Genomic DNA, 288,358 nt, shown 5'->3' with positions numbered 1-288,358 from the left:
TATTTTTGACAAAAATAGTAATTTATATATAGCTTTATATAATTTATATAAATTTATATAAATTGCTAAACAAAAGCTTATTTGACGTGGCAGTATACTCTACAGTAAAAACTGTACCCAAATCTATTCAACAAGATGTTGTCTTTCATATTTCGCCTGACTGTGTAACGTTGTTTTCATGAAATATTAGGGCATATTGTTAATTTGCAGTTTAATACGTTGCTTATACAAATAGCCTACATTTTATTTCAACATATTTCAGTCGATTTTTACTCATCTCAGTATAGCAATACAGTTTGCTAAAACATCATTCATTCACACAGTTCAAGCACCTTATGTTGTGATTGCTAGCCTATATTTACTTTAAATCCAGGAAATTTGTTAATGAAAAAATTATTAAAATTAAGATACAATTGATACAAAACGAAATTCGTTTTAAAGAAAGGATTTGTACTTTCTGTTTTGAGGTCTCTGTGAAAGTTTGAAAGTCTTGTAGTGCTTTTTTTTAGAGCGCTCGCGTCCATAATGGAGAACTGTCACGTAATATTGTTTTTTGCCAGCTGTGGTAAACAGCGCGCATCTATGCCGTTCATTCATTCATAAACAGAAACCCGAGAAGGAAAAACTTACTAGTATTCCTCAGCTCGTATTCCTCATTATTCCTCACAGCGCTGCGAGACGTTGTAAACAAGTAATGTTCTGAATAAACTTGTGTTTTGGTTTTCTCGAGCTGATATGGGGGCGTTCACAGGATTGCGCGGATTACCTCAGCCATTTGCGTTTGAATAGCGTGCGCTCTCTGTGGGCGGAGTCACATTACATTTGAATTAGCTCTAATGAGGTCGACTGGAATCGCTCTCTTTTAATACAGATTTCACAAGATGAGAATATTTGTTTTTTATATAAATTCTTCATTTAAAAGAAGATAATTCAAGCTTCATGCCTGTGTGTCTGTATGCCTGTTTGACTGAGTATTCACTGAGTTATTGCTCATTTTCGGACGTGTTTCAGAATGGACTTTACTGGCAGAGAGAAGGCAGAACTCGCTTCGTGTTTATTTTTCTTTATTTGGCAAAAAGCACAACACTTTGTTTTTATTGTGAGTATACACAAAAATAATACACATTTAACAGAATCGATTGATGTATGAAACTTGTTTTGTAAAATCAAAGTCAAAAGAGTATTTGGGGTCTCAATTCAACTCATAAGGAAAAAAGCGAGCAGATCACGCCGGCGTGATCTCCGACCTCTGAGGGTTAAGACTCCGCCCATTACAGTAGTGGCCATTTTGAAAAGTACAGTATTAAGTTTTTTCGCTACTCCTCTTTCAAAATTTGACCAAATTTGACAAAAATTTACTCAAATGATCTTTGGACTGAGACGCACAGAAATGACTGAACAGATTTTTTTTATTCAAGTTTGTTCAAAAGTTATGGTGTCACAAAGTTAACGAGGTCGACCCAAAATTGGTTCAGAGGCTGTATCTCAGCCAAAAATTTATCAATCGAAATGAAAATTGATACGCTTCATCGCAAGTATGCCCTGAGGTTCCATGCCAAAGTTGGGAACAGCGCCACCTACGGGTCATGAGATATGGAAAATTGCTATTTTGGCCAATAACTTTTGAACAGTTTGTCAGAATCATAAATTTGGTATCTATGGATTCCTTGGGTCATGCCGAATCCATAGATACTGATTTTGCCAGGATTCCATGAACCACTTGTCCACCATTTTGATTTTTGTCATAAATTGCAATATCTTATTAAGTATTTGACAAATCGGCACCAAAATTGGTAAGGATCATCATTAGCATGGCCTGAAGGTACCTGAGAACGTTGAACACAGCGCCACCTAGTGTTTCAGAGGTATAAGGTGTTTTGCAAATATGCTTATAACTTTTGAAAACATAGGTTCAAATTGGATTTCTTTATGTCATTACGTTCCTTGGATTGTGCAGATTCCGACAATATCTCATTTGTCATTTTCCAACAATGTGACTGTTCGCCATATTGAAGCAAATGGTACACAGTTTTTTCGCTACTCCTCCTTCAAATCTTGCTCAATTTTGCCCAAAGTTTGCTCAGATGATCTTTGGACCAAGCCGCACAGAAATGACTGAACAGATTTTTGATATTCGCTACCGTTCCCGAGATATTCGTCTCCAAAGTTGACCTAGCCTGTGTTTGTTGCCTTATGCTAGTTAGCTTAGCATAATAATTGGTTAGCATGCTAACCAGATGCCATTCTTTCTAATGTGGCTCTTCAGCTATCAGGATAACCATAAGCTACATTAGCATTAAGCTAGCTTAGCATGCTAATCTCGTTAACATGATTTTGTGTGCTCATTCATACACTGGAGCCTCTCCTCAGCAGCTGTGTAATTCACGTCCTCTGAGTGGCGCAAGTTGCTAAACCACATGTCACGAGTCCTGAACCATTCCGGTCGTGGGTTCGAATCCTGTGTGGGACAACTTTAAAATTGTGTATAAAGTTGTCATTTAAATTCCTTCTGGCTCTGCACTGCTGTTGGTGCTTAAATGCTATTGTGCTTGATGTACATTTACATGTATATTCAATTTGTGCTGTTTTTGTTCTTGCGGCTCCGCACTGCTATAGTAAGAATACTTTGGTTATTACAGTTTCTTATAAAGTTTTGAAAGCAAAGTATTTTTAGCTACTTTTTGAACCCAGGGAACCATTGGAGGGCTTGGCCCCTTTGAGGCTGCTTGCAGCTTTAATGAGATTGTGTTTGTTTTAAATTATATTGTATTTTTATTGTGAGTGTGTTAGTCAGCTTGATTAACATTATTTAAATGTATTCCTGTTTAACACAGATGTTCTTTGCTAATTACAGAAACTATAAGCAAAATTCATAAGTATAAATATATATTTATAATATGTATATTTATAATATATGCGTGTTTGCGCAACTTGCATCATTAAGCCAGTAGGTGGCGACAAGCGACTGTCTTTATGAGTGAACAATTGAACTTTAATTGAACTGATTAGTGCCAAAAACATTGATTAACTCAAGAAAGAAACAAGTTGCTGAAACCAATCTTTAATGCTAATATATAAATTGCTCATTTGCCTCTGGACACAAAAAGATTGCACTGGTATTTGATTTAAATGTAACATCTATGCAAAATAATCCTTGAAAGATTTCTCATTTAAGGCTATTCCTATTTGGAATATGTGATTGTGTATTGTCAACAATAAGCAGAAACATTCTGCATTTCCATTTTGTAGTGTGGATCATTCATTTCAACATTTATCCTCATTCATGTTTAAGAATCTGTTATCTGCTTGACAAATAATTTATGCTACTGCCCACTGCCCCTTAAAATGCACATATAGGTCAGAGAAATCCAAATTTTCTCGGTTTCCCCCGACCCCCCTAACAACCTCACATTTGAATGCGCGTGTCTGTGTGGTAATGTGGGCTGGTTTGGCTTCAGTGCCAGGGCTGAATTTTTTAACCCACCTAATATAAAGTGTGAACAAAATGTTAATGTCTCATTAGCACAACAGCAGAATAGTTATATGTCTGACCTGGTGGATAGCAGGGCCAGATTGGTTGTATTCCCACAGCTGATTTCTGTAACCCAAAGCATCTCCTGCACCGCTGAGCAGCATGCCAGCTGTGTAATGATCTGCAGTACTGAAAGAACATTCATTCATTCATTTTAACATTAATAGATACATTCTAGATATTACATATCATCCATGGTATTATGCTAGGACGATGTGTTTAAAAAATGTTTACCAATGATAATAATATTGTTTAAATAAGGTACAATGGTACTACTACTGTGGTGTCTAGTCCTGCTCCTGATGGGGGCAGGGTTAAAGGATCAAAAATATATCTATAAAAGAGTAAAAAAAACAAACAAAAAAACCTGAACAAACATATTATGTTGTGAATTATTTGTAAATATCTTACGTTTCTGTAGCTGCAAATGCGTAATGTTTACATTTTAGATGCTATTAATGTCAATATTGTATGTCTCTCAGCATCTATCCAAACGTACAAAAACATTTTTTGTCTTTGTAAATGTTACATACTAATACATATGTATAAACAATGAGACACAGGTTGCATATTTTGTAATAGTTGCGTTGTTTTATTTTTGTATTGTGGAATATTTCTCATCCTTTTTTTTAAGGAGGCACTGCCTGTCACGACACGCACACGAAAGGGTGAATTCCAAGTGCAGCTTTATTTTGGGTAATCCGTAATCATATCCACAAACAGGTAAAGGGTCATAATCCATGTAAACCAGTCCAAAACAAGAAACAAACAAATAAACGAACCAAGACAGACTATGAGATGCGGGTTACACAATACAAGGATTCCAGAACAAGTGATTAAACAGACAGGGTATAAATAGACAGACACTAACAAGGTGAGTGGGAACAGCTGAATGTGATAATGAATAATGAGTCCGACAAGGGTGATGGGGATTGTAGTCCAATAGTGACTGCCACCTGTGGGGGAAGAGGACCTCTAGTGGCTACCCAGGGGACATCACCCAGTCATTGTGACACTGCCTTCCTTGTCTCATCGAAGGAAACTCTCTTGATTGTGACTAAGTTAATGGACATTAACTTGACCATTTCAGTGTATTTTTACTACTCATACAGGTATGTTATATGCCAGTTTCCTTTTCAGACATAAAATTTATGGGAGTTTGAGTGAATCACGCAATGTGATTTACTAAGATTTGAAAAAAATCTGGCCCATAGGGTCAAAATCAAACAGCAACAAAGACAAAGAGAAAATACAGCTGCAAGCATCAATTAAAGGGGTTCAAGCGTTTTATGTCCTTTATGCCATTTATGTGGCATAGGGTTTTTGTTGGGGTTTTTGTCTGTTAGGGTTTTTATCAACCTGAAATGTAGGGCTGACACCATAAAATATGCACGAAAAAGAATATGCTAAAACAGTGTTCCCTTTTGAGGGACGTGATGCTCTGACGCTATGCTGACGGCGGTCCCCCCCGCGAGTGACAACATCTTGCTCCTCCACAGAGCCCTCAGGAAATCGATGTATGCTTCCCGCCGTCTCGCGCACTTCAGGACGCATCGGTTTCCAGCGAACGCAAATCACAGTGTCTGCCCAAAAACGTTGCGGCCCTGTCGAGTTCGCTTCATCTCACAAGGCCTGTAGAAAGTTTTATTCCGTTGTCACCTGCCAATCAGTTTCTTCAGGGCACCAGAATCATGCTACACTCAACACCCGAGGTCAGTCTCAAGAGACTGATCCCCCCAGTAGAATATCTAGACACTTGGAAAGGTTTTCAAAATATATCTCAGTGGGTCCTACACACTGTGGAAAAGGGGTACAAAATTCAGTACGAGTATCGTCCACCGAAATTCAGCGGGGTAGTTCATACTATTGTCAACCCCGAGCAGGGTCGGGTCATGGAACAAGAAGTTCAGTCCCTCTAAGTAAAGGAGGCCATAGAGCATGTTCCTCTTCACGAGAGGGAGGCCAGATTCTACAGCCGGTACTTCATAGCTCCCAAAAGGATGGGGGGTTACGTCCCATTATACTGTAGAGATTCAGGTTCAAGATGCTAACTATATCATTGTGAGTCAGATCAGGTCCAAGGACTGTTTTTTCACGACTCACTTCCACATATCCATCCTTCCCCAACACAGGAGATTCCTGAGGTTCGCCTTCAGGGGAAAGGCGTACCAATATCGGGTTCTTCCATTCAGCCTAGCATTGTCTCCTCGCTCCTTCACGAAATGCATTGATGCTGCTCTAGCTCCACAAAGTCTTCAGATTATTCGTATACTCAATTACATCGACGACTGGCTCATTCTAGCACAGTCAGAGGAGATGGCAGTTCGGCATCTAGATGTCGTTCTGCGCCATTTAAGGTGCTTGGGGCTAAGACTCAATGTCAAAAAGAGTTCACTAATCCCTCAGGCAGAGAACTACATTTCTGGGGGTAGTATGGGACTCAGTTACGATGTGGGCACAGTTGTCTTCTGCTCATATAAACACCATCTTGACTACAGTCACCAGCATCAAGCTAGGCCAGGCCATCACTGTCAAGCACTTTCAAAGAGTTCTGGGGCTCCTAGCAGCAGCGTCCAACCGTAGGGCCTTTTGGCCCGCTGTACTTGAGACCCCTACATTGGTGGCTCAGGACCAGAGGGTTTTCCCCGAAGGGGAACCCATTTCGCACAATCACAGTAACGCGCAGATGCCTTCGTTCTTTGGTAATGTGGAAGAAACCGTGGCTCCTGTCCCAAGGCCCTGTGTTGGGAGCACCATGTCAGAGAAAAATAGTGACTACGGATGCGTCCCTCACAGGCTGGGGAGCGGTCATGGAAGGTCGCCACACCAGGGTTTTTTGGAAGGACCATCATCTTTCATGGCACATCAATTGCCTGGAGATGTTTGCAGTGTCTCTGGCTCTGAGACACTTCCTTCCATACCTCAGAGGCCATCATGTTCTAGTTCAGACAGACAATACATCGGTGGTCTCGTGTATAAATCGTCAGGGGGTCTGAGGTCGAGCCCTCTATGCAGATTCTTCTGTGGTCCTAGGGCAAACTACTCTCACTCAGAGCAATGTTAAGGGCAATGTGGTGGCAGACATCCTGTCGAGGCAGGGGCTGAGGCCCAGGGAATGGAGACTCCACCCCGAGAGGGTGGAGTTGATTTGGAGGAAGTTCAGCCAGGCAGAAGTGGATCTGTTCGCCTTTCACAAGAACACACACTGTCCGCTCTGGTTTTTCCTCACGCAACCAGCTCCCCTGACGTGGCCGAGGCAACGTCTGTACGCATTTCCCCCAATCGCTCTGCTCCCAGGAGTTCTAGAGAGGGTCCGGCAGCACGGGGTCAGTCTGCTTCTAGTAGCCCTGTACTGGCCGGCCATGCCACATGAATAAAATATTTTCTATAGGTTAGTAGTTAGTAGGGTTAGAAATAGAAAATTGATTCCAATTCTTGATATTATTCTTGAAGGGCAAGACCCGCCTAAGAGAACACTTCTGCATGAGCGCTGTTTTCTGAGCTGCGCACACATCCAAAGCGCACAAAGAGATGTGACGCTGTTCAGAACTGACAGCTGTAACTGCAACGTGTGTCTGTATGTGGCTTTGGAGATGCGTTCCTTGTCAAACATTTACTTTCCTAATTTTGTCAAATATTTTTTCTTGATTACACATTTTTATTTGATGTTTTTTATTCCTAAATTAACGTTGCTATTTATTTTTATGTTCTAGAACTGCTTTGATACAATCTGTATTGTAAAAAGCGCTATATAAATAAAGGTGACTATTTTTATGTCATTTATTTTGTTCTGCAGATGAAAAAAATGAAACTGTATCCTATAAATTCGGAATAGCGTTGATATCTCCCATTTTAAAAATAATAAAATATCAAGTAGGCCTGTTTTATTTTGATCTTGTAATTAAAATTATTTTATATATACAATTTAGTTATATTGCAAACGTATGAAGAAATTACGGTGCTCTGAATATCTCATGCGCGCTTTCAGAGTTTACAATGTTGGCAGTAGTAATACAATTATCATCATGAAATATGTCTACTCAGGCGATAAAGCTAAAAAAGAGAGAAAGAGAGACATTGTAGGCTACCTTATGAGCAAGATGCATTCAATATGACATCAACATGCATTTATCATTCTTACAATCACCAAAATGGGTTCTGTTCTGTTCAACTGCAACAGAATTCTGTTCAATTTCTCACAAAATGAAATTCATTTCAAACACAAATTCGGTAAGAACAGTGTGGAAATTATTAGCAACGCTATAACAGCAAAGCTAATGTTTTATGTTAGTTTAAGCTCAAACTAAAAGTAAAACCTTTAATGTTTCAATTGTTAAATTAACCTACAGGGTAGCATTATATAAAGTGCAGCCAAACTCAACATGATGTGCGTTTACGCTGTATGTCAGCAGTGTTGTCTGCAACGAGGTGTGGTGTGGGCGTGGCTCGTGTAGACGATATAATCGGATATTGCAATAAAGGCGATTATCGATAAAATGTTTTTAACATATCGCCCAGCCCCAGTTTACAGACTTCGTAATATTCCACACAAATTACATTTTGGGAAATGATTGCAGTGCATTTTGTATGCAAATCAGGAACAGAGATTGGTCGAAATAAAACAAAAAACATCTCAGGTTATGACTGTAACGTCTCAGTTACGTATGGTAACCCACGTTCCCTGAAAGAGGGAACAGAGATGTTCGTAGGAGGGATCTAACAGAAGGAGAACGCTGCGGAAGCCACGACCTGCCTGGAGGGAGGTAACCTGTGGAGAATACACATATGGACTAGCCAAGGAGGGTAGTACGACATATGGAAGTCTCCGGGGTGGTTCCAGCCTAATCCTAGGGGGGAAGCACACCAGCAGAGACGGCAGAGCGGACACTGGCTAGCCGACAGGGACCGCTACATATGGACACCCAGCCTAGCACAGATTCCTCAATGCATACGAGTGTTAGGCCTGGCGTCAGACGCTTCGCAACGTCTGACTGCCATAGGGGTGACGGAGGAACTCAACAGGGTAAGCCGTCTCCGGGGAACACACTGGAGCAAATAGGTGCATGTATCTGGCCGATCAGGCGAGAATGGCGTAGCAAGCCAACACTTGAGTGGGTTCCCCACGCTACTGGCCACTTGGGGCGAGTATACGGGAGGATACCGGCTCTACACGAAGGCTACAGAATCTAGCGAACGTGTTGGATGTCGCCCAGCCCGCAGCTCTACATATATCTGTCAGCGAGGCGCCTTGAGCCAACGCCCAGGAGGAAGCAAAACTTCTAGTTGAGTATGCTCGCAACCCGAACGGGCAAGGCACGTCTTGGGATTGATATGCCAAGACAATAGCATCCACTATCCAGTTGACTAACCTCTGCTTGGAGACAGCCTTTCCCTTCTGCTGGCCTCCGTAAGAGACGAAGAGCTGGTCTGAGGTCCTAAAGCTTTGCGTTCTGTCCACGTATAACTGTAAGAAGCGGACAGGACAGAGAAAAGCCAAGGCTGGGTCTGCCTCTTCCGAGGGCAGCGCTTGCACGTTCACTACCTGGTCTCTAAAGGGCGTCGAATTCTACCCGAATTCTAGGCATGATTCGTCGACCGAAAACGCTTGCAGGTCCCCTACCCTCTTGACAGATGCCAGCGCCGTCAGAAGCACTGTCTTTAGTGACAAGATCTTTAGCTCAGCTGACTGCATCGGTTCAAAGGGAGGTTTTCCCAATGACTAACCTTCAACTGCATCGTGATGCAAGGCAATAGCGGCGACATACACTTTGAGGGTGGAGGGAGATAGCCTTCACTCCAACACATCTTGCAGGAAGGAGAGCAGTTGGCAGGTTGCCATCACTGTGGTGAACCGGATGCCCCTGAACTTGGGAGGGCGCCGGGCAAACTGAATCGCATAGCTCAGTCTGATGGTGCTGATGAGCCAGCGGGATGGTCTGGGGAGCGCTAGCCAGGCTCCGAGAGACCGTCCCAGTGGGACCAACGAAACCACCGACGTACCGCGGAGGGGCAGCGAGGTGGAGGACAGGGACCTGACCCGAGAGGCACTGGGGCGGCTCGGAGTGGGGTCTGGGTGTGCGGTTTGACTGCGTTCTCGAACCACATGCTGCTGTCCGCTGGAGATTGCAGAAGTGGATGAGAGTGGTGAGGTTTCATAACCGCGCACACTGTCGACCTCACCCTCTTGCAAAGAGAGGAACGAGAGCTGCAAGGCATTGCGTCACAAGTTGCCATTCTGGTCCTCTTGGGGAGAGGGGAACGAGAGCAGTGAGGCATGCCCTTTCTCAGAGGTTATTTTTCAGTGACCGCTCGGCGGCTGAGACGAACGGCGTCGTTTCCCTGTGAGGCTCAACGTCACAGTAGACCTGGCTGTGGCGGAGTCCCTTTTTTTTGCAGGGGAACGATGCCCTTGGCGACGAGCAGACTGAGGGGCAGCCCACGAGTACTCTTGAAACACAAAAGGGCAAGCTCTTGATTGCCTCAGCCTGCTTCTGAACTGCGGAGAACTGCTGGGCCCAGTCCTCGACAGTGGCAACCTTATGAGATGAGAGCATTGAGAAGGCACACTTGGCGATATCTCGCACCTCTGCAAGGTTTAGCCAGGGGGTGCTTCTGGACCACCAGGGTGGACATCGTCAAGCTTCCATACGCACAGACAGTAGCTCACATATAACGTGCAGATTGCGCGCACACAGAAACCTTCAGGAGCACAGAAACTTATTGTCAACACTGACCTGTGATTTCTCAATAAGAAAACAGCGTAGAAACTGAAAAGTTATAGCATATATTTCTTTCTGCTTTTGAAGTAACTAAAACTTACAGCTTCACTAATAGCAAAGAGACGCTGCACTTACAGGTATGATTAATTCACACTAGAAATTGTTCTATCGCCAATGCATTCAAATGCAGTGCTACTTTATCTGTATCTGATTTAAAACAAGCAGAAATCTGTAAGAAATGTAATGATCCATAGACAATATCACTGCTGTTATGTCAGCGCAATAGCCTTGTGGGCAGCGCTGTGACATGTTGGAGCTGTGCTCAAGGTGACCTGAGTTCGAGTCTTGGTTCGAGGTTCAGGGTTCTCAAGCCAACATCAAAGTTTGTTCACATAATTTAGCCTCTAGTTGTGTTATTAACATGTATATAATGGATTAAGTATATGTTTTAAATTACAGAAACAAAATAGATACTCATAAGGTGTCATATTTATACTTTCAATAAATTAGTCTTTACATAATTTCTGATTACTAATTAGGCTAATTCTAATCATTTATGTGGATGCCATTTATAAACCTGTTAGATTTTGATGTTTTATTTTTGAGATTAATAAAATTGTATGTTTTAACAATGTCACAGCTAAGCATTTTTTTTTTTATGTTTAAGGGGACATTTTGGGAACAAAAATAAAACTTTCCGCTAAAAACTTTATAAGAATGTTAGGGGATAATGTTCTAACAATGTTATAACTAAACATTTATAGAAGGTCATCTCAAAATATTTTTAGAGTATTTTTAGGAAATGTTATCCTAACTTTTAGAAGAACATTCTAAGAATAAAAATAAAACTTCCCGGTAAAAACTTTATAAGAATGTTAAGGGATAATGTTCTAAAATTTTTATGATTAAACCTTTATAGAAGGTCATCACAAAATATTTTTAGAGTGTTCTTAGAGAATGTTATCCGATCTTTTAAGAGAACATTCTGGGAACAAAAAGAAAACTACCCGCTGAAATTGTTATAAGAACATTAGGGAATAATGTTCTAACAATGTTAGCATTAAACATTTTTAGAGTGTTTTTTAGAGAATGTTATCTGATCTTTTAAGAGAACATTCTGGGAACAAAAAGAAAATTACCCGCTGAAAATGTTATAAGAACAATAGGGAATAATGTTCTAACAATGTTAGCATTAAACATTTTTAGAATGTTTTTAGAGAATGTTATCCTAACTTTTAGGAGAACATTCTGGGAACCAAAATAAAACTACCTGCTGAAAACATTATTAGAACACTGCATGGTAATGTTCTCAGAACATTTTTAGAACAAAACATTTCTAGCTGGATTATGACTGGATAAGATCACTGTTCACTGTAACGAGGGCAAATCATCTGACATCCGACCTGGAGGACGCATTGGTTGAACTGTCAAGCGACCGAACCTTAAAAATAGCGTTTAATTCCAAGACGCTGGCTGAGTTTTGGATTTCTGTCGAGAGGGAATACCCACAGCTATCCAAGGCCGCTATGGATGTACTGACTCCGTTTTGCACTACCTACTTGTGTGAAAAGACTTTCTCGGCACTCACGTACATTAAAAATAAATACAGATCGTGACTGAATGTAGAGGATGAACTCTGAGTGGCAGTCTCCAAAATTAAACCAAGAATGGACTTGTTGTGCTCCAAGCATTGTGCCCACCCATCTCATTAGGTGATGGTAATATTTAAATGAAGTAATGAGTAAATTACTATAAAACAATATTATAGTTGTTTGACAGTTGTGTTCTTTTGTGTTGTAAACATGCTCATGTTTAGATAGGCCTATTAGTGCGTGTGCGCTGTTGCACATAGCGGCATTGTGCCCACTGATCTCATTAGGTGATGTTAATATTTAAATGAAAGTAATGAGTAAATTACTATAAAATAATATAATGGCTGTTTTGACTGTTGTGTTCTTTTGTGTTGTAATTATGCTCATGTTTGGATAGGCCTATTAGTGTGTGTGCACAGTTTCACACAACGATTGTATAACCACCTCGGAGGATAGTAGGGGTCGCGAGTCAATCGCACCTTTATTTTGGGGGTCGTGGGCTGAAAAGTTTGGGAACCCCTGCCTTAGACCATCAGGAGATTTTATTCCTGTAAATCTAGTTTTTCCTAGTACTGGTCTCCTCTTACTACAAGAGTCGTCTAGCCAAGGCCCGTCTTTTGCATTAGGTGTAAAAAGATAGCAGCATAGGTAGCGTTTTCAGGTCTTTCTCTCTAGAGAGTAAGAAGAAGTATGCTCAGGGCTCCATCCTTTACAGCATCGAGTATAGTAGCTGGTATATCCAGCAAGGCCTAAAGTTGAAGTCCTCTGAGCCCCTTGAATAAAATAATTCAAGTCATAACGTCAAATACTGTTGGCCACTTACTGAGGCCTTCATTCCCTTGGGTTTAGTAGAGAATATAAAATCTGTCTTGTAAAAAATACAGTATAATAGGCAGCGACCCTGATACATCCTTCAGGGTCATGCTGATAGTGCTCCCCTTGTTAGGGCCATTAATTAGAGTACTTTGCTACCCATAACTCGTATGTTATCACCCTTCACCACCCAGGCTCAGGTAGAGACAGATAAGCTACTCCCTCCCATTTCGGATGGTTGAGTATCCTCCCTTTGAGCCAAAGCACTGTAATCTTTACAGATTTCTGATGCCCGTGACATTCGAAGCTGCAGGCCTTATAGTAGGCCTCCTCGATAGTCTGGTAGCGTAAGATTGTACTCCCATTGCTTTAAAGGGTTGATAGCACTTCTGCTGAGTACACTGCCTGTTGGCAATGTTAAATAAGTATGACCAGGCCCATAGAAATGTTTGTGAGAGCACCTGGCATCTGAGGCTAGCTTTGCTAACAGTCTCTCTACCAAGTAGTTAGGCCTTCACAGACCTCCTTGAAGGCGGCACCCCAAAGAGTTGTATGCTTAGTTAGCATTGCAAAGGCGTTAAGTTGCAGGCCCCATGGAGCCTCCCTGACTCTAGCCCAGATCCTGGTCAATACTTATCTGGTTGAGCATAGTGTTCCAGAATCTATCTGAGGATCACTCTGTTAGAATACTTAACCCCCTGGGGTCGGCGGTATCGCCGGCGATACCAGCTCGCTTTTTTCCTTATCAGTGCAAAAGAGACTCAAAATTTTGATCTTACATACTTGTGTTATACATCAATCAATCCTGTTAAGTGTGTATTTTTTTTGTGTATACTCACAATAAAAACAAACTGTTGTGCTTTTTGCCAAATAAAGAAAAATAAACATGATGCGAGTTCTGCCTTCTCTCTGTCAGTGAATTCCATTCTGAAACACGTCCGAAAATGAACCGTAACTCAGCAAATACTCAGTCAAACAGGCAGACAGACACACAGGCATGAAGCTTGAATTCTCTTCTTTTAAATGAAGTAATTTGTATAAAAAAACAAATATTCTAAGTTTATGTTATATGTATGAAAAGAGAGAGATGTCAGTCGTTCTCTTTCAGCTCATTATGTTTTAATGTGACCCCGCCCACGGAGAGCGTGCGCTATTCAAACGCAAATGATCTGAGGCAAACCTGTGAAACGCCCACATCAGCTGGATAACACACACAGCGAGTTTAGCCTGACTACGTCAGACTTCGTACTTCCGCTCAATTTCATTTCGCTTCTGTACTCAGTCTGAGACCGCGTAATAGCTTTCCGTTTTCCTCCGGCCTGAAAACAGCCGGCCAATCAACGAACAGAGGGCGGGCTGAGAGCCGTGACGTAGACGCTGATTGTACCGTGGATGCGTAGATTTACTTCACATAATCTGCAAAAGTCGTTCACAGCCATGTTCACTCCGGTATTTCGCTCGATGGTTTTGTTTTCACATCATACATGTGTTTACAGTGGAAGTTAGATGCGGCTGAGCATGCACATAACACACGCCATAACCAAACGTTATGTGATTGGCTTACGGGTAACCAATGATTTTAAACTTCAGACAAGCGCCCCCCCGCGAGAAAGAAAACGCTTTCAATTATGCCATGCCAGACTCTGTCTACGAAGCAAAGCGAAGTAGCAGAGTTTGGTATTACCAGGCTACAGCGAGTTATCAGAGTCATGTACTTTACGACGCTGTGAGGAATAATACTATCTTAATAATAATCCTGGAAAATTTACCTCAGAAGTGCTGGAAGTTTCATTTCGAGGAGCAACAGATCCAGCTGAGGAATAGGTCAGTTCAATATTTGCTTTGTTCTAATCGCAATAGTGTCTGTAGGCTACACGCAAAAAGACTGTTTAAATATGAATCTCGTTTCTGTGTGTGAATGAATGAACAGCTTTTACCAAACTCTATTGCTATACTGAGATGAGTAAAAATCGACTACACAAATCGTATAGATTATAAAGTTTTTACTGTAAAATACTGCCACATCTATATATATATTTTATGTTTTGTCAAAAATAAAGTCATCAACTAAGATGTTATTATAGTGTTTGTTCCAATGTAGGCTATATTCAAACTAATGAATCCTTAACTTTGAAATACGTATGATAAAATGTATACTTTAGTTTTTACAAAGAAAGATTACACTGGAAATATTGTTAAAATGTAAATGGTTAAAATAGCAAAAAAATATATATACAAGGATAGAACAAAATCTTAAAAGGTCAATATAAGCCTTCTCTTTAAATAATTTTTATTGTGCTTTATTAGTGACACATTTGGGTAGAGAATATATTCCAAAACTTACTGAAAATACAGTATGAGAACAATTAACTGCACAATTACGAGAAATGTTTACCTTAGATATTATACAATTTGCAAGCACAATTTGTGAAAAAAAACAACAACTGTGTTTCCAACTGTGAACCAATTTTATATATATATATATATATATATGTATATATATTGTCCTTGCATTCTTTCTTGTGGCTCAGTGACACACCTGAATGAAAGGCTAATTATGTGGGCCATTGTATTCTCAGGTGTGAACTACTCAATATTCATGATGGTGTTGGATCGTTTACGCCCACTCGCATATTGCCTTTCCAAACAAAAAGTGTCTTACAAAATTTAAATCAATGTATTGTTTTATTTGAATGATTAGGCAGGATGATTTTCACATCATTTTGAAGAAAAAACTCTAGGCTACAAAATGCATTATTCAGAAGTCTTGTGGACACATATTTAGTATGTGTTTTGTGGCCTTATTTCAGAGACTTTAATTTTTAGTTTTTTCAATAACCATGCATAAACATTATTCTCTCAAAAATACAAACATGTACATACATGTTGCTCACATATTATGGTAGCCCTGTTTGTGCTAAATAGAGTGTAATTACACCTTTGTCATTAATATGTTTATAAGCAACTGAAAAAAGCACAAATGTCAGGGCATGTCAAAACATCTCAAAGACCCCAAAAACACCTTAGACCCCAGAGGGTTAACTCCCTAAGTCTGGCCAGGAGGTCGAAGGACTCTCACAAGGCCTCCCTGTTAGATCAGCTCTAAGGCTGGAGGCGCTCCCCTTATTAGGGTCCCTTTTTAGAGTGCCCACCCTCCACGGGGCTTTGAAGCACTGTGTAGATCCAGGATTGAGTACAGTTACTCCCTTCGTTTGCAAGGGTTAGAAAGCGCTATGCTGAGTTCTACTCTCCAGGATGCCCGTCTCTATGATCCAGTCTGTGAGCAATTACTGACACTATCTGCAGTCCTTCCTACCGGATGCCTCCACAAGTGAGGCAAAATAATGTTAGAGACTCTGTTTAGCAAACAGACAGGCTGTTGGCAAGACTAGGTCAGTAAAATAGACCACGTCCGAGGCGGTGGCATGTGGGGTTGACTTTATGTCCCCCTCAGAAAGTGACTGGATGGGACTCCTTTCGGACCCCCTAGCCATATTCCCTTAAAGGTACCCCATCCAAGGTAGCTGATGATTCCAAGCCTTTGAGTGGCCTTGGTAGGCCTTCATTGTATCGGAGGCCTCTTTGAGGCTTATAGCTTGGTCAGTGACCCGAAGGGGGAGTGTTTGGCATTTCAGTGAAACTGCCATTTCTGACGTTTTTGTCTATTTACTATTATTCCTTGTTGTTTATATTGCTAAATATAACTTACTCATCACCATATATCAGATCTTGTGTAATATTGCCTATCACATTAATCTGACATCGCTAGCTTTTAACTAAATTGTTATCGCTAGCACGGCGCGCTATTATTTGCGCTAGCATTTCGCTAGCCTGTTAACCTGATTAATAGATTAAGTAATATATGAATTGTTAATAATTAAATGTGTCATAATGTATTAATTCCTTAATAACATATTTTAATAACTAATAGTGTAAATTAATGTGTTAATTACCACAATGGGTTGAAGTCATGTACTTCAACTTCGAATTGTCTGCTTTAATTAATCATTAGCTAATGATTTGCCAATGTATCATTATGTTATGACTTTACTTGTTGAGGCACATGACTATTAACTAATTGTTAAGTAATATGCCATTTTGGTTTTGACATCCACACTAAGCCATGGATTTAAATTTCCAACCATCTACAACCAATATTTCACTGAGTCCGATGAACCTTGTTGTTCATGGCACAGGCATATGTCAGGTTAAGCTTGAGGTTGTGGTACATTGAGAATATGTGGCCGAGCACTGCTATTTCATAACACTGTGTCTAGACTGGACAAAGACAATAGAACGTCCATTATAGTCAGTGATACTACACTGGATGCGGCGCGACGCTACACGACAAAACCCCAACAGTAAACTGATGTCACATTCTATTTCTGATGTACTCCGAGCTCTTGTGCTAGTTTTGTTACGAAGGTGTAAGGACTGATTTTCCTGCTAAAATAAAACTCACCCTGCAATAAAGCCATAAAATGCACCCTGGACAACAGATAGCAAAGACCGAGCACAGGACCTTGCCCTGCCCAAACTTATTTCCTTGTCTCCTTGATTGACTTCATCTCATCCCCCCTCTCCTTCCTCAAGTCACTGAAAGTTCATTAAGAATGTCTATATATCACATATGGTGTATCTTGTGAATCTATTGTTTTTCCTTTTCATGTTTGGTATCATTTTAAGTGTCTCAGTGCGATTGGTAAAATGGTCTTAATTTCATTGCAGTCATTGGTTTAATGAGAAAGATTGAGAACTTAGGAAAATCCTGTTCTCTTCTCTGGATGATGTCTCTTAAAGATATCTCCCGAAACCAGGTGCTACCCACTGGGGTACATGGATTGACCCAAACAACTCTAAACAATATTTGTATAACCCTTTGGTTCTGGTCTGGGTATTTAAGGCGAGGTGACAGAGCAGTCTTTGGGACCCTTTACCAGGCATCCCCCATACAGTGCTGTTTCAGTGTTTTCCTGTTGGAAAGCACTGACACATCACTGTGTGTCTCTTTCAGAAAAGCATTACTTACTTTTAGAGTCATCTTTGAGTAAATTATGTCATGTATTTTTCTGAATTGGCTTTTAATCATTTACTTGTGTAATTGGCATGATACATTTTTGCCTGGCAAATAAATGTTACATCTTGATTTATTCTGAAGTTTTCTGAAATCATTATTTTAGTAGATTATGAGGAGGCTGGTGCTACCGCAGCTCTGTGTCCAGGATAGGTCAAACTAAAGGCGCATATGAACGGAGCAGTAGGCACGTCATCTGAAGACCTTTTGATTTCTGTCTATCACTGACTTGGCAAGTTGTACGGAAGTGGCTAAATAAACTACACTTTTTTGTATGAGTGAGCAGTAGGCAACCGACTTAAGAGGTATTAGCAGACCCTGCACCCTCTGACCAAGATCAGACTGGCAAGGCTGTGTCCGTGAGATCCACGTAAACCCGGGGCGTGTGACTCTGTGCGGCATCGGGTCCCTTAGTGAATTAATAATTGAAAGTATGGGATACTCAGAATAATCAAAGATCTAAATTAATTCATAATCAATATTTATGACTATTTTCTAATCAGAAACGCAATCTAAATTTGATTATCATTTGAAATTCGAGTCAGATTAAGCACAGAGCTAAAGTAATATTGAAACTAAATTCCAATAAATTAAGTGAACTTCACTGGAGTGCTGAAAAGACATACAGGCATTATTCCTTCGCCCAGGCCATTGGATTCCGTCGTTGGGCCAATGGGTGGTCCTTACAAAGGACAAATGGACTTGCAATGGTCTGTCATGTCCAGTGTAGACAGCTAGTCTCGTCCAGTTTAAACACAGTGTAACAGCGGTCAGGAGTTCAGATTCTGGTGTGCTGATATTTGTGTGCAGCCCAACTTACCCATCCTTCAAACACATTCTTTGAAATTACATTCACTGCATGTGCAACCTGTCAAAACCCATAAATGGCATATTACTTATGTAGCGAATCAGCTTAAATGAGGGGAATATATAATTAATAATTAATCATACTGGTTATGATCAATTATTATCTACACATTTTAAATTGCCCAAAAATGGAATACATAGCCTGTATATTGGTATCTCTATATATAGATAATTAACCACAACGAATTACAATCAATTATGAATATACAGATAGGCTATAGATCAAATTTCAGAATACCTAAAGAATTAATTTCACATCAAATAATTTGTTCGTCCACCGAACCGACCATACGATTTTTGTATCAACTCTCAAGGAGGATTATTCTTCTTATAAACTCTCAAGAAAGGCCATTCTTCTGGTCATGAAGAATAACTTTCCTGTTATATAAGATTACTAACTTGTAGGCTAATCAACAATATAAAGCTTGTAGCTTAAGATCACACATTTAAGAGGTTTTGTTCGGTGAGCAGCAGACAGAGACAATCAAGCGTATAATGGGTTTTTAATAAATGAAACTATAAAACATACAACTACATTTAACAAAGAATATATATATATATATATATATATATATATATATATATATATATATATATATATATATATATATATACATATATAAACAGAATAATGAAAGTAAATAAAGAGAGAAAGAGCAGATCACAGAATGGCAAAATATCACAAACAGTTAAACTTTGAGAGCCAGCAAAGAATCAAATCACCTTAAAGGAGAACTCCGGTCAATTTTAACATTGAGCTCATTTTTTTGTACATTTGGAGTGCTGTCAATACAGAGAACAACGACAAAAATCGGTGTTGCCTACACCGTTTTATCCTCTTTTTAAAATTTGCACCCTGTTGACTTCAAAAGGGCAAGTTTTAAACCTGCTTTTAGCCTCTTAACATCCTTGATGTGTCATTACAAGTGCACAGCCAATATGAGTGATTCCTTCGGAGTGAACGCGGGTGAATCTGACTGCAGTAGATGTGAAAGATATGAATAAAAATTATGTTTATTCAGCCAGCGCTCATACCTGTATTTACATCCTGTTTTCGGTCAAAGTCCATAGTAATCGATTGTCGAGTTCACGCGCATAGGTTTAGTACCTATGATCACGCGCGTGAACTCGACAATCGATTACTTTGTCGATGTAAATACAGGTATGAGCGCTGGCTGAAATATTATCATTTTTATTCATATCTTTCACATCTACTGCAGTCAGATTCACCCGTGTTCACTCTGAAGGAATCACTCACAATGGCTGGGCACTTGTAATGACACATCAAGGATGTTAAGAGGCTAAAAGCAGGTTTAAAACTTGCCCTATTGAGGTCAACAGGGTGCAAATTTTAAAAAGAGGATAACATGGTGTAGGCAACACCGATTTTTGTCGTTGTTCTCTGTATTGACAGCACTCCAAATGTACAAAAAAATGAGCTCAATGTTAAAATTGACCGGAGTTCTCCTTTAACCCTCTGGGGTCTAAGGTGTTTTTGGGGCCCTTGGGATGTTTTGACATGCCCTGACATTTGTGCTTTTTTAAGTTATTTATAAACATGATAATGGCAAAGGTGTAAATTCACTCTATATAGCACAAACAGGGCTACCAGAATATGTAAGCATCATGTATGTAGATGTTTGTATTTTTAAGAGAATAATGTTTATGCGTGGTTATTGAAAAAAATAAAAATGAAAGTTGCTGAAATAAGACCACAAAACTCATACTAAATATGTGTCCACAAGACTTTTGACTAATGGATGTTGTCGCTTCGAGTTCTGGCTTCAAAATTATGTGAAAATAGTCTTGCTTTATCGTTCACATAAAACAATACATTGATTTAAATTGGGTAAGACAGGTTTTGCTTGGAAAGCCAATATGCGAGGGGGGCGTGAACGAGGAGTGGTTTACACCTGAGAATACAATGTCCCACCCATTATGCGTAATGACTCTGCATAATGAGCCATTCATTCAGGTGTGACACTGACTGAGCCACAATGCAAGGACAAAAGATATATTTAGAAGAAGACTTATATTGACCATTTAAGATTTTGCTTACATCTATCTTGTAAATATCTTTTGCTATTTTATTAAAAAGGTTACAATTACAACAATAATTACAATTTCAACAATATTTCAAGTGTACTCTTTCTTTGTAAAAAAATGATTATAGTCCTACATTTTATTATGTATTCATTAGTTTGACATTGGAACAGCTAACATCTTAGTTGATGACTTTATTTTTACAAAAATAAACATATATATGTACATATGTATATATATAAAACATATGAGCAGAAATTGCTAAACAAAAGCTTATTTGATGTGGCAGTATATTCTACAGTAAAAACTGTACCCAAATCTAGTCAACAAAATGTTGTCTTTCATATTTCGCCTGACTGTAACGTTGTTTTTATGAAATATTAGGGCATATAAATGTTAATTTGCAGTTTAATACGTTGCTTATACAAATAGCCTACATTTTATTTCAACATATTTCAGTCGATTTTTACTCATCTCAGTATAGCAATACAGTTTGCTAAAACATCATCATTCATTCACACACAGAAACGCGAGTGTGCGAGCTGTGGTAAACAGCGCATCTCTGCCGTTCATTCATTCACACAGTACCGCGATTCACTTGAGAAGGAAAAAAAACTTACTACAGTATTCCTCAGCTCAGTCGGATCCTTGCTCCTCGAAATACCCGCACTTCTGAGGTACATTTTCCATTATTATTATTATTCCTCACAGCGCTGCGAGACGGTGTAAACAAGTAGGCTACAATGATCTGATTAAACTTGTGTTTTCTCGAGCTGATATGGGGGCGTTCACAGGTTTGCGTGGATTGCCTCAGTCATTTGCGTTTGAATAGCGCGCACTCTCCGTGGGCGGAGTCACATTAAAAATAATTAGATGAGATGAGAACAACTGACATCTCGCTCTTTTCTTACAGATTACATGAACTGAGAATATTTGTTTTTTATATAAATTACTTCATTTAAAAGAAGAGAATTCAAGCTTCATGCCTGTGTGTCTGTATGCCTGATTAACTGAGTATTCGCTGAGTTATTGTTCATTTTCGGACGCGTTTCAGAATGGACTACACTGACAGAGAGAAGGCAGAACTCGCTTCGTGTTTATTTTTCTTTATTTGGCAAAAAGCACAACACTTTGTTTTTATTGTGAGTATACACAAAAATAATACACATTTAACAGAATCGATTGATGTATGAAACTTGTTTGTAAAATCAAAGTCAAAAGAGTATTTCGGGTCTCAATTCAACTGATAAGGAAAAAAGCGAGCAGATCACGCCGGCGTGATTGCCGACCTCAGAGGGTTAAAGCAGGGGCAGATAATCTTAAACGCATTTAAATCTCGATAAAATAATACTTGCATGGATCTTTGTTGTTGAGCAAGAATGCATGTGTGTGAGTGTCCGTCCTCGGTGTGTCCATTAGTTGGAAGCGTTCTTTCGGTTCTTCCGAGCGTGTGTCGTTTGTGGGAAGTTCAAACAGTTTACTTGTAAGCAGAGTTGCCGGAAATTCAGGCTAAGTCCATTTCACTCGTAGATAGAAATGAATGAGCCCGAGACTGAGACAAGGCGAGAAGCCAGAGATACTACTAATACAAAAAGCTAAGAAAACAAAAGTAAAACACCAAACAAATTTGGAGAGGACAAACTTGAAGAAAAAGAAAAACATGCAGAGACGATGAGCACCGTCATCGTCCTTTAAGGGAATCGTAGTCCACACCTTTACTGGGTAATCCGACCAATAGAATTCAGAAACTTTGAGCGGGAGAGAGTTTCTTTGTCTCCTCTTGACAGCCTAATTTGCATGGTTTATGGCGGTGTTAGAATTCGTCATTTCTACTCCAAAAGATGGTAGACATAGTATAATACATTTTATGGTAACCTCATATATATAGTTAGCTTCGGCAAACCGAGAGGTTTAATTTGGTACCAAGATGGTTGACGGTGAGGAGCTGTAGTTGCGGGACTAAACACCACTCTTGCGTTCCGATTACAACTTCAAATAGATTCTCCCCACTCAGTGAAACACCCACTGTGAATCCTGTTGAATGTGCCCTAGTTATTGGCGATTCTATTACACGGAATGTGAAAATAGATACACCAGCCACCATAGTCACATGTTTGCCGGGAGCCAGAGCGCCATCAAAGCAAATTTAAAAGTGCTGGCTAATGCTAATCATAAATTCTCTAAGATTATTATTCACATCGGCACAAATGATGTTCGACTCCGCCAGTCGGAGATCACCAAAATTAATGTTAAAGAGGTGTGTGAACTCGCAAGTACAATGTCAGGCACTGTAATTTGCTCTGGCCCCCTTCCTGTTCGCAGGAGTGATGAGATACTTAGTAGATTGTCCTCACTCAATGGCTGGTTGTCTAAGTGGTGTCCGCCAAATAATATAGAATTCATAGACAATTGGAAAAGTTTTTGGGGCAGACCTGACCTGTTGAAAAGAGATGGTATTCATCTCTCCTGGGATGGTGCTGCTCTTCTCTCTAGTAATATGGCACATAGTCTTAGAGCTCAAACATGACAATCTGGGTCTCAGGTCAGGAAGCAGACAGACTGGCTAAATCGACCATTTGCTAGCTGTCTCACGTCACCAAGGTCAGATAAATCCCATCACATAGAGCCTCTTTCACCTAGATATCATCATATAGAGACTGTGTCTGTTCCCCGAATTAGGTCATGCAAAAAACTTCCAAACCCATCTAAGGGTAAAATTTTTATTGATGTTCAACAAATAAAAAACAGATAAAACAGCAAATGATAAAACATGGGTTGCTGAATATTAGATCCCTTACTTCAAAAGCACTTATTGTTAATGATATGATTACAGACTAGATGTGCTGTGTTTGACAGAAACCTGGCTAAAACCAAACGATTACATTACTTTAAATGAGACCACCCCGCAAGATTACTGTTATAAACATGAACCTCGTCTGAAAGGCAAAGGGGGAGGTGTTGCTGTAATTTATAGTAATATTTTTGGAACTACTAAGAAGTCTAGTTTCAAATATAATTATTTTGAAGTGTTGGTGCTTAATATAGCAATATATAGTGTAAATGATAAATCACGTTTGAGATTTGTGCTGGCTACTGTATACAGGCTATCAAGTCACCATACAGACTTTATCAACGAATTTGCTGACTTTTTATCAGAGTTAGTACTGGCTGCAGATAAAGTCATAATTGTTGGTGATTTTAATATACATGTAAATAACGAAAAAGATGCATTGGGACTGGCATTTAACCCTCTGGGGTCTGAGCTGTTTTCTGGCCCTGGAGGTGTTCTGACATGCTCTGACATTTGTGCTTATTTCTGTTACTTGTGACATTTTCATGGCTAAAGTCTGATTACACTGTATTCAGCACAAACTCTGCTACAATAATATATCAGCAGCATGTATGTAAAAGTTTGTAGTTTTGAGATAATGACATTTATGCGTGGTTTGTGAAAATACAAAAAAAAATTCTCACTGAAATAAGGCCATGAAACCCATACTGATTATTTCTTCACAAGACTTTTGAAAATTGTATCACGTAGCCTAGAATATTTGCTCCAAAACTATGTGAAATTCGCCCTGACTGCTCATTCAGATAAGAAAATAAAAAAATTTAAAATATGTAAGCTTTTCACACCTGAGAAAGACAAAGACCCTCCCCTAACGGCCCTATTAGGAGCTATCAGGCCCTATCATTCTGAGCAACCTTGCACAAAGAATGAGGAGATTTAAAAAAGAATGGCTTTTTGATTGTTTGGATTTATTTACAACACAACATAATCCAAAGATACACAACAAATGACAAAAAAGCACTTATTGAAAACAATGATCCAAAGACAGAGACCTTTGTGCCATTCCTAAAAACATTGTACATACCTTTCATTTCCAAGGTGTTTGATTTTCACTTTACCATGTTCATGTACAGAGACTCATGTGAATGTTGAAGTCAGCAGGACTCAGTGGCATCTGGGCCCTGAAAAAAAAAAAAAAGTGAACATACTGATATCAAGAGAAAGGCCTGCACGATTTTGGGAATAAATTTTAGATTTTTCTGGTTAAAATTGCTTTTTAAAATTCACAGAATACACACACACACACACACACATAGGCATAGGCTATGCGCAGTGCTGCATAAAATAATAATAACAATAACCTATAGCAGCCTATAAATCTTCCAAAAGATTTCAGTAACAACTACGCTAGAGAAAAATATATTGATTATCATATGTTACTTCAAATGTTTCCATTCGTTATGATGATATGAAATGAGATAATAGTAAAAACATGAAGCCGTTTGGTGCGTTTTGCTTTTCAAACGCGATCGCGATCCAAAATATGAAACATTCAAACGCGATCGCGATCCAAAATATGAAACATTCCAACGCGATCGCGCTCCAAAATATGAAACATTATGGTTACCATATACATATCTACGTTTGAGCAGATATCCACAAACACAGTAACAGTAAACACGGGTCTAAATATTATAATATTCACCATATATCTAGCAACAGTTCAACTGCAATGTGAAATTTATGCAACAATAACAAACTAATATGTAAGAATTTCTTACCTTACATCTTTCTTGTCTTCAAATCGCGTTCTTCTTCTTCTGAGGTAAATCCAATGTAAGCTCACGGCGTGTCTTCCAAACTCGACGAAAAGCAGAGACTTGTGAAGTTTTTTGGTGCTTTGTTTTTGAGGTAACGAGCGCGTTCGCGTTCCATGTGGAGATTAGCATGTGAATCTCTTTTGCGCTTGTGGGCGTGGTCAAATTAAAAATAATTAGGAAGCGTTTGAGAAGCTGGACATCTTGTTGGTTTTAAAAGTACACACTTAAATGTTTATAAAGGTATATGGCTCATAAATGTGTGACAAGTATTCGCTGAGTTTGGTTTCAGTTTATAGACGTGCTCAAGAAAAAAAAGTTCACCGCGACGGGGAGGCAGAAAGCACACCCTGTTTATTTTCTTTATTTTACAAAAGCACAATGTTTTGATTTGATTGTAAGTGGACACATACAAAAGTAGAAATATCACAGATTCTTTTTTTATATTTCTTTTTTCTGTATGACCATAAATGATGGAGTAATTGAAGTTTATTGTGCTACAATGTGAAGAAAATCCAGCAAAACGCGCGGGCGCGTTTGTCGACCCCAGAGGGTTAAAGACATTCTTAACTCTATTGGAGTTAGACAACATGTGTCAGGACCTACTCATTGTCGTAATCATACCCTAGATCTAATATTATCACACGGAATCAATGTTGATGCGTTTAAATTCTGCAGCAGAGCGATGACATCTCAGATCATTATCTAGTCTCGTGTAAACTTCATTTAGCCAAGGCTGCAAAGCCGACTCCGTGTTACAAATATGTTAGACCTATCACTTCTGTCAATAAAGATTGCTTTATTAATAATCTTCCTGATCAGTTTCATCATCACAGCATCCCAGATAGCTTAGAAGAACTCAATATTGCGACAGAAACTTTTAACTCTCTCTTTTCCAGCACTTTAGACACAGTTGCTCCGTTGCGCTAAAAGAAGATTAAAGAAAATAGTCCAATGCCGTGGTACAACGAGCACACTCGGGCCCTTAGGAGAGCAGCCAGAAAAATGGGTCTGTGTGTTTGTGTTTACATAAAACATTAATTTCAGAATAATTTTCCTCATTCAGATAAATCTCCAGAACCACTGAACTGTGTGTGTGTGTGTGTGTGTGTGTGTGCTTACATAAAACATTAATTTCAGAATAATTTTCCTTTGTTCTAAGGAGTATTCAACAGTTTTACAAATTACAATTTTTTACATGCTGCTTTGAACAGGTTGATCTAGACATGCGATTGTGTGTGTGCGTGTGAGTGAGTGAGTGTGAGAGAGAGAGAGAGAGAGAGAGAGAGAGAGAGAGAGTTTAACTTTTTCAACAGTTTAACTTTTCACACACTGCTTCGAATACTGCTGGGTTGATCTGGACATGCCTACTCGTGACTTCTTCCGGGGGACAGATAATTCACTGATACTCTTCAACTTTCCTTCTTCCCTTCATTTCTTATTTCTTTCTCTTTCTTTCCTTAAGTATTCCTCGTACTTCACTGAGTCTTCCCTCAACCTTTGTTTGTATTCTCTCTGTCTCTCTGTTGTAGTTTTTCTCATTTTTTAGGCATGTTGGTGTTTTATGTCATTCTCCCTGTCAAGTTAATCATAGAAATTAACATTACTGACAAAAACCTTACACCTAAGCTAGTATCATGGACTGCAACCTTAAGTAATTGTAACCTCATCACATTACAGAATTTTAACAGAACCTTGCATACTAAAACACTAAAACACTACTAAAACATACTACAGTAGTAATTATTTGCATAACTGTACTAAAATGTAGTTTATTCCTCCAAATAAAGGATTATGTGTTCCCTTTTGTCACTACCAAAACAATAATGTCACAACCGAAACTTCAAGACATGTTTCGGTTGTGACTGTTTTGGTAGTGACAATTTTAGATACTTTTGCGCCTAGCTCAAAGATGCTAATCAGCACATGGTTAGCAATCACTGGTCAGAACAGTTGAACACATATAACAACTAAATTTTATGGAATAACATCCAAAAAAGTTTTCTCAATAGCAGAAAAAATGAGTTTGGTAGTGACATTCCTTAAAGTTACACACAGATTTTTAGACTTTAGAACACATTTACCTCAAAATGATGGGATCAATCTACTCACCATATAGCACATGAGAGAGAGGGACACAGGAATATTTCCTGATCAAAAATGTAGGGGTGTGGTTAAAATCAGTCTCAGCCAATGGACTACAACATTCACTGTTTTGGTAGTGACATGAAAATGCAGGACACGTTTTTTTTAGATAAAGTTTCATGATTTAAAAATAAAATATAAAATACATTTTTTTTTTAACTTAATTAAAAAAATAAAAAAAATAAAAAAATAATAATATATATATAATTTTTTTTTTTTTTTTTTTTTTTTTTTTTTTTTTTTAAACAAGAATGGAAAAATTTGCAAAAAATATTTCAATATCATTTTCACAAGTTGAAATTTAGGGGTTAGGGTTTGGGACAGCCACCTCCTAATTGAAAGTAGCCCATAAATGATGATTTATATATATATAAAGCTTACTGATATCTTAAATATTATTGTGGGTTTCAATAGATAATTGAAGGATCTTAGTAAACATCTAAGATTTTAATAATTAAATGCTTTTCAAATGTGTTTTTTGGATGAGGGACAGCAGTTTGCACCAATTCTGTAGAATGGCCCATCTATGTTCCCGGCATGACCCAAGGAATCTATTGAGACCAGTTTCATTACAATAGACAAATTTATTCAAAAGCTTTTAGCACTTTTTGAAATGTCATTATAACTTTAAACCACAAAGTGGCGCTGCCCCGAAACTCTAGTGTTGGGTCCGAGTCCACCTTTGTCGAGTCCGAGTCGAGTCCAAGTCCTTACCAATCAAGTCCAAGTCCAAGTCCGATTCCAAAGGGGGCCGAGTCAGACTTGAGTCCGAGTCCTTAACATCCGAGTCCGAAAAGCCATTCCGCTCTCACTCCGGTCCACACATCATGTTCTCACATAGTGAAAGATATATTGCGGAGCAAAGAGGACACTGACTATGCGCTAACAGACACGACAAAGCAGGTTACTTTTGGTATGAAATAAAGACTTTAAAATTTTGTAATTTTTGTGAAATTCAAACAAATACTGTTTTGTGGCACTTTAATGTGTAGCGCCTCAGTTCGAGCAGCACGTAAACTGATCATCTCTTCTAGTTATAGCACGAATTAAACATGAATGAACATCAGAACTGCAAAAAGACATCAATACACACCATTTTTCAGTTTAAGTCAACTGAATATAATCTACTAACTGGTTTGGTTTGTTTGACGGACAAAAATGGCAGATATGATTGTATGATTATGATTGGTCAGATCGCCTTTCAATCAAACTCTGGTGAAAGGTCTCAACACTGAGCTCTTAAATTAATATTTTAACCTTTACAAAAGGATTGCATTGTATAGTTGCAGTCATACGGTTGCAGTTTACCTATTGTAAATCTTTCACGATGCATCAAGAGCCAGGGGTAAACCTTTGAGTAAGATGATGGTGATATGTAAATTTTTTTTTTTATTCTTTTTTTTTTTTTTTACATGTTAATATCTTATTTAGCCTTCTGAATGCCAGTTCTAAATTAATTAATGAATTATTAAACAAAATAAGAACAATTTACACCAACCATCCCGTTCAAAAGTTTACACCCCCTGGCTCTTAATAGATGTTTCCTTCTTGAGCATCACTGAATATTTGCAGCATTTGTAATAGTTGTGTATGAGTCCCTCAGTTGTCACCAGTGATGGATCTCAAAATCGTACAATCACTGCTAGTAAGGAGTCAAATATGCAGAAGATGCTGGAAAAGCAAATAATGTTTAGGAGCTGGAGGATTTTTCTGAAGACCATTGGGCAGTTTAACTGTTCGGAAAAAACAAGGGACTCATGAACAACCATTACAAAAACAAAACAAACAAAACAAACGAACAAACAAACAAACAGTTCAGTGAATCATTCAGGCAATGACACACAATATTAAAAATCAAGTGCATGTAATTTGTCTTGTATTTTGTCTTGTGGACTAGGCTATACTTAAAACATCTGTTATGTGAAAAAGCTTTTTCAGGGCTGTGCTAAATAAAAACAATGTTTTTATGATTCTTTTTCTTATTTTTTTTATAAAAAAAACTGCAAGGTGTATGTAAACTTATGACTAAAGTGCAAATGTAACAAAAATCATAACATTATTAGACGTCAAAATGTTGCTATCACGTTTTCATGTTGCTATGGTTACTGTGCCAATCATCGCAATTTCATGACTCACAGGACTATAATTTAGCGGATTCACTCCCACATTTAAATGCAGTTACCACTCTTTATACTTTACAGTGTGAACGTAACCACTGGTCCTCTAGAGATCATCAATAGCGCTCCCTTTAAAGGAACACTTCGACTTTTTGGGACTTTAGCTTATTCACCTTATCCCCCAGAGTTAGATAAGTCCATACATACCTTTTTCATCTCTGTGCGTGCTGTAACTCTGTCTGACGCACCCACCGCTAGCCTAGCTTAGCACAAAGACTGGAGGTAAAAGGCTACAGCTAGCATACTGCTCCCAATAAGTGACAAAATAATGCCAACGTTGTCCTATTTACATGTTGTGATTTGTATAGTCACAGCGTGTACGAATAACAAGGTCACATGAGACACAACCATCTTTTAACCGTATACATACTGGGAACTATATTCTCAGAAGACGAAGCACTGTTACTTCTGCAGAGTGATTTACTCCAATTCTGAGCGAACTCTGCTCCTCACCACGGGGCTTCTCAGGCGCTGTGAGCAAATCACTCCGCCCAAGTTAGCAGTGCTTTGCCTTCTGAGAATATGTGACCATGTTATTTGTACACACTTTGACTATACAAATCACAACATGTAAATAGGAAAATGTTGGCGTTATTTTGTCACTTATTGGGAGCAGTGGGGTCAAATTTTTTTTTTTTTTTTTTTTTTTACAGATTGGGCTTTTGTCGGACTCGGGCTCATTTAGCTTTTCTCCTTTCATCGTGCCCATAATATACGTGCAGAGCGCAGACTACTGTATGGAATATTGTTATATTGATAGGCTAATACTATAAATATGCAACGCAATATGCGAACACGCAAGTAACGTGACGCGCGTGCAATGCATTAGGTGACAGTTGACCAGAGCATCAGGGAGAAGTTGGAGCGTAAGGAGTCACTAAAAGTTCTCAATACTTCAGGAAAAGCTGCATTTTGAAAGAGTTTTGATTTGATTACCGAGCCTGAAGCCTTCAACAGTGGATGCTATTCTTTTTCTTCACAACGATCACAAATAAACAGTGAATGAACCTACTCAGTTCAACAGATTTTTTTTTTCTTTATTATATTTTTTATTATTATTTAACGTTAGCCAGTTGGCGAAGAGTTCTTTGAAACATTGTTCTTCAGTAAAGTTACTTGACAATAAAAAAGGTAGGCCATAAATCTTTATTTAGCCTACTGCTGGATCACATTTGGCTATATAATATTCTCTACTGCATGCTTATGCTTCTCTGTAATGGACAGTCTGTATTAATATTTGTGGGCATAATTGTCGGTGGTGGTAGTTATGTTTGAGGCCTATAACAAAATTTTACCTAGTAGCGTGTGTGTGTATGTGTGTGCGTCTTGTGTGTGCGTCTAGCAGAGACAGCGCGCATCAGAGAGTGCGCGTCAGAGAGAGCTCAAAGTGATATTGATGTTGGTCTCGGGTTGGGTTCGGGCTGAAAAATTGCAGACGTTTTCGGGCTGGGGCCGGATTAGGGCTTGAACACCACGGGCCAGGTCTCGGTTAGGGCTGGATGTTTTGCCCCGTGCAGGGCTCTAGGCAGTATGCTAGCTGTAGCCGTTTACCTCCAGTCTTTGTGCTAAGCTAGGCTAGCGGTGGGTGCGTCAGACAGAGTTACGGCACGCACAGAGATGAAAAAGGTATGTATGGACTTATCTAACTATGGGGGATATGGTGAATAAGCCAAAGTCCCAAAAAGTCGAAGTGTTCCTTTAAGCCATAGGCTACCGCGTTATGCACTCTTACTAAAACTCTCGTCATAAACGTTGAAGTTGTCCGCATCTGCACAATGAATCTCTTATTTACATCGCGTCTAGACTTTGTTGTTTATGAGGGGATTTGCAAAAGTATAAAGCTTGTGTTGATTCTGAACATACAATTAGAGCGAATTCTCCACATGGTGACTCTAAAACGGCTCTGATTGATTAGCCACTGCGTTCATGCACTTAATATAAATGTCTGTGATTGGCTTCAATGTAACGAATGGACTTAATCCGAAATGCTCTAGGCTTCATAAAACCTTCCCCCTTTCCCCTGTTGTCATCAGCCCTCAAACCAGGGGCTCGTTCTTCGTACGTTGCTTATTACATCCGAGATCAAATGACACATCCAAGATGATATCATCATGCTAATCATGATCCGGCTAATTGGGTTCTTCGAACACACCTGTTGCTTATGATTAGTATCGCTGGATTGAGTTATCTGAGATAACTGCGCGTTCATGCGCTGGCTTAAAAGGGGATATGTATCGATAGTAGAAACATTGATCAGCAACGCTGCTATTGGCTGTTCAGCGTGGCCAAAGAGCGCGCTCAGTTTTTCTCCTCAGCAGAGCAAGAACTAATAGTCGAAGTTTATTCGGAATTTTAATGTTTAATCAAAACGCCAGGGAACACCTCAAAGTCTGCAAAAGCCAGGAGAGAGGGCTGGCAAAAAGTAGCAGACAATTTAAATCCGTTAGAAGTGGCCATGTTAAATGTTTTTATCACTTATTAGCCTATATTTTTGTATTTTAATAATTGCATAATTACTTTGTTCATTGTAATGTCAGAGTCACCACACTAGAACATGGGAACAAATAAAAGTGAAGTACAAAAATATTCTACATAATGGTAATTTTTAGTTATATTATAGTCTCTTCTATAAAAGGCACTGTTAAATAAATGGTTGTCTGTTTACAAAAGCAACCAAGAAAAAGGCTGAAAAAAAAGAAAAGATCTTAGTAGCCTACACTGTAAAATAATTTTTGCTGCATTAAATTAAGGACATAGTCATTTCAACTGTTAAATCTTGAGTAATGATGAATTGCTTTGACTTGTGAAAGTGAAAACTGATAAACTTATGTTAATGTTAATGTAAAAATATTTTGCCATGAGTTATTGATCACATTTTTCTCCGAGTGTAGTTCATTGTAATGGCATTGTGTTTTCCTCTTTTGTGCACTTTTACATAATACACCAACACTTGTATCTGTTCCCAAGAAAGTGGTGGCTGAAATATGTGCAGTAAGTGGACATTTTCTAACTTTCCAAAGGAAAGAAAGTATAAGACTTTGTAATGTCTATTTGTTTCCATTGCACTGGACAGTGAATAAACCCTCTCAGATAACTGTCATATGGAGGAACTAGCCTACCTGCAAGTGCATAAATAACTTTACTTAATTTATACTTGCTTTATGGCTGCAATATAAGTTGCAGGATTCCACATCTACAGAAAGGCCTACAGAAGAGTCTGCACAGACAGAGGAGACATAGGCCTACAGGTGGGCAGTGTATAGCCAACTTTTCCTTTTTATTTGTTGCATGAGGCATGTGTCTAATATCTCTTGTTGCAGGCACTTGACCACTGGCTTTTCTTTACAAAGAACAATTGAAATAAAACTCAAGGAACTAAGCATATTTGTCTTTTATTAAACATTTAATGAAAAGTGTTTTTTTTTTTTTTTTTTTTTTTTGGCAGTGTTGTGTAATATGGCACATGCAACACTGAAATCTTCCCTTTAGTTAGCCAAAGTTAATTTCATTGTGTGCCCTTGTCCTGGCCAGAGCTGCATTGTAACTGGTTTGGGTCAGGGAATGGGGTCATAAAACACCTGTCTGCAGGCAGGAGCCTATAGTCTATGGTACCAATCACGTTAGTGAAGCCTGAGTGACACATACTGTAATCGGCATGGTCATGATTGCATGATCTTCATAAAAAATTATGATAGCCAAAAAAAAAAAAAAAAAAAACTGCTTTAAAAAAAACTGCTTTACAACATTGGGTCTTCAGTGGCTTGGAAATGCCACAAAAAACCTAAAACCTGTTTTTTAAACCTAAAAGCGCCAGGTAAACTCCGAATGACACGACAGACAGCACTTTCCATCAAGTTCTCCACATCTCCAATAGTGTAAAGGAAAGAGCCACTCGCAAATAATCTTAGGGCAATGCAAACAGTTTGTGCTGTAGTTAAAGCCAGACTCTGACAAGTCGAAAATAAATGTGCGTTTCCAACTATTTAATAATGTAAACGACAATCTCACGAGTCACAAGAAAAAATATATATCTCAGAAAGTGTGCACTATCGCGCTGCGCTGGACTTCCCGTATCAGCTCCGCTTATAAAGCCGCGATCTAATCCTGTTTACATGAAATAAGCCTGCTCCCGAGCAGGTTTAAGCTTGCGCACCTGTTGCTATGACAGCAAGTCCAGGATGAGCTTCGAAGAACCAAACAATCCAAGATCATGCCAAATCGCCAACAATCAAATCCAGCTAACTGAGTTAGCGACGTACGAAGAACGGGCCCCAGTTCTCTTCAAAGGCCATTATCACCTCTGCTCTCCTGAACGATCTGAGCAAGAGACTGTGTCTGCCACCCTCAAAGACAGCACGAGCCATTTGGTTAAAGACTATAGAGATAAACTCCAATACACAAAAGACATTTACTCCATTCTTACCCACAAACTTTCCCAAATGTTTATAGTATTTCTCCTGTGTTTTATGCATGTCTCCCTATGTTTTATTAGTTATGATTCTTTAGTTATGTTAGAGTGACTTCAAATGTTGATGTCCAAAGATGATGTATCACTGCTTTAACCCTCTGGGGACCAAGGTGTTTTTGGGGCCCTTGGGATGTTTTGAAATGCCCTGACATTTGTGCTTTTTTCAGTTATTTATAAACATGTTAACGGGGCTACCATAATATGTGAGCAACATGTATGTACATGTTTGTATTTTTAAGAGAATAATGTTTATGCGTGGTTATTGAAAAAAATAAAAATGAAAGTTGCTGAAATAAGACCACAAAACACATACTAAATATGTGTCCACAAGACTTTTGACTAATGGATGTTAATGAGATTCAGACCAGGGGTGTGACATAGACACTCCCCCAATGGCTAATGGCCCATCAAGTGAGGCAGCCTGAACAAAGAATGAGAGGAGATTCAAAGGTTTTGTTTTTCAATCTGTTTTATTGTAATTCCTCTATGTGGAGGAACTAAATGTTCTAAATTTGCTCTAAGCAAATCAAATGTGAGCAAAATAAAAAAATAATCAGTCGGCTATAAACAAAGCAATTGTGAGCGATAAATAAACAAAAGTAAAGGCAGGTATCTCACAGTAAATGCTTATGCCCCGTTGATGCGGGCTCTAAGCAAATCAAATGTGAGCAAAATAAATAATCAGTCGGCTATAAACAAAGCAATTGTGAGCGATAAATAAACAAAAGTAAAGGCAGGTATCGCACAGTAAATGCTTATGCCCCGTTGATGCGGGCTCTAAGCAAATCAAATGTGAGCAAAATAAACAAAAGTAAAGGCAGATTGCTATCCTCGCAGACCACGCCTGCTATGCTAGCGGGCTAAGGCTAGTAGCGGAAGTTCGGAAAGTTGGATATAAGTAGTGAAATCAAAGCAATCCGATTGTTTTGAGAATACAGTTACATGTCTTGGTGCCATTTTTGAAAACAGTTCCAGTTCAACTGAAGACACAAGTGAACATTACATGCCTGGCATTTCCAAGGTGTGTCCTGCCTTTTACCAAGCTGTCCTTTGCAAAGCACACAGATCTTTCGACCAACTGTGCAAATGTTCTTTGCATCTAAGCTCAGCTCAGCTCCTGGAACCGGCACATGGTCACTACTGGTTTGTTTTGGTGCTACTTTCTGTGACACACCACAGAGCTCTGCAATAAGCTGTTCCATGAACTGTTTATGGGTCATGTTGCCACATAGCTCTTTGTGGATAAGGAAAACATTGGTGGCAGCAATGTCCAAGAAGTGTAGAAAGATCTTTCTGTACCTCTTCATTGTTTTGTGTTGTGCAGTATAGTACTGTAAGAGTTGATCGGACAGGTCAACACCACCCATGTGTTTGTTGTAGGCAGTCACAGGTGCAGGACATGGAAATGTCATTGTCCTCCATGTATCTTGTGTTTTCACCCTCCTCTGCACAGTCTCACCAGTATAAGCAGATTGAATGGTGGAACAGACAGATACCTCACGTGTGTCCATCCACTTCACAAATACAAGAGGTCCATCCCGAATCCACCTGATGGATCCCCTTGGCAGATTTTTTTGAGAGTGAATTAGTTGTATCACGTGGGCAGTCCTTCCTGTTGTCCCTGTAAGTACCACATGCACCAAACTTCATTGCAAACAAGTCTTTTAGGAGCTGTGGGCTTGTGTAAAAATTGTCCATGTACACATGGTACCCAGAGCCTAAAACTTTACAGTCTAAAAGAGATGTTACAGCATCATATGACAGTCCATGGCCTGTGGGAAAGTTGTTCTTTCCTGTGTACACAGAAAAGTCCAGAGTGTATCCATTTGAGGAGTCTGCAAGAACAAACAACTTGAAACCCCATCTGGTTGGCTTAGCTTTCATGTACTGTGTCATGCCTGTGTGTGCTTTGCATGCCACCATTCTTTCATACACAGCTAAGTTTCTTCTAGGATGATAGATGGATTTACAAGCATGACGGATAGTGTCCATGAGAGGTTTGACTCTGAAAAGACGGTCATGTTCAGGTGTGCCCCTCTTTCTGTCATTCTCCTTCTGCATCTGGGTTACTCATGTGCACATTCCATGAAATGGTGCAGTTGACACTGCATTCTCAGAAAAAAAAACATTTTGAAGTGAGTCTGTGGAGTGTGTGTGTCAGCAGAACTCAGCTGTGGTCCAAGTTCCCGGGCAGGCAGGAATCTCAGAGTCTGTGGAACCATATCAATGTCAGTCTCTGTTTTCCATTACAGAGTGGACTCCTTGTTGCTCGTCTGAATGTTTGTCTTGGCCCTCTTTGCCACATTCCTATAAAAATAATAATATTAATAAAGGTTAATAAAGGTTGATCAAAGTACTATCAGCATGTCAGGGCTATCAGGGCAATCAGCATGTTGATAAAAAAAAAAAAAATAAGCTCTTTTATATTAACATTACCAATCAATAATTGTAATATTGTGCATGCATAACACATTTTTTGCAAAGCCACAGTAGTAGGTAAAAAATAGTAGATAAATATGTACTTACTCTTTTTGATTTCCGTTGCTGCGTGTCCTGCGAGTTGCAGTGGAAGGCGAGAGTGAACAAGCTACATTCCTTTTAAAAAAAGTTGAAAACTATTATTATTATATATTTTACAGAGTACTATTCCAGCACATGCATAACTGATGGACATTTAGCAATGCTGATAAAGCAACACAATATAAGCTCTTTTATATTAACATTACCAATCAATAATTGTTATATTGTGCATGCATAACAACACATTTTTTGCAAAGCCACACAGGCACATATACATTTGTATCATCACTAAGTATATAAACAAAATGTAACTAACATCTGTAAAATAGTAGGTAAATATGTACTTACTCTTTTTGATTTTTGTTGCTGCGTGTCCTCGTTGCAGTGGAAGGCGAGTGAACAAGCTACATTCCTTTTAAAAAAAGTTAAAAACTATTATTATCATATATTTTACAGAGTACTATTCCAGCACATGCATAACTGATGGACATTTAGCAATGCTGATAACACAAAACATATGTAACATCATCAACCAATCTCCAAAAATAAATAATAAAGTCATAGGCTCATATTGTATTAACACTAAGTATAAACAAAATTGAACTAACATCTGTAAAATAGTGGGTAAATATGTACTTACTCTTTCTGATTTCTGACTGTGTTGCTAAGCGCACTCCGAGTTGTAGGCGGAGGTAGTGATGAAGCTACATTCCTTTTAAAAAAGTTGAAGAATATTATTACATAAATATATAACTATAGTAGCATTAGTCTATAATGAATAACTGATGTAAATAATTTTAGACGCGTGCAATAAGCCTATATGCGTGTCAATGGGCCATTACCGGAGAGGCACACCGCAAACATTAGCCTAACACATTTGTGCACTTCATTAACTGGGTATATTTACACATTTCAGCACATTTACACACATTTACAACTGATATTTGCGAGCATGCATCGTTAATGATAACGAGGCAGCATTTAAACTAGTCAAAATATAATCTAAACACCTACTAGGCCTATTTTCTAAAATAATTTCTAAATTCTAGCTTTCATACATAATGATCTAAACATATCATTTACACATACAAATACAAATTTCCTAACCAAGGGGTTTACAGTGCGTAGCATATGCACTAAAAAACAAACAAAAAAAACAAACATTTTTGACGTTGAAATGGTACGAGATATTAAATTCATGGTATAGATACGCACTTTCATTAGATCGTGTTGAATATAGGTAGATATCGAATGTCAATACTCTGGATGGCAAGTGGAAAATAGTCCACCCAGTATAATATGTAAGCTACATGTTTATATTGAATAGCTTGTCAACTAATGCAAGTAAGACTAAATACTTACTCATCCGAAATTCTATCCACGGCTGGATCAAGTCGCTCTTCAAAATACAAACGGTCGTCATCAGAGTAGTCGCGCTCTTCTTCTGATGAAAATGTGGACTCTTCACGCTCCGTGAGTAGGCGTGAACGAATTAAAGTTAATGAGCTCGTAATGAGCTCGACTGGAATCACTCTCTTTTCATACAGATTACAGAAGATGAGAATATTTGTTTTTTTATATAAATTACTTCATTTAAAAGATGTGATCTCAAGCTTTATGCCCGTGGGTATGTTTGCCTGTTTGACTGAATTTTCGTGGAGTTACAGATCATTTTCGAACGCGTTTCAAATTGGAGTTCACTGACAGAGAGAGTGCAGAACTCGCATCATGTTAATTTTTCTTTATTTGGCAAAAAGCAAAACACTTTATTTTTATTGTGAGTATACAGAAAAAAAATAGAAACTGAACAGGATCGATTGATGTATAACACGAAAATTAAAGATCAAAATGAACAGAGCATTTTGAGTTTATTTTGCATTGCTAAAAAAAAAAAAACTAGCAAAATGCGGGGCGCGTTTTTGGTCCCCAGAGGGTTAACATCTTCAAATCCCCCCTTTATTGGTATCAAAAGAATCCTCTTTTGATTTTATAATCAGTGGTGTACAATATGTTAGGATAAAGTGCATCATGATATTTGTACCATACTTTTATATAAAGACTGCACCAATTCTCCATGCCAGCATGAACATGCAAATGAGGATAAGATGAACAAAGACTTTCTCCCTGGCATCTTGGATTAGTCACCTCACCAAATGGGTGTGAACTGATAGGACTTTTAAGAGTATCTGATTAGGTCAGATCTTTGCTCAGTGTCTTTGAGACAACATTCTCCTGTCTTCTTCCGGCAACTTTATCTTCAAGTGAACTTCTTTGGATTCAACGTGGGACCAAGTTAATTTCTTTGGATTCATCGTGAACCAAACCAAGAACCCAAACGAACGCTTCAGCGCACTCCAGGCAAAATCATCAAGAATCTCCTGCATCTGGACTTGTTCAGCAACCTAAGTCAATGCAAGTACCTGTTCGCAGCCTTTAGATGCGTTTCTAAGTTATTGTGCCCCTTTAAGGTGACCCTGATTCTCTCATGTTTCTCATAGGTTGTGGTTAATTGATTGTAATCTTGCCATTCTCTTTTCTTCTCTCTCTTTCTTCACTTTTCTTTACTTTCTTGATTCTGTATACAATCTTTGCTTAGTTTAGTTGTGTGTAGCCTACCCTAGTTTCATTTATTAAACCATTATATCAACGCTTTATTGTCTCTGTGTTTGCCACATATCGAAGTCACTTAAACATCTTGATCTAGCAATACCTATGCTATTACCCTGCTAGAACTTTATTTACTTTAGTTGGAAAAGGTTATTCTTTTTTGGCCAGGAAGATAATATATTTCCTAGAATTAACAATTGATTATGCTTTCTGTTCATTGGATGAACTGATTAAATAATTGTACTATTAATTCTGCTACAGTCAAATCTAAAAATAATTAAAATATTTATAATTATAATCCGTTAAAATTAATTATATATATATATATTATTATTATTATTATTATTATTATATTTTTTTTTAGCTAATTTGCTACATCAATGATCAACGCTGAAACAACACAATGTAAGTAGTTTCGTTTAGTTTTTTAATAATAATATATTGTGAAAATGTCAGAGTCCGTGTCAAGTCTGAGTACAAATTCACCCGAGTGCGTGACAAGTCCGAGTTCATTCAAAATTGGACTCGAGTCCGGACTCTTCAAGTACCCCGACTCTATCTTTTAGTACCGTCAGGGCATGGTGCCGAATACACTTATGGCTCGTTTCCACCGAGCAGTACAGTACAGTACAGTACGATTCAGGACGGTAAACCCTGATCTGGCTTGTGTTGCAACCGCCAACAGTACCCTTACTTGATAGGCATGGTGTATGCCGGAAAGTTGTGGTCGATGTCATTCTCGCGCGAAGAAAAAAAGTTACACAGTAAACAGCAATGGAGGACATATAGCAGATCTTGTTCTTGCTTCTCGGCATGTGGCTGTTTGTTACAAGAAGAAAACAAGCTTTGTTTGAGCAAAGGCTTCAGGTTGCAAGGAAAAACAGCCGAAAAATGGCGCCTCGTGTTGTCATTCCCTTGTAGCACACGCAAGTGATGATTCTCTGTCAACCAATCAACGTTCTGCAGTGAGTCTAGCTCACCCTTTAGGTACCAGACTAATGTGGTACAATACTTTTGGTACAATTCACAACTTCTGAAAATCGAAACGGAAATAATTGTGTACCGTACTGTACTGCACTGTACTGCTCAGTGTAAATGAGCCAATATAGAGTTTTGTAACAATACGTCAATGCATTTGTAAAATATAGTATTTTACTACAAAACTCTAAATGGCTGTGATGGGAAAAATAGGCATCATCTGACTCTGCATGCTGCACCAAATCTAAAGAGACCACGACTTTGCACGACTTTGATTGCTTTTTTTTGCCACTTACTGTCAAAATTTTGGCATTTGGGCTTTAACATATAGCCAACGACCTATGTTTCCGAATTTCCTCCGGTGGTTTCGTCTCAATCGGACTAACGATTTCGAAGATATTGCATGCAGAGATACAACCTCAGAGTCGTTTTGTCTATCAACACGAAATCCATAACTTTTTTGCCAGCATGGTCTGAAGATGACATGATTAAATTTTGGTGAAAATTTGACAAACAGGGGTTTGAAAAAGTAGGTTTTGAAAGAAAATCAAAATGGCAGACAGGAAGTTCAGCCAAATATGGCAAAGTTTGTATCTATGTTCTCAGTATGAACCAAATAATCTATTAAGACCAGTTTCATTACAATAAGCTAATTTATTCAAAAGCTATTAGCATTTTTTTAAATTCCATTATAACTTTTGACCACAAGGTGGCGCTGTCTTGAAACGTTTTGAGTACATTCAGGGCATGGGGCTGATGGCACATACCGAGTTTCGTAATTATACACAAATGCATTTGTAAAATATAACAATTTATATCAGAATACTTTATTGAAGTTAGTGACAATTTCATGGCGCAGTTTCACCGCTTTTTTTGTGTGTCCTTAGAGTGCCCTTGTACATTAGCATGTGAAATTTGGTCAAAATATCTCATTTCATTTAGGAGTTATAGACATTTATATGAATGAACACATAAAAAATGACCCACACCTGACTTTGTTTGCTACTTACAGTCTAAATTTTGACATTTGGCCATTAGCGTATAATCATCGACCTATGTTTCCAATTTATCTATAGTGGTTTCATCTCGATCAGACCATAGACTGTAAAAAAAGATGGAAGACGTACCTTCACTCTCTTCCATTGTAGAAAATTTAAGCTGCCAAAGTCCCAATATGGTGCTGACATCTTGCGCAGATTTGGGATCTGATTCTGCGCAGTAATGTGCGTGGGACCAGAGTATAAGCAGTAGTGAGCGTGAAGTGGAGCGGCGTTATCAAGGCCCCGCCCCACACTCCCTTAGAAACGGTTTGTACAGTTTACTGCAGAACAACTCATTATGTCGGTGTGAAATAAACAGTCATGGAAATATAGAAATTAAAGCTGAAGCTCCAATCTCGTCCCTAAAATCCCAGATAACGTCTGTTGGTGCCTCAGTTGACTACTGTGCTCAGAGAAGCTGTTGATCACAGCTGTAAATCATGATGTCACACTCCCATTTTTATAGCATCAAATAACTAAGACCAAGCTTATAAAAAAAAAACGAACACTTAAACTTACATCAGCATGATAAAAACTACCTAAAATGACAGAAAACATATTTGGAAAAAATGTATTTGAAGTGTAATTTAGTTTGCCTCACGTCCTTTACATTACATGGAGAGGGCGGGGTATACGACATTTACTGGGACCACCAACCTAGGGACGATCGAGGTGCTTTGGCTTCACTTTTCAGGACTTGTGCGGCACGCTTGGATCAGACTGGTTTCGAAGATATTTGCGAAAGTTGTTTAAGCGTTAAATCAAAACGTTGCACACACCATAAGGTGAAACCGAACATGTTTGGTATCATTGGACTTTGCAAGGATTCAGGAATCGCTAATGCGTTCATAAAACACAGCATTTTACTACAAATTTCAAAATGGGCAATATGGAAAATTTTGAAATCATTCGACTCAGCATGTCACCCCAAATCTATCGAGATCACTTTTATGATTTGTGGACAAACTATTCAGAAGTTATGAGCAAAAATAGCCATTATTTGTATCTCCGGACCAGTAGATGGCACTTCGCCGAAACGCAGCATGTAACCTCAGGGCATGCTTGAGATTTTGGTCTGAGTATGATAAAGCGTTGAGGAGAAACAGCCTTACGTCTGTTTTCACATGCGCTACGTAAAATATATTTGCACGTTTTTCGAAAACTGTTTAATGAATCAACTTGAATTTCATAACTTTTTGCCACCATGGTCTGAAGATGATGTGGTTCAATTTTGGTGAAAATTGGACAAACCATCTAAGATGAGTTCAAAATTAAAAATTCTAATTCATTCATTTTTATGATGGAAAATGAGCTAAGGAATCAGAGGAAGAAAGAATTTAATCTCTAGCCCTTACAATTCAAAAGTTATTAACACAAACGTAATTCAAAATTTAAAGCTATTGATTTTGATTGAGCTAGAGACTCCAAATTTGCTATGGTGAATTTTTGGACTGACTTCTATCTGTGTGCCAAATTTCACATTTTTACCTTACGATTCTATGGGCAGCCATAGACTCAATAGTGGAAGAAGAAGAAATGTAAACAGAATAATAATAATAATAAATATAGCTGCAAGCAGCGATACGGGGCCAAGCCCCTGAAGCAGCTGCAACAGCAGTGTAGAGCAGGAAGAGCAAAAACAGCAGAAATTTAACATGCATGAAAAAACAGCTAGTTCAGAAGTACAGGTGAAAATGACCTCAAAATGAACAGAAGTGAAACACAGAATGAACAAAACATACTTATTTCTAATCCAAAAGAAAGAAAGATTAGTACAACTCTTGAATAATAAAGGAATCGAAATGACACAATATTCCACACAATTTTTCTAAAGTCATTTCATGCGGGACTCGAACCCACTATCTCTGGATCAGATGCCTGTTGCCAGATGTCAATTTCCTTTTTCTGTTTCTATGCAACCTGTTCTGATTTTATTGTTTTATTCTTTTATTGTATGATATGTTGTATTTTTAATCTTTGATGTGGAGCACTTTGGATACCTGATGGTTGTTGTAAAGCACTATACAAATAAATGTTGATTGATTGAAAATTAATTTTGTCATACGAAACCTGACACCACCCACTAGGCGAGGAGCTCACTAAAAGAATTTAAAGTACCATTTTTATGGTAACGCAAGGTCCGATTTCAAAACGGTTTTCACAGGCTGAATCTTGAGTTCGTAAGCTTTCGAATGAAATGATAATGTAATTAGATCAGGTGAAGTATAGGATATAATTGTTTTAAACATGCAGTGGCAAGTGGGCCAGTAACAGTTAACAGATTAATGACTTGGTCCTTTTTTATATACCGTAATCAGGCAACGTGTACTGGGAGTTACAACTCATAAAATCCAAAATATATCAAATATTTCAAAAATTCTTTTGGATAAGTCCAGATGATATAAAATGAAATTATTATTACATGAAATTATATTTTGCTTATCATTTTCCACTCTTGGCTGTTTAAGGGTTAACTAAAAATATGATTTAATGGATTATCACTTTCGACCATTAGGTGCCGCAGTTACAAAATTTATGTGTTGTGGTCAGAGTGAGGTGACAATGACACATACAAAGTTTGGTGTCAATATGTCAAGGCATTGCAGAGATAAAGCCTGAATAGTCCTTTTGGCATCATGCCTCAACTTTGATGCTGCGGTATTTGAAAACGATTGTGTCTATCAAGACGAAATCCATAACTTTTAGTCGCCACAGTCTGGAGATGATACGATTCGATTTTGGTGAAAATCGGACAAACGGTCTTGGAGAAGTTTGAAAAAGCAGGTATTGAAAGAAACTCAAGATGGCAGACAGGAAGTTCAGCCAAATACGGCAAACTTGGTATCTATGTTCTCGGGGTGACCCAAGGAATCTATTAAGACCAGTGTTATTACAATAAGCAAATTTATTCAAAAGCTATTAGCATTTTTGGAAATTGTGTTATAACTTTTGACCAAAAGGTGGTGCTGTCTTGAAATATTTTAAGTACCTTCAGGGGATGGTGCTGATGGTACATTTTGAGTTTCGTAATGTTACACCAATGCATTCGTTGAGTATATCATTTTATATCACAATACTGTATTGAAGTCAATGGCAATTTCATGTTTTGTTCTATTATAGCGCCACCAAGAGGCAAAATCCCACAGGTTGTTTGTGTCCTCAGAGTGAGCCCATACATATGTGTCAAATTTGGTGAAAATATCTCATTTCATTTTGAAGTTATAGACATTTATATGTATAAACACATAAAAAATGACCCACACCTGACTTTGTTTGCATTTTCTTGCCACTTATTATTAATATTTTAACATTTGGGCATTGGAATGTAGCCAACGACCTATGATTCCAAACTTCTCACAGTGGTTTCGTCTCGATCGGTCTAATGGTTTCGAAGATATTGGCAAATGTTTTTTGAAATGTGTTTTAAGTCCTTCACGTCTATTGTGATCTCAAAATTCCGGCCAGTTAATAATACCTAGAATATCAAAATCGACTGCTGGCGGTAGATCATTCTCCTATTTAGCACCAAAACTTTGTAACAGTCTTCCTAACATTGTCCGGGAAGCAGACACACTCTGTCAGTTCAAAGCTAGATTAAAGACACATCTCTTTGACCTAGCATTCACATAATACATTATAGACTTCTATAATTCAATGTTAGGCTGCATAGATTAGGTCAGCTGGAACCGGGAAAACTTCCCATAAATCCTGATGTACTCGTTACATCATAAGAAGAATGGCATCTACGCTAATTTTAGTGTCTTTGTTTATCCCAAGGTTTTCCCGCAGCCTGCCGGATCCAGGCCGTATACAGATATGACGAAGGACCTTCGCCTGGACCTGATGACAACGCAGTGCTGAAGTGCCAATTAGTATCTCCCTATGGAGGATCCCTTTACCACTCTACAGATAAAGCGTTGTCGGAAAAATTCATTTTGCGTACCTACCCCGAAGTGACAAAATAAAATAAAATTCTGTATCAAAATTTATAAGGAAAGACCAGTACTTTGTTTAGGCTTGGTTTGTAGGGAATTACAAACCTGCACACATATATTCAAACGCACATAACTATAGAACCAATTCTTAATGCGCATGTGAACGCCATCAGCGTTTATGACAGGTTCGCGTTTAAAGTCTGTGTAGAGAGAATGGTGTCGTCTTAGCGGCCCCTAATTTAATAACAAATGATCGTTGCGACGGAGGCGAATCAATCAAAAATAACTTTAGCTGGAAAATAACTTTATTAAAGAACCGCTATAAAGCCAAAACAATCTCTGTTACCTTAAATTATACGTTTATCTCTGTAAAGCTGCTTTGAAAGAATCTACATTGTTAAAAGCTCTATATAAATGAAGATGACTTGACTTGACTTGAAGTGTTGTAATGGAAATATTTTATTCCCTTTCGAAAGGGAACTCGCATTGCGTCGAATGACGCTTTGGGGAACGACTCAGGCGTGACAGGTGTCTGAAATCACTATCAAATAACGGCAATCACATTGACCGGCGACAGCTTAACGTGAATGATTAACGTGCAACCTGCAAGTATAAAAGGGCGCCTTGCAAACATGACAATCATCTTATCGTCTTCAGGGACTGTCTGTTTGAAACGCTTATTCAAAGAATACTGTGAGAAAAAGCAAAAATTATGAAACGTACAGCGAAGGCCGATTGCTTTCGGAAGTGTGCCGACCCGTGCCCAAGGTTTTTGACGCTGGGTGACACATGAACTGTGCGTTTTTTGCCTGGGTGAAGAGCACGCATGGGAGGTTCTCGAGGGAGCCCTCTGTGCAAACTGTGAGCGTTTTTCTTTAAAAACACTCCGCTCTCGTCTGACTCTCTTCTTGAGTGAAGAGGGTTCTGCATCTGGTCCTCGTGGTTCAGGTCCCGCTCGTGCCGAGGCAGAGCGGCGACTTGCATTATGGGGCTCCCAGATGGAGCTCGTCGATCACCTTGAGAGGGCTGTAAACCTCTCAGATGATCCGATGACTGACGAGGGTGAGCTGCAGGTCGATGAGGAAGACTTTTCGCCTACTATTCCTGCAGCTAGTGCTCTTCTGGATGAACAGGAGATGGCTGAGGAGGTTGATAATCAGGTAGATCCTGAATCCCCTCAGCCACCCTGTCCCGTGTACGCAGAGCTGGTGGATGTAATGGAGCGCGCCGCCGGCAGGCTGCAGCTGCCATGGCAACGCGCTAGGGGAGAAACCGCTCGCGGCAGGCTTGACGATCACTTTCTCCCCGGCCATAGACCACCAGCTCAGGTGAGCCTTCCATTTCTTCCCGACCTCCACACTGAGGTTGAGAGAGCGTGGAAGAACCCATACTCGGGATCGGAGAACATGGGTACGTGTCGATGCCGCCTACTGACGAGACGTTTGTGAACTATCTCGTGTCTGGCCAGGCATCGACACTGAGAGCTCCAACCCTGCCATCCAAACCGCTGAAAACAACGGCTCGTTTGAATGGCAGAGCGTACACGGCAGCAGGTCAGACCGGTGCTGCCCTGCACACCATGGCGGTGCTGCAGGCGTACCAGGCCGACCTGCTGGGGGATCTCGACCAGGGGGCAGGAATGTCCCCTGAGGCAGTGGCTGAGCTGCGCCGGACCACAGATCTTGCTCTCTGGGCCACCAAACAAACCACTGCTTCGATCGGTAGGTCGATGGCAGCGATGGTGGACACGGAGAGACATCTGTGGCTAAATCTAGCCGACATCGGGGACAAAGAAAAGGCCTTTCTCCTCGATTCGCCGGTTTCGCCTTCTGAACTCTTCGGCACCTCCGTCCCACCTCCAAGAGGGATTTGAGGGAGGTTATCCAGAACAAACGACAGCGTCGGTGAGGGATAACCTCCTCAGAGGGTCATGAAATCTGCCCTCTCCTCTGTTTTCCGACTCCCCAGGCGTTCATTACATCAGGCCTGGGGCGGGGCCTATGATGAGAACGATGTTCTGATGGCCCTCCTAGGCTTGGTTAGTGAGAGCGCCTCTTTCAGGCATGTAAAGTGATGGACCCCAGGTTCATAAGGAACTATCTGGCGAGCCACCTCAGGGTAGAGTAGTTGGTCTCTCTCTCATAGGATTTTTTACTTGAGTTTTGACTGACACTAGAGCTTCAGATAGATCTTATGTCCAGTCCACAGGTCCGTTGGACTTCTTTCCTGAGTACATCGCCCCCTTGAGCTCTGTTTGGGTTTTCAGTGGGTTGAGCGATTCTGCAGCCCCTTTGTATGAAATATAATAACTATTTTTCTAGTAGGGCTATGGCTCCTCCGAGCCCTCAGGTAGATCTATGCTTGCAGGCGGGCCCTCACCAGGGCTGCCTCTATAGCTGGCCTAGGCTGTGCTAGGGATAGTGGAGGCGTTCTACTTAAGTATTCTGCCTCTGACCCTTCACTATGTGAATGTAGGTTTCTAGTATCCCTGTATGACAGCTTCCTCCCATGGGAGTCATTAGGCCAAGGCCCGCCCCCTTCTCTGCATTCTGGGGCGACAAGAGTAATGCAGTGTGGTGCAGAGGCATGTTTATAAAGATCCTGGGTTAGGCCTCAATTAGGCCTCAATGTGTCTTTATTGACAGGGTTAGGCCGTCTTTCACCTCACAAAGAGACTAGGTCTGTCTGCGGATCTGGGCCACCAGTAAAGGCTCACTTACCTCGCTGAGCTACTGCTTGAGCTTTGGGTTGTAGGTGGTTTGGCTCACAAACAAGCCCCACTCCCCTAGGTTGGGCACAGATCAATTTTCTGTCACCCCTAGAGCCGCTGGCAGGCCCGCACCCTGGTAAACCTCAGGGTATGGTGGGAGTATTCCCCTGTGATACAGGGTAGGTCTGAGTACTTCACTTTCAGTTCTGTATTATCCTACCTCGCACCACTATGGCTCGGGTCGAGCGGAAAGTTCTAGCCTTCACTTCTTTTATGAAGTACGCTCCCCTGAAGTCAGAGCATTGCCATGAGCTGACGCCCATGCGTACAGACGGTAGGCCCCTGACACTGGGGCCTCCGTTGAGGCAGAGTGGCGTATGTTGTACTCCCCTTGTTTTAAGGGTACTAGCTCTCTTGCTGAAGTACACTGCCATGGGCAATGTGATTAGGCACCAGGATGCTGTAGGCGCTGTTTAAACAGCTTATCTGCCAACGAAGGCTGTGCCGTTAGGTAGTAGGCCTCAGCAGGCCTCCTTGAATGGGCAGCCCCCAAGAGGGCACTGTAGGCCAGCTTACTTCACGTGTTTGGCCTTGGCACACATAATGTGGCACACATTAAGGAGGAGCCTAATGGCACACTTAGGAGCCTAATGGCACACATTAAGGCTAATAGCAATAACAGCCTTTTGTTTTGTGGAACGTGGAACGAAGCGCTAGGAAAGAAGACCTTGAAGATAAAACAGTATAAAAGCTGCCCTGCTCCTCATGTCTTGGTCTCACTCACTCCACAGTGTAACTTCTGTGTGGGCGACTGGGCCTATTCTTGCAAGAATAAATACTTTTTAAAAGACTATTTGATTCAGAGTGTCTATTACGCAGTGATGATTGTTTAATGAGAATTTTTGCCACAACAGTGTTAAATCACAACGCTACACAAACCGTAAGGCAAAAAAAAAAATCTGTCAACCACACCCAGAGTTATAAGCATTTGAACATTTAATTTTACCACTAGGTGGCGCTGGTTCTAAACTTCTCAGGCTCTGAGAAGTGCAAATTTACACTAAGTGCAAATAGCAATAGCTTCTATTTACACTATGTAAAAATAGCAGTATTTTCTTTGCAACAAGTGTAAATAGTAATTAGATACTATTTGCACATCAGTAATTTAGTACATTATAAAACAGTCTGCACTAATAACATATTGAGTGTAAATGATTATATTTATTAAATAAATTCCGCCTTATTAGGACAGGAATAAAGCCCTCCCTACACCTACCCCTACCCCTACCCGATAAACACTTATTTATTAATAAATAACCGGTAGGCACTTTGATTCCACTTTTCACATATTTTCTTCATATTTATTGAAAATAAATGCCTTTCCAATCTGATATGCAATGGGAAAAGGGAGCAGAACGAGTTCGGCAAAAGCGGATTTGAACTCGCATCAGAAGTATCTTCTACTTTTCTACGAAGGGAATTCCCTATTCCCTACGCCGTGTGGTAGAAAAATTACAGGTGTTTTTTGCACTTTTGTCTAGCCCAACCAGACGTGTTTAGTAGTTTAGTGTTAGCACTTGTACTTTAGTACTTGTTAGCTTCTACTAACAAGGTGGGCTATTTGCACCAATGGTAGACCAGCTAGAGCGAACTTTTCTGCAAAGTTTGCTTCGGCAAGCCGTTTCAAACTCCCAAAACATCAGTTTGTTCTTCGATTTCGATTTGAATGCACTAATGGGCGGCGCCAATGTTGCAATGATGAAGTATGCATTGATCTTCTTCTGCAGAGGCGGTCTTTCACTTAGATAAGCACATTCCACAACGAGTCATTCTCTAGGCTTCAGGATATTCTTATTGTATGGAAAAGTTAACTCCTCATTTCATGACCACTTCAAACAAATTGCACCCTCCTTACACTGACATAGGGGTGAACGGGGCACAAACGCGGGGCTAGTTGTAACACACTTGTTTTAAATACTTCCACACATGCAAGCATGACGAAACTTAGTGTATTACTAGTTGTCATATCAACACTATATAGAGAAAAAAATGTGCCAAAATTAAAACATATTTGGAAGATATCACTGAACATTTAACCATAGCAAATGTAAATTTCTTACTGAAGTTAATTTTTCATCTCTGTTTTTTGTGTTTAATTAAAATTAGACAAATCTGATATTACTTTAATCTTATAACTGTATCTATACAGATAGCTCTTTAATACTGTTCTAACCAGCAGAAGACACTAGCCGGGTTTAAATCCCAGTTTTGTGCAGATGGGGAACGTTATAACACTGCGTTACAATGTTAGAACTATGCTATTCTATACTTTTAAGAATTCTATTGAGAATCCATGAGTAAAAGGTAAATAAAGACTTGTTGAGAAATTATTCATTATTATTATGTTTTGAACTATGCTGTATAGCTGTGTTTTGCTGTGTGTTTATTGTCAAACTCAAATTTGTTTATTTTTAATTATTAAAAATGGCATTATTTTATATGAAAAAGTTAATAATTGCATTCTATTGACAAAATATTTTAGTTTGTCTTGTAGATATATATTTTTGAATTAGATCAGATAACATTTAAAGCTGTCATATGGTCATGTTACAATGTACCCCTCACGTTACATTTCACTTCCATTCCTTCAGGGTGTACCAAGAAAAAAAGTATACACTGCATTAATGAAACAGAATCACATAATTGTACTTATTGTACTACATTTCACTTCCATTCCTTCAGGGTTTATCAAGAAAAAAGTATACACTGCATTAATGAAACAAAACCACATAATTGTACTAAACAAAACAATTCTCTGAATCCCAAGTGCATTTACACAAACTGAGAAAGTCAAAGTGTGTCAAAAAGCCCCACTCTCCCCTACTAGTTGTTTTGTTTGTTTGAATGGGTTTTTTACTTCTTGCTGCTTGTTAAATCCAGAACAATTGTTAAATTCAGAACAACCCCTTCCAAAAGTGTATCTGTTTTAACATGTTTAAATCTAACTTTAGGTTCTTGCAAAAAAGGTTCAGTATATCCGCTGCAATTGCACAACCTTTGGTCTAGTCTAAAGAATTAAAAGTAATTAAATTTTTCTGTACACTTGACAATAAAGCTTTGTCTTGACAATTCTTTTCTAAGAATGGCTATTGGTCTATATACTGTACAGTACTTAAATGTATTACGTTATTGTAGTTTCTCATATCAAAGTTTCATGAGAATGCAGCGCATGCTACTCACCAGTCCATGTTAGAATCTCACAGCAGATTCAGTGACTCCTTATTGGGGACGTGGCTGGAAAACTCTTCAAGCTCTTTTCACGCTGTACTCCACACTATTATATATCTACCAATTAATATTTTTTCGATTAACTTGACTAATTTTTTTCTGCAGTAAAGAGTTTAGGGTTGTTTATTTGCTCTCTCTCTCCTAATATGGTGATAACAGCTGTAGAAATACGAGACGAGATATGAGCTGCATTCCGATTGACAGGGTATATGGCAAGCAAAATTTATGGCAAGCCGGTTTAGCATTTAATGCCCTGTTCTGTATTAGTAATTTAGTTTTGACTAGTCAAAATTCCAATTCTAGATATCTATTCTGCAATTTTGACTTGTTGTAATTGGAATTATCTACAATGTGATGAATAGTCATAATATGCATTGAAGATATCTACAATGTTATTTTGACTAATTGTAATAACATTCAAGATATCTACAATATCTGCTATTTTGACTAATAATTTTCTTCCATTGGGAAATATTTACTGATATCTACAAATAAGTTTTGACAAGTAGAAATTATAATTAAATGTCTATATAAATTATTTTGTACTAGGCATAATTCTAATTAGAGATATCTCAAATTACAGTTTTACTACTGATAATTAAATTAGAGATATCTCTAACTGAATTACCACTAGGAAAAATTCTAATTCAAGATATCTCTAACCACTAGTCATAATTCAAATTTAAGATATCTTTATATGGCAAGCCACTTTAGCATATACAACTATGGTTTGACTATCCATAAATATATTTTGGATAGTTACAATTGTATTTTGATGAGTCAGAATGATAATTAGAGATATCTATAATTGTAATTGCATTAGTAAGAAATCTGATTCGAGATATCTCAAAATATAGTTTGACTAGTCAACACTCCATTTAAAGAAACACGCCGACTTTTTGGGACTTTAGCTTATTCACCTTATCCCCCAGAGTTAGATAAGTCCATACATACCTTTTTCATCTCCGAAGAGCTGTAACTCTGTCTGACGCACCCACCGCTAGCCTAGCTTAGCACAAAGACTGGAGGTAGACGGCTACAGCTAGCATACTGCTCCCAATAAGTGACAAAATAACGCCAACATTTTCCTATTTACATGTTGTGATTTGTATAGTCACAGTGTGTACGAATAACAAGGTCACATGAGACACAACCATCTTCTAACCGTATACATACTGGGAACTATATTCTCAGAAGACGAAGCACTGCTACTTCTAAATCGACAACATGTATGTTAGACCCTATTCCGACTAAGCTACTGAAAGAGATGCTCCCAGAGGTCATAGATCCTCTTCTTAATATCATTAATTTGTCTTTGTCATTAGGATACGTACCAAAAACCTTTAAGTTGGCTATGAATAAACCGCTTGTTAAAAAAATGCAACTTGATCCTACAGAATTAGTCAATTACAGGCCAATCTCGAATCTACCTTTTCTGTCAAAGATATTAGAAAAAACAGCATCCTCACAACTGTGTTCCTTTCTTGAAAGAAATGATATCTGTGAGGATTTTCAGTCCGGGTTTAGACCGTATCATAGTACCGAGACAGCTCTCGTTAGAGTCACAAATGATTTGCTCTTGTCATCCGATCGTGGTTGTATCTCTCTATTAGTGTCACTTGATCTTAGTGCTGCATTTGACACCAATGACCACAACATTCTTTTAAATAGACTAGAAAACTATGTTGGCATTAGTGGAATTGCACTAGCATGGTTTAAATCATACTTATCTGACCGTTATCAGTTTGTAGCAGTAAATGAAGAGATGACTTATCGATCACAAGTTCAGTATGGCGTACCACAAGGCTCAGTACTAGGACCGTTGCTGTTCACTCTGTACATGCTACCCTTAGGAGATATCATTAGGAAACATGGAATTAGCTTTCACTGTTATGCCGACGATACTCAGCTGTATATTTCTTCAAAACCTAACGAAACTTACCAATTCACAAAATTAACGGAATGCATAGCTGATATAAAAAATTGGATGACTAGTAATTTCCTTCTACTAAATTCTGAAAAAACAGAGATTCTAATTATTGGACAAAAAACTTCCTCACGTAATAACCTAGAATACTGTCTAACACTTGATGGCTGCTGTAATGATTTATGTCTGTTCCTCTGTCCTGTCCCATGTTTTGGAGTTCCCCGTTATGTTGATTAGTCTTCCCAGGTGTTTTCTATTAACCACGCCCCCTTGTTATCTTGTTTAGCTTGTCTGTCTATGTATTTAAGCCCTGTGTTTAGTTCAGTCTTGGTCAGTTCTTGTTTATTGTTGCACCATTGCGGTTGTTCTGTTCCCCGAGTCTTAGTCCTGAGTTTGTGCTTGTATATGTTAAATTTTGAGGTTATTTAATAAAAGACTACTGCACGTGGATCCTGCTTCCTCCTCTGCTTCAACCAAAGATGTAACAGAAGAACTGACCTAATTATGGATCCAGCAATACGCCTCATTCGACTCCGTCAAGGTAACCGACCACTCGAGGACCACACCCGAGATTTCCTCGACCTTGCATACTTCACTGACTTTCCAGATTACGCACTCATTGATTTTTATTGTTATGGGCTCAATAAATATTACCAGTCAAAACTGGTTAGTGATGGTCCTCGAGGCTCGCTAGCAGGATTTATTAACTTTGCCCTTCTTTGGAGTGGTTCATCAGTTACTGTGGGCTTTACAAATGAGGAGCCACACAAGCTCACAGTATTACCAAACACTGAGCCAATTCACATCATGCCCACTTTAATATTGGCAACTCCAGTGCTCACATCGCTCGCCAGTGCATCCACGCCAGATCCTGTCATGGCCGCTGCCGAGCCTGCGACTGAGAGCGTCATGCCCGCCGAGCCTGCGACTGAGAGCGTCATGCCCGCCGAGCCTCAGCCTCTTCACGTCAGCCCTGCAGTGCCTGAGCCAGAGCTTCACGTCACTTCTGCCGATCCAGAGATGGTTCACGTCATTTCTGCTGATCCAGAGATGGTTCACGTCACTTCTGCCGATCCAGAGACGGTTCACGTCATTTCTGCTGATCCAGAGACGGTTCACGCCAGTCCAGCCAAGCCTGCACTTCACGCCAGTTCAGCCGAGCCTGCACTTCACGCCAGTCCTGCCGAGCCAGAGCCAGAGCTTCACGTCAGTCCTGCCGAGCCAGAGCTTCACGTCAGTCCTGCCGAGCCAGAGCCAGAGCTTCACGTCAGTCCTGCCGAGCCAGAGCCAGAGCTTCACGTCAGTCCTGCCGAGCCAGAGCCAGAGCTTCCTTCGCCGCTGGTTCCGTCCAGCCCAGAGTTTCCTTCGTCGCTGATCCCGTCCATCCCAGAGTTTCCTTCGTCGCTGATTCCGTCCATCCCAGAGTTTCCTTCGCCGCTGGTCCTGTCCCGCTCAGAGCCCTCTTTGCCGCTGGTCCTGCCCAGCTCAGAGCCCTCTTCGCCGCTGGTCCTGTCCAGCTCAGAGCCCTCTTCGCCGCTGGTCCTGTCCAGCTCAGAGCCCTCTTCATCGCTGGTCCTGTCCAGTCCTGACCTGCCCTCGTCGCAGACCTCGTCCAGCCCTGACCTGCCTTCACCGCCTGTCTCATCCAGCCCGGACACACCTTCGCCACTGGACTCCGCCTACCCGGAGCCCAAGTCCGTTAACCTCCCCAAGAAAATTTGGGGGGGGGGCAATAAGCCTTCACCGCCATGGCCACCCGAGGGGTCCTCACCGCCATGGCCACCCGAAGGGTCCTCACCGCCATGGCCACCCGAAGGGTCCTCACCGCCATGGTCACCCGAAGGGTCTTCTCCGCCGTGGCCGCCCGAGGGGTCTTCTCCGCCCTGGCCGCCCGAGGGGTCGTCTCCGCCCTGGCCGCCCGAAGGGTCTTCTCCGCCGTGGCCGCCCGAGGGGTCTTCTCCGCCGTGGCCGCCCGAGGGGTCTTCTCCGCCCTGGCCGCCCGAGGGGTCTTCTCCGCCCTGGCCGCCCGAGGGGTCTTCTCCGCCCTGGCCACCCGAAGGGTCGTCTCCGCCCTGGCCGCCCGAAGGGTCTTCTCCACCGTGGCCGCCCGAGGGGTCTTCTCCGCCCTGGCCGCCCGAGGGGTCGTCTCCGCCCTGGCCGCCCGAAAGGTCTTCTCCGCCGTGGCCGCCCGAGGGGTCGTCTCCGCCCTGGCCGCCCGAAGGGTCGTCTCCGCCCTGGCCGCCCGAAGGGTCGTCTCCGCCCTGGCCGCCCGAAGGGTCTTCTCCGCCGTGGCCGCCCGAGGGGTCTTCTCCGCCGTGGCCGCCCGAGGGGTCTTCTCCGCCGTGGCCGCCCGAGGGGTCTTCTCCGCCGTGGCCGCCCGAGGGGTCTTCTCCGCCCTGGCCGCCCGAAGGGTCTTCTCCGCCCTGGCCGCCCGAAGGGTCGTCTCCGCCCTGGCCACCCGAAGGGTCTTCTCCACCGTGGCCGCCCGAGGGGTCTTCTCCGCCCTGGCCGCCCGAGGGGTCGTCTCCGCCCTGGCCGCCCGAAAGGTCTTCTCCGCCGTGGCCGCCCGAGGGGTCGTCTCCGCCCTGGCCGCCCGAAGGGTCGTCTCCGCCCTGGCCGCCCGAAGGGTCGTCTCCGCCCTGGCCGCCCGAAGGGTCGTCTCCACCCTGGTCTGCACTGCCTGATCCGCCCTGGTCGCCTGCACTGCCTGATCCGCCCTGGTCGCCTGCACTGCCTGATCCGCCCTGGTCGCCTGCACTGCCTGATCCGCCCTGGTCGCCTGCACTGCCTGATCCGCCCTGGCCTCCCGTCCTGCCGCAGTCTCCAGGCCCTCTGCCGTTCCACGGGCCTGGCCCTCCATCCCGCCCCCCAGTCCGCCTCCATTCCACCACCCTCCTGAACTATGGGTTTTGTTATGGGCGTCGGGAGCCGCCCATAAGAGGGGGGGGGTTATGTAATGATTTATGTCTGTTCCTCTGTCCTGTCCCATGTTTTGGAGTTCCCCGTTATGTTGATTAGTCTTCCCAGGTGTTTTCTATTAACCACGCCCCCTTGTTATCTTGTTTAGCTTGTCTGTCTGTGTATTTAAGCCCTGTGTTTAGTTCAGTCTTGGTCAGTTCTTGTTTATTGTTGCACCATTGCGGTTGTTCTGTTCCCCGAGTCTTAGTCCTGAGTTTGTGCTTGTATATGTTAAATTTTGAGGTTATTTAATAAAAGACTACTGCACGTGGATCCTGCTTCCTCCTCTGCTTCAACCAAAGATGTAACAGCTGCTCTGTTAAGTCTTCGTCGTCGGTTAGGAACCTGGGTGTGCTCTTTGATACCAATCTTTCATTTGAAAGTCACGTGTCTAGTATCTGTAAAACCGCATTTTTCCATCTTAAAAATATATCTAAATTATGCCATATGCTCTCATTGACAAATGCGGAACAATTAGTTAATGCGTTCATGACCTCAAGGCTAGATTATTGTAATGCTCTACTGGGTGGTTGCCCTGCACGCTTAATAAACAAACTACAGCTGGTCCAAAACGCAGCAGCTCGAGTTCTTACCAGAACCAGGAAGTATGACCATTTTAGCCCGGTTCTGTCAACACTGCATTGGCTCCCTATTAAACATTGTATACATTTTTAAATATTGCTGATTACTTACAAAGCACTAAATGGTTTAGCTCCGCAGTACTTGAGCAAGCTCTTAACGCATTATAGTCCTTCACGTCTATTGCGATCTCAAAATTCCGGCCAGTTGATAATACCTAGAATATACCTGCTGGCGGTAGATCCTTTTCCTATTTAGCACCAAAACTTTGGAACAGTCTTCTTACCATTGTCCGGGAAGTAGACACACTCTGTCAGTTCAAAGCAAGATTAAAGACACATCTCTTTGACCTAGCATTCACATAATACATTATAGACTTCTATAATTCAATGTTAGGCTGCATAGATTAGGTCAGCCGGAACCGGGAACACTTCCCATAAATCCTGATGTACTCGTTACATCATAAGAAGAATGGCATCTACGCTAATTTTAGTGTCTTTGTTTATCCCGAGGTTTTCCCGCAGCCTGCCGGATCCAGGCCGTATCCAGATCTGACGAAGGACCTTCGCCTGGACCTGATGACAACGCAGTGCTGAAGTGCCAACTAGTCTCTCCCTATGGAGGATCCCTTTATCACTCCAGATAAAGCGTTTTCGGGAAATTCGTTTCGCGTACCTACCCTGAAGTGATAAAATAAAATAAAATTCTGTATCAAAATTTATAAGGAAAACCCAGTACTTTGTTTAGGCTTGGTTTGTAGGGAATTACAAACCTGTGCACATATATTCAAACGCACATAACTATAGAACCAATTCTTAATGCGCATGTGAATGCCATCAGCGTTTATCACAGGTTCGCGTTTAAAGTCTGTGTAGAGAGAATGGTGTCATCTTAGCGGCCCCTAATTTAATAACAAATGATCGTTGCGACGGAAGCGAATCAATCAAAACTAGCTGGAAAATAACTTTATTAAAGAACCGCTACAAAGCCAAAACAATCTCTGTTACCATAAATTATACGTTTATCTCTGTAAAGCTGCTTTGAAACAATCTACATTGTTAAAAGCGCTATATAAATGAAGATAACTTGACTTGACTTGACTTGACTTGACTTCTGCGGAGTGATTTACTCCAATTCTGAGCGAACTCTGCTCCTCACCACGGGGCTTCTCAGGCGCTGCGAGCAAATCACTCCGCCCAAGTAGCAGTGCTTCGCCTTCTGAGAATATGTGACCATGTTATTTGTACACGCTGTGACTATACAAATCACAACATGTAAATAGGAAAATGTTGCCGTTATTTTGTCACTTATTGGGAGCAGTCGGGTAAAAAAAAATTTTTTTACTTTTTTTTTTTTTATAGATTGGAATTTGGTCGGACTCGGGCTCATTGAGCTTTTCTCCTTTCATCGTGCCCATAATATACGTGCAGAGCGCAGGCTACTGTATGAAATATTGTTATATTGATAATATTATAAATATGCAACGCAATATGCGATCATGCGAGTAACACGACGCGCGTGCAATGCATTAGGTGACAGTTGACCATGCAGAGCATCAGGGAGAAGTTGGAGCATAAGGAGTTACTAAAAGTTCCCAATATTTCAGGAAAAGCTGCATTTTGAAAGAGTTTTGATTTGATTACCGAGCCTGAAGCCTTCAACAGTGGATGCTATTATTTTTCTTCATAACGATCGCGAGTAAACAGTGAATGAGCCTACTCAGTTCAACGGATTTTTTTTTTCTTTATTATATTTGTATTATTATTTAACATTAGCCAGTTGGCGAAGAGTTCTTTGAAACGTTGTTCTTCAGCAAAGTTACTTGACATTAAAAGAAAGGTAGGCCGTAAATCTTTATTTACTGCTGGATCACATTTGGCTATATAATATTCTCTACTGCATGCTTATGCTTCTCTGTAATGGACAGTCTGTATTAATATTTGTGGGCATAATTGTCAGTGGTGGTAGTCATGTTTGAGGCCTATAATAAAATTTTACCTAGTAGCATGTGTGTGTATGTGTGTGCGTCTAGCAGAGACAGCGCGCATCAGAGAGCGCGCCTCAGAGAGAGCTCAAAGTGATATTGATGTTGGTCTCGGGTCGGGTTCGGGCTGAAAAATTGCAGACGTTTTCGGGCTGGGGCCGGAATAGGGCTTGAACACCACGGGCCAGGTCTCGGTTAGGGCTGGATGTTTTGCCCCGTGCAGGGCTCTAGGCAGTATGCTAGCTGTAGCCGTTTACCTCCAGTCTTTGTGCTAAGCTAGGCTAGCGGTGGGTGCGTCAGACAGAGTTACAGCACGCACGGAGATGAAAATGGTATGTATGGACTTATCTAACTCTGGGGGATACGGTGAATAAGCCAAAGTCCCAAAAAGTCGGCGTGTTCCTTTAAAATATCTGTAATGACGTCATAGATTATTTTCAACTGACACATCCCTTGTGAAAAAAGTGCACTTTAGTGTACCTTTATAAAGTGTACTTATTACACAAATAATATACTTTAAAGGAATTCACTTAAGTGTGAATTAAATGTAATGTTTACGGCGCACTTAATGCATATTACATATAATTGATTTCAAATGTATCACAAATTAAGTTCAAATTAAATGCAATTAGTTGAACTTAAGAGTGATTTTTTGGAACAACTTAAGTGAGACTTTAGTACATTTTTATATGAACTTTGAAATATGGTAAAAGAGTGCTTCCGAATGTACTGACAAGCAATTAATGTAAACTAAAATATACTTTAATATAATATACATGTACACTATTATATAATTAAATACATTTGTACAATTTCTTTTTTAATAATAAAGTTGAAATTTAGTATATTTAAAATTTTAATTCAAACATTTCTTAATAACCTAGTTCTACCAGAAAGACTCGGGAGAATAAATACTGTAACAATTATACATTTATTAACAGCCCAGCAAGCATTAAAGTTCTTTGGCATAGCTCCGTAGCTCGCAATCCGAGGGTCCAGACTCTGCATATCCTGCCTGAAGACGAAGGCAGGGGCGCAGCCGACCCCCAAAATTAGGTGGAAGAATAATTCCACCGGGACGGAGCCCACCCCCAAAAAACGGTAAATAAAGTATACGGTGGGGTCATGTATCCTGAAGTTCCTAAAACATAAAAGAAAAAGAGTTAACATAATAAGCATGAACATGGAATGCCTCATAGCCCGATAGCTAATTAGTAAGAGGCCACTTCATCATAATTAGAAACAGAGAACCTGAAAGGTATTATGTGTAGATGTGTGTAGTACACGTGTGTAGTGCATGTGCATTTAATATCTGCTGCTGAATATACGTAAACTTCTGTCCATTGCTGACGCTTCCATCCAAGCAACTTTTATTACATTTCAAGACACACTTACGTCTTATTACTAGTTTCCCTGTAGAAGGAACCCATGACTTTAAGTTTATAAAATCCAATGCTCAACTGATTGAGCTAGAGGAAATGAGTTAATGGAAGCAAGTGCTGTGGAATAGTGAACATGAAATGAGAATGAGCTAACTTCGTACATAGAGATAGCCATTGGGAACATGAGTCGTTATAGACAACGCAGAGCAGGGCCACTATAGAACACACAGAGTAAGGCCACTAGGACCACACAGACCTGGCCATGACATACCACATAGAGACAAGGCCGCTATGGACCACACGGAACAAGGCCACCTTGGGCCACACAGAACAAGGCCATAACAGTCCATACAGAGACAAGGTCGCCATGGACCACACAGAACAAGGCCACCTTGGACCACACAGAACCGGCCATAACAGTCCACACAGAGACAAGGTCGCCATGGGCCACACAGAGACAAGGCCACCTTGGGCCACACAGAGACAAGGCCACCTTGGGCCACACAGAGACAAGGCCACCATGGGCCACACAGAACAAGGCCATAACAGTCCATACAGAGACAAGGTCGCCATGGACCACACAGAACAAGGCCACCTTGGACCACACAGAACCGGCCATAACAGTCCACACAGAGACAAGGTCGCCATGGGCCACACAGAGACAAGGCCACCTTGGGCCACACAGAGACAAGGCCACCTTGGGCCACACAGAGACAAGGCCACCTTGGGCCACACAGAGACAAGGCCACCATGGGCCACACAGAACAAGGCCACTTTGGGACACACAGAACAAGGTCACCTTGGGCCACATGGAGCCAGGCCACCCTGGGCCACACAGAACCGGCCATAGGGACCACAGAGCAGTGCCACACTGGCCACATGGCCTTGCTAGACCACAGAGACAAGGCCGCAGCAGCCACATGGCCTTAGTAGACCACCGAGACAATCAGCCACAACGGCTTCTAATGCCACAAGGAAGACGAAGTAAGACTGGACAAGGCTGCAAAGCCACACAAAACCAAGCCCGCAAGGCCCACGAGACCATGGCCATTTTTTTTTTTTTACGCAAGGCAACTATACCTTGAGGCTGCATAGCCAAACAGACAACAGCCACTAGGCTACATAGAACCAATGCCACTAAGGGCCACGAGACCACTGGACATTTTTTACATACAGGCCAAGGCAACGATATGCCACAAGGCCTCGAAGACCGACACAAAGAGGAGGCCCAGCTGAGCCACAAGGCTATTAATGCCACACAGAAACAAAAAACACTCATAGACAAGGCCACTAGGCCACACGAAACCTAAGCCCCGAAGGACCATACTGCCAGGGATAGGCACAAAGGACTATGCAACGATATGCCACAAGGCCATGGAGACCACACAAAACCTAGGCCCCGAAGGGCCATACTGCCGCACGGCACAAAGGACAAGGCAACAATATGCCACAAGGCCACTAAAGCCACACTGAGACGAGTTTGTACAGATACAACGACCACTAGGCCACACTGAACAAGCCACGAGACCACTGGCCATTTTTTACACACAGGACAAGGCAATGATATGCCATGAGGCCTCGAAGACCCACACAGAGACAAGGCCCAGCTGTGCCACAAGGCCGCTAATGCCACACATAAATGAAAACACTCATAGACAAGGCCACTAGGCCACACAAAACCTAAGCCCCAAAGGACCATACTGCCAGCAATAGGCACAAAGGACAAGGCAACGATATGCCACGAGGCCATAGAGAATACATAAAACCTAAGCCCCGAAGGGCCACACTGCCGCACGGCACAAAGGACAAGGCAACAATATGCCACAAGGCCATTAGAAGCCACACAGAGATGAGATTACGCAGAGACGATGGCAACTAAGCCACATAGAGACAATGTCACGTTGGCCACACAGACAAGTAATCAAACCAAGACTATCGACAGAGTACCACTGTAAATATCCATGGCATGACTTGGAGTAAAGATCTGGTAGACACTCTACACAAGAGTGGTGTCTGCATCAGCTATGCAGACACGCTGCTCCTTTATGACCACTGGGCTTTGATGGATGTAGAGGCATCAGCAACCTGCCCACAGGAGATTGCAGATGGCAAGCCAGCTATTGTTATTATCGACAATGATGACTTCAAGATTGACACCCTGACAGGCAACTCAACAGGAGCCCATCGAACAAATGTTATTTATGTGCAGCCAGAGAGCTATAACAAGAAACCAGATGAAGTTCCTGCTTCAAGGCTCTCCAAGAAGGAAATCTCTGCATAGTTGATGCAGAAGTGTGCAGAGCTGACAAAGGTCCATCAGTACAGATGTCCAGCTGGTAGCAAGACTGAGTCACCAGCTCGTCCCATGATAGATCTACCAGAGAATGGCACAGCTCCACAGTGGCTCGCTCTGTCATACATGCACTGTCTCGTATAAACACTGATGGTTCAAGACCACCACCTCAAGAGCAGCAGGTTCCGGCATACAGTGGTGCTCAGTCCTGCCATCATCTTCCACACAAAAAGAGCAAGCCTTACTACCACACAACCTACAATGAACCTCCAAGCAAGTCAGTGGTGCATGACATTATGGTTAAACTAGTGAATGCCATGCACAAGAAGAATATTCCATTCTCCTTTCTTGTTGGTGACCTGCCCACCTACAAGACGATTGTTCAGCTCAAGGCAGAGAATGCACAAATGTTCAAGGACATTATCCCAATCCTCAGGGCTTTCCACCAACAGATGTCCTACATCTATGCCAACTACAAGAGATTCAAGGGGTCTGGAATGGCAGACACTCTGGTTACAGCAGGGGTAGTAGTGGAGGGGTCTGTAGACCAAACACTACGAGGGAAGCACTACAGGTGGGGTGTGCGCTGCATCATGCTCTGGAAAGAGGCTCTAATTCATAAACGACTAGCAAAGATTCTTGAGCATGAAGAGCTATCAGAGGACATCAAGACACATCTCAAGACCCTGCGCAATGCACTCACTGAAACTCAGGAGGCTCTACAAAAATTTTACAAGGATCTTGAGGATGGTGATGTAAAGGAGCTGATAAACAGAGTGTATGAGAAACCTGGCACAGACATGGGGGACTTTTGGGTCTCGTTCCTGGAGATGACCGACCCACTTGTACAATGTATTGATGCATGTCATGCAAGAAATGGTACAGAGTACTTACTTTCAACATACAACATGCTGCCTGGACTGATGGCATATGACAACCATGATTATGGAAGGTGGTTGCCAGATTATTGGGCAATGCTCTCTTCGCTGTCAGATGAGAAAAGGGTATTCTTCAACATTCACTTCACCCAGTCAATGACCGGGCTACCTTACTCCTGTCAGCCACTTGACCTTTGGATAGAAACAACTATGAATCTGAACTCGAAGCTAAAGCAAGGATGGATTCAGCTTCTACATAATGAGAAACAACTGTTCTCAACAACAAGAAATGCAAACAATGTTGCCAGGGTGAACTCTACTGTAAAGAAGAGCCTCAAGTGCCAGCGCTGCCATAGGCAGCATGTTGAATGCCAGCCAACAAGGATGAAGAAGGATGAGCAGGCAGTTCAGGACCTGCTGGCATGCATGAAGGATTTTGAAGCTGAGCCCTTTGACATTTCTTCACCTACACTGAGGTCGCTACAGTCTGGCCTGGTCGCCTCACCAGAGTTAGTGCATGACCTAAAGACTGCACTTCCAGATGGCCAATCTCAGGTTGAAACCTTCCTGTAAGATCGAGTGTTCACAAAGATCAAGCCTCTCACTGCAACCATCCACAGGAATAAGAGGCGAAATTTCGCTGGAGAAATGATCTGTACACCATCTGGTGCTCATATGAAGGTTGCCGATATGGAGAGATTGGGGCTGGCAGCCCTTGTGGACCTTGCAGAGGGATCAGGAATGATCTAGCTTGAATCAGCCCTTGAGAGGAGAGTGACTCAGGAGTGCCTTTCACTCTACAATGTAGATGGGTCAATGCGCAAGACTGTGAAGAGCAAGTTGTTAGAGCTCTTCAAGGTAGACCCAGTAAGTGAAAAACCAAGAGACCATGTTAGCCTTGTGGACATGGGGCTGATCTGGCGGCTTGCCACCCCTACACCTGAAGACCGTGAGTCTCGGAAGCGGGACGGTTCAGAGTACCACTGGGGTGACTACTTGGATAAAATCTGTGCTATGATCTTCTCACGCCACGCCAACGCATACTTGTCAATGACATATATGACCTTCCTTTCAGCATCAAGGATGATGAGCACGATCGTCGGGCAGCAAAATATCCAAAAGGACCAAATATTTTCCCTAATTTTCCCTAATAATTCCCTAATTCCCTAGTGAACGGAAAGTGTCGACCAGTGCGTCACACCCTGCCCCCCTTGCCCCAGCAGCTCACACCTCATGACTGCTCAGATGAGAATAGCAGTGATGATGAGAGGAGTCAGTGTGGAGATTCAACAGATTCAGATGAAGAGTCTTTTTGTTAAAATGTTAATAAAAAACAACTCCAAGCTAAATAATCTCCTTTGTCTTTTATAGGTGAATATACATACACCAAACTTTACAGTTGTATTCACAACTATATTGTGGTTTGTCCAGAGGGATTTGTTGATACATCATTCTTGGCCTAATTTATATGACATTTTATGGCTAAAAATAGGGCCGAAATGAATTTAAGGCTATTGGCAGTATTTTCTGATTTACAGGGTTCAAAAGGAGATATTCTTGTAATGTCTTTTCATTGAATATATCAACAAAATGTACAAATAATTCTGAACCTTGTTTTTTTCAATGGTCAGATTCGTCACTTCAAAATATATGCAAATTAGCGCATATTTAATTAGATATAGCCTGATTAGCATATTTAAACAAAAAATTACAGAAAACTTGCAATAAATGTTTTCCTCCTATTCATGCGAGTAATCAACTGGCAAAGTTTCATGGTGATATCTTCAAGTTAAAAAATGTACCCTATTCACCTGTAGTGTCTCGCCTTAAAGAGCCAAAAATTGGCAGCCATCTTGAATTTGAAGGTCAAAAATAGGTCAAATCAATAAATCTACATAATTTATGAATTGCATGACCCAAATAGCCTAAGAAACCATGTATTATGCAGAACTGTGGCCAAAACCATTAAAAAGTTAATTTCCAGCTTGGCTGACGGCAGCCATTTTGGATATAGGGCTCTCAAAGATTTTCCCCACATTTTTGTGAGGGGCACCCTGACTAATTTTTTTCTTTAACCTTTATAGATGACAAATCCAGTGAGAAACGAACCTTCCCTCTCCACGGTCACGGAATTGCTATATATGACCCAACTAATATGTGAACACAATGAAAACATTTTTTTTTAACCTGGCTTTACACACGCACACTAGTAGTAGTAGCCTTTATTGTCACTAGTCACAAGTACCAGCGAAATTAGCCATCAACCTGTCCATACAAACATACATACAATTTGACAAGGGGGTAGACAGAACAGGAAGACAGAGCATTGAGGAAAATAATACAGCATAACATGAGGAGAGGTGAGGAGAAAAAAAAGGCAACCCCCAGACTATGCTCCTGTAAGGAGTACAGTTTGGGAACAGTAAAAAAACACCTCAGCAACATTTGCACATAATCAGTACACAGCATGAACACACAAGACTTGCAACAGGGGAGGGGAGTGGGGGATGGAGGTAACCCAGCACAGGCAAGCAGCCATCCGGTCCTGCAGCCATTTTCGGCGCTGGTCACAGACCCGCCTGTCAGACTGGTGGTACAAAGCGTCGAAGGCGTGGGATGGGGGGTGGGGTGGATGATTGCATATCTGTAAATATGTAAGAGTTCGTGTATGTGTAGGCCTCGAGAGTCGCTACGCCTGACATCCTAATCTAGGTGCCTCAGTCCGCAGGATGTCATAGCGATACACAGCAGTTGCCATGGAGTCAACCTTGATCAGGTCCCAGACAGAGTCAACAATCAGCAGGTGTCAGTGGAGAATGGGGGAAGGAACGCAAGAGCGTCTCGCTGCAGTGCTCTCTTCTGGAGGAGTTGTAGTTCCAGCAGCAGTCTCGCCAAGGCCAGTGCTGGTTGAGTGGGGCCGAAAGCAGATAAGATAGGGGTTGTTTGGTCTTGGGACGAGTAGCCGCATTCCAATTTACACAGCTCCTGGTCCATCTTGGTCTCTGAAACGATCCATTTGCCTTTGCAAAGCTGTGAGCTTCTCCATGATGTTATCCATATAGTGGTTCATTGTCACAGTCTGAGTGCTGACAGCTCTGCCCACTGCTTCAATCATGACGGGCAGCCTTGTGGGGTTTTGGACAGCTGTCACCGTCTTCTTAATTCCTCGATAAACCAGGGCAATGCCTAATCCAAACAGCAGAAAACCTGTTATCATGGTTCCGAATAGGTAGATATCTTCAATGTCCTCCACGGAAAGAGCCGCCAGACACACGACCCGCCACTTCTCCCACGCGTCCATCGTGTAGCCAGCTGCGAACGTTCCGGCAGGGCAGTCAGGTTCCCCCGAACCCAAGCTTCTCGTCGAGAAGATGGTGTCAATTGCGTTGAGAGACCAGTTGATCAAATCCATAATTTCTTAGTTTGGAGAGCAGTGCGGAGAGAGTCTCTCAAAGTACATACAAGACAGTAGACGAGACGAGAGCAGCAAGCAGGGGAGATAAGGGACAGGAGGGGAAGAAAATGCGACCGCCTTCGTTGAGAGCCAAAGAGAACCACTAGCGCACACACGCAAGGTCTCTCGCTCCCTCTCTCTGCCGTGCGCGCGCTACGCTTGCGCGCTCTTGCTTCCGGGAGATTTTAACTGATTTGCGGGCATCAGGGAGCCGCTATCAATATGCCGGAGACTCCTGGAACTTCCGGGAGACTTGGGATGTCTGACATGTTGACGCTTCTTGAGTCTCTCCATCTTTGTCTGACTCGGGTTTGAATATAAAGCTAAAAGTTTTGAAATTGTCTGTGAGAGGTAATCAAAGCTGCAAAATGAGCTGTTGAAACTCCACCCCCTGTGCCGGGAGCAGCAGCCCGACTGCATCCAAAGGGACAGACAAAAACCATGCGCTTTACTCACCCTCAATGACAATTCCAGCATAGTATATGAAAATATATTTGGGGCATTCCAAGCCAAACCCCTCACACACACCCTGGGGACACTGGAGACATAATTCAATTCAATTCATGATAATTCAATATACCTACTTTATTTTTGACAAAACATCACATACTATATATTTAACATATGAGCAGAAATTGGTGACCAAAAGCTTATTTGATGTGACAGTAGTCTTTTTTTACAGTAAAAACTTTATAATCCATCCAAAACTAATCAATGAAATCTTGTCTAAACATTCATATTTCGTCTGTAACATATAACATTATATGTCTGTAACATATAACTGTAACAACTATAACATTATGATATATTAGCATATAAATGTTAATTTGCAGTTTAATACGTTGCTTATACGGCACAGATGCAAGCTGTGTCGTTCATTCATTCACACACAGACACGCGATTCATATTTAAACAGTCTTTTTGCAGTTTACAAACACTATTGCATATCGCGATTGGAACAAAGCACTTAAGAATCGCACAAAAATCGCACTTAAGCACAAAGCGTTTCAGAATGGACTTCACTGACAGAGAGAAGGCAGAACTCACATCATGTTTATTTTTCTTTATTTGGCAAAAAGCACAACACTTTGTTTTTATTGTGAGTATACACAAAAAACATAGACACTTAACAGGTGTGTTCGAATGATGTATAACAAAATCTAAATCAAAATCAACAGAGTATTTTGAGTCTCTTTTGCACTGATAAGAAAAAAAGCGAACTGATCACGCTGACCAGCATGATCCCCGACCCCAGGGGGTTTAGCGTGCAGTGCAACCACCCATAATAGCATTACAATAATCTAGCCTTGATGTCATGAACGCATGGACTAATTGTTCTGCATTTTTAATTGAAAGCCTATGACGTAATTTAGGTATATTTTTAAGATGAAACAAATGTGGTTTAACAGATACTAGACACGTGACTTTAAAATGAAAGATTGGTATCAAAGAGCATACCCAGGTTCCTAACCGACGACGAAGACTTGACAGAGCAGCCATCAAGTGTTAGACAGTATTCTAGGTTATTACGTGAGGAAGTTTTTTGTCCAATAATTAGAATCTCATGTTTTTTTTTCAGAATTAAGTTGTAGGAATTTGCTAGTCATCCAGTTGTTTATTTCAGCTATGCATTCAGTTAATTTTGTGAATTGATAAGTTTCGTCAGGGTGTGAAGAAATATAGAGCTGCGTATCATCAGCATAACAGTGAAAACTAATGCCATGCTGCCTAATGATATCTCCCAAAGGCAGCATGTACAGAGTGAACAGCAACAGGCCTAGTACTGAGCCTTGTGGTACACCATACTGAACTTGTGATCGATGAGACATCTCTTCATTTACTGCTACAAACTGATAACGGTCAGATACGTATGATTTAAACCATGCTAATGCAATTCCATTAATGCCAACATAATTTTCGAGTCTATCTAAAATGCAGCACTAAGATCGGGTAACACTAATAGAGAGATATAACCACGATCGGATGATAAGATAAAATCATTTGTGACTCTAATGAGAGCTGTCTCAGTACTATGGTACGGTCTAAATCCTGACTGAAAATCCTTGCAGATATCATTTATTTCTAAAAAGGAACATAGTTGTGAAGATACTGCCTTTTCTAGTATCTTTGACAGAAAAGGTAGATTTGAGATCGGCCTGTTATTGACTAATTCTGTAGGATCAAGTTGTGTTTTTTTAACAAGCGGTTTAATCATAGCCAGCTTAAAAGTTTTTGGTATGTATCCTAATGACAAAGATGAATTAATGATGTTAGGAAAAGGATCTATGACCTCTGGAAGCATCTCTTTCAGTTGCTTAGTTGGTATAGGGTCTAACATACATGTTGTCGATTTAGATGATTTAACGAGTTTAGAAAATTCTTCTTCTCCTATAGTAATGAATGAATCGAAATTTTCCTTTGGTAGAAGGAAACTCCCTGATGCAATACTGTAGTAGACAGTTGCATAGTTATAATTTTCTCCCTGATATTAATCAATCTTATAAGTGAAGAAGTTCATAAAGTCATTACTGCTGTGCTGCTTGGAAACTTCTGGGCTTGAAGCTTTATTTTTCGTTAGTTTAGCCACTGTTTCAAATAAATATCTAGGGTTTTGTTTAGTTGCTTCTAATAGGGTTGAAAAATAAGCAGATCTAGCAGCTTTTAAGGCCTCTCTGTATGCAATTGAGCTCTCATTCCATGAAATGCGAAATACCTCTAGTTTTGTTTTCTTCCAGTTGCGCTCCATTTTTCTGGCTGCTCTCTTAAGGGCCTGAGTGTGCTCGTTGTACCACGGAGTTGGACTATTTTCTTTAACCCTCTGGGGTCTGAGCTGTTTTCTGGCCCTGGAGGTGTTCTGACATGCTCTGACATTTGTGCTTATTTCTGTTACTTGTGACATTTTCATGGCTAAAGTCTGATTACACTGTATTCAGCACAAACTCTGCTACAATAATATATCAGCAGCATGTATGTAAAAGTTTGTAGTTTTGAGATAATGACATTTATGCGTGGTTTATGAAAATAAAAAAAATAAAAAAATTCTCACTGAAATAAGGTCATGAAACCCATACTGATTATTTCTTCACAAGACTTTTGAAAATTGTATCACGTAGCCTAGAATATTTGCTCAAAAACTATGTGAAAATCACCCTGACTGCTCATTCAGATAAGACAATATATTGATTTAAAATTTGTAAGACGTGTTTTGTGTAAGAAAGCTTTATGCGAGGAGGCGTGATCACATCATTAATATGTATTGTTTTCATACCTGAGAAAGACAAAGACCCTCCCTAATGGCCCTATTAGGAGCTATCAGGCCCTGTCATTCTGAGCAACCTTGCACAAAGAATGAGGAGATTTAAAAAAGAATGGCTGTTTGATTGTTTGGATTTATTTACAACACAACATAATCCACAGATACACAACAAATGACAAAAAAGCACATTTTTGAAAAAATTACCCAAAGACAGAGACCTTTGTGCCATTCCTAAACACATTGTACATACCTTTCATTTCCAAGGTGTTTGATTTTCACTTTACCATGTTCATATACAGAGACTCATGTGAATGTTGAAGTCAGCAGGAAGAAAAAAAAAAAGTGAACATACTGATATCAAGAGAAACTAGGCCTGCACGATTTTGGGAATAAATTTTAGATTTTTCTGGTTAAAATTGCTTTTTAAATTTCACAGAATACACACACACACACAAATGTTTCCAACAATATATAATATAATGAACACCAAGTTTGTTGTGCCTTGTAGGTATAGGCTACACGCAGTGCTGCATAAAATAATAATAACAATAACAATAACCTATAGCAGCCTATAAATCTTCCAAAAGATTTCAGTAACAACTATGCTAGAGAAAAATATATTGATTATCATATGTTACTTCAAATGTTTCATTCGTTATGATGATATGAAATGAGATAATAGTAAAAACATGAAGCCTAATGTTTGGTGCGTTTTGCTTTTCAAACGCGATCGCGCTCCAAAATATGAAACATTCAAACGCACAGCATGCTCCAAAATATGATACATTCAAACGCACAGCACGCTCCAAAATATGAAACATTATGGTTACCATATTATACATATCTACGTTTGAGCAGATATCCACAAACACAGTAACAGTAAACACGGGTCTAAATATTATAATATTCACCATATATCTAGCAACAGTTCAACTGCAATGTGAAGTTTATGCAACAATAACATAAACTAATAAGTAAGAATTTCTTACCTTACATCTTTCTTGTCTTCAAATCGCGTTCTTCTTCTTCTGAGGTAAATCCAATGTAATGCCGCGTTCCAGGCAACCTGTAACCTGTGTTTTTCCAACTCGTAACTGGGAGTACATCGATCTAGTACGAGTTCACGGGTGGGAAGTCACGGGTTTGACTGCCGTTCCAGTGCACTTTCACGGGTAAATGGTTGGAAAAACACGGGTTACAGGTTGCCTGGAACGATGTACTCCCAGTTACGAGTTGGAAAAACACGGGTTACAGGTTGCCTGGAACGCGGTATAAGCTCACAGCGCGTCTTTCAAACTTGACGAAAAGCAGAGACTTGTGTAGTGTTTTGGTGCTTTGTGTTTGAAGGTAATGAGCGCGATCGCGTTCCATGTGGAGATTTGCATGTCAATCTCTTTTGCGCGCGTGGGCGTGGTCAAATTAAAAATAATGAGCAAGCGTTTGAGATACTGGACATCTTGTTGGTTTTATACAAATTACTTAAAACGCCACTAGTGCTGCCACCTTCCAGTGCCTAGACAAAAGCCTTCTGATCCCCAGCTCAAATACAAGAGCTGTTGTTTACTACATGCACTAGTAAACATGCTATTTTTACATGAACACATCTACTAGTTTAGCTTTTCCCAAACTATATTGCTATACTGAGATGAGTAAAATTCGACTGAAATATGTTGAAATAAAATGTCTTTGAATAAGCAACGTATTAAACTGCAAATTAACATTTAAATGCCATATATTAATAAAACCATTAATCATAAAACCAATATATTACAGACAAATATGAATGTTTAGACACAATTTCCTTGACCAGTTTTTGATAGATCATAAAGTTTTTACTGTAAAATAGACTACTACTACATCAACTTTTTGTTCTCCAATTCCTGCTCAAATGTTAAATGGTATGGGATGTTTTCTCAAAAATAAAGTAGGTATATTGAATTATCAACTAAGATGTTATTATAGTGTTTGTTCCAATGTATATTCAAACTAATAAATCCTTAACCTGGAAATACGTATTTAATTTAATTTAATTTAATTTCATTATTTATTTATAAAGCACATTTAAAAACAACCCATGGTTGACCAAAGTGATGAACAGAACAATATAATCTATAACATTACAGACACAAAGTTATATAATACATTAAATACATTACGATTCAAAATTGTATTATAAATTAAAGATCCACATTACGAAAATGTGTTTTAAGCTTTGATTTAAAACTGGCAAGTGATGACACCAATCGGATCGATACTGGTAGGCTATTCCAGAGTTTGGGGCCTGCTATCGCAAAAGCTCGGTCTCCTCGATGTTTTAACCTAGATCTACGAACAGAAAGCAATCCAAGGTTGCTAGACCTAAGTGACCTGGAAGGGTTGTGAGAATGTATTAAATCAGATAAATACCCTGGTGCTAGGCCGTGTAGCGATTTAAAAACAAAAACTAAAATTTTTAACTCAATTCTCAGTTTGACCAGTATCCAGAGTAGAGAAGTTTAAATAGGAGTCATGTGATCGAATTTTCGACTACCAGTCAATAGCCTGGCAGCAGCGTTTTGAACCATTTGAAGATGCCCCGTAGATGATTGGTTACATCCATAATAAAGTGAATTGCAATAATCAAGGCGTGAGGTGATGAACGCATGGATAACTATTTCAAAGTTCTTTAGAGAAAGAAAATATTTAACTTTTGCAAGAAAAGAAACATGATTTTACGACGGAATTAATTTGTTTGTCAAACTTGAGGCCTGAATCAAACAGAACACCTAGATTTTTCGCAAATGGGGTAACATGAGAATTTAAGTCGCCAAGGTCCGGATTACCAGAGTCATAAAAATCACTTGGTCCAAACAGTACTACTTCAGTTTTATTCTCATTTAAAGCCAAAAAATTGTGTGTAAGCCATAGTTTCACTTCCTGAAAACATGATAAACCACCATAAACATGCAAATAGGGTGAATAGAGAACAAAGACTTCCCCCGGTCATCTTTGATTGGTCACCTCACAAAATGGGTGTGAATTGATTTGACTTTAAGAGACTTCTGATCAAGCACAATGTAGCATCTGGACCAATCAGACACACACAAATTATTGATTATATTTAGTGAATAATCCAGCAAACTCACTTTCCCAACAAAGGTCTATGAAACTTACCCCAAAACTAACAACCCAAATGAAGCTAACACACTGGCAGAACCCGGTGTCCTGTTACAGGATCATTAAGATTAATAAGACCTTTTACGACCCCAAAAAGGAATTTGCAGAGGGCTGTGACGCTCACTTAATTCTTACTGAGGAAGAGAAATGAACCCTGTTAATCCTATATATTTTATATATAACCACTTGAGAAATGTGTAAACGTATCTAATTTTCCCTTCTCATGATTTTCCTTTTATGATTTTCCTTTTTTGTAAACTCTATTGGGTTAATATTTCAGACTTTGCATACTATGTTTAACCAAAATCATATGTGTGGCATGTTTGGTCTCTATAAACTCCAATCTTCGTCCCCCATTTGTTAATTTACATTACATTTTGCTAACTTTGTGACACATTAGTATTATAAGAATCTTGAAGATTCTTTTCTTAAACACCCAATGAAATTACATATTCAAATGCCCTGCTAGAACACAATAGGTCGTAAAATTTCCCTCCAAAGGGAAATCTTCTCATTGGCTCACACACCTCCAGAGGATGTGACATCTTCCCGCTTTAAAAATCACTGATCACAAGATCAGCTCTCTTAGTCCCTTTCTGAAATGCTGATGTGAAGATGATGCTGAACTAGAAGTTTCTAAGGACCCCCAAGCTTGTGCCAGGCTGCGGCCTTGTCTTTCCATTCACCATCTTGGAACAGGGGTCTTGTCATAGGATAGCCACTTCCTATGACAAGACCCCTGTTCCAAGATGGCGGCGGTTTTGACGCATGCTTAGAACCCTAAGGCGTCATCTAGTGTATATATCTATGGATGTGGATCAGCTGAGAGTCAGCTGATGCGAGCTTGATTAACGTGACCTGCCATAATTAAACGCTGCTAATGCTGCTATCTCCACCTGTACTTCGAATTCATGGATGATGCCGGACTTTTGTGCTGCGCATGGATGTTCACACGAATGAAATCTAAAAACCAGACAGCAAGGGATTACATTTCACAAGTGAGAATGTGTTTTATGATATTGAATGATACAAAATTATATTTTTGGTTACGTTGGTTTGTTTCAGTCCTTGGTTAACGACATGGACGGCGCTAGGGAGGGGCTAGCAGATGCTTCAGCACCCCCAAGAAAGACCAAAGCACCCCGATAGCACCCCCAAAAATAATTTCTGGAAGCAATTATATTCAGGCTGTATTCTATGGAAGCCCTGAACCGCATTTAAAAAAAAAGAAAAAGAAAACTTATCTTGTTATTTCGAGATATTAAATTATTTCGACATAATAAGTCGTTATTTCGACATATTATATGTTATTTCGACATAATATCTCGTTATTTCGACATAATAAGGGGATTATGAATTGTTGAGATTCATGTGCTGATTGTTGATATCTGTGTGTGTCAGCATAATCTTATTTTTTGATCTCATGTTTGTTAAAAGATTTAAACTGACTGTTATAATATTGTTAGAGCTCATGCTGCAGTAACACAGGGTTTGTGATGTGAAAATATTAATGGAACAACACAACTGTTAGATTCCAAAGACAAGGTTATTTCATGATGATTATAAAACCATCAACAGGTAACCATCATCACCTGATCTCGTTTCACTTTAGCTTTCTTTGCTGCTGCAAATGTGTTTGACAAACACACTGTCACAGCGGCCAAAAAAAGACAAAATATATAATAAGAGTTAAGGGCCCAACTAATGGAAACACTAATCACTGTTATGGTGACTTCAAATTAAACATTAGAGTTAAACTCCTGTTAATTCTCAATAAAACCTTTTGTAGAAGTCTGACAGAAATAAAGTCAGTCTGGCTAGTAATAAGTGAAGCTGGTAATGCTGTTTGTGGAGTTGTTTAATCCTCCTCTGCTGAGATCTTCAGAGATTTAATGTCTTCTTTTCTCTTCAGTTGATTTCATCTAAGGCTGTGGCTGAAGTCAGTTGTAGTTCTTGTGTTTCTGCTCGTCTCTTTTTCTGTTCTCTTCTTTCCTTCAGTGGTTCTGCTTGTTAACAGGCTTATTAAGGCTGAAATGACTCCATATTTAATATACACAGACTTTGTGGCTCAGATAAGGTCCAGTTCTGGTTTATTTCTTTGCTCTTGGCTGACATGTGGCATTGCTATGGCCTGCTTGTGGCCCAGATCTGGCAAACAGGAGCGGTCCGCCCAAGTGCCATCATTCCACGCTGCATGTGGGCCAGATCCGCATTCCACAAGTGCCAGATGTGGGCCAGATCTGGGCCGAAACAATGTTGCTATCTGGGTGAAGTCATATCTGAGACACAAATAACATCCAAGAAAACACAAGACGAAGAGTCCTTCCATGAGTGCACAGAGAGTAAGTATTTACAACATTTAAGCTAGACAAAGACTGATTGTCACTGCAGTATTTTTTAAAGTACACCAAATGCTTTACTAACAAGCATCAGGAGTGGCTCTTTAATGCTCTGGGAAGCGCAAGCAAGCAAACAAGGTAGATGGCAGAGCAAAGTCCTGAGTTCACATGTGACAGGCAATGTCGATGAAAGAATAAATGTTAATCTATAACTTTTCCACCTAGAACAGACCACAGTGGTCTGTCTGGTTTTGTCTGTGCTTGCCTTCCTGTCTTGGTTGCAGTTGACAGCCGATGGCCATCTTTCAACCAAGAGAGCACAAACGATTTTGGACAGAAGAAAGGCTTTTGGCCCTCAGGCAATTTCTCCTCTTGTTAGTGGTATCACTCATGGCTGAAAATCCACGTTCATATTCAGCTGAGGTGGCCAGGTAGGTTTTGCTAGCTGTAATCAGCCTCTTGATCGTCTTCCCAGGACTGTCACCTTCAAGTTTCCACAACCTATACTCTTCAACAGCAGCTCTGGTGGTTTCTCCTAGATGCTTAGCAAGGTCATGAATTTCCTTTTCACCATACAGGACAAGGGAATTACGGTCCTTGGGCCAACAGGATGGTTCGAGTGAAGTCAGAAGCTCAGTAAGCACTGAGTCAGGGAGACGTACAGAGAGATTATCAATGACAGCCTGTAGGAACTGCCCCTTGTTGACATTCTCTTTGTAGGCTTCTAGTGTTATGCATTTGAACATGCATGCTGTTATCCTCCCTTCTGCGTGACTTTCCTGGTGTTGTTTTCATGGCCTCCAGGACCTCCATAGTCAAAAGAGTCCACCGACTGGCATCAGTGAGAGATGTGTTTCGATTCTGCAGTTTCAGAGAGAGGCTTTGTAACTCACGCAGCACATCTTTCATCAGTACAAGGTCTTTAACAAAACCTATGCTGCTGAGTTTCCTCAATAGTCCACTGCATTTTCATCGATCCAAATCAGTGCAGGAAACATCCACAGAAGCTTTCTGCATTTGTGTGGCAAGTGCTGGAAAGTCCCGCCAAACAGCTCTGACAGTGCTGAAACTGCTGGCAACCCAGCGAATGGAGAAAATCTGCCCAATCCTCAGCAGTGAGATGTTAACATGAGTGGCAGCATCATAGAGCAGTCTGGCATTTTTTGGAGATTGGTGGTAAAAAGTATACAACTTTGAAATAAAGATTTCAAAGTGGTTACATCCAGTTACAGACTTGCATGCATCACGCACTGCCAACTCTAGCTTGTGTGCAAGACAATGAATGCTCTTCAATGAAGGGAAGTCTTTTCTCAACTTTGCAATCAGTCCACTCTCTCTTCCTGTCATGACTGATGCTCCATCTGTGGCAATGCTGATCAGGTGTGATTTTAAATATTCATCATCCAAACCTGCTGTCAAAAGGGTCTTCTTAAGAGCTTGATACAATGCTTCTGCTGTTGTTCCCTTATCTAGCTCTACGAGATTAAGGAAAATGTTTTCAATGTCATCTCTGCCTGTCACATCTGCTCTCAAGTAAATTATTAAATAGCTTTTGCCAAAGTTAGTGCTTTCATCAACTGTCAAACTCACAAAAGAAACATTGGACTTCAATGCGGATATCATTGACTTTGTCATTTTAGTGGCAATGTGTTCAATCATAGCGATGCACGTATCCGATCGGTGTGAAGGGCCCATTTTTCCTCCACTGACCTCTTGTAGCATTATCAGTCTACTCATTTTACTGAATGCTAAGCTCTCTTTTGCCACAAAGTAGGTTGTTCTTATACTGTTGGCTGTTTCTCTGACAAGCTTATTGTTAACCTTCTCTGTTAGTGTGGGGAGGATCTCTTTTTCTTTCTGGGCTTCAATTTCTAGAGCCCTCTGATGAGCCTGACTGTCCCGGTGTTTGTATATTTTTTTTCCTCATGGCACGTACATTCATTGCTTGGACCCTCCCTAAAGCCCACTCTTCTGCCACTTGAACACCTTTTTTGTTTGTACACATTCGTTTTAACATCTCTACATGCAATACATCCAATTTTGTTTTCATTGATGTACAGCCATGGGGTGTATTGTTTCCTCCATATTTCTAACTGATTTCTCCAGGTATCAGCTTCCTTGGAGAAGCTGCTGACTTGCTCTGAGTTTTTGTTAGTGCTGAGCCGTTCAGAGCTGTTGGTGGAAGTTAGCTGTTCTGAGCTGTTGCTGACCTCCTCTTCGCTTTCGTTGATCTGTGCTGAGCTGCTGTTGGTGGTACAGACCCATATAAAGCTGTTATCACTGCATTTGCCCTCTTCTGAGATCTTGTCGCTGCTAACCTGTGCTGAGCTCCTGCCACTGCCCTCTGCTAAACTGGAATGGACTGTGCTTGCCTTAGTGGAGGTCCTCTTTACCTGCACACTAGACAATGCCATGTTTTGGTTTCAATATTTTTTTTAAATAAATACACATAATGAAATGAAATATACACTACCGTTCAGAAGTTGAGATCGATAAGATTTTTAAAATGTTTTTAAAAGAAGTCTCTTCTGCTCAAAGCTGCATTGATTTGATAAAAAAAACAAAAAAACAGTAATATTGTGAAATACTGTGACTGTTTTCTATGGGAATATATAGTAAAATGCAATATATTCCTGTGATCAAAGCTGTTTTTTCAGCATCATTACTCCAGTTTTCAGTGTCACATGATCCTTCAGAAATCATTCTAATATGATGATTTGATGATCAACAAACATTTATGATTATCATTGTTGGAAACATTGATTTTATTTTTCAGGATTTTTTGATGAATAGAAAGTTCAAAAGAACAGCATTTATTTGAAACAGAATCTTTTGTTACATTATAAATGTCTTTACTGTCACTTTTGATCAATTTAATGCAACCGTACTGAATAAAAGTATTAATTTAATAACCATAATAATCCAAGGTTTTTATTTAACTCCGTGGCTCGACTAACAAATAAACAGACGTCACCTGAACAAAATATTCCGTTACAGTTTAGTAGTAATGATTTCATGAATTTCTTCACTGAGAAAATAGAAAGCATCAGAACCACAATTGTTAATGTACAATCCTTAATGGTGTCTTATGATTCAGCCTCAATTATCGCTCCTCAAGAAAAACTACAGCACTTTACAACTATAGGACAGGAAGAGCTAAATAAACTTATCATTGCATCTAAACCAACAACATGTTTATTAGATCCTATACCAACTAAACTACTGAAGGAAGTGTTACCTGTAGTGGAAGAGCCTCTTCTCAATATTATTAACTCGTCTTTATCTTTAGGTCATGTTCCAAGAATATTCAAGCTGGCAGTTATAAAACCTCTTATTAAGAAACCACAATTAGATCATAATAATCTAGCAAATTACAGACCCATTTCAAATCTACCTTTTATGTCTAAAATACTAGAAAAAGTTGTGTCCACTCAATTGTGCTCTTTCTTGCAAGAAAATTACATCTATGAAAAGTTTCAGTCAGGATTCAGGCCGCATCATAGCACTGAAACTGCGCTCGTTAAAATTACAAATGATTTGCTCTTAGCTTCTGACCAAGGCTGCATCTCAATACTAGTTTTACTTGATCTTAGTGCTGCGTTCGATACTATAGATCACACAATACTATTAGATCGACTACAAAACTACAACTGGTGTTCATGGACAAGCATTAAGCTGGTTTAGATCGTACTTATCAGACCGTTACTATTTTGTCTGTTTAAATGGGGAAAAATCGAAGATAACTCCAGTAAACTATGGAGTGCCGCAAGGATCTGTGTTAGGCCCTCTGCTATTCTCAATATATATGTTGCCGCTTGGAAATATTATAAGAAAACATGGAATTAATTTCCACTGTTATGCTGATGACACTCAATTATATATTTCATCACGACCAGATGAAAACAATAAATTATCTAAATTGACAGAGTGTGTTAATGATATAAAATCCTGGATGACGTGTAATTTTCTGCTATTAAATTCAGATAAAACGGAGGTATTACTTATTGGTCAAAAAAACTGCCCACAAAACCTCTTACAATACAACTTTACTTTAGAAGGATGTCCTGTTACTTTATCCACTACAGTAAAAGACCTGGGTGTTATATTAGACCGCAACTTGTCTTTCGAAAATCATATTTCATATGTTACAAGAACAGCCTTTTTCCACCTTAGAAACATTGCTAAGCTACGTAACATGCTATCTGTTTCTGATGCAGAAAAGTTAGTTCATGCATTCATGACCTCGAGACTAGATTACTGTAATGCTTTATTAGCTGGTTGTCCTGCATCCTCAATAAACAAGCTACAGTTAGTCCAAAATGCAGCTGCTAGAGTTCTTACTAGATCGAGGAAATATGATCATATAACACCTATTCTATCATCTCTACATTGGCTACCTATAAAGTTCCGTATCAATTACAAAGTATTACTAATGACCTATAAAGCCCTAAATGGCTTAGCTCCTGGGTATTTAACGGAACTTCTATCACCCTATAATCCATCGCGCTCTTTAAGATCACAAAATTCGAGGCTACTGGTCATTCCTAGGATATCTAAGTCCACTAAAGGAGGGAGAGCATTTTCACATTTAGCTCCTAAACTGTGGAATGGCCTTCCTGAAATTGTTCGAGGCTCAGACTCGCTGTCCCAGTTTAAAACTAGATTGAAGACGCATTTCTTTAACCAAGCATTCACATAATATTTACCTTTTATACTACAGGTGAATCAGAATGAATGCATTATTGTTATGAACAGCAGCTACGCTAATTATTTTCCTTCTGCTTTTCTTTTGTTATCTCGGGACGCTAGTCCCGAGGTAAATACAGATTGTCAGCTCCAGTTTGTATCCAGCCTCCCATGGAAACTACAGATGCCCCAACACCCGTGCAGAGACGACTCGAAGCCTGTGAAGAGACGACTCGACGCTGGCGATATGTTTATGCCATAAATTATTGCATGTTTAACTAACTGTATTTTTCTATGTACATTTCTATGTCTTTTTCAATTCAATACAATTATGCCCTAAATTAATGCATGTTTAACTAACTATTTTTTTTATATGTACATTTCTGAAATGCACTTTCTGTAAAGCTGCTTTGAAACAATATGTATTGTGAAAAGCGCTATACAAATAAATTTGAATTGAATTGAATTGAATTTCTTTCCCAGCATTTTTTTTATATAAATTCTTACTAACCGCAAGCTTTTGAATGGTAGGCTAGTGTATAATGCTATAAAAGTTTCTATTTCAGATAAACTTTCTATTCATCAAAATAAAAATAAATAAAAAAACACTGTACACAACTGTTTTCAACACTGATATTAATCATAAATGTTTGTTGAGCATCAAATTCTGAAGGATCATGTGATGAAGACTGGAGTAACGATGGTGAAAATTTAGCCTTGATCACAGAAATAAATTATATTGTATTGTATTATTATTTTAAATTGTAATAATATTTCATAATATTACTGTTTTTACTGTATTTTGGATCAAATCAATGCAGGCTTGGTGAGCAGAAGATACTCTTGAACTTTTGAACAGATGTGACACTGTGATAATAATGTTTGCTCCAAAAGACTTGATTAAATGCATGAAACTTGTTTATTAGATATTAAACATATAAATTGTGACAAAACAGGCTCTCAGCCTGTGTGTTGGTGGGGATTTTTCAACTATTTCAGCACATACGATTTTTACATAGTTACGTCCAGTAGGTGGCGGCAAAGCACTGTTATGAGTGAGTGAGTCAGCAGACTATTCAACCATTTCAGTGAAAAAGGCTGCTTTATTCAGAAACAAACAATGCTATGGCAATCAATGTCAATCATTGCTATTTCAAGAGTGAATCCCGCATAAATGCGTATGTAATTCCCAAAACTTTGCAGTGTTTACGTGGCCATTGGTCCTAGCAGCATGAAAAACAAGTTTTATACAAATTCTGAATGGATATTAGAATAGGGTGACCATATTTTAGTTTTCAGAAAAGAGGATGGGGGCGTGGTTTGGGGAGGTGTGGTTAAGGGGTGGGGCGTGGTTGGGGGTGAATGCATCAAAAAATACTTGACAAATGCATTCACAACTACGGTGACCGGGAGGGGACATGTTCGGTTCACTTAGTTTTGTCGTGGCCACAACATATAAACTCGTGGGAATGTGATAAAATGTTGTTGCCACGAGATATTAATTTGTGGGAACATCATATTAAGTCGTGGGAACGTGATAATAAATCGTGGCCTTGAGATCATTTTGTTGAGATAACGACATCATTATGTCGTGGCCACGCGATGTAAAGTCGTGGCCTTGAGATCATATGTTGAGGGAACGATATATTTTTCTCGTGGCCACGACTTCATATTTTAAGAGAACGACATCTATTTCTCGTATAGCCACGTGTTATGTTGAGGGTACCACACCGGTCAATACTGTATACAGCAGTCGGAGATGGAGATGACTGATGAAATAACATTTTACTTTGAATTAGGAATGTCATATAAAGATATAGTGCGGTCTCTGGCATTAAGACATGGGTAGGTATAAGTGAAAGACACCTGAAGCGCATTCTTAAGTTGAATGGGCTTTTTCGTCGGAAATTTGCTGGCTTGAATGAAATACTCGGGTCACGAATAAAGTCCTGTTTAAGGCAATACACACAAAAAATTTATAAGAAACTTAAATTAACAAATAACAAAATAAATTATGACCGGGGTAAAAGGAGGAGCCTGTGTTGCGTGTGAAGATTCGGTTCCCACATGTTATACAACTGGTAGCCACGAGAAACGGATGACATTCCCTCAACATATTAAGTCGTGGCCACGAGAAACAGATGTCGTTCGCTCAACATACGATCTCGTGCCCACGACTTAATATCACGTTCCCACAAGTTTATATGTTGTGACCACGACAAAACTAACTGAACTGAACATGTCCCCTCCCGGTCACCGTACACAACCTTGCAACTATGTTATTGTACTTTAATACATAAAGTAATACATCCTTTCCATTCAATATTTGGCCCGCAACAATAGAATACTATAAAAAAATAAAATAAAAAAAAGTTTAGCTTTTAACACCTTTTACATGACACTATTTCTTTTCATGGCCATAGGTTAAAAATCTACTACTAAAATAAAAAAATCTACTACACTATTTCAGTAAAAAAACAATTTCAATCCTCCTGATGTTCTCTTGTAGCCAATACTTTCTTTATGTGGGCTTCTAGGTCGCTAGCACCTTTATTTGACACTGACACGTACAGCTTTGTACGTGTTTGCAGTTCATGCAGTCTGCTTTACACGGATCCGGACCGAAACAAAAACACAGTAAATCATCTGTGAATTTACATTTGGGCTTTTTTTTTAACGCTGTTAGCTACTTGCATCTTATCTCGCACTTGACCGTAAACTGAAGCGTCGAGTCACACTGCTAAAATTCTGTGAACGTAAAGTCCGCCTACTTTGATTTGATTGGTCATTTCAAATATTCTGACATTGACGAGCAGTGACAGACCAATTAGGTTGAGATGAACACACACACACACACACACACACACACAGACCTCTGTATTCTGACGTGCTCTCTGCTTGGTGCCGCTGTGGATTGAGGAACGCGCTGATTATAACAAGACAGGGCGAAGCCTTATGTTTTGTGTGCAAAGGCAAGCGTGTATTTAAAGTACACGCTTGATGGCCCAATGAAAAATAATGAAAACCAGGACATTTTCATCACTTTATAAAAAACAGCCAGGACGGCCAGGACAGGACGTGAAAACAGGACTGTGGCGAGCAGGACGAGGCCGAGGGCCGCGAGAGAGCGGCATGAGGCCGGTGGCGTGATTACTCTGATGAGCGACACCTGCGAGACGCACCGGTCTCGAATCTCTCACGGAGGAGCGGAAGCATAAAGGAGGAGCGACGACAGTGAAGAGCGAGAGAGGACAGGCCTGATTTTATGTTGTGTTTTGTTTCTGTTTTGTGTGGCCAGCAGTCGTCCGTGAGGGGCTGCTGGCTTTTACTTTCATTTTGTATTTGGTTTATTTTTGTCATTAAAATATATTGAATGTTCGCCGGTTCCTGCCTCCTTCTTCCCGTAACAACATACTTCGTTACAAGGACATGTCTCCATTTTTTAAAAGCTAAAATTAGCTTCACCGGAGCGGCGCCAATCAAACAGTCCTGTAAGTCAACGATGTCATGCGCACAGTGCTCTTTAGATGTGGGACGGGGCGTTTACATTTTAAAGAGACATGGCAACTAGCGTATAAACAAACTTAAAATAAATTATTGTAAATAATCCATTCACAAAATTTATTTTTACTAAATTTACACTATTAAAATGAATTACTAATTAAAATTAATTAAATTAATTAATTAAAATTAAACTACTAACATTATTAAAATTACTAAACCCTAATTCTATTTTTTACTTCTTATGGGGGGTCCCTAATACCTTATAGGGGGTCCCGGATCCCTCCAGCCCCCCCTCAATTCGAGCACTGCTTTTAGTACTATGTCTATCTCGTCCCTCTATCTCGTTTATTTTTTGATTTGATAGTTACCCAGCAGCTGTCTGGCTCATTTTTTAAATTTGGCTGTATGAATAATTAACAAAAAGATTACTGATTGTTTCCAACGCCAATTGTTGCACATGAAAGTATAAAAATAGATTTAATTTCGCTAGCTGATCACAAACGTTGGCCGGAGTGAGATCCAATCAAAGCTTGTGTTGTTACCTTGTTGAATTGATTTGGCCAATCACGTTATTTCTTCTTCTTCTGTTTTTTTTTACTGGCGGTTGGCAAACAACTTTTAAGTGTGCATTACCGCCACCTTCTGATATGGAGTGTGGATCACAATAGCCTTTACTCACTGCTCACTCACTCACTCACTCACTCACTCAATAAATAAATAAAACCAATAAATAACTACATAAATATCTAATAACATTATTAATATTAATACATTATCATTCACATCTTTATTAAATACAACTTTCTAAGACAACTAAACTCATATCCTTCTAATAAGCCCTGTTTTATTCAAAAACACAAATATTGCTCTATACCCTACATGCCCTGAATTAATTTGTAATATTTCCTTCATTTCAAATCTAATTTTTTCTTTACTTAACCAGTCTTTCAGCCTCATCCTTTCCTCCTTATACCTATGACAATTAATAATTACATGTTCTACTTTCATTAACATTACAGACCTCACACATCCCAGTTTCATGTTTCCCTATTATGCGTACTATTTAATCCAGTATGCCCAAATCTCATTCTCGAAATAATGTCCTCTTCCTTTTTATTCCTATTATTTTCTCTCATACCTCCTACCCTCTTCTGGATACTGCAGTACATTCTCGCTTTTGTTTCCATATTCCACTCCTCTTGCCACTTCTTTCTCATTTCTGCTTTAATTATGCTTTTAACTTCCGCCTTACTATAACTTACTACCATATCTATCTCTGTTTTGTTTTTTTTGTTGTTGCATTTTTTGCATATTTGTCTGCCAATTCATTTCCGTCTACTCCTATATGGGCTGGAATCCAGATGAATTTTACTACTACTCCTACTCTATTAATTCTGAAAACAGTTAGGGCTATTTCCAACATAATATCCTGTCTTCTGATTGCATGTTCTTAATACTGGTTAACGCACTGCTTGAATCTGACCCTATTAACACTTCCATTGGCTTACTATTTTCTACCCACTCAAGGGCTAAGAGAATGGCCAACATTTCTCCTATAAACACTGACAATTTATCATTTACTCTCTTATTTAACATAACATTCATTTCTGGTATAATGAACGCAGCTCGTACTCTATTATCATCTGTTTTTGATGCATCTGTATATATCTTAGTAAACATAGAATAATTCTCCTCTAGGTATCTACTAACCTGACTCCTGTCAATACTATTCTCTTTTTTTCCACTCTAAAAGGTGCATATCTACCTCTAATTCCCCTAATAACCAAGGTGGAACATTGGATAATGGCACAGTGGGGCTTACCGTCATATTTCCTATCCCTATCTCATCGACTGCATCTCTTATTATCCAACCAAAGCTCTTAATCTGGCATCTTTCCTTTTCTTGACAAGGATGTAACACCTTCTGAGTCGGGTGTCTTTCCTTATGCCCTTTTAAATTTGCCCAGTACGTTAATGCTATCTGATTTCTTCTAATATCCAATGGTATCTCATTCATTTCTACTTGTATTGCTGCTACTGGGGTTGTTTTAAAAGCACCACAACAGAGTCTCAACGCCTGACTTTGAATAAAATCCAACTTTTTTAATAATGTTCTTAAAGCAGACTGGTAAACTGTACATCCATAATCAATAACTGCCCTAATTAATCCCATATATACTGCTTTCAATGAGGTCCTACTTGCTCCCCACTCTCTACCTCTCAAACATCTTACTACATTTAGTATTCTTTTAAATTGTTCAACAACATTCTCAATATGTATTTTCCAGTTAAGTTTTTTGTCAAACCATATCCCGAGATATTTAAAACATTCCACTCTCTCTAGTTTTTTGTCATAAAGTTTAAGTTGAATCTGTTCTTGATTTTTCCTTTGTGAAAAACAGACTACTTTGGTCTTTGCCACTGAAAACCTAAAACGCCATTCCATTCCCCAAAACTCTACTTTCCCAATTGCCTCTTCCATCTTCCTCAGTATATATTCTATATTTCTTCCCTTTTTCCACATAACAGCGTCATCTGCAAATAAAGCAACACTTTAAATCATAGATCTATCAACTCTACTAAACACTTAATTTATTATAATTGAAAACAAAACTGGACTAACTATACTCCCTTGAGGAGTTCCATTTTCCACTAAATATTTTGTACTCAATTCTTTCCCTATTCTTATTGCGATCCACCTATTCGTTAAAAAGTTTTTGATCCAACTATACATTCTCCCTCTTATTCCCATCTGAAAAATCTTAATCATTAGTCCTTGTTTCCACAACATATCGTATGCCTTCTCAACATCAAAAAATACAGATACTATACTTTCTTTATTAATTTGAGCTTTTCTAATTTCACTCTCTAAACATATAGCCAGATCTATTGTGCTTCGTCCCTTTCTAAACCCGCTCTGGTAATCCTTTATTAGTTCCTTTGTCTCCAAATAATACTTCAATCTTTCATTTATCATTTTTTCCATAATTTTCCCTACATGTGAAGTTAAACCAATAAGTCTATAACTTTCTGCCAAACTCGGATCCTTACTGGGTTTACATATAGGGACAATAATTGATTCTTTCCACTGTTTTGGCAAACATCCCACTTCCCATACCTTATTATATAACTTTAATAACATTTCTTTACTCTCATCATTTAAATTTTTTATCATACAATAACTTATTTGATCATTCCCTGGCGTTGTTTTTCCCGATTTTCTTAAGACATTATTCAATTCACCCATTGTAAACATCACATTTATGGTACTTTCATTGTCCCCATCATCCTGTATTACTTCGACACTATCTCTTATTGTTTTCTCCCTCTGTATCTTTTCCTCATTACTCAAATTACCATTACTATGTATTTTAACAAATGTCTTTGCCAGCAACCCTGCTTTACCTTTGCTCTCTATTATTACTTTCTCTCCTTCTTTCATTATAGGATAACCATACTCACGTTATTCATTGAACCGGTGTTACAATATATTCAGTTCCTGAAATATTTGGTTCCAATGGGTGGAGCTACCATGAATATTCACGAGACCTTAATGACCGGCCGTCACCCCAGACTTGCACACCACCGTGAGGAGCTACACCGCAGGACACAGCAGACAGGACAACCAAAGGTAAGTGCAAAAACAATTACTGTAGTAGCTTTGACGTTCGCCTCAACAGGATTCGAATGGAGGAAGAGGTGGGTATGCTTCGCAGCTTTAGCGTGTTCTTCACTAGACTCAGACAGCGAGAAGGGTATGTATACTTCGCAGCTTTAGCAGGCTCTTCACTGGGCTCAGACGGAGAGGCGGGTACGTATACTTCACGGCCTTAACAGGCTCTTCACTGGACTCAGAGAACGGAGGGTACGTATACTTCACAGCTTTTGCAGACTCTTCACAGGACTCAGACAGAGAGAAGGGTACGTATACTTCACAGCTTTAGCGGGCTCTTCACTGGACTCAGACAGAGAGAATGGAGGTGAGTATACTTCACAGCTTTAGCGTACTCCTCACTGGACTCAGACGGAGAGGAGGATACGTATACTTCACAGCTTTAGCAGGCTCTGCACTGGACTCAGACGGAGAGGAAAGTACGTATAACTCACGGCTTTTGCAGACTCTTCACCGGACTCAGACGGAGAGGAGGGTATGTATACTTCACAGCTTTAGCGGGCTCTTCACTGGACTCAGACGGAGAAAAGAGAGGTGAGTATACTTCACAGCTTTAGCGTGCTCTACAACTGGATTCACACACAGAGAGAGATGAGTATTTTCAACCACATCAACGGGCTTTCACAGCTTTTAGCGTCTTCTGCAACTGGATTCAAACAGAGAGAGAGATGAATATTTTCAACCACATCAACGGGCTTTCACAGCTTTTAGCGTCTTCTGCAACTGGATTCAAACAGAGAGAGAGAGATGAATATTTTCCACCACATCAACAGGCTTTCACAGCTTTTAGCGTCTTCTGCAACTGGATTCAAACACAGAGAGAGATGAGTATTTTCCACCACATCAACGGGCTTTCACAGCTTTTAGCGTCTTCTGCAACTGGATTCAAACAGAGAGAGAGATGAATATTTTCAACCACATCAACGGGCTTTCATATATATATAAAGCACTGCAAATCTCACAACTCACAGAGAAGGCGCAGGCATGAGGTCTCGTCCACCACTCGCTGATGTTAAGCTAGATGGAAAGCAGCTGTGAAGCGCAAATCACTCAATGCAGTTACTGGTTCTCCAAGAGAAGTTTCAATCATCATACGATTCCATACAATTCACAGGGACGTCAATTGTTCCATAATCCAGCTAGAGTTCAACACTTATCTCACTTAATGTGCTGACTTCACTTTAGCTTCTCCCTTTCTCCTTCAGCCCATCCTTCTCCTTGCCCGGATCCAAATCTCTCTCCTCTTCTTCCACACGAATACTCGAACCATCCCCATGAACTCAATCACAATGCCCTTTTATACTCCCCTACTACCGCACGTGCCCCAATCACCGCTCTGTTCTTCTTGCTCCCGCACCTGATTGCAATTCCAGTCGTCAATCCCATCATTCGCCCATACACCCGGAACCGGCAGCCTCATCGGTCCCCCGCCGGAAGCGCTCCCCGCGGGAAACTCGGGCTCCATTTCAAGTTCCTCCCTGTTCGGCATTCGTCACCCGTGACACATGCAGCATGCAACTCCAAGTTCTTATGTTGTCTTGAGCTATCAGCCTATAATTTAAAAGCTATTTTAATAATATACAGACAACTTTGGGAGACAGAATAAATACACGAATATATTTGTAAATATTTATTTAAACATGCAATAATACACATTTAAAAAGCTTAATCTCAGTCATTCATCATGAGAATCGAACAGTTAGGAGTAGTTTAGGACAAAACACAATCTGAGGCGCTCACGCTAATAATTTCTGTTCCACTCGCCTGTAGTATTGGTCGCCCCCGCCAGGGCCAGCCCTGGCCAATTTGCTGCCCTAGGCAAGATTTCACCTGGTGCCCCTGGAATCACAGACAATTGTGTTCTGATCATTTTGTTCATAAACTTACACAGAAACAAACTGCACAGCTTTGTCTTGTTTTTTTTTATTTTGAAAATATTTTGGAAACACACACAAACACACACACACACACACACACACTGTATTATAGATACAATATAAATATGTTTATATTCTTGCAGAAAAAAACTATATTACAGAAACCTTACCTTTCTTACCGTCCCTTGCCTTTCTTACAGCATATGTAACATTCCAAAAATTATAAATAAGAGCATTGCACAAAAAATAAATAACTATACTCAAACTTGAATGCACTATGCAAAATGTATAGCAAATGTTCTACAGCCTTACTCGCCTTGCCTTTATAGCAGCAAAGTCATCTATGATATCATCATAAGACAGCTGTTGTGAGACCACATGATTTATGCTAATGACTGAAAGTCCACTGAGACGTTCTTGAGCCATTGTAGATCTCAGGTAGTTTTTAATCAGTTTGAGCTTAGAGAAGCTCCTTTCAGCAGCAGCGACAGTCACAGGTAGAGTGGCAGAGATTCTCAGAGCGACCCACATATTGGGGTAAATTTCCATCAGCTTCTTCTCATGCAGGAAAGTCAGGAGCTCAATGTTTGTCATATTTTTTGATGGCAGATGTGGAAAGTTTTGCATTTCTAATACAAGTTCTCTGCCATCAATGTCTGGCTGTCCATCATGGCTTAAAGCTGTGCTCAGGGTTTGACAGTGCTCTAACAACTCTTCTTTGGACATGTTGGGAAAGTTGAGGAGAACTCAAATTCAAATTTGTCAAATTTGTCATTCATCTCCCCCAGGGTCTGAAATCTCTCATCTAGTGAAGAGAGGGCTGTATCCACGACTACATTAAAAAAATTTGTTTCCAATTTTTGTTTTTTAGCCTCGTAACCAAAGTGCCTTTTTGTGGTTCTCAACTGCTTTTGTTTGATTGCAGCTTCCACGTTCATCTCCTCACACATTTCCTTTGCTGTTGCCTGTGCACTAGAAAATCCAGTATTTCTGTAGCCGTCAAGAGAATCTCTGTTTTTTTTTCAGCAAGTCAACTGCCACATCTAGCTGAGAATCTTGTTGAGACTATCATAACAAATGACTGTGCAAATAGAGAAGCGGTAGGATCCAATCTCCTCAGCCAAAGACTGGGCTTCAACTTTCACAACAGGGTCTTGAGTAGTTTCCCTCACCTACAGAAGAGCCTCTCTGACTTGCTCTGTCATAATACACAAAGCGGAAGCAAGGATGCAAGTAAACTCTTTATTTAGTTGGTCAGAAGACACAAACACAGTTCAGAATCACGGGTGGGCTGGTGGCGCAGGGACAAGATGATCAGCGTGCTGGTGAAGAGTAGTGACAGTGAATCCAGTGCAGGTGAACATCCAGACGAGACGAAATCCACGAAGACACAGAACAGGAACTCAAACCAGAAACAGGACTGCAGACAGGAGGACACCAAACACACACACACTGAGGACACCAAACAACGATCTGACAAAGAGAGGAGAGTGCGATGAGTCTTTATAGGTGAGTGAATTGGCAGCAGCTGGTGCGGGGAATGAAACCAGCTGGCACGCTGATCAGCTGGAACGAGCGGTAACACCCATTCACACACACCCACACACACAGAACAACAAATACACGAGACACGAAGAAAACAGTGAATTCATGAACCGTGACAGTACCCCCCTCCTAGGAACGCCTCCTGGCGTCCCCAGACTCCCTTACCTGTCGATTGTAATCATCAATAAGGGAGTGATCCAGGATGTCTCTAGCAGGTACCCAACTTCTCTCCTCCGGACCGTAACCTTCCCAGTCCACCAAGTACTGGACTCCCCTTGAGTCCAGTCCAGACCCCTCTGCCTTGAGTCCAGAATACGATCAACCGAATAAGTGGGTTCCCCTTCTACGAGTCGCGGCAGTGGGGGAACCGGGGCTGTACACTAGAGGAAGATTGAGGCGGACTGCCACCGGACTAATGATCTTGGTGACAGTGAACGGGAAGCTTATTAGAAACGGAGCGGAGAGGAATGTTCTTGGTAGAAAGCCACACTTTGGAACCGACGACGTATACGGGAGGTCTAGACCGGTGGCGATCGGCCTTGGCCTTGGTGCGCGCCTCCACTTGGAGTAGAGTCTCGCGGGCTCTAGTCCAAGTGCGATGACACCTCTGGACGAAAGCGTGACCGGAGGGGACTGCTACTTCGGATTCCAGACTAGGAAAAATTGGTGGCTGGTAACCTAGACTACACTCAAATGGAGATAGGCCTGTAGATGACAGTGGTAACGAATTGTGGGCGTACTCCACCATTGACAGTTGTTGGCTCCATGAGGAAGGATTCTTGGAGACCAGACATCGCAACGTTCTCTCCAAATCCTGGTTGGCTCTCTCAGTTTGACCATTGCTCTGGGGATGAAACCCTGAGGACAGACTTACAGTCACACCCAGTAATCTACAAAACTCTTGCCAAAATTTGGACACGAATTGGGGTCCTCTGTCGGAAACCACGTCCGTCGGGAGGCCATGTAACCGAAAGACGTGGTTAACGACTGTTAACGCTGTCTCCTTGGCTGAGGGTAATTTGGGCAAGGGAATGAAGTGGGCCGCCTTCGAGAACTTCAAAACTACCGTGTTACCCTGAGAGGGTGGGAGGGCGGTGACAAAATCTAGTGCGATATGGGACCAGGGTCTCGAAGGGACCGGCAGCGGTTGAAGGAGCCCATCTGGGGGTCGATTGGAAGTCTTACCAGTGGCACAAACTGAGCAAGCCAAAACAAAACTGTGAACGTCGCGAGCCATACGTGGCCACCAAAATCGTTGCTTAACTAAAGATGTAGTGCGACTGACTCCTGGATGACAAGCCACATTGGAACAATGCCCCCACTGAATAACATCGGACCGTAATCCCTCTGGCACAAATAAACGGTTCGGTGGACAACCGACCGGAGGCGTTACCCCTTGTAAGGCCGTCTTGACCTTCGATTCGACCTCCCATGTGAGTGTGGAGATAATTAGGGTCTCCGGAAAAATGCACTCGGGAGTAGACGGGCGATCGGAACGGTCAAAAATGCGCGATAAAGAATCGGGTTTGATGTTTTTGGAACCTGGGCGGTACGAGAAAGTAAAGTCAAAACGTCCAAAAAAAAGTGCCCACCGAGCCTGCCTGGAGTTCAATCTTTTAGCGGTTCTAATGTATTCCAGATTCTTATGATCGGTCCAAACGATAAAAGGTACCCCCGACCCTTCTAACCAGTGACGCCATTCTTCCAATGCTAACTTGACTGCCAACAACTCTCTGTTACCAATGTCATAATTACGTTCGGCAGGGGACAAACGGTGAGACAAAAACGCGCACGGATGCATTCTGTCGTCTGTAGGAGAACGTTGGGATAGCACTGCACCTACCCCCACCTCTGATGCATCGACCTCCACCACGAACTGACGTGATGGATCAGGGGTAACTAAGATGGGGGCTGAAACAAAGCAGCCTTTCAGTTTGGCAAACGCAGCCTCAGCTGCGTCTGACCACCTGAACGTAGTTCTGGGGGAGGTCAAGGCGGTCAGAGGTGAGGCTAGTTGGCTGAAATTGCGAATGAACCGCCGGTAGAAATTGGCGAACCCCAGAAACCTCTGTAGGGTCTTACGGGAATCTGGACTTGGCCAATCCACCACAGCCTTAACCTTCTCAGGATCCATACGCATTCCTTCAGACGACACAATGTACCCTAAGAAAGGAACAGACTGTGCATGAAAAGTGCATTTCTCCGCCTTGACAAAAAGCCCATTCTCTAGCAGCCTCTGAAGCACTCGTCGAACGTGCTGCACGTGCTCCTGGAGAGAAGAAGAAAAAATCAATATGTCATCCAGGTAGACATATATGAACTGATCGACCATATCTCGCAGCACGTCGTTGACGAGTGCCTGGAAGACTGCTGGGGAGTTGGACAAGCCGAAGGGCATGACCAAGTATTCAAAGTGTCCCCTGGGGGTGTTAAAAGCAGTCTTCCATTCATCCCCCTTCCTGATGCGGACCAAATGATAAGCATTACATAAGTCCAATTTAGTGAAGATCGACGCTCCCTGCAACCTCTCGAAGGCTGAAGACATCGGTAACCCTTCCTTTTACAGTCCCCTAATTACTAGGAATTTACCTGGTAAATATATGGTAAGTTATAGTTGGTTATTGGTAATTACCACAGGTAACAAGTATGTAAATGCAGAGAAACTACAAACTAATTACTAAGTATTTACTGGGTAAATATATGGTAAGTTATAGTTGGTTATTGGTAATTACCACAGGTAACAAGTATGTAAATGCAGAGAAACTACAAACTAATTACTAAGTATTTACCTGGTAAGCATATGGTAAATTATAGTATTTTAGTGTGTAATTACTTAAGGTGATTAGTATGCAATTACAGAGAAACTACCAGGGAAAAAAACACCACTGTTAAATATCAACTCAACAAAGTACTGTGTACTTGTTACCTGTTTAGGTTGGTAATAACTCAGATTTAATTGTGTACTTCCTCAGAATGTAGGCAGCCAATTTTTAGAAACACCTCCAGTATTACCCATCAATTCAAGTTAGGTGTGTACTAGTTATCCTAGGGTTATGTTGGTAACAGTCCATGTTTATTTATTACTACCTTGAAATTAAGATGGTAGTTTCCAATAAATTACTTTGTCTTACATAGTTGTTGTTCATTGTTACACCCATTTATAGAGGGTTTATCAAATAATTTACCTTACACTTACCTGGTAACTACCCCGTAGGAACAGTTTTCCATAATGTCATGGTACATCTTAAATACTGGGTATGTTCTTGCAGATGTTTTTACAATTTACTCTGTAAGTAAAGTGCAACTGTACTGTAAAATGAAGCCTTGTTTATTTCCATGGAATTACTGGGATCTTGCCCTATAACCTGATCATTCCCTTTTCCATAGTCACATTTTTTTTACCTCGTATGTCCTGCAACGTTACCAAGGAAAACATGACAATTTACTCGGTAAGTAAAGTGTAACTGTACTGTAAAATTAAGCCTTGTTTATTTCCATGGAATTACTGGGATCTTACCCTATAACCTGATCATTCCCTTTTCCATAGTCACATTTTTTTACCTCGTATGTCCTGCAACGTTACCAAGGAAAACATGACAATTTACTCAGTAAGTAAAGTGCAACTGTACTGTAAAAGGAAGCCTTGTTTATTTCTTATTGTATTACCAGACTCTTACCACATCCTTTGCTGCTTAAACATTTTTGAAATCACAAACTTTTACCATGTGTGTTCTGCAACTAAACTAAAACATTCCAGCCTGGTCTCATTAATAAGTAGTATTAATACGTAATTTTCGAAGATATAAAACTACATAGGCTACAATTATGAAGAAAAACAACATATGTGTAATCACAATAATTTATTTATTGCGAAAATGTCAAAACCGGTACCAAAAGTCGTTCACATGACGATGTGTTGCAGTCACAGTCCTCTCTCTCAGTATATAATAGTTTTGAATGAGGTACAGAGCAGAATTTAAGTTATTAATCCATGAAAATGTTAATCCGGCTTCCCTCTGTGTGAATGCGCGCGCTTCTCCATTTCAAATGTAGTTTACCGACTGAAATACGGCATGTTGCAATCTGTGACGAACATGGACGAACAGGTGAGAGCCAATGAGCGTTTGATATCACTGCCGTAAAACATGTCGTAACGCTTCTTGAGGGCGCAATTTTTGAACTTTGAATTCATCACGAGCGCGGGATTTGACAGTTACGGACTGCGCTGCTTGTGATAGCCTGTGAAATGGAGATGAAGATCACTCACTGGATAAAGGGCTGAATTTGGATCTCTTTCTTGCAAACGTATGGATTCTAAAGATTTGGATTATATCAAGTATAATAAAATTGATGTATTTTGTGAATTTATGTTGGTGTATTATTGTTCTATTGGAGAAAACGCATTTTGTGTCTCACTGTAAATAAACTAAATATTAAAATGGTTAAACGATTAAATAAGGTATTTTTAAGGTTTTAAAGTGTATTCTTGTTTAAATGCATGTAGGCTAATCGTTTTTGTGCTGTTAATTCGTAAACATTTTACATTTTAGTGCTGTAAATACGTCAGTATTATACGTTTCTGTGTGTATAAAACGTAAGTAAATGTACGGTAGAATTACACTTTACGTAAAAATATACACGTATTCTCATGAGATCACGTTGAACATTCTCAGTAAGTAAAGTGCAACTTTACTATAAAAGGAAGCCTTTTTATTTCCATGGAATTACTGGGATTTTACCCAATAATCTGTAATAGCTACAGTTACGTAGCTATTAGATTATAGGGTAAGATCCCAGTAATTCCATGGAAATAAAAAGGCTTCCTTTTACAGTACAGTTGCACTTTACTTACTGAGTAAATTGTCATGTTTTCCTTGGTAACGTTGCAGGACATCCATGGAATTACTGGGATTTTACCCAATAATCTGTAATAGCTACAGTTACGTAGCTATTAGATTATAGGGTAAGATCCCAGTAATTCCATGGAAATAAAAAGGCTTCCTTTTACAGTACAGTTGCACTTTACTTACTGAGTAAATTGTCATGTTTTCCTTGGTAACGTTGCAGGACATACAAGGTAAAAAATTGTGACTATATGGAAAAGGGAATGATCAGGTTATATGGTACAATTCTGGTAATACCATGGAAATAAACAAGGCTTCATTTTACAGTACAGTTGCACTTTACTTACTGAGTAAATTGTCATGTTTTCCTTGGTAACGTTGCAGGACATACAAGGTATAAAATTGTGACTATATGGAAAAGGGAATGATTATGTTATATGGTACAATTCCGGTAATACCATGGAAATAAACAAGGCTTCATTTTACAGTACAGTTGCACTTTACTTACCGAGTAAATTGTCATGTTTTCCTTGGTAACGTTGCAGGACATACGAGGTAAAAAAAAATGTGACTATGGAAAAGGGAATGATTAGGTTATATGGTACAATTCCGGTAATACCATGGAAATAAACAAGGCTTCATTTTACAGTACAGTTGCACTTTACTTACTGAGTAAATTGTAAAAACATCTGCAAGAACATACCCAGTATTTAAGATGTGCCATGACATTAGGGAAAACTGTTCCTGCGGGGTAGTTACCAGGTAAGTGTAAGGTAAATTATTTGATAAACCCTCTATAAATGGGTGTAGCAATGAACAACAACTATGTAAGACAAAGTAATTTATTGGAAACTACCATCTTAATTTCAAGGTAGTAATAAATAAACATGGACTGTTACCAACATAACCTTAGGATAACTACACACCTAACTTGAATTGATGGGTAATACTGGAGGTGTTTCTAAAAATTGGCTGCCTACATTCTGAGGAAGTACACAATTAAATCTGACTTATTACCAACCTAAACAGGTAACAAGTACACAGTACTTTGTTGAGTTGATATTTAACAGTGGTGTTTTTTTCCCTGGTAGTTTCTCTGTAATTGCATACTAATCACCTTAAGTAATTACACACTAAAATACTATAATTTACTATATGCTTACCAGGTAAATACTTAGTAATTAGTTTGTAGTTTCTCTGCATTTACATACTTGTTACCTGTGGTAATTACCAATAACCAACTATAACTTACCATATATTTACCCGGTAAATACCTAGTAATTAGTTTGTAGTTTCTCTGCATTTACATTCTTGTTACCTGTGGTAATTACCAATAACCAACTATAACTTACCATATATTTACCAGGTAAATACCTAGTAATTAGGGGACTGTAAAAGGAAGGGTTACCAAGACATCAGCGGCAAAGGATAAGTATTCTTTACCGTGATGCTGTTCAGCCCCCGGTAGTCAATACAAGGTCGCAGGGAACCGTCCTTCTTCCCCACAAAAAAGAATGATGTTGATGTTGATGAGGTCTTCTCAGCGGAGATCCCACCCGACAGTAGCCTCAGATTTACTGCCGGGCTTGCCCTTTTACCGGGCAGTTATAAGCAAAATGCTCCAGAAACACGAGCGGGTAACATCCGACGTTCGACTCGGGAGAGTCGGGAATCCACACGAAGCGCCAGTTCGATCAACTCATTGAGGGTAGTGGGTAAGTCCAGTAAGTCTCTCTCTGGACGCGGTCAGCCAGCCCATGCAGGAACATATCCCACTGTGCCTCCTCGTTCCACTGACACTCTGCCGCCAAAGTCCGGAACTCGATAGAGTAATCAGATACAGATCTTTCGCCTTGCTTGAGGTCCGTGAGAATCTGTGCCGCTTCTCTTCCCGCAACCACACGGTCAAAAACTCTCTTCATTTCGGCGGAGAGTGTCTGGAACGAGGCACAGCATGGATCTTGGTTCTCCCACACCGCTGTCCCCCATAGCGCTGCCCTCCCAGTCAGTAGCGTGAGCACAAACGCAACCTTGCTCTGTTCACTAGCAAAGGTCCTGGGCTGCAGAGAAAAGTGCATAGAACAGCGTGTTAGGAATGCTCTGCAATAGTTTGGCTCACCGTTGTATGACTCGGGAACAGGTAGGCGGGGCTCTGACTGGGAGACGCTCTCTGGTGGTACGGGGGGGAGCGGGCGGTGTGGGTGGCGCAGTGGGAGCTCGCAGATGTTGGAATTGCTGGGTGAGCTCGGACACCTGCGCCACAAGAGCTTGAATAGCCCAACCCGACTCGTTCATGTTCCTCTCCTGGGTATCCATCCGTGCAATACTGGTTTTGATGAATTCTTCCAGAGGAGAAGAGGATGCTGCTTCCATCGCTTGGTCAGATCGTTCTGTCATAATACACAAAGCAGAAGCAAGGATGCAAGTAAACTCTTTATTTAGTTGGTCAGAAGACACAAACACAGTTCAGAATCACGGGTGGGCTGGTGGCGCAGGGACAAGATGATCAGCGTGCTGGTGAAGAGTGGTGACAGTGAATCCAGTGCAGGTGAACATCCAGACGAGACGAAATCCACGAAGACACCGAACAGGAACTCGAACCAGAAACAGGACTGCAGACAGGCACACGATGAACACACACTGAGGACACCAAATAACGATCTGACAAAGAGAGGAGAGTGCGATGAGTCTTTATAGGTGAGTGAATTGGCAGCAGCTGGTGCGGGGAATGAAATCAGCTGGCACGCTGATCAGCTGGAACGAGCGGTAACGCCCACTCACACACACACACACCCACACACACAGAGCAACAAATACACGAGACACGAAGAAAACAGTGAATTCATGAACCGTGACATGCCCAGCCTGGTACCTTACTGCCTGGATGCTGTCTATCCTGCTTTCCCACCTGGTCTCTGACCATGATTTCAGGGTGGTTTTGACGTGCTTCAGGAGGATATCCCATCTATGGGTGGAGGCTGAGAAGAGTTTGAACAATTTTGCTACGTATCCAAAGTAGCCAATGGCATCTGGTCAGCTCTTAGCAGCATCAGCTACCACCAAATTTAAGGAGTGGGCACAACATGGGACAAAAAAGGCCCTTGAGTTCAGTTGAAGCAGCCTAGCCTGAACACCTTTATTCTTTCCCTTCATGTTGGCACCATTATCGTAGGATTGTCCTCTGCAGTCCTCAAAGGGGATGTTCAGCTCCTCTAGTCTTTTGAGGATGAGAGCAGACAAACTTTCCCCGGTTGACTCCTCTGCCACAAGAAAGCCCATGAAATGTTCTTTAATTTGTGGCAATTCTTCGTCCAGTGAAACAATCCTGACAATCACAGAGAGCTGTTCTTTATGACTCAGATCAGGGGTGCAATCTAAAATGATGGAGAAATGTGACCCTGCCTGTGAAAACCCAGCTAAAGTCATTTTTTTGTGATTCAGTGATTTTTACATAAAATCATCCTACACAATGTAAAGAACATTCTGTGAAAATATAACCTTGATATCTTTATAGCCATGTCAAAGATTTGCTCAAATTCGGCCTCAGAAAATCATATTTTTGAGAAATTCCAATTTAAAGATAAGTTATTTTTTAAAACTGCAACACATTTGATCCATAGTTATCCTGCATATGTGACTTATAACACATGTAACGCAAAGAAGATGGCCAGATTACCAGCTCTCTCTCTATATATATATTTAAATTACTGAAATTACCAACAAACGAACTCTGTCCTTCTTGAACTGTCTACAAACAACAGATGGCATCTATCAGCTCAAGTAACTCATTGATGGCTGTCTATAGACACCTCTTTTATGAGTTTACACGGGAAGCCACGAGCGCAAGGCGCCACAATGTCTGAGATTACGCAGATCCCCTAGGGATATTCTTAGACACTGATTTACACTTAAACACTGATTTATACGTCAGAAAACAACAAGACTTTGTCTGGCCAGATGCGCTGGCTAATGATCTCATCAAACCAAACACACACACACACATAGGCAAGAGAGCAAAAGTTCAGCGGCAGCGTGAACTCTCAGTCCTGGTCACACACACACACACACACACACACACACACAGAAACACACATGGATCCTACCACGTGTGATCAAAATCATTTGGTACAATGTTTAAAATGTATTTTCTTGATGGGTGCATGATCCCTTGTCCCAAACATTATGCCTATATAACTTTATTGGTTTGTAATCAATGTGATGTGACTATAATCGTGTATCTGTGTGTCATTATGTCATAGCAGTGCCATTCATGGTATCGTCTTGTTCCAGAGATCCCAACGGTCTCGAATGTTTAACGCAACATATCAGAGGATGCATTGTTTTATTAATACCAGTGATATTAATGTTACGAACGAATCTATCGTTCCAATTTCTAAGAGGAAGGGGGGTATAGATCTCGAAACGTCAGGAGGTGTGCCCGATCCGTTGTTAAAGACGGTTGGCCCACGTCCATGAGAGGGCGTGAGTTTTGGCCCCTTCAAAATATCATGCTTCCCTTCGCTCTTCTCTGATTCCTGCTCTTCCTTCTTCGACCCCGCTGATTCCACTTCCTCTCTTCTCCGGTCGCTCTCATCCCGGACCTCATCCACGTGTAGCGCAGCTCCATGGCAACCAGCTGAACAGGCCTCGCCGTGGCCTCTGGGACACAAACCCCCGTGCCATGTAAAAGCCTGCTGCCTTAGAAACCAAGATTTCTGGCCTCTTCCGCACGGAAGACGAACTTTCTCGGTAAAGTTACATCCAGTGAGCCTTTAAACTTCGCGGCACCTGAAGACGCAACAGAAACAGGACACCATCCGCGCTGTCCTGCCAGTTTCAGCATCACCCGAACAAAAGACAAAATCGCAAGTATATTGAGTTGATAAAACTGCTTTCCAGGTTGTCTCGCGAACTTAGGTTTCTGTATGTAATAATTACTAGCTTTTCTCTTCTCTTTATTCTCTTTTATTTCTTTCTTTCATTTAATTTCATTCTGATCACTTATGTTATTGTTTGGTTATATGTTTGTTTGTTTATTGTTTGCATTTTTACGTACGTTTATATTCGTAGCTCATATAATCTCTAGTTATGCATTTATTAAAATTCATAAATACTTTTCACTGTCTCTGTATTTGAAAGCCCACCATTCTAAAGTCAATGAAACAAAAGATCTTAAGCTACAAGCTCGATATTAGACTACATTCAGTAGTTTTAATTAATAAACTCAATAAAGTTTAATGTTCGTGGCCAGAACCTAAACTTTAGTGGAGTTTGTGAATACCCCTTCTTAACTGTACTGACCTTGCATCTACTCGCTGGCCGAGTTAAAGGTTGGTCAAACCAGTTACAGGACAAGGTATTCTCGATAATTGATAAAATAAATGTACATGCGACTTATGAATTATGACCATGAGTCATAAATATTAATATTCCCAAGATTCCCCATATTCTTGAGCTAATTCATATTTACCCAGAGTCGTATTCGTTACATGTTTGGTGGAGAATCCAAAGGCAGTTTCAAACTTTATTTGATGGGCAAATTCAGTTTCAGTTGAATGTGTATTATTGGTTTAATAATTGTAAGCTATACGCGCGTTTTGAATTGTGAGGTAAGTCGCTAAGGCGAACTCACCCAGCTGATGGTATAGGCACAAAGCCAGCTCAGCTCTGTAAAAATCTGCAGTTCATGATATTACAATTGTCTCTGTACATGTAATATGATTTAAACCGACTAAATGAAGACGAAGGATCTCTTTTAGGACGAAGACGTAAATCTGATCTGAGCAGTGCGTCAGTTTCAGTCGTAGTAGGCCTTATGATACGTTAACGATAAACTCCTGGTCAGAAATTGGCGTCGCGATCCAATTTTGTACACCTAATGCATTATCATAAAGTGCTATTTTGATTAATGTTTATGGGAGATGAGCAGAGGCATAATTCCTGCTCATAGCTGTTTTGATGCCTGTCGTGCTCACAGCTTAAGTAAATAGATGTTTTAATGCCTGTTTGCTCACAGTTTCTAATAATTGAACAGAAGAAAATAATACCTGTTCACAGCTGTAGTAATCACAGATGTTTTAATCCCTGTGTACTCACAGTTTAAGTAAATAGATGTTCGAATCCCTGTTTGCTCACAGTTTCTATTAATTAAAACAGAAGTCCTAATTCCTGTTTTTATTGTAAACCGTTTCATATATAATGTGTAATTGGAGACCAGTTTTATGAATTAAAACAGATGATAATCCCTGTTTCATTCTAAACCGTCTCATGTATAATGTGTAATTTAATAAGATGTGTAATCCCTGTTAGTCACATGTTATGAAACTCGTGTAATTTTTCCGCATGCAACTGAGCGCAAAATGAGCCCAAAAGTATAGTGATTTCTAAGAAAAAATTCCAGTCTCAGTTGCTGAAACACTGACCAACGGCCTTTAGGTGTGTGTGGCAGTTCTCAAATTGCGCGCCCCACCGACGTCATCCTGCGTGAGCGTCGCCTCCCACTGACGTCAGCCTGCGCGAGCAAAATTGCGCCATCTGCTGGCGGTAAAAGATAATACCTGCTTTCAATTTCTTTTTCTCTCTCTGCATTTTCTCTTCTTTTCCCCCGATCATAGAATGAACGGTCGAACTCTCAAATACTTACCTGCATTTAAAGCTTATCTTATGCTGATATTATTTGGAGTTAGACAATTCTCTTTTCTGTTTTTGATTGTCACACTTTAAGAAAAAAAAACTTTTCCGAATTAAAGCTTAGACTTGATTCACTCAGTTCATTGATAGTCCCAGCCTGCATTGAAGGGTCTCATTGCTACCCTTTTCGTTTGATTATTTTTATAATTAATACTAATAACTTCAGTGTTATTGTAAGGATTATAGGAAGTCATTCTGAATTTCAGTTTTAATTAGTATTGATACATCACTGTCATCATCCTAATTTTCTTTCCTTCCTTATTTTTATTATTTTGGACCTCTCCTTGCACGCTTAGTTGAATTTCAATTCAAACTAGTTTGAATTTTGATTTAAAATTGTGTCTAATCCACCAGGTAGACCACTGAGAGGACATACGCCCCTCACCCTGGTGGCACAAATCCACTGCCGGGGCCTATTCCTCTGCCTGCGTCTCAAGCCTGTGTTGTTATTCACATTTTATTTCATTGATAATTTTCTTTTTCCTCTTCCCTCTCTTCTCCAGTCTCTCCAAAGGGGGGGGGGGGGTAGGTTATTCTGATAAATCACCATCAGTTATCATAATTTCCTTTTTGTTGTATCACTATTTTAGTAAAGCCTTTGCCTCTGACTCCTGCATACATATTTACCCAATTTGATGAAACCAGAAAGCCTTAATTCACATTAAGTCCAACCTCTTAATCCCTTATTGTGTATCTATGGGCAGGACTCAGTCAGTGCACTGTGGTGATTGAGACGTCATCACTGGTTTCCACCTGGATGACCTCTATTCACCCCAGGTAACTAAAATTTGATAGAACCCATCCACTTGGTATGAACCACCGAATACTAGATATTCCTCCTGGTGTATTTTAAGTGTTGGCCCACCTTTTTCTCTCTAAGACACACCTTCTTTCGAGGTCCTGTCCCGATAACTCAGTCAGTGTTTATAGGCTAAGACCTCTTTATTTTTATTTTATAACACTCCCCGTGTTATTGTTTGTGACATTTCATTGCAGACCAATTCACTTCCTTGTGTTGTGTTTCCCTTTTCTTCCCTACCTCTAACTTTGCCTTTCTCCATTCTGTTGTGATTTGTTTCTCTCATTTCACGTAGAGACAGAACCTAAGAGAGACCCCAGGAAAGCGAATAGAGTAACGATCAGAGCCGGCGTCATTAGACGACCCCCAGGCTACCGCCTGTCAAAATCTCTATTGTGGGTTTATCCATGCCCACGAAATTGGCTCCGCTAACTGTCGGCATCAGTTAGCCCCGAAATTCTCATAAACGGCCTAGCCCGTATGAGTATAGCTCATTTGACCCTAAAACAAACTTGCATTTTGTCTCTTTTTGTGTGTGCTGTGCTTCTCTCGCCAACAGTAAGCCGAGATGTCGAGCTCACCCTGTCCTGCAGTCCGCTGGGACGACCTTGAGGCATGGCTGAGAGACATAACAAAGACCGTGCTGCCCCAGGACCCACATCGCTCGAGCCAAGAGCAACGGGACACAGACCTGAGCCAGTTCGAGTCCCATGATCCAGCCCAGACATACAGCCACGAGCAGCTGTCCAAAATCTGCGGAAACCTCGCACTCAAACTCGTCGCCAGGGCCCGGGACAGCGAAAGGAGCAACGCCGACCTGCAGCAAAAGACAGCCGCACTACAGCTCCAGGCCACAGAGGCCCTGGAGGACCGAGCACACACACAGAGCCGTCTAGACCAGCTACTCTTCCTGACCGAGGAAGAGGACGCCACAGATCCAAAGCTCCAGAAAGAAGTAGAAAGACTTCGAAATGCCCTGCAAGATCTGCACCTCGACACAGACCAAAGAGAACAGTTGGAGAGAAAAACCAGAAAAGAACTCAACGAAAGGCTCCAACGGGCTGAAGCCCTCCTTGAGAGAGCAGAGACTAGAATTCATCAGCTCGCTCAGCAGAGACACGAGCTCCAAGATGAACTTGACACTGTTCAGGCAGAACTAAAACATGCTTACAGATTGCAGAGTGTCTGGAACGGAGAAACACACATCACAGAGTTTCTCCCAGCCAGCCACCCCAACCCTGTCAGCCAAACATCAAAAGCTGAAGGGGGCGGAGCTGAAAAGGGTCAGAATCCTCTCCAGACGGATTGGGACCCCAGCAACAGCTCTCCTCCCAAAAGCCTTGACAAGCTGGCCAGAAACATTCCTACGTTTGCCGGAGACCACAGTGTTTATGCGTACCTTCAAGACATTGATTTTCACCTGCAAACTGTCGCTAACGTGACAGCTTGGGACAAGTTCTACTTGTTACGAATCACCGCAAATAGAGATGTGCGTAAGTTTCTGGATCGCCAACCAGACCCCGTCAAAGCAGATTACAAGCAACTGCGACAAGCTTTGATCCGTGAATTCTCTGACCCAGAATCAGACCAAGGGTTTATCACGGCCTTTGACGTGAAGCAGGGTCGACTTGAACACCCACACTCCTATTATGACCGACTCCGACAAACGTTCTTCGGAGCAACCAACTCCCCACATATGGAAGAAGATATATCTTTTAGAACTCTGTTTCTGCGGAATCTGCATAGCACTGTGAGTAAACATCTCGATGTGCTCGTCTGCCCACGAACCATGTCTACTCGACAACTCAGAGACTTAGCCCACAAGGCTTACACCAAGCAAAGGGCTCTAGATGAAAAGACTGTAGAAACGCACACAATTTACTCCGTCTCCGAGCACTGCTCAGAGCCAGACAGCAGATTGCAGCACGACTGTGACGGTGCTCATCCAGAGCGTCGGACCGAACGCTCAGAAAGATTCTGGAACCAGCATCACTCGCCGTCCAGAACTCCAAGCCCAGACCGTCGAAACTGCAACCTCTCTCCCCAGAACACTGGTGAGCCAGAGTCTTCTTACACAACAGATGAAGACAGTGCAGCCACGTCTGACACCGACACAGAAAACGAACACTGACACCTGCTGCTTCAAGGTCATCTCTGACCTGCAGCTGTGCAACCAGACCAATGTCTGCGCCACATACCTACCACCATCACGATTGCAGTGACTACACAGCACAATCAAACTTTACCAACTACACTGCACGCCTCAGAGCCACTTACGCCACCTCCGCTGTGTACAAAGAAAGGTCATGCGGGCCTCTGATGAACAGACCTTTCCTATGCCAACAATGATGCCCCAACGCCACTCATGAGACATCGAAGCATGTGGCATACCAACCTCAGCGAAGCAACAAGACTGTCCTAGCCAACCAAGGACATCCGTCGCTGAAATTTTTCCTCCCTTTCTCTCTCTCTCTCTCTCTCCTCTGACAGAATGCTGTGGTGGTTCGCGAGAAAGCAGCCACAATCGGACATCACCAGGTCCGGCATCCGGCATCGCATTAAGAGAGAACACCCCCGACTCCTGATTACCAAGGCAGGACTCACACTCAGGAAGTCTAACACTGTGAGGGGCATCTCCACGGTCACCAACCACGCCCCGACACTCGTCTTGGCTTTCATCCTGTACCAGACTCAACAAGACGTGAGCAACCACAGCCAAGCTCACAAAGCCGTGTCTGGCGAGTTCCTACGAACCGTGAAAAAGGGGGGTCCCACGACATCGACCCCCTCAACCTCACTTGAGCTGAGTCATCAGCCTAGCAACCACCTGCTATTTGATCGTCAGGATCCACCTGCCATCTGACCATCGCTACCGTGATGAGTCGACTAAGCACATACACGCCCGTCAACTCCTCAAGGGGGGAATGTAACGCAAAGAAGATGGCCAGATTACCAGCTCTCTCTCTATATATATATTTAAATTACTGAAATTACCAACAAACGAACTCTGTCCTTCTTGAACTGTCTACAAACAACAGATGGCATCTATCAGCTCAAGTAACTCATTGATGGCTGTCTATAGACACCTCTTTTATGAGTTTACACGGGAAGCCACGAGCGCAAGGCGCCACAATGTCTGAGATTACGCAGATCCCCTAGGGATATTCTTAGACACTGATTTACACTTAAACACTGATTTATACGTCAGAAAACAACAAGACTTTGTCTGGCCAGATGCGCTGGCTAATGATCTCATCAAACCAAACACACACACACACATAGGCAAGAGAGCAAAAGTTCAGCGGCAGCGTGAACTCTCAGTCCTGGTCACACACACACACACACACACACACAGAAACACACATGGATCCTACCACGTGTGATCAAAATCATTTGGTACAATGTTTAAAATGTATTTTCTTGATGGGTGCATGATCCCTTGTCCCAAACATTATGCCTATATAACTTTATTGGTTTGTAATCAATGTGATGTGACTATAATCGTGTATCTGTGTGTCATTATATCATAGCAGTGCCATTCATGGTATCGTCTTGTTCCAGAGATCCCAACGGTCTCGAATGTTTAACGCAACATATCAGAGGATGCATTGTTTTATTAATACCAGTGATATTAATGTTACGAACGAATCTATCGTTCCAATTTCTAAGAGGAAGGGGGGTATAGATCTCGAAACGTCAGGAGGTGTGCCCGATCCGTTGTTAAAGACGGTTGGCCCACGTCCATGAGAGGGCGTGAGTTTTGGCCCCTTCAAAATATCATGCTTCCCTTCGCTCTTCTCTGATTCCTGCTCTTCCTTCTTCGACCCCGCTGATTCCACTTCCTCTCTTCTCCGGTCGCTCTCATCCCGGACCTCATCCACGTGTAGCGCAGCTCCATGGCAACCAGCTGAACAGGCCTCGCCGTGGCCTCTGGGACACAAACCCCCGTGCCATGTAAAAGCCTGCTGCCTTAGAAACCAAGATTTCTGGCCTCTTCCGCACGGAAGACGAACTTTCTCGGTAAAGTTACATCCAGTGAGCCTTTAAACTTCGCGGCACCTGAAGACGCAACAGAAACAGGACACCATCCGCGCTGTCCTGCCAGTTTCAGCATCACCCGAACAAAAGACAAAATCGCAAGTATATTGAGTTGATAAAACTGCTTTCCAGGTTGTCTCGCGAACTTAGGTTTCTGTATGTAATAATTACTAGCTTTTCTCTTCTCTTTATTCTCTTTTATTTCTTTCTTTCATTTAATTTCATTCTGATCACTTATGTTATTGTTTGGTTATATGTTTGTTTGTTTATTGTTTGCATTTTTACGTACGTTTATATTCGTAGCTCATATAATCTCTAGTTATGCATTTATTAAAATTCATAAATACTTTTCACTGTCTCTGTATTTGAAAGCCCACCATTCTAAAGTCAATGAAACAAAAGATCTTAAGCTACAAGCTCGATATTAGACTACATTCAGTAGTTTTAATTAATAAACTCAATAAAGTTTAATGTTCGTGGCCAGAACCTAAACTTTAGTGGAGTTTGTGAATACCCCTTCTTAACTGTACTGACCTTGCATCTACTCGCTGGCCGAGTTAAAGGTTGGTCAAACCAGTTACAGGACAAGGTATTCTCGATAATTGATAAAATAAATGTACATGCGACTTATGAATTATGACCATGAGTCATAAATATTAATATTCCCAAGATTCCCCATATTCTTGAGCTAATTCATATTTACCCAGAGTCGTATTCGTTACACACATTAAAGCTGAGATTCTCCCCTTTTTAGTGATATATGACACATCAGTGGAAAAATTCTTAAAGTTTTGTAAAACAGATCTATTTATTATGATGTACATGTCCAAAAAGCTAAAAGCATAAAAACATTGAAAACGAATGGGGGTACCACAAGAGCTTGATCGTAGCAACAATTACCATGTCAATTCAGTGGAATGATTTGTATAACTTTATTAGTAAAATGAAATATCAGTCAAATGTCAATAATATATCAATTAAATAACATACCATTTCTCATTCTCTGAAATTATCATTCTCTTACTGGCCCACGGTGTAACATTGAGTAAATCTGGAGTAAAAAATAAATAAATAAATAAAATTTCAAGGGATAGTTTACCCAAAAACTACAATTCTGTCATCATTTACTCACCCTGATGTTGTTCCAAACCTGTATGAGTTTCTTTCTTCTGCTGAACAAAAAATAAGGTATTTTAAAGAATGTTTGTAACCAGACAGTTGACAGCACCCATTGACTTCCATAGGTGCGCCAACTGTCTGGTTACCAACATTCTTTAAAATATCTTATTTTTTGTTAAACAGAAGCAAGAAACTTATACAGGATTGGAATAACATGAGGGTGAGTATGAGTATGAGTAAATCATTTTTGGGTGAACTATCCCTTTAACAGGTCAGTCTCAAACTTTGTACACATTCTAAAATTGTCTAGATGCAAAATAAAATCCTGAGTGACAGCAACTCTCCCTCCTTGAAAAATAAAGAACACTTTTCCCCATTGAAATACTTGCAGTTGCAAGAGAAACTGATTTTCAGTTTCACATCTGGACTTCCAGCATTCGAAGCAAATTCTTCTTGCTGGTGTTCCCTCTTCATGTTCGCCAGACAAATAGCTTGGGGTTCAATCACCAAAACTGGCTTGTCCTCCTCATCATGTTGGTCACTGCCTGAAAAAGCAAAGATAATTTTTTTTCAATTCAAAGCAAGATACCTAAAAACATGATTGTGTAACATGCAAGAATGGGAAGTGGGTTTAATTCCACATTTAAAATTGATAACAAAACATTTTATATGAAAATATCAGAAAATATTTTTTCAGTTTAGTCAGACTGGATCTGATTAATTGAGGGGAGGGCATAGGAACAAGAAACAGCCAATAGGTGGTAAGCACGCAGACTTCAATTCAGAGTGTAATGAAACAAATAAACATCATGCCATAAATGTAATTAATTTAAACTGACTAAATCCCAATCAACAAATGTAATAAACATTTAAATCCACTATTTTTGCATCACAGATATGTGTTAGCATTACATTGGCTGGACACTGACAGTATACATTTACATATTTAGCATAAAAAAAATAATAACAAAAACTTACCGTCAAATTCCTCGTCAGTTTCGTCAAAGAAGTGTCCTGTTCATCATCACAATCATCCTCCAGAAAATAATCCGCAATAAAACCGGTTAAATCATAATTTTGGGCAATTCCACCGAGATTAATATCAAGCTAAGTTAGCTGTTTAAGCAAGCAGCTATTTTCCGTTCCTGCTCATACTTCGGTGTCGCCGGCGAAGCCATGGCCATGTCAGATGTCAAAACAACGCATTAACGTTACCATCATCCAGCAAATAACACGTAGCAGGCCAAAAATGTCCTTAAAATAAGTTTAATATTATTGGCAGGGTGGTGATGGCGCAGTGGATAAGACACATGCCTTTGGTGTGAGAGACCCGGGTTCGAATCCACTGTGAGACACCAATGTGTCCCTGAGCAAGACACTTAACCCCTAGTTGCTCCAGAGGTGTGCGACCTCTGACATGTATAGCAATTGTAAGTCGCTTTGGATAAAAGCGTCAGCTAAATGAATAAATGTAAATGTAAATGTAAATGGCAGAATACTAAGCTACAAAACAAATAAGCAGTTCTTAAAATATTGGCAATGACAAGAAAAAATCACCACAGACATCTAAACGCGGCTGACATCTCTCTCTTTTTTTGCATTGTGTTGACCTGATTACCGGCGCTCGCGGATTGATATTAAAGTCTGTTTTTACTCTTTCTAATAGAAAATACACAGAAAAGAAGTTCCTGAACCGATTGATATACAAATCAGCAGTGTTGTTGCGCGAAATAAACCCAGAGACGACTGAAATCAATGTTTAGGAAGCCCACGTCCGTTTTTTTTTTTGCGCAAAAGTATAACGTAGTGTCAATAAAATCATTAATTTCAGTATTTATCATGTTATAAATGAAAATGTAAGTATTGCATCTCAAAACCATTGGTATAATCTATCATTTACAGCAATAAACACACATGGACTATTTTTGTCATTTTTATGGCTATGATTACTTTGACGCTCGTTAACTCATAATTCGATTCTGCGACTTTAGCCGGGGTTTCACAGGCGGGGTCACAAATACTTTGAGGTCTTGATCTCTTCCAATATTTTTTCCAGTATTTTTGTGCTTATTGAGTCTATGAGTTCATTTTGGATTATTTTGCCCAGGTAATGTGTCCCTACCAACATGCTGCTTCATTATTGGGTCAAATTTGGCCATAAGCTCCACCTCTTTAAGAAAATTGCCATTGTCTGGTTTGTTTAATGTGTCTGTGGATCCCCTTAAAGCAATGTTTCTTTCAGCTAAGGACTGAATTATTGCCACCAGTCTGGTAAGCACCTCTCGCCACCTGTTTCTCTCTGCCTCATCGAGTGCCATCTCTTGCTTATCTATGGTCAACCCTTTTGCAAGACGAACCTCTAATTCCTTCCATGTTGCCATGTTTGTATTGTGCTCATGGCTATCCTCATGGACCTTGAGCAAGTGGCTTGCATTATTCCAGTCCTTCTTTGATCAATTTGAAATCTTTCTGAGAAAAGATTTTGCAGCAGAAGCAGTACAAACTGTCCTTCTTGTTTGAGTACATTAGCCAGCTTCTTTTGATTTTTTCTCCATTGACTAAGACTTTATTAAAATAGTCATGCTGACATCTTCTCCCGTCTTTTTGTTTCGGAAATGTGAAATTGTTTTTTATATGATATGGTCCTCTGAGAACAAACTCTGTTCTTACCTTCTCAATTAAAACAGATGGCCAGTCAGCAGGGTCTAATGGTGCAGCCTTTTTGTAAACTGATGCTGAATCGCTGGGTGGTGCTGAAGTGGAGGGAAGAGATGTGCTTGATGCTGAACCGCTGGGTGGTGCTGAAGTGGAGGGAAGAGATGTGCTTGATGCTGAACCGCTGGGTGGTGCTGAAGTGGAGGGAAGAGATGTGCTTGATGCTGAATAGCTGGGCGGTGCTGAGATGGAGATGTCTGCAACAGGTGGCCCAGGATTTGCAGGGACGGGGTTCAGATATTTCAAAAGTGCATCTGAAGAGAGAAGATTAGGATTATATGTGACCATTGGGTGTTACATTTTATTATTAAAAAGCTGATGATAGTGAAACTATAAAAATATGGCAGCACCTAAACCACATTATAGCTTAAACACACAAACAGCAAGAATAATTACATCTGGTATTCATGCACAAAACTCTATTCATTGAGCACTTCTCTAGTATACAGTAGTTACATTTTCAAAATTAATTTTGAAAGTGTTTGTTTTCCAGTATATGGCATGGCAGCAATGTCCTACTAACTACACTTTATGACATGTTATAACCATGAAACAGAGGAGAAACGTAAATATTTATTTAAATTGAATTTTAATGTTGCTATATATATATATATATATATATATATATATATATATATATACACACTCACCTAAAGGATTATTAGGAACACCATACTAATACTGTGTTTGACCCCCTTCCGCCTTCAGAACTGCCTTAATTCTACGTGGCATTGATTCAACAAGGTGTGAAAGCATTCTTTAGAAATGTTGGCCCATATTGATAGGATAGCATCTTGCAGTTGATGGAGATTTGTGGGATGCACATCCAGGGCACGAAGCTCCCGTTCCACCACATCCCAAAGATGCTCTATTGGGTTGAGATCTGGTGACTGTGGGGGCCATTTTAGTACAGTGAACTCAATGTCATGTTCAAGAAACCAATTTGAAATGATTCGAGCTTTGTGACATGGTGCATTATCCTGCTGGAAGTAGCCATCAGAGGATGGGTACATGGTGGTCATAAAGGGATGGACATGCTCAGGTAGGCCGTGGCATTTAAACAATGCCCAATTGGCACTAAGGGGCCTAAAGTGTGCCAAGAAAACATCCCCCACACCATTACACCACCACCACCAGCCTGCACAGTGGTAACAAGGCATGATGGATCCATGTTCTCATTCTGTTTACGCCAAATTCTGACTCTACCATCTGAATGTCTCAACAGAAATCGAGACTCATCAGACCAGGCAACATTTTTCCAGTCTTCAACTGTCCAATTTTGGTGAGCTCGTGCAAATTGTAGCCTCTTTTTCCTATTTGTAGTGGAGATGAGTGGTACCCGGTGGGGTCTTCTGCTGTTGTAGCCCATCCGCCTCAAGGTTGTGCGTGTTGTGGCTTCACAAATGCTTTGCTGCATACCTCGGTTGTAACGAGTGGTTATTTCAGTCAAAGTTGCTCTTCTATCAGCTTGAATCAGTCGGCCCATTCCTCTAGCATCCTCTGACCTCTAGCATCAACAAGGCATTTTCGCCCACAGGACTGCCGCATACTGGATGTTTTTCCCTTTTCACACCATTCTTTGTAAACCCTAGAAATGGTTGTGCGTGAAAATCCCAGTAACTGAGCAGATTGTGAAATACTCAGACCGGCCCGTCTGGCACCAACAACCATGCCACGCTCAAAATTACTTAAATCACCTTTCTTTCCCATTCTGACATTCAGTTTGGAGTTCAGGAGATTGTCTTGACCAGGACCACACCCCTAAATGCATTGAAGCAACTGCCATGTGATTGGTTGATTAGATAATTGCATTAATGAGAAATTGAACAGGTGCTCCTAATAATCCTTTAGGTGAGTGTATATATATATATATATAACAACATTTTATGTAGAACTCATTTTAAATAAAGATTTATGTTTATATAGCAACATTTTATGTAGAACTCATTTTAAATAAAGACTTATATATAACATTACTAATTTAGCCAATTAAAATAAAAATACCATAAAATACTGCACAAGTTCAACTAACTATGTCATAAGCTAATTCAAATTAGCGAATGTTACTAGCATCGTCGAACTATTAATGCAACACATAGATAAACTGATCATACATCATGATGTTGTCATTACCTACCTCTGTCTTTTTCGCGTTTTTCTTCCTCTTCTCTTCTTTTTTTTCTTCCCTGGGCACCAGATGGCTTCAGTCTTTTTGACATAATGATAACTTATCAGTGTCAGTGAATTCGGCCATCCGTCACACTCACTCACAGGTAACGGATGTCTTTTTCAGCAGGGCGGGGGCGGGGGAGATTGATGCGTCACTCAGTCGGACCGGGGTGGATCGGGATTCGGGAAAGCAATGTTGTAGTTTTGTCTTTGTGGGACGATCGCTTTTTTTAATCCATAATATTTAAGTTGTATTGGTAATTAAATATATATATATATATATATATATATTAATAAAAATAATAATTTGGGTGCTCGGGCACCCCAAGCGGTGGGCGGCGCCCTTAGCATTTGCCTATTCCGCCTATGCCCAGGGCCGGCCCTGGCCACCGCCCACGATATGGTCTCGTGAATATTCATGGTAGCTCCACCCATTGGAACCAAATATTTCAGGAACCGAATATATTGTAACATGTTTCATTCTGAAGCCTAGCCTAGAAATCTAGACGCACCCTAGCGGCAGCAAAATGTATTTTGCAGCCAGGGTAGTCTAGCAACTCTCCATTGAGTCGAGCGGCAAAAACCTAAATTGGGTCAGGCCAATCACGTCGTGTATAGAGTAGGCGGGGCGGGCTTAACATAATGACGACAGAGTTGCGACGGTTCCCTGCTACTTGAAAACAAAGAAGAGCTGCTGCTGGAGAACAGTCTTTCGAATCGGCTTTGGCCGCGACTCTGGAGGACTTGGAGTTAAGTTTTTCTTTGAGAAAAGAGCAAAGAACGGTACTTAAGTCACTCTTAAAAAAAAGGAAGATGTGTTCGTAGTTTTGCCGGCCAGATATGGCAAAAGTTGAATCTATCAACTAGCTCCGCTGTTTGGAAAACGCTCTGGTTGGTTGAAGCGCTGTCCTATTGCGTGCAGAGTGAATTTGAAAGACAGCTGTTTATACCGCCCCTCGGATTGAGCCGTGTCTATGGAGAGTTGTCAGACCTAACATCTTGATGTAGGTCTGGCTTGCCAGGCTATCTGAAGCCATGAGTCTACAACCCGGTGTATCTCGGCAAGACAACGTCAAGGTAAGATTTGTTTTACAATATTTTACAATGATCATTCATCCCTATATCTTAATGCTTTTCATATAAGTTGTATTTAAGACCGCAAGCTATACTAAGCCGTGAATATATGCGTTGTCGTTGATGAGAACAGTAGCCATGAAAGAATGTTGGTAGTGGAGCAGTAAAGCTAGGTCTAACATCTTGATGTAGGTTGCGTGTTTGCGTTTTCCAAACATTGTTGCTTAGGATAATCCAAAATAATTATTCGGTGCATGCTCAATGAACTAAGCATTAAAATACGGGATAATTACGGGAAAATATTTAAACGGGAAGACAGCGGGAAATAAGTCTAAATAAATGAGAAACATGGGGGAAACGGGATGGTTGAAAGGTATGTGCAGGTTGGTTACAGAAAGCTACCTAGGCTACAAGTAAGCTATACTAATTATCAGCTAAAAAGAGTTTATTTTTTTTTTTACCAATTATGGTAGATTGTTACAGTTTATACAATGGCACAATTCTATGCATGTTAGCTGATGCTTTTTGCAAGTGCAGTTCCCTCCCACACATTTAAGGGTTTTGCATTGGCAGTGCACCAGCTCTAAGACACTCTGTGGTGCTGGGGGCAGTGTCATCCAGTGCACTACTAGGTATTCTCCCTCCATCCTCCATCCATGCTGTACCTGTTACGTCTTTGGTTGAAGCAGAGGAGGAAGCAGGATCCACGTGCAGTAGTCTTTTATTAAATAACCTCAAAATTTAACATATACAAGCACAAACTCAGGACTAAGACTCGGGGCACAGAACAACCGCAATGGTGCAACAATAAACAAGAACTGACAAAGACTGAACTAAACACAGGGCTTAAATACACAGACAGACAAGCTAAACAAGATAACAAGGGGGCGTGGTAAATAGAAAACACCTGGGAAGACTAATCAACATAACGGGGAACTCCAAAACAGGACAGAGGAACAGACATAAATCATTACAGTACCGGTGGGGGTATGTCAGGTTGTTTTTGCAGACTTCTCCTGTAGAATGATTTCTGATTTAGTTTATTATCTTTAGAGTGACATATTAGCTGTTAACCATTTTCTTTTTTCTGTTTCTGTTTCTTGGTCATGTAGCTGTGTATTGCAGCCTGGTAGTTGGCATGCTGAATGTGCTGCTGAAGGGAATTTTGATTAGGTGGAAGGCTTTTTTCGAGACATTTCCCAGACTTAAAGGGGTCACATAATGCCATTTTTGTACAAGCTAATATGATTCTTTAGAGTCTAAATTAAAAGTTTGTAATATACTTTAATTAAAAATTCTCATTAGTATTGTAAGAAAACACTCATTTTACCTGGTCAAAAACAGCTCTGTTTTCAGCACGCCGTTTAACCCTCTGGGGTCTGAGCTGTTTTCTGGGCCCTGGAGGTGTTCTGACATGCTCTGACATTTGTGGTTATTTCTGTTACTTGTGACATTTTCATGGCTAAAGTCTAATTACACTGTATTCAGCACAAACTCTGCTACAATAATATATCAGCAGCATGTATGTAAAAGTTTGTAGTTTTGAGATAATGACATTTATGCGTGGTTTGTGAAAATACAAAAAAAAATTCTCACTGAAATAAGGCCATGAAACCCATACTGATTATTTCTTCACAAGACTTTTGAAAATTGTATGACGTAGCCTAGAATATTTGCTCTAAAACTATGTGAAAATCACCCTCACCACGCTCATTCAGATAAGACAATATATTGATTCAAAATTTTTACGACGTGTTTTGTGTGAGAAAGCTTTATGCGGGAGCTCATTAATTTGTAAGCTTTTCACACCTGAGAAAGACAAAGACCCTCCCCTAACGGCCCTATTAGGAGCTATCAGGCCCTGTCATTCTGAGCAACCTTGCACAAAGAATGAGGAGATTTAAAAAAGAATGGCTTTTATATTGTTTGGATTTATTTACAACACAACATAATCCAAAGATACACAACAAATGACAAAAAAGCACTTATTGAAAACAATGATCCAAAGACAGAGACCTTTGTGCCATTCCTAAAAACATTTTACATACCTTTCATTTCCAAGGTGTTTGATTTTCACTTTACCATGTTCATGTACAGAGACTCATGTGAATGTTGAAGTCAGCAGGACTCAGTGGCATCTGGGCACTGAAAGAATAAAAAAAAAGTGAACATAATGATATCTAGAGAAAGGCCTGCACGATTTTGGGAATAAATTTTAGATTTTTCTGGTTAAAATTGCTTTTTAAAATTCACAGAATACACACACACACACAAATGTTTCCAACAATATATAATATAATGAACACCAGGTTTGTTGTGCCTTGTAGGCATAGGCTATGCGCAGTGCTGGATAAAATAATAACAATAACCTATAGCAGCCTATAAATCTTCCAAAAGATTTCAGTAACAACTAAGCTAGAGAAAAATATATTGATTATCATGTTACTTCAAATGTTTCCATTCGTTATGATGATATGAAATGTGATAATAGTAAAAACATGAAGCCGTTTGGTGCTTTTCAAACGCGATCGCGATCCAAAATATGATACATTCAAACGCGATCGCGCTCAAATATAAAACATTATGGTTACCATATACATATCTACGTTTGAGCAGATATCCACAAACACAGTAACAGTAAACACGGGTCTAAATATTATAATATTCACCATATATCTAGCAACAGTTCAACTGCAATGTGAAATTTATGCAACAATATCAAACTAATATGTAAGAATTTCTTACCTTACATCTTTCTTGTCTTCAAATCGCGTTCTTCTTCTTCTGAGGTAAATCCAATGTAAGCTCAGGCGCGCCTTTCAAACTCGACGAAAAGCAGAGACTTGTGAAGTTTTTTGGTGCTTTGTTTTTGAGGTAACGAGCGCGTTTGCGTTCCATGTGGAGATTTGCATGTGAATCTCTTTTGCGCTCGTGGGCGTGGTCAAATTAAAAATAATTAGGAAGCGTTTGAGAAGCTGGACATCTTGTTGGTTTTATACAAATTACTTAAACAGAGAATATTTGTTTTCAGTTTGAATCCGATCATTTAAAAGTACACACTTAAATGTTTATAAAGGTATATGGCTCATAAATGTGTGACAAGTATTCGCTGAGTTTTGTTTCAGTTTATAGACATGCTCAAGAAAAAAAAGTTCACCGCGACGGAGAGGCAGAAAGTGTTGTAGCAAATTCTAAGTCCTCAAATCGAGTCTCGAAGAAATCTCTCAAGAGTCGAAGTTCCAGGTCTCAGAAGTAACTTTATTGACAAGCAACAAAGTGAGATGCCAGCTGGCCATCTGATCTGCAATGGTCAGAACCTCAGGTCTTACACCTTTTCTTATCACTAGGTAGCCAATCAGCTATCAAGATCTCGCTACCGTTAGCATCATCTTTCCCGGAGACATTATTCTATTGGTGGAAAAATCTTTGGTCATACCCATTTTTAAAGAATATCTTTGGTCACATGATTCAATGCACCTGCAGTGTTGTCATACCATCCATCATTTTGAATTAACCTTTTTAATACCATCTTATCAGCTACCTATACACATCTTCTCTCTGAGCTTGTTAGGTACTCTTTCATCCTCACAGACCACTTGACCTAATTTAACCTGATGTATCCTGATTTAACCTTGGTTTTGACTGAGACACAGCAATACAGACTTTTACATGAGGCAAAGGAAAATCTCCAACACATCCCCCCTTTGGGACTTATTCTAGTCCCACCTTCGTGTTTGTCCCAGAATGTATCTTCATGCGCAAGCGTCCTTCCATTATCTATCAATCATGGCCAAAAATAGACCATCCGTCTTTCTTATCAATAGGCTTTTGTCACAAAGGTACACTCTGGAGGAATAGTGAGACCAAACATCTCCGCCCCCCTTTGACTAGAGCGGAGTAAAAGATCTCACCTTCCTTTTCTATTATCATTCTTGAGGGAGAGATGAACATCTGTTATCCAGTTTTAATCAACATTTCTTAGTGTACAGACTTGAGGGTAGAGTTGTCCCACGGTGCCAGAGGAACTGCACAGGCGCTTCTGGTGGCCTGGAGTGCTATCTGGGTTGCTCCATCGTTGCCAGAGGTGCCCTGGTCCTGCCTAGGGCGCTATCTGGTGTTGGAGCAGACAGCGGGTTTTTAAACCACCAGTTGAGTCTGCCCTTGCTGGTCCGGCAATCGGTGACCGCGCTTGTAATTAATTCCTCTTTTGCCCCGCAAAAACATTTTCCAGTTGCCTAAGGCATTTACTTCACATTTATTTCATAAAGAAAACTTTAAAATATTAAAAATAACTCTTTTATAAAGTGATTAAAAAGTGATAAAAAGTAATAAAAACATTCTTATCTTTTCCCTTTATATCTGGTCACATTACCTCATACCACGGGCAATGACCTGCTTCAAACCTTGTATCATCCCCTCTCATTCACATATTCATATTTTGTGAACAATTAGTGTGATTATATAAAATATACTCAGTAGGATTATATGTAGGAATATATGTAAGAATATACTCTGGAAGGAGCCCTTGTTCCAAAATAAAAACAAAACAAAACAAAACAAAAAAAACAAAAAATAACCCCTCTAACTAACTCCCTACTCTACCCATGTTCTAATGATCTAATTTTACCCCAAAAATAAAATACACAGTGGGGCTACCTCCCTCTCTATCAAAAACAGTGCAAATTGTGAAAATCAATAATCAGAAAATAAAAGTAACAAGGCACCCTCTTCTTTACTCCTTCATCAGTACTGCTCACAGGAAGTCATCCAACTTGCCAGACCTGGCTCAATAGCACACTCCTGAGTGCACCCCATGTCAACTCCGGAATGATTGACTAACACATTAATCATCTGTTTGGCAGCTACGTTCCTAGCATAGATCTGAGGAAAGGCACACAACAGAACAGCAAAAGAAAAAACAACAACAGCAAAATAACAACTACTGTGGCTGTTATTATTCCTATTTTAGTAAGTCATTTATGCTATGAATATATAACTAGTTCCCAATATGCTTATCTCCTATTTTCCGTGACTTCAGTGACCCTTATTATTCAGTTTCTTCAATGCCTCGGTGAATGGTTCATCAGGAACTGTATTATTTGTAACATAAGTAAAACAGTTAGCTTCAAATATTATACAACACATTCTTTCTCCGCGAATAACCATTTTAAGGTTGGTCTGTTTTGCCATATCATGTCGCTTATAAGTTCCCAACTGTTCCCCCAAGGCTCTCAATGTGCCTTCAGTGTGTTAATGAACTTCTGCTTGCAAATCAGAATGAACTTCTGATTGCAATAAATGTAATTCATCCATTCTTCATTTTATCAAGTTATGCATACAAATATACTCAAAGCCTGATTCACTTCATGCTTAAAGCTATGCTTAAACTCAATTGGTATTCCACATGGTTGACCAATAAAATCTATACACACCTTTTCTGACATTGTTTTGAACACAAATATTGCATTTGGCTATCTATCAATCTTCTATAAAAATCATCTATCAACTGTTTTTTATTTTTTATTCTGAACTCACTTCCCCCCTTTGTGCGATGGTCAAAACCACGCACATCTGAAATTAAAATAGTAAAAAGGGTTGCTAGTGTAATTATTTGTCCTTTAATACCTCATTAGTCCAATAGTCTGAAGTTGAAGGTTTTGCTTATGCCTTCTTGACTTATGATATAGACTTAATTTTATAGTCAATTATCTATCCTAAATTTCAAGGTGCGAATACAACCAATTTTAAATTGCTAACACAACTCTGATGACAAAAGCTACTGAATGTAGGCAATGTGACATTCCCCATGTGTCATTTGAAAGAACCATTATCAATTTCTCTTATCTGATTTGTCATTCATCTGTTAATTTAATTTCTCTTCATAATCTTTTCTTCTGTTGCTTATGAGATGCTCTTTTAAATGACTGGAGATCTCAGCATAATCTCGAATTCATGACCAACAATATTAACATCGTGCAATCCCTGGTAATGACAGCATTTGTGATATCACGTGTTTGTAATTTGTGTAGTTACTATTTTTATTTCTAAACCTAAAAAATTAACTATTGACCAAGATGGAGTGACCAGCACCACAGCTCTATCATCCACATTTTTTGTTGTTGAACATATTATGTCCTCTCTTTTTTTTTTTCCTGATATAGAGCTCAGTATCACTCAAGCTTATATCAGCTCTGTCTTGAAAGCAGAGCCCAAAAGCTCTCTGTTCAATGGACAACATCATCAGTTATCTAATTATGCATTTACCCCTAGTTGGTTAATGCAGTAGTCCCTCACTATGCTAAGTCCAGCGTCAGTTGTAGTTAATTATTGAGTCATGCAAACACTTCCCCTCCCATTTTTTTAATGCTTACAGCTGGACTAATGTCTATTGAAAGAAAGCAAATAGAGAGTGTCAGCTTCACAGAATATAGAAAACTGCTGTTGGACTAGTGAATTAATCAAAATACAATTAATATGGCCAATCAATGAAATTTGAAGCGGTCTCTGTAGTGATCATTGAAAACGTATCACCTGTGCCCACTCAGTAAAGGATGAAGTCCTTCTGCTTGGACCAGCGATCAGTTGAACTGGTTGGGCTGCTGTCTGAGTGTTTCCCTCCTCATCCAATGCATTTGATCTGTCAGTCTTTGCTGGCATTCAAGGGTCTGGTGTCATGTTGGGACATAGTGGTTTGACTCTGGATGCTGTTGTCTCTCTGCCTCTCCTCAGTCTGGCTTTTGGCCAAGCCACGGAGGAGGCAATTTTGCATGATGGCAGGATGTTTTTCTTGGTTGTTTCTGCATCAGCACAGTCTTTGTCCATACCAGCCCCTCAGAAGTTTCAGCTTCCTCTTTCAGAGGGGATGAAGGCCCACCAACCAATCGCCTCTTCTTTTCTCTGCAGCCGTGTCCTTATGTTTCTTGCTCTCACTTGTTGCACAGTCCAGTTGCTGTTGTTTATGTTGAGGCACCCGTCTCAAAAGCTGCCTGGTGTCATCTGGAAATTGAACACTCAGAGATCCGCATGAATCAAATTCATCCTTTATAAATTCTGCAACCATCTCTTTCAATTGTCCCTTAATTTCAGAAGTCTCATCTGGTTGATAACAGCAGTTTCCCCGTGTAATTTTAATAAAGCAAGTTCTTCTTTGCAGAATGCAGAAAATAGCAGCCTTTCAGTCTGTCTAAGTTGCCTTATTTTCAGTCACATATATAGTATTTTTATCACTCGTTATATCGATCCCTACTCTCTCAAGCATTTTAGGATTAAATCAATGAGTCTCATTACTGTGAAATGTGTATAATATAGTATGGTTGTTAAAAATGTCTGTTTAGCTTGGTCACCCAATCCTGCTCATTCAACACAATGCACAAGTTATTTTAAGTAACACAATCCAAAGATCTCAAAATTTCTGCAATGGCTCAAATTTAAAACTGTCTCCCAGGGACAACAAGATGCAAACATCATAGGCTACATCTTTATATAACAGGTCAGTCATACCCACATCTAGCATGTCTCTCTATATATACATATTTGATCTCTAAATGTCAGATATTTCTATAAACCTTTTTGTAAATCATTTGAATTTCCCCTGGGAACTACACAAACCACTTATACTAAGGAGAAAACTCCAGTGTTTTTGATGGCCACCAGTTTGCGCAATCCTCCATATCAATCCCTGTTAGGCCTGCTTATTAATTTAACTCCCCCATAGACTGGTCAACTAACATTTAAGCAATTTTTATATTTTCTTTCAGGTTAATTTCTTATCAGTTATTTTTATTGGTGTTTTCTTGGTATTTGTGAAATTAGTCTACTTTTAATTCTGACTGGATTAGCAGATTTCACCAGTCTTACTCGATCTCTTAGTAAACTGTTTTTGAATACCTTTTTATTTATTTATTTATTTTTATTTATTTATTTTTTACGAATGTTTCAGTGTCTCTGCACATAGCCACATCTAATGTTCCCTCAGCTGGTCATTTTGTTTTTAGGCTTCTTTCCCCATTTTTGGAGGGTTGTCCTATAGTATCTCTGCAAAATTAATATTTTGATCTTGGTATCTCTACAGGTGTTGATGCCATTATAATCTTAATTATTATCAGTGTGTTTCATACCTTTTTAGTATACCTTACTAGCCCCAGCTTGCATCTATTCTTAACTAGTTTTCAGCAAGATAGTCAGACATTTATTAAGATATCTGATTAGTCTTTCTCAGGTATTTTAAAAATGCAGTTCCTCTATTACAGGTCCACTGGTGGGGATGACAGTTACAAATAAAATCTCTCAAAGTGTTGTTCAAAGTGTATGTTGGAAATGGTTACTCACTTTCTGGTTCATAAGCTAGTCAGAACCAGGAAAGGTGAACTCTTCCTCACACACACACACACATGCAGTCTCACTTTCTTCTTGCAGCCCCTCCTCTCTCTATCAGAGGCAGCCCCTCCTTTCTGCCTCTCTTTCTCATATCAGTCACCGTTTGCTTTTGCTATATGAGAGAGAAACAAGTGTTCTTTCATAATTCTAGTTTCTCTTTATAAATAAATATGGTTCTTTTTCAAACAGTCCTAATCTGTGCATTTTACACGCACACAAACACACTTTTACTCGTTATTTTTTCTTGTAACAATGAAGAGACAAAGCTGAATTATTGTTCAGGATAGGCTGTTTTTCTCCGGCTGGATCACAGCTCTTGCAATCAGAAGAATGGCCAAATTGACGACAAAGCCAATTTTTTGGAATCTTCGTGCAGTTACACTTCCTGCCCTAAATATAGATAAGTGATAGATGGGGTCAATTTCACTTCATGGCCTCCCCACATGGTGATTGAAATGTTTAATTCCTCTCTAGTGCATGTTTCTAATTTTAATGGCGCAAATAAATCAATCAAATTTTTTCTTTCTTTTTTATTTAAGATTTTTTCCTCTCCTGCCCCTCCTATTTGTCCATCGTTGCGACATTCTCAGTTGTTACTGACTGCTCTTCTTTGACAGCTGACTGCTCTTCTGTCTCTTCTCCGTTTTCATAAATTTCTACCCACATATGACTGGTATGGTTGGGGTTGCTCCTCAAAACTACCACTACCTCCAGCCTTTCCAGTGTCCAATTATCTACCAGTGCTGGTCTGATTTCCCCTCCCTGTCTGACTTCAACGATTGTGTCACTTTCCCACTGTACTGGTCTTAGACATGAGCTCACTAACATGTTCCTCAAAATTGTGGCTCTTCCCAAACCCAGAGGCCAAGTGTACCATGCATCTCTTTTCAGGTATGGATATACAATGGATTCAGATTTATTTTTTATTTAATCAACAATGATTCCAAAAGGGTAGTTTTGGGAAGGTCAAATCTGTTCAAGTGTGGTCTTAAGGCTTCAAAGGTTATCTGTCTTTTGATCGCTTTAACCCAATCCACTAAGGGCCACTCATCCTCAAGTTGATTCAGATTTGTGATTTTTGTCAATTTTTGTAAGAATTCATTTTTCTTTTGAGTCGTCAATTCTTGTCTCCGTCCTTCATCTATGAATTCTTTTTCAAACCAAAAATGATTTTTGATGCCTTTGGTTTGTCTTAATGCCTGTTTAAAGTCATTTTCTTCTTTTCTTTCTCTTCTTTCTCATAATGATCTCGTGCCCTGGTCAACATGTGTTTTCTTCTTCAAGCTTCAAAAAATATAATCAGTTCTTTTATTACTTTCACCTTTCTCCCTTCCTACTTTATCTCAATCCAAATATACTTAGTTTGTTAGTATATTCATTCATACATCCGGGATTTCATTCACACACACATACATACATACATACATACATACACACACACACACACAGTTATTTTTCCTTATAACAAATGGAGAGACAAAGTTCATTTATTCAATTTCTGTTCAGTGTGGGCTGTGTTTCCCTATATCTGGATCACAGAGTCTGGAATGTGACCAAACAGTCTACAAACCCAGTATCTGGGAGTGTTTTTATGAATTCTATATTTTCTTATATTCTTTATATTAATTTGCTTTTCATTGTTCATAGAATTTCATCAGTCTCGTCTCTCTATCTTTATAGATCTCACATAATATTCTCGTACACTTTCACTGTCTCAGCTTCTCTCAGTCACTTATCTCAGTCTTATCTCAGGAGTGACTTCTCTCTCTTAATTAAGGCAGTTCAAAGCAGCGAGGTTAGTGCCAACACAAAAACAGCTCAAAGCAACACGGTTAATTATCAGGCAGAGCAGTTTAAAGTAGCGTAGTTAGTGGCAAAGCAAAATAGTTTAACACAGCGCGATTAGTGTTACAGCAGGGCAGTTTAAAGTAGCGCAGTTAGTGACAAAGCAAAACAGTTTAACACAGCGCAATTAGTGTTAAAGCAGAGCAGTTTACAGCAGCGCAATCTGTGATCACAGCACAACCAAAAGAAACTTTATCTCTGGATCCTGGCCTTTTATAAATTTTCCTTAAAGCCAATTTTATGCTCCGGAATTTATTAAGCGCTTTATCTTATCTAACTGACGCACTTCTTGCGTTTTTAAGCACTTCCTGCTTTATTTCGCACTTCTTGCGTTTTGCACTTCCTGCGTTTAAGCACTTGCTTCATTTCGCACTTCCTGCGTTTCGCACTTCCTGCGTTTAAGCACTTCTTGCTTTATTTCGCACTTCCTGCGTTTCGCACTTCCTGCGTTTAAGCACTTCTTGCTTTATTTCGCACTTCCTGCGTTTCGCACTTCTTGCGTTTCGCACTTCCTGCGTTTAAGCACTTCTTGCTTTAGGCCTACTTACGCATGCGCTCCTTCTTGAGACCTGGAAATTACCCTCCTTTTAATTCCTTATCAATTTTAGGTTCTTTTTTTGGTGGGGTCTTTTATTTAAAGCCGTTACCAACCAGGCGCTAGCTTACCAGGAGCCACACAAAACAAATATAAGCAAAAAGTTGCTTACCTGATTTTATGGCGCGCCTTTGTTTTGTGAGGCCTCTGCCAGCGAGCTCCCCCGGTCACTCCTCGACCCCTTGGCCACTCCTGGCTTCGCTCGCCAATTATGTTGTAGCAAATTCTAAGTCCTCAAATCGAGTCTCGAAGAAATCTCTCAAGAGTCGAAGTTCCAGGTCTCAGAAGTAACTTTATTGACAAGCAACAAAGTGAGATGCCAGCTGGCCATCTGATCTGCAATGGTCAGAACCTCAGGTCTTATACCTTTTCTTATCACTAGGTAGCCAATCAGCTATCAAGATCTCGCTACCGTTAGCATCATCTTTCCCGGAGACATTATTCTATTGGTGGAAAAATCTTTGGTCATGCCCTTTTTTAAAGAATATCTTTGGTCACATGATTCAATGCACCTGCAGTGTTGTCATACCATCCATCATTTTTAATTAACGTTTTTAGTACCATCTTATCAGCTACCTATACACATCTTCTCTCTGAGCTTGTTAGGTACTCTTTCATCCTCACAGACCACTTGACCTAATTTAACCTGATGTATCCTGATTTAACCTGGGTTTTGACTGAGACACAGCAATACAGACTTTTACATGAGGCAAAGGAAAATCTCCAACAAAAGCACACCCTGTTTATTTTCTGTTAATAATCCTGTTTTGATTTGATTGTAAGTGGACACATACAAAAGTAGAAATATCACAGATTCTTTTTTTATATTTCTTTTTTCTGTATGACCATAAATGACGGAGTAATTTTAGTTTATAGTGCTACAATGTGAAGAAAATCCAGCAAGAAGCGCCGGCGCGTTTGGCGACCTCAGAGGGTTAAGTGCATGTGTATTTAAATGATAATGAGCTTTGCTCACCCCGCCCCTCTGTTCTGTGGGGCGTTTTGACACAAAAACACACGTGGAGTGTTGCCTTGACAACAGTTGAGGGTTTATTTTGAAGAATGGCAGCAGGAGTCTCTGAGGACACATTTGTGCAACCAACCGTATCAATTTGAACCGGAGTCGGACCCGGAACAAGATGACGGCCCCGAAGAAATTCGACAATTAAGGCTCGAACAGGACGTTTCTGAATGGTTGGTTAACGTAATGTCACTTTAATCTATCTTTGTGTGTACTGGCAGGGTAGAGTAGTGAGATACGAACGCTATGTGTTTACTGATGTATACGTTAGTTCATTGACAGATTGATGTTACAGCTGTAGCATATGGACAGGACTCATGATTACTTGTCATTATACATTTTAAGGAAACTTTTAACCCTTAAACTCATAATTGTAAATTAGAGCATGGCGCCATGAGTCTGGACTGAATTGATCTCTTTTGACACGTTTGCTACCAAGTGATGCTTAACAGAGAACATCTCAGAACTTGAGGAGATGGTTTCAAAGAGATTCTTATCTGCTCACATCTCTCTCTCTCCAAGCCAGAGACCCAGGTGGCCAGGAGATCTCCACACACTCTCACACACACACACACACACACACACACACGCAAACATCCCTTTGCATTTAATTCCGAATACAAGTGATTCAGAATCTGTAGGTGACATATTGAAGCATGCATGTTTGATTAGTTTTGTGTTATTCTATAGTGTGATTCTCTAGTGTGTAGTTTTGAATTCTAAGTGTGTATTTTAAGAATGATCCACTATATTTGTCTTGTAACCCTACCTCCTGCTAGACCATAAAATTTTATGACCCTAACGGAATGTCAGCAAGGGGAATCTCACTGAGATTCTGGCAGAGGAGTAGAATTAAAGTGTTAATCTGAGATACTTTATATGTATAACCACTGAAGAAATATGTAAACCTGAATGTAATTTCCCTTTTTCATGATTGTTCTTCTATGTGAAGTGGCTTTGTATTCTTGTAAACCTTAATGGAATAATGTTTCAGAGGTGCACACTGTGGTGAGATCATAGATGTGTCATGTTGGTCTTTCTAAAGTCCAATCTTCATTCCCATTTGTCAATGTACATCACATTTTGGACACTCATAAGACATTAATCTTATTCCTAGGTTGTTAGTTGAACTTTTAAGCTTATTTTTACAGAATAAGAATCTATCTCGACATGTACCTTCGAAACATATCTAATTCGGTATCCACGTAAAGCTCTCCTTGTACTGAAACCAAATATATGCATCAGGATCTGGTAAAATGTATTATACTAGGTTTACCATCGGTTAGAGTATAATTGATCAAATAATAACGCTGCCATAAAACATGCAAATTAAACTGGGAACCAAGACAAAGGAAGTTTTTCCCGCTCGGAATGTCACGTTCCAATTGGCCTGACACCCCACAGGAGGAGTGTTTGTCGAATCCTAGAAAAAGCGAACACACTCGGTGTTCGCTCTCTCTTGCTCCTCTCTTGTTCCTTAGTCTTGTCATCCTTGTACTTGTCTCGTCTTCTCCCCGTTTTGTTTTACTTTCACTTTCACTTTGTTTTGTTTTAGTCGTAACTCCGACTTCTTGTTTTAGTAGTCTCGTGTTCATTCAGTTCCAACTACGAGTGAAACTTTAAACTAAATTCTCTGGCAACTCTTACAAGTCGACCGGTTTGAATCTCCCGCAACGCTCAGGAAGACCCAATAAGAACGCTTCAGCTTCGACGGACACGCACCTTGAAGGGCAAAGACGCACGCCGTCCTGTTTCGATCACAAGGTTTCAATGCAAGTATTTTAATATCTTACCAATAAGTAAATGCGTATTACATTTCCCTGTTTAAGGTGATTTTGATACTTTGATGGTTCTCAGAGGTAGTCATTGTGATTTGTTTGCTAGTCTGTAATCTGTGTTTTCCTTGCTCTGTATTTTACTTTCATTTTACTGTCCCATATATATATATTCTTTGTTAGATGTAGTTGTAACGTTACCTTCATAATCGCATTTTATTAAAACTATTATATTATATTATTATACTCTTGATTGTCTCTGTTTTGCTGCTCACGGAACAAAGCCTCTTAAATGTGTTCGATCTTATAGTTACAAGCTCGATCAATTTGTGATTGACCTACAAGTTAATAATCTTGTGAACAAGACAATTATTCTCTGTGGCCAAGGGAATAATTTTTCTTGAGAGTTCATAAGGATATCTCTCTGTGGCGAGCAGGACGAGGTCGAGGGCCGTGGGAGGACGGCGCGAGACCGGTGGCGTAATTATGATGAGCCACACCTGTGAGACGCACCGGTCTCGCATATCTCACGGAGGAGCGGAGGCATAAAGGAGGAGCGACGACAGTGAAGAGCGAGAGAGGACAGGCCTGATTTTTAGTTCATGTGTTGTTTCTGTTTGTGTTGCCAGCAGTCGTCCGTGAGGGGCTGCTGGCTTTTACTTTCATTTTTGTATTTGTTTATTTATTTATTAAAATCTTTAAATGTTCGCCGGTTCCCGCCTCCTTCTTCCCGTAACATCTGAACTTCGTTACACTGGTGCCGAAACCCGGGAAGAGGGAGGGACACGCTGTCGGAGAGCCCTCGCTGCTGGGAGGAATCGCGGTGCTGAGGAGGTCGGGCAGCACGAGGGAGCGTCGGCCGCCGATTGCTGCCCGAGGCGATGGTGCTGGAGCGATGGAAGATCTGGTGGGACGGAGAGCTCGACACCGTGCTCCTGGATCGAGGAGGGGTGGCTGCCGTCAAGAGGGAGCGGAGGAGTCGCTCCCGTTCGCCGTGGGCCGGAGCCTGTTGCCGTCGGCCATGATGGGGGCGGAGCAGGGAACGGGAAACTCGCTGCCGGCTGCCCTCGAGAGGAGTCACCGCCGGCCGCCAGGAGGCGGAAGGGCGTCGAGCCGTCCCCCAACGAATGTCCAGTACCATCGCATGGCACCGCGAGTGACTCTCAGCTGTTTGAGGACCGAGCGGCAGTGTGTCCGGGAACCGGATCAAGAATTTTTTTTTTTTCCTCTCTCCCCTCTCTCCTCTCTGTCGCTCCTCATGCTTCCGTCTCCTTTCCTCTCGCCTCGTCTGTCCATACCCCCAGGTACCGCAGCCGCCATGATTGGTCCCCCCGGGGAGGGGGGGGGGGGAGTAGGCGCAGCCTCGGGAGTACCCCCCGGCCTGCGAGGGGCGATGGGGGTATGTGGCGAGCAGGACGAGGTCGAGGGCCGTGGGAGGACGGCGCGAGACCGGTGGCGTAATTATGATGAGCCACACCTGTGAGACGCACCGGTCTCGCATATCTCACGGAGGAGCGGAGGCATAAAGGAGGAGCGACGACAGTGAAGAGCGAGAGAGGACAGGCCTGATTTTTAGTTCATGTGTTGTTTCTGTTTGTGTTGCCAGCAGTCGTCCGTGAGGGGCTGCTGGCTTTTACTTTCATTTTTGTATTTGTTTATTTATTTATTAAAATCTTTAAATGTTCGCCGGTTCCCGCCTCCTTCTTCCCGTAACATCTGAACTTCGTTACACTCTCCTTGATAGTTGATAAGAACATCGCATGGTCCGTTTGGCGGACAGACGGATTATCTGATGATTTGATTTGCTTTTAGTAGTCATTCACAAATTCAAATTATAGCCCTTTTGTATTCATAATTAATTGCAATTCGTTAAGATTGATTGTCTATATACAGAGATAAAACTATATGGGCTGTGTATTACCTTTTGGGTAATTTTAAATTGTGTAAGTGATAGCCAGTATGATTAGTTATTGATTTATTAATAAATCATAAATGAAAATTAGTAAATCAATAACTGTACATTCCCCTCACATTTGAGCTGGTGTTCTTACACAGCTAATGGTCATGAATTTTTTTTTTTTCGGTAAATGTAGGCTTGTCAGTGATGCGTAACGTTATCTATGTAGTGTTTAGGTACAACTGTCAGGGCTGAAGCACTGACATGAGGTCACGGCAGGAATGTTTCTAACAGTAGTTGAAGGACACCTAAGATTTTTGTGTTACCATTCATCTTCATGCAGTTATAACTGTTTTACTGTTTTTGACATTACTTCTTAATCAGTAACAGACACCGTTATAAACCATCCACAAAAGTAAGCTTAGTGTAGTATTACCACGTTAACTTTAACACCTGCGTACACAGTTTGTAATAACACAATAACCATAACGCGTTGTTCATTATAAATGTGGGATTATGAATTATATTGAGAACGGTGTACATAGAACCCCTTAGTGTAAACCTTAGCCGCATTCATCGTGAAGCGTGCAAGCAATTTGCAAAGATTAATATAAATATTAATATAAAGGTTAATAAAATGTTACACTCACTTCTTCTGGAGGTGCAGCAGGAACACAAATAGTTGGTACCGATCCTTTTTTCAGGAGTAGCTTCTTAGCAAAACCAGCTTTATACTGACCCTCGTTTGTAAAGCAGTCTGGTGTGTGAAATAATTTGCGCAAACATGAAAGCATTGACGTTGATCGTGGGGAATATTCCCTTCGAAAACAAAACTCAGCCACTGCGTCTTCAGTGGTTCGGATTTAGGAACATCAAAATGACTGCTGTGTTCGTTATTACACCCAAGAACAGAACACCACAATCGCTTAGACGCCATTCTGTTCCAGCGTATCAACAATGGCGGACTATGATGACAGCTAGCACACGAGCGACGCCGTGTCTGTGTTGAAACGCTGCTGTCAATTAACAATCGTGGGAGGGGCGTCTGACCGTGTGATGTGATGTGTGAACGGCTTGATTTGAGACAGGGGAAAACATATAAGAAGATAAAAAAAAAAAAAAAACACTGGATGGATTTTTATCATTTTATGATGGTTGTGTACAGGCACTGCCAACACACATTTCAGTACAGTCAACTTGTAAAAGTGCATGTACCATTATATGACCCCTTCAAACATGTGCCACCTTGCCTGGTTGAAACTTTTGACATCTTTTACGTCATATAATTCGCATGTGAAGGCCTCCACTGCCTCATAGAGGTCTGGGGTCACAGTGAAAGTTCTGCCTATTCTCTGAAATGTGTTGCAGTGCTCTTGTTTGGATAGGAGTGCCTTCATTGCTTTCACCTTTCCTATGCCATACAGGGAGATGACAGTGTCACAACCAGTTAAACAGTGTAGACCAATCAGCGCATCGCAGACTATCGCTCCCAGCTGGTCATGGATCTTCTGGACTTCGACTGTGCGAGAATTTCCTCCTTTCCCTGTCTGGAAATACAGGTGAGCTCCGATGTCTTCGTAGAGGGCGAGGGCCAGTACAAACACATCAGTGTCAGGACTTCTGATAATAATATGCCTGCTGTAGTCAGCAGCATGAGCACAGTGTAGCAGTAGTCTGGTGTCTGCTTATTCCTGTGTTGTGAACAGCGCTGGCATTGGCAAGGCTTCCAAATCAGTTGTTGCTGGGTTTTTTTTGGTTTTTTTAGAGCATGGCACTCTCCTCCATGTGCAACGATCACAGTCAGGTCCTCAATCATGTGCTCTCCAGATTTACACCATCTATCAAAGAAATATTGTAGGAGATTTTCCTTATTTTCCCCACATCCCAAGAACTTTGCCCATTGCTTTGGTTTCCTTTGGCCTTCAGAATATATTTTGGTAATTTGACAACCCTTCACTGCACGTCGGTTTCGTTCTGCATTCTTGATGCTCATGACTTTGTAGGTGTCTGGTACAAAATGGATTACTTTGGACTTGCTAGCTTTGGCCACACTGACAATCAGCCTGAGAGCACCGTCAGCGAACATCCCGAAAGTTGGTTGGGGTTTCATCACTTGTACAAGTGCCATAGCATCCCACACCCACGTGGAGCCCTCAGGAACGTTGTCCACTGTTGCTGGTGGGTTTACAACAGCTTCCAGGAAATGCAACAGCTTTGCTTTGTCCGTTTTCATCAGAGAGCCATCAAAATGAGCTAGTGCAGCAGGTAAGGGCCCTAAGCTATGTACAATTATCTCACTCATGTAAATTTTTCTTGAGGTCCCAACTACAATTAATCTGGCAAAAAGATCACAGTCTGCTTTTAGGGATATCTCTCTACCTTTTGCTTTTGTCACTGTTGTAGTTGCAGTAGTGTTGTCACGATACTAGAATTTCTAACTTCGATACGATACCTTGAAAAATATCGATATTCGATACCATTTTCGATACCACGGAGACAAAAATGTCCTGAGGTAGTGCACTTGTTCAAAAGCATAAATGCTGGTTAATACATTAACGTTATTTGATGAACAGATTTAAACGCAAACGTGCGTGCATCACACGCGAAAACAATGCTCACTGGATCGACATGACATGAAGTCAAGTCAAGTCACCTTTATTTATATAGTGCTTTTAACAATACAGATTGTGTCAAAGCACTTAACAGTATCAAATTGGAGGATAGAGTGTCAGTAATGTATAATAATAAGATTAAACATTCAATTTTCAGTTAAAGGCATTTCATTATTGAATTCAGAGATGTCATTGTCTAGCTCAGTTTAGTTTAATTAGTATCTGTGTAATCAAATTGACGTTAATGAAGGCAAATTGCAGAATTAAATAATATATTTTTTTAATAAAGTTAAATAAGCACAAGTTAATTTACATTTGACCACAGTTAAAATATTTACTTAATTGTCTAAGATTCCTCAGTCAAATTATATTAACCCCCTGGGGCCAGCGATACCAGCTCGCTTTTTTTTTATCAGTTCAAATGAGATTCATTTTGCTCTGTTGACTTTGACATTACAAACAAGTTTCATACATCAATCGATTCTGTTAAATGTGTATTATTTTTGTGTATACTCACAATAAAAACAAAGTGTTGTGCTTTTTGCCAAATAAAGAAAAATAAACACGAAGCGAGTTCTGCCTTCTCTCTGTCAGTGAAGTCTATTCTGAAACGCGTCCGAAAATGAACAATAACTCAGCGAATACTCAGTCAAACAGACATACAGACACACAGGCATGAAGCTTGAATTCTCTTCTTTTAAATGAAGTAATTTATATAAAAAACAAATATTCTCAGTTCATGTAATCTGTAAGAAAAGAGCGAGATGTCAGTCGTTCTCATCTCATCTAATTATTTTTAATGTGACCCCGCCCACGGAGAGCACGCTCTATTCAAACGCAAATGACTGAGGTAATCCACGCAAACCTGTGAACGCCCCCATATCAGCTCGAGAAAACACAAGTTTATTCAGATCATTACTTGTTTACACCGTCTCGCAGCGCTGTGAGGAATAATAATAATGGAAAATGTACCTCAGAAGTGCGGGTATTTCGAGGAGCAAGGATCCGACTGAGCTGAGGAATACTGTAGTAAGTTTTTACTGTAATCGCGTTTCTGTTTGTGAATGAATGAACGGCAGAGATGCGCTGTTTACCACAGATCGCAAAAAGACAGTTTAAATTTAAATCGCGTGTGTGAATGAATGATGATGTTTTAGCAAACTGTATTGCTATACTGAGATGAGTAAAAATCGACTGAAATATGTTGAAATAAAATGTAGGCTATTTGTATAAGCAACGTATTAAACTGCAAATTAACATTTATATGCCCTAATATTTCATAAAAACAACATTACAGTCAGGCGAAATATGAAAGACAACATTTTGTTGACTAGATTTGGGTACAGTTTTTACTGTAGAATATACTGCCACATCAAATAAGCTTTTGTTTAGCAATTTCTGCTCATATGTTATATATATATATATATATATATATATATATATATATATATATATATATATATATATAATACTATTTTTGTCAAAAATAAAGTCATCAACTAAGATGTTAGCTGTTCCAATGTTGGCTATATTCAAACTAATGAACACATATGATAAAATGTAGGCCTATAATCATTTTTTTTTACAAAGAAAGAGTACACTTGAAATATTGTTGAATTAGGGGCCAAGCCCCGAAGGGGCAAGGCACCTATTGTATCTGTTAGTTTTCTTATTATTGGGGGCCAAGCCCCGAAGGGGCAAGGCACCTATTGTATCTGTTAGTTTTCTTATTATTATTATTAGGGGCCAAGCCCCGAAGGGGCAAGGCACCTATTGTATCTGTTAGTTTTTAGGGGCCAAGCCCCGAAGGGGCTGAGGCACCTATTGTATCTGTTAGTTTTCTTCTTCTTATTATTATTATTAGGGGCCAAGCCCCGAAGGGGCTGAGGCACCTATTGTATCCGTTAGTTTTTAGGGGCCAAGCCCCGAAGGGGATAGCCCCTATTGTATCTGTTAGTTTTCTTATTATTAGGGGCCAAGCCCCGAAGGGGATAGCCCCTATTGTATCTGTTAGTTTTCTTATTATTAGGGGCCAAGCCCCGAAGGGGCTGAGGCACCTATTGTATCTGTTAGTTTTCTTATTAGGGGCCAAGCACCGAAGGTGCGGAGGCACCTATTGTATCCGTTCGGTTTCTTCTTATTATTATTATTAGGGGCCAAGCACCGAAGGTGCGGAGGCACCTATTGTATCCGTTCGGTTTCTTATTATTATTATTATTATTATTATTAGGGGCCAAGCACCGAAGGTGCGGAGGCACCTATTGTATCTGTTCCGTTTCTTATTATTAGGGGCCAAGCACCGAAGGTGCGGAGGCACCTATTGTTTTCGTTCGCGTTCTTATTATTATTAGGGGCCAAGCACCGAAGGTGCGGAGGCACCTATTGTGTTTGTTCCGGTTCTTATTATTAGGGGCCAAGCACCGAAGGTGCGGAGGCACCTATTGTATCTGTTCCCGTTCTTATTAGGGGCCAAGCACCGAAGGTGCGGAGGCACCTATTGTATCTGTTCCCGTTCTTATTATTATTAGGGGCCAAGCACCGAAGGTGCGGAGGCACCTATTGTATCTGTTCCCGTTCTTATTATTAGGGGCCAAGCACCGAAGGTGCGGAGGCACCTATTGTATCTGTTCCGTTTCTTATTATTAGGGGCCAAGCACCGAAGGTGCGGAGGCACCTATTGTATCTGTTCCCGTTCTTATTATTATTAGGGGCCAAGCACCGAAGGTGCGGAGGCACCTATTGTATCTGTTCCGTTTCTTATTAGGGGCCAAGCACCGAAGGTGCGGAGGCACCTATTGTTTTTGTTCGCGTTCTTATTATTATTAGGGGCCAAGCACCGAAGGTGCGGAGGCACCTATTGTTTTCGTTCCCGTTCTTATTATTATTATTATTATTATTATTATTATTCTTCCTTCTTCCGACTGGGAGTCTATGGCAGCCCATAGAACCGATCGCGGGAAAGTTGTAATGGTTTGACATTCTGATAGAGGACAGTCCCAACATTAAATACACCAATATTTGTGTGTGTAAGTCTTTCCCTCTAGCGCCACCAACTGTCCAAATTTGCACTCATGTTTATGCTAATAACTTTTGAACCACAAGGGCTAGAAACAAAATTCTTTTTTTCCTCTGATTCCTGAGCTCATGACGATTCGAATGCACCATATGACGTAATTTTTCGTCATAAAAAATTTTCCGCCATTTTGAATTTTCCGAAAAACCTACTTTTTCTAACTCCTCCTAGGCCGTTGGTCCAATTTCCACGAAAATTGAATCACATCATCTTCAGACCATGCCGAAAAAAAGTTATGGAATTCGTGTTGATTCATCAAACCGTTCTCGAATACCGCGCAAACAAATTTTACGTAGCGCTTGCAAAAACAGACACAAGCCAGTATCTCCTCAACACTTTACAAGCATGACCTGAGGCAACATGCTGCGTTTCGGCGCAGTGCCACCTACTGGTCCGGAGATATGAAAAATGGCTATTTTTGCTTATAACTTCTGAATGGTTTGACCAAAAATCATAAAAGTGGTCTCGTTAGATTCAGGGCGTCATGCTGAGTCGACTGATATCCAATTTTCCCCGATCAGCCATTTTGGCTGTCGGCCATTTTGAATTATGTGCTAAAATGATGTATTTTATGAACGCGTGAACGTATCGTTACAAAACTCGGAATGGATCATCAGCACGATGCCCTGAAGGAGCCTGAGAAGTTTCGAAACAGTGCCACCTAGTGGTGATTTTTTTTCCCCAAATGCTTCCAAATGCTTATAACTTTGGGTGTGGTCGACTTATTTTCACGAGACTCATCTCATTAGAGTCCTGAATCGTTGCCGAGGCCCACGATACCAAACATGCTAGGTTTCGCCTTACGGTTTGTGTAGCGTTGTGATTTAGCGCTTAAAAAACATTTGGCTATATCTTCGAAACCGCTAGTCCGATCGAGACGAAACCACCGTCAGAAGTTTGAAAACATAGGTCGATAGCTATACGCCAATGCCCAAATGCGAAAATATTGATGTTTAGGGGTAGTAAATTCCAATCAAAGTCATGTGTCAGTCATTTTTTACGTGTTTTTTCATATAAATGTCTATAACTCCGAAGCGAATTGAGATATTTTCACCAAAATTGACACAAATATGCATGGGCTCACTCTGAGGACACATTAAAAAAATGGTGTGACTGAGCCTCTTGGTGGCGCTATAACAGAACAAAACATGAAATTCCCATTGACTTCAATACAGTTTTGTGAAATAAAATGCTATACTAAACAAATGCATTGGTGTAATATTACGAAACTCAAAATGTGCCATCAGCTCCATCCCCTAAAGGTAGCCAAAATATTTCGAGACAGCGCCACCTAGTGGTCAAAAGTTATAACAAAATTTCCAAAAAGGCTAATAACTTTTGAATAAATCTGGCTATTGAAATGCCACTGGTCTTAATAGATTCCCTGGGTCAAGCCGAGAACATAGATACCAAGTTTTCCTTATTTGGCCAAACTTCCTGTCCGCCATCTTGATTTTCATTCAAAACCTACTTTTTCGAACTCCTCCTAGACCGTTTGTCCGATTTTCACCAAAATCGAATCGTATCATCTCCAGACTGTGCCGACTAAAAGTTATGGATTTCGTGTCGATAGACGAAACCATTTTCGTATAGCGTAGCAGCAAAGTTGAGGCATGATGCTAAAAGCACTATTCAGGCTTTATCTCTGCAATGCCTTGACATATTGACACCAAACTTTGTATGTGACATTGTCACTTCACTCTGACCACATCACATCACTTTTGTAACTGCGCCACCTATTGGTCGAAAGTGATAATCCATTAAATCATATTTTAAATGACTTTTTATATGATTTTTCAGCCATTTCGTCTAAAATCCTCTTTAAATGTCTTTAATTGCTCATTGTTGCAGTTGGTCTGACACTTTCAGACTTGTCGGCATGTCTTGTCGTCTGATTCTGCTTGGCCCCGGTAATTGCTGCTTGCAGCTATATTTATTATTATTATTCTTCTTCCGCCATGGGAGTCTATGGCAGCCCATAGAACCGATTGCGGGAAAGTTATGAAATTTGGCACAATGATAGAGGACAGTCCAAAAAGTCACCATACCAAATTTGGTGTCTTAAAACCAATCCCTCTAGCGCCACCAACTGCCCAAAATTTCACTTTTATTTTGCTAATAACTTTTGAACCGTTTGGCCAATCAACAAAATTCTTTTTTCCTCTGATTCCCGAGCTCATGCCGACACCCTATGACGTCATTTTCCGGCTTATAAATATGGCCGCCATTTTTAATGGGCTGAAAAAGCTACTTTTTCGAACTCGTCCTAGACGGTTTGTCCGATTTGCACGAAAATTTAACCAGATCATCTTCAGGCAGTGTTGACAAAAAGTTATGGAATTCAAATTGATTCGTCAAACCGTTTTCGATAAACGCTCGAACAAATTTTACGTAGCGCTTGCAAAAACAGTCGTTAGGCTGTATCTCCGCAACGGTTTATCGTATTCAGACCAAACTTGGTACATGTACTCACAAGCATGACTTGAGGCTACATGCTGCGTTTCGGCGCAGCGCCACCTACTGGTCCGGAGATATGAAAAATGGCTATTTTTGCTTATAACTTCTGAACAATTTGTCCAAAAATCATAAAATTGGTCTCGTTAGATTCAGGGCAACATGCCGAGTCGACTGATATCCAATTTTACCATATCGGCCATTTTGACTGTCGGCCATTTTGAATTTTGTGCTAAAATGCTGTATTTTAAGAACGCATGAACGGATTGTTACGAAACTTGGTATGGGTCATCAACACGATGTTCTGAAGGAGCCTGAGAAGTTTCGAAACAGCGCCACCTAGTGGTGAATTTTTTTTTTCAAATGCTTATAACTTTGGGTGTGGTCGACTTATTTTCACCAAACTCATCTCATTAGACTACTGAATCCTTGCCGAGTCCAACGATACCAAACATGCTAGGTTTCGCCTTACGGTTTGTGTAACGTTGTGATTTAGCGCTTAAAAAACATTTGGCTATATCTTCGAAACCATTTGTCCGATCGAGACGAAACCACCGTCAGAAGTTTGGAAACATAGGTCGATAGCTATACGCTAATGCCCAAATGCGAAAATATTGATGTTTAGGGGTACTAATTTCCAATCAAAGTCATGTGTCAGTCATTTTTTACGTGTTTTTTCATATAAATGTCTATAACTCCGAAGCGAATTGAGATATTTTCACCAAAATTGACACACATATGTATGGGCTCACTCTGAGGACACGTAAAAAAAATTGTGGGACTGAGCCTCTTGGTGGCGCTATAATTGAACAAAATATGAAATTCCCATTGACTTCAATACAGTTTTGTGAAATAAAATGCTATACTAAACAAATGCATTGGTGTAATATTACGAAACTCAGATTGTGTCATCAGCACCATCCCCTGAAGGCAACCAAAATATTTCAAGACAGCGCCACCTAGTGGTCAAAAGTTATAACAAAATTTCCAAAAAGGCTAATAACTTTTGAATAAATCTGGCTATTGAAATGGCACGGGTCTTAATAGATTCCTTGGGTCAAGCCGAGAACATAGATACCAAGTTTTCCTTATTTGGCCAAACTTCCTGTCCGCCATCTTGATTTTCATTCAAAACCTACTTTTTCGAACTCCTCCTAGACCGTTTGTCCGATTTTCACCAAAATCGAATCGTATCATCTCCAGACTGTGCCGACAAAAAGTTATGGATTTCGTGTCGATTGATGAAACCGTTTTCGTATAGCACAGCAGCAAAGTTGAGGCATGATGCCAAAATGACTATTCAGGCTTTATATCTGCAATGCCTCGACATATTGACACAAAACTTTGTATGTGTCACTGTCTCCTTACTCTGACCACACCACATCAATTTCGTAACAGCGCCACCTTTTGGTCAAAAGTGACAATCCATTAAATCATATTTTGAATCACTTTTTACATGATTTTTCAGCCATTTCGCCTAAAATCCTCTTTAAATGTCTTTAATTGCTCATTGTTGCAGTTGGTCTGACACTTTCAGACATGTTGGCATGTCTTGTCGTCTTATTCTGCTTGGCCCCGGTAATTGCTGCTTGCAGCTATATTTAGGGGCCAAGCACCGAAGGTGCGGAGGCACCTATTGTATCTGTTCCGTTTCTTATTAGGGGCCAAGCACCGAAGGTGCGGAGGCACCTATTGTTTTCGTTCGCGTTCTTATTATTATTATTAGGGGCCAAGCACCGAAGGTGCGGAGGCACCTATTGTATCTGTTCCGTTTCTTATTATTATTAGGGGCCAAGCACCGAAGGTGCGGAGGCACCTATTGTATCTGTTCCGTTTCTTATTATTATTATTAGGGGCCAAGCACCGAAGGTGCGGAGGCACCTATTGTATCTGTTCCGTTTCTTATTATTATTATTAGGGGCCAAGCACCGAAGGTGCGGAGGCACCTATTGTATCTGTTCCGTTTCTTATTATTATTATTATTATTATTAGGGGCCAAGCACCGAAGGTGCGGAGGCACCTATTGTATCCGTTCGCGTTCTTATTATTATTCTTCTTCTTCTTCTTCCGCTCTTGGAGTCTATGGCAGCCCATAGAACCGATTGCGGGAAAGTTGTTTTGGTTTGACATTCTGATAGAGCACAGTCCCAACATTAAATACACCAATTTTGGTGTTTCTAAGTCATTCCCTCTAGCGCCACCACCTGTCCAAAGTTTCACTTTTATTTTGCTAATAACTTTTGAACCGTAAGGCCAATCAACAAAATTATTTTTTCCTCTGATTCCTGAGCTCATGCCGATTCGATTGCATCCTATGACTTCATTTTTTGTAATAAAAATATGGCCGCCATTTTGATTCATTCGAAAAACCTACTTTTTCGAACTCGTCCTAGACGGTTTGTCCGATTTGCACGAAAATTGAACCAGATCATCTTCAGGCAGTGCTGACCAAAAGTTATGGAATTCAAATTGATTCGTCAAACCGTTTTCAATAAACGCACGAACAAATTTTACGTAGCGCCTGCAAAAACAGTCGTAAGGCTGTATCTCCGCAACGGTTTATCGTATTCAGACCAAACTTGGTACATGTCATCACAAGCATGACCTGAGGCTACATGCTGCGTTTCGGCGCAGCGCCACCTACTGGTCCGGAGATATGAAAAATGGCTATTTTTGCTTATAACTTCTGAACAGTTTGTCCAAAAATCATAAAATTGGTCTCGTTAGATTCAGGGCGACATGCCGAGTCGACTGATATCCAATTTTACCATATCGGCCATTTTGACTGTCGGCCATTTTGAATTATGTGCTAAAATGCTGTATTTTATGAACGCATGAACGGATTGTTACGAAACTTGGCATGGGTCATCAGCACGATGTCCTGAAGGAGTGTGAGAAGTTTCGAAACAGCGCCACCTAGTGGGGAATTTTTTTTTTCAAATGCTTATAACTTTGGGTGCGGTCGACTTATTTTCACGAGACTCATCTAATTAGACTCCTGAAACCTTGCCGAGTCCTACGATACCAAACATGCTAGGTTTCGCCTTACGGTTTGTGTAGCGTTGTGATTTAGCGCTTAAAAAACATTAGGCTATATCTTCGAAACCGCTTGTCCGATCGAGACGAAACCACCGTCAGAAGTTTGAAAACATAGGTCGATAGCTATACGCCAATGCCCAAATGCGAAAATATTGATGTTTAGGGGTAGTAAAATTCAAACAAAGTCATGTGTCAGTCATTTTTTACGTGTTTTTTCATATAAATGTTTATAACTCTAAAGCAAATTGAGATATTTTCACCAAAACTGACACACATATGTATGGGCTCACTCTGAGGACACGTAAAAAAAATTGTGGGACTGAGCCTCTTGGTGGCGCTATAATAGAACAAAACATGAAATTCCCATTGACTTCAATACAGTTTTGTGAGATAAAATGCTATTTTCATTCAAAACCTACTTTTTCGAACTCCTCCCACACCGTTTGTCCGATTTTCACCAAAATCGAATCGTATCATCCCCAGACTGTGCCGACTAAAAGTTATGGATTTCGTGTCAATTGACGAAACCGTTTTCGTATAGCGCAGCAGCAAATTTGAGGCATGATGCTAATAGCACTATTCAGGCTTTATCTCTGCAATGCCTTGACATATTGACACCAAACTTTGTATGTGTCATTGTCTCCTCACTCTGACCACATCACATCAGTTTTGTAACTGCGCCACCTATTTGTCGAAAGTGATAATCCATTAAATCATATTTTTAATTACTGTTTCTATGATTTTTCAGCCATTTCGTCTAAAATCCTCTTTAAATGTCTTTAATTGCTCATTGTTGCAGTTGGTCTGACACTTTCAGACATGTCGGCATGTCTTGTCGTCTTATTCTGCTTGGCCCCGGTAATTGCTGCTTGCAGCTATATTTAGGGGCCAAGCACCGAAGGTGCGGAGGCACCTATTGTATCTGTTCCCGTTCTTATTATTATTCTTCTTCTTCTTCTTCTTCTTCTTCTTCTTCCGCCATGGGAGTCTATGGCAGCCCATAGAACCGATTGCGGGAAAGTTGTTTTGGTTTGACATTCTGATAGAGGACCGTCTCAACATTAAATACACCAATTTTGGTGTTTCTAAGTCATTCCCTCTAGCGCCACCACCTGTCCAAAGTTTCACTTTTATTTTGCTAATAACTTTTGAACCGTAAGGCCAATCAGCGAAATTCTTTTTTCCTCTGATTCCTGAGCTCATGGCGATTCGATTGCACCCTATGACGTCATTTGCCGTCATACAAATATGGCCACCATCTTGAATTTTCAAAAAAAGCTACTTTTTCGAACTCGTCCTAGACGGTTTGTCCGATTTGCACGAAAATTGAACCAGATCATCTTCAGGTAGTGCTGACAAAAAGTTATGGAATTCAAATGGATTCGTCAAACCGTTTTCGATAAACGCACGAATACATTTTACGTAGCGCTAGCAAAAACAGTCGTAAGGCCGTATCTCCGCAACGGTTTATCGTATTCAGACCAAACTTGGTACTTGTACTCACAAGCATGACCTGAGGCTACATGCTGTGTTTCGGCGCAGCGCCACCTACTGGTCCGGAGATATGAAAAATGGCTATTTTTGCTTATAACTTCTGAACAGTTTGTCCAAAAATCATACAATTGGTCTCGTTAGATTCAGAGCAACATGCCGAGTCGACTGATATCCAATTTTGCCATATCGGTCATTTTGGCTGTCGGCCATTTTGAATTTTGTGCTAAAATTCTGTATTTTATGAACGCATGAACGGATTGTTACGAAACGTGGTATGGGTCATCAGCACGATGCCCTGAATGAGCCTGAGAAGTTTCGAAACAGCGCCACCTAGTGGTGAATTTTTTTTTTCAAATGCTTATAACTTTGGGTGTGGTCGACTTATTTTCACGAAACTCATCTTTGTAGACTCCTGAATCGTTGCCGAGTCCTACGATACCAAACATGCTAGGTTTCGCCTTACGGTTTGTGTAGCGTTGTGATTTAGCGCTTAAAAAACATTTGGCTATATCTTTGAAACCGCTAGTCCGATCGAGACGAAACCACCGTCAGAAGTTTGGAAACATAGGTCGATAGCTATACGCCAATGCCCAAATGCGAAAATATTGATGTTTAGGGGTACTAATTTCCAATCAAAGTCATGTGTCAGTCATTTTTTTCGTGTTTTTTCATATAAATGTCTATAACTCCGAAGCGAATTGAGATATTTTCGCCAAAATTGACACACATATGTATGGGCTCACTCTGAGGACACGTAAAAAAAATTGTGGGACTGAGCCTCTTGGTGGCGCTATAATTGAACAAAATATGAAATTCCCATTGACTTCAATACAGTTTTGTGAAATAAAATGCTATACTAAACAAATGCATTGGTGTAATATTACGAAACTCAGATTGTGTCATCAGCACCATCCCCTGAAGGCAACCAAAATATTTCAAGACAGCGCCACCTAGTGGTCAAAAGTTATAACAAAATTTCCAAAAAGGCTAATAACTTTTGAATACATCTGGCTATTGAAATGCCACTGGTCTTAATAGATTCCTTGGGTCAAGCCGAGAACATAGATACCAAGTTTTCCTTATTTGGCCAAACTTCCTGTCCGCCATCTTGATTTTCATTCAAAACCTACTTTTTCGAACTCCTCCTAGACCGTTTGTCCGATTTTCACCAAAATCGAATCGTATCATCTCCAGACTGTGCCGACAAAAAGTTATGGATTTCGTGTCGATTGATGAAACCGTTTTCGTATAGCACAGCAGCAAAGTTGAGGCATGATGCCAAAATGACTATTCAGGCTTTATATCTGCAATGCCTCGACATATTGACACAAAACTTTGTATGTGTCACTGTCTCCTTACTCTGACCACACCACATCAATTTCGTAACAGCGCCACCTTTTGGTCAAAAGTGACAATCCATTAAATCATATTTTGAATCACTTTTTACATGATTTTTCAGCCATTTCGCCTAAAATCCTCTTTAAATGTCTTTAATTGCTCATTGTTGCAGTTGGTCTGACACTTTCAGACATGTTGGCATGTCTTGTCGTCTTATTCTGCTTGGCCCCGGTAATTGCTGCTTGCAGCTATATTTATTATTCTTCTTTTTTTTCTTCCGACTTGGCGTCTATGGCAGCCCATAGTACCGATTGCGGGAAAGTTGTTTTGGTTTGACATTCTGATAGAGGACAGTCCCAACATTAAATACACCAATTTTGGTGTTTCTAAGTCATTCCCTCTAGCGCCACCAACTGTCCAAAGTTTCACTTTTATTTTGCTAATAACTTTTGAAATGTAAGGCCAATCAACAAAATTATTTTTTCCTCTGATTCCTGAGCTCATGCCGTTTCGATTGCATCCTATGACTTCATTTTCCGTAGTAAAATAGGGCCGCCATTTTGAATCATTCGAGAAACCTACTTTTTCGAACTCGTCCTAGACGGTTTGTCCGATTTGCACGAAAATTGAACCAGATCATCTTCAGGCAGTGCTGACAAAAAGTTATGGAATTCAAATTGATTCGTCAAACCGTTTTCGATAAACGCACAAACAAATTTTACGTAGTGCTTGCAAAAACAGTCGTAAGGCTGTATCTCCGCAACGGTTTATCGTATTCAGACCAAACTTGGTACATGTAATCCCAAGCATGACCTGAGGCAACATGCTGCGTTTCGTCGCAGCGCCACCTACTGGTCCGGAGATATGAAAAATGGCTATTTTTGCTTATAACTTCTGAACAATTTGTCCAAAAATCATAAAATTGGTCTTGTTAGATTCAGAGCAACATGCCGAGTCGACTGATATCCAATTTTACCATATCGGCCATTTTGACTGTCGGCCATTTTGAATTTTGTGCTAAAATGCTGTATTTTAAGAACGCATGAACGGATTGTTACGAAACTTGGTATGGGTCATCAGCACAATGTCCTGAAGGAGCGTGAGAAGTTTCGAAACAGCGCCACCTTGTGGTGAATTTTTTTTTTCAAACGCTTATAACTTTGGGTGTGGTCGACTTATTTTCACGAGACTCATCTAATTAGTATCCTGAAACCTTGCCGAGTCCTACGATACCAAACATGCTAGGTTTCGCCTTACGGTTTGTGTAGCGTTGTGATTTAGCGCTTAAAAAACATTTGGCTATATCTTCGAAACCGATTGTCCGATCGAGACGAAACCTCCGTCAGAAGTTTGGAAACATAGGTCGATAGCTATACACCAATGCCCAAATGCGAAAATATTGATGTTTAGGGGTAGTAAAATTCAAACAAAGTCTTGTGTCAGTCATTTTTTACGTGTTTTTTCATATAAATGTCTATAACTCTAAAGCAAATTGAGATATTTTCACCAAAACTGACACACATATGTATGGGCTCACTCTGAGGACACGTAAAAAAAATTGTGGGACTGAGCCTCTTGGTGGCGCTATAATAGAACAAAACATGAAATTCCCATTGACTTCAATACAGTTTTGTGATATAAAATGCTATTTTCATTCAAAATCTACTTTTTCGAACTCCTCCCACACCGTTTGTCCGATTTTCACCAAAATCGAATTGTATCATCTCCAGACTGTGCCGACTAAAAGTTATGGATTTCGTGTCAATTGACGAAACCGTTTTCGTATAGCGCAGCAGCAAAGTTGAGGCATGATGCTAAAAGCATTATTCAGGCTTTATCTCTGCAATGCCTTGAGATATTGACACCAAACTTTGTACGTGTCATTGTCACTTCACTCTGACCACATCACATCAGTTTTGTTAACTGCGCCACCTATTGGTCGAAAGTGATAATCCATTAAATCATATTTTTAATTATTGTGTCTATGATTTTTCAGGCATTTTGCCTAAAATCCTCTTCAAACGTCTTTAATTGCTCATTGTTGCAGTTGGTCTGACACTTTCAGACATGTCGAAATGTCTTGTCGTCTAATTCTGCTTGGCCCCGGTAATTGCTGCTTGCAGCTATATTTAGGGGCCAAGCACCGAAGGTGCGGAGGCACCTATTGTATCTGTTCCCGTTCTTATTATTATTATTCTTCTTTTTTTTCTTCCGACTTGGCGTCTATGGCAGCCCATAGTACCGATTGCGGGAAAGTTGTTTTGGTTTGACATTCTGATAGAGGACAGTCCCAACATTAAATACACCAATTTTGGTGTTTCTAAGTCATTCCCTCTAGCGCCACCAACTGTCCAAAGTTTCACTTTTATTTTGCTAATAACTTTTGAAATGTAAGGCCAATCAACAAAATTATTTTTTCCTCTGATTCCTGAGCTCATGCCGATTCGATTGCATCCTATGACTTCATTTTCCGTAGTAAAATAGGGCCGCCATTTTGAATCATTCGAGAAACCTACTTTTTCGAACTCGTCCTAGACGGTTTGTCCGATTTGCACGAAAATTGAACCAGATCATCTTCAGGCAGTGCTGACAAAAAGTTATGGAATTCAAATTGATTCGTCAAACCGTTTTCGATAAACGCACAAACAAATTTTACGTAGTGCTTGCAAAAACAGTCGTAAGGCTGTATCTCCGCAACGGTTTATCGTATTCAGACCAAACTTGGTACATGTAATCCCAAGCATGACCTGAGGCAACATGCTGCGTTTCGTCGCAGCGCCACCTACTGGTCCGGAGATATGAAAAATGGCTATTTTTGCTTATAACTTCTGAACAATTTGTCCAAAAATCATAAAATTGGTCTTGTTAGATTCAGAGCAACATGCCGAGTCGACTGATATCCAATTTTACCATATCGGCCATTTTGACTGTCGGCCATTTTGAATTTTGTGCTAAAATGCTGTATTTTAAGAACGCATGAACGGATTGTTACGAAACTTGGTATGGGTCATCAGCACAATGTCCTGAAGGAGCGTGAGAAGTTTCGAAACAGCGCCACCTTGTGGTGAATTTTTTTTTCCAAACGCTTATAACTTTGGGTGTGGTCGACTTATTTTCACGAGACTCATCTAATTAGTATCCTGAAACCTTGCCGAGTCCTACGATACCAAACATGCTAGGTTTCGCCTTACGGTTTGTGTAGCGTTGTGATTTAGCGCTTAAAAAACATTTGGCTATATCTTCGAAACCGATTGTCCGATCGAGACGAAACCTCCGTCAGAAGTTTGGAAACATAGGTCGATAGCTATACGACAATGCCCAAATGCGAAAATATTGATGTTTAGGGGTAGTAAAATTCAAACAAAGTCTTGTGTCAGTCATTTTTTACGTGTTTTTTCATATAAATGTCTATAACTCTAAAGCAAATTGAGATATTTTCACCAAAACTGACACACATATGTATGGGCTCACTCTGAGGACACGTAAAAAAAATTGTGGGACTGAGCCTCTTGGTGGCGCTATAATAGAACAAAACATGAAATTCCCATTGACTTCAATACAGTTTTGTGATATAAAATGCTATTTTCATTCAAAATCTACTTTTTCGAACTCCTCCCACACCGTTTGTCCGATTTTCACCAAAATCGAATTGTATCATCTCCAGACTGTGCCGACTAAAAGTTATGGATTTCGTGTCAATTGACGAAACCGTTTTCGTATAGCGCAGCAGCAAAGTTGAGGCATGATGCTAAAAGCATTATTCAGGCTTTATCTCTGCAATGCCTTGAGATATTGACACCAAACTTTGTACGTGTCATTGTCACTTCACTCTGACCACATCACATCAGTTTTGTTAACTGCGCCACCTATTGGTCGAAAGTGATAATCCATTAAATCATATTTTTAATTATTGTGTCTATGATTTTTCAGGCATTTTGCCTAAAATCCTCTTCAAACGTCTTTAATTGCTCATTGTTGCAGTTGGTCTGACACTTTCAGACATGTCGAAATGTCTTGTCGTCTAATTCTGCTTGGCCCCGGTAATTGCTGCTTGCAGCTATATTTAGGGGCCAAGCACCGAAGGTGCGGAGGCACCTATTGTATCTGTTCCCGTTCTTATTATTATTATTAGGGGCCAAGCACCGAAGGTGCGGAGGCACCTATTGTATCTGTTCCCGTTCTTATTATTATTATTCTTCTTTTTTTTCTTCCGACTTGGCGTCTATGGCAGCCCATAGTACCGATTGCGGGAAAGTTGTTTTGGTTTGACATTCTGATAGAGGACAGTCCCAACATTAAATACACCAATTTTGGTGTTTCTAAGTCATTCCCTCTAGCGCCACCAACTGTCCAAAGTTTCACTTTTATTTTGCTAATAACTTTTGAAATGTAAGGCCAATCAACAAAATTATTTTTTCCTCTGATTCCTGAGCTCATGCCGATTCGATTGCATCCTATGACTTCATTTTCCGTAGTAAAATAGGGCCGCCATTTTGAATCATTCGAGAAACCTACTTTTTCGAACTCGTCCTAGACGGTTTGTCCGATTTGCACGAAAATTGAACCAGATCATCTTCAGGCAGTGCTGACAAAAAGTTATGGAATTCAAATTGATTCGTCAAACCGTTTTCGATAAACGCACAAACAAATTTTACGTAGTGCTTGCAAAAACAGTCGTAAGGCTGTATCTCCGCAACGGTTTATCGTATTCAGACCAAACTTGGTACATGTAATGCCAAGCATGACCTGAGGCAACATGCTGTGTTTCGGCGCAGCGCCACCTACTGGTCCGGAGATATGAAAAATGGCTATTTTTGCTTATAACTTCTGAACAATTTGTCCAAAAATCATAAAATTGGTCTTGTTAGATTCAGAGCAACATGCCGAGTCGACTGATATCCAATTTTACCATATCGGCCATTTTGACTGTCGGCCATTTTGAATTTTGTGCTAAAATGCTGTATTTTAAGAACGCATGAACGGATTGTTACGAAACTTGGTATGGGTCATCAGCACAATGTCCTGAAGGAGCGTGAGAAGTTTCGAAACAGCGCCACCTTGTGGTGAATTTTTTTTTTCAAACGCTTATAACTTTGGGTGTGGTCGACTTATTTTCACGAGACTCATCTAATTAGTATCCTGAAACCTTGCCGAGTCCTACGATACCAAACATGCTAGGTTTCGCCTTACGGTTTGTGTAGCGTTGTGATTTAGCGCTTAAAAAACATTTGGCTATATCTTCGAAACCGATTGTCCGATCGAGACGAAACCTCCGTCAGAAGTTTGGAAACATAGGTCGATAGCTATACGCCAATGCCCAAATGCGAAAATATTGATGTTTAGGGGTAGTAAAATTCAAACAAAGTCTTGTGTCAGTCATTTTTTACGTGTTTTTTCATATAAATGTCTATAACTCTAAAGCAAATTGAGATATTTTCACCAAAACTGACACACATATGTATGGGCTCACTCTGAGGACACGTAAAAAAAATTGTGGGACTGAGCCTCTTGGTGGCGCTATAATAGAACAAAACATGAAATTCCCATTGACTTCAATACAGTTTTGTGATATAAAATGCTATTTTCATTCAAAATCTACTTTTTCGAACTCCTCCCACACCGTTTGTCCGATTTTCACCAAAATCGAATTGTATCATCTCCAGACTGTGCCGACTAAAAGTTATGGATTTCGTGTCAATTGACGAAACCGTTTTCGTATAGCGCAGCAGCAAAGTTGAGGCATGATGCTAAAAGCATTATTCAGGCTTTATCTCTGCAATGCCTTGAGATATTGACACCAAACTTTGTACGTGTCATTGTCACTTCACTCTGACCACATCACATCAGTTTTGTTAACTGCGCCACCTATTGGTCGAAAGTGATAATCCATTAAATCATATTTTTAATTATTGTGTCTATGATTTTTCAGGCATTTTGCCTAAAATCCTCTTCAAACGTCTTTAATTGCTCATTGTTGCAGTTGGTCTGACACTTTCAGACATGTCGAAATGTCTTGTCGTCTAATTCTGCTTGGCCCCGGTAATTGCTGCTTGCAGCTATATTTATTATTATTCTTCTTCCGACTGGGCGTCTATGGCAGCCCATAGAACCGATTGCGGGAAAGTTGTTTTGGTTTGACATTCTGATAGAGGACAGTCCCAACATTAAATACACCAATTTTTGTGTTTCTAAGTCATTCCCTCTAGCGCCACCACCTGTCCAAAGTTTCACTTTTATTTTGCTAATAACTTTTGAACCGTAAGGCCAATCAACAAAATTCTTTTTTCCTCTTATTTCTGAGCTCATGCCGATTCGATTGCACCCTATGACGTCATTTTCCGTCATATAAATATGGCCGCCATTTTTAATTTTCTGAAAAAGCTACTTTTTCGAACTCGTCCTAGACGGTTTGTCCGATTTGCACGAAAATTGAACCAGATCATCTTCAGGCAGTGTTGACCAAAAGTTATGGAATTCAAATTGATTCGTCAAACCGTTTTCGATAAACGCACGAATACATTTTACGTAGCGCTAGCAAAAACAGTCGTAAGGCTGTATCTCCGCAAAGGTTTATCGTATTCAGACCAAACTTGGTACATGTACTCACAAGCATGACCTGAGGCTACATGCTGCGTTTCGGCGCAGCGCCACCTACTGGTCCGGAGATATGAAAAATGGCTATTTTTGCTTATAACTTCTGAACAGTTTGTCCAAAAATCATAAAATTGGTATCGTTAGATTCAGGGCAATATGCCGATTCGTATGATATCCAGTTTTACCATATCGGCCCTTTTGACTGTCGGCCATTTTGAATTTTGTGCTAAAATACTGTATTTTAAGAATGCATGAACGAATTGTTACGAAACTTGGTATCGGTCATCAGCACGTTGTCCTGAAGGAGCGTGAGAAGTTTCGAAACAGCGCCACCTAGTGGTGAATTTTTTTTTTCAAATGCTTATAACTTTGGGTGTGGTCAACTTATTTTCACGAGACTCATCTAATTAGACTCCTGAAACCTTGCCGAGTCCTACGATACCAAACATGCTAGGTTCTGCCTTACGGTTTGTGTAGCGTTGTGATTTAGCGCTTAAAAAACATTTGGCTATATCTTCGAAACCGCTAGTCCGATCGAGACGAAACCACCGTCAGAAGTTTGGAAACATAGGTCGATAGCTATATGCCAATGCCCAAATGCGAAAATATTGATGTTTAGGGGTAGTAAATTCCAAACAAAGTCATGTGTCAGTCATTTTTTACGTGTTTTTTCATATAAATGCCTATAACTCTGAAGCAAATTGAGATTTTTTCACCAAAACTGACACACATATGTATGGGCTCACTCTGAGGACACGTAAAAAAAATTGTGAGACTGAGCCTCTTGGTGGCGCTATAATAGAACAAAACATAAAATTCCCATTGACTTCAATACAGTTTTGTGAAATAAAATGCTATTTTCATTAAAAACCTACTTTTTCGAACTCCTCCTACACCGTTTGTCCGATTTTCACCAAAATCGAATCATATCATCTCCAGACCGTGCCGACTGAAAGTTATGGATTTCGTGTCGATTGACGAAACCGTTTTCGTATAGCGCAGCAGCAAATTTGAGGCATGATGCTAAAAGCATTATTCAGGCTTTATGTCTGCAATGCCTTGACATATTGACACCAAACTTTGCATGTGTCATTGTCACTTCACTCTGACCACATCACATCAGTTTTGTAACTGCACCACCTATTGGTCGAAAGTGATAATCCATTACATCATATTTTTAATTATTGTTTCTATGATTTTTCAGCCATTTTGCCTAAAATCCTCTTTAAATGTCTTTAATTGCTCATTGTTGCAGTTGGTCTGACACTTTCAAACAGGTCGAAATGTCTTGTCGTCTTATTCTGCTTGGCCCCGGTAATTGCTGCTTGCAGCTATATTTATTATTATTATTCTTCCGCCATGGGAGTCTATGGCAGCCCATAGAACCGATTGCGGGAAAGTTGTTTTGGTTTGACATTCTGATAGAGGACCGTCTCAACATTAAATACACCAATTTTGGTGTTTCTAAGTCATTCCCTCTAGCGCCACCACCTGTCCAAAGTTTCACTTTTATTTTGCTAATAACTTTTGAACCGTAAGGCCAATCAGCGAAATTCTTTTCTCCTCTGATTCCTGAGCTCATGGCGATTCGATAGCACCCTATGACGTCATTTGCCGTCATAAAAATATGGCCGCCATCTTGAATTTTCAAAAAAAGCTACTTTTTCGAACTCGTCCTAGACGGTTTGTCCGATTTGCACGAAAATTGAACCAGATCATCTTCAGGTAGTGCTGACAAAAAGTTATGGAATTCAAATGGATTCGTCAAACCGTTTTCGATAAACGCACAAATACATTTTACGTAGCGCTAGCAAAAACAGTCGTAAGGCCGTATCTCCGCAACGGTTTATCGTATTCAGACCAAACTTGGTACATGTACTCACAAGCATGACCTGAGGCTACATGCTGTGTTTCGGCGCAGCGCCACCTACTGGTCCGGAGATATGAAAAATGGCTATTTTTGCTTATAACTTCTGAACAGTTTGTCCAAAAATCATACAATTGGTCTCGTTAGATTCAGGGCAACATGCCGAGTCGACTGATATCCAATTTGACCATATCGGTCATTTTGGCTGTCGGCCATTTTGAATTTTGTGCTAAAATTCTGTATTTTATGAACGCATGAACGGATTGTTACGAAACGTGGTATGGGTCATCAGCACAATGCCCTGAATGAGCCTGAGAAGTTTCGAAACAGCGCCACCTAGTGGTGAATTTTTTTTTTCAAATGCTTATAACTTTGGGTGTGGTCGACTTATTTTCACGAAACTCATCTTTTTAGACTCCTGAATCGTTGCCGAGTCCTACGATACCAAACATGCTAGGTTTTGCCTTACGGTTTGTGTAGCGTTGTGATTTAGCGCTTAAAAAACATTTGGCTATATCTTTGAAACCGCTAGTCCGATCGAGACGAAACTACCGTCAGAAGTTTGGAAACATAGGTCGATAGCTATACGCCAATGCCCAAATGCGAAAATATTGATGTTTAGGGGTACTAATTTCCAATCAAAGTCATGTGTCAGTCATTTTTTTCGTGTTTTTTCATATAAATGTCTATAACTCCGAAGCGAATTGAGATATTTTCACCAAAATTGACACACATATGTATGGGCTCACTCTGAGGACACGTAAAAAAAATTGTGGGACTGAGCCTCTTGGTGGCGCTATAATTGAACAAAATATGAAATTCCCATTGACTTCAATACAGTTTTGTGAAATAAAATGCTATACTAAACAAATGCATTGGTGTAATATTACGAAACTCAGATTGTGTCATCAGCACCATCCCCTGAAGGCAACCAAAATATTTCAAGACAGCGCCACCTAGTGGTCAAAAGTTATAACAAAATTTCCAAAAAGGCTAATAACTTTTGAATAAATCTGGCTATTGAAATGCCACGGGTCTTAATAGATTCCTTGGGTCAAGCCGAGAACATAGATACCAAGTTTTCCTTATTTGGCCAAACTTCCTGTCCGCCATCTTGATTTTCATTCAAAACCTACTTTTTCGAACTCCTCCTAGACCGTTTGTCCGATTTTCACCAAAATCGAATCGTATCATCTCCAGATTGTGCCGACAAAAAGTTATGGATTTCGTGTTGATTGATGAAACCGTTTTCGTATAGCACAGCAGCAAAGTTGAGGCATGATGCCAAAATGACTATTCAGGCTTTATATCTGCAATGCCTCGACATATTGACACAAAACTTTGTATGTGTCACTGTCTCCTTACTCTGACCACACCACATCAATTTCGTAACAGCGCCACCTTTTGGTCAAAAGTGACAATCCATTAAATCATATTTTGAATCACTTTTTACATGATTTTTCAGCCATTTCGCCTAAAATCCTCTTTAAATGTCTTTAATTGCTCATTGTTGCAGTTGGTCTGACACTTTCAGACATGTTGGCATGTCTTGTCGTCTTATTCTGCTTGGCCCCGGTAATTGCTGCTTGCAGCTATATTTAGGGGCCAAGCACCGAAGGTGCGGAGGCACCTATTGTATCTGTTCCGTTTCTTATTATTATTATTATTATTATTATTAGGGGCCAAGCACCGAAGGTGCGGAGGCACCTATTGTATCTGTTCCCGTTCTTATTATTATTCTTCTTCTTCTTCTTCTTCTTCTTCCGCCATGGGAGTCTATGGCAGCCCATAGAACCGATTGCGGGAAAGTTGTTTTGGTTTGACATTCTGATAGAGGACCGTCTCAACATTAAATACACCAATTTTGGTGTTTCTAAGTCATTCCCTCTAGCGCCACCACCTGTCCAAAGTTTCACTTTTATTTTGCTAATAACTTTTGAACCGTAAGGCCAATCAGCGAAATTCTTTTTTCCTCTGATTCCTGAGCTCATGGCGATTCGATTGCACCCTATGACGTCATTTGCCGTCATAAAAATATGGCCGCCATCTTGAATTTTCAAAAAAAGCTACTTTTTCGAACTCGTCCTAGACGGTTTGTCCGATTTGCACGAAAATTGAACCAGATCATCTTCAGGTAGTGCTGACAAAAAGTTATGGAATTCAAATGGATTCGTCAAACCGTTTTCAATAAACGCACAAATACATTTTACGTAGCGCTAGCAAAAACAGTCGTAAGGCCGTATCTCCGCAACGGTTTATCGTATTCAGACCAAACTTGGTACTTGTACTCACAAGCATGACCTGAGGCTACATGCTGTGTTTCGGCGCAGCGCCACCTACTGGTCCGGAGATATGAAAAATGGCTATTTTTGCTTATAACTTCTGAACAGTTTGTCCAAAAATCATACAATTGGTCTCGTTAGATTCAGGGCAACATGCCGAGTCGACTGATATCCAATTTGACCATATCGGTCATTTTGGCTGTCGGCCATTTTGAATTTTGTGCTAAAATGCTGTATTTTATGAACGCATGAACGGATTGTTACGAAATGTGGTATGGGTCATCAGCACAATGCCCTGAATGAGCCTGAGAAGTTTCGAAACAGCGCCACCTAGTGGTGAATTTTTTTTTTCAAATGCTTATAACTTTGGGTGTGGTCGACTTATTTTCACGAAACTCATCTTTTTAGACTCCTGAATCGTTGCCGAGTCCTACGATACCAAACATGCTAGGTTTCGCCTTACGGTTTGTGTAGCGTTGTGATTTAGCGCTTAAAAAACATTTGGCTATATCTTTGAAACCGCTAGTCCGATCGAGACGAAACCACCGTCAGAAGTTTGGAAACATAGGTCGATAGCTATACGCCAATGCCCAAATGCGAAAATATTGATGTTTAGGGGTACTAATTTCCAATCAAAGTCATGTGTCAGTCATTTTTTTCGTGTTTTTTCATATAAATGTCTATAACTCCGAAGCGAATTGAGATATTTTCACCAAAATTGACACACATATGTATGGGCTCACTCTGAGGACACGTAAAAAAAATTGTGGGACTGAGCCTCTTGGTGGCGCTATAATTGAACAAAATATGAAATTCCCATTGACTTCAATACAGTTTTGTGAAATAAAATGCTATACTAAACAAATGCATTGGTGTAATATTACGAAACTCAGATTGTGTCATCAGCACCATCCCCTGAAGGCAACCAAAATATTTCAAGACAGCGCCACCTAGTGGTCAAAAGTTATAACAAAATTTCCAAAAAGGCTAATAACTTTTGAATAAATCTGGCTATTGAAATGCCACGGGTCTTAATAGATTCCTTGGGTCAAGCCGAGAACATAGATACCAAGTTTTCCTTATTTGGCCAAACTTCCTGTCCGCCATCTTGATTTTCATTCAAAACCTACTTTTTCGAACTCCTCCTAGACCGTTTGTCCGATTTTCACCAAAATCGAATCGTATCATCTCCAGACTGTGCCGACAAAAAGTTATGGATTTCGTGTTGATTGATGAAACCGTTTTTGTATAGCACAGCAGCAAAGTTGAGGCATGATGCCAAAATGACTATTCAGGCTTTATATCTGCAATGCCTCGACATATTGACACAAAACTTTGTATGTGTCACTGTCTCCTTACTCTGACCACACCACATCAATTTCGTAACAGCGCCACCTTTTGGTCAAAAGTGACAATCCATTAAATCATATTTTGAATCACTTTTTACATGATTTTTCAGCCATTTCGCCTAAAATCCTCTTTAAATGTCTTTAATTGCTCATTGTTGCAGTTGGTCTGACACTTTCAGACATGTTGGCATGTCTTGTCGTCTTATTCTGCTTGGCCCCGGTAATTGCTGCTTGCAGCTATATTTAGGGGCCAAGCACCGAAGGTGCGGAGGCACCTATTGTATCTGTTCCCGTTCTTATTAGGGGCCAAGCACCGAAGGTGCGGAGGCACCTATTGTATCTGTTCCCGTTCTTATTATTAGGGGCCAAGCACCGAAGGTGCGGAGGCACCTATTGTATCTGTTCCGTTTCTTATTATTATTATTATTATTATTAGGGGCCAAGCACCGAAGGTGCGGAGGCACCTATTGTATCTGTTCCGTTTCTTATTATTATTATTATTATTATTATTATTATTCTTCCGCCATGGGAGTCTATGGCAGCCCATAGAACCGATTGCGGGAAAGTTGTTTTGGTTTGACATTCTGATAGAGGACCGTCTCAACATTAAATACACCAATTTTGGTGTTTCTAAGTCATTCCCTCTAGCGCCACCACCTGTCCAAAGTTTCACTTTTATTTTGCTAATAACTTTTGAACCGTAAGGCCAATTAGCGAAATTCTTTTTTCCTCTGATTCCTGAGCTCATGGCGATTCGATTGCACCCTATGACGTCATTTGCCGTCATAAAAATATGGCCGCCATCTTGAATTTTCAAAAAAAGCTACTTTTTCGAACTCGTCCTAGACGGTTTGTCCGATTTGCACGAAAATTGAACCAGATCATCTTCAGGTAGTGCTGACCAAAAGTTATGGAATTCAAATGGATTCGTCAAACCGTTTTCAATAAACGCACAAATACATTTTACGTAGCGCTAGCAAAAACAGTCGTAAGGCCGTATCTCCGCAACGGTTTATCGTATTCAGACCAAACTTGGTACTTGTACTCACAAGCATGACCTGAGGCTACATGCTGCGTTTCGGCGCAGCGCCACCTACTGGTCCGGAGATATGAAAAATGGCTATTTTTGCTTATAACTTCTGAACAGTTTGTCCAAAAATCATACAATTGGTCTCGTTAGATTCAGGGCAACATGCCGAGTCGATTGATATCCAATTTGACCATATCGGTCATTTTGGCTGTCGGCCATTTTGAATTTTGTGCTAAAATTCTGTATTTTATGAACGCATGAACGGATTGTTACGAAATGTGGTATGGGTCATCAGCACAATGCCCTGAATGAGCCTGAGAAGTTTCGAAACAGCGCCACCTAGTGGTGAATTTTTTTTTTCAAATGCTTATAACTTTGGGTGTGGTCGACTTATTTTCACGAAACTCATCTTTTTAGACTCCTGAATCGTTGCCGAGTCCTACGATACCAAACATGCTAGGTTTCGCCTTACGGTTTGTGTAGCGTTGTGATTTAGCGCTTAAAAAACATTTGGCTATATCTTTGAAACCGCTAGTCCGATCGAGACGAAACCACCGTCAGAAGTTTGGAAACATAGGTCGATAGCTATACGCCAATGCCCAAATGCGAAAATATTGATGTTTAGGGGTAGTAATATTCAATCAAAGTCATGTGTCAGTCATTTTTTTCGTGTTTTTTCATATAAATGTCTATAACTCCGAAGCAAATTGAGATTTTTGCACCAAAATCGACACATATATGTATGGGCTCACTCTGAGGACACATTAAAAAAATGGTGGGACTGAGCCTCTTGGTGGCGCTATAATAGAACAAAACATGAAATTCCCATTGACTTCAGTGCAGTTTTGTGAAATAAAATGCTATACTAAACAAATGCATTGGTGTAATATTACGAAACTCAGAATGTGCCATCAGCACCATCCCCTGAAGGTACCCAAAATATTTAGAGACAGCGCCACCTAGTGGTCAAAAGTTATAACAACATTTCCAAAACTGCTAATAACTTTTGAATACATCGGCCTATGTAAATGTCACTGGTCTTAATAGATTCCTTGGGTCAAGCCGAGAACATAGATACCAAATTTTCCTTATTTGGTCAAACTTCTTGTCCGCCATCTTGATTTTCATTCAAAACCTACTTTTTCGAACTCCTCCTAGACCGTTTGTCCGATTTTCACCAAAATCGAATCGTATCATCTCCAGACCGTGCCGACTAAAAGTTATGGATTTCGTGTCGATAGACGAAACCGTTTTCGTATAGCGCAGCAGCAAAGTTGAGGCATGATGCTAATAGCATTAATTAAGGCTTTATCTCTGCAATGCCTTGACATATTGACACCAAACTTTGTATGTGTCATTGTAACTTCACTCTGACCACATCACATCAGTTTTGTAACTGCGCCACCTATTGGTCGAAAGTGATAATCCATCAAATCATATTTTTAATTATTGTTTCTATGATTTTTCAGGCATTTTGCCTAAAATCCTCTTTAAATGTCTTTAATTGCTCATTGTTGCAGTTGGTCTGACACTTTCAGACATGTCGGCATGTCTTGTCGTCTTATTCTGCTTGGCCCCGGTAATGGCTGCTTGCAGCTATATTTATTATTATTATTCTTCCGCTCTGGGAGTCTATGGCAGCCCATAGAACCGATTGCGGGAAAGTTGTTTTGGTTTGACATTCTGATAGAGGACAGTCCCAACATTAAATTCACCAATTTTGGTGTGTCTAAGTCATTCCCTCTAGCGCCACCAACTGTCCAAAGTTTCACTTTTATTTTGCTAATAACTTTTGAACCGTAAGGCCAATCAACAAAATTCTTTTTTCTTCTGATTCCTGAGCTCATGGCGATTCGATTGCACCCTATGTCGTCATTTTGCGTCATAAAAATATGTCCGCCATTTTGAATTTTTTGTAAAACCTACTTTTTCGAACTCGTCCTAGACGGTTTGTCCGATTTGCATGAAAATTGAACCAGATCATCTTCAGGTAGTGCTGACCAAAAGTTATGGAATTCAAATTGATTCGTCAAACCGTTTTCGATAAACGCTCAAACTAATTTTACGTAGCGCCTGCAGAAACAGTCGTAAGGCTGTATCTCCGCAACGGTTTATCGTATTCAGACCAAACTTGGTACATGTACTCACAAGCATGACCTGAGGCTACATGCTGCGTTTCGGCGCAGCGCCACCTACTGGTCCGGAGATATGAAAAATGGCTATTTTTGCTTATAACTTCTGAACAGTTTGTCCAAAAATCATAAAATTGGTCTTGATAGATTCAGGACGACATGCCGAGTCGACTGATATCCAATTTTGCCATATCGGCCATTTTGACTGTCGGCCATTTTGAATTTTGTGCTAAAATGCTGTATTTTAACAACGCATGAACGGATTGTTACGAAACTTGGTATGGGTCATCAACACGATGTCCTGAAGGAGTGTGAGAAGTTTCGTAACAGCGCCACCTAGTGGTGAATTTTTTTTTTCAAATGCTTATAACTTTGGGTGTGATCGACTTATTTTCACGAAACTCATCTCCTTGGACTCCTGAATCATTGCCGAGTCCTACGATACCAAACATGTTAGGTTTCGCCTAACGGTTTGTGTAGCGTTGTGATTTAGCGCTTAAAAAACATTAGGCTATATCTTCGAAACCGCTTGTCCGATCGAGACGAAACCACCGTCAGAAGTTTGAAACATAGGTCGATAGCTATACGCCAATGCCCAAATGCGAAAATATTGATGTTTAGGGGTAGTAATATTCAATCAAAGTCATGTGTCAGTCATTTTTTACGTGTTTTTTCATATAAATGTCTATAACTCCGAAGCAAATTGAGATTTTTGCACCAAAATCGACACATATATGTATGGGCTCACTCTGATGACACATAAAAAAAATGGTGGGACTGAGCCTCTTGGTGGCGCTATAATAGAACAAAACATGAAATTCCCATTGATTTCAATACTGTTTTGTGAAATAAAATGCTATACTAAACAAATGCATTGGTGTAATATTACGAAACTCAGAATGTTCCTTCAGCACCATCCCCTGAAGGTATTCAAAATATTTCGAAACAGCGCCACCTAGTGGTCAAAAGTTATAACAAATTTTCCAAAAAGGCTAATAACTTTTGAATAAATCTGGCTATTGAAATGCCACTGGTCTTAATAGAGTCCTTGGGTCAAGCCGAGAACATAGATACCAAGTTTTCCTTATTTGGCCGAACTTCCTGTCCGCCATCTTGATTTTCAGTCAAAACCTACTTTTTCGAACTCCTCCTAGACCGTTTGTCCGATTTTCACCAAAATCGAATCGTATCATCTCCAGATTGTGCCGACAAAAAGTTATGGATTTCGTGTTGATTGATGAAACCGTTTTCGTATAGCACAGCAGCAAAGTTGAGGCATGATGCCAAAATGACTATTCAGGCTTTATATCTGCAATGCCTCGACATATTGACACAAAACTTTGTATGTGTCACTGTCTCCTTACTCTGACCACACCACATCAATTTCGTAACAGCGCCACCTTTTGGTCAAAAGTGACAATCCATTAAATCATATTTTGAATCACTTTTTACATGATTTTTCAGCCATTTCGCCTAAAATCCTCTTTAAATGTCTTTAATTGCTCATTGTTGCAGTTGGTCTGACACTTTCAGACATGTTGGCATGTCTTGTCGTCTTATTCTGCTTGGCCCCGGTAATTGCTGCTTGCAGCTATATTTAGGGGCCAAGCACCGAAGGTGCGGAGGCACCTATTGTATCTGTTCCGTTTCTTATTATTATTATTATTATTATTATTAGGGGCCAAGCACCGAAGGTGCGGAGGCACCTATTGTATCTGTTCCCGTTCTTATTATTATTCTTCTTCTTCTTCTTCTTCTTCTTCCGCCATGGGAGTCTATGGCAGCCCATAGAACCGATTGCGGGAAAGTTGTTTTGGTTTGACATTCTGATAGAGGACCGTCTCAACATTAAATACACCAATTTTGGTGTTTCTAAGTCATTCCCTCTAGCGCCACCACCTGTCCAAAGTTTCACTTTTATTTTGCTAATAACTTTTGAACCGTAAGGCCAATCAGCGAAATTCTTTTTTCCTCTGATTCCTGAGCTCATGGCGATTCGATTGCACCCTATGACGTCATTTGCCGTCATAAAAATATGGCCGCCATCTTGAATTTTCAAAAAAAGCTACTTTTTCGAACTCGTCCTAGACGGTTTGTCCGATTTGCACGAAAATTGAACCAGATCATCTTCAGGTAGTGCTGACAAAAAGTTATGGAATTCAAATGGATTCGTCAAACCGTTTTCAATAAACGCACAAATACATTTTACGTAGCGCTAGCAAAAACAGTCGTAAGGCCGTATCTCCGCAACGGTTTATCGTATTCAGACCAAACTTGGTACTTGTACTCACAAGCATGACCTGAGGCTACATGCTGTGTTTCGGCGCAGCGCCACCTACTGGTCCGGAGATATGAAAAATGGCTATTTTTGCTTATAACTTCTGAACAGTTTGTCCAAAAATCATACAATTGGTCTCGTTAGATTCAGGGCAACATGCCGAGTCGACTGATATCCAATTTGACCATATCGGTCATTTTGGCTGTCGGCCATTTTGAATTTTGTGCTAAAATGCTGTATTTTATGAACGCATGAACGGATTGTTACGAAATGTGGTATGGGTCATCAGCACAATGCCCTGAATGAGCCTGAGAAGTTTCGAAACAGCGCCACCTAGTGGTGAATTTTTTTTTTCAAATGCTTATAACTTTGGGTGTGGTCGACTTATTTTCACGAAACTCATCTTTTTAGACTCCTGAATCGTTGCCGAGTCCTACGATACCAAACATGCTAGGTTTCGCCTTACGGTTTGTGTAGCGTTGTGATTTAGCGCTTAAAAAACATTTGGCTATATCTTTGAAACCGCTAGTCCGATCGAGACGAAACCACCGTCAGAAGTTTGGAAACATAGGTCGATAGCTATACGCCAATGCCCAAATGCGAAAATATTGATGTTTAGGGGTACTAATTTCCAATCAAAGTCATGTGTCAGTCATTTTTTTCGTGTTTTTTCATATAAATGTCTATAACTCCGAAGCGAATTGAGATATTTTCACCAAAATTGACACACATATGTATGGGCTCACTCTGAGGACACGTAAAAAAAATTGTGGGACTGAGCCTCTTGGTGGCGCTATAATTGAACAAAATATGAAATTCCCATTGACTTCAATACAGTTTTGTGAAATAAAATGCTATACTAAACAAATGCATTGGTGTAATATTACGAAACTCAGATTGTGTCATCAGCACCATCCCCTGAAGGCAACCAAAATATTTCAAGACAGCGCCACCTAGTGGTCAAAAGTTATAACAAAATTTCCAAAAAGGCTAATAACTTTTGAATAAATCTGGCTATTGAAATGCCACGGGTCTTAATAGATTCCTTGGGTCAAGCCGAGAACATAGATACCAAGTTTTCCTTATTTGGCCAAACTTCCTGTCCGCCATCTTGATTTTCATTCAAAACCTACTTTTTCGAACTCCTCCTAGACCGTTTGTCCGATTTTCACCAAAATCGAATCGTATCATCTCCAGACTGTGCCGACAAAAAGTTATGGATTTCGTGTTGATTGATGAAACCGTTTTTGTATAGCACAGCAGCAAAGTTGAGGCATGATGCCAAAATGACTATTCAGGCTTTATATCTGCAATGCCTCGACATATTGACACAAAACTTTGTATGTGTCACTGTCTCCTTACTCTGACCACACCACATCAATTTCGTAACAGCGCCACCTTTTGGTCAAAAGTGACAATCCATTAAATCATATTTTGAATCACTTTTTACATGATTTTTCAGCCATTTCGCCTAAAATCCTCTTTAAATGTCTTTAATTGCTCATTGTTGCAGTTGGTCTGACACTTTCAGACATGTTGGCATGTCTTGTCGTCTTATTCTGCTTGGCCCCGGTAATTGCTGCTTGCAGCTATATTTAGGGGCCAAGCACCGAAGGTGCGGAGGCACCTATTGTATCTGTTCCCGTTCTTATTAGGGGCCAAGCACCGAAGGTGCGGAGGCACCTATTGTATCTGTTCCCGTTCTTATTATTAGGGGCCAAGCACCGAAGGTGCGGAGGCACCTATTGTATCTGTTCCGTTTCTTATTATTATTATTATTATTATTAGGGGCCAAGCACCGAAGGTGCGGAGGCACCTATTGTATCTGTTCCGTTTCTTATTATTATTATTAGGGGCCAAGCACCGAAGGTGCGGAGGCACCTATTGTGTTTGTTCCGGTTCTTATTATTATTATTCTTCTTCCGACTGGGCGTCTATGGCAGCCCATAGAACCGATTGCGGGAAAGTTGTTTTGGTTTGACATTCTGATAGAGGACAGTCCCAACATTAAATACACCAATTTTTGTGTTTCTAAGTCATTCCCTCTAGCGCCACCACCTGTCCAAAGTTTCACTTTTATTTTGCTAATAACTTTTGAACCGTAAGGCCAATCAACAAAATTCTTTTTTCCTCTTATTTCTGAGCTCATGCCGATTCGATTGCACCCTATGACGTCATTTTCCGTCATATAAATATGGCCGCCATTTTTAATTTTCTGAAAAAGCTACTTTTTCGAACTCGTCCTAGACGGTTTGTCCGATTTGCACGAAAATTGAACCAGATCATCTTCAGGCAGTGCTGACCAAAAGTTATGGAATTCAAATTGATTCGTCAAACCGTTTTCAATAAACGCACGAACAAATTTTACGTAGCGCCTGCAAAAACAGTCGTAAGGCTGTATCTCTGCAACGGTTTATCGTATTCAGACCAAACTTGGTACATGTCATCACAAGCATGACCTGAGGCTACATGCTGCGTTTCGGCGCAGCGCCACCTACTGGTCCGGAGATATGAAAAATGGCTATTTTTACTTATAACTTCTGAACAGTTTGTCCAAAAATCATAAAATTGGTCTCGTTAGATTCAGGGCGACATGCCGAGTCGACTGATATCCAATTTTACCATATCGGCCATTTTGACTGTCGGCCATTTTGAATTATGTGCTAAAATGCTGTATTTTATGAACGCATGAACGGATTGTTACGAAACTTGGCATGGGTCATCAGCACGATGTCCTGAAGGAGTGTGAGAAGTTTCGAAACAGCGCCACCTAGTGGGGAATTTTTTTTTTCAAATGCTTATAACTTTGGGTGCGGTCGACTTATTTTCACGAGACTCATCTAATTAGACTCCTGAAACCTTGCCGAGTCCTACGATACCAAACATGCTAGGTTTCGCCTTACGGTTTGTGTAGCGTTGTGATTTAGCGCTTAAAAAACATTAGGCTATATCTTCGAAACCGCTTGTCCGATCGAGACGAAACCACCGTCAGAAGTTTGGAAACATAGGTCGATAGCTATACGCCAATGCCCAAATGCGAAAATATTGATGTTTAGGGGTAGTAAAATTCAAACAAAGTCATGTGTCAGTCATTTTTTACGTGTTTTTTCATATAAATGTTTATAACTCTAAAGCAAATTGAGATATTTTCACCAAAACTGACACACATATGTATGGGCTCACTCTGAGGACACGTAAAAAAAATTGTGGGACTGAGCCTCTTGGTGGCGCTATAATAGAACAAAACATGAAATTCCCATTGACTTCAATACAGTTTTGTGAGATAAAATGCTATTTTCATTCAAAACCTACTTTTTCGAACTCCTCCCACACCGTTTGTCCGATTTTCACCAAAATCGAATCGTATCATCCCCAGACTGTGCCGACTAAAAGTTATGGATTTCGTGTCAATTGACGAAACCGTTTTCGTATAGCGCAGCAGCAAATTTGAGGCATGATGCTAATAGCACTATTCAGGCTTTATCTCTGCAATGCCTTGACATATTGACACCAAACTTTGTATGTGTCATTGTCTCCTCACTCTGACCACATCACATCAGTTTTGTAACTGCGCCACCTATTTGTCGAAAGTGATAATCCATTAAATCATATTTTTAATTACTGTTTCTATGATTTTTCAGCCATTTCGTCTAAAATCCTCTTTAAATGTCTTTAATTGCTCATTGTTGCAGTTGGTCTGACACTTTCAGACATGTCGGCATGTCTTGTCGTCTTATTCTGCTTGGCCCCGGTAATTGCTGCTTGCAGCTATATTTATTATTATTATTATTATTCTTCCGCCATGGGAGTCTATGGCAGCCCATAGAACCGATTGCGGGAAAGTTGTTTTGGTTTGACATTCTGATAGAGGACCGTCTCAACATTAAATACACCAATTTTGGTGTTTCTAAGTCATTCCCTCTAGCGCCACCACCTGTCCAAAGTTTCACTTTTATTTTGCTAATAACTTTTGAACCGTAAGGCCAATTAGCGAAATTCTTTTTTCCTCTGATTCCTGAGCTCATGGCGATTCGATTGCACCCTATGACGTCATTTGCCGTCATAAAAATATGGCCGCCATCTTGAATTTTCAAAAAAAGCTACTTTTTCGAACTCGTCCTAGACGGTTTGTCCGATTTGCACGAAAATTGAACCAGATCATCTTCAGGTAGTGCTGACCAAAAGTTATGGAATTCAAATGGATTCGTCAAACCGTTTTCAATAAACGCACAAATACATTTTACGTAGCGCTAGCAAAAACAGTCGTAAGGCCGTATCTCCGCAACGGTTTATCGTATTCAGACCAAACTTGGTACTTGTACTCACAAGCATGACCTGAGGCTACATGCTGCGTTTCGGCGCAGCGCCACCTACTGGTCCGGAGATATGAAAAATGGCTATTTTTGCTTATAACTTCTGAACAGTTTGTCCAAAAATCATACAATTGGTCTCGTTAGATTCAGGGCAACATGCCGAGTCGATTGATATCCAATTTGACCATATCGGTCATTTTGGCTGTCGGCCATTTTGAATTTTGTGCTAAAATTCTGTATTTTATGAACGCATGAACGGATTGTTACGAAATGTGGTATGGGTCATCAGCACAATGCCCTGAATGAGCCTGAGAAGTTTCGAAACAGCGCCACCTAGTGGTGAATTTTTTTTTTCAAATGCTTATAACTTTGGGTGTGGTCGACTTATTTTCACGAAACTCATCTTTTTAGACTCCTGAATCGTTGCCGAGTCCTACGATACCAAACATGCTAGGTTTCGCCTTACGGTTTGTGTAGCGTTGTGATTTAGCGCTTAAAAAACATTTGGCTATATCTTTGAAACCGCTAGTCCGATCGAGACGAAACCACCGTCAGAAGTTTGGAAACATAGGTCGATAGCTATACGCCAATGCCCAAATGCGAAAATATTGATGTTTAGGGGTAGTAATATTCAATCAAAGTCATGTGTCAGTCATTTTTTTCGTGTTTTTTCATATAAATGTCTATAACTCCGAAGCAAATTGAGATTTTTGCACCAAAATCGACACATATATGTATGGGCTCACTCTGAGGACACATTAAAAAAATGGTGGGACTGAGCCTCTTGGTGGCGCTATAATAGAACAAAACATGAAATTCCCATTGACTTCAGTGCAGTTTTGTGAAATAAAATGCTATACTAAACAAATGCATTGGTGTAATATTACGAAACTCAGAATGTGCCATCAGCACCATCCCCTGAAGGTACCCAAAATATTTAGAGACAGCGCCACCTAGTGGTCAAAAGTTATAACAACATTTCCAAAACTGCTAATAACTTTTGAATACATCGGCCTATGTAAATGTCACTGGTCTTAATAGATTCCTTGGGTCAAGCCGAGAACATAGATACCAAATTTTCCTTATTTGGTCAAACTTCTTGTCCGCCATCTTGATTTTCATTCAAAACCTACTTTTTCGAACTCCTCCTAGACCGTTTGTCCGATTTTCACCAAAATCGAATCGTATCATCTCCAGACCGTGCCGACTAAAAGTTATGGATTTCGTGTCGATAGACGAAACCGTTTTCGTATAGCGCAGCAGCAAAGTTGAGGCATGATGCTAATAGCATTAATTAAGGCTTTATCTCTGCAATGCCTTGACATATTGACACCAAACTTTGTATGTGTCATTGTAACTTCACTCTGACCACATCACATCAGTTTTGTAACTGCGCCACCTATTGGTCGAAAGTGATAATCCATCAAATCATATTTTTAATTATTGTTTCTATGATTTTTCAGGCATTTTGCCTAAAATCCTCTTTAAATGTCTTTAATTGCTCATTGTTGCAGTTGGTCTGACACTTTCAGACATGTCGGCATGTCTTGTCGTCTTATTCTGCTTGGCCCCGGTAATGGCTGCTTGCAGCTATATTTAGGGGCCAAGCACCGAAGGTGCGGAGGCACCTATTGTATCTGTTCCGTTTCTTATTATTATTATTATTATTATTATTATTATTCTTCCGCCATGGGAGTCTATGGCAGCCCATAGAACCGATTGCGGGAAAGTTGTTTTGGTTTGACATTCTGATAGAGGACCGTCTCAGCATTAAATACACCAATTTTGGTGTTTCTAAGTCATTCCCTCTAGCGCCACCACCTGTCCAAAGTTTCACTTTTATTTTGCTAATAACTTTTGAACCGTAAGGCCAATCAGCGAAATTCTTTTTTCCTCTGATTCCTGAGCTCATGGCGATTCGATTGCACCCTATGACGTCATTTGCCGTCATAAAAATATGGCCGCCATCTTGAATTTTCAAAAAAAGCTACTTTTTCGAACTCGTCCTAGACGGTTTGTCCGATTTGCACGAAAATTGAACCAGATCATCTTCAGGTAGTGCTGACAAAAAGTTATGGAATTCAAATGGATTCGTCAAACCGTTTTCGATAAACGCACAAATACATTTTACGTAGCGCTAGCAAAAACAGTCGTAAGGCCGTATCTCCGCAACGGTTTATCGTATTCAGACCAAACTTGGTACTTGTACTCACAAGCATGACCTGAGGCTACATGCTGTGTTTCGGCGCAGCGCCACCTACTGGTCCGGAGATATGAAAAATGGCTATTTTTGCTTATAACTTCTGAACAGTTTGTCCAAAAATCATACAATTGGTCTCGTTAGATTCAGGGCAACATGCCGAGTCGACTGATATCCAATTTGACCATATCGGTCATTTTGGCTGTCGGCCATTTTGAATTTTGTGCTAAAATTCTGTATTTTATGAACGCATGAACGGATTGTTACGAAACGTGGTATGGGTCATCAGCACAATGCCCTGAATGAGCCTGAGAAGTTTCGAAACAGCGCCACCTAGTGGTGAATTTTTTTTTCCAAATGCTTATAACTTTGGGTGTGGTCGACTTATTTTCACGAAACTCATCTTTTTAGACTCCTGAATCGTTGCCGAGTCCTACGATACCAAACATGCTAGGTTTCGCCTTACGGTTTGTGTAGCGTTGTGATTTAGCGCTTAAAAAACATTTGGCTATATCTTTGAAACCGCTAGTCCGATCGAGACGAAACCACCGTCAGAAGTTTGGAAACATAGGTCGATAGCTATACGCCAATGCCCAAATGCGAAAATATTGATGTTTAGGGGTACTAATTTCCAATCAAAGTCATGTGTCAGTCATTTTTTTCGTGTTTTTTCATATAAATGTCTATAACTCCGAAGCGAATTGAGATATTTTCACCAAAATTGACACACATATGTATGGGCTCACTCTGAGGACACGTAAAAAAAATTGTGGGACTGAGCCTCTTGGTGGCGCTATAATTGAACAAAATATGAAATTCCCATTGACTTCAATACAGTTTTGTGAAATAAAATGCTATACTAAACAAATGCATTGGTGTAATATTACGAAACTCAGATTGTGTCATCAGCACCATCCCCTGAAGGCAACCAAAATATTTCAAGACAGCGCCACCTAGTGGTCAAAAGTTATAACAAAATTTCCAAAAAGGCTAATAACTTTTGAATACATCTGGCTATTGAAATGCCACTGGTCTTAATAGATTCCTTGGGTCAAGCCGAGAACATAGATACCAAGTTTTCCTTATTTGGCCAAACTTCCTGTCCGCCATCTTGATTTTCATTCAAAACCTACTTTTTCGAACTCCTCCTAGACCGTTTGTCCGATTTTCACCAAAATCGAATCGTATCATCTCCAGACTGTGCCGACAAAAAGTTATGGATTTCGTGTCGATTGATGAAACCGTTTTCGTATAGCACAGCAGCAAAGTTGAGGCATGATGCCAAAATGACTATTCAGGCTTTATATCTGCAATGCCTCGACATATTGACACAAAACTTTGTATGTGTCACTGTCTCCTTACTCTGACCACACCACATCAATTTCGTAACAGCGCCACCTTTTGGTCAAAAGTGACAATCCATTAAATCATATTTTGAATCACTTTTTACATGATTTTTCAGCCATTTCGCCTAAAATCCTCTTTAAATGTCTTTAATTGCTCATTGTTGCAGTTGGTCTGACACTTTCAGACATGTTGGCATGTCTTGTCGTCTTATTCTGCTTGGCCCCGGTAATTGCTGCTTGCAGCTATATTTATTATTATTATTCTTCCGCTCTGGGAGTCTATGGCAGCCCATAGAACCGATTGCGGGAAAGTTGTTTTGGTTTGACATTCTGATAGAGGACAGTCCCAACATTAAATTCACCAATTTTGGTGTGTCTAAGTCATTCCCTCTAGCGCCACCAACTGTCCAAAGTTTCACTTTTATTTTGCTAATAACTTTTGAACCGTAAGGCCAATCAACAAAATTCTTTTTTCTTCTGATTCCTGAGCTCATGGCGATTCGATTGCACCCTATGTCGTCATTTTGCGTCATAAAAATATGTCCGCCATTTTGAATTTTTTGTAAAACCTACTTTTTCGAACTCGTCCTAGACGGTTTGTCCGATTTGCATGAAAATTGAACCAGATCATCTTCAGGTAGTGCTGACCAAAAGTTATGGAATTCAAATTGATTCGTCAAACCGTTTTCGATAAACGCTCAAACTAATTTTACGTAGCGCCTGCAGAAACAGTCGTAAGGCTGTATCTCCGCAACGGTTTATCGTATTCAGACCAAACTTGGTACATGTACTCACAAGCATGACCTGAGGCTACATGCTGCGTTTCGGCGCAGCGCCACCTACTGGTCCGGAGATATGAAAAATGGCTATTTTTGCTTATAACTTCTGAACAGTTTGTCCAAAAATCATAAAATTGGTCTTGATAGATTCAGGACGACATGCCGAGTCGACTGATATCCAATTTTGCCATATCGGCCATTTTGACTGTCGGCCATTTTGAATTTTGTGCTAAAATGCTGTATTTTAACAACGCATGAACGGATTGTTACGAAACTTGGTATGGGTCATCAACACGATGTCCTGAAGGAGTGTGAGAAGTTTCGTAACAGCGCCACCTAGTGGTGAATTTTTTTTTTCAAATGCTTATAACTTTGGGTGTGATCGACTTATTTTCACGAAACTCATCTCCTTGGACTCCTGAATCATTGCCGAGTCCTACGATACCAAACATGTTAGGTTTCGCCTAACGGTTTGTGTAGCGTTGTGATTTAGCGCTTAAAAAACATTAGGCTATATCTTCGAAACCGCTTGTCCGATCGAGACGAAACCACCGTCAGAAGTTTGAAACATAGGTCGATAGCTATACGCCAATGCCCAAATGCGAAAATATTGATGTTTAGGGGTAGTAATATTCAATCAAAGTCATGTGTCAGTCATTTTTTACGTGTTTTTTCATATAAATGTCTATAACTCCGAAGCAAATTGAGATTTTTGCACCAAAATCGACACATATATGTATGGGCTCACTCTGATGACACATAAAAAAAATGGTGGGACTGAGCCTCTTGGTGGCGCTATAATAGAACAAAACATGAAATTCCCATTGATTTCAATACTGTTTTGTGAAATAAAATGCTATACTAAACAAATGCATTGGTGTAATATTACGAAACTCAGAATGTTCCTTCAGCACCATCCCCTGAAGGTATTCAAAATATTTCGAAACAGCGCCACCTAGTGGTCAAAAGTTATAACAAATTTTCCAAAAAGGCTAATAACTTTTGAATAAATCTGGCTATTGAAATGCCACTGGTCTTAATAGAGTCCTTGGGTCAAGCCGAGAACATAGATACCAAGTTTTCCTTATTTGGCCGAACTTCCTGTCCGCCATCTTGATTTTCAGTCAAAACCTACTTTTTCGAACTCCTCCTAGACCGTTTGTCCGATTTTCACCAAAATCGAATCGTATCATCTCCAGACCGTGCCGACTAAAAGTTATGGATTTCGTGTCGATAGACGAAACCGTTTTCGTATAGCGCAGCAGCAAAGTTGAGGCATGATGCTAATAGCACTATTCAGGCTTTATCTCTGCAATGCCTTGACATATTAACACCAAACTTTGTATGTGTCATTGTCACTTCACTCTGACCACATCACATCAGTTTTGTAACTGCGCCACCTATTGGTCGAAAGTGATAGTCCATTAAATCATATTTTTCTTCACTGTTTCTATGATTTTTCAGGCATTTTGCCTAAAATCCTCTTTAATGTCTTTAATTGCTCATTGGTCTGACACTTTCAGCAATGTTGGCATGTCTTGTCATCTGATTGTGCTTGGCCCCGGTAATTGCTGCTTGCAGCTATATTTAGGGGCCAAGCACCGAAGGTGCGGAGGCACCTATTGTATCTGTTCCGTTTCTTATTATTATTATTATTATTATTATTATTATTATTATTATTATTATTCTTCCGCCATGGGAGTCTATGGCAGCCCATAGAACCGATTGCGGGAAAGTTGTTTTGGTTTGACATTCTGATAGAGGACCGTCTCAACATTAAATACACCAATTTTGGTGTTTCTAAGTCATTCCCTCTAGCGCCACCACCTGTCCAAAGTTTCACTTTTATTTTGCTAATAACTTTTGAACCGTAAGGCCAATCAGCGAAATTCTTTTTTCCTCTGATTCCTGAGCTCATGGCGATTCGATTGCACCCTATGACGTCATTTGCCGTCATAAAAATATGGCCGCCATCTTGAATTTTCAAAAAAAGCTACTTTTTCGAACTCGTCCTAGACGGTTTGTCCGATTTGCACGAAAATTGAACCAGATCATCTTCAGGTAGTGCTGACAAAAAGTTATGGAATTCAAATGGATTCGTCAAACCGTTTTCAATAAACGCACAAATACATTTTACGTAGCGCTAGCAAAAACAGTCGTAAGGCCGTATCTCCGCAACGGTTTATCGTATTCAGACCAAACTTGGTACTTGTACTCACAAGCATGACCTGAGGCTACATGCTGTGTTTCGGCGCAGCGCCACCTACTGGTCCGGAGATATGAAAAATGGCTATTTTTGCTTATAACTTCTGAACAGTTTGTCCAAAAATCATACAATTGGTCTCGTTAGATTCAGGGCAACATGCCGAGTCGACTGATATCCAATTTGACCATATCGGTCATTTTGGCTGTCGGCCATTTTGAATTTTGTGCTAAAATTCTGTATTTTATGAACGCATGAACGGATTGTTACGAAATGTGGTATGGGTCATCAGCACAATGCCCTGAATGAGCCTGAGAAGTTTCGAAACAGCGCCACCTAGTGGTGAATTTTTTTTTTCAAATGCTTATAACTTTGGGTGTGGTCGACTTATTTTCACGAAACTCATCTTTTTAGACTCCTGAATCGTTGCCGAGTCCTACGATACCAAACATGCTAGGTTTCGCCTTACGGTTTGTGTAGCGTTGTGATTTAGCGCTTAAAAAACATTTGGCTATATCTTTGAAACCGCTAGTCCGATCGAGACGAAACCACCGTCAGAAGTTTGGAAACATAGGTCGATAGCTATACGCCAATGCCCAAATGCGAAAATATTGATGTTTAGGGGTACTAATTTCCAATCAAAGTCATGTGTCAGTCATTTTTTTCGTGTTTTTTCATATAAATGTCTATAACTCCGAAGCGAATTGAGATATTTTCACCAAAATTGACACACATATGTATGGGCTCACTCTGAGGACACGTAAAAAAAATTGTGGGACTGAGCCTCTTGGTGGCGCTATAATTGAACAAAATATGAAATTCCCATTGACTTCAATACAGTTTTGTGAAATAAAATGCTATACTAAACAAATGCATTGGTGTAATATTACGAAACTCAGATTGTGTCATCAGCACCATCCCCTGAAGGCAACCAAAATATTTCAAGACAGCGCCACCTAGTGGTCAAAAGTTATAACAAAATTTCCAAAAAGGCTAATAACTTTTGAATAAATCTGGCTATTGAAATGCCACGGGTCTTAATAGATTCCTTGGGTCAAGCCGAGAACATAGATACCAAGTTTTCCTTATTTGGCCAAACTTCCTGTCCGCCATCTTGATTTTCATTCAAAACCTACTTTTTCGAACTCCTCCTAGACCGTTTGTCCGATTTTCACCAAAATCGAATCGTATCATCTCCAGACCGTGCTGACTAAAAGTTATGGATTTCGTGTCGATAGACGAAACCGTTTTCGTATAGCGCAACAGCAAAGTTGAGGCATGATGCCAAAAGGACTATTCAGGCTTTATCTCTGCAATGCCTTGACATATTGACACCAAACTTTGTATGTGTCATTGTCACTTCTCTCTGACCACATCACATCAGTTTCGTAACTGTGGTCGAAAGTGATAATCAATTAAATCATATTTTGTATTACTGTTTATGTGATTTTACAGCCATTTCACCTAAAATCCTCTTTAAATGTCTTTAATTGCTCATTGTTGCAGTTGGTCTGACACCTTCAGCCATGTTGGCATATCCTGTCATCTGCTTGCGCTTGGCCCCGATAATTGCTGCTTGCAGCTATATTTATTAGGGGCCAAGCACCGAAGGTGCGGAGGCACCTATTGTATCTGTTCCATTTCTTATTATTATTATTATTATTATTATTATTATTATTCTTCCGCCATGGGAGTCTATGGCAGCCCATAGAACCGATTGCGGGAAAGTTGTTTTGGTTTGACATTCTGATAGAGGACCGTCTCAACATTAAATACACCAATTTTGGTGTTTCTAAGTCATTCCCTCTAGCGCCACCACCTGTCCAAAGTTTCACTTTTATTTTGCTAATAACTTTTGAACCGTAAGGCCAATCAGCGAAATTCTTTTTTCCTCTGATTCCTGAGCTCATGGCGATTCGATTGCACCCTATGACGTCATTTGCCGTCATAAAAATATGGCCGCCATCTTGAATTTTCAAAAAAAGCTACTTTTTCGAACTCGTCCTAGACGGTTTGTCCGATTTGCACGAAAATTGAACCAGATCATCTTCAGGTAGTGCTGACAAAAAGTTATGGAATTCAAATGGATTCGTCAAACCGTTTTCAATAAACGCACAAATACATTTTACGTAGCGCTAGCAAAAACAGTCGTAAGGCCGTATCTCCGCAACGGTTTATCGTATTCAGACCAAACTTGGTACTTGTACTCACAAGCATGACCTGAGGCTACATGCTGTGTTTCGGCGCAGCGCCACCTACTGGTCCGGAGATATGAAAAATGGCTATTTTTGCTTATAACTTCTGAACAGTTTGTCCAAAAATCATACAATTGGTCTCGTTAGATTCAGGGCAACATGCCGAGTCGACTGATATCCAATTTGACCATATCGGTCATTTTGGCTGTCGGCCATTTTGAATTTTGTGCTAAAATTCTGTATTTTATGAACGCATGAACGGATTGTTACGAAACGTGGTATGGGTCATCAGCACAATGCCCTGAATGAGCCTGAGAAGTTTCGAAACAGCGCCACCTAGTGGTGAATTTTTTTTTTCAAATGCTTATAACTTTGGGTGTGGTCGACTTATTTTCACGAAACTCATCTTTTTAGACTCCTGAATCGTTGCCGAGTCCTACGATACCAAACATGCTAGGTTTCGCCTTACGGTTTGTGTAGCGTTGTGATTTAGCGCTTAAAAAACATTTGGCTATATCTTTGAAACCGCTAGTCCGATCGAGACGAAACCACCGTCAGAAGTTTGGAAACATAGGTCGATAGCTATACGCTAATGCCCAAATGCGAAAATATTGATGTTTAGGGGTACTAATTTCCAATCAAAGTCATGTGTCAGTCATTTTTTTCGTGTTTTTTCATATAAATGTCTATAACTCTGAAGCGAATTGAGATATTTTCACCAAAATTGACACACATATGTATGGGCTCACTCTGAGGACACGTAAAAAAAATTGTGGGACTGAGCCTCTTGGTGGCGCTATAATTGAACAAAATATGAAATTCCCATTGACTTCAATACAGTTTTGTGAAATAAAATGCTATACTAAACAAATGCATTGGTGTAATATTACGAAACTCAGATTGTGTCATCAGCACCATCCCCTGAAGGCAACCAAAATATTTCAAGACAGTGCCACCTAGTGGTCAAAAGTTATAACAAAATTTCCAAAAAGGCTAATAACTTTTGAATAAATCTGGATATTGAAATGCCACGGGTCTTAATAGATTCCTTGGGTCAAGCCGAGAACATAGATACCAAGTTTTCCTTATTTGGCCAAACTTCCTGTCCGCCATCTTGATTTTCATTCAAAACCTACTTTTTCGAACTCCTCCTAGACCGTTTGTCCGATTTTCACCAAAATCGAATCGTATCATCTCCAGACTGTGCCGACAAAAAGTTATGGATTTCGTGTCGATTGATGAAACCGTTTTCGTATAGCACAGCAGCAAAGTTGAGGCATGATGCCAAAATGACTATTCAGGCTTTATATCTGCAATGCCTCGACATATTGACACAAAACTTTGTATGTGTCACTGTCTCCTTACTCTGACCACACCACATCAATTTCGTAACAGCGCCACCTTTTGGTCAAAAGTGACAATCCATTAAATCATATTTTGAATCACTTTTTACATGATTTTTCAGCCATTTCGCCTAAAATCCTCTTTAAATGTCTTTAATTGCTCATTGTTGCAGTTGGTCTGACACTTTCAGACATGTTGGCATGTCTTGTCGTCTTATTCTGCTTGGCCCCGGTAATTGCTGCTTGCAGCTATATTTATTATTATTATTATTATTATTCTTCCGCCATGGGAGTCTATGGCAGCCCATAGAACCGATTGCGGGAAAGTTGTTTTGGTTTGACATTCTGATAGAGGACCGTCTCAACATTAAATACACCAATTTTGGTGTTTCTAAGTCATTCCCTCTAGCGCCACCACCTGTCCAAAGTTTCACTTTTATTTTGCTAATAACTTTTGAACCGTAAGGCCAATCAGCGAAATTCTTTTTTCCTCTGATTCCTGAGCTCATGGCGATTCGATTGCACCCTATGACGTCATTTGCCGTCATAAAAATATGGCCGCCATCTTGAATTTTCAAAAAAAGCTACTTTTTCGAACTCGTCCTAGACGGTTTGTCCGATTTGCACGAAAATTGAACCAGATCATCTTCAGGTAGTGCTGACAAAAAGTTATGGAATTCAAATGGATTCGTCAAACCGTTTTCAATAAACGCACAAATACATTTTACGTAGCGCTAGCAAAAACAGTCGTAAGGCCGTATCTCCGCAACGGTTTATCGTATTCAGACCAAACTTGGTACTTGTACTCACAAGCATGACCTGAGGCTACATGCTGTGTTTCGGCGCAGCGCCACCTACTGGTCCGGAGATATGAAAAATGGCTATTTTTGCTTATAACTTCTGAACAGTTTGTCCAAAAATCATACAATTGGTCTCGTTAGATTCAGGGCAACATGCCGAGTCGACTGATATCCAATTTGACCATATCGGTCATTTTGGCTGTCGGCCATTTTGAATTTTGTGCTAAAATTCTGTATTTTATGAACGCATGAACGGATTGTTACGAAATGTGGTATGGGTCATCAGCACAATGCCCTGAATGAGCCTGAGAAGTTTCGAAACAGCGCCACCTAGTGGTGAATTTTTTTTTTCAAATGCTTATAACTTTGGGTGTGGTCGACTTATTTTCACGAAACTCATCTTTTTAGACTCCTGAATCGTTGCCGAGTCCTACGATACCAAACATGCTAGGTTTCGCCTTACGGTTTGTGTAGCGTTGTGATTTAGCGCTTAAAAAACATTTGGCTATATCTTTGAAACCGCTAGTCCGATCGAGACGAAACCACCGTCAGAAGTTTGGAAACATAGGTCGATAGCTATACGCCAATGCCCAAATGCGAAAATATTGATGTTTAGGGGTACTAATTTCCAATCAAAGTCATGTGTCAGTCATTTTTTTCGTATTTTTTCATATAAATGTCTATAACTCCGAAGCGAATTGAGATATTTTCACCAAAATTGACACACATATGTATGGGCTCACTCTGAGGACACGTAAAAAAAATTGTGGGACTGAGCCTCTTGGTGGCGCTATAATTGAACAAAATATGAAATTCCCATTGACTTCAATACAGTTTTGTGAAATAAAATGCTATACTAAACAAATGCATTGGTGTAATATTACGAAACTCAGATTGTGTCATCAGCACCATCCCCTGAAGGCAACCAAAATATTTCAAGACAGCGCCACCTAGTGGTCAAAAGTTATAACAAAATTTCCAAAAAGGCTAATAACTTTTGAATAAATCTGGCTATTGAAATGCCACGGGTCTTAATAGATTCCTTGGGTCAAGCCGAGAACATAGATACCAAGTTTTCCTTATTTGGCCAAACTTCCTGTCCGCCATCTTGATTTTCATTCAAAACCTACTTTTTCTAACTCCTCCTAGACCGTTTGTCCGATTTTCACCAAAATCGAATCGTATCATCTCCAGACTGTGCCGACAAAAAGTTATGGATTTCGTGTCGATTGATGAAACCGTTTTTGTATAGCACAGCAGCAAAGTTGAGGCATGATGCCAAAATGACTATTCAGGCTTTATATCTGCAATGCCTCGACATATTGACACAAAACTTTGTATGTGTCACTGTCTCCTTACTCTGACCACACCACATCAATTTCGTAACAGCGCCACCTTTTGGTCAAAAGTGACAATCCATTAAATCATATTTTGAATCACTTTTTACATGATTTTTCAGCCATTTCGCCTAAAATCCTCTTTAAATGTCTTTAATTGCTCATTGTTGCAGTTGGTCTGACACTTTCAGACATGTTGGCATGTCTTGTCGTCTTATTCTGCTTGGCCCCGGTAATTGCTGCTTGCAGCTATATTTATTATTCTTCTTCTTCTTCTTCTTCCGCCATGGGAGTCTATGGCAGCCCATAGAACCGATTGCGGGAAAGTTGTTTTGGTTTGACATTCTGATAGAGGACAGTCCCAACATTAAATACACCAATTTTTGTGTTTCTAAGTCATTCCCTCTAGCGCCACCACCTGTCCAAAGTTTCACTTTTATTTTGCTAATAACTTTTGAACCGTAAGGCCAATCAGCGAAATTCTTTTTTCCTCTGATTCCTGAGCTCATGGCGATTCGATTGCACCCTATGACGTCATTTTCCGTCATATAAATATGGCCGCCATTTTTAATTTTCTGAAAAAGCTACTTTTTCGAACTCGTCCTAGACGGTTTGTCCGATTTGCACGAAAATTGAACCAGATCATCTTCAGGCAGTGCTGACCAAAAGTTATGGAATTCAAATTGATTCGTCAAACCGTTTTCGATAAACGCACGAATACATTTTAAGTAGCCCTAGCAAAAAGAGTCGTAAGGCCGTATCTCCGCAACGGTTTATCGTATTCAGACCAAACTTGGTACATGTACTCACAAGCATGACCTGAGGCTACATGCTGCGTTTCGGCGCAGCGCCACCTACTGGTCCGGAGATATGAAAAATGGCTATTTTTGCTTATAACTTCTGAACAGTTTGTCCAAAAATCATAAAATTGGTCTCGATAGATTCAGGGCAACATGCCGAGTCGACTGATATCCAATTTTGCCATATCGGCCATTTTGACTGTCGGCCATTTTGAATTTTGTGCTAAAATGCTATATTTTAAGAACGCACAAACGGATTGTTACGAAACTTGGTATGGGTCATCAACACGATGTCCTGAAGGAGTGTGAGAAGTTTCGAAACAGCGCCACCTAGTGGTAATTTTTTTTTTTTAAATGCTTATAACTTTGGGTGTGATCGACTTATTTTCACGAAACTCATCTTTTTAGACTCCTGAATCGTTGCCGAGTCCTACGATACCAAACATGCTAGGTTTTGCCTTACGGTTTGTGTAGCGTTGTGATTTAGCGCTTAAAAAACATTTGGCTATATCTTTGAAACCGCTAGTCCGATCGAGACGAAACCACCGTCAGAAGTTTGTAAACATAGGTCGATCGCTATACACCAATGCCCAAATGCGAAAATATTGATGTTTAGGGGTACTAATTTCCAATCAAAGTCATGTGACAGTCATTTTTTTCATGTTTATTCATATAAATGTCTATAACTCCGAAGCGAATTGAGATATTTTCACCAAAATTGACACACATATGTATGGGCTCACTCTGAGGACACGTAAAAAAAATTGTGGGACTGAGCCTCTTGGTGGCGCTATAATTGAACAAAATATGAAATTCCCATTGACTTCAATACAGTTTTGTGAAATAAAATGCTATACTAAACAAATGCATTGGTGTAATATTACGAAACTCAGATTGTGTCATCAGCACCATCCCCTGAAGGCAACCAAAATATTTCAAGACAGCGCCACCTAGTGGTCAAAAGTTATAACAAAATTTCCAAAAAGGCTAATAACTTTTGAATAAATCTGGCTATTGAAATGGCACGGGTCTTAATAGATTCCTTGGGTCAAGCCGAGAACATAGATACCAAGTTTTCCTTATTTGGCCAAACTTCCTGTCCGCCATCTTGATTTTCATTCAAAACCTACTTTTTCGAACTCCTCCTAGACCGTTTGTCCGATTTTCACCAAAATCGAATCGTATCATCTCCAGACTGTGCCGACAAAAAGTTATGGATTTCGTGTCGATTGATGAAACCGTTTTCGTATAGCACAGCAGCAAAGTTGAGGCATGATGCCAAAATGACTATTCAGGCTTTATATCTGCAATGCCTCGACATATTGACACAAAACTTTGTATGTGTCACTGTCTCCTTACTCTGACCACACCACATCAATTTCGTAACAGCGCCACCTTTTGGTCAAAAGTGACAATCCATTAAATCATATTTTGAATCACTTTTTACATGATTTTTCAGCCATTTCGCCTAAAATCCTCTTTAAATGTCTTTAATTGCTCATTGTTGCAGTTGGTCTGACACTTTCAGACATGTTGGCATGTCTTGTCGTCTTATTCTGCTTGGCCCCGGTAATTGCTGCTTGCAGCTATATTTAGGGGCCAAGCACCGAAGGTGCGGAGGCACCTATTGTATCTGTTCCCGTTCTTATTATTATTCTTCTTCTTCTTCTTCTTCTTCTTCTTCCGCCATGGGAGTCTATGGCAGCCCATAGAACCGATTGCGGGAAAGTTGTTTTGGTTTGACATTCTGATAGAGGACCGTCTCAACATTAAATACACCAATTTTGGTGTTTCTAAGTCATTCCCTCTAGCGCCACCACCTGTCCAAAGTTTCACTTTTATTTTGCTAATAACTTTTGAACCGTAAGGCCAATCAGCGAAATTCTTTTTTCCTCTGATTCCTGAGCTCATGGCGATTCGATTGCACCCTATGACGTCATTTGCCGTCATAAAAATATGGCCACCATCTTGAATTTTCAAAAAAAGCTACTTTTTCGAACTCGTCCTAGACGGTTTGTCCGATTTGCACGAAAATTGAACCAGATCATCTTCAGGTAGTGCTGACAAAAAGTTATGGAATTCAAATGGATTCATCAAACCGTTTTCGATAAACGCACGAATACATTTTACGTAGCGCTAGCAAAAACAGTCGTAAGGCCGTATCTCCGCAACGGTTTATCGTATTCAGACCAAACTTGGTACTTGTACTCACAAGCATGACCTGAGGCTACATGCTGTGTTTCGGCGCAGCGCCACCTACTGGTCCGGAGATATGAAAAATGGCTATTTTTGCTTATAACTTCTGAACAGTTTGTCCAAAAATCATACAATTGGTCTCGTTAGATTCAGGGCAACATGCCGAGTCGACTGATATCCAATTTTGCCATATCGGTCATTTTGGCTGTCGGCCATTTTGAATTTTGTGCTAAAATTCTGTATTTTATGAACGCATGAACGGATTGTTACGAAACGTGGTATGGGTCATCAGCACGATGCCCTGAATGAGCCTGAGAAGTTTCGAAACAGCGCCACCTAGTGGTGAATTTTTTTTTTCAAATGCTTATAACTTTGGGTGTGGTCGACTTATTTTCACGAAACTCATCTTTTTAGACTCCTGAATCGTTGCCGAGTCCTACGATACCAAACATGCTAGGTTTCGCCTTACGGTTTGTGTAGCGTTGTGATTTAGCGCTTAAAAAACATTTGGCTATATCTTTGAAACCGCTAGTCCGATCGAGACGAAACCACCGTCAGAAGTTTGGAAACATAGGTCGATAGCTATATGCCAATGCCCAAATGCGAAAATATTGATGTTTAGGGGTACTAATTTCCAATCAAAGTCATGTGTCAGTCATTTTTTTCGTGTTTTTTCATATAAATGTCTATAATTCCGAAGCGAATTGAGATATTTTCACCAAAATTGACACACATATGTATGGGCTCACTCTGAGGACACGTAAAAAAAATTGTGGGACTGAGCCTCTTGGTGGCGCTATAATTGAACAAAATATGAAATTCCCATTGACTTCAATACAGTTTTGTGAAATAAAATGCTATACTAAACAAATGCATTGGTGTAATATTACGAAACTCAGATTGTGTCATCAGCACCATCCCCTGAAGGCAACCAAAATATTTCAAGACAGCGCCACCTAGTGGTCAAAAGTTATAACAAAATTTCCAAAAAGGCTAATAACTTTTGAATACATCTGGCTATTGAAATGCCACTGGTCTTAATAGATTCCTTGGGTCAAGCCGAGAACATAGATACCAAGTTTTCCTTATTTGGCCAAACTTCCTGTCCTCCATCTTGATTTTCATTCAAAACCTACTTTTTCGAACTCCTCCTAGACCGTTTGTCCGATTTTCACCAAAATCGAATCGTATCATCTCCAGACTGTGCCGACAAAAAGTTATGGATTTCGTGTCGATTGATGAAACCGTTTTCGTATAGCACAGCAGCAAAGTTGAGGCATGATGCCAAAATGACTATTCAGGCTTTATATCTGCAATGCCTCGACATATTGACACAAAACTTTGTATGTGTCACTGTCTCCTTACTCTGACCACACCACATCAATTTCGTAACAGCGCCACCTTTTGGTCAAAAGTGACAATCCATTAAATCATATTTTGAATCACTTTTTACATGATTTTTCAGCCATTTCGCCTAAAATCCTCTTTAAATGTCTTTAATTGCTCATTGTTGCAGTTGGTCTGACACTTTCAGACATGTTGGCATGTCTTGTCGTCTTATTCTGCTTGGCCCCGGTAATTGCTGCTTGCAGCTATATTTAGGGGCCAAGCACCGAAGGTGCGGAGGCACCTATTGTATCTGTTCCGTTTCTTATTATTATTATTAGGGGCCAAGCACCGAAGGTGCGGAGGCACCTATTGTATCTGTTCCGTTTCTTATTATTATTATTATTATTAGGGGCCAAGCACCGAAGGTGCGGAGGCACCTATTGTTTTTGTTCGCGTTCTTATTATTATTAGGGGCCAAGCACCGAAGGTGCGGAGGCACCTATTGTATCTGTTCCGTTTCTTATTATTATTATTATTATTATTATTATTATTATTATTATTCTTCCGCCATGGGAGTCTATGGCAGCCCATAGAACCGATTGCGGGAAAGTTGTTTTGGTTTGACATTCTGATAGAGGACCGTCTCAACATTAAATACACCAATTTTGGTGTTTCTAAGTCATTCCCTCTAGCGCCACCACCTGTCCAAAGTTTCACTTTTATTTTGCTAATAACTTTTGAACCGTAAGGCCAATCAGCGAAATTCTTTTTTCCTCTGATTCCTGAGCTCATGGCGATTCGATTGCACCATATGACGTCATTTGCCGTCATAAAAATATGGCCGCCATCTTGAATTTTCAAAAAAAGCTACTTTTTCGAACTCGTCCTAGACGGTTTGTCCGATTTGCACGAAAATTGAACCAGATCATCTTCAGGTAGTGCTGACAAAAAGTTATGGAATTCAAATGGATTCGTCAAACCGTTTTCAATAAACGCACAAATACATTTTACGTAGCGCTAGCAAAAACAGTCGTAAGGCCGTATCTCCGCAACGGTTTATCGTATTCAGACCAAACTTGGTACTTGTACTCACAAGCATGACCTGAGGCTACATGCTGTGTTTCGGCGCAGCGCCACCTACTGGTCCGGAGATATGAAAAATGGCTATTTTTGCTTATAACTTCTGAACAGTTTGTCCAAAAATCATACAATTGGTCTCGTTAGATTCAGGGCAACATGCCGAGTCGACTGATATCCAATTTGACCATATCGGTCATTTTGGCTGTCGGCCATTTTGAATTTTGTGCTAAAATTCTGTATTTTATGAACGCATGAACGGATTGTTACGAAATGTGGTATGGGTCATCAGCACAATGCCCTGAATGAGCCTGAGAAGTTTCGAAACAGCGCCACCTAGTGGTGAATTTTTTTTTTCAAATGCTTATAACTTTGGGTGTGGTCGACTTATTTTCACGAAACTCATCTTTTTAGACTCCTGAATCGTTGCCGAGTCCTACGATACCAAACATGCTAGGTTTCGCCTTACGGTTTGTGTAGCGTTGTGATTTAGCGCTTAAAAAACATTTGGCTATATCTTTGAAACCGCTAGTCCGATCGAGACGAAACCACCGTCAGAAGTTTGGAAACATAGGTCGATAGCTATACGCCAATGCCCAAATGCGAAAATATTGATGTTTAGGGGTACTAATTTCCAATCAAAGTCATGTGTCAGTCATTTTTTTCGTGTTTTTTCATATAAATGTCTATAACTCCGAAGCGAATTGAGATATTTTCACCAAAATTGACACACATATGTATGGGCTCACTCTGAGGACACGTAAAAAAAAATTGTGGGACTGAGCCTCTTGGTGGCGCTATAATTGAACAAAATATGAAATTCCCATTGACTTCAATACAGTTTTGTGAAATAAAATGCTATACTAAACAAATGCATTGGTGTAATATTACGAAACTCAGATTGTGTCATCAGCACCATCCCCTGAAGGCAACCAAAATATTTCAAGACAGCGCCACCTAGTGGTCAAAAGTTATAACAAAATTTCCAAAAAGGCTAATAACTTTTGAATAAATCTGGCTATTGAAATGCCACGGGTCTTAATAGATTCCTTGGGTCAAGCCGAGAACATAGATACCAAGTTTTCCTTATTTGGCCAAACTTCCTGTCCGCCATCTTGATTTTCATTCAAAACCTACTTTTTCGAACTCCTCCTAGACCGTTTGTCCGATTTTCACCAAAATCGAATCGTATCATCTCCAGACTGTGCCGACAAAAAGTTATGGATTTCGTGTCGATTTATGAAACCGTTTTCGTATAGCACAGCAGAAAAGTTGAGGCATGATGCCAAAATGACTATTCAGGCTTTATATCTGCAATGCCTCGACATATTGACACAAAACTTTGTATGTGTCACTGTCTCCTTACTCTGACCACACCACATCAATTTCGTAACAGCGCCACCTTTTGGTCAAAAGTGACAATCCATTAAATCATATTTTGAATCACTTTTTACATGATTTTTCAGCCATTTCGCCTAAAATCCTCTTTAAATGTCTTTAATTGCTCATTGTTTCAGACATGTTGGCATGTCTTGTCGTCTTATTCTGCTTGGCCCCGGTAATTGCTGCTTGCAGCTATATTTATTATTATTCTTCTTCCGCCATGGGAGTCTATGGCAGCCCATAGAACCGATTGCGGGAAAGTTATGAAATTTGGCACAATGATAGAGGACAGTCCAAAAAGTCACCATACCAAATTTGGTGTCTTAAAACCAATCCCTCTAGCGCCACCAACTGTCCAAAATTTCACTTTTATTTTGCTAATAACTTTTGAACCGTTTGGCCAATCAACAAAATTCTTTTTTCCTCTGATTCCCGAGCTCATGCCGATTCGATTGCACCCTATGACGTCATTTTCCGGCTTATAAATATGGCCGCCATTTTTAATGGGCTGAAAAAGCTACTTTTTCGAACTCGTCCTAGACGGTTTGTCCGATTTGCACGAAAATTGAACCAGATCATCTTCAGGCAGTGCTGACCAAAAGTTATGGAATTCAAATTGATTCGTCAAACCGTTTTTGATAAACGCACGAATACATTTTACGTAGCCCTAGCAAAAACAGTCGTAAGGCTGTATCTCCGCAACGGTTTATCGTATTCAGACCAAACTTGGTACATATACTCACAAGCATGACCTGAGGCTACATGCTGCGTTTCGGCGCAGCGCCACCTACTGGTCCGGAGATATGAAAAATGGATATTTTTGCTTATAACTTCTGAACAGTTTGTCCAAAAATCATAAAATTGGTCTTGATAGATTCAGGACGACATGCCGAGTCGACTGATATCCAATTTTGCCATATCGGCCATTTTGACTGTCGGCCATTTTGAATTTTGTGCTAAAATGCTGTATTTTAACAACGCATGAACAGATTGTTACGAAACTTGGTATGGGTCATCAACACGATGTCCTGAAGGAGTGTGAGAAGTTTCGTAACAGCGCCACCTAGTGGTGAATTTTTTTTTTCAAAAGCTTATAACTTTGGGTGTGATCGACTTATTTTCACGAAACTCATCTCATTGGACTCCTGAATCGTTGCCGAGTCCAACGATACCAAACATGTTAGGTTTCGCCTAACGGTTTGTGTAGCGTTGTGATTTAGCGCTTAAAAAACATTTGGCTATATCTTCGAAACCGCTTGTCCGATCGAGACGAAACCACCGTCAGAAGTTTGGAAACATAGGTCGATAGCTATACGCCAATGCCCAAATGCGAAAATATTGATGTTTAGGGGTAGTAATATTCAATCAAAGTCATGTGTCAGTCATTTTTTTCGTGTTTTTTCATATAAATGTCTATAACTCCGAAGCAAATTGAGATTTTTGCACCAAAATCGACACATATATGTATGGGCTCACTCTGAGGACACATAAAAAAAATGGTGGGACTGAGCCTCTTGGTGGCGCTATAATAGAACAAAACATGAAATTCCCATTGACTTCAATGCAGTTTTGTGAAATAAAATGCTATACTAAACAAATGCATTGGTGTAATATTACGAAACTCAGAATGTGCCATCAGCACCATCCCCTGAAGGTACCCAAAATATTTAGAGACAGCGCCACCTAGTGGTCAAAAGTTATAACAACATTTCCAAAACTGCTAATAACTTTTGAATACAACGGCCTATGTAAATGCCACTGGTCTTAATAGATTCCTTGGGTCAAGCCGAGAACATAGATACCAAATTTTCCTTATTTGGTCAAACTTCTTGTCCGCCATCTTGATTTTCATTCAAAACCTACTTTTTCGAACTCCTCCTAGACCGTTTGTCCGATTTTCACCAAAATCGAATCGTATCATCTCCAGACCGTGCCGACTAAAAGTTATGGATTTCGTGTCGATAGACGAAACCGTTTTCGTATAGCGCAGCAGCAAAGTTGAGGCATGATGCTAATAGCATTAATTAAGGCTTTATCTCTGCAATGCCTTGACATATTGACACCAAACTTTGTATGTGTCATTGTAACTTCACTCTGACCACATCACATCAGTTTTGTAACTGCGCCACCTATTGGTCGAAAGTGATAATCCATCAAATCATATTTTTAATTATTGTTTCTATGATTTTTCAGGCATTTTGCCTAAAATCCTCTTTAAATGTCTTTAATTGCTCATTGTTGCAGTTGGTCTGACACTTTCAGACATGTCGGCATGTCTTGTCGTCTTATTGTGCTTGGCCCCGGTAATGGCTGCTTGCAGCTATATTTATTATTATTATTCTTCCGCCATGGGAGTCTATGGCAGCCCATAGAACCGATTGCGGGAAAGTTATGAAATTTGGCACAATGATAGAGGACAGTCCAAAAAGTCACCATACCAAATTTGGTGTCTTAAAACCAATCCCTCTAGCGCCACCAACTGTCCAAAATTTCACTTTTATTTTGCTAATAACTTTTGAACCGTTTGGCCAATCAACAAAATTCTTTTTTCCTCTGATTCCCGAGCTCATGCCGATTCGATTGCACCCTATGACGTCATTTTCCGGCTTATAAATATGGCCGCCATTTTTAATGGGCTGAAAAAGCTACTTTTTCGAACTCGTCCTAGACGGTTTGTCCGATTTGCACGAAAATTGAACCAGATCATCTTCAGGCAGTGCTGACCAAAAGTTATGGAATTCAAATTGATTCGTCAAACCGTTTTTGATAAACGCACGAATACATTTTACGTAGCCCTAGCAAAAACAGTCGTAAGGCTGTATCTCCGCAACGGTTTATCGTATTCAGACCAAACTTGGTACATATACTCACAAGCATGACCTGAGGCTACATGCTGCGTTTCGGCGCAGCGCCACCTACTGGTCCGGAGATATGAAAAATGGATATTTTTGCTTATAACTTCTGAACAGTTTGTCCAAAAATCATAAAATTGGTCTTGATAGATTCAGGACGACATGCCGAGTCGACTGATATCCAATTTTGCCATATCGGCCATTTTGACTGTCGGCCATTTTGAATTTTGTGCTAAAATGCTGTATTTTAACAACGCATGAACAGATTGTTACGAAACTTGGTATGGGTCATCAGCACAATGCCCTGAATGAGCCTGAGAAGTTTCGAAACAGCGCCACCTAGTGGTGAATTTTTTTTTTCAAAAGCTTATAACTTTGGGTGTGGTCGACTTATTTTCACGAAACTCATCTTTTTAGACTCCTGAATCGTTGCCGAGTCCTACGATACCAAACATGCTAGGTTTCGCCTTACGGTTTGTGTAGCGTTGTGATTTAGCGCTTAAAAAACATTTGGCTATATCTTTGAAACCGCTAGTCCGATCGAGACGAAACCACCGTCAGAAGTTTGGAAACATAGGTCGATAGCTATACGCCAATGCCCAAATGCGAAAATATTGATGTTTAGGGGTACTAATTTCCAATCAAAGTCATGTGTCAGTCATTTTTTTCGTGTTTTTTCATATAAATGTCTATAACTCCGAAGCGAATTGAGATATTTTCACCAAAATTGACACACATATGTATGGGCTCACTCTGAGGACACGTAAAAAAAATTGTGGGACTGAGCCTCTTGGTGGCGCTATAATTGAACAAAATATGAAATTCCCATTGACTTCAATACAGTTTTGTGAAATACAATGCTATACTAAACAAATGCATTGGTGTAATATTACGAAACTCAGATTGTGTCATCAGCACCATCCCCTGAAGGCAACCAAAATATTTCAAGACAGCGCCACCTAGTGGTCAAAAGTTATAACAAAATTTCCAAAAAGGCTAATAACTTTTGAATACATCGGCCTATGTAAATGCCACTGGTCTTAATAGATTCCTTGGGTCAAGCCGAGAACATAGATACCAAGTTTTCCTTATTTGGCCAAACTTCCTGTCCGCCATCTTGATTTTCATTCAAAACCTACTTTTTCGAACTCCTCCTAGACCGTTTGTCCGATTTTCACCAAAATCGAATCGTATCATCTCCAGACTGTGCCGACAAAAAGTTATGGATTTCGTGTCGATTGATGAAACCGTTTTCGTATAGCACAGCAGCAAAGTTGAGGCATGATGCCAAAATGACTATTCAGGCTTTATATCTGCAATGCCTCGACATATTGACACAAAACTTTGTATGTGTCACTGTCTCCTTACTCTGACCACACCACATCAATTTCGTAACAGCGCCACCTTTTGGTCAAAAGTGACAATCCATTAAATCATATTTTGAATCACTTTTTACATGATTTTTCAGCCATTTCGCCTAAAATCCTCTTTAAATGTCTTTAATTGCTCATTGTTGCAGTTGGTCTGACACTTTCAGACATGTTGGCATGTCTTGTCGTCTTATTCTGCTTGGCCCCGGTAATTGCTGCTTGCAGCTATATTTATTATTATTATTCTTCTTCCGCCATGGGAGTCTATGGCAGCCCATAGAACCGATTGCGGGAAAGTTATGAAATTTGGCACAATGATAGAGGACAGTCCAAAAAGTCACCATACCAAATTTGGTGTCTTAAAACCAATCCCTCTAGCGCCACCAACTGTCCAAAATTTCACTTTTATTTTGCTAATAACTTTTGAACCGTTTGGCCAATCAACAAAATTCTTTTTTCCTCTGATTCCCGAGCTCATGCCGATTCGATTGCACCCTATGACGTCATTTTCCGGCTTATAAATATGGCCGCCATTTTTAATGGGCTGAAAAAGCTACTTTTTCGAACTCGTCCTAGACGGTTTGTCCGATTTGCACGAAAATTGAACCAGATCATCTTCAGGCAGTGCTGACCAAAAGTTATGGAATTCAAATTGATTCGTCAAACCGTTTTTGATAAACGCACGAATACATTTTACGTAGCCCTAGCAAAAACAGTCGTAAGGCTGTATCTCCGCAACGGTTTATCGTATTCAGACCAAACTTGGTCCATATACTCACAAGCATGACCTGAGGCTACATGCTGCGTTTCGGCGCAGCGCCACCTACTGGTCCGGAGATATGAAAAATGGATATTTTTGCTTATAACTTCTGAACAGTTTGTCCAAAAATCATAAAATTGGTCTTGATAGATTCAGGACGACATGCCGAGTCGACTGATATCCAATTTTGCCATATCGGCCATTTTGACTGTCGGCCATTTTGAATTTTGTGCTAAAATGCTGTATTTTAACAACGCATGAACAGATTGTTACGAAACTTGGTATGGGTCATCAACACGATGTCCTGAAGGAGTGTGAGAAGTTTCGTAACAGCGCCACCTAGTGGTGAATTTTTTTTTTCAAAAGCTTATAACTTTGGGTGTGATCGACTTATTTTCACGAAACTCATCTCATTGGACTCCTGAATCGTTGCCGAGTCCAACGATACCAAACATGTTAGGTTTCGCCTAACGGTTTGTGTAGCGTTGTGATTTAGCGCTTAAAAAACATTTGGCTATATCTTCGTAACCGCTTGTCCGATCGAGACGAAACCACCGTCAGAAGTTTGGAAACATAGGTCGATAGCTATATGCCAATGCCCAAATGCGAAAATATTGATGTTTAGGGGTAGTAATATTCAATCAAAGTCATGTGTCAGTCATTTTTTTCGTGTTTTTTCATATAAATGTCTATAACTCCGAAGCAAATTGAGATTTTTGCACCAAAATCGACACATATATGTATGGGCTCACTCTGAGGACACATAAAAAAAATTGTGGGACTGAGCCTCTTGGTGGCGCTATAATAGAACAAAACATGAAATTCCCATTGACTTCAATGCAGTTTTGTGAAATAAAATGCTATACTAAACAAATGCATTGGTGTAATATTACGAAACTCAGAATGTGCCATCAGCACCATCCCCTGAAGGTACCCAAAATATTTAGAGACAGCGCCACCTAGTGGTCAAAAGTTATAACAACATTTCCAAAACTGCTAATAACTTTTGAATACATCGGCCTATGTAAATGCCACTGGTCTTAATAGATTCCTTGGGTCAAGCCGAGAACATAGATACCAAATTTTCCTTATTTGGTCAAACTTCTTGTCCGCCATCTTGATTTTCATTCAAAACCTACTTTTTCGAACTCCTCCTAGACCGTTTGTCCGATTTTCACCAAAATCGAATCGTATCATCTCCAGACCGTGCCGACTAAAAGTTATGGATTTCGTGTCGATAGACGAAACCGTTTTCGTATAGCGCAGCAGCAAAGTTGAGGCATGATGCTAATAGCATTAATTAAGGCTTTATCTCTGCAATGCCTTGACATATTGACACCAAACTTTGTATGTGTCATTGTAACTTCACTCTGACCACATCACATCAGTTTTGTAACTGCGCCACCTATTGGTCGAAAGTGATAATCCATCAAATCATATTTTTAATTATTGTTTCTATGATTTTTCAGGCATTTTGCCTAAAATCCTCTTTAAATGTCTTTAATTGCTCATTGTTGCAGTTGGTCTGACACTTTCAGACATGTCGGCATGTCTTGTCGTCTTATTGTGCTTGGCCCCGGTAATGGCTGCTTGCAGCTATATTTATTAGGGGCCAAGCACCGAAGGTGCGGAGGCACCTATTGTATCTGTTCCGTTTCTTATTATTAGGGGCCAAGCACCGAAGGTGCGGAGGCACCTATTGTATCTGTTCCGTTTCTTATTATTATTATTATTATTATTATTATTATTATTCTTCCGCCATGGGAGTCTATGGCAGCCCATAGAACCGATTGCGGGAAAGTTGTTTTGGTTTGACATTCTGATAGAGGACCGTCTCAACATTAAATACACCAATTTTGGTGTTTCTAAGTCATTCCCTCTAGCGCCACCACCTGTCCAAAGTTTCACTTTTATTTTGCTAATAACTTTTGAACCGTAAGGCCAATCAGCGAAATTCTTTTTTCCTCTGATTCCTGAGCTCATGGCGATTCGATTGCACCCTATGACGTCATTTGCCGTCATAAAAATATGGCCGCCATCTTGAATTTTCAAAAAAAGCTACTTTTTCGAACTCGTCCTAGACGGTTTGTCCGATTTGCACGAAAATTGAACCAGATCATCTTCAGGTAGTGCTGACAAAAAGTTATGGAATTCAAATGGATTCGTCAAACCGTTTTCAATAAACGCACAAATACATTTTACGTAGCGCTAGCAAAAACAGTCGTAAGGCCGTATCTCCGCAACGGTTTATCGTATTCAGACCAAACTTGGTACTTGTACTCACAAGCATGACCTGAGGCTACATGCTGCGTTTCGGCGCAGCGCCACCTACTGGTCCGGAGATATGAAAAATGGCTATTTTTGCTTATAACTTCTGAACAATTTGTCCAAAAATCATAAAATTGGTCTCGTTAGATTCAGGGCAACATGCCGAGTCGACTGATATCCAATTTTACCATATCGGCCATTTTGACTGTCGGCCATTTTGAATTTTGTGCTAAAATGCTGTATTTTAAGAACGCATGAACGGATTGTTACGAAACTTGGTATGGGTCATCAACACGATGTTCTGAAGGAGCCTGAGAAGTTTCGAAACAGCGCCACCTAGTGGTGAATTTTTTTTTTCAAATGCTTATAACTTTGGGTGTGGTCGACTTATTTTCACCAAACTCATCTCATTAGACTACTGAATCCTTGCCGAGTCCAACGATATCAAACATGCTAGGTTTCGCCTTACGGTTTGTGTAACGTTGTGATTTAGCGCTTAAAAAACATTTGGCTATATCTTCGAAACCATTTGTCCGATCGAGACGAAACCACCGTCAGAAGTTTGGAAACATAGGTCGATAGCTATACGCCAATGCCCAAATGCGAAAATATTGATGTTTAGGGGTACTAATTTCCAATCAAAGTCATGTGTCAGTCATTTTTTTCGTGTTTTTTCATATAAATGTCTATAACTCCGAAGCGAATTGAGATATTTTCACCAAAATTGACACACATATGTATGGGCTCACTCTGAGGACACGTAAAAAAAATTGTGGGACTGAGCCTCTTGGTGGCGCTATAATTGAACAAAATATGAAATTCCCATTGACTTCAATACAGTTTTGTGAAATAAAATGCTATACTAAACAAATGCATTGGTGTAATATTACGAAACTCAGATTGTGTCATCAGCACCATCCCCTGAAGGCAACCAAAATATTTCAAGACAGCGCCACCTAGTGGTCAAAAGTTATAACAAAATTTCCAAAAAGGCTAATAACTTTTGAATAAATCTGGCTATTGAAATGCCACGGGTCTTAATAGATTCCTTGGGTCAAGCCGAGAACATAGATACCAAGTTTTCCTTATTTGGCCAAACTTCCTGTCCGCCATCTTGATTTTCATTCAAAACCTACTTTTTCGAACTCCTCCTAGACCGTTTGTCCGATTTTCACCAAAATCGAATCGTATCATCTCCAGACTGTGCCGACAAAAAGTTATGGATTTCGTGTCGATTTATGAAACCGTTATCGTATAGCACAGCAGCAAAGTTGAGGCATGATGCCAAAATGACTATTCAGGCTTTATATCTGCAATGCCTCGACATATTGACACAAAACTTTGTATGTGTCACTGTCTCCTTACTCTGACCACACCACATCAATTTCGTAACAGCGCCACCTTTTGGTCAAAAGTGACAATCCATTAAATCATATTTTGAATCACTTTTTACATGATTTTTCAGCCATTTCGCCTAAAATCCTCTTTAAATGTCTTTAATTGCTCATTGTTGCAGTTGGTCTGACACTTTCAGACATGTTGGCATGTCTTGTCGTCTTATTCTGCTTGGCCCCGGTAATTGCTGCTTGCAGCTATATTTATTATTATTATTATTCTTCCGCTCTGGGAGTCTATGGCAGCCCATAGAACCGATTGCGGGAAAGTTGTTTTGGTTTGACATTCTGATAGAGGACAGTCCCAACATTAAATACACCAATTTTGGTGTTTCTAAGTCATTCCCTCTAGCGCCACCACCTGTCCAAAGTTTCACTTTTACTTTGCTAATAACTTTTGAACCGTAAGGCCAATCAACAAAATTATTTTTTCCTCTGATTCCTGAGCTCATGGCGATTCGATTGCACCCTATGACGTCATTTTCCGTCATAAAAATATGGCCGCCATCTTGAATTTTCAAAAAAAGCTACTTTTTCGAACTCGTCCTAGACGGTTTGTCCGATTTGCACGAAAATTGAACCAGATCATCTTCAGGTAGTGCTGACAAAAAGTTATGGAATTCAAATGGATTCGTCAAACCGTTTTCGATAAACGCACAAATACATTTTACGTAGCGCTAGCAAAAACAGTCGTAAGGCCGTATCTCCGCAACGGTTTATCGTATTCAGACCAAACTTGGTACTTGTACTCACAAGCATGACCTGAGGCTACATGCTGTGTTTCGGCGCAGCGCCACCTACTGGTCCGGAGATATGAAAAATGGCTATTTTTGCTTATAACTTCTGAACAGTTTGTCCAAAAATCATAAAATTGGTCTCGTTAGATTCAGGGCAACATGCCGAGTCGACTGATATCCAATTTGACCATATCGGTCATTTTGGCTGTCGGCCATTTTGAATTTTGTGCTAAAATTCTGTATTTTATGAACGCATGAACGGATTGTTACGAAACGTGGTATGGGTCATCAGCACAATGCCCTGAATGAGCCTGAGAAGTTTCGAAACAGCGCCACCTAGTGGTGAATTTTTTTTTTCAAATGCTTATAACTTTGGGTGTGGTCGACTTATTTTCACGAAACTCATCTTTTTAGACTCCTGAATCGTTGCCGAGTCCTACGATACCAAACATGCTAGGTTTCGCCTTACGGTTTGTGTAGCGTTGTGATTTAGCGCTTAAAAAACATTTGGCTATATCTTTGAAACCGCTAGTCCGATCGAGACGAAACCACCGTCAGAAGTTTGAAAACATAGGTCGATAGCTATACGCCAATGCCCAAATGCGAAAATATTGATGTTTAGGGGTACTAATTTCCAATCAAAGTCATGTGTCAGTCATTTTTTTCGTGTTTTTTCATATAAATGTCTATAACTCCGAAGCGAATTGAGATATTTTCACCAAAATTGACACACATATGAATGGGCTCACTCTGAGGACACATAAAAAAAATTGTGGGACTGAGCCTCTTGGTGGCGCTATAATTGAACAAAATATGAAATTCCCATTGACTTCAATACAGTTTTGTGAAATAAAATGCTATACTAAACAAATGCATTGGTGTAATATTACGAAACTCAGATTGTGTCATCAGCACCATCCCCTGAAGGCAACCAAAATATTTCAAGACAGCGCCACCTAGTGGTCAAAAGTTATAACAAAATTTCCAAAAAGGCTAATAACTTTTGAATAAATCTGGCTATTGAAATGCCACGGGTCTTAATAGATTCCTTGGGTCAAGCCGAGAACATAGATACCAAGTTTTCCTTATTTGGCCAAACTTCCTGTCCGCCATCTTGATTTTCATTCAAAACCTACTTTTTCGAACTCCTCCTAGACCGTTTGTCCGATTTTCACCAAAATCGAATCGTATCATCTCCAGACTGTGCCGACAAAAAGTTATGGATTTCGTGTCGATTTATGAAACCGTTTTCGTATAGCACAGCAGAAAAGTTGAGGCATGATGCCAAAATGACTATTCAGGCTTTATATCTGCAATGCCTCGACATATTGACACAAAACTTTGTATGTGTCACTGTCTCCTTACTCTGACCACACCACATCAATTTCGTAACAGCGCCACCTTTTGGTCAAAAGTGACAATCCATTAAATCATATTTTGAATCACTTTTTACATGATTTTTCAGCCATTTCGCCTAAAATCCTCTTTAAATGTCTTTAATTGCTCATTGTTTCAGACATGTTGGCATGTCTTGTCGTCTTATTCTGCTTGGCCCCGGTAATTGCTGCTTGCAGCTATATTTATTATTATTATTCTTCTTCCGCCATGGGAGTCTATGGCAGCCCATAGAACCGATTGCGGGAAAGTTATGAAATTTGGCACAATGATAGAGGACAGTCCAAAAAGTCACCATACCAAATTTGGTGTCTTAAAACCAATCCCTCTAGCGCCACCAACTGTCCAAAATTTCACTTTTATTTTGCTAATAACTTTTGAACCGTTTGGCCAATCAACAAAATTCTTTTTTCCTCTGATTCCCGAGCTCATGCCGATTCGATTGCACCCTATGACGTCATTTTCCGGCTTATAAATATGGCCGCCATTTTTAATGGGCTGAAAAAGCTACTTTTTCGAACTCGTCCTAGACGGTTTGTCCGATTTGCACGAAAATTGAACCAGATCATCTTCAGGCAGTGCTGACCAAAAGTTATGGAATTCAAATTGATTCGTCAAACCGTTTTTGATAAACGCACGAATACATTTTACGTAGCCCTAGCAAAAACAGTCGTAAGGCTGTATCTCCGCAACGGTTTATCGTATTCAGACCAAACTTGGTACATATACTCACAAGCATGACCTGAGGCTACATGCTGCGTTTCGGCGCAGCGCCACCTACTGGTCCGGAGATATGAAAAATGGATATTTTTGCTTATAACTTCTGAACAGTTTGTCCAAAAATCATAAAATTGGTCTTGATAGATTCAGGACGACATGCCGAGTCGACTGATATCCAATTTTGCCATATCGGCCATTTTGACTGTCGGCCATTTTGAATTTTGTGCTAAAATGCTGTATTTTAACAACGCATGAACAGATTGTTACGAAACTTGGTATGGGTCATCAACACGATGTCCTGAAGGAGTGTGAGAAGTTTCGTAACAGCGCCACCTAGTGGTGAATTTTTTTTTTCAAAAGCTTATAACTTTGGGTGTGATCGACTTATTTTCACGAAACTCATCTCATTGGACTCCTGAATCGTTGCCGAGTCCAACGATACCAAACATGTTAGGTTTCGCCTAACGGTTTGTGTAGCGTTGTGATTTAGCGCTTAAAAAACATTTGGCTATATCTTCGAAACCGCTTGTCCGATCGAGACGAAACCACCGTCAGAAGTTTGGAAACATAGGTCGATAGCTATACGCCAATGCCCAAATGCGAAAATATTGATGTTTAGGGGTAGTAATATTCAATCAAAGTCATGTGTCAGTCATTTTTTTCGTGTTTTTTCATATAAATGTCTATAACTCCGAAGCAAATTGAGATTTTTGCACCAAAATCGACACATATATGTATGGGCTCACTCTGAGGACACATAAAAAAAATGGTGGGACTGAGCCTCTTGGTGGCGCTATAATAGAACAAAACATGAAATTCCCATTGACTTCAATGCAGTTTTGTGAAATAAAATGCTATACTAAACAAATGCATTGGTGTAATATTACGAAACTCAGAATGTGCCATCAGCACCATCCCCTGAAGGTACCCAAAATATTTAGAGACAGCGCCACCTAGTGGTCAAAAGTTATAACAACATTTCCAAAACTGCTAATAACTTTTGAATACAACGGCCTATGTAAATGCCACTGGTCTTAATAGATTCCTTGGGTCAAGCCGAGAACATAGATACCAAATTTTCCTTATTTGGTCAAACTTCTTGTCCGCCATCTTGATTTTCATTCAAAACCTACTTTTTCGAACTCCTCCTAGACCGTTTGTCCGATTTTCACCAAAATCGAATCGTATCATCTCCAGACCGTGCCGACTAAAAGTTATGGATTTCGTGTCGATAGACGAAACCGTTTTCGTATAGCGCAGCAGCAAAGTTGAGGCATGATGCTAATAGCATTAATTAAGGCTTTATCTCTGCAATGCCTTGACATATTGACACCAAACTTTGTATGTGTCATTGTAACTTCACTCTGACCACATCACATCAGTTTTGTAACTGCGCCACCTATTGGTCGAAAGTGATAATCCATCAAATCATATTTTTAATTATTGTTTCTATGATTTTTCAGGCATTTTGCCTAAAATCCTCTTTAAATGTCTTTAATTGCTCATTGTTGCAGTTGGTCTGACACTTTCAGACATGTCGGCATGTCTTGTCGTCTTATTGTGCTTGGCCCCGGTAATGGCTGCTTGCAGCTATATTTATTATTATTATTCTTCCGCCATGGGAGTCTATGGCAGCCCATAGAACCGATTGCGGGAAAGTTATGAAATTTGGCACAATGATAGAGGACAGTCCAAAAAGTCACCATACCAAATTTGGTGTCTTAAAACCAATCCCTCTAGCGCCACCAACTGTCCAAAATTTCACTTTTATTTTGCTAATAACTTTTGAACCGTTTGGCCAATCAACAAAATTCTTTTTTCCTCTGATTCCCGAGCTCATGCCGATTCGATTGCACCCTATGACGTCATTTTCCGGCTTATAAATATGGCCGCCATTTTTAATGGGCTGAAAAAGCTACTTTTTCGAACTCGTCCTAGACGGTTTGTCCGATTTGCACGAAAATTGAACCAGATCATCTTCAGGCAGTGCTGACCAAAAGTTATGGAATTCAAATTGATTCGTCAAACCGTTTTTGATAAACGCACGAATACATTTTACGTAGCCCTAGCAAAAACAGTCGTAAGGCTGTATCTCCGCAACGGTTTATCGTATTCAGACCAAACTTGGTACATATACTCACAAGCATGACCTGAGGCTACATGCTGCGTTTCGGCGCAGCGCCACCTACTGGTCCGGAGATATGAAAAATGGATATTTTTGCTTATAACTTCTGAACAGTTTGTCCAAAAATCATAAAATTGGTCTTGATAGATTCAGGACGACATGCCGAGTCGACTGATATCCAATTTTGCCATATCGGCCATTTTGACTGTCGGCCATTTTGAATTTTGTGCTAAAATGCTGTATTTTAACAACGCATGAACAGATTGTTACGAAACTTGGTATGGGTCATCAGCACAATGCCCTGAATGAGCCTGAGAAGTTTCGAAACAGCGCCACCTAGTGGTGAATTTTTTTTTTCAAAAGCTTATAACTTTGGGTGTGGTCGACTTATTTTCACGAAACTCATCTTTTTAGACTCCTGAATCGTTGCCGAGTCCTACGATACCAAACATGCTAGGTTTCGCCTTACGGTTTGTGTAGCGTTGTGATTTAGCGCTTAAAAAACATTTGGCTATATCTTTGAAACCGCTAGTCCGATCGAGACGAAACCACCGTCAGAAGTTTGGAAACATAGGTCGATAGCTATACGCCAATGCCCAAATGCGAAAATATTGATGTTTAGGGGTACTAATTTCCAATCAAAGTCATGTGTCAGTCATTTTTTTCGTGTTTTTTCATATAAATGTCTATAACTCCGAAGCGAATTGAGATATTTTCACCAAAATTGACACACATATGTATGGGCTCACTCTGAGGACACGTAAAAAAAATTGTGGGACTGAGCCTCTTGGTGGCGCTATAATTGAACAAAATATGAAATTCCCATTGACTTCAATACAGTTTTGTGAAATACAATGCTATACTAAACAAATGCATTGGTGTAATATTACGAAACTCAGATTGTGTCATCAGCACCATCCCCTGAAGGCAACCAAAATATTTCAAGACAGCGCCACCTAGTGGTCAAAAGTTATAACAAAATTTCCAAAAAGGCTAATAACTTTTGAATACATCGGCCTATGTAAATGCCACTGGTCTTAATAGATTCCTTGGGTCAAGCCGAGAACATAGATACCAAGTTTTCCTTATTTGGCCAAACTTCCTGTCCGCCATCTTGATTTTCATTCAAAACCTACTTTTTCGAACTCCTCCTAGACCGTTTGTCCGATTTTCACCAAAATCGAATCGTATCATCTCCAGACTGTGCCGACAAAAAGTTATGGATTTCGTGTCGATTGATGAAACCGTTTTCGTATAGCACAGCAGCAAAGTTGAGGCATGATGCCAAAATGACTATTCAGGCTTTATATCTGCAATGCCTCGACATATTGACACAAAACTTTGTATGTGTCACTGTCTCCTTACTCTGACCACACCACATCAATTTCGTAACAGCGCCACCTTTTGGTCAAAAGTGACAATCCATTAAATCATATTTTGAATCACTTTTTACATGATTTTTCAGCCATTTCGCCTAAAATCCTCTTTAAATGTCTTTAATTGCTCATTGTTGCAGTTGGTCTGACACTTTCAGACATGTTGGCATGTCTTGTCGTCTTATTCTGCTTGGCCCCGGTAATTGCTGCTTGCAGCTATATTTATTATTATTATTCTTCTTCCGCCATGGGAGTCTATGGCAGCCCATAGAACCGATTGCGGGAAAGTTATGAAATTTGGCACAATGATAGAGGACAGTCCAAAAAGTCACCATACCAAATTTGGTGTCTTAAAACCAATCCCTCTAGCGCCACCAACTGTCCAAAATTTCACTTTTATTTTGCTAATAACTTTTGAACCGTTTGGCCAATCAACAAAATTCTTTTTTCCTCTGATTCCCGAGCTCATGCCGATTCGATTGCACCCTATGACGTCATTTTCCGGCTTATAAATATGGCCGCCATTTTTAATGGGCTGAAAAAGCTACTTTTTCGAACTCGTCCTAGACGGTTTGTCCGATTTGCACGAAAATTGAACCAGATCATCTTCAGGCAGTGCTGACCAAAAGTTATGGAATTCAAATTGATTCGTCAAACCGTTTTTGATAAACGCACGAATACATTTTACGTAGCCCTAGCAAAAACAGTCGTAAGGCTGTATCTCCGCAACGGTTTATCGTATTCAGACCAAACTTGGTCCATATACTCACAAGCATGACCTGAGGCTACATGCTGCGTTTCGGCGCAGCGCCACCTACTGGTCCGGAGATATGAAAAATGGATATTTTTGCTTATAACTTCTGAACAGTTTGTCCAAAAATCATAAAATTGGTCTTGATAGATTCAGGACGACATGCCGAGTCGACTGATATCCAATTTTGCCATATCGGCCATTTTGACTGTCGGCCATTTTGAATTTTGTGCTAAAATGCTGTATTTTAACAACGCATGAACAGATTGTTACGAAACTTGGTATGGGTCATCAACACGATGTCCTGAAGGAGTGTGAGAAGTTTCGTAACAGCGCCACCTAGTGGTGAATTTTTTTTTTCAAAAGCTTATAACTTTGGGTGTGATCGACTTATTTTCACGAAACTCATCTCATTGGACTCCTGAATCGTTGCCGAGTCCAACGATACCAAACATGTTAGGTTTCGCCTAACGGTTTGTGTAGCGTTGTGATTTAGCGCTTAAAAAACATTTGGCTATATCTTCGTAACCGCTTGTCCGATCGAGACGAAACCACCGTCAGAAGTTTGGAAACATAGGTCGATAGCTATATGCCAATGCCCAAATGCGAAAATATTGATGTTTAGGGGTAGTAATATTCAATCAAAGTCATGTGTCAGTCATTTTTTTCGTGTTTTTTCATATAAATGTCTATAACTCCGAAGCAAATTGAGATTTTTGCACCAAAATCGACACATATATGTATGGGCTCACTCTGAGGACACATAAAAAAAATTGTGGGACTGAGCCTCTTGGTGGCGCTATAATAGAACAAAACATGAAATTCCCATTGACTTCAATGCAGTTTTGTGAAATAAAATGCTATACTAAACAAATGCATTGGTGTAATATTACGAAACTCAGAATGTGCCATCAGCACCATCCCCTGAAGGTACCCAAAATATTTAGAGACAGCGCCACCTAGTGGTCAAAAGTTATAACAACATTTCCAAAACTGCTAATAACTTTTGAATACATCGGCCTATGTAAATGCCACTGGTCTTAATAGATTCCTTGGGTCAAGCCGAGAACATAGATACCAAATTTTCCTTATTTGGTCAAACTTCTTGTCCGCCATCTTGATTTTCATTCAAAACCTACTTTTTCGAACTCCTCCTAGACCGTTTGTCCGATTTTCACCAAAATCGAATCGTATCATCTCCAGACCGTGCCGACTAAAAGTTATGGATTTCGTGTCGATAGACGAAACCGTTTTCGTATAGCGCAGCAGCAAAGTTGAGGCATGATGCTAATAGCATTAATTAAGGCTTTATCTCTGCAATGCCTTGACATATTGACACCAAACTTTGTATGTGTCATTGTAACTTCACTCTGACCACATCACATCAGTTTTGTAACTGCGCCACCTATTGGTCGAAAGTGATAATCCATCAAATCATATTTTTAATTATTGTTTCTATGATTTTTCAGGCATTTTGCCTAAAATCCTCTTTAAATGTCTTTAATTGCTCATTGTTGCAGTTGGTCTGACACTTTCAGACATGTCGGCATGTCTTGTCGTCTTATTGTGCTTGGCCCCGGTAATGGCTGCTTGCAGCTATATTTATTAGGGGCCAAGCACCGAAGGTGCGGAGGCACCTATTGTATCTGTTCCGTTTCTTATTATTAGGGGCCAAGCACCGAAGGTGCGGAGGCACCTATTGTATCTGTTCCGTTTCTTATTATTATTATTATTATTATTATTATTATTATTCTTCCGCCATGGGAGTCTATGGCAGCCCATAGAACCGATTGCGGGAAAGTTGTTTTGGTTTGACATTCTGATAGAGGACCGTCTCAACATTAAATACACCAATTTTGGTGTTTCTAAGTCATTCCCTCTAGCGCCACCACCTGTCCAAAGTTTCACTTTTATTTTGCTAATAACTTTTGAACCGTAAGGCCAATCAGCGAAATTCTTTTTTCCTCTGATTCCTGAGCTCATGGCGATTCGATTGCACCCTATGACGTCATTTGCCGTCATAAAAATATGGCCGCCATCTTGAATTTTCAAAAAAAGCTACTTTTTCGAACTCGTCCTAGACGGTTTGTCCGATTTGCACGAAAATTGAACCAGATCATCTTCAGGTAGTGCTGACAAAAAGTTATGGAATTCAAATGGATTCGTCAAACCGTTTTCAATAAACGCACAAATACATTTTACGTAGCGCTAGCAAAAACAGTCGTAAGGCCGTATCTCCGCAACGGTTTATCGTATTCAGACCAAACTTGGTACTTGTACTCACAAGCATGACCTGAGGCTACATGCTGCGTTTCGGCGCAGCGCCACCTACTGGTCCGGAGATATGAAAAATGGCTATTTTTGCTTATAACTTCTGAACAATTTGTCCAAAAATCATAAAATTGGTCTCGTTAGATTCAGGGCAACATGCCGAGTCGACTGATATCCAATTTTACCATATCGGCCATTTTGACTGTCGGCCATTTTGAATTTTGTGCTAAAATGCTGTATTTTAAGAACGCATGAACGGATTGTTACGAAACTTGGTATGGGTCATCAACACGATGTTCTGAAGGAGCCTGAGAAGTTTCGAAACAGCGCCACCTAGTGGTGAATTTTTTTTTTCAAATGCTTATAACTTTGGGTGTGGTCGACTTATTTTCACCAAACTCATCTCATTAGACTACTGAATCCTTGCCGAGTCCAACGATATCAAACATGCTAGGTTTCGCCTTACGGTTTGTGTAACGTTGTGATTTAGCGCTTAAAAAACATTTGGCTATATCTTCGAAACCATTTGTCCGATCGAGACGAAACCACCGTCAGAAGTTTGGAAACATAGGTCGATAGCTATACGCCAATGCCCAAATGCGAAAATATTGATGTTTAGGGGTACTAATTTCCAATCAAAGTCATGTGTCAGTCATTTTTTTCGTGTTTTTTCATATAAATGTCTATAACTCCGAAGCGAATTGAGATATTTTCACCAAAATTGACACACATATGTATGGGCTCACTCTGAGGACACGTAAAAAAAATTGTGGGACTGAGCCTCTTGGTGGCGCTATAATTGAACAAAATATGAAATTCCCATTGACTTCAATACAGTTTTGTGAAATAAAATGCTATACTAAACAAATGCATTGGTGTAATATTACGAAACTCAGATTGTGTCATCAGCACCATCCCCTGAAGGCAACCAAAATATTTCAAGACAGCGCCACCTAGTGGTCAAAAGTTATAACAAAATTTCCAAAAAGGCTAATAACTTTTGAATAAATCTGGCTATTGAAATGCCACGGGTCTTAATAGATTCCTTGGGTCAAGCCGAGAACATAGATACCAAGTTTTCCTTATTTGGCCAAACTTCCTGTCCGCCATCTTGATTTTCATTCAAAACCTACTTTTTCGAACTCCTCCTAGACCGTTTGTCCGATTTTCACCAAAATCGAATCGTATCATCTCCAGACTGTGCCGACAAAAAGTTATGGATTTCGTGTCGATTTATGAAACCGTTATCGTATAGCACAGCAGCAAAGTTGAGGCATGATGCCAAAATGACTATTCAGGCTTTATATCTGCAATGCCTCGACATATTGACACAAAACTTTGTATGTGTCACTGTCTCCTTACTCTGACCACACCACATCAATTTCGTAACAGCGCCACCTTTTGGTCAAAAGTGACAATCCATTAAATCATATTTTGAATCACTTTTTACATGATTTTTCAGCCATTTCGCCTAAAATCCTCTTTAAATGTCTTTAATTGCTCATTGTTGCAGTTGGTCTGACACTTTCAGACATGTTGGCATGTCTTGTCGTCTTATTCTGCTTGGCCCCGGTAATTGCTGCTTGCAGCTATATTTATTATTATTATTATTCTTCCGCTCTGGGAGTCTATGGCAGCCCATAGAACCGATTGCGGGAAAGTTGTTTTGGTTTGACATTCTGATAGAGGACAGTCCCAACATTAAATACACCAATTTTGGTGTTTCTAAGTCATTCCCTCTAGCGCCACCACCTGTCCAAAGTTTCACTTTTACTTTGCTAATAACTTTTGAACCGTAAGGCCAATCAACAAAATTATTTTTTCCTCTGATTCCTGAGCTCATGGCGATTCGATTGCACCCTATGACGTCATTTTCCGTCATAAAAATATGGCCGCCATCTTGAATTTTCAAAAAAAGCTACTTTTTCGAACTCGTCCTAGACGGTTTGTCCGATTTGCACGAAAATTGAACCAGATCATCTTCAGGTAGTGCTGACAAAAAGTTATGGAATTCAAATGGATTCGTCAAACCGTTTTCGATAAACGCACAAATACATTTTACGTAGCGCTAGCAAAAACAGTCGTAAGGCCGTATCTCCGCAACGGTTTATCGTATTCAGACCAAACTTGGTACTTGTACTCACAAGCATGACCTGAGGCTACATGCTGTGTTTCGGCGCAGCGCCACCTACTGGTCCGGAGATATGAAAAATGGCTATTTTTGCTTATAACTTCTGAACAGTTTGTCCAAAAATCATAAAATTGGTCTCGTTAGATTCAGGGCAACATGCCGAGTCGACTGATATCCAATTTGACCATATCGGTCATTTTGGCTGTCGGCCATTTTGAATTTTGTGCTAAAATTCTGTATTTTATGAACGCATGAACGGATTGTTACGAAACGTGGTATGGGTCATCAGCACAATGCCCTGAATGAGCCTGAGAAGTTTCGAAACAGCGCCACCTAGTGGTGAATTTTTTTTTTCAAATGCTTATAACTTTGGGTGTGGTCGACTTATTTTCACGAAACTCATCTTTTTAGACTCCTGAATCGTTGCCGAGTCCTACGATACCAAACATGCTAGGTTTCGCCTTACGGTTTGTGTAGCGTTGTGATTTAGCGCTTAAAAAACATTTGGCTATATCTTTGAAACCGCTAGTCCGATCGAGACGAAACCACCGTCAGAAGTTTGAAAACATAGGTCGATAGCTATACGCCAATGCCCAAATGCGAAAATATTGATGTTTAGGGGTACTAATTTCCAATCAAAGTCATGTGTCAGTCATTTTTTTCGTGTTTTTTCATATAAATGTCTATAACTCCGAAGCGAATTGAGATATTTTCACCAAAATTGACACACATATGAATGGGCTCACTCTGAGGACACATAAAAAAAATTGTGGGACTGAGCCTCTTGGTGGCGCTATAATTGAACAAAATATGAAATTCCCATTGACTTCAATACAGTTTTGTGAAATAAAATGCTATACTAAACAAATGCATTGGTGTAATATTACGAAACTCAGATTGTGTCATCAGCACCATCCCCTGAAGGCAACCAAAATATTTCAAGACAGCGCCACCTAGTGGTCAAAAGTTATAACAAAATTTCCAAAAAGGCTAATAACTTTTGAATAAATCTGGCTATTGAAATTCCACGGTTCTTAATAGATTCCTTGGGTCAAGCCGAGAACATAGATACCAAGTTTTCCTTATTTGGCCAAACTTCCTGTCCGCCATCTTGATTTTCATTCAAAACCTACTTTTTCGAACTCCTCCTAGACCGTTTGTCCGATTTTCACCAAAATCGAATCGTATCATCTCCAGACTGTGCCGACAAAAAGTTATGGATTTCGTGTCGATTGATGAAACCGTTTTCGTATAGCACAGCAGCAAAGTTGAGGCATGATGCCAAAATGACTATTCAGGCTTTATATCTGCAATGCCTCGACATATTGACACAAAACTTTGTATGTGTCACTGTCTCCTTACTCTGACCACACCACATCAATTTCGTAACAGCGCCACCTTTTGGTCAAAAGTGACAATCCATTAAATCATATTTTGAATCACTTTTTACATGATTTTTCAGCCATTTCGCCTAAAATCCTCTTTAAATGTCTTTAATTGCTCATTGTTGCAGTTGGTCTGACACTTTCAGACATGTCGGCATGTCTTGTCGTCTTATTCTGCTTGGCCCCGGTAATTGCTGCTTGCAGCTATATTTAGGGGCCAAGCACCGAAGGTGCGGAGGCACCTATTGTATCTGTTCCCGTTCTTATTATTATTATTCTTCTTCTTCCGCCATGGGAGTCTATGGCAGCCCATAGAACCGATTGCGGGAAAGTTGTTTTGGTTTGACATTCTGATAGAGGACAGTCCCAACATTAAGTACACCAATTTTGGTGTGTCTAAGTCATTCCCTCTAGCGCCACCACCTGTCCAAAGTTTCACTTTTACTTTGCTAATAACTTTTGAACCGTAAGGCCAATCAGCAAAATCCGTTTTTCCTCTGATTCCTGAGCTCATGACGATTCGATTGCACCCTATATCGTCATTTTCCGTCATAAAAACATGGCCGCCATTTTGAATTTTCCTAAAAAGGTACTTTTTCGAACTCGTCCTAGACGGTTTGTCCGATTTGCACGAAAATTGAATCGGATCATCTTCAGGCAGGGCTGACAAAAAGTTATTAAAATCTTTTTGATTCGTCAAACCGTTTTCGATAAACGCTCGAACAAATTTTACGTAGCGCTTGCAAAAACAGTCGTAAGGCTGTATCTCCGCAACGGTTTATCGTATTCAGACCAAACTTGGTACATGTACTCACAAGCATGACCTGAGGCTACATGCTGCGTTTCGGCACAGCGCCACCTACAGGTCCGGAGATATGAAAAATGGCTATTTTTGCTTATAACTTCTGAACAGTTTGTCCAAAAATCATAAAATTGGTCTTGATAGATTCAGGGCGTCATGCCGAGTCGACTGATATCCAATTTTGCCATATCGGCCAATTTGACTGTCGGCCATTTTGAATTTTGTGCTAAAATGCTGTATTTTAACAACGCATGAACGGATTGTTACGAAACTTGGTATGGGTCATCAGCACGATGTCCTGAAGGAGTGTGAGAAGTTTCGAAACAGCGCCACCTAGTGGTGAATTTTTTTTTTCAAATGCTTATAACTTTGGGTGTGATCGACTTATTTTCACGAAACTCATCTCATTGGACTCCTGAATCGTTGCCGAGTCCAACGATACCAAACATGTTAGGTTTCGCCTAACGGTTTGTGTAGCATTGTGATTTAGCGCTTAAAAAACATTAGGCTATATCTTCGAAACCGTTTGTCCGATTGAGACGAAACCACCGTCAGAAGTTTGGAATCATAGCTTGTTAACTATACACTAATGCCCAAATGTGAAAATATTGATGTTTAGGGGTAGTAATATTCAATCAAAGTCATGTGTCAGTAATTTTTTACGTGTTTTTTCATATAAATGTCTATAACTCCGAAGCAAATTGAGATTTTTGCACCAAAATCGACACATATATGTATGGGCTCACTCTGATGACACATAAAAAAAATGGTGGGACTGAGCCTCTTGGTGGCGCTATAATAGAACAAAACATGAAATTCCCATTGATTTCAATAGAGTTTTGTGAAATAAAATGCTATACTAAACAAATGCATTGGTGTAATATTACGAAACTCAGAATGTGCCTTCAGCACCATCCCCTGAAGGTACTCAAAATATTTCGAAACAGCGCCACCTAGTGGTCAAAAGTTATAACAAAATTTCCAAAAAGGCTAATAACTTTTGAATAAATCTATCTATTGAAATGCCACTGGTCTTAATAGATTCCTTGGGTCAAGCCGAGAACATAGATACCAAGTTTTCCTTATTTGGCCTAACTTCCTGTCCGCCATCTTGATGTTCAGTCAAAACCTACTTTTTCGAACTCCTCCTAGACCGTTTGTCCGATTTTCACCAAAATCGAATCGTATCATCTCCAGACCGTGCCGACTAAAAGTTATGGATTTCGTGTCGATAGACGAAACCGTTTTCGTATAGCGCAGCAGCAAAGTTGAGGCATGATGCTAATAGCACTATTCAGGCTTTATCTCTGCAATGCCTTGACATATTGACACCAAACTTTGTATGTGTCATTGTCACTTCACTCTGACCACATCACATCAGTTTTGTAACTGCGCCACCTATTGGTCGAAAGTGATAATCCATAAAATCATATTTTTAATTATTGTTTCTATGATTTTTCAGGCATTTTGCATAAAATCCTCTTTAAAGTCTATAATTGCTCATTGTTGCAGTTGGTCTGACACTTTCAGACATGTTGGCATGTCTTGTCGTCTTATTCTGCTTGGCCCCGGTAATTGCTGCTTGCAGCTATATTTATTATTATTATTATTATTATTATTCTTCCGCCATGGGAGTCTATGGCAGCCCATAGAACCGATTGCGGGAAAGTTGTTTTGGTTTGACATTCTGATAGAGGACCGTCTCAACATTAAATACACCAATTTTGGTGTTTCTAAGTCATTCCCTCTAGCGCCACCACCTGTCCAAAGTTTCACTTTTATTTTGCTAATAACTTTTGAACCGTAAGGCCAATCAGCGAAATTCTTTTTTCCTCTGATTCCTGAGCTCATGGCGATTCGATTGCACCCTATGACGTCATTTGCCGTCATAAAAATATGGCCACCATCTTGAATTTTCAAAAAAAGCTACTTTTTCGAACTCGTCCTAGACGGTTTGTCCGATTTGCACGAAAATTGAACCAGATCATCTTCAGGTAGTGCTGACAAAAAGTTATGGAATTCAATTGGATTCGTCAAACCGTTTTTGATAAACGCACGAATACATTTTATGTAGCGCTAGCAAAAACAGTCGTAAGGCCGTATCTCCGCAACGGTTTATCGTATTCAGACCAAACTTGGTACTTGTACTCACAAGCATGACCTGAGGCTACATGCTGTGTTTCGGCGCAGCGCCACCTACTGGTCCGGAGATATGAAAAATGGCTATTTTTGCTTATAACTTCTGAACAGTTTGTCCAAAAATCATACAATTGGTCTCGTTAGATTCAGGGCAACATGCCGAGTCGACTGATATCCAATTTTGCCATATCGGTCATTTTGGCTGTCGGCCATTTTGAATTTTGTGCTAAAATTCTGTATTTTATGAACGCATGAACGGATTGTTACGAAACGTGGTATGGGTCATCAGCACGATGCCCTGAATGAGCCTGAGAAGTTTCGAAACAGCGCCACCTAGTGGTGAATTTTTTTTTTCAAATGCTTATAACTTTGGGTGTGGTCGACTTATTTTCACGAAACTCATCTTTTTAGACTCCTGAATCGTTGCCGAGTCCTACGATACCAAACATGCTAGGTTTTGCATTACGGTTTGTGTAGCGTTGTGATTTAGCGCTTAAAAAACATTTGGCTATATCTTTGAAACCGCTAGTCCGATCGAGACGAAACCACCGTCAGAAGTTTGGAAACATAGGTCGATAGCTATACGCCAATGCCCAAATGCGAAAATATTGATGTTTAGGGGTACTAATTTCCAATCAAAGTCATGTGTCAGTCATTTTTTTCGTGTTTTTCCATATAAATGTCTATAACTCCGAAGCGAATTGAGATATTTTCACCAAAATTGACACAAATATGTATGGGCTCACTCTGAGGACACGTAAAAAAAATTGTGGGACTGAGCCTCTTGGTGGCGCTATAACAGAACAAAACATGAAATTCCCATTGACTTCAATACAGTTTTGTGAAATAAAATGCTATACTAAACAAATGCATTGGTGTAATATTACGAAACTCAGAATGTGCCATCAGCTCCATCCCCTGAAGGTACCCAAAATATTTCGAGACAGCGCCACCTAGTGGTCAAAAGTTATAACAAAATTTTCAAAAAGGCTAATAACTTTTGAATAAATCTGGCTATTGAAATGCCACTGGTCTTAATAGATTCCCTGGGTCAAGCCGAGAACATAGATACCAAGTTTTCCTTATTTGGCCAAACTTCCTGTCCGCCATCTTGATTTTCATTCAAAACCTACTTTTTCGAACTCCTCCTAGACCGTTTGTCCGATTTCCACCAAAATCGAATCGTATCATCTCCAGACTGTGCCGACTAAAAGTTATGGATTTCGTGTCGATAGACGAAACCGTTTTCGTATAGCGCAGCAGCAAAGTTGAGGCATGATGCCAAAAGCACTATTCAGGCTTTATCTCTGAAATCCCTTGAAATATTGACACCAAACTTTGTATATGTCATTGTCACTTCACTCTGACCACATCACATCAGTTTTGTAACTGCTCCACCTATTGGTCGAAAGTGATAATCCATTAAATTATATTCTGAATTACTTTTTATATGATTTTTCAGCCATTTCGCCTAAAATCCTCTCTAAATGTCTTTAATTGCTCATTGTTGCAGTTGGTCTGACACCTTCAGCCATGTTGGCATATCCTGTCATCTGCTTGCGCTTGGCCCCGATAATTGCTGCTTGCAGCTATATTTATTATTATTATTATTATTCTTCCGCCATGGGAGTCTATGGCAGCCCATAGAACCGATTGCGGGAAAGTTGTTTTGGTTTGACATTCTGATAGAGGACCGTCTCAACATTAAATACACCAATTTTGGTGTTTCTAAGTCATTCCCTCTAGCGCCACCACCTGTCCAAAGTTTCACTTTTACTTTGCTAATAACTTTTGAACCGTAAGGCCAATCAGCGAAATTCTTTTTTTCTCTGATTCCTGAGCTCATGGCGATTCGATTGCACCCTATGACGTCATTTTCTGTCATAAAAATATGGCCGCCATCTTGAATTTTCAAAAAAAGCTACTTTTTCGAACTCGTCCTAGACGGTTTGTCCGATTTGCACGAAAATTGAACCAGATCATCTTCAGGTAGTGCTGACAAAAAGTTATGGAATTCAAATGGATTCGTCAAACCGTTTTCGATAAACGCACAAATACATTTTACGTAGCGCTAGCAAAAACAGTCGTAAGGCCGTATCTCCGCAACGGTTTATCGTATTCAGACCAAACTTGGTACTTGTACTCACAAGCATGACCTGAGGCTACATGCTGTGTTTCGGCGCAGCGCCACCTACTGGTCCGGAGATATGAAAAATGGCTATTTTTGCTTATAACTTCTGAACAGTTTGTCCAAAAATCATACAATTGGTCTCGTTAGATTCAGGGCAACATGCCGAGTCGACTGATATCCAATTTGACCATATCGGTCATTTTGGCTGTCGGCCATTTTGAATTTTGTGCTAAAATTCTGTATTTTATGAACGCATGAACGGATTGTTACGAAACGTGGTATGGGTCATCAGCACAATGCCCTGAATGAGCCTGAGAAGTTTCGAAACAGCGCCACCTAGTGGTGAATTTTTTTTTTCAAATGCTTATAACTTTGGGTGTGGTCGACTTATTTTCACGAAACTCATCTTTTTAGACTCCTGAATCGTTGCCGAGTCCTACGATACCAAACATGCTAGGTTTTGCCTTACGGTTTGTGTAACGTTGTGATTTAGCGCTTAAAAAACATTTGGCTATATCTTTGAAACCGCTAGTCCGATCGAGACGAAACCACCGTCAGAAGTTTGGAAACATAGGTCGATAGCTATACGCCAATGCCCAAATGCGAAAATATTGATGTTTAGGGGTACTAATTTCCAATCAAAGTCATGTGTCAGTCATTTTTTTCGTGTTTTTTCATATAAATGTCTATAACTCCGAAGCGAATTGAGATATTTTCACCAAAATTGACACACATATGTATGGGCTCACTCTGAGGACACGTAAAAAAAATTGTGGGACTGAGCCTCTTGGTGGCGCTATAATTGAACAAAATATGAAATTCCCATTGACTTCAATACAGTTTTGTGAAATAAAATGCTATACTAAACAAATGCATTGGTGTAATATTACGAAACTCAGATTGTGTCATCAGCACCATCCCCTGAAGGCAACCAAAATATTTCAAGACAGCGCCACCTAGTGGTCAAAAGTTATAACAAAATTTCCAAAAAGGCTAATAACTTTTGAATAAATCTGGCTATTGAAATGCCACGGGTCTTAATAGATTCCTTGGGTCAAGCCGAGAACATAGATACCAAGTTTTCCTTATTTGGCCAAACTTCCTGTCCGCCATCTTGATTTTCATTCAAAACCTACTTTTTCGAACTCCTCCTAGACCGTTTGTCCGATTTTCACCAAAATCGAATCGTATCATCTCCAGACTGTGCCGACAAAAAGTTATGGATTTCGTGTCGATTGATGAAACCGTTTTCGTATAGCACAGCAGCAAAGTTGAGGCATGATGCCAAAATGACTATTCAGGCTTTATATCTGCAATGCCTCGACATATTGACACAAAACTTTGTATGTGTCACTGTCTCCTTACTCTGACCACACCACACCAATTTCGTAACAGCGCCACCTTTTGGTCAAAAGTGACAATCCATTAAATCATATTTTGAATCACTTTTTACATGATTTTTCAGCCATTTCGCCTAAAATCCTCTTTAAATGTCTTTAATTGCTCATTGTTGCAGTTGGTCTGACACTTTCAGACATGTTGGCATGTCTTGTCGTCTTATTCTGCTTGGCCCCGGTAATTGCTGCTTGCAGCTATATTTAGGGGTTCAAGCATGAAATGCTGAAACCCTATTGTAATTGTAAGGATTCGTAAAACGCATCGTGCAGGACAAACCGTAAGGCCTAGAGACTTGAAACCTGGCCAGATGGTAGGCCTCAATTTGGGGACAACCTATCAGAGTATGACCCCGATTGGCCCATAGGTGGCGCTACAGCAGCCAAAAGTTGAAAATCGCTCATAACTCTTAGACCGTTTGTCCCAGGATCAAGTGTCTTATATCGTTGGAATCCTTGGCTCAAGGCGGGCGAAATGGCTATCTCCGATTTGGATGTAGGCAGGGAAAATTTTCTGCTATGTCGAATTTTGTCCAAAACCTACTTTTGCGAACTAGTCCCTGGTTTTTCGCCCGATCGGAACCAAACCAGTCTAGGACAATTCTCTGGACTCTCTAGATCAATAATTATCAAAAAAAAGTTGAACTTTGGCATTTGGGTGGCTGTAACGGGGTCACTTAGAAAAGGGGCGTGGCAAAATACACTCAAAAGCCTATAAATCCCAAAGAAAAACTCGGAACTTCACAAAAATTGATGAGCATATGTGTCAGAACATGGTGAGGAAGCATGCAGAGTTTCATGGAGATCGGACCATAGGTGGCGCTATAACTGGCAAAAAGCCTTCATTCTTATTAGGGGTTCAAGCATGAAATGCTGAAACCCTATTGTAATTGTAAGGATTCGTAAAACGCATCGTGCAGGACAAACCGTAAGGCCTAGAGACTTGAAACCTGGCCAGATGGTAGGCCTCAATTTGGGGACAACCTATCAGAGTATGACCCCGATTGGCCCATAGGTGGCGCTACAGCAGCCAAAAGTTGAAAATCGCTCATAACTCTTAGACCGTTTGTCCCAGGATCAAGTGTCTTATATCGTTGGAATCCTTGGCTCAAGGCGGGCGAAATGGCTATCTCCGATTTGGATGTAGGCAGGGAAAATTTTCTGCTATGTCGAATTTTGTCCAAAACCTACTTTTGCGAACTAGTCCCTGGTTTTTCGCCCGATCGGAACCAAACCAGTCTAGGACAATTCTCTGGACTCTCTAGATCAATAATTATCAAAAAAAAGTTGAACTTTGGCATTTGGGTGGCTGTAACGGGGTCACTTAGAAAAGGGGCGTGGCAAAATACACTCAAAAGCCTATAAATCCCAAAGAAAAACTCGGAACTTCACAAAAATTGATGAGCATATGTGTCAGAACATGGTGAGGAAGCATGCAGAGTTTCATGGAGATCGGACCATAGGTGGCGCTATAACTGGCAAAAAGCCTTCATTCTTATTAGGGGTTCAAGCATGAAATGCTGAAACCCTATTGTAATTGTAAGGATTCGTAAAACGCATCGTGCAGGACAAACCGTAAGGCCTAGAGACTTGAAACCTGGCCAGATGGTAGGCCTCAATTTGGGGACAACCTATCAGAGTATGACCCCGATTGGCCCATAGGTGGCGCTACAGCAGCCAAAAGTTGAAAATCGCTCATAACTCTTAGACCGTTTGTCCCAGGATCAAGTGTCTTATATCGTTGGAATCCTTGGCTCAAGGCGGGCGAAATGGCTATCTCCGATTTGCTCGCCTTCAGGCGCCAATTTCGAGTAAATTGCATTTTTTTGAAAAACCTATTTTTGCGACCTTCTCTTAGGTTTTTGGCCCAATCGGAACCAAACCACTGCAAGAATATTCTCTGGAGTCTGACAATCAATAATCATCCAAAAAATTCAAAATTTCAATTAACGGTCGATAAGGGGAACCAAAATATTTGATGGCACCAGGGCCACTTTTACTAAAACGGTTATAAATTGTGAACGGAAAACGATTTTTTTGCTAAACTCGGGATACATCTTCCTGAGCTCAACCTGAGATCACTTGATAAAAATCGCAACAATTGGCCAATTGGTGGCACTATTAAACGGTTATAACTTGTGAATGGAAAGAGATATTTTCGCAAAACTTGGGACACGTTCATGAGCTCATTCTGAGGTCACGTGAAAAAAAAAAATCATGACAATTTGCCACTTGGTGGCACAATAAAATGGTTATAACTTGTGAGCGGAAAGAGATATTTTCGCTAAACTTGGGACACATGTTCATAAGCTCAATCTGAGTTGACATGAAAAAAATCGTGACAATTGGCCACTTGGTGGCGCTATAACAGTGAAAAAAATCATGAAAATAGCTATAAGCGCACCCAACTGTTAGTCTACTGAAAATTGGCACGCAGTGTCTTTTTCCAGGGTGCCATGATAGTCTATGAGAACATTGGTGTATCTCAAAAAACTCAGTATACGTCATTGGCACAATGCCTTGAAGGAGCCTTAGAAGTTTCAAGACAGTGTTTTTTCACAGGAGTGACCTCCTAAGACTCCTGAATCCTTGCCGAGTCCAACAATACCAAACATGCCAGGATTTGCCTTATGGTTTTTGTAAGTGTCATTTAGAGCTTTAAAAAATTGTGTTTATCTTCAAAGCCATTAGTCCGATCGAGACAACAACAAAAAAACAAAGGAAATTTGAAAACATAGGTAAATAGCTAAACAATAACGCCAAAATGTTAAAATTATGATAGGAACTGACAAAAAAATGAATTAAATCCAATCAATTTCACCCATGGATCATTTTGATGCTCTCACATGTTTGAACCAAACAATGATGGATTGTCATGAAATTTGTTTTGAATTGGGACTGGCGAATCCCCGTCCATACTGTCAATGACCATTCGCAAAGACCCGCCCACTTTAGTTACTGTTGCTATGTCTGACAAGCAACGCCACTCTCACACCACACCAAGTTCTCACGCAGTGAAAAATACATTGTGGATCAGAGAGGAGACTGCGCGCTGACAGACAAGTACTTTTGATATGAAACAAATGACGCTTTTCCACTACACAGTACCAGCTCGCCTCGGCTCGGCTCGGCTCGACTCGACTCGACTCGACTCGGCTTTGTTTGGTTTTCCACTGTGTAAAAGTTGTACCTGTACCTGCTTCCAGGTACTTTTTTTCGTACCCTATTGTAATTGTGCTGATTTTTATTATTATTATTATTATTATTATTATTCCGCCCTAAAACGCATCGTGCAGCCCAAACCGTATGAGCTGGAACCTTGAAACTTGGCCAAATGGTAGTCCTCAATTTGGGGAGAACCTATCAAAGTATGACCCAGATTGGCCCATAGGTGGCGCTATAATGACCAAATTTACTAAATTGCTCACAACTCCTAGACAGTTTGTCCATTTTAGCATCACTGTGATCCCTGGATCCAGACGGACAAAATGGCTATCTCCAAATCCCGATTTGGAATGGCCAATTTAGTCCAAAACCTACTTTTGCGAACTAGTCCCTGGTTTTTGGCCCAATCCAGACCAGACCAGTCTAGTGCAATTCTCTGGACTCTCTAGATCAATAATTATTGAAAAAAAGTTTAACTTTTGCATTTGCCTGGCTGTAACAGGGTCATTTAGGAAAGGGGTGGGACAAAAAAACACTCAAAGGCCTATACAACCTAAGGGAAAACCCCAAACTTCACAAAAATCGATGAGCATATGTGTCAGAACATGGTGAAGAAGCATGCCAAGTTTCGTGAAGATCGGACCATAGGTGGCGCTATAACTGTCCAAAACGTCTCTTCTTATTAGGGGTTCAAGCACGAAGTGCTGAAACCCTATTGTAATTGTGCTGATTTTTATTAGGGGTTCAAGCACGAAGTGCTGAAACCCTATTGTAATTGTGCTGATTTTTATTATTATTAGGGGTTCAAGCACGAAGTGCTGAAACCCTATTGTAATTTTACTGATTTTTAGGGGTTCAAGCACGTAGTGCTGAAACCCTATTGTAATTTTTTGTACTGATTTTTATTAGGGGTTCAAGCACGAAGTGCTGAAACCCTATTGTAATTGTACTGGTTTTTATTAGGGGTTCAAGCACGAAGTGCTGAAACCCTATTGTAATTGTACTGATTTTTATTAGGGGTTCAAGCACGAAGTGCTGAAACCCTATTGTAATTGTACTGATTTTTATTAGGGGTTCAAGCACGAAGTGCTGAAACCCTATTGTAATTGTACTGATTTTTAGGGGTTCAAGCACGAAGTGCTGAAACCCTATTGTAATTGTACTGATTTTTATTAGGGGTTCAAGCACGAAGTGCTGAAACCCTATTGTAATTGTGCTGATTTTTATTATTAGGGGTTCAAGCACGAAGTGCTGAAACCCTATTGTAATTGTGCTGATTTTTATTATTTTTCTTCTGCCGTAAAACGCATCGTGCAGCCTAAACCGTAAGTGCTGGAGACTTGAAACTTTGCCAAATGGTAGTACAAAAATCGAGGAGAGGTTCAAAGAGTATGACTCCGATTGGCCCATAGGTGGCGCTATAGCGACCAAAAGCGTGAAACTGCTCATAACTCCTAGACCATATGTTGTAGACTCAAGTGTCTTATATCATTGGAAAGCTGGAACCCTGAAGAACAAAACGTATATCTCCGATTTCATTTCCGGTATGCAAATTTTTCCGCCATTTTGAATTTTGTCAAAAACCTACTTTTGCGAACTAGTCCTAGGTTTTTCGTCCGATCGGAACCAAACCAGTGCAGAAATGTTCTCTGGAGTCTGATTATCAATAATTATCGAAAAAAAGTTGAAATTTCGATTCACAGTCGCTAGGGGGCGCAAAACTAATGTTGTGGGAGGAGCCTATTTTACTAAAAGGGCTATAACTCAAGATGTAAATGAGGTATCTTCACCAAACTCGGTCCACATGTGTAGGAGTTCAATCTTGGGTCACAGTAAAAAAATTGCGACGATTAAACTCTAGGTGTCGCTATAACATGAAAAAAACATGAAAAGGGCTATGACGACCTGACCGTTAGTCCGATTGACTTGAAAATTGGTATGCAGTGTCTTGGTCCAAGGTGCCTTGTATGTCTATGAGGACATTGGCGTATCTCAAAAAACATGGCCGCCATCGGCCAATGAAATTTGAGCACCTATTAGACAAGGTTAACGGAGGCTGATCGGAACAAAACTCGGTAGGCATGTTCGACTCATGGCCCTAGAGGTCTGTAAGAATTTTGAAAGAAATCGGCCACTAGTTGGCGCTAACGAGTTTTACAGCTCCGTAATCACGTGGTGTTACAAATATCCACACAATATGCATATCATTTGATAGACCTTCTCATGGAAAACAACTTTGCCTCAAGAACCATTGCTGTCAATCAAACCGTTCATTAAATCCTCGTAATTATGTTAAAAACCTACTTTTGCGAACTAGTCCCTGGTTTTTCGCCCGATCGGAACCAAACGAGTCTAAGACAATTCTATGGACTCTCTAGATAAATAATTATCAAAAAAAGTCGAACTTTTGCATTTTTCGCATGGGTATATTGGGTCATAAAGAAAATGGGCGTGGCAAAATGCACTCAAAAGCCTATAAATCCTAAACGAAAACACAGAACTTCACAAAAATTGATGCGCATATTTGTCATAACATGCTAAAGAAGCCTGGAAATTTGTATGGAGATCGGACCAAAGGTGGCGCTATAACTGTTAAAACGCTTTAAAACCATATATTTTCTATGGTAAATTGCCTGTATTGGCTGTGAATGGTCTTTTCCTAGGAAAAATTCCTATTCCTATCTATGTTCATATAATTCTCATATAATAATGTTCATGACTCTTAATAAGCATGAAAAATTTCAGACAGATCAGACAAAATTTGCCTCTATAACAGTTAAAAAGGTAAAAATTATATAACATGTCATTAAGCCAATAAGTGGTATTTTACTGCCCCCTGCTGCCATTTCATCATACTGCTCCCTAATATTGTCATATAATTCATATTTAGACTTTATAAAATCATTATTTTAACATTTTAAATCATATTTTGTATCTATTCTCTATTGGAGTATTACTTGACAATTGTGTCACACTGAGATATGGAAATGGACTAAAGTAAATTAATGAAATGAAACGAAAGTAAAACGGGCATTTAAGCCCCGCCCCCAAATACAAATTCACTCATAACTCGAAAACGGGAAGTCGTTTCGCGCTCAAATTTTGATGGTAAGGTCTTCTCCAGGCTCTTGATCGAAACGTGTCGTCGCGGGCCTCGGGAGCGCGCCCCCCGCGCGGATCTAGTCCGCGGGACCCCCGATTTTGAACGGCCGTAACTCCCGATCCAGACCACCCCGAACCTTTTGTGAGAGCTCGTTGGAAAGGGCCCATCCTTGGCTAGCTTCGATTCAAATGTGGTGTAATTTGTCCTGCGCATTCCAGAGATAAAAGCCCCCAAATATTTGCATTTGAACAGTCATAACTTCCAGCATCAATCGCCCAAAAACACATTGATGGTCTCATTTAACAGGGCTCCTCAAGCACTATATATGCTTTTTTGCCTTCTGGTTCCCGAGATATAAATTCCCATTCATTAATTCATTAAAACACTTCAATTGTAAAATGCAAGCTTTAATACCACTTTTGTCCACTCGAGGGAGCAGCAGGATTGCACATTACCTTTTCATTAGCTTTCAGTATTGGGAAACAAACAAATGCTTTAAAAAGCAATCTTTTTTATTATGATAGGGCTGTAGCTATCGATTATTTTAGTATTTTAGTATTTAGTATTTTAGTATTCTATTCAAGTAATCGGATAAAAAAAATTGTGGTAAAAAATAGATTCAAGTTAACAACAGCCTTTAAAATGACTTAAAATAGAAATATATAATAACAAGCAACAATAATTGGTTCAAGTAAAGTATCAAAGTAAGTAATTATATTGGTTTTATTGAAGAACACTGTTAAAATATACCCATGTAAAATAAATTATATAAACTAATATAAACATAACTTATGTACATAAATAACAAATGCCTGCAGAGGGCGCCAGCTGCCTGGTTGTTGTTACACTAAGCCTGGCATTATCAAATCCTTGTTTAATATTGTCCAAACAACTAATTCAAATGTCAACTTAAACTTTAATATTTGACCACTTCTGTACGATAGAAATGCTACAGTCACTGTAATTTCTTGAACGAGAACATGTGCACATCAAAACATGCAAATTCAGAGCAAGAGTTTAAACTTTTATTTTGAAATCGCGATGGACAGCAGTTTGAGAAACCCAGATGTGCTCCACAAATGATAACAGTGCAACTATGAAACACAAATTGCGTCCGACTTGCGTTCCCATATTTGCACGTTATTGGAAACCTAAACAAACAGCACTGCAGAGACTGAGTTTGCTTGGAGCAGCGTTTACTGTGGATGGAGCTGAGGTAATTTTAACATGTAGGCTAATCTGCACCCATGTGTCTTCTGTGTGAAAAAAAAAAACAAACAAGCAAAAAACAGAGGATATATTTATTTAACTGAATCACAGACTTTGTGATTTCACAATGGCACTATGCTATACTATGACTGTAAATGGTTTTAAATATCGCGTTGTCTTAGAAAACTGTAATTCTGCGGTTGTTTGATTCTCGTCTGTGGAATGCACCACTTTTGGTATTTTGCCAATTACTCTAGGGGTAAATTGCAATCAAGGATTTTTTTTAATCGAGTACTTGACTATAATTGAGGAATCGTTACAGCCCTATACTGGTAACATAGTTTTATATTATTAGATCACAAAGAAATGCCTATAGACAAATAAATATATTTTCTCAATAGCATATCCAAAAAACGTGTGTGTGTGTGTGTGTGCGTGTGTGTGCGTGCGTGTGTGTGTGTGTGTGTGTGTGTGTGAGCATGCATTATTGAGTTGACATGGAAAAACTGGTTTGATTTAGTGCAGAAAACTGGTGCAAATCATTAAGTTTAAAGTGAAAGTGAGCCAATAAGTGGTCTTCTACTGGCTTCTGCTGGCCATTCTACTTATTAATGAAGTCTTTTCACATGTGCTTTTGGATTAATTCATATTTAGGGTAGACACTAAAAAAAATCTCTTGTATAACAATAACTATTATAACACAATCATATTTTGTCAGTGTTTATCACTTCATTTGCACTGACACTTCACATAATTGCTAGTAATGTGGTAAATCATGGTAAATCACGCTAGAAGCATGGTAAGTCATAGTAAATAATAGTAGAATGTGGTGTATTAAGGTAAATCAGTAAGAATCCTGTTAAATCTTTCTAGAACGTGGTTTATCATGCTATAACATGGTAAATCATGGTAAACTATGCTAGAACAGGGTAAATCATGGTAAACCATGATAAATCATGATGAACTATGGTAAATAATTTTAGAATGTGGTATATCATGGTAAATCATGCTAGAACATGATCTTTTCCATCTATGATGTCAGTGGTTAAATGCTTGCTAAATAAAACTTAATAACTTTTTATGCTTTTGTGCTTTGAGGCCTTACAGGCCTTAATTGCTTGAACCCCGATAAATGCTGCTTGCAGCTTTAATTAGGGGTTCAAGCACGAAGTGCTGAAACCCTATTGTAATTGCCCTGATTTTTAGGGGTTCAAGCACGAAGTGCTGAAACCCTATTGTAATCGTCCTGATTTTTATTATTATTATTTTTCCGCCATAAAACGCATCGTGCAGCCCAAACCGTAAGACCTAGAGACTTGAAACTTTGCCAGATGGTAGTACTATTGCTCGCTACTCAGATACACGGACTCAGCCCAATCGGCCCATAGGTGGCGCTATAGCAATCAAAAGCGCAAAACTGCTCAGAACTCCCAGACCGTAAGGCGTAGCTTCAAGTGTCTTATATCATTGAAATCCAGAGCTTCTGAAGAAAAAAACGTATATCTCCGATTTCATTTCCGCCATGATAGATTTTTCGCCATTTTGAATTTTGTCAAAAACCTACTTTTGCGAACTAGTCCCTGGTTTTTCGCCCGATCGGAACCAAACCAGTGCGGAATTGTTCTCTGGAGTCTGAAGATCAATAATTATCGAAAAAAAGTTGAAATTTCGATTAATGGTCGCTAGGGGGTGCAAAATTAACGTTGTGGGAGGAGCCTATTTTACTAAAATGGCTATAACTCAAGAAGTAATTAAGTAAACTTCACCAAACTTGGTACACATGTGTAAGAGGTCAATCTGAGGTCACAGTAAAAAAATTGCGTCGATTGGCCACATGGTGGCGCTATAAAACAAATAAAAACATATAGACAACTGACCGTTTTTCCGAATGACTTGAAATTTGGTATGCAGTGTCTTGGCCCAAGGGGCCATGTATGTCTAAAAGGATATTGGCGTATCTCAAAAAACATGGCCGCCATTGGCCAATGAGGTTTGAGCACCGTTAACGACGTCCGATCGGAGCGAAACTCGATGGGCATGTTCGGCTCAAGCCCCTAGAGGTCTGTAAGAATTTTGAAAGAAATCGGCCACTAGTTGGCGCTAACGAGTTTTAAGGCTCTGTAATCACGTGGTGTTACACTTATCATCACAAAATGCATATCATCTGATAGATCTGCTCATGCTGAACAACTTTGCCTCAAGAACCATCACTGTCAATCAAACTGTTCATTAAATATTCATGAATATGTTAAAAACCTACTTTTGCGAACTAGTCCCTGGTTTTTCGCCCGATCAGAACCAGACCAGTCTAGGACAATTCTCTGGACTCTCTAGATCAATAATTATCGAAAAAAAGTTGAACTTTTGCATTTTTCGCATGGGTATAATTGGGTCATAAAGAAAATGGGCGTGGCAAAATGCACTCAGAAGCCTATAAATCCTAAACGAAAACTCAGAACTTCACGAAAATGGGTGAGCATATGTGCCATAACATTCTAAACAAGCATGCAAAATTTCATGTAGATCGGACCATAGGTGGCGCTATAACTGGCAAAAAGTTTTAAAACTACATATTTCCTATGGTAAATTGCCTATATTGGCTGTAAATGGATTTTTCCATCTATAATTTCAGTGGTTAAAAGCTTGTTAAATAAAACGTAATGTCTTAAATGCTTATGTGCTTAAAGGCCTTAAATGCTTGAACCCCGATAAATGCTGCTTGCAGCTTTAATTATTATTATTATTATTCTTCCCTAAAACGCATCGTGCAGCCAAAACCGTAAGGCCTAGAGACGTGATACTTGGTCAAATGGTAGTAGTATTGCTCGCTACTCAGATACACGGACTTAGCCAAATCGGCCCATAGGTGGCGCTACAGCGACCAAAAGCGCGAAACTGCTCAGAACTCCTAGACCGTATGTCGTAGACTCAAGTGTCTTATATCATTGGAAAGCTGGATGCCTGACGAACAAAACGTATATCTCCGATTTCATTTCCGCCATGATAGATTTTCCGCCATTTTGAATTTTGCCAAAAACCTACTTTTGCGAACTAGTCCTAGGTTTTTCGCCCGATCGGAACCAAACCAGTACAGAAATGTTCTCTGGAGTCTGAATATCAATAATTATCGAAAAAAAGTTGAAATTTCGATTCACGGACGCTAAGGGGCGCCAAAACGTACGTTGTGGGAGGGGCCTATTTTACTAAAATGGCTATAACTCCAGAAGTAAATGAGGTATCTTCACCAAACTCGGTAAACATGTGTAAGAGGTCAATCTGAGGTCACAGTAAAAAAATTGCGGCGATTGGCCACATGGTGGCGCTATAACATGAAAAAAACATAAAACAGGCTTTAACCACCTGACCGTTAGTCCGATTGACTTGAAAATTGGTATGCAGTGTCTTGGCCCAAGGTGTCATGTATGTCTATGAGGACATTGGTGTATCTCGAAAAACATGGCCGCCATCGGCCAATGAAGTTTGAGCACCTATTAGACAAGGTTAACGGAGGCCGATCGGAACGAAACTCGATGGGCATGTTCAACTCATAGCCCTAGAGGTCTGTAAGAATTTTGAAAGAAATCAGCCACTAGTTGGCGCTAACGAGTTTTACGGCTCTGTAATCACGTGGTGTTACACTTATTGTCACAAACTGCATATCATTTGATAGATCTGCTCATGCTGAACAACATTGCCTCAAGAACCATTGCTGTCAATCAAATCGTTCATTAATTATTCGCGAATATGTTAAAAACCTACTTTTGCGAACTAGTCCCTGGTTTTTCGGCCGATCGGAACCAGACCAGTCTAGGACAATTCTCTGGACTCTCCTGATCAATAATTATCGAAAAAAAGTTGAACTTTTGAATTTTTCGTATGGCTATAATTGGGTCATAAAGAAAATGGGCGTGGCAAAATGCACTCAAAAGCTTATAAATCCTAAACGAAAACTCAGAACTTCACGAAAATTGGTGAGCATATGTGCCATAATATTCTAAACAAGCATGCCAAATTTCATGTTGATCGGACCATAGGTGGCGCTATAACTGTTAAAAAGGTTTGAAAACCATATATTTCCTATGGTAAATTGCCTGTATTGGCTGTAAATGGACTTTTCCATCTATTATTTCAGTGGTTAAAAGCTTTCTAAATAAAACTTAATGTCTTAAATGCTTATGTGCTTAAAGGCCTTAAATGCTTGAACCCCGATAAATGCTGCTTGCAGCTTTAATTATTAGGGGTTCAAGCACGAAGTGCTGAAACCCTATTGTAATTGCCCTGATTTTTATTATTATTATTATTCTTCCCTAAAACGCATCGTGCAGCCAAAACCGTAAGGCCTAGAGATGTGATACTTGGTCAAATGGTAGTAGTATTGCTCGCTACTCAGATACACGGACTTAGCCAAATCGGCCCATAGGTGGCGCTACAGCGACCAAAAGCGCGAAACTGCTCAGAACTCCTAGACCGTATGTCGTAGACTCAAGTGTCTTATATCATTGGAAAGCTGGATGCCTGACGAACAAAACGTATATCTCCGATTTCATTTCCGCCATGATAGATTTTCCGCCATTTTGAATTTTGCCAAAAACCTACTTTTGCGAACTAGTCCTAGGTTTTTTGCCTGATCGGAACCAAACCAGTACAGAAATGTTCTCTGGAGTCTGAATATCAATAATTATCGAAAAAAAGTTGAAATTTCGATTCACGGACGCTAAGGGGCGCCAAAACGTACGTTGTGGGAGGGGCCTATTTTACTAAAATGGCTATAACTCCAGAAGTAAATGAGGTATCTTCACCAAACTCGGTACACATGTGTAAGAGGTCAATCTGAGGTCACAGTAAAAAAATCGCGGCGATTGGCCACATGGTGGCGCTATAACATGAAAAAAACATAAAACAGGCTTTAACCACCTGACCGTTAGTCCGATTGACTTGAAAATTGGTATGCAGTGTCTTGGCCCAAGGTGTCATGTATGTCTATGAGGACATTGGTGTATCTCAAAAAACATGGCCGCCATCGACCAATGAAGGTTGAGCACCTATTAGACAAGGTTAACGGAGGCCGATCGGAACGAAACTCGATGGGCATGTTCAACTCATAGCCCTAGAGGTCTGTAAGAATTTTGAAAGAAATCGGCCACTAGTTGGCGCTAACGAGTTTTACGGCTCTGTAATCACGTGGTGTTACACTTATTGTCACAAAATGCATATCATTTGATAGATCTGCTCATGCTGAACAACATTGCCTCAAGAACCATTGCTGTCAATCAAATCGTTCATTAATTATTCGCGAATATGTTAAAAACCTACTTTTGCGAACTAGTCCCTGGTTTTTCGCCCGATCGGAACCAGACCAGTCTAGGACAATTCTCTGGACTCTCCTGATCAATAATTATCGAAAAAAAGTTGAACTTTTGAATTTTTCGTATGGCTATAATTGGGTCATAAAGAAAATGGGCGTGGCAAAATGCACTCAAAAGCTTATAAATCCTAAACGAAAACTCAGAACTTCACGAAAATTGGTGAGCATATGTGCCATAATATTCTAAACAAGCATGCCAAATTTCATGTTGATCGGACCATAGGTGGCGCTATAACTGTTAAAAAGGTTTGAAAACCATATATTTCCTATGGTAAATTGCCTGTATTGGCTGTAAATGGACTTTTCCATCTATTATTTCAGTGGTTAAAAGCTTTCTAAATAAAACTTAATGTCTTAAATGCTTATGTGCTTAAAGGCCTTAAATGCTTGAACCCCGATAAATGCTGCTTGCAGCTTTAATTATTATTATTATTCTTCCGCTCTGGGAGTCTATGGCAGCCCATAGAACCGATTGCGGGAAAGTTGTTTTGGTTTGACATTCTGATAGAGGACAGTCCCAACATTAAATACACCAATTTTGGTGTTTCTAAGTCATTCCCTCTAGCGCCACCACCTGTCCAAAATTTCACTTTTACTTTGCTAATAACTTTTGAACCGTAAGGCCAATCAACAAAATTATTTTTTCCTCTGATTCCTGAGCTCATGGCGATTCGATTGCACCCTATGACGTCATTTTCCGTCATAAAAATATGGCCGCCATCTTGAATTTTCAAAAAAAGCTACTTTTTCGAACTCGTCCTAGACGGTTTGTCCGATTTGCACGAAAATTGAACCAGATCATCTTCAGGTAGTGCTGACAAAAAGTTATGGAATTCAAATTGATTCGTCAAACCGTTTTCGATAAACGCACGAATACATTTTACGTAGCGCTAGCAAAAACAGTCGTAAGGCCGTATCTCCGCAACGGTTTATCGTATTCAGACCAAACTTGGTACTTGTACTCACAAGCATGACCTGAGGCTACATGCTGTGTTTCGGCGCAGCGCCACCTACTGGTCCGGAGATATGAAAAATGGCTATTTTTGCTTATAACTTCTGAACAGTTTGTCCAAAAATCATAAAATTGGTCTCGTTAGATTCAGGGCAACATGCCGAGTCGACTGATATCCAATTTGACCATATCAGTCATTTTGGCTGTCGGCCATTTTGAATTTTGTGCTAAAATTCTGTATTTTATGAACGCATGAACGGATTGTTACGAAACGTGGTATGGGTCATCAGCACAATGCCCTGAATGAGCCTGAGAAGTTTCGAAACAGCGCCACCTAGTGGTGAATTTTTTTATTCAAATGCTTATAACTTTGGGTGTGGTTGACTTATTTTCACGAAACTCATCTTTTTAGACTCCTGAATCGTTGCCGAGTCCTACGATACCAAACATGCTAGGTTTCGCCTTACGGTTTGTGTAGCGTTGTGATTTAGCGCTTAAAAAACATTTGGCTATATCTTTGAAACCGCTAGTCCGATCGAGACGAAACCACCGTCAGAAGTTTGGAAACATAGGTCGATAGCTATACGCCAATGCCCAAATGCGAAAATATTGATGTTTAGGGGTACTAATTTCCAATCAAAGTCATGTGTCAGCCATTTTTTTCGTGTTTTTTCATATAAATGTCTATAACTCCGAAGCGAATTGAGATATTTTCACCAAAATTGACACACATATGTATGGGCTCACTCTGAGGACACGTAAAAAAAATTGTGGGACTGAGCCTCTTGGTGGCGCTATAATTGAACAAAATATGAAATTCCCATTGACTTCAATACAGTTTTGTGAAATAAAATGCTATACTAAACAAATGCATTGGTGTAATATTACGAAACTCAGATTGTGTCATCAGCACCATCCCCTGAAGGCAACCAAAATATTTCAAGACAGCGCCACCTAGTGGTCAAAAGTTATAACAAAATTTCCAAAAAGGCTAATAACTTTTGAATAAATCTGGCTATTGAAATGCCACGGGTCTTAATAGATTCCTTGGGTCAAGCCGAGAACATAGATACCAAGTTTTCCTTATTTGGCCAAAATTCCTGTCCGCCATCTTGATTTTCATTCAAAACCTACTTTTTCGAACTCCTCCTAGACCGTTTGTCCGATTTTCACCAAAATCGAATCGTATCATCTCCAGACTGTGCCGACAAAAAGTTATGGATTTCGTGTCGATTGATGAAACCGTTTTCGTATAGCACAGCAGCAAAGTTGAGGCATGATGCCAAAATGACTATTCAGGCTTTATATCTGCAATGCCTCGACATATTGACACAAAACTTTGTATGTGTCACTGTCTCCTTACTCTGACCACACCACATCAATTTCGTAACAGCGCCACCTTTTGGTCAAAAGTGACAATCCATTAAATCATATTTTGAATCACTTTTTACATGATTTTTCAGCCATTTCGCCTAAAATCCTCTTTAAATGTCTTTAATTGCTCATTGTTGCAGTTGGTCTGACACTTTCAGACATGTTGGCATGTCTTGTCGTCTTATTCTGCTTGGCCCCGGTAATTGCTGCTTGCAGCTATATTTATTATTATTATTATTATTATTCTTCCGCTCTGGGAGTCTATGGCAGCCCATAGAACCGATTGCGGGAAAGTTGTTTTGGTTTGACATTCTGATAGAGGACCGTCTCAACATTAAATACACCAATTTTGGTGTTTCTAAGTCATTCCCTCTAGCGCCACCACCTGTCCAAAGTTTCACTTTTATTTTGCTAATAACTTTTGAACCATAAGGCCAATCAGCGAAATTCTTTTTTCCTCTGATTCCTGAGCTCATGGCGATTCGATTGCATCCTATGACGTCATTTGCCGTCATAAAAATATGGCCGCCATCTTGAATTTTCAAAAAAAGCTACTTTTTCGAACTCGTCCTAGACGGTTTGTCCGATTTGCACGAAAATTGAACCAGATCATCTTCAGGTAGTGCTGACAAAAAGTTATGGAATTCAAATGGATTCGTCAAACCGTTTTCGATAAACGCACAAATACATTTTACGTAGCGCTAGCAAAAACAGTCGTAAGGCTGTATCTCCGCAACGGTTTATCGTATTCAGACCAAACTTGGTACTTGTACTCACAAGCATGACCTGAGGCTACATGCTGTGTTTCGGCGCAGCGCCACCTACTGGTCCGGAGATATGAAAAATGGCTATTTTTGCTTATAACTTCTGAACAGTTTGTCCAAAAATCATACAATTGGTCTCGTTAGATTCAGGGCAACATGCTGAGTCGACTGATATCCAATTTGACCATATCGGTCATTTTGGCTGTCGGCCATTTTGAATTTTGTGCTAAAATTCTGTATTTTATGAACGCATGAACGGATTGTTACGAAACGTGGTATGGGTCATCAGCACAATGCCCTGAATGAGCCTGAGAAGTTTCGAAACAGCGCCACCTAGTGGTGAATTTTTTTTTTCAAATGCTTATAACTTTGGGTGTGGTCGACTTATTTTCACGAAACTCATCTTTTTAGACTCCTGAATCGTTGCCGAGTCCTACGATACCAAACATGCTAGGTTTCGCCTTACGGTTTGTGTAGCGTTGTGATTTAGCGCTTAAAAAACATTTGGCTATATCTTTGAAACCGCTAGTCCAATCGAGACGAAACCACCGTCAGAAGTTTGGAAACATAGGTCGATAGCTATACGCCAATGCCCAAATGCGAAAATATTGATGTTTAGGGGTACTAATTTCCAATCAAAGTCATGTGTCAGTCATTTTTTTCGTGTTTTTTCATATAAATGTCTATAACTCCGAAGCGAATTGAGATATTTTCACCAAAATTGACACACATATGTATGGGCTCACTCTGAGGACACGTAAAAAAAATTGTGGGACTGAGCCTCTTGGTGGCGCTATAATTGAACAAAATATGAAATTCCCATTGACTTCAATACAGTTTTGTGAAATAAAATGCTATACTAAACAAATGCATTGGTGTAATATTACGAAACTCAGATTGTGTCATCAGCACCATCCCCTGAAGGCAACCAAAATATTTCAAGACAGCGCCACCTAGTGGTCAAAAGTTATAACAAAATTTCCAAAAAGGCTAATAACTTTTGAATAAATCTGGCTATTGATATGCCACGGGTCTTAATAGATTCCTTGGGTCAAGCCGAGAACATAGATACCAAGTTTTCCTTATTTGGCCAAACTTCCTGTCCGCCATCTTGATTTTCATTCAAAACCTACTTTTTCAAACTCCTCCTAGACCGTTTGTCCGATTTTCACCAAAATCGAATCGTATCATCTCCAGACTGTGCCGACAAAAAGTTATGGATTTCGTGTCGATTGATGAAACCGTTTTCGTATAGCACAGCAGAAAAGTTGAGGCATGATGCCAAAATGACTATTCAGGCTTTATATCTGCAATGCCTCGACATATTGACACAAAACTTTGTATGTGTCACTGTCTCCTTACTCTGACCACACCACATCAATTTCGTAACAGCGCCACCTTTTGGTCAAAAGTGACAATCCATTAAATCATATTTTGAATCACTTTTTACATGATTTTTCAGCCATTTCGCCTAAAATCCTCTTTAAATGTCTTTAATTGCTCATTGTTGCAGTTGGTCTGACACTTTCAGACATGTTGGCATGTCTTGTCGTCTTATTCTGCTTGGCCCCGGTAATGGCTGCTTGCAGCTATATTTATTATTATTCTTCCTTCTTCCAACTGGGAGTCTATGGCAGCCCATAGAACCGAATGCGGGAAAGTTGTTTTGGTTTGACATTCTGATAGAGGACAGTCCCAACATTAAATACACCAATTTTGGTGTGTCTAAGTCATTCCCTCTAGCGCCACCACCTGTCCAAAGTTTCACTTTTATTTTGCTAATAACTTTTGAACCGTAAGGCCAATCAACAAAATTATTTTTCTCTCTGATTCCTGAGCTCATGCCAATTCGATTGCACCCTATGACATCATTTCTGTCATAACAATATGGCCGCCATTTTGAATTTATCTAAAAAGCTACTTTTTCGAACTCGTCCTAGACGGTTTGTCCGATTTGCACGAAAATTGAACCAGATCATCTACAGACCATGCTGACAAAAAGTTATGGAATTCAAGTTGATTCGCTTAACAGTTTTCGATAAACCCACGAATACATTTTACGTAGCGCTTGCGAAAACAGATGTAAGGCCGTATCTCCGCAACGCTTTATCGGATTCAGACCAAACTTGGTACATGTCATCACAAGCATGACCTGAGGCTACATGCTGTGTTTCGGCGCAGCGCCACCTACTGGTCCGGAGATATGAAAAATGGCTATTTTTGCTTATAACTTCTGAACAGTTTGTCCAAAAATCATACAATTGGTCTCGTTAGATTCAGGGTAACATGCCGAGTCGACTGATATCCAATATTACCATATCGGCCATTTTGACTGTCGGCCATTTTGAATTTTGTGCTAAAATGCTGTATTTTAAGAACGCATGAACAGATTGTTACGAAACGTGGTATGGGTCATCAGCACAATGCCCTGAATGAGCCTGAGAAGTTTCGAAACAGCGCCACCTAGTGGTGAATTTTTTTTTTCAAATGCTTATAACTTTGGGTGTGGTCGACTTATTTTCACGAAACTCATCTTTTTAGACTCCTGAATCGTTGCCGAGTCCTATGATACCAAACATGCTAGGTTTCGCCTTACGGTTTGTGTAGCGTTGTGATTTAGCGCTTAAAAAACATTTGGCTATATCTTTGAAACCGCTAGTCCGATCGAGATGAAACCACCGTCAGAAGTTTGGAAACATAGGTCGATAGCTATACGCCAATGCCCAAATGCGAAAATATTGATGTTTAGGGGTAGTAAATTCCAAACAAAGTCATGTGTCAGTCATTTTTTACATGTTTTTTCATATAAATGTCTATAACTCCGAAGCGAATTGAGATATTTTCACCAAAATCGACACACATATGTATGAGCTCACTCTGAGGACATGTAAAAAAGATGGTGGGACTCAGCCTCTTGGTGGCGCTATAATAGAACAAAACATGAAATTCCCATTGACTTCAATGCAGTTTTGTGAAATAAAATGCTATACTAAACAAATGCATTGGTGTAATATTACGAAACTCAAAATGTGCCATCAGCACCATCCCCTGAAGGTACCCAAAATATTTCGAGACAGTGCCACCTAGTGGTCAAAAGTTATAACAAAATTTACAAAACTGCTAATAACTTTTGAATAAGTTGGCCTATTGTAATGCAACTGGTCTTAATAGATTCCTTGGGTCAAGACGAGAACATAGATACCAAGGTTTCCTTATTTGGCCTAGCTTCCTGTCCGCCATCTTGATTTTCAGTCAAAACCTACTTTTTCGAACTCCTCCTAGACCGTTTGTCCGATTTTCACCAAAATCGAATCGTATCATCTCCAGACTGTGCTGACTAAAAGTTATGGATTTCGTGTCTATAGACGAAACCGTTTTCGTATAGCGTAGCAGCAAAGTTGAGGCATGATGCTAAAAGCACTATTCAGGCTTTATCTCTGCAATGCCTTGACATATTGACACCAAACTTTGTATGTGTCATTGTCACTTCACTCTGACCACATCACATCAGTTTTGTAACTGCGCCACAGATTGGTCGAAAGTGATAATCCATTAAATCATATTTCGAATGACTTTTTATATGATTTTTCAGCCATTTCGCCTAAAATCCTCTTTAAATGTATTTAATTGCTCATTGTTGCAGTTGGTCTGACACCTTCAGCCATGTTGGCATATCCTGTCGTCTGCTTGCGCTTGTTATTAGGGGCCAAGCACCGAAGGTGCGGAGGCACCTATTGTATCTGTTCCCGTTCTTATTATTATTCTTCTTCTTCTTCTTCTTCTTCTTCTTCTTCCGCCATGGGAGTCTATGGCAGCCCATAGAACCGATTGCGGGAAAGTTGTTTTGGTTTGACATTCTGATAGAGGACCGTCTCAACATTAAATACACCAATTTTGGTGTTTCTAAGTCATTCCCTCTAGCGCCACCACCTGTCCAAAGTTTCACTTTTATTTTGCTAATAACTTTTGAACCGTAAGGCCAATCAGCGAAATTCTTTTTTCCTCTGATTCCTGAGCTCATGGCGATTCGATTGCACCCTATGACGTCATTTGCCGTCATAAAAATATGGCCACCATCTTGAATTTTCAAAAAAAGCTACTTTTTCGAACTCGTCCTAGACGGTTTGTCCGATTTGCACGAAAATTGAACCAGATCATCTTCAGGTAGTGCTGACAAAAAGTTATGGAATTCAAATGGATTCGTCAAACCGTTTTCGATAAACGCACGAATACATTTTACGTAGCGCTAGCAAAAACAGTCGTAAGGCCGTATCTCCGCAACGGTTTATCGTATTCAGACCAAACTTGGTACCTGTACTCACAAGCATGACCTGAGGCTACATGCTGTGTTTCGGCGCAGCGCCACCTACTGGTCCGGAGATATGAAAAATGGCTATTTTTGCTTATAACTTCTGAACAGTTTGTCCAAAAATCATACAATTGGTCTCGTTAGATTCAGGGCAACATGCCGAGTCGACTGATATCCAATTTTGCCATATCGGTCATTTTGGCTGTCGGCCATTTTGAATTTTGTGCTAAAATTCTGTATTTTATGAACGCATGAACGGATTGTTACGAAACGTGGTATGGGTCATCAGCACGATGCCCTGAATGAGCCTGAGAAGTTTCGAAACAGCGCCACCTAGTGGTGAATTTTTTTTTTCAAATGCTTATAACTTTGGGTGTGGTCGACTTATTTTCACGAAACTCATCTTTTTAGACTCCTGAATCGTTGCCGAGTCCTACGATACCAAACATGCTAGGTTTCGCCTTACGGTTTGTGTAGCGTTGTGATTTAGCGCTTAAAAAACATTTGGCTATATCTTTGAAACCGCTAGTCCGATCGAGACGAAACCACCGTCAGAAGTTTGGAAACATAGGTCGATAGCTATACGCCAATGCCCAAATGCGAAAATATTGATGTTTAGGGGTACTAATTTCCAATCAAAGTCATGTGTCAGTCATTTTTTTCGTGTTTTTTCATATAAATGTCTATAACTCCGAAGCGAATTGAGATATTTTCACCAAAATTGACACACATATGTATGGGCTCACTCTGAGGACACGTAAAAAAAATTGTGGGACTGAGCCTCTTGGTGGCGCTATAATTGAACAAAATATGAAATTCCCATTGACTTCAATACAGTTTTGTGAAATAAAATGCTATACTAAACAAATGCATTGGTGTAATATTACGAAACTCAGATTGTGTCATCAGCACCATCCCCTGAAGGCAACCAAAATATTTCAAGACAGCGCCACCTAGTGGTCAAAAGTTATAACAAAATTTCCAAAAAGGCTAATAACTTTTGAATACATCTGGCTATTGAAATGCCACTGGTCTTAATAGATTCCTTGGGTCAAGCCGAGAACATAGATACCAAGTTTTCCTTATTTGGCCAAACTTCCTGTCCGCCATCTTGATTTTCATTCAAAACCTACTTTTTCGAACTCCTCCTAGACCGTTTGTCCGATTTTCACCAAAATCGAATCGTATCATCTCCAGACTGTGCCGACAAAAAGTTATGGATTTCGTGTCGATTGATGAAACCGTTTTCGTATAGCACAGCAGCAAAGTTGAGGCATGATGCCAAAATGACTATTCAGGCTTTATATCTGCAATGCCTCGACATATTGACACAAAACTTTGTATGTGTCACTGTCTCCTTACTCTGACCACACCACATCAATTTCGTAACAGCGCCACCTTTTGGTCAAAAGTGACAATCCATTAAATCATATTTTGAATCACTTTTTACATGATTTTTCAGCCATTTCGCCTAAAATCCTCTTTAAATGTCTTTAATTGCTCATTGTTGCAGTTGGTCTGACACTTTCAGACATGTTGGCATGTCTTGTCGTCTTATTCTGCTTGGCCCCGGTAATTGCTGCTTGCAGCTATATTTAGGGGCCAAGCACCGAAGGTGCGGAGGCACCTATTGTATCTGTTCCCGTTCTTATTATTCTTCTTCTTCTTCTTCTTCTTCTTCTTCTTCTTCCGCCATGGGAGTCTATGGCAGCCCATAGAACCGATTGCGGGAAAGTTGTTTTGGTTTGACATTCTGATAGAGGACAGTCCCAACATTAAATACACCAATTTTTGTGTTTCTAAGTCATTCCCTCTAGCGCCACCACCTGTCCAAAGTTTCACTTTTATTTTGCTAATAACTTTTGAACCGTAAGGCCAATCAACAAAATTCTTTTTTCCTCTGATTCCTGAGCTCATGCAGATTCGATTGCACCCTATGACGTCATTTTCCGTCATATAAATATGGCCGCCATTTTGAATTTTCTGAAAAAGCTACTTTTTCGAACTCGTCCTAGACGGTTTGTCCGATTTGCACGAAAATTTAACCAGATCATCTTCAGGCAGTGCTGACCAAAAGTTATGGAATTCAAATTGATTCGTCAAACCGTTTTCGATAAACGCACGAATACATTTTACGTAGCCCTAGCAAAAAGAGTCGTAAGGCCGTATCTCCGCAACGGTTTATCGTATTCAGACCAAACTTGGTACATGTACTCACAAGCATGACCTGAGGCTACATGCTGCGTTTCGGCGCAGCGCCACCTACTGGTCCGGAGATATGAAAAATGGCTATTTTTGCTTATAACTTCTGAACAGTTTGTCCAAAAATCATAAAATTGGTCTCGATAGATTCAGGGCAACATGCCGAGTCGACTGATATCCAATTTTGCCATATCGGCCATTTTGACTGTCGGCCATTTTGAATTTTGTGCTAAAATGCTATATTTTAAGAACGCACAAACGGATTGTTAAGAAACTTGGTATGGGTCATCAACACGATGTCCTGAAGGAGTGTGAGAAGTTTCGAAACAGCGCCACCTAGTGGTAATTTTTTTTTTTTAAATGCTTATAACTTTGGGTGTGATCGACTTATTTTCACGAAACTCATCTTTTTAGACTCCTGAATCGTTGCCGAGTCCTACGATACCAAACATGCTAGGTTTTGCCTTACGGTTTGTGTAGCGTTGTGATTTAGCGCTTAAAAAACATTTGGCTATATCTTTGAAACCGCTAGTCCGATCGAGACGAAACCACCGTCAGAAGTTTGGAAACATAGGTCGATAGCTATACGCCAATGCCCAAATGCGAAAATATTGATGTTTAGGGGTACTAATTTCCAATCAAAGTCATGTGTCAGTCATTTTTTTCATGTTTATTCATATAAATGTCTATAACTCCGAAGCGAATTGAGATATTTTCACCAAAATTGACACACATATGTATGGGCTCACTCTGAGGACACGTAAAAAAAATTGTGGGACTGAGCCTCTTGGTGGCGCTATAATTGAACAAAATATGAAATTCCCATTGACTTCAATACAGTTTTGTGAAATAAAATGCTATACTAAACAAATGCATTGGTGTAATATTACGAAACTCAGATTGTGTCATCAGCACCATCCCCTGAAGGCAACCAAAATATTTCAAGACAGCGCCACCTAGTGGTCAAAAGTTATAACAAAATTTCCAAAAAGGCTAATAACTTTTGAATAAATCTGGCTATTGAAATGGCACGGGTCTTAATAGATTCCTTGGGTCAAGCCGAGAACATAGATACCAAGTTTTCCTTATTTGGCCAAACTTCCTGTCCGCCATCTTGATTTTCATTCAAAACCTACTTTTTCGAACTCCTCCTAGACCGTTTGTCCGATTTTCACCAAAATCGAATCGTATCATCTCCAGACTGTGCCGACAAAAAGTTATGGATTTCGTGTCGATTGATGAAACCGTTTTCGTATAGCACAGCAGCAAAGTTGAGGCATGATGCCAAAATGACTATTCAGGCTTTATATCTGCAATGCCTCGACATATTGACACAAAACTTTGTATGTGTCACTGTCTCCTTACTCTGACCACACCACATCAATTTCGTAACAGCGCCACCTTTTGGTCAAAAGTGACAATCCATTAAATCATATTTTGAATCACTTTTTACATGATTTTTCAGCCATTTCGCCTAAAATCCTCTTTAAATGTCTTTAATTGCTCATTGTTGCAGTTGGTCTGACACTTTCAGACATGTTGGCATGTCTTGTCGTCTTATTCTGCTTGGCCCCGGTAATTGCTGCTTGCAGCTATATTTAGGGGCCAAGCACCGAAGGTGCGGAGGCACCTATTGTATCTGTTCCGTTTCTTATTATTATTAGGGGCCAAGCACCGAAGGTGCGGAGGCACCTATTGTATCTGTTCCGTTTCTTATTAGGGGCCAAGCACCGAAGGTGCGGAGGCACCTATTGTATCTGTTCCGTTTCTTATTATTATTATTATTATTATTATTATTATTATTATTATTATTCTTCCGCCATGGGAGTCTATGGCAGCCCATAGAACCGATTGCGGGAAAGTTGTTTTGGTTTGACATTCTGATAGAGGACCGTCTCAACATTAAATACACCAATTTTGGTGTTTCTAAGTCATTCCCTCTAGCGCCACCACCTGTCCAAAGTTTCACTTTTATTTTGCTAATAACTTTTGAACCAAAAGGCCAATCAGCGAAATTCTTTTTTCCTCTGATTCCTGAGCTCATGGCGATTCGATTGCACCCTATGACGTCATTTTCCGTCATAAAAATATGGCCGCCATCTTGAATTTTCAAAAAAAGCTACTTTTTCGAACTCGTCCTAGACGGTTTGTCCGATTTGCACGAAAATTGAACCAGATCATCTTCAGGTAGTGCTGACAAAAAGTTATGGAATTCAAATGGATTCGTCAAACCGTTTTCAATAAACGCACAAATACATTTTACGTAGCGCTAGCAAAAACAGTCATAAGGCCGTATCTCCGCAACGGTTTATCGTATTCAGACCAAACTTGGTACTTGTACTCACAAGCATGACCTGAGGCTACATGCTGTGTTTCGGCGCAGCGCCACCTACTGGTCCGGAGATATGAAAAATGGCTATTTTTGCTTATAACTTCTGAACAGTTTGTCCAAAAATCATACAATTGGTCTCGTTAGATTCAGGGCAACATGCCGAGTCGACTGATATCCAATTTGACCATATCGGTCATTTTGGCTGTCGGCCATTTTGAATTTTGTGCTAAAATTCTGTATTTTATGAACGCATGAACGGATTGTTACGAAACGTGGTATGGGTCATCAGCACAATGCCCTGAATGAGCCTGAGAAGTTTCGAAACAGCGCCACCTAGTGGTGAATTTTTTTTTTCAAATGCTTATAACTTTGGGTGTGGTCGACTTATTTTCACGAAACTCATCTTTTTAGACTCCTGAATCGTTGCCGAGTCCTACGATACCAAACATGCTAGGTTTCGCCTTACGGTTTGTGTAGCGTTGTGATTTAGCGCTTAAAAAACATTTGGCTATATCTTTGAAACCGCTAGTCCGATCGAGACGAAACCACCGTCAGAAGTTTGGAAACATAGGTCGATAGATATATGCCAATGCCCAAATGCGAAAATATTGATGTTTAGGGGTACTAATTTCCAATCAAAGTCATGTGTCAGTCATTTTTTTCGTGTTTTTTCATATAAATGTCTATAACTCCGAAGCGAATTGAGATATTTTCACCAAAATTGACACACATATGTATGGGCTCACTCTGAGGACACGTAAAAAAAATTGTGGGACTGAGCCTCTTGGTGGCGCTATAATTGAACAAAATATGAAATTCCCATTGACTTCAATACAGTTTTGTGAAATAAAATGCTATACTAAACAAATGCATTGGTGTAATATTACGAAATTCAGATTGTGTCATCAGCACCATCCCCTGAAGGCAACCAAAATATTTCAAGACAGCGCCACCTAGTGGTCAAAAGTTATAACAAAATTTCCAAAAAGGCTAATAACTTTTGAATAAATCTGGCTATTGAAATTCCACGGTTCTTAATAGATTCCTTGGGTCAAGCCGAGAACATAGATACCAAGTTTTCCTTATTTGGCCAAACTTCCTGTCCGCCATCTTGATTTTCATTCAAAACCTACTTTTTCGAACTCCTCCTAGACCGTTTGTCCGATTTTCACCAAAATCGAATCGTATCATCTCCAGACTGTGCCGACAAAAAGTTATGGATTTCGTGTCGATTGATGAAACCGTTTTCGTATAGCACAGCAGCAAAGTTGAGGCATGATGCCAAAATGACTATTCAGGCTTTATATCTGCAATGCCTCGACATATTGACACAAAACTTTGTATGTGTCACTGTCTACTTACTCTGACCACACCACATCAATTTCGTAACAGCGCCACCTTTTGGTCAAAAGTGACAATCCATTAAATCATATTTTGAATCACTTTTTACATGATTTTTCAGCCATTTCGCCTAAAATCCTCTTTAAATGTCTTTAATTGCTCATTGTTGCAGTTGGTCTGACACTTTCAGACATGTTGGCATGTCTTGTCGTCTTATTCTGCTTGGCCCCGGTAATTGCTGCTTGCAGCTATATTTATTATTATTATTCTTCCGCCATGGGAGTCTATGGCAGCCCATAGAACCGATTGCGGGAAAGTTGTTTTGGTTTGACATTCTGATAGAGGACCGTCTCAACATTAAATACACCAATTTTGGTGTTTCTAAGTCATTCCCTCTAGCGCCACCACCTGTCCAAAGTTTCACTTTTATTTTGCTAATAACTTTTGAACCGTAAGGCCAATCAGCGAAATTCTTTTTTCCTCTGATTCCTGAGCTCATGGCGATTCGATTGCACCCTATGACGTCATTTTCCGTCATAAAAATATGGCCGCCATCTTGAATTTTCAAAAAAAGCTACTTTTTCGAACTCGTCCTAGACGGTTTGTCCGATTTGCACGAAAATTGAACCAGATCATCTTCAGGTAGTGCTGACAAAAAGTTATGGAATTCAAATGGATTCGTCAAACCGTTTTCAATAAACGCACAAATACATTTTACGTAGCGCTAGCAAAAACAGTCGTAAGGCCGTATCTCCGCAACGGTTTATCGTATTCAGACCAAACTTGGTACTTGTACTCACAAGCATGTCCTGAGGCTACATGCTGTGTTTCGGCGCAGCGCCACCTACTGGTCCGGAGATATGAAAAATGGCTATTTTTGCTTATAACTTCTGAACAGTTTGTCCAAAAATCATACAATTGGTCTCGTTAGATTCAGGGCAACATGCCGAGTCGACTGATATCCAATTTGACCATATCGGTCATTTTGGCTGTCGGCCATTTTGAATTTTGTGCTAAAATTCTGTATTTTATGAACGCATGAACGGATTGTTACGAAATGTGGTATGGGTCATCAGCACAATGCCCTGAATGAGCCTGAGAAGTTTCGAAACAGCGCCACCTAGTGGTGAATTTTTTTTTTCAAATGCTTATAACTTTGGGTGTGGTCGACTTATTTTCACGAAACTCATCTTTTTAGACTCCTGAATCGTTGCCGAGTCCTACGATACCAAACATGCTAGGTTTCGCCTTACGGTTTGTGTAGCGTTGTGATTTAGCGCTTAAAAAACATTTGGCTATATCTTTGAAACCGCTAGTCCGATCGAGACGAAACCACCGTCAGAAGTTTGGAAACATAGGTCGATAGCTATACGCCAATGCCCAAATGCGAAAATATTGATGTTTAGGGGTACTAATTTCCAATCAAAGTCATGTGTCAGTCATTTTTTTCGTGTTTTTTCATATAAATGTCTATAACTCCGAAGCGAATTGAGATATTTTCACCAAAATTGACACACATATGTATGGGCTCACTCTGAGGACACGTAAAAAAAATTGTGGGACTGAGCCTCTTGGTGGCGCTATAATTGAACAAAATATGAAATTCCCATTGACTTCAATACAGTTTTGTGAAATAAAATGCTATACTAAACAAATGCATTGGTGTAATATTACGAAACTCAGATTGTGTCATCAGCACCATCCCCTGAAGGCAACCAAAATATTTCAAGACAGCGCCACCTAGTGGTCAAAAGTTATAACAAAATTTCCAAAAAGGCTAATAACTTTTGAATAAATCTGGCTATTGAAATGCCACGGGTCTTAATAGATTCCTTGGGTCAAGCCGAGAACATAGATACCAAGTTTTCCTTATTTGGCCAAACTTCCTGTCCGCCATCTTGATTTTCATTCAAAACCTACTTTTTCGAACTCCTCCTAGACCGTTTGTCCGATTTTCACCAAAATCGAATCGTATCATCTCCAGACTGTGCCGACAAAAAGTTATGGATTTCGTGTCGATTGATGAAACCGTTTTCGTATAGCACAGCAGCAAAGCTGAGGCATGATGCCAAAATGACTATTCAGGCTTTATCTCTGCAATGCCTTGACATATTAACACCAAACTTTGTATGTGTCATTGTCACTTCACTCTGACCACATCACATCAGTTTTGTAACTGCGCCACCTATTGGTCGAAAGTGATAGTCCATTAAATCATATTTTTCTTCACTGTTTCTATGATTTTTCAGGCATTTTGCCTAAAATCCTCTTTAATGTCTTTAATTGCTCATTGGTCTGACACTTTCAGCAATGTTGGCATGTCTTGTCATCTGATTGTGCTTGGCCCCGGTAATTGCTGCTTGCAGCTATATTTATTATTAGGGGCCAAGCACCGAAGGTGCGGAGGCACCTATTGTATCTGTTCCGTTTCTTATTATTAGGGGCCAAGCACCGAAGGTGCGGAGGCACCTATTGTATCTGTTCCCGTTCTTATTATTATTCTTCTTCTTCTTCCGCCATGGGAGTCTATGGCAGCCCATAGAACCGATTGCGGGAAAGTTGTTTTGGTTTGACATTCTGATAGAGGACAGTCCCAACATTAAGTACACCAATTTTGGTGTGTCTAAGTCATTCCCTCTAGCGCCACCACCTGTCCAAAGTTTCACTTTTACTTTGCTAATAACTTTTGAACCGTAAGGCCAATCAGCGAAATCCTTTTTTCCTCTGATTCCTGAGCTCATGACGATTCGATTGCACCCTATATCGTCATTTTCCGTCATAAAAACATGGCCGCCATTTTGAATTATCCTAAAAAGGTACTTTTTCGAACTCGTCCTAGACGGTTTGTCCGATTTGCACGAAAATTGAATCGGATCATCTTCAGGCAGGGTTGACAAAAAGTTATTAAAATCTTGTTGATTCGTCAAACCGTTTTCGATAAACGCTCTAACAAATTTTACGTAGCGCTTGCAAAAACAGTCGTAAGGCTGTATCTCCGCAACGGTTTATCGTATTCAGACCAAACTTGGTACATGTACTCACAAGCATGACCTGAGGCTACATGCTGCGTTTCGGCACAGCGCCACCTACAGGTCCGGAGATATGAAAAATGGCTATTTTTGCTTATAACTTCTGAACAGTTTGTCCAAAAATCATAAAATTGGTCTTGATAGATTCAGGGCGTCATGCCGAGTCGACTGATATCCAATTTTGCCATATCGGCCAATTTGACTGTCGGCCATTTTGAATTTTGTGCTAAAATGCTGTATTTTAACAACGCATGAACGGATTGTTACGAAACTTGGTATGGGTCATCAGCACGATGTCCTGAAGGAGTGTGAGAAGTTTCGAAACAGCGCCACCTAGTGGTGAATTTTTTTTTTCAAATGCTTATAACTTTGGGTGTGATCGACTTATTTTCACGAAACTCATCTCATTGGACTCCTGAATCGTTGCCGAGTCCAACGATACCAAACATGTTAGGTTTCGCCTAACGGTTTGTGTAGCATTGTGATTTAGCGCTTAAAAAACATTAGGCTATATCTTCGAAACCGTTTGTCCGATTGAGACGAAACCACCGTCAGAAGTTTGGAATCATAGCTTGTTAACTATATGCTAATGCCCAAATGTGAAAATATTGATGTTTAGGGGTAGTAATATTCAATCAAAGTCATGTGTCAGTAATTTTTTACGTGTTTTTTCATATAAATGTCTATAACTCCGAAGCAAATTGAGATTTTTGCACCAAAATCGACACATATATGTATGGGCTCACTCTGATGACACATAAAAAAAATGGTGGGACTGAGCCTCTTGGTGGCGCTATAATAGAACAAAACATGAAATTCCCATTGATTTCAATAGAGTTTTGTGAAATAAAATGCTATACTAAACAAATGCATTGGTGTAATATTACGAAACTCAGAATGTGCCTTCAGCACCATCCCCTGAAGGTACTCAAAATATTTCGAAACAGCGCCACCTAGTGGTCAAAAGTTATAACAAAATTTCCAAAAAGGCTAATAACTTTTGAATAAATCTATCTATTGAAATGCCACTGGTCTTAATAGATTCCTTGGGTCAAGCCGAGAACATAGATACCAAGTTTTCCTTATTTGGCCGAACTTCCTGTCCGCCATCTTGATGTTCAGTCAAAACCTACTTTTTCGAACTCCTCCTAGACCGTTTGTCCGATTTTCACCAAAATCGAATCGTATCATCTCCAGACCGTGCCGACTAAAAGTTATGGATTTCGTGTCGATAGACGAAACCGTTTTCGTATAGCGCAGCAGCAAAGTTGAGGCATGATGCTAAAAGCATTATTCAGGCTTTATCTCTGCAATGCCTTGAGATATTGACACCAAACTTTGTACGTGTCATTGTCACTTCACTCTGACCACATCACATCAGTTTTGTTAACTGCGCCACCTATTGGTCGAAAGTGATAATCCATTAAATCATATTTTTAATTATTGTGTCTATGATTTTTCAGGCATTTTGCCTAAAATCCTCTTCAAACGTCTTTAATTGCTCATTGTTGCAGTTGGTCTGACACTTTCAGACATGTCGAAATGTCTTGTCGTCTAATTCTGCTTGGCCCCGGTAATTGCTGCTTGCAGCTATATTTAGGGGCCAAGCACCGAAGGTGCGGAGGCACCTATTGTATCTGTTCCCGTTCTTATTATTCTTCTTCTTCTTCTTCTTCTTCTTCTTCTTCTTCCGCCATGGGAGTCTATGGCAGCCCATAGAACCGATTGCGGGAAAGTTGTTTTGGTTTGACATTCTGATAGAGGACCGTCTCAACATTAAATACACCAATTTTGGTGTTTCTAAGTCATTCCCTCTAGCGCCACCACCTGTCCAAAGTTTCACTTTTATTTTGCTAATAACTTTTGAACCGTAAGGCCAATCAGCGAAATTCTTTTTTCCTCTGATTCCTGAGCTCATGGCGATTCGATTGCACCCTATGACGTCATTTGCCGTCATACAAATATGGCCACCATCTTGAATTTTCAAAAAAAGCTACTTTTTCGAACTCGTCCTAGACGGTTTGTCCGATTTGCACGAAAATTGAACCAGATCATCTTCAGGTAGTGCTGACAAAAAGTTATGGAATTCAAATGGATTCGTCAAACCGTTTTCGATAAACGCACGAATACATTTTACGTAGCGCTAGCAAAAACAGTCGTAAGGCCGTATCTCCGCAACGGTTTATCGTATTCAGACCAAACTTGGTACTTGTACTCACAAGCATGACCTGAGGCTACATGCTGTGTTTCGGCGCAGCGCCACCTACTGGTCCGGAGATATGAAAAATGGCTATTTTTGCTTATAACTTCTGAACAGTTTGTCCAAAAATCATACAATTGGTCTCGTTAGATTCAGAGCAACATGCCGAGTCGACTGATATCCAATTTTGCCATATCGGTCATTTTGGCTGTCGGCCATTTTGAATTTTGTGCTAAAATTCTGTATTTTATGAACGCATGAACGGATTGTTACGAAACGTGGTATGGGTCATCAGCACGATGCCCTGAATGAGCCTGAGAAGTTTCGAAACAGCGCCACCTAGTGGTGAATTTTTTTTTTCAAATGCTTATAACTTTGGGTGTGGTCGACTTATTTTCACGAAACTCATCTTTGTAGACTCCTGAATCGTTGCCGAGTCCTACGATACCAAACATGCTAGGTTTCGCCTTACGGTTTGTGTAGCGTTGTGATTTAGCGCTTAAAAAACATTTGGCTATATCTTTGAAACCGCTAGTCCGATCGAGACGAAACCACCGTCAGAAGTTTGGAAACATAGGTCGATAGCTATACGCCAATGCCCAAATGCGAAAATATTGATGTTTAGGGGTACTAATTTCCAATCAAAGTCATGTGTCAGTCATTTTTTTCGTGTTTTTTCATATAAATGTCTATAACTCCGAAGCGAATTGAGATATTTTCACCAAAATTGACACACATATGTATGGGCTCACTCTGAGGACACGTAAAAAAAATTGTGGGACTGAGCCTCTTGGTGGCGCTATAATTGAACAAAATATGAAATTCCCATTGACTTCAATACAGTTTTGTGAAATAAAATGCTATACTAAACAAATGCATTGGTGTAATATTACGAAACTCAGATTGTGTCATCAGCACCATCCCCTGAAGGCAACCAAAATATTTCAAGACAGCGCCACCTAGTGGTCAAAAGTTATAATAAAATTTCCAAAAAGGCTAATAACTTTTGAATACATCTGGCTATTGAAATGCCACTGGTCTTAATAGATTCCTTGGGTCAAGCCGAGAACATAGATACCAAGTTTTCCTTATTTGGCCAAACTTCCTGTCCGCCATCTTGATTTTCATTCAAAACCTACTTTTTCGAACTCCTCCTAGACCGTTTGTCCGATTTTCACCAAAATCGAATCGTATCATCTCCAGACTGTGCCGACAAAAAGTTATGGATTTCGTGTCGATTGATGAAACCGTTTTCGTATAGCACAGCAGCAAAGTTGAGGCATGATGCCAAAATGACTATTCAGGCTTTATATCTGCAATGCCTCGACATATTGACACAAAACTTTGTATGTGTCACTGTCTCCTTACTCTGACCACACCACATCAATTTCGTAACAGCGCCACCTTTTGGTCAAAAGTGACAATCCATTAAATCATATTTTGAATCACTTTTTACATGATTTTTCAGCCATTTCGCCTAAAATCCTCTTTAAATGTCTTTAATTGCTCATTGTTGCAGTTGGTCTGACACTTTCAGACATGTTGGCATGTCTTGTCGTCTTATTCTGCTTGGCCCCGGTAATTGCTGCTTGCAGCTATATTTAGGGGCCAAGCACCGAAGGTGCGGAGGCACCTATTGTATCTGTTCCGTTTCTTATTATTATTATTATTATTATTATTATTATTATTCTTCCGCCATGGGAGTCTATGGCAGCCCATAGAACCGATTGCGGGAAAGTTGTTTTGGTTTGACATTCTGATAGAGGACCGTCTCAACATTAAATACACCAATTTTGGTGTTTCTAAGTCATTCCCTCTAGCGCCACCACCTGTCCAAAGTTTCACTTTTATTTTGCTAATAACTTTTGAACCGTAAGGCCAATCAGCGAAATTCTTTTTTCCTCTGATTCCTGAGCTCATGGCGATTCGATTGCATCCTATGACGTCATTTGCCGTCATAAAAATATGGCCGCCATCTTGAATTTTCAAAAAAAGCTACTTTTTCGAACTCGTCCTAGACGGTTTGTCCGATTTGCACGAAAATTGAACCAGATCATCTTCAGGTAGTGCTGACAAAAAGTTATGGAATTCAAATGGATTCGTCAAACCGTTTTCGATAAACGCACGAATACATTTTACGTAGCGCTAGCAAAAACAGTCGTAAGGCCGTATCTCCGCAACGGTTTATCGTATTCAGACCAAACTTGGTACTTGTACTCACAAGCATGACCTGAGGCTACATGCTGTGTTTCGGCGCAGCGCCACCTACTGGTCCGGAGATATGAAAAATGGCTATTTTTGCTTATAACTTCTGAACAGTTTGTCCAAAAATCATACAATTGGTCTCGTTAGATTCAGGGCAACATGCCGAGTCGACTGATATCCAATTTTGCCATATCGGTCATTTTGGCTGTCGGCCATTTTGAATTTTGTGCTAAAATTCTGTATTTTATGAACGCATGAACGGATTGTTACGAAACGTGGTATGGGTCATCAGCACGATGCCCTGAATGAGCCTGAGAAGTTTCGAAACAGCGCCACCTAGTGGTGAATTTTTTTTTTCAAATGCTTATAACTTTGGGTGTGGTCGACTTATTTTCACGAAACTCATCTTTTTAGACTCCTGAATCGTTGCCGAGTCCTACGATACCAAACATGCTAGGTTTCGCCTTACGGTTTGTGTAGCGTTGTGATTTAGCGCTTAAAAAACATTTGGCTATATCTTTGAAACCGCTAGTCCGATCGAGACGAAACCACCGTCAGAAGTTTGGAAACATAGGTCGATAGCTATACGCCAATGCCCAAATGCGAAAATATTGATGTTTAGGGGTACTAATTTCCAATCAAAGTCATGTGTCAGTCATTTTTTTCGTGTTTTTTCATATAAATGTCTATAACTCCGAAGCGAATTGAGATATTTTCACCAAAATTGACACACATATGTATGGGCTCACTCTGAGGACACGTAAAAAAAATTGTGGGACTGAGCCTCTTGGTGGCGCTATAATTGAACAAAATATGAAATTCCCATTGACTTCAATACAGTTTTGTGAAATAAAATGCTATACTAAACAAATGCATTGGTGTAATATTACGAAACTCAGATTGTGTCATCAGCACCATCCCCTGAAGGCAACCAAAATATTTCAAGACAGCGCCACCTAGTGGTCAAAAGTTATAACAAAATTTCCAAAAAGGCTAATAACTTTTGAATACATCTGGCTATTGAAATGCCACTGGTCTTAATAGATTCCTTGGGTCAAGCCGAGAACATAGATACCAAGTTTTCCTTATTTGGCCAAACTTCCTGTCCGCCATCTTGATTTTCATTCAAAACCTACTTTTTCGAACTCCTCCTAGACCGTTTGTCCGATTTTCACCAAAATCGAATCGTATCATCTCCAGACTGTGCCGACAAAAAGTTATGGATTTCGTGTCAATTGATGAAACCGTTTTCGTATAGCACAGCAGCAAAGTTGAGGCATGATGCCAAAATGACTATTCAGGCTTTATATCTGCAATGCCTCGACATATTGACACAAAACTTTGTATGTGTCACTGTCTCCTTACTCTGACCACACCACATCAATTTCGTAACAGCGCCACCTTTTGGTCAAAAGTGACAATCCATTAAATCATATTTTGAATCACTTTTTACATGATTTTTCAGCCATTTCGCCTAAAATCCTCTTTAAATGTCTTTAATTGCTCATTGTTGCAGTTGGTCTGACACTTTCAGACATGTTGGCATGTCTTGTCGTCTTATTCTGCTTGGCCCCGGTAATTGCTGCTTGCAGCTATATTTATTATTATTATTCTTCCGCCATGGGAGTCTATGGCAGCCCATAGAACCGATTGCGGGAAAGTTGTTTTGGTTTGACATTCTGATAGAGGACCGTCTCAACATTAAATACACCAATTTTGGTGTTTCTAAGTCATTCCCTCTAGCGCCACCACCTGTCCAAAGTTTCACTTTTATTTTGCTAATAACTTTTGAACCGTAAGGCCAATCAGCGAAATTCTTTTTTCCTCTGATTCCTGAGCTCATGGCGATTCGATTGCACCCTATGACGTCATTTGCCGTCATAAAAATATGGCCGCCATCTTGAATTTTCAAAAAAAGCTACTTTTTCGAACTCGTCCTAGACGGTTTGTCCGATTTGCACGAAAATTGAACCAGATCATCTTCAGGTAGTGCTGACAAAAAGTTATGGAATTCAAATGGATTCGTCAAACCGTTTTCAATAAACGCACAAATACATTTTACGTAGCGCTAGCAAAAACAGTCGTAAGGCCGTATCTCCGCAACGGTTTATCGTATTCAGACCAAACTTGGTACTTGTACTCACAAGCATGACCTGAGGCTACATGCTGTGTTTCGGCGCAGCGCCACCTACTGGTCCGGAGATATGAAAAATGGCTATTTTTGCTTATAACTTCTGAACAGTTTGTCCAAAAATCATACAATTGGTCTCGTTAGATTCAGGGCAACATGCCGAGTCGACTGATATCCAATTTGACCATATCGGTCATTTTGGCTGTCGGCCATTTTGAATTTTGTGCTAAAATGCTGTATTTTATGAACGCATGAACGGATTGTTACGAAACGTGGTATGGGTCATCACCACAATGCCCTGAATGAGCCTGAGAAGTTTCGAAACAGCGCCACCTAGTGGTGAATTTTTTTTTTCAAATGCTTATAACTTTGGGTGTGGTCGACTTATTTTCACGAAACTCATCTTTTTAGACTCCTGAATCGTTGCCGAGTCCTACGATACCAAACATGCTAGGTTTTGCCTTACGTTTTGTGTAGCGTTGTGATTTAGCGCTTAAAAAACATTTGGCTATATCTTTGAAACCGCTAGTCCGATCGAGACGAAACCACCGTCAGAAGTTTGGAAACATAGGTCGATAGCTATACGCCAATGCCCAAATGCAAAAATATTGATGTTTAGGGGTACTAATTTCCAATCAAAGTCATGTGTCAGTCATTTTTTTCGTGTTTTTTCATATAAATGTCTATAACTCCGAAGCGAATTGAGATATTTTCACCAAAATTGACACACATATGTATGGGCTCACTCTGAGGACACGTAAAAAAAATTGTGGGACTGAGCCTCTTGGTGGCGCTATAATTGAACAAAATATGAAATTCCCATTGACTTCAATACAGTTTTGTGAAATAAAATGCTATACTAAACAAATGCATTGGTGTAATATTACGAAACTCAGATTGTGTCATCAGCACCATCCCCTGAAGGCAACCAAAATATTTCAAGACAGTGCCACCTAGTGGTCAAAAGTTATAACAAAATTTCCAAAAAGGCTAATAACTTTTGAATAAATCTGGCTATTGAAATGCCACGGGTCTTAATAGATTCCTTGGGTCAAGCCGAGAACATAGATACCAAGTTTTCCTTATTTGGCCAAACTTCCTGTCCGCCATCTTGATTTTCATTCAAAACCTACTTTTTCGAACTCCTCCTAGACCGTTTGTCCGATTTTCACCAAAATCGAATCGTATCATCTCCAGACTGTGCCGACAAAAAGTTATGGATTTCGTGTCGATTGATGAAACCGTTTTCGTATAGCACAGCAGCAAAGTTGAGGCATGATGCCAAAATGACTATTCAGGCTTTATATCTGCAATGCCTCGACATATTGACACAAAACTTTGTATGTGTCACTGTCTCCTTACTCTGACCACACCACATCAATTTCGTAACAGCGCCACCTTTTGGTCAAAAGTGACAATCCATTAAATCATATTTTGAATCACTTTTTACATGATTTTTCAGCCATTTCGCCTAAAATCCTCTTTAAATGTCTTTAATTGCTCATTGTTGCAGTTGGTCTGACACTTTCAGACATGTTGGCATGTCTTGTCGTCTTATTCTGCTTGGCCCCGGTAATTGCTGCTTGCAGCTATATTTATTATTATTATTATTATTCTTCCGCCATGGGAGTCTATGGCAGCCCATAGAACCGATTGCGGGAAAGTTGTTTTGGTTTGACATTCTGATAGAGGACCGTCTCAACATTAAATACACCAATTTTGGTGTTTCTAAGTCATTCCCTCTAGCGCCACCACCTGTCCAAAGTTTCACTTTTATTTTGCTAATAACTTTTGAACCGTAAGGCCAATCAGCGAAATTCTTTTTTCCTCTGATTCCTGAGCTCATGGCGATTCGATTGCACCCTATGACGTCATTTGCCGTCATAAAAATATGGCCGCCATCTTGAATTTTCAAAAAAAGCTACTTTTTCGAACTCGTCCTAGACGGTTTGTCCGATTTGCACGAAAATTGAACCAGATCATCTTCAGGTAGTGCTGACAAAAAGTTATGGAATTCAAATGGATTCGTCAAACCGTTTTCAATAAACGCACAAATACATTTTACGTAGCGCTAGCAAAAACAGTCGTAAGGCCGTATCTCCGCAACGGTTTATCGTATTCAGACCAAACTTGGTACTTGTACTCACAAGCATGACCTGAGGCTACATGCTGTGTTTCGGCGCAGCGCCACCTACTGGTCCGGAGATATGAAAAATGGCTATTTTTGCTTATAACTTCTGAACAGTTTGTCCAAAAATCATACAATTGGTCTCGTTAGATTCAGGGCAACATGCCGAGTCGACTGATATCCAATTTGACCATATCGGTCATTTTGGCTGTCGGCCATTTTGAATTTTGTGCTAAAATTCTGTATTTTATGAACGCATGAACGGATTGTTACGAAACGTGGTATGGGTCATCAGCACAATGCCCTGAATGAGCCTGAGAAGTTTCGAAACAGCGCCACCTAGTGGTGAATTTTTTTTTTCAAATGCTTATAACTTTGGGTGTGGTCGACTTATTTTCACGAAACTCATCTTTTTAGACTCCTGAATCGTTGCCGAGTCCTACGATACCAAACATGCTAGGTTTTGCCTTACGGTTTGTGTAGCGTTGTGATTTAGCGCTTAAAAAACATTTGGCTATATCTTTGAAACCGCTAGTCCGATCGAGACGAAACCACCGTCAGAAGTTTGGAAACATAGGTCGATAGCTATACGCCAATGCCCAAATGCGAAAATATTGATGTTTAGGGGTACTAATTTCCAATCAAAGTCATGTGTCAGTCATTTTTTTCGTGTTTTTTCATATAAATGTCTATAACTCCGAAGCGAATTGAGATATTTTCACCAAAATTGACACACATATGTATGGGCTCACTCTGAGGACACGTAAAAAAAATTGTGGGACTGAGCCTCTTGGTGGCGCTATAATTGAACAAAATATGAAATTCCCATTGACTTCAATACAGTTTTGTGAAATAAAATGCTATACTAAACAAATGCATTGGTGTAATATTACGAAACTCAGATTGTGTCATCAGCACCATCCCCTGAAGGCAACCAAAATATTTCAAGACAGCGCCACCTAGTGGTCAAAAGTTATAACAAAATTTCCAAAAAGGCTAATAACTTTTGAATAAATCTGGCTATTGAAATGGCACGGGTCTTAATAGATTCCTTGGGTCAAGCCGAGAACATAGATACCAAGTTTTCCTTATTTGGCCAAACTTCCTGTCCGCCATCTTGATTTTCATTCAAAACCTACTTTTTCGAACTCCTCCTAGACCGTTTGTCCGATTTTCACCAAAATCGAATCGTATCATCTCCAGACTGTGCCGACAAAAAGTTATGGATTTCGTGTCGATTGATGAAACCGTTTTCGTATAGCACAGCAGCAAAGTTGAGGCATGATGCCAAAATGACTATTCAGGCTTTATATCTGCAATGCCTCGACATATTGACACAAAACTTTGTATGTGTCACTGTCTCCTTACTCTGACCACACCACATCAATTTCGTAACAGCGCCACCTTTTGGTCAAAAGTGACAATCCATTAAATCATATTTTGAATCACTTTTTACATGATTTTTCAGCCATTTCGCCTAAAATCCTCTTTAAATGTCTTTAATTGCTCATTGTTGCAGTTGGTCTGACACTTTCAGACATGTTGGCATGTCTTGTCGTCTTATTCTGCTTGGCCCCGGTAATTGCTGCTTGCAGCTATATTTATTATTATTATTCTTCCGCCATGGGAGTCTATGGCAGCCCATAGAACCGATTGCGGGAAAGTTGTTTTGGTTTGACATTCTGATAGAGGACCGTCTCAACATTAAATACACCAATTTTGGTGTTTCTAAGTCATTCCCTCTAGCGCCACCACCTGTCCAAAGTTTCACTTTTATTTTGCTAATAACTTTTGAACCGTAAGGCCAATCAGCGAAATTCTTTTTTCCTCTGATTCCTGAGCTCATGGCGATTCGATTTCACCCTATGACGTCATTTGCCTTCATAAAAATATGGCCGCCATCTTGAATTTTCAAAAAAAGCTACTTTTTCGAACTCGTCCTAGACGGTTTGTCCGATTTGCACGAAAATTGAACCAGATCATCTTCAGGTAGTGCTGACAAAAAGTTATGGAATTCAAATGGATTCGTCAAACCGTTTTCAATAAACGCACAAATACATTTTACGTAGCGCTAGCAAAAACAGTCGTAAGGCTGTATCTCCGCAACGGTTTATCGTATTCAGACCAAACTTGGTACTTGTACTCACAAGCATGACCTGAGGCTACATGCTGTGTTTCGGCGCAGCGCCACCTACTGGTCCGGAGATATGAAAAATGGCTATTTTTGCTTATAACTTCTGAACAGTTTTTCCAAAAATCATACAATTGGTCTCGTTAGATTCAGGGCAACATGCCGAGTCGACTGATATCCAATTTGACCATATCGGTCATTTTGGCTGTCGGCCATTTTGAATTTTGTGCTAAAATTCTGTATTTTATGAACGCATGAACGGATTGTTACGAAACGTGGTATGGGTCATCAGCACAATGCCCTGAATGAGCCTGAGAAGTTTCGAAACAGCGCCACCTAGTGGTGAATTTTTTTTTTCAAATGCTTATAACTTTGGGTGTGGTCAACTTATTTTCACGAAACTCATCTTTTTAGACTCCTGAATCGTTGCCGAGTCCTACGATACCAAACATGCTAGGTTTTGCCTTACGGTTTGTGTAGCGTTGTGATTTAGCGCTTAAAAAACATTTGGCTATATCTTTGAAACCGCTAGTCCGATCGAGACGAAACCACCGTCAGAAGTTTGGAAACATAGGTCGATAGCTAAATGCCAATGCCCAAATGCGAAAATATTGATGTTTAGGGGTACTAATTTCCAATCAAAGTCATGTGTCAGTCATTTTTTTCGTGTTTTTTCATATAAATGTCTATAACTCTGAAGCGAATTGAGATATTTTCACCAAAATTGACACACATATGTATGGGCTCACTCTGAGGACACGTAAAAAAAATTGTGGGACTGAGCCTCTTGGTGGCGCTATAATTGAACAAAATATGAAATTCCCATTGACTTCAATACAGTTTTGTGAAATAAAATGCTATACTAAACAAATGCATTGGTGTAATATTACGAAACTCAGATTGTGTCATCAGCACCATCCCCTGAAGGCAACCAAAATATTTCAAGACAGCGCCACCTAGTGGTCAAAAGTTATAACAAAATTTCCAAAAAGGCTAATAACTTTTGAATAAATCTGGCTATTGAAATGCCACGGGTCTTAATAGATTCCTTGGGTCAAGCCGAGAACATAGATACCAAGTTTTCCTTATTTGGCCAAACTTCCTGTCCGCCATCTTGATTTTCATTCAAAACCTACTTTTTCGAACTCCTCCTAGACCGTTTGTCCGATTTTCACCAAAATCGAATCGTATCATCTCCAGACTGTGCCGACAAAAAGTTATGGATTTCGTGTCGATTGATGAAACCGTTTTCGTATAGCACAGCAGCAAAGTTGAGGCATGATGCCAAAATGACTATTCAGGCTTTATATCTGCAATGCCTCGACATATTGACACAAAACTTTGTATGTGTCACTGTCTCCTTACTCTGACCACACCACATCAATTTCGTAACAGCGCCACCTTTTGGTCAAAAGTGACAATCCATTAAATCATATTTTGAATCACTTTTTACATGATTTTTCAGCCATTTCGCCTAAAATCCTCTTTAAATGTCTTTAATTGCTCATTGTTGCAGTTGGTCTGACACTTTCAGACATTTTCGCATGTCTTGTCGTCTTATTCTGCTTGGCCCCGGTAATTGCTGCTTGCAGCTATATTTATTATTATTATTCTTCCGCCATGGGAGTCTATGGCAGCCCATAGAACCGATTGCGGGAAAGTTGTTTTGGTTTGACATTCTGATAGAGGACCGTCTCAACATTAAATACACCAATTTTGGTGTTTCTAAGTCATTCCCTCTAGCGCCACCACCTGTCCAAAGTTTCACTTTTATTTTGCTAATAACTTTTGAACCGTAAGGCCAATCAGCGAAATTCTTTTTTCCTCTGATTCCTGAGCTCATGGCGATTCGATTGCACCCTATGACGTCATTTGCCGTCATAAAAATATGGCCGCCATCTTGAATTTTCAAAAAAAGCTACTTTTTCGAACTCGTCCTAGACGGTTTGTCCGATTTGCACGAAAATTGAACCAGATCATCTTCAGGTAGTGCTGACAAAAAGTTATGGAATTCAAATGGATTCGTCAAACCGTTTTCAATAAACGCACAAATACATTTTACGTAGCGCTAGCAAAAACAGTCGTAAGGCCGTATCTCCGCAACGGTTTATCGTATTCAGACCAAACTTGGTACTTGTACTCACAAGCATGACCTGAGGCTACATGCTGTGTTTCGGCGCAGCGCCACCTACTGGTCCGGAGATATGAAAAATGGCTATTTTTGCTTATAACTTCTGAACAGTTTGTCCAAAAATCATACAATTGGTCTCGTTAGATTCAGGGCAACATGCCGAGTCGACTGATATCCAATTTGACCATATCGGTCATTTTGGCTGTCGGCCATTTTGAATTTTGTGCTAAAATTCTGTATTTTATGAACGCATGAACGGATTGTTACGAAACGTGGTATGGGTCATCAGCACAATGCCCTGAATGAGCCTGAGAAGTTTCGAAACAGCGCCACCTAGTGGTGAATTTTTTTTTTCAAATGCTTATAACTTTGGGTGTGGTCGACTTATTTTCACGAAACTCATCTTTTTAGACTCCTGAATCGTTGCCGAGTCCTACGATACCAAACATGCTAGGTTTCGCCTTACGGTTTGTGTAGCGTTGTGATTTAGCGCTTAAAAAACATTTGGCTATATCTTTGAAACCGCTAGTCCAATCGAGACGAAACCACCGTCAGAAGTTTGTAAACATAGGTCGATAGCTATACGCCAATGCCCAAATGCGAAAATATTGATGTTTAGGGGTACTAATTTCCAATCAAAGTCATGTGTCAGTCATTTTTTTCGTGTTTTTTCATATAAATGTCTATAACTCCGAAGCGAATTGAGATATTTTCACCAAAATTGACACACATATGTATGGGCTCACTCTGAGGACACGTAAAAAAAATTGTGGGACTGAGCCTCTTGGTGGCGCTATAATAGAACAAAACATGAAATTCCCATTGATTTCAATAGAGTTTTGTGAAATAAAATGCTATACTAAACAAATGCATTGGTGTAATATTACGAAACTCAGAATGTGCCTTCAGCACCATCCCCTGAAGGTACTCAAAATATTTCGAAACAGCGCCACCTAGTGGTCAAAAGTTATAACAAAATTTCCAAAAAGGCTAATAACTTTTGAATAAATCTGTCTATTGAAATGCCACTGGTCTTAATAGATTCCTTGGGTCAAGCCGAGAACATAGATACCAAGTTTTCCTTATTTGGCCGAACTTCCTGTCCGCCATCTTGATGTTCAGTCAAAACCTACTTTTTCGATCTCCTCCTAGACCGTTTGTCCGATTTTCACCAAAATCGAATCGTATCATCTCCAGACCGTGCCGACTAAAAGTTATGGATTTCGTGTCGATAGACGAAACCGTTTTCGTATAGCGCAGCAGCAAAGTTGAGGCATGATGCTAATAGCACTATTCAGGCTTTATCTCTGCAATGCCTTGACATATTGACACCAAACTTTGTATGTGTCATTGTAACTTCACTCTGACCACATCACATCAGTTTTGTAACTGCGCCACCTATTGGTCGAAAGTGATAATCCATAAAATCATATTTTTAATTATTGTTTCTATGATTTTTCAGGCATTTTGCATAAAATCCTCTTTAAAGTCTATAATTGCTCATTGTTGCAGTTGGTCTGACACTTTCAGACATGTTGGCATGTCTTGTCGTCTTATTCTGCTTGGCCCCGGTAATTGCTGCTTGCAGCTATATTTAGGGGCCAAGCACCGAAGGTGCGGAGGCACCTATTGTATCTGTTCCCGTTCTTATTATTATTCTTCTTCTTCTTCTTCTTCTTCTTCTTCCGCCATGGGAGTCTATGGCAGCCCATAGAACCGATTGCGGGAAAGTTGTTTTGGTTTGACATTCTGATAGAGGACCGTCTCAACATTAAATACACCAATTTTGGTGTTTCTAAGTCATTCCCTCTAGCGCCACCACCTGTCCAAAGTTTCACTTTTATTTTGCTAATAACTTTTGAATCGTAAGGCCAATCAGCGAAATTCTTTTTTCCTCTGATTCCTGAGCTCATGGCGATTCGATTGCACCCTATGACGTCATTTGCCGTCATAAAAATATGGCCGCCATCTTGAATTTTCAAAAAAAGCTACTTTTTCGAACTCGTCCTAGACGGTTTGTCCGATTTGCACGAAAATTGAACCAGATCATCTTCAGGTAGTGCTGACAAAAAGTTATGGAATTCAAATGGATTCGTCAAACCGTTTTCGATAAACGCACGAATACATTTTACGTAGCGCTAGCAAAAACAGTCGTAAGGCCGTATCTCCGCAACGGTTTATCGTATTCAGACCAAACTTGGTACTTGTACTCACAAGCATGACCTGAGGCTACATGCTGTGTTTCGGCGCAGCGCCACCTACTGGTCCGGAGATATGAAAAATGGCTATTTTTGCTTATAACTTCTGAACAGTTTGTCCAAAAATCATACAATTGGTCTCGTTAGATTCAGGGCAACATGCCGAGTCGACTGATATCCAATTTTGCCATATCGGTCATTTTGGCTGTCGGCCATTTTGAATTTTGTGCTAAAATTCTGTATTTTATGAACGCATGAACGAATTGTTACGAAACGTGGTATGGGTCATCAGCACGATGCCCTGAATGAGCCTGAGAAGTTTCGAAACAGCGCCACCTAGTGGTGAATTTTTTTTTTCAAATGCTTATAACTTTGGGTGTGGTCGACTTATTTTCACGAAACTCATCTTTTTAGACTCCTGAATCGTTGCCGAGTCCTACGATACCAAACATGCTAGGTTTTGCCTTACGGTTTGTGTAGCGTTGTGATTTAGCGCTTAAAAAACATTTGGCTATATCTTTGAAACCGCTAGTCCGATCGAGACGAAACCACCGTCAGAAGTTTGGAAACATAGGTCGATAGCTATACGCCAATGCCCAAATGCGAAAATATTGATGTTTAGGGGTACTAATTTCCAATCAAAGTCATGTGTCAGTCATTTTTTTCGTGTTTTTTCATATAAATGTCTATAACTCCGAAGCGAATTGAGATATTTTCACCAAAATTGACACACATATGTATGGGCTCACTCTGAGGACACGTAAAAAAAATTGTGGGACTGAGCCTCTTGGTGGCGCTATAATTGAACAAAATATGAAATTCCCATTGACTTCAATACAGTTTTGTGAAATAAAATGCTATACTAAACAAATGCATTGGTGTAATATTACGAAACTCAGATTGTGTCATCAGCACCATCCCCTGAAGGCAACCAAAATATTTCAAGACAGCGCCACCTAGTGGTCAAAAGTTATAACAAAATTTCCAAAAAGGCTAATAACTTTTGAATACATCTGGCTATTGAAATGGCACGGGTCTTAATAGATTCCTTGGGTCAAGCCGAGAACATAGATACCAAGTTTTCCTTATTTGGCCAAACTTCCTGTCCGCCATCTTGATTTTCATTCAAAACCTACTTTTTCGAGCTCCTCCTAGACCGTTTGTCCGATTTTCACCAAAATCGAATCGTATCATCTCCAGACTGTGCCGACAAAAAGTTATGGATTTCGTGTCGATTGATGAAACCGTTTTCGTATAGCACAGCAGCAAATTTGAGGCATGATGCCAAAATGACTATTCAGGCTTTATATCTGCAATGCCTCGACATATTGACACAAAACTTTGTATGTGTCACTGTCTCCTTACTCTGACCACACCACATCAATTTCGTAACAGCGCCACCTTTTGGTCAAAAGTGACAATCCATTAAATCATATTTTGAATCACTTTTTACATGATTTTTCAGCCATTTCGCCTAAAATCCTCTTTAAATGTCTTTAATTGCTCATTGTTGCAGTTGGTCTGACACTTTCAGACATGTTGGCATGTCTTGTCGTCTTATTCTGCTTGGCCCCGGTAATTGCTGCTTGCAGCTATATTTATTATTATTCTTCTTCCGACTGGGCGTCTATGGCAGCCCATAGAACCGATTGCGGGAAAGTTGTTTTGGTTTGACATTCTGATAGAGGACAGTCCCAACATTAAATACACCAATTTTGGTGTTTCTAAGTCATTCCCTCTAGCGCCACCACCTGTCCAAAGTTTCACTTTTACTTTGCTAATAACTTTTGAACCGTAAGGCCAATCAACAAAATTATTTTTTCCTCTGATTCCTGAGCTCATGGCGATTCGATTGCACCCTATGACGTCATTTTCCGTCATAAAAATATGGCCGCCATCTTGAATTTTCAAAAAAAGCTACTTTTTCGAACTCGTCCTAGACGGTTTGTCCGATTTGCACGAAAATTGAACCAGATCATCTTAAGGTAGTGCTGACAAAAAGTTATGGAATTCAAATTGATTCGTCAAACCGTTTTCGATAAACGCACGAATACATTTTACGTAGCGCCAGCAAAAACAGTCGTAAGGCCATATCTCCGCAACGGTTTATCGTATTCAGACCAAACTTGGTACTTGTACTCACAAGCATGACCTGAGGCTACATGCTGTGTTTCGGCGCAGTGCCACCTACTGGTCCGGAGATATGAAAAATGGCTATTTTTGCTTATAACTTCTGAACAGTTTGTCCAAAAATCATAAAATTGGTCTCGTTAGATTCAGGGCAACATGCCGAGTCGACTGATATCCAATTTGACCATATCGGTCATTTTGGCTGTCGGCCATTTTGAATTTTGTGCTAAAATTCTGTATTTTATGAACGCATGAACGGATTGTTACGAAACGTGGTATGGGTCATCAGCACAATGCCCTGAATGAGCCTGAGAAGTTTCGAAACAGCGCCACCTAGTGGTGAATTTTTTTTTCCAAATGCTTATAACTTTGGGTGTGGTCGACTTATTTTCACGAAACTCATCTTTTTAGACTCCTGAATCGTTGCCGAGTCCTACGATACCAAACATGCTAGGTTTCGCCTTACGGTTTGTGTAGCGTTGTGATTTAGCGCTTAAAAAACATTTGGCTATATCTTTGAAACCGCTAGTCCGATCGAGACGAAACCACCGTCAGAAGTTTGGAAACATAGGTCGATAGCTATACGCCAATGCCCAAATGCGAAAATATTGATGTTTAGGGGTACTAATTTCCAATCAAAGTCATGTGTCAGTCATTTTTTTCGTGTTTTTTCATATAAATGTCTATAACTCCGAAGCGAATTGAGATATTTTCACCAAAATTGACACACATATGTATGGGCTCACTCTGAGGACACGTAAAAAAAATTGTGGGACTGAGCCTCTTGGTGGCGCTATAATTGAACAAAATATGAAATTCCCATTGACTTCAATACAGTTTTGTGAAATAAAATGCTATACTAAACAAATGCATTGGTGTAATATTACGAAACTCAGATTGTGTCATCAGCACCATCCCCTGAAGGCAACCAAAATATTTCAAGACAGCGCCACCTAGTGGTCAAAAGTTATAACAAAATTTCCAAAAAGGCTAATAACTTTTGAATAAATCTGGCTATTGAAATGCCACGGGTCTTAATAGATTCCTTGGGTCAAGCCGAGAACATAGATACCAAGTTTTCCTTATTTGGCCAAACTTCCTGTCCGCCATCTTGATTTTCATTCAAAACCTACTTTTTCGAACTCCTCCTAGACCGTTTGTCCGATTTTCACCAAAATCGAATCGTATCATCTCCAGACTGTGCCGACAAAAAGTTATGGATTTCGTGTCGATTGATGAAACCGTTTTCGTATAGCACAGCAGCAAAGTTGAGGCATGATGCCAAAATGACTATTCAGGCTTTATATCTGCAATGCCTCGACATATTGACACACAACTTTGTATGTGTCACTGTCTCCTTACTCTGACCACACCACATCAATTTCTTAACAGCGCCACCTTTTGGTAAAAAGTGACAATCCATTAAATCATATTTTGAATCACTTTTTACATGATTTTTCAGCCATTTCGCCTAAAATCCTCTTTAAATGTCTTTAATTGCTCATTGTTGCAGTTGGTCTGACACTTTCAGACATGTTGGCATGTCTTGTCGTCTTATTCTGCTTGGCCCCGGTAATTGCTGCTTGCAGCTATATTTAGGGGCCAAGCACCGAAGGTGCGGAGGCACCTATTGTATCTGTTCCGTTTCTTATTATTATTATTATTAGGGGCCAAGCACCGAAGGTGCGGAGGCACCTATTGTATCTGTTCCGTTTCTTATTATTATTATTATTAGGGGCCAAGCACCGAAGGTGCGGAGGCACCTATTGTATCTGTTCCGTTTCTTATTATTATTATTATTATTATTAGGGGCCAAGCACCGAAGGTGCGGAGGCACCTATTGTATCTGTTCCGTTTCTTATTATTAGGGGCCAAGCACCGAAGGTGCGGAGGCACCTATTGTATCTGTTCCGTTTCTTATTATTATTAGGGGCCAAGCACCGAAGGTGCGGAGGCACCTATTGTATCTGTTCCGTTTCTTATTATTATTATTATTATTATTATTATTATTATTCTTCCGCCATGGGAGTCTATGGCAGCCCATAGAACCGATTGCGGGAAAGTTGTTTTGGTTTGACATTCTGATAGAGGACCGTCTCAACATTAAATACACCAATTTTGGTGTTTCTAAGTCATTCCCTCTAGCGCCACCACCTGTCCAAAGTTTCACTTTTATTTTGCTAATAACTTTTGAACCGTAAGGCCAATCAGCGAAATTCTTTTTTCCTCTGATTCCTGAGCTCATGGCGATTCGATTGCACCCTATGACGTCATTTGCCGTCATAAAAATATGGCCGCCATCTTGAATTTTCAAAAAAAGCTACTTTTTCGAACTCGTCCTAGACGGTTTGTCCGATTTGCACGAAAATTGAACCAGATCATCTTCAGGTAGTGCTGACAAAAAGTTATGGAATTCAAATGGATTCGTCAAACCGTTTTCAATAAACGCACAAATACATTTTACGTAGCGCTAGCAAAAACAGTCGTAAGGCCGTATCTCCGCAACGGTTTATCGTATTCAGACCAAACTTGGTACTTGTACTCACAAGCATGACCTGAGGCTACATGCTGTGTTTCGGCGCAGCGCCACCTACTGGTCCGGAGATATGAAAAATGGCTATTTTTGCTTATAACTTCTGAACAGTTTGTCCAAAAATCATACAATTCGTCTCGTTAGATTCAGGGCAACATGCCGAGTCGACTGATATCCAATTTGACCATATCGGTCATTTTGGCTGTCGGCCATTTTGAATTTTGTGCTAAAATTCTGTATTTTATGAACGCATGAACGGATTGTTACGAAACGTGGTATGGGTCATCAGCACAATGCCCTGAATGAGCCTGAGAAGTTTCGAAACAGCGCCACCTAGTGGTGAATTTTTTTTTTCAAATGCTTATAACTTTGGGTGTGGTCGACTTATTTTCACGAAACTCATCTTTTTAGACTCCTGAATCGTTGCCGAGTCCTACGATACCAAACATGCTAGGTTTTGCCTTACGGTTTGTGTAGCGTTGTGATTTAGCGCTTAAAAAACATTTGGCTATATCTTTGAAACCGCTAGTCCGATCGAGACGAAACCACCGTCAGAAGTTTGGAAACATAGGTCGATAGCTAAACGCCAATGCCCAAATGCGAAAATATTGATGTTTAGGGGTACTAATTTCCAATCAAAGTCATGTGTCAGTCATTTTTTTCGTGTTTTTTCATATAAATGTCTATAACTCCGAAGCGAATTGAGATATTTTCACCAAAATTGACACACATATGTATGGGCTCACTCTGAGGACACGTAAAAAAAATTGTGGGACTGAGCCTCTTGGTGGCGCTATAATTGAACAAAATATGAAATTCCCATTGACTTCAATACAGTTTTGTGAAATAAAATGCTATACTAAACAAATGCATTGGTGTAATATTACGAAACTCAGATTGTGTCATCAGCACCATCCCCTGAAGGCAACCAAAATATTTCAAGACAGCGCCACCTAGTGGTCAAAAGTTATAACAAAATTTCCAAAAAGGCTAATAACTTTTGAATAGATCTGGCTATTGAAATGCCACGGGTCTTAATAGATTCCTTGGGTCAAGCCGAGAACATAGATACCAAGTTTTCCTTATTTGGCCAAACTTCCTGTCCGCCATTTTGATTTTCATTCAAAACCTACTTTTTCGAACTCCTCCTAGACCGTTTGTCCGATTTTCACCAAAATCAAATCGTATCATCTCCAGACTGTGCCGACAAAAAGTTATGGATTTCGTGTCGATTGATGAAACCGTTTTCGTATAGCACAGCAGCAAAGTTGAGGCATGATGCCAAAATGACTATTCAGGCTTTATATCTGCAATGCCTCGACATATTGACACAAAACTTTGTATGTGTCACTGTCTCCTTACTCTGACCACACCACATCAATTTCGTAACAGCGCCACCTTTTGGTCAAAAGTGACAATCCATTAAATCATATTTTGAATCACTTTTTACATGATTTTTCAGCCATTTCGCCTAAAATCCTCTTTAAATGTCTTTAATTGCTCATTGTTGCAGTTGGTCTGACACTTTCAGACATGTTGGCATGTCTTGTCGTCTTATTCTGCTTGGCCCCGGTAATTGCTGCTTGCAGCTATATTTAGGGGCCAAGCACCGAAGGTGCGGAGGCACCTATTGTATCCGTTCGCGTTCTTATTATTATTATTCTTCTTCTTCTTCTTCTTCTTCTTCTTCTTCCGCTCTTGGAGTCTATGGCAGCCCATAGAACCGATTGCGGGAAAGTTGTTTTGGTTTGACATTCTGATAGAGCACAGTCCCAACATTAAATACACCAATTTTGGTGTTTCTAAGTCATTCCCTCTAGCGCCACCACCTGTCCAAAGTTTCACTTTTATTTTGCTAATAACTTTTGAACTGTAAGGCCAATCAACAAAATTATTTTTTCCTCTGATTCCTGAGCTCATGCCGATTCGATTGCATCCTATGACTTCATTTTCTGTAATAAAAATATGGCCGCCATTTTGATTCATTCGAAAAACCTACTTTTTCGAACTCGTCCTAGACGGTTTGTCCGATTTGCACGAAAATTGAACCAGATCATCTTCAGGCAGTGCTGACCAAAAGTTATGGAATTCAAATTGATTCGTCAAACCGTTTTCAATAAACGCACGAACAAATTTTACGTAGCGCCTGCAAAAACAGTCGTAAGGCTGTATCTCTGCAACGGTTTATCGTATTCAGACCAAACTTGGTACATGTCATCACAAGCATGACCTGAGGCTACATGCTGCGTTTCGGCGCAGCGCCACCTACTGGTCCGGAGATATGAAAAATGGCTATTTTTGCTTATAACTTCTGAACAGTTTGTCCAAAAATCATAAAATTGGTCTCGTTAGATTCAGGGCGACATGCCGAGTCGACTGATATCCAATTTTACCATATCGGCCATTTTGACTGTCGGCCATTTTGAATTATGTGCTAAAATGCTGTATTTTATGAACGCATGAACGGATTGTTACGAAACTTGGCATGGGTCATCAGCACGATGTCCTGAAGGAGTGTGAGAAGTTTCGAAACAGCGCCACCTAGTGGGGAATTTTTTTTTTCAAATGCTTATAACTTTGGGTGCGGTCGACTTATTTTCACGAGACTCATCTAATTAGACTCCTGAAACCTTGCCGAGTTCTACGATACCAAACATGCTAGGTTTCGCCTTACGGTTTGTGTAGCGTTGTGATTTAGCGCTTAAAAAACATTAGGCTATATCTTCGAAACCGCTTGTCCGATCGAGACGAAACCACCGTCAGAAGTTTGGAAACATAGGTCGATAGCTATACGCCAATGCCCAAATGCGAAAATATTGATGTTTAGGGGTAGTAAAATTCAAACAAAGTCATGTGTCAGTCATTTTTTACGTGTTTTTTCATATAAATGTTTATAACTCTAAAGCAAATTGAGATATTTTCACCAAAACTGACACACATATGTATGGGCTCACTCTGAGGACACGTAAAAAAAATTGTGGGACTGAGCCTCTTGGTGGCGCTATAATAGAACAAAACATGAAATTCCCATTGACTTCAATACAGTTTTGTGAGATAAAATGCTATTTTCATTCAAAACCTACTTTTTCGAACTCCTCCCACACCGTTTGTCCGATTTTCACCAAAATCGAATCGTATCATCCCCAGACTGTGCCGACTAAAAGTTATGGATTTCGTGTCAATTGACGAAACCGTTTTCGTATAGCGCAGCAGCAAATTTGAGGCATGATGCTAATAGCACTATTCAGGCTTTATCTCTGCAATGCCTTGACATATTGACACCAAACTTTGTATGTGTCATTGTCTCCTCACTCTGACCACATCACATCAGTTTTGTAACTGCGCCACCTATTTGTCGAAAGTGATAATCCATTAAATCATATTTTTAATTAGTTTCTATGATTTTTCAGCCATTTCGTCTAAAATCCTCTTTAAATGTCTTTAATTGCTCATTGTTGCAGTTGGTCTGACACTTTCAGACATGTCGGCATGTCTTGTCGTCTTATTCTGCTTGGCCCCGGTAATTGCTGCTTGCAGCTATATTTATTATTATTATTATTATTATTATTCTTCCGCTCTGGGAGTCTATGGCAGCCCATAGAACCGATTGCGGGAAAGTTGTTTTGGTTTGACATTCTGATAGAGGACAGTCCCAACATTAAATACACCAATTTTGGTGTTTCTAAGTCATTCCCTCTAGCGCCACCACCTGTCCAAAGTTTCACTTTTACTTTGCTAATAACTTTTGAACCGTAAGGCCAATCAACAAAATTATTTTTTCCTCTGATTCCTGAGCTCATGGCGATTCGATTGCACCCTATGACGTCATTTTCCGTCATAAAAATATGGCCGCCATCTTGAATTTTCAAAAAAAGCTACTTTTTCGAACTCGTCCTAGACGGTTTGTCCGATTTGCACGAAAATTGAACCAGATCATCTTAAGGTAGTGCTGACAAAAAGTTATGGAATTCAAATTGATTCGTCAAACCGTTTTCGATAAACGCACGAATACATTTTACGTAGCGCCAGCAAAAACAGTCGTAAGGCCATATCTCCGCAACGGTTTATCGTATTCAGACCAAACTTGGTACTTGTACTCACAACCATGACCTGAGGCTACATGCTGTGTTTCGGCGCAGTGCCACCTACTGGTCCGGAGATATGAAAAATGGCTATTTTTGCTTATAACTTCTGAACAGTTTGTCCAAAAATCATAAAATTGGTCTCGTTAGATTCAGGGCAACATGCCGAGTCGACTGATATCCAATTTGACCATATCGGTCATTTTGGCTGTCGGCCATTTTGAATTTTGTGCTAAAATTCTGTATTTTATGAACGCATGAACGGATTGTTACGAAACGTGGTATGGGTCATCAGCACAATGCCCTGAATGAGCCTGAGAAGTTTCGAAACAGCGCCACCTAGTGGTGAATTTTTTTTTCCAAATGCTTATAACTTTGGGTGTGGTCGACTTATTTTCACGAAACTCATCTTTTTAGACTCCTGAATCGTTGCCGAGTCCTACGATACCAAACATGCTAGGTTTCGCCTTACGGTTTGTGTAGCGTTGTGATTTAGCGCTTAAAAAACATTTGGCTATATCTTTGAAACCGCTAGTCCGATCGAGACGAAACCACCGTCAGAAGTTTGGAAACATAGGTCGATAGCTATACGCCAATGCCCAAATGCGAAAATATTGATGTTTAGGGGTACTAATTTCCAATCAAAGTCATGAGTCAGTCATTTTTTTCGTGTTTTTTCATATAAATGTCTATAACTCCGAAGCGAATTGAGATATTTTCACCAAAATTGACACACATATGTATGGGCTCACTCTGAGGACACGTAAAAAAAATTGTGGGACTGAGCCTCTTGGTGGCGCTATAATTGAACAAAATATGAAATTCCCATTGACTTCAATACAGTTTTGTGAAATAAAATGCTATACTAAACAAATGCATTGGTGTAATATTACGAAACTCAGATTGTGTCATCAGCACCATCCCCTGAAGGCAACCAAAATATTTCAAGACAGCGCCACCTAGTGGTCAAAAGTTATAACAAAATTTCCAAAAAGGCTAATAACTTTTGAATAAATCTGGCTATTGAAATGCCACGGGTCTTAATAGATTCCTTGGGTCAAGCCGAGAACATAGATACCAAGTTTTCCTTATTTGGCCAAACTTCCTGTCCGCCATCTTGATTTTCATTCAAAACCTACTTTTTCGAACTCCTCCTAGACCGTTTGTCCGATTTTCACCAAAATCGAATCGTATCATCTCCAGACTGTGCCGACAAAAAGTTATGGATTTCGTGTCGATTGATGAAACCGTTTTCGTATAGCACAGCAGCAAAGTTGAGGCATGATGCCAAAATGACTATTCAGGCTTTATATCTGCAATGCCTCGACATATTGACACAAAACTTTGTATGTGTCACTGTCTCCTTACTCTGACCACACCACATCAATTTCGTAACAGCGCCACCTTTTGGTCAAAAGTGACAATCCATTAAATCATATTTTGAATCACTTTTTACATGATTTTTCAGCCATTTCGCCTAAAATCCTCTTTAAATGTCTTTAATTGCTCATTGTTGCAGTTGGTCTGACACTTTCAGACATGTTGGCATGTCTTGTCGTCTTATTCTGCTTGGCCCCGGTAATTGCTGCTTGCAGCTATATTTATTATTATTATTCTTCCGCCATGGGAGTCTATGGCAGCCCATAGAACCGATTGCGGGAAAGTTGTTTTGGTTTGACATTCTGATAGAGGACCGTCTCAACATTAAATACACCAATTTTGGTGTTTCTAAGTCATTCCCTCTAGCGCCACCACCTGTCCAAAGTTTCACTTTTATTTTGCTAATAACTTTTGAACCAAAAGGCCAATCAGCGAAATTCTTTTTTCCTCTGATTCCTGAGCTCATGGCGATTCGATTGCACCCTATGACGTCATTTTCCGTCATAAAAATATGGCCGCCATCTTGAATTTTCAAAAAAAGCTACTTTTTCGAACTCGTCCTAGACGGTTTGTCCGATTTGCACGAAAATTGAACCAGATCATCTTCAGGTAGTGCTGACAAAAAGTTATGGAATTCAAATGGATTCGTCAAACCGTTTTCAATAAACGCACAAATACATTTTACGTAGCGCTAGCAAAAACAGTCATAAGGCCGTATCTCCGCAACGGTTTATCGTATTCAGACCAAACTTGGTACTTGTACTCACAAGCATGACCTGAGGCTACATGCTGTGTTTCGGCGCAGCGCCACCTACTGGTCCGGAGATATGAAAAATGGCTATTTTTGCTTATAACTTCTGAACAGTTTGTCCAAAAATCATACAATTGGTCTCGTTAGATTCAGGGCAACATGCCGAGTCGACTGATATCCAATTTGACCATATCGGTCATTTTGGCTGTCGGCCATTTTGAATTTTGTGCTAAAATTCTGTATTTTATGAACGCATGAACGGATTGTTACGAAACGTGGTATGGGTCATCAGCACAATGCCCTGAATGAGCCTGAGAAGTTTCGAAACAGCGCCACCTAGTGGTGAATTTTTTTTTTCAAATGCTTATAACTTTGGGTGTGGTCGACTTATTTTCACGAAACTCATCTTTTTAGACTCCTGAATCGTTGCCGAGTCCTACGATACCAAACATGCTAGGTTTCGCCTTACGGTTTGTGTAGCGTTGTGATTTAGCGCTTAAAAAACATTTGGCTATATCTTTGAAACCGCTAGTCCGATCGAGACGAAACCACCGTCAGAAGTTTGGAAACATAGGTCGATAGCTATACGCCAATGCCCAAATGCGAAAATATTGATGTTTAGGGGTACTAATTTCCAATCAAAGTCATGTGTCAGTCATTTTTTTCGTGTTTTTTCATATAAATGTCTATAACTCCGAAGCGAATTGAGATATTTTCACCAAAATTGACACACATATGTATGGGCTCACTCTGAGGACACGTAAAAAAAATTGTGGGACTGAGCCTCTTGGTGGCGCTATAATTGAACAAAATATGAAATTCCCATTGACTTCAATACAGTTTTGTGAAATAAAATGCTATACTAAACAAATGCATTGGTGTAATATTACGAAACTCAGATTGTGTCATCAGCACCATCCCCTGAAGGCAACCAAAATATTTCAAGACAGCGCCACCTAGTGGTCAAAAGTTATAACAAAATTTCCAAAAAGGCTAATAACTTTTGAATAAATCTGGCTATTGAAATGCCACGGGTCTTAATAGATTCCTTGGGTCAAGCCGAGAACATAGATACCAAGTTTTCCTTATTTGGCCAAACTTCCTGTCCGCCATCTTGATTTTCATTCAAAACCTACTTTTTCGAACTCCTCCTAGACCGTTTGTCCGATTTTCACCAAAATCGAATCGTATCATCTCCAGACTGTGCCGACAAAAAGTTATGGATTTCGTGTCGATTGATGAAACCGTTTTCGTATAGCACAGCAGCAAAGTTGAGGCATGATGCCAAAATGACTATTCAGGCTTTATATCTGCAATGCCTCGACATATTGACACAAAACTTTGTATGTGTCACTGTCTACTTACTCTGACCACACCACATCAATTTCGTAACAGCGCCACCTTTTGGTCAAAAGTGACAATCCATTAAATCATATTTTGAATCACTTTTTACATGATTTTTCAGCCATTTCGCCTAAAATCCTCTTTAAATGTCTTTAATTGCTCATTGTTGCAGTTGGTCTGACACTTTCAGACATGTTGGCATGTCTTGTCGTCTTATTCTGCTTGGCCCCGGTAATTGCTGCTTGCAGCTATATTTCTTCTTCTTCTTCTTCTTCTTCTTCTTCTTCCGCCATGGGAGTCTATGGCAGCCCATAGAACCGATTGCGGGAAAGTTGTTTTGGTTTGACATTCTGATAGAGGACCGTCTCAACATTAAATACACCAATTTTGGTGTTTCTAAGTCATTCCCTCTAGCGCCACCACCTGTCCAAAGTTTCACTTTTATTTTGCTAATAACTTTTGAACCGTAAGGCCAATCAGCGAAATTCTTTTTCCCTCTGATTCCTGAGCTCATGGCGATTCGATTGCACCCTATGACGTCATTTGCCGTCATAAAAATATGGCCGTGATCTTGAATTTTCAAAAAAAGCTACTTTTTCGAACTCGTCCTAGACGGTTTGTCCGATTTGCACGAAAATTGAACCAGATCATCTTCAGGTAGTGCTGACAAAAAGTTATGGAATTCAAATGGATTCGTCAAACCGTTTTCGATAAACGCACGAATACATTTTACGTAGCGCTAGCAAAAACAGTCGTAAGGCCGTATCTCCGCAACGGTTTATCGTATTCAGACCAAACTTGGTACTTGTACTCACAAGCATGACCTGAGGCTACATGCTGTGTTTCGGCGCAGCGCCACCTACTGGTCCGGAGATATGAAAAATGGCTATTTTTGCTTATAACTTCTGAACAGTTTGTCCAAAAATCATACAATTGGTCTCGTTAGATTCAGGGCAACATGCCGAGTCGACTGATATCCAATTTGACCATATCGGTCATTTTGGCTGTCGGCCATTTTGAATTTTGTGCTAAAATTCTGTATTTTATGAACGCATGAACGGATTGTTACGAAACGTGGTATGGGTCATCAGCACAATGCCCTGAATGAGCCTGAGAAGTTTCGAAACAGCGCCACCTAGTGGTGAATTTTTTTTTTCAAATGCTTATAACTTTGGGTGTGGTCGACTTATTTTCACGAAACTCATCTTTTTAGACTCCTGAATCGTTGCCGAGTCCTACGATACCAAACATGCTAGGTTTTGCCTTACGGTTTGTGTAGCGTTGTGATTTAGCGCTTAAAAAACATTTGGCTATATCTTTGAAACCGCTAGTCGGATCGAGACGAAACCACCGTCAGAAGTTTGGAAACATAGGTCGATAGCTATACGCCAATGCCCAAATGCGAAAATATTGATGTTTAGGGGTACTAATTTCCAATCAAAGTCATGTGTCAGTCATTTTTTTCGTGTTTTTTCATATAAATGTCTATAACTCCGAAGCGAATTGAGATATTTTCACCAAAATTGACACACATATGTATGGGCTCACTCTGAGGACACGTAAAAAAAATTGTGGGACTGAGCCTCTTGGTGGCGCTATAATTGAACAAAATATGAAATTCCCATTGACTTCAATACAGTTTTGTGAAATAAAATGCTATACTAAACAAATGCATTGGTGTAATATTACGAAACTCAGATTGTGTCATCAGCACCATCCCCTGAAGGCAACCAAAATATTTCAAGACAGCGCCACCTAGTGGTCAAAAGTTATAACAAAATTTCCAAAAAGGCTAATAACTTTTGAATAAATCTGGCTATTGAAATGCCACGGGTCTTAATAGATTCCTTGGGTCAAGCCGAGAACATAGATACCAAGTTTTCCTTATTTGGCCAAACTTCCTGTCCGCCATCTTGATTTTCATTCAAAACCTACTTTTTCGAACTCCTCCTAGACCGTTTGTCCGATTTTCACCAAAATCGAATCGTATCATCTCCAGACTGTGCCGACAAAAAGTTATGGATTTCGTGTCGATTTATGAAACCGTTTTCGTATAGCACAGCAGAAAAGTTGAGGCATGATGCCAAAATGACTATTCAGGCTTTATATCTGCAATGCCTCGACATATTGACACAAAACTTTGTATGTGTCACTGTCTCCTTACTCTGACCACACCACATCAATTTCGTAACAGCGCCACCTTTTGGTCAAAAGTGACAATCCATTAAATCATATTTTGAATCACTTTTTACATGATTTTTCAGCCATTTCGCCTAAAATCCTCTTTAAATGTCTTTAATTGCTCATTGTTGCAGTTGGTCTGACACTTTCAGACATGTTGGCATGTCTTGTCGTCTTATTCTGCTTGGCCCCGGTAATTGCTGCTTGCAGCTATATTTAGGGGCCAAGCACCGAAGGTGCGGAGGCACCTATTGTATCTGTTCCGTTTCTTATTATTATTAGGGGCCAAGCACCGAAGGTGCGTAGGCACCTATTGTATCTGTTCCTGTTCTTATTATTATTATTCTTCCTTCTTCCAACTGGGAGTCTATGGCAGCCCATAGAACCGAATGCGGGAAAGTTGTTTTGGTTTGACATTCTGATAGAGGACAGTCCCAACATTAAATACACCAATTTTGGTGTGTCTAAGTCATTCCCTCTAGCGCCACCACCTGTCCAAAGTTTCACTTTTATTTTGCTAATAACTTTTGAACCGTAAGGCCAATCAACAAAATTATTTTTCTCTCTGATTCCTGAGCTCATGCCAATTCGATTGCACCCTATGACATCATTTCTGTCATAACAATATGGCCGCCATTTTGAATTTATCTAAAAAGCTACTTTTTCGAACTCGTCCTAGACGGTTTGTCCGATTTGCACGAAAATTGAACCAGATCATCTACAGACCATGCTGACAAAAAGTTATGGAATTCAAGTTGATTCGCTTAACAGTTTTCGATAAACCCACGAATACATTTTACGTAGCGCTTGCGAAAACAGATGTAAGGCCGTATCTCCGCAACGCTTTATCGGATTCAGACCAAACTTGGTACATGTCATCACAAGCATGACCTGAGGCTACATGCTGTGTTTCGGCGCAGCGCCACCTACTGGTCCGGAGATATGAAAAATGGCTATTTTTGCTTATAACTTCTGAACAGTTTGTCCAAAAATCATACAATTGGTCTCGTTAGATTCAGGGTAACATGCCGAGTCGACTGATATCCAATATTACCATATCGGCCATTTTGACTGTCGGCCATTTTGAATTTTGTGCTAAAATGCTGTATTTTAAGAACGCATGAACAGATTGTTACGAAACGTGGTATGGGTCATCAGCACAATGCCCTGAATGAGCCTGAGAAGTTTCGAAACAGCGCCACCTAGTGGTGAATTTTTTTTTCCAAATGCTTATAACTTTGGGTGTGGTCGACTTATTTTCACGAAACTCATCTTTTTAGACTCCTGAATCGTTGCCGAGTCCTATGATACCAAACATGCTAGGTTTCGCCTTACGGTTTGTGTAGCGTTGTGATTTAGCGCTTAAAAAACATTTGGCTATATCTTTGAAACCGCTAGTCCGATCGAGATGAAACCACCGTCAGAAGTTTGGAAACATAGGTCGATAGCTATACGCCAATGCCCAAATGCGAAAATATTGATGTTTAGGGGTAGTAAATTCCAAACAAAGTCATGTGTCAGTCATTTTTTACATGTTTTTTCATATAAATGTCTATAACTCCGAAGCGAATTGAGATATTTTCACCAAAATCGACACACATATGTATGAGCTCACTCTGAGGACATGTAAAAAAGATGGTGGGACTCAGCCTCTTGGTGGCGCTATAATAGAACAAAACATGAAATTCCCATTGACTTCAATGCAGTTTTGTGAAATAAAATGCTATACTAAACAAATGCATTGGTGTAATATTACGAAACTCAAAATGTGCCATCAGCACCATCCCCTGAAGGTACCCAAAATATTTCGAGACAGTGCCACCTAGTGGTCAAAAGTTATAACAAAATTTACAAAACTGCTAATAACTTTTGAATAAGTTGGCCTATTGTAATGCAACTGGTCTTAATAGATTCCTTGGGTCAAGACGAGAACATAGATACCAAGGTTTCCTTATTTGGCCTAGCTTCCTGTCCGCCATCTTGATTTTCAGTCAAAACCTACTTTTTCGAACTCCTCCTAGACCGTTTGTCCGATTTTCACCAAAATCGAATCGTATCATCTCCAGACTGTGCTGACTAAAAGTTATGGATTTCGTGTCTATAGACGAAACCGTTTTCGTATAGCGTAGCAGCAAAGTTGAGGCATGATGCTAAAAGCACTATTCAGGCTTTATCTCTGCAATGCCTTGACATATTGACACCAAACTTTGTATGTGTCATTGTCACTTCACTCTGACCACATCACATCAGTTTTGTAACTGCGCCACAGATTGGTCGAAAGTGATAATCCATTAAATCATATTTCGAATGACTTTTTATATGATTTTTCAGCCATTTCGCCTAAAATCCTCTTTAAATGTATTTAATTGCTCATTGTTGCAGTTGGTCTGACACCTTCAGCCATGTTGGCATATCCTGTCGTCTGCTTGCGCTTGGCCCCGATAATTGCTGCTTGCAGCTATATTTATTATTATTATTATTATTCTTCCGCTCTGGGAGTCTATGGCAGCCCATAGAACCGATTGCGGGAAAGTTGTTTTGGTTTGACATTCTGATAGAGGACAGTCCCAACATTAAATTCACCAATTTTGGTGTGTCTAAGTCATTCCCTCTAGCGCCACCAACTGTCCAAAGTTTCACTTTTATTTTGCTAATAACTTTTGAACCGTAAGGCCAATCAACAAAATTCTTTTTTCTTCTGATTCCTGAGCTTATGGCAATTCGATTGCACCCTATGACGTCATTTTGCGTCATAAAAATATGTCCGCCATTTTGAATTTTTTGTAAAACCTACTTTTTCGAACTCGTCCTAGACGGTTTGTCCGATTTGCATGAAAATTGAACCAGATCATCTTCAGGTAGTGCTGACCAAAAGTTATGGAATTCAAATTGATTTGTCAAACCGTTTTCGATAAACGCTCAAACTAATTTTACGTAGCGCCTGCAAAAACAGTCGTAAGGCTGTATCTCCGCAACGGTTTATCGTATTCAGACCAAACTTGGTACATGTACTCACAAGCATGACCTGAGGCAACATGCTGCGTTTCGGCGCAGCGCCACCTACTGGTCCGGAGATATGAAAAATGGCTATTTTTGCTTATAACTTCTGAACAGTTTGTCCAAAAATCATAAAATTGGTCTTGATAGATTCAGGACGACATGCCGAGTCGACTGATATCCAATTTTGCCATATCGGCCATTTTGACTGTCGGCCATTTTGAATTTTGTGCTAAAATGCTGTATTTTAACAACGCATGAACGGATTGTTACGAAACTTGGTATGGGTCATCAACACGATGTCCTGAAGGAGTGTGAGAAGTTTCGTAACAGCGCCACCTAGTGGTGAATTTTTTTTTCCAAATGCTTATAACTTTGGGTGTGATCGACTTATTTTCACGAAACTCATCTCATTGGACTCCTGAATCGTTGCCGAGTCCAACGATACCAAACATGTTAGGTTTCGCCTAACGGTTTGTGTAGCGTTGTGATTTAGCGCTTAAAAAACATTAGGCTATATCTTCGAAACCGCTTGTCCGATCGAGACGAAACCACCGTCAGAAGTTTGGAAACATAGGTCGATAGCTATACGCCAATGCCCAAATGCGAAAATATTGATGTTTAGGAGTAGTAATATTCAATCAAAGTCATGTGTCAGTCATTTTTTACGTGTTTTTTCATATAAATGTCTATAACTCCGAAGCAAATTGAGATTTTTGCACCAAAATCGACACATATATGTATGGGCTCACTCTGAGGACACATAAAAAAAATGGTGGGACTGAGCCTCTTGGTGGCGCTATAATAGAACAAAACATGGAATTCCCATTGACTTCAATACAGTTTTGTGAAATAAAATGCTATACTAAACAAATGCATTGGTGTAATATTACCAAACTCAGAATGTGTCATCAGCACCATCCCCTGAAGGCAACCAAAATATTTCAAGACAGCGCCACCTAGTGGTCAAAAGTTATAACAAAATTTCCAAAAAGGCTAATAACTTTTGAATAAATCTGGCTATTGAAATGCCACGGGTCTTAATAGATTCCTTGGGTCAAGCCGAGAACATAGATACCAAGTTTTCCTTATTTGGCCAAACTTCCTGTCCGCCATCTTGATTTTCATTCAAAACCTACTTTTTCGAACTCCTCCTAGACCGTTTGTCCGATTTTCACCAAAATCGAATCGTATCATCTCCAGACTGTGCCGACAAAAAGTTATGGATTTCGTGTCGATTGATGAAACCGTTTTCGTATAGCACAGCAGTAAAGTTGAGGCATGATGCCAAAATGACTATTCAGGCTTTATATCTGCAATGCCTCGACATATTGACACAAAACTTTGTATGTGTCACTGTCTCCTTACTCTGACCACACCACATCAATTTCGTAACAGCGCCACCTTTTGGTCAAAAGTGACAATCCATTAAATCATATTTTGAATCACTTTTTACATGATTTTTCAGCCATTTCGCCTAAAATCCTCTTTAAATGTCTTTAATTGCTCATTGTTGCAGTTGGTCTGACACTTTCAGACATGTTGGCATGTCTTGTCGTCTTATTCTGCTTGGCCCCGGTAATTGCTGCTTGCAGCTATATTTATTATTATTATTATTTAGGGGCCAAGCACCGAAGGTGCGGAGGCACCTATTGTATCTGTTCCGTTTCTTATTATTATTAGGGGCCAAGCACCGAAGGTGCGGAGGCACCTATTGTATCTGTTCCCGTTCTTATTATTATTCTTCTTCTTCTTCTTCTTCTTCTTCCGCCATGGGAGTCTATGGCAGCCCATAGAACCGATTGCGGGAAAGTTGTTTTGGTTTGACATTCTGATAGAGGACAGTCCCAACATTAAATACACCAATTTTTGTGTTTCTAAGTCATTCCCTCTAGCGCCACCACCTGTCCAAAGTTTCACTTTTATTTTGCTAATAACTTTTGAACCGTAAGGCCAATCAACAAAATTCTTTTTTCCTCTGATTCCTGAGCTCATGCAGATTCGATTGCACCCTATGACGTCATTTTCCGTCATATAAATATGGCCGCCATTTTGAATTTTCTGAAAAAGCTACTTTTTCGAACTCGTCCTAGACGGTGTGTCCGATTTGCACGAAAATTGAACCAGATCATCTTCAGGCAGTGCTGACCAAAAGTTATGGAATTCAAATTGATTCGTCAAACTGTTTTCGATAAACGCACGAATACATTTTACGTAGCCCTAGCAAAAACAGTCGTAAGGCTGTATCTCCGCAACGGTTTATCGTATTCAGACCAAACTTGGTACATATACTCACAAGCATGACCTGAGGCTACATGCTGCGTTTCGGCGCAGCGCCACCTACTGGTCCGGAGATATGAAAAATGGCTATTTTTGCTTATAACTTCTGAACAGTTTGTCCAAAAATCATAAAATTGGTCTTGATAGATTCAGGACGACATGCCGAGTCGACTGATATCCAATTTTGCCATATCGGCCATTTTGACTGTCGGCCATTTTGAATTTTGTGCTAAAATGCTGTATTTTAACAACGCATGAACGGATTGTTACGAAACTTGGTATGGGTCATCAACACGATGTCCTGAAGGAGTGTGAGAAGTTTCGTAACAGCGCCACCTAGTGGTGAATTTTTTTTTTCAAATGCTTATAACTTTGGGTGTGATCGACTTATTTTCACGAAACTCATCTCATTGGACTCCTGAATCGTTGCCGAGTCCAACGATACCAAACATGTTAGGTTTCGCCTAACGGTTTGTGTAGCGTTGTGATTTAGCGCTTAAAAAACATTAGGCTATATCTTCGAAACCGCTTGTCCGATCGAGACGAAACCACCGTCAGAAGTTTGGAAACATAGGTCGATAGCTATACACCAATGCCCAAATGCGAAAATATTGATGTTTAGGGGTAGTAATATTCAATCAAAGTCATGTGTCAGTCATTTTTTACGTGTTTTTTCATATAAATGTCTATAACTCCGAAGCAAATTGAGATTTTTGCACCAAAATCGACACATATATGTATGGGCTCACTCTGATGACACATAAAAAAAATGGTGGGACTGAGCCTCTTGGTGGCGCTATAATAGAACAAAACATGAAATTCCCATTGATTTCAATACAGTTTTGTGAAATAAAATGCTATACTAAACAAATGCATTGGTGTAATATTACGAAACTCAGAATGTTCCTTCAGCACCATCCCCTGAAGGTATTCAAAATATTTCGAAACAGCGCCACCTAGTGGTCAAAAGTTATAACAAATTTTCCAAAAAGGCTAATAACTTTTGAATAAATCTGGCTATTGAAATGCCACTGGTCTTAATAGAGTCCTTGGGTCAAGCCGAGAACATAGATACCAAGTTTTCCTTATTTGGCCGAACTTCCTGTCCGCCATCTTGATTTTCAGTCAAAACCTACTTTTTCGAACTCCTCCTAGACCGTTTGTCCGATTTTCACCAAAATCGAATCGTATCATCTCCAGACCGTGCCGACTAAAAGTTATGGATTTCGTGTCGATAGACGAAACCGTTTTCGTATAGCGCAGCAGCAAAGTTGAGGCATGATGCTAATAGCACTATTCAGGCTTTATCTCTGCAATGCCTTGACATATTAACACCAAACTTTGTATGTGTCATTGTCACTTCACTCTGACCACATCACATCAGTTTTGTAACTGCGCCACCTATTGGTCGAAAGTGATAGTCCATTAAATCATATTTTTCTTCACTGTTTCTATGATTTTTCAGGCATTTTGCCTAAAATCCTCTTTAATGTCTTTAATTGCTCATTGGTCTGACACTTTCAGCAATGTTGGCATGTCTTGTCATCTGATTGTGCTTGGCCCCGGTAATTGCTGCTTGCAGCTATATTTATTATTATTATTATTAGGGGCCAAGCACCGAAGGTGCGGAGGCACCTATTGTATCTGTTCCCGTTCTTATTAGGGGCCAAGCACCGAAGGTGCGGAGGCACCTATTGTGTTTGTTCCGGTTCTTATTATTATTATTATTCTTCTTCCGACTGGGCGTCTATGGCAGCCCATAGAACCGATTGCGGGAAAGTTGTTTTGGTTTGACATTCTGATAGAGGACAGTCCCAACATTAAATACACCAATTTTTGTGTTTCTAAGTCATTCCCTCTAGCGCCACCACCTGTCCAAATTTTCACTTTTATTTTGCTAATAACTTTTGAACCGTAAGGCCAATCAACAAAATTCTTTTTTCCTCTGATTCCTGAGCTCATGCCGATTCGATTGCACCCTATGACGTCATTTTCCGTCATATAAATATGGCCGCCATTTTGAATTTTCTGAAAAATATACTGTTTCGAACTCGTCCTAGACGGTTTGTCCGATTTGCACGAAAATTGAACCAGATCATCTTCAGGCAGTGCTGACCAAAAGTTATGGAATTCAAATTGATTCGTCAAACCGTTTTCGATAAACGCACGAATACATTTTACGTAGCGCTAGCAAAAACAGTCGTAAGGCTGTATCTCCGCAACGGTTTATCGTATTCAGACCAAACTTGGTACATGTACTCACAAGCATGACCTGAGGCAACATGCTGCGTTTCGGCGCAGCGCCACCTACTGGTCCGGAGATATGAAAAATGGCTATTTTTGCTTATAACTTCTGAACAATTTGTCCAAAAATCATAAAATTGGTCTCGTTAGATTCAGGGCAACATGCCGAGTCGACTGATATCCAATTTTACCATATCGGTCATTTTGGCTGTCGGCCATTTTGAATTTTGTGCTAAAATTCTGTATTTTATGAACGCATGAACGGATTGTTACGAAACGTGGTATGGATCATCAGCACAATGCCCTGAATGAGCCTGAGAAGTTTCGAAACAGCGCCACCTAGTGGTGATTTTTTTTTTTCAAACGCTTATAACTTTGGGTGTGGTCGACTTATTTTCACAAGACTAGTCTAATTAGTCTCCTGAAACCTTGCCGAGTCCTACATTACCAAACATGCTAGGTTTCGCCTTACGGTTTGTGTAGCGTTGTGATTTAGCGCTTAAAAAACATTAGGCTATATCTTCGAAACCGTTTGTCCGATCGAGACGAAACCATCGTCAGAAGTTTGGAAACATAGGTCGATAGCTATATGTCAATGCCCAAATGCGAAAATATTGATGTTTAGGGGTAGTAAAATTCAATCAAAGTCATGTGTCAGTCATTTTTTACGTGTTTTTTCATATAAATGTCTATAACTCTAAAGCGAATTGAGATATTTTCACCAAAACTGACACACATATGCATGGGCTCACTCTGAGGACACGTAAAAAAATTTGTGGGACTGAGCCTCTTGGTGGCGCTATAACAGAACAAAACATGAAATTCCCATTGACTTCAATACAGTTTTGTGAAATAAAATGCTATTTTCATTCACAATCTACTTTTTCGAACTCCTCCCACACCGTTTGTCCGATTTTCACCAAAATCGAATCATATCATCTCCAGACTGTGCCGACTAAAAGTTATGGATTTCGTGTCGATTGACGAAACCGTTTTCGTATAGCGCAGCAGCAAAGTTGAGGCATGATGCTAAAAGCATTATTCAGGCTTTATCTCTGCAATGCCTTGACATATTGACACCAAACTTTGTATGTGTCATTGTCACTTCACTCTGACCACATCACATCAGTTTTGTAACTGCGCCACCTATTGGTCGAAAGTGATAATCCATTAAATCATATTTTTATTTACTGTTTCTATGATTTTTCAGGCATTTTGCCTAAAATCCTCTTTATTGTCTTTAATTGCTCATTGCCGCAGTTGGTCTGACACTTTCAGACATGTTGGCATGTCTTGTCGTCTTATTCTGCTTGGCCCCGGTAATTGCTGCTTGCAGCTATATTTATTAGGGGCCAAGCACCGAAGGTGCGGAGGCACCTATTGTATCTGTTCCGTTTCTTATTATTATTATTAGGGGCCAAGCACCGAAGGTGCGGAGGCACCTATTGTATCTGTTCCGTTTCTTATTATTATTAGGGGCCAAGCACCGAAGGTGCGGAGGCACCTATTGTATCTGTTCCGTTTCTTATTATTAGGGGCCAAGCACCGAAGGTGCGGAGGCACCTATTGTTTTCGTTCGCGTTCTTATTATTATTATTATTATTATTATTCTTCCTTCTTCCGACTGGGAGTCTATGGCAGCCCATAGAACCGATCGCGGGAAAGTTGTAATGGTTTGACATTCTAATAGAGGACAGTCCCAACATTAAATACACCAATTTTGGTGTGTCTAAGTCATTCCCTCTAGCGCCACCAACTGTCCAAAGTTTCACTCATGTTTATGCTAATAACTTTTGAACCACAAGGGCTAGAAACAAAATTATTTTTTCCTCTGATTCCTGAGCTCATGGCGATTCGAGGGCACCATATGACGTCATTTTCCGTCATAATAATTTTCCGCCATTTCGAATTTTCCGAAAAAGCTACTTTTTCGAACTCCTCCTAGGCCGTTTCTCCAATTTCCACGAAAATTGAATCAGATCATCTTCAGACCATGCTGACAAAAAGTTATGGAATTCGTGTTGATTCGTCAAACCGTTCTCGAATACCGCGCAAACAAATTTTATGTAGCGCTTGCAAAAATAGACACAAGCCAGTATCTCCTCAACACTTTATCATATTCAGACCAAACTTGGTACATGTCATCACAAGCATGACCTGAGGCTACATGCTGCGTTTCGGCGCAGCGCCACCTACTGGTCCGGAGATATGAAAAATGGCTGTTTTTGCTTATAACTTCTGAATGGTTTGTCCAAAAATCATAAAAGTGGTCTCGTTAGATTCAGGGCAGCATGCTGAGTCGACTGATATCCAATTTTCCCCGATCAGCCATTTTGGCTGTCGGCCATTTTGAATTATGTGCTAAAATGCTGTATTTTAGGAATGCATGAACGTATCGTTATGAAACTCGGTATGGGTCATCAGTACAAGGCCCTGAAGGTACTCAAAAGATTACAAGACAGCGCCACCTTTTGGTCAAAAGTTATAATTAAATTCCCAAAAATGCTAATAACTGTTTACTACGTACGCTTACGCTTGTGGGAATGTTATGAAATTTGGCACACTGACAGAGGAGAGTCTGATCTATCAGCATAGCAAATTTGGAGTCTCCAACTCATTCCCTCTAGCGCCACCAACTGTCCAAAGTTGCACTCATGTTTATGCTAATAACTTTTGAACCACAAGGGTTAGAAACAAAATTCTTTTTTCCTCTTATTCCTTAGCTCAAGACGATTCGATTGCATCCTATGACGTCATTTTCCGTCATGGAAAGTTTTCCGCCATTTTGAATTTTCCGAAAAACCTACTTTTTCGAACTCCTCCTAGACCATTGCTCCGATTTTCACCAAAATCGAATCGTATCATCTCCAGACTGTGCTGACTAAAAGTTATGGATTTCGTGTCAATAGACGAAACCGTTTTCGTATAGTGCAGCAGCAAAGTTGAGGCATGATGCCAAAAGGACTATTCAGGCTTTATCTCTGCAATGCCTTGACATATTGACACCAAACTTTGTATGTGTCATTGTCACTTCACTCTGACCTCATCACATCAGTTTTGTAACTGCTCCACCTATTGGTCGAAAGTGATAATCCATTAAATCATATTTTGAATGACTTTTTATATGATTTTTCAGCCATTTCGAAAAAAATCCTTTCTAAATGTATTTAATTGCTCATTGTTGCAGTTGGTCTGACACCTTCAGCCATGTTGGCATATCCTGTCATCTGCTTGCGCTTGGCCCCGATAATTGCTGCTTGCAGCTATATTTATTATTATTATTATTATTATTATTATTCTTCCGCCATGGGAGTCTATGGCAGCCCATAGAACCGATTGCGGGAAAGTTGTTTTGGTTTGACATTCTGATAGAGGACCGTCTCAACATTAAATACACCAATTTTGGTGTTTCTAAGTCATTCCCTCTAGCGCCACCACCTGTCCAAAGTTTCACTTTTATTTTGCTAATAACTTTTGAACCGTAAGGCCAATCAGCGAAATTCTTTTTTCCTCTGATTCCTGAGCTCATGGCGATTCGATTGCACCCTATGACGTCATTTGCCATCATAAAAATATGGCCGCCATCTTGAATTTTCAAAAAAAGCTACTTTTTCGAACTCGTCCTAGACGGTTTGTCCGATTTGCACGAAAATTGAACCAGATCATCTTCAGGTAGTGCTGACAAAAAGTTATGGAATTCAAATGGATTCGTCAAACCGTTTTCAATAAACGCACAAATACATTTTACGTAGCGCTAGCAAAAACAGTCGTAAGGCCGTATCTCCGCAACGGTTTATCGTATTCAGACCAAACTTGGTACTTGTACTCACAAGCATGACCTGAGGCTACATGCTGTGTTTCGGCGCAGCGCCACCTACTGGTCCGGAGATATGAAAAATGGCTATTTTTGCTTATAACTTCTGAACAGTTTGTCCAAAAATCATACAATTGGTCTCGTTAGATTCAGGGCAACATGCCGAGTCGACTGATATCCAATTTGACCATATCGGTCATTTTGGCTGTCGGCCATTTTGAATTTTGTGCTAAAATTCTGTATTTTATGAACGCATGAACGGATTGTTACGAAATGTGGTATGGGTCATCAGCACAATGCCCTGAATGAGCCTGAGAAGTTTCGAAACAGCGCCACCTAGTGGTGAATTTTTTTTTTCAAATGCTTATAACTTTGGGTGTGGTCGACTTATTTTCACGAAACTCATCTTTTTAGACTCCTGAATCGTTGCCGAGTCCTACGATACCAAACATGCTAGGTTTCGCCTTACGGTTTGTGTAGCGTTGTGATTTAGCGCTTAAAAAACATTTGGCTATATCTTTGAAACCGCTAGTCCGATCGAGACGAAACCACCGTCAGAAGTTTGGAAACATAGGTCGATAGCTATACACCAATGCCCAAATGCGAAAATATTGATGTTTAGGGGTACTAATTTCCAATCAAAGTCATGTGTCAGTCATTTTTTTCGTGTTTTTTCATATAAATGTCTATAACTCCGAAGCGAATTGAGATATTTTCACCAAAATTGACACACATATGTATGGGCTCACTCTGAGGACACGTAAAAAAAATTGTGGGACTGAGCCTCTTGGTGGCGCTATAATTGAACAAAATATGAAATTCCCATTGACTTCAATACAGTTTTGTGAAATAAAATGCTATACTAAACAAATGCATTGGTGTAATATTACGAAACTCAGATTGTGTCATCAGCACCATCCCCTGAAGGCAACCAAAATATTTCAAGACAGTGCCACCTAGTGGTCAAAAGTTATAACAAAATTTCCAAAAAGGCTAATAACTTTTGAATAAATCTGGCTATTGAAATGCCACGGGTCTTAATAGATTCCTTGGGTCAAGCCGAGAACATAGATACCAAGTTTTCCTTATTTGGCCAAACTTCCTGTCCGCCATCTTGATTTTCATTCAAAACCTACTTTTTCTAACTCCTCCTAGACCGTTTGTCCGATTTTCACCAAAATCGAATCGTATCATCTCCAGACTGTGCCGACAAAAAGTTATGGATTTCGTGTCGATTGATGAAACCGTTTTCGTATAGCACAGCAGCAAATTTGAGGCATGATGCCAAAATGACTATTCAGGCTTTATATCTGCAATGCCTCGACATATTGACACAAAACTTTGTATGTGTCACTGTCTCCTTACTCTGACCACACCACATCAATTTCGTAACAGCGCCACCTTTTGGTCAAAAGTGACAATCCATTAAATCATATTTTGAATCACTTTTTACATGATTTTTCAGCCATTTCGCCTAAAATCCTCTTTAAATGTCTTTAACCCTCTGATGGTTTATGGGGTCTTTTGGGACCCCAAATGACTTTTGCTCAAATTAAAAAAAATGTTCCCTTTGTCCAAATGGTATGAAACCTTCTACGGCTCTCAACACTTTCTAGATCTACAAAAAAATAAATAAAGTGGAATGATATCTGTTTTTATGTTAGCGTGACAAAAATTGTGACACTCGTGGTCTTCGGGGTCTCTGGAGACCCCGCAATCAAAATAGACAAAATTCATCATCAAAATCAGAAACAACGCAGAACACATCGACAGAAATGGCACAAATAAAGTGGCACACTTCCACCAATGCAAAAAACATCCACAATGCTAAATTATATTGCTCACAACACGTGTATACACACACACACACACACACACACATATAGAGGAATACATTTTTGAGACTATAAAAACTGTTTTCTTATCATTTGTAAAATAAAATAATCCAAAATGCAATACCACCACAAAAATAAATTGGTGACACTGACACATTGAAAATGTACACACGCACACACACACACACACACACACACACACACACACACACACACACACATTTGTAAGGCTATAATTTGTCAAATAAAATCATCCAAAATGCAGAACCAACACAAATATAAAGTGGTCACACTGACATCGACAATGTGTACTCACACACACACACACACACACACACACACACACACACACACACACACACACACACACACACACACACACACACATTTGTAAGGCTATAATTTGTCAAATAAAATCATCCAAAATGCTAAACCACTTCAAATATAAAGTGGTGTGGTGACACTGGCACATCGACAATGTGTACTCACACACTCTCTCTCTCTTTATCTCTCAGACACACACACACACACACACACACACGCAATTGTGTGTGTCTAGAATCTAGAATTAGATTAAAAATAAATGATTGAAATAAATGATAAAATCTTAAGACTCCAACATTTCTCTTTGTAACATTTTGTTCAGGTTTGATTCTAATCATAATGTAACATTATTGAAAAACTGGGGGGTTTTTTGGTACAAAAAAATGCTAAACTTTGACAAAAATATTTTATTTTTGTTATAATTGTGATTTTATAATATTTAGATATGAATCCAACTGAATCCAACTTGTGAAAAGATATCTTTCAGGTAGTCTAATAGCAAATAGCATATACTGGAGCTCTATAGCCATCTAGTGGTTAAAATTATTATTTTTTATTTTAAAACTGCATTTTCCAAAAAATGGGCAAAAATGTTACATTAAACCATTTAAAATCATCCATGTTATCCCCATGAATGAAAGTTAGAAATCTGGGTCTTTTATAAAGTGAATTTTACATCAAATGCTGTTTTTTTGTAAAAAGGCTATTTAAATATTTATTTATTAATTTATTTATAGAAATTTAAAAAATATCATAAATTCTCCAAAAACTGCACAAATGTTGAGTAAAAACATTAACAAACAGAATAAAATTACATTTGTAAAAAAAAAAAACTATTATCTTGTTACAAAATTAAATGTTATTTTCTGGGGTCTCTAGAGACCCCAAAACCCAGAGTGTAGACATAAATAAAGACCATCAGAGGGTTAATTGCTCATTGTTGCAGTTGGTCTGACACTTTCAGACATGTTGGCATGTCTTGTCGTCTTATTCTGCTTGGCCCCGGTAATTGCTGCTTGCAGCTATATTTATTATTATTATTATTATTATTATTCTTCCGCCATGGGAGTCTATGGCAGCCCATAGAACCGATTGCGGGAAAGTTGTTTTGGTTTGACATTCTGATAGAGGACCGTCTCAACATTAAATACACCAATTTTGGTGTTTCTAAGTCATTCCCTCTAGCGCCACCACCTGTCCAAAGTTTCACTTTTATTTTGCTAATAACTTTTGAACCGTAAGGCCAATCAGCGAAATTCTTTTTTCCTCTGATTCCTGAGCTCATGGCGATTCGATTGCACCCTATGACGTCATTTGCCGTCATAAAAATATGGCCGCCATCTTGAATTTTCAAAAAAAGCTACTTTTTCGAACTCGTCCTAGACGGTTTGTCCGATTTGCACGAAAATTGAACCAGATCATCTTCAGGTAGTGCTGACAAAAAGTTATGGAATTCAAATGGATTCGTCAAACCGTTTTCAATAAACGCACAAATACATTTTACGTAGCGCTAGCAAATACAGTCGTAAGGCCGTATCTCCGCAACGGTTTATCGTATTCAGACCAAACTTGGTACTTGTACTCACAAGCATGACCTGAGGCTACATGCTGTGTTTCGGCGCAGCGCCACCTACTGGTCCGGAGATATGAAAAATGGCTATTTTTGCTTATAACTTCTGAACAGTTTGTCCAAAAATCATAAAATTGGTCTCGTTAGATTCAGGGCAACATGCCGAGTCGACTGATATCCAATTTGACCATATCGGTCATTTTGGCTGTCGGCCATTTTGAATTTTGTGCTAAAATTCTGTATTTTATGAACGCATGAACGGATTGTTACGAAACGTGGTATGGGTCATCAGCACAATGCCCTGAATGAGCCTGAGAAGTTTCGAAACAGCGCCACCTAGTGGTGATTTTTTTTTTTCAAATGCTTATAACTTTGGGTGTGGTCGACTTATTTTCACGAAACTCATCTTTTTAGACTCCTGAATCGTTGCCGAGTCCTACGATACCAAACATGCTAGGTTTCGCCTTACGGTTTGTGTAGCGTTGTGATTTAGCGCTTAAAAAACATTTGGCTATATCTTTGAAACCGCTAGTCCGATCGAGACGAAACCACCGTCAGAAGTTTGGAAACATAGGTCGATAGCTATACGCTAATGCCCAAATGCGAAAATATTGATGTTTAGGGGTACTAATTTCCAATCAAAGTCATGTGTCAGTCATTTTTTTCGTGTTTTTTCATATAAATGTCTATAACTCTGAAGCGAATTGAGATATTTTCACCAAAATTGACACACATATGTATGGGCTCACTCTGAGGACACGTAAAAAAAATTGTGGGACTGAGCCTCTTGGTGGCGCTATAATTGAACCAAATATGAAATTCCCATTGACTTCAATACAGTTTTGTGAAATAAAATGCTATACTAAACAAATGCATTGGTGTAATATTACGAAACTCAGATTGTGTCATCAGCACCATCCCCTGAAGGCAACCAAAATATTTCAAGACAGTGCCACCTAGTGGTCAAAAGTTATAACAAAATTTCCAAAAAGGCTAATAACTTTTGAATAAATCTGGATATTGAAATGCCACGGGTCTTAATAGATTCCTTGGGTCAAGCCGAGAACATAGATACCAAGTTTTCCTTATTTGGCCAAACTTCCTGTCCGCCATCTTGATTTTCATTCAAAACCTACTTTTTCGAACTCCTCCTAGACCGTTTGTCCGATTTTCACCAAAATCGAATCGTATCATCTCCAGACTGTGCCGACAAAAAGTTATGGATTTCGTGTCGATTGATGAAACCGTTTTCGTATAGCACAGCAGCAAAGTTGAGGCATGATGCCAAAATGACTATTCAGGCTTTATATCTGCAATGCCTCGACATATTGACACAAAACTTTGTATGTGTCACTGTCTCCTTACTCTGACCACACCACATCAATTTCGTAACAGCGCCACCTTTTGGTCAAAAGTGACAATCCATTAAATCATATTTTGAATCACTTTTTACATGATTTTTCAGCCATTTCGCCTAAAATCCTCTTTAAATGTCTTTAATTGCTCATTGTTGCAGTTGGTCTGACACTTTCAGACATGTTGGCATGTCTTGTCGTCTTATTCTGCTTGGCCCCGGTAATTGCTGCTTGCAGCTATATTTAGGGGCCAAGCACCGAAGGTGCGGAGGCACCTATTGTATCTGTTCCGTTTCTTATTATTAGGGGCCAAGCACCGAAGGTGCGGAGGCACCTATTGTATCTGTTCCGTTTCTTATTATTATTATTATTATTATTATTATTAGGGGCCAAGCACCGAAGGTGCGGAGGCACCTATTGTATCTGTTCCCGTTCTTATTATTATTCTTCTTCTTCTTCTTCTTCTTCTTCTTCTTCCGCCATGGGAGTCTATGGCAGCCCATAGAACCGATTGCGGGAAAGTTGTTTTGGTTTGACATTCTGATAGAGGACCGTCTCAACATTAAATACACCAATTTTGGTGTTTCTAAGTCATTCCCTCTAGCGCCACCACCTGTCCAAAGTTTCACTTTTATTTTGCTAATAACTTTTGAACCGTAAGGCCAATCAGCGAAATTCTTTTTTCCTCTGATTCCTGAGCTCATGGCGATTCGATTGCACCCTATGACGTCATTTGCCGACATAAAAATATGGCCACCATCTTGAATTTTCAAAAAAAGCTACTTTTTCGAACTCGTCCTAGACGGTTTGTCCGATTTGCACGAAAATTGAACCAGATCATCTTCAGGTAGTGCTGACAAA

At 40.1% G+C, this 288,358-nt stretch overlaps 1 protein-coding gene and 2 long non-coding RNA genes across 4 annotated transcripts in view; all 3 read right to left on the bottom strand.

The window, feature by feature from the left end:
• The window catches only part of adprh (ADP-ribosylarginine hydrolase), a 571,371-nt gene extending 520,037 nt beyond the window's left edge, over window positions 1-51,334 (bottom strand). The window contains exons 1-2 of the mRNA XM_084134396.1: window positions 51,069-51,334; window positions 3,553-3,661 (exon numbers count right to left, since the gene is read on the bottom strand). Of these exons, the coding sequence (XP_083990522.1) occupies window positions 3,553-3,661; window positions 51,069-51,076 (117 nt within the window). The 5' untranslated portion in view covers window positions 51,077-51,334. The remainder of the gene's footprint in view (window positions 1-3,552; window positions 3,662-51,068) is intronic.
• On the bottom strand, window positions 27,643-38,062 carry LOC311095717. Its single transcript, XR_014608890.1, has 4 exons — window positions 37,199-38,062; window positions 36,907-36,970; window positions 36,565-36,633; window positions 27,643-36,345 (listed from the first exon to the last, which is right to left on the bottom strand). It is a non-coding gene; the product is annotated as an uncharacterized lncRNA (long non-coding RNA).
• A 92,517-nt stretch (window positions 51,335-143,851) lies between the features above and the next one.
• LOC311095718 lies at window positions 143,852-271,130 on the bottom strand. 2 transcript variants are annotated; one of them, XR_014608891.1, is made up of 5 exons: window positions 270,653-271,130; window positions 244,093-244,712; window positions 180,243-180,954; window positions 153,743-153,935; window positions 143,852-145,735 (listed from the first exon to the last, which is right to left on the bottom strand). It is a non-coding gene; the product is annotated as an uncharacterized lncRNA (long non-coding RNA). The 2 variants fall into 2 exon arrangements; XR_014608892.1 differs by lacking the exon at window positions 270,653-271,130 and having other exon boundaries at window positions 244,093-244,765.
• Window positions 271,131-288,358: the final 17,228 nt, after the last annotated feature.

Source organism: Abramis brama (genome assembly GCF_963993115.1).
Source record: "Abramis brama genome assembly, chromosome: 14".
In the NCBI taxonomy this organism is placed as follows: Eukaryota; Metazoa; Chordata; class Actinopteri; order Cypriniformes; family Leuciscidae; genus Abramis; species Abramis brama.
The sequence above is the reverse complement of the archived record's forward strand: the minus strand, read 5'-3'. Positions and strand labels throughout refer to the sequence as shown.